General features: G+C 37.9%; 15 protein-coding genes, 4 long non-coding RNA genes, 1 other non-coding gene and 2 pseudogenes across 31 annotated transcripts in view; 13 read left to right on the forward strand and 9 right to left on the reverse strand.

Moving 5' to 3' along the window:
* Positions 1-2,002: 2,002 nt before the first annotated feature.
* Positions 2,003-5,233, reverse strand: LOC143857627 (putative oxidoreductase At4g09670 pseudogene; annotated as a pseudogene).
* Positions 5,234-8,206: 2,973 nt separating this feature from the next.
* LOC143857746 (Protein kinase superfamily protein) lies at positions 8,207-31,321 on the forward strand. Of its 2 annotated transcripts, XM_077368210.1 has the most exons (21): positions 8,229-8,702; positions 12,481-12,525; positions 13,293-13,331; positions 14,404-14,574; positions 15,120-15,272; positions 15,452-15,487; positions 19,132-19,175; positions 20,435-20,525; positions 20,639-20,680; positions 20,834-20,942; positions 21,155-21,269; positions 21,373-21,422; positions 21,599-21,677; positions 24,302-24,352; positions 24,570-24,711; positions 24,871-24,915; positions 27,488-27,583; positions 27,675-27,716; positions 28,898-29,068; positions 29,811-29,930; positions 30,666-31,321. In XM_077368210.1, the coding sequence occupies exons 1-21, from the start codon at positions 8,337-8,339 to the stop codon at positions 30,768-30,770; spliced, it is 2,112 nt and encodes a 703-aa protein (XP_077224325.1). In that variant the 5' UTR covers positions 8,229-8,336; the 3' UTR covers positions 30,771-31,321. The 2 variants fall into 2 exon arrangements, with proteins under 2 accessions (XP_077224324.1, XP_077224325.1); XM_077368209.1 differs by lacking the exon at positions 27,488-27,583 and having other exon boundaries at positions 8,207-8,702.
* Positions 22,038-22,157, reverse strand: LOC143858345 (small nucleolar RNA snoR86; annotated as a pseudogene).
* LOC143858344 (small nucleolar RNA snoR86) lies at positions 22,184-22,312 on the reverse strand. Its single transcript, XR_013238921.1, has one exon. It is a non-coding gene; the product is annotated as a small nucleolar RNA snoR86 (small nucleolar RNA).
* Positions 31,322-32,133: 812 nt separating the features above from the next.
* LOC143857747 (uncharacterized) lies at positions 32,134-33,182 on the forward strand. The gene is made up of 2 exons (XR_013238743.1): positions 32,134-32,551; positions 32,689-33,182. It is a non-coding gene; the product is annotated as an uncharacterized LOC143857747 (long non-coding RNA).
* Positions 33,183-33,629: 447 nt separating this feature from the next.
* On the reverse strand, positions 33,630-35,101 carry LOC143857748 (uncharacterized). The gene is made up of 2 exons (XR_013238744.1): positions 34,905-35,101; positions 33,630-34,108 (listed from the first exon to the last, which is right to left on the reverse strand). It is a non-coding gene; the product is annotated as an uncharacterized LOC143857748 (long non-coding RNA).
* Positions 35,102-38,092: 2,991 nt separating this feature from the next.
* Positions 38,093-45,262, reverse strand: SK1 (shikimate kinase 1). The gene is made up of 11 exons (XM_077368114.1): positions 45,104-45,262; positions 44,106-44,425; positions 43,471-43,529; positions 43,279-43,333; positions 42,971-43,043; positions 42,750-42,837; positions 42,431-42,513; positions 42,196-42,325; positions 41,155-41,233; positions 40,390-40,454; positions 38,093-38,477 (listed from the first exon to the last, which is right to left on the reverse strand). Exons 2-11 carry the CDS (start codon positions 44,323-44,325, stop codon positions 38,418-38,420), a joined length of 912 nt encoding a protein of 303 aa, XP_077224229.1. The 5' UTR covers positions 44,326-44,425; positions 45,104-45,262; the 3' UTR covers positions 38,093-38,417.
* A 5,693-nt stretch (positions 45,263-50,955) lies between these two features.
* LOC143857511 (uncharacterized) lies at positions 50,956-89,099 on the reverse strand. Of its 2 annotated transcripts, XM_077367948.1 has the most exons (25): positions 88,939-89,099; positions 86,777-87,411; positions 86,339-86,463; positions 86,130-86,224; positions 85,745-85,981; positions 78,772-78,865; positions 78,287-78,338; positions 74,284-74,349; positions 65,455-65,609; positions 61,162-61,232; positions 60,779-60,973; positions 60,592-60,630; positions 58,943-59,050; positions 57,197-57,286; positions 57,037-57,112; positions 56,346-56,442; positions 56,178-56,247; positions 55,612-55,788; positions 55,410-55,532; positions 53,888-53,971; positions 53,551-53,735; positions 53,156-53,294; positions 52,712-52,771; positions 52,203-52,274; positions 50,956-51,289 (listed from the first exon to the last, which is right to left on the reverse strand). In XM_077367948.1, exons 2-25 carry the CDS (start codon positions 87,346-87,348, stop codon positions 51,176-51,178), a joined length of 3,096 nt encoding a protein of 1,031 aa, XP_077224063.1. In that variant the 5' UTR covers positions 87,349-87,411; positions 88,939-89,099; the 3' UTR covers positions 50,956-51,175. The 2 variants fall into 2 exon arrangements, with proteins under 2 accessions (XP_077224063.1, XP_077224065.1); XM_077367950.1 differs by lacking the exon at positions 74,284-74,349.
* An 8,290-nt stretch (positions 89,100-97,389) lies between these two features.
* On the forward strand, positions 97,390-109,844 carry LOC143857826 (programmed cell death 2 C-terminal domain-containing protein). Its single transcript, XM_077368346.1, has 8 exons — positions 97,390-97,534; positions 105,294-105,394; positions 105,531-105,614; positions 105,705-105,802; positions 106,214-106,545; positions 107,682-107,916; positions 108,964-109,168; positions 109,522-109,844. Exons 2-8 carry the CDS (start codon positions 105,302-105,304, stop codon positions 109,636-109,638), a joined length of 1,164 nt encoding a protein of 387 aa, XP_077224461.1. The 5' UTR covers positions 97,390-97,534; positions 105,294-105,301; the 3' UTR covers positions 109,639-109,844.
* Positions 109,656-113,272, forward strand: LOC143857827 (uncharacterized). Its single transcript, XM_077368347.1, has 3 exons — positions 109,656-109,691; positions 111,903-111,995; positions 112,907-113,272. The coding sequence occupies exons 2-3, from the start codon at positions 111,924-111,926 to the stop codon at positions 113,144-113,146; spliced, it is 312 nt and encodes a 103-aa protein (XP_077224462.1). The 5' UTR covers positions 109,656-109,691; positions 111,903-111,923; the 3' UTR covers positions 113,147-113,272.
* Positions 113,273-115,552: 2,280 nt separating this feature from the next.
* LOC143857916 (uncharacterized) lies at positions 115,553-125,612 on the forward strand. Of its 4 annotated transcripts, none has more exons than XM_077368465.1 (10): positions 115,553-115,736; positions 119,103-119,198; positions 119,367-119,441; positions 120,400-120,468; positions 122,051-122,127; positions 122,409-122,497; positions 123,368-123,497; positions 124,283-124,373; positions 125,090-125,155; positions 125,328-125,612. In XM_077368465.1, the coding sequence occupies exons 1-10, from the start codon at positions 115,596-115,598 to the stop codon at positions 125,385-125,387; spliced, it is 894 nt and encodes a 297-aa protein (XP_077224580.1). In that variant the 5' UTR covers positions 115,553-115,595; the 3' UTR covers positions 125,388-125,612. The 4 variants fall into 4 exon arrangements, with proteins under 4 accessions (XP_077224580.1, XP_077224579.1, XP_077224581.1 ...); XM_077368464.1 differs by having other exon boundaries at positions 125,341-125,612; XM_077368466.1 differs by having other exon boundaries at positions 115,597-115,736; positions 119,103-119,289; positions 125,341-125,612.
* A 725-nt stretch (positions 125,613-126,337) lies between these two features.
* Positions 126,338-142,580, reverse strand: DPE1 (disproportionating enzyme). Of its 2 annotated transcripts, XM_077368844.1 has the most exons (16): positions 142,055-142,579; positions 139,573-139,635; positions 138,905-138,993; positions 138,383-138,443; positions 136,214-136,292; positions 135,956-136,092; positions 135,691-135,849; positions 135,515-135,591; positions 132,942-133,081; positions 132,828-132,859; positions 132,668-132,742; positions 129,500-129,572; positions 129,313-129,401; positions 128,567-128,611; positions 127,967-128,119; positions 126,338-126,771 (listed from the first exon to the last, which is right to left on the reverse strand). In XM_077368844.1, exons 1-16 carry the CDS (start codon positions 142,439-142,441, stop codon positions 126,667-126,669), a joined length of 1,764 nt encoding a protein of 587 aa, XP_077224959.1. In that variant the 5' UTR covers positions 142,442-142,579; the 3' UTR covers positions 126,338-126,666. The 2 variants fall into 2 exon arrangements, with proteins under 2 accessions (XP_077224959.1, XP_077224960.1); XM_077368845.1 differs by lacking the exon at positions 127,967-128,119 and having other exon boundaries at positions 142,055-142,580.
* An 8,150-nt stretch (positions 142,581-150,730) lies between these two features.
* LOC143857482 (uncharacterized) lies at positions 150,731-151,943 on the forward strand. Its single transcript, XR_013238668.1, has 2 exons — positions 150,731-150,940; positions 151,577-151,943. It is a non-coding gene; the product is annotated as an uncharacterized LOC143857482 (long non-coding RNA).
* Positions 151,944-160,779: 8,836 nt separating this feature from the next.
* On the forward strand, positions 160,780-162,180 carry LOC143857896 (uncharacterized). Its single transcript, XR_013238785.1, has 2 exons — positions 160,780-161,005; positions 161,228-162,180. It is a non-coding gene; the product is annotated as an uncharacterized LOC143857896 (long non-coding RNA).
* A 3,855-nt stretch (positions 162,181-166,035) lies between these two features.
* On the reverse strand, positions 166,036-187,805 carry LOC143857521 (E3 ubiquitin-protein ligase RKP). Its single transcript, XM_077367962.1, has 11 exons — positions 187,569-187,805; positions 185,539-187,278; positions 179,435-180,262; positions 178,219-178,379; positions 174,569-174,707; positions 172,645-172,728; positions 170,242-170,523; positions 169,966-170,097; positions 168,842-169,041; positions 168,189-168,393; positions 166,036-166,705 (listed from the first exon to the last, which is right to left on the reverse strand). Exons 2-11 carry the CDS (start codon positions 187,039-187,041, stop codon positions 166,415-166,417), a joined length of 3,825 nt encoding a protein of 1,274 aa, XP_077224077.1. The 5' UTR covers positions 187,042-187,278; positions 187,569-187,805; the 3' UTR covers positions 166,036-166,414.
* Positions 187,806-199,150: 11,345 nt separating this feature from the next.
* On the forward strand, positions 199,151-201,893 carry LOC143858211 (uncharacterized). Of its 2 annotated transcripts, XM_077368866.1 has the most exons (4): positions 199,151-200,652; positions 200,727-201,233; positions 201,336-201,397; positions 201,495-201,893. In XM_077368866.1, exon 1 carries the CDS (start codon positions 199,331-199,333, stop codon positions 199,985-199,987), a length of 657 nt encoding a protein of 218 aa, XP_077224981.1. In that variant the 5' UTR covers positions 199,151-199,330; the 3' UTR covers positions 199,988-200,652; positions 200,727-201,233; positions 201,336-201,397; positions 201,495-201,893. The 2 variants fall into 2 exon arrangements, with proteins under 2 accessions (XP_077224981.1, XP_077224980.1); XM_077368865.1 differs by having other exon boundaries at positions 199,151-201,233.
* An 8,170-nt stretch (positions 201,894-210,063) lies between these two features.
* On the forward strand, positions 210,064-221,977 carry LOC143857998 (protein HEAT INTOLERANT 4-like). Its single transcript, XM_077368577.1, has 14 exons — positions 210,064-210,317; positions 210,975-211,013; positions 211,266-211,319; positions 211,496-211,559; positions 211,924-211,982; positions 212,355-212,479; positions 212,576-212,635; positions 213,971-214,029; positions 218,672-218,751; positions 219,207-219,245; positions 219,567-219,629; positions 219,716-219,763; positions 219,870-219,998; positions 221,474-221,977. The coding sequence occupies exons 1-14, from the start codon at positions 210,156-210,158 to the stop codon at positions 221,519-221,521; spliced, it is 1,029 nt and encodes a 342-aa protein (XP_077224692.1). The 5' UTR covers positions 210,064-210,155; the 3' UTR covers positions 221,522-221,977.
* Positions 221,978-223,530: 1,553 nt separating this feature from the next.
* LOC143857840 (FAD/NAD(P)-binding oxidoreductase family protein) lies at positions 223,531-225,144 on the forward strand. The gene has a single exon (XM_077368358.1). The coding sequence runs from the start codon at positions 223,649-223,651 to the stop codon at positions 225,062-225,064; it is 1,416 nt and encodes a 471-aa protein (XP_077224473.1). The 5' UTR covers positions 223,531-223,648; the 3' UTR covers positions 225,065-225,144.
* Positions 225,145-225,844: 700 nt separating this feature from the next.
* LOC143858123 (nifU-like protein 4, mitochondrial) lies at positions 225,845-238,739 on the forward strand. The gene is made up of 7 exons (XM_077368755.1): positions 225,845-226,123; positions 229,898-230,059; positions 230,801-230,976; positions 235,583-235,686; positions 235,792-235,903; positions 236,729-236,827; positions 238,404-238,739. Exons 1-6 carry the CDS (start codon positions 225,940-225,942, stop codon positions 236,795-236,797), a joined length of 807 nt encoding a protein of 268 aa, XP_077224870.1. The 5' UTR covers positions 225,845-225,939; the 3' UTR covers positions 236,798-236,827; positions 238,404-238,739.
* A 2,820-nt stretch (positions 238,740-241,559) lies between these two features.
* Positions 241,560-263,268, forward strand: LOC143857907 (LRR receptor kinase BAK1). Its single transcript, XM_077368440.1, has 11 exons — positions 241,560-242,176; positions 247,452-247,584; positions 247,698-247,769; positions 249,064-249,207; positions 258,085-258,156; positions 258,269-258,340; positions 258,426-258,538; positions 259,557-259,691; positions 260,054-260,395; positions 260,848-261,242; positions 262,630-263,268. Exons 1-11 carry the CDS (start codon positions 242,086-242,088, stop codon positions 262,942-262,944), a joined length of 1,884 nt encoding a protein of 627 aa, XP_077224555.1. The 5' UTR covers positions 241,560-242,085; the 3' UTR covers positions 262,945-263,268.
* A 508-nt stretch (positions 263,269-263,776) lies between these two features.
* LOC143857683 (short-chain dehydrogenase TIC 32, chloroplastic-like) lies at positions 263,777-274,663 on the reverse strand. Its single transcript, XM_077368119.1, has 8 exons — positions 274,431-274,663; positions 272,601-272,832; positions 271,966-272,045; positions 270,142-270,301; positions 269,872-269,950; positions 266,887-266,971; positions 265,936-265,979; positions 263,777-264,102 (listed from the first exon to the last, which is right to left on the reverse strand). The coding sequence occupies exons 1-8, from the start codon at positions 274,534-274,536 to the stop codon at positions 263,944-263,946; spliced, it is 945 nt and encodes a 314-aa protein (XP_077224234.1). The 5' UTR covers positions 274,537-274,663; the 3' UTR covers positions 263,777-263,943.
* Positions 274,664-280,121: 5,458 nt separating this feature from the next.
* Positions 280,122-288,358, forward strand: part of EMB2788 (ribosome 60S biogenesis amino-terminal protein) — a 42,736-nt gene continuing 34,499 nt past the window's right edge. For all 5 annotated transcript variants that reach the window (XM_077367977.1, XM_077367978.1, XM_077367980.1 and 2 more), the window contains exon 1: positions 280,122-281,223. The gene's annotated coding sequence lies outside the window, so the exon portion shown is untranslated. The remainder of the gene's footprint in view (positions 281,224-288,358) is intronic.

Here is a 288,358-nt window from a genome sequence, read left to right on the forward strand (position 1 = left end):
AATTCTCCTTAAACCCCTCTTTATAAACAAATTTACTATAATAACCCTATATGGCTAAAACCCTCTCCCTCTCTCTACATCTTCTCTCGTACTGGTCTTTCCCTAAAATAATCCTCTAGTCTCTCAACCTAAAAATTCCATTCTCTTCCAAAGTTTTCTTCAATCTCTCTTTGCATATTCCGACATGTTTGAGATCTTTTAACTCCTGTGACCCTCTCTCTCTAAAATGCAATTAAGTTTGTAACATAACACATCCAATTATATCAGTAACATAAACTTTTATCTTTAGTTATTATTTTATAATTTTTTTCCTCAAACTCATCACTCATTGCCTGAAAAATCTCTCAATTTATACTCTCCCTCTCAATCTTTATAATCGCTTAAAATTTCCTAATTAATATAGAGACTAAGAGAGTATTGAGAGAATTTTATAGACAATAAGGCCATGTTTGGCAGCCATGTAAGTTTTATCAATGGAATATTGGTTTATCAAGCAGTGGGAGAGGAGCAATGAGGGTAGGAGACAAAGAGAATAGAGAGCATGAGTGAGGGGAGAGTGGGAAGAGGCTAAAAATTAAGTAAAAGAAAAACTCTATTCAAAATAGAGCTATATACTTTAACACTCCCCCTCATGTGTGGCCCCTCTCTCTAGGGTTGGCCTACACACGGCATATGTGCCCCCCTCTATTGGGTTTTGCCATTGTATATGGATTTTGCTATCAAGGAGGTTTGAACTCAAGACCTTTGGCTCTGATATCATGTGAAACAACCAGTTACTCCAAAAGCTTAAGCTGTGGGAGAAGGTGTTATCAAATATTTTATACTATAACATTATCTTCCTTGTTTTTTAGCCACTTTTCATCATCTCCCCACTATTTTTTTTGAATGTATCATCTCCCCATGATGCTCTCTCAATTCTCTCTCCATCCCACTCTCCCACTCGGTAAGCTAATATTCCATGAAAAGAAAAATTCACAGTTGCCAAAAATGGCCGAGTAAACAATTGATGAAATATCTAATTAAAGGAAGATTATTTTCCATCATAAAAAAAGTGCGGCCCAGTGCACCAAGCTCCCGCCGTTGCGGGGTCTGGGGAGGGCTAGATGTACACAGCTTTACACCTACTTTGCAGAGAGGCTGTTTCCGTGTTTCGAACTCGTGACCACCAGGTCACAATGGAGCAACCTTACCGTTGCGCCAAGGCTCCATTATATTTTCCATAATAAATGGCAAATAATACGATGATAGTAGTTCCGTTATTTTTGCCATCACAGTAGTATAAATTACAACATTGTTATTTTTATTAGGAGTTAGTAGTTTAGGCCATGCCTGGCAACCATGATATTTTTTTCATGATAAATTTAGTTTCTCAAGCTGTGAGAGTGGGACACGGGTGGGAGGTGATTTGAGAGGGCACATGTGTTTAGAGGATGAGAAAAGCCTAAAAAACAAGGAAACAAAAATCTCCACTCAAAATGTTATTTACTTTTTCCTTTATTTTTTAGGCACTCCTCACCCCCCACTTGTTTTGGTCCTCTCAAATTTCTCCTCACACCCGCCCTACCCATTTCTCACCACTGAAGAAACTAAATTGGTCATTAAAAAAAATCATGGTTGCCAAACATGGCCCTTTGGGCCCATGCACTGGTTTTGTGATTTCATCCCATCTTTGTGAGTTGTTATATATGGCGTGATCGTGTGAAGTTTAGTATTTAACATGGGACCCACTTCGTATGATGATCCAAACCGTTCATTTGATGGGCAACAACTTACATAGGCCGTTGCTTGTGCATCCCACAAAGGCATTAGTCATCATTTTTAAATGGCAATTTGTTGAATTCGAATCCCAAAATGTATAGTAAATGCATGGAATAAGCAAACTCAGTTTATTCAACTAGAAAAAACAAAAGCCACAAACCAAACTCCATGATAGACTAAAGAAGAAAGCAAACAATGCACAAGTGAAAAACCAAGATCAAGTGATAAAACAAGCTTCTTCAAATCAACCCACAATCTCAATTGGCTCAAAACCCTTATCCATGGATTCCTTCACAGCATCCACTACCAGCTGCGTCTTCCTGGATATACTATCCCATTTCTTATCCGGCTTCAAGCCCGAATCCCTAATCTTCATCACTAACCTTGCGAATTCCATGATCATGTGAGCCTCTTGAGGCAAATCCATGGGGACCACATGCTCTTTAGGTGATGGGCCCCACCCGAGCGCTCGATCAGCAAACCAAGCCCCCGAGGAGACGGAAAATGATGCCGCTATTTCTTCAAGAGGTATGAGAAAATCGTTTAGTCGCAGTGACCCATTTGTTCCGAGGATAGACACATCCATGGTTAAGTTAGAGAGGAAGGAACAGTGGAAAGTTGCTAGCTTGCCATCTTCCCATAACAAAGTGGCCCCACATGATAAATTTACGCCCGATTTGTTAAAGATGGGGCCGCGATGTGCGGTCACGATCTTTGGAAGTTGGTAATCGACGGCCCACAAGCTCATTCGGATGCAGTACCATCCTGCGTCGCCTAGTGCGCCTAGAGCATCGAGGTCTGGCTTTACGCGAATATTATCCTCGAGGAAGTCCTTCGGGGCAGTGAATGTATACACGCTGTGTATCTGCCGTAGCAAAAATTTTATAATACAAGAGAATATTTCAAAATGTATATGAGGAGAGGAATTATATCATAATCACAGAGGAAAGTTAGTTAGAGTTAGAGTTAGTGTTAAGTACATGTGGAGATAACCCTTTCAACGCTACAAAGTTCTCTCTCTAAACATAGATATCTAAGTTTTCATGTAGTCCTTGTTTGGATTACAAGAAAAACATTTCTGATGGAAATTTATTTTTCTGGAAAAACTCTCTCTATCCACATTTCAGAGGGAGATAATAAAATTATGGTTATTTTAGAAGGATATCATCATAAATTGAAGCTCCATCAAAATAAAAATTAAATAGGGTTGGTTCAGGTTACCTTTCTTCGTGCGTAGAAAGAGTAGGAAATTATAGAAATATTTCTCCTTTCCAAACTCTTCCAAAAATTTCCATCCATCCAAACGGGGCGTTAGGGAAATGATATTCCACTCCATTCCCCTGGATTCTCATCTCATTTTATTTTATTTTATTGAAAAATGACTATTTTTATGAAATGTTAAATGCAGTTATGTTTAGGAAAATAAAAATGAAAAGATTGGAAATATAATCACTCATATATCAACGGGAAATGATATTTTCATCCCTTTTCCCATAATTTCCCACATATTTTATGTGTTCATTCCTCGATGGAGTGACAAAAAAATTAATGGAAATACAAATCTTTTTAGGAAAATACAAGATGAGGGTCAAAATGTTAAAATTGAAGTGATATTTCCACTCCCATTTTCCAACATTTTTACCCCTTTATTTCACCCTGTTCTTATAAACAGCTACGTACATCTCCGTTCTCCACTTTGAAAAAATGAGAAAAACACAAAAAATGGGAGTGAAAAATGGCATTTCCTATATATGTATATTTCAGGTATGAATATATGTATATAGACTATAGTGAAATTATATTGTGTCTACGCATTGTTGCACGTGATGGGGATACAACAGAGGTGTCACCCATGGTTTAAGATTTCGACCGAAACCGAAATTTTCCTAAATTCAATTTTTCGCTATTTATCGGTCCAAAATTTCAATTTAATTACATTATTTGTTTTTTTTTTAAAAAGTGTTTGAAAATTGGGTCTGGAATTTGGAACAAAATTACCAAATTTCGGTTTTTTGTGGGGTCCGAAACGGTTACCGAAACCGAAATTTTAAACCATGGTGTCACCCTTGAGATTTCAGGTATCAAATATCAAGGGCAATGCCGTGGTTATCCACAGCTAGAAAACCGTATATGTTACTGATATTGGCATTACCATGTTTTGATAATTGCGCAAAGTTATCTGGTCTTGTATTATTACTTAAGCACTTGTCAAGAGCAATTACAATTCCCAAGAAGTTGTGACAATTAAATAAGAAAAGACAATGTGAGTCTGTGCAATTATCAAAACATAGTGTGAAATTACATTCACCTGCATGGGCGTAACGGAGGTACAACATAGATGAACCCTTGATATTTTTATCGAATGACAGCTTGAAAAAGTCTATCATTGGATAAAAAATCAACGGTTGCACCCCCAACGGTATAAAAACTCAAGTCAGTCGTTGGATCATATATCAAGGGTGGCGCCCCATTTCCCACACATGAACGTACAAACACCTAATGAAAACACTCTCTCTCTCTCTCTCTCTCTCTCTCTCTCTAATGAATCAAAATATATGTTTATAGTGATTTTATATGATGTGTGCATGGCCCTATAAATTTTTTCAAAAAAAATACCGTACGACTCACACCATAGGATGACCCAAAATGTCCATTTGTTGGCCACAGAGTAAATAGGTTGTGCCCCAAAAATCATTTCCACGGCATGATCCTAACCCTCCGATCAATAAAATTTTCCATAACATGCAGTTCCGCTATAGATCAGAGGGGTTAGGATTGACCTATGATTTTCCATAACATGCAGTTCCGCTATAGATCGGAGGGTTAGGATTATGCTATGTAAATGAATTTTGGGGCACGACCTATTTACACTGTGGCCCAACAAATGGACGGTTTGGATCATCCTACGGTGTGGGTAGTACCGTAATTTTTTTAAATTACAGGTTTATATGGCCACACATAATATAAAATCTCTATGTTTACATTTGTGTGTATATATTTGTGTTCTTACCGATCTCAAGCGTCCGAAGAGTCTTTCATCAGAGAGGAACTCTTTCATCTTTTGGGTCCTAGGGTGGTGCAACCACATAGTAGCATCCATGAATTGCACCCCATTCTCATCACAAGCCTTTAAAATCTCATCCAATTCACCCACATTAATCGCGGGTGGCTTCTCAAGAAGAACATGTTTCTTCTTCTCCGCAGCCAAAACAGCCCACTTCACATGAAGGCTCGTTGGGAGTGGTACATACACCACATCCACACACCCATCATCCAAAACCTCATCATAGCTTCCATATATCTTAACATCCTCCGAAAATCCATTATCGGCAGCAAATCTCTTCGCCTTTTCAATCGAACGGCTCCCAATTGCATAGAGGACCGAATTTTCAGCAATGGCTATGGCCCTTGATACCTTCCTAGTTATCTCGGCGCAACCCAAAATCCCGAACCGAATCGGACTTTTTTCCGCCATTTTAAAAGCTCTTTTTTTTATTTCAACAAAGGATTGTTTGATCCTTTTGGTGAGAAAAAATGTATAGAGTCTTCCTAGATTTATAGTTGTTACAAACTTGGGTGCAATAATTCTATATATTCAGCCTTCCTTCTTTGTCTATGGTTTTTGCATGATTCTCTATCAAGGCAGACAAGGCAATTCTTCATGTAGGCAGATTTTACAGCCTTCCAATTTTGGCAGAGTCTGATTTCTTAGCTTTCCATCTCTGGGGTCTGGGTTTTTTGAACTTTATGAGTCTTTTATGTACACTAAATTTGGTAACGGCACACTTTTGCTTGATTTACAGTTACACTGTTTTAATTAGCCAGGATTGGATGTTATAATATCCAAATAAAACCATGAAGAGCCTATCGGCAGAAGTTTTAACAAAATGACGTTGGGGATTTTTTGAACTTATGAGTCTTTATGTACCCTTAATTTGATAACGGCACGCGTATGCTTGATTTACAATGGTTTGATACTTTAATTGGCTGCGATAGGATTTACACTGGTTTAATTGGCCATGGTGGGACCCACTATTTTAAACCTGATGCTAGGATAGGGTGATACACTAACAATTTATCACAATGCCTAGAATGGTGGGGCCCACCATTTTACAGCTCATGTTTTGATGTGGTGGGCCGGGGCACCATCTCCACCCAAACCCATGCATAGAGTAGGGCCCACCACTTATACACCTCTATTGATGGGATGAGACCACCACTTTACATCTCATGTTTTTTATGGGATGGGGCCGACCACCCAAGGTTTTGATGGGGCGGGTACCCACCTTCTCAATCAAACTCATACATAGGGTGGGGCCACTATTTACCCCAAGTGTCACTGATTGGTGGGGCCGCCATCTCTTCCCTAGCATATGCATTGGAGTGGGACCCACTATCACTACCAAGCTCATGCATATAGCGGGCCCACAATTTTACCCCAAATGTTATTGATGAGTCAGGCCCACCATCTCTACCCTAACCTATGCATATTAGGGTGGGGCCACCATTTTGCACCTGTCATGCGTAGAAACCCCTGATTTATTTAGAACCCTACAAATGTGAATCTCTCTCCATGTATTAAATGCTATGAAATACGAGAATACTTAAATCTTTATAAATTTAAATTTCTTTGCAGATATTGAATACAGTAAGTAACCAATAATAACATTTAAGGGAACTTAATATCTAAGCTATATATAGTTGGAAAATTTGGGCGGCCAGCAAGTTTGTCTGACACATGTGAAACATTTTGGCTATTAGACCAGAAAAAAGCTTGTGTTATGTGATGAATTCGTAGCCCTGTAGGATAATTCACACCCTTTAATGGTTTTCTAGAGATTCATTGTGATATTTGAAGAGATCCGGGATAGATTGGGGTCGGCTTTATTTTCTTTCCACACCATATAAGGCGGTTTGCCAATGGGGAGGCGGATAGAATGGTAAGACAAGGAGTTTAAGGGAGGGCCTTGAGCTTTTCGATTTTCTTCCTCACTAGTTGTTGTTTTTTTATTGTTCGTTGTTTCTCAGTTTCAGATTTTTTTTCTTCGTTGTATTTCCGGGACCCTCTCGGTCTCGTTTTCCATTAATGTAATCCTCTCACCATTCAAAATAAAAATAAAAATAAAACTGCACCTCTTTAATGTCAAAAAGCATTAAAGTCAGCCGCTTATCCTCCTTTGAAGGGTGCGAATTATCGTACAAGGGGTGCGAATTTATAAGTGCCCAAAAAATATTTGCTTTTATGACTAAATTCTTACGAGGTAATAATAGAGCAAGAGGTTAAGAAAGTAAGGTATTAAATAGCTATAAATAATTTACATATAAAATAACTTTAAGAGCTATAAAGTAATTTACATAGGATTTCTAACGTCCATTGCAGAAGGCATTTCGAGGATGGTCTGTCAAATGTCAGAGCAGCCGCCTCATGAATGAAGACAATATCTGCTGAAAAGTGAGCCCATGTGGTGTGGCTGCTCCCACCTCATGAATGAAGACAAGATCTGCTGAAAAGTAGCCTGTGTGGCTGCTCCGACATGCAACAGACCATTTGGAAAATGCCTTTTGTGATGGACACTAGCAAATCCCAATTTACATTTGTAAGGTATTTAGTAGTTAAAAGCAAACTTAGCCTTAATAGTAGTTATAACGGGAAACTTGGATGCCTCATGTTTAAGATTATGACAACCGATTGTCACTGCTAAACCAATCATTGGACTTGAATTTAGGTGTAATTTTGAGACCAATAATCATTTTGACACTCACAATTGTTTGTCATAATCTTAAACGAACATGGCCAAAATGTGAATTTGAGCCCTTTAATAGGTTTTGGACTCAGAATCAGTTGCCAGAATCTAAAACCAACAGGACGTTAGATTTTGGAAACCAATTTTGTGTCCAGAAACTATTATTGGACTCAAAATTAAACATGATTTTAAGTCCAATAATCGTTTATCGAGATTCTCAAAATCTAAAACGAACCCGGCCTATTTAGGAGGAGGAACTTATAAGTTATAATCATGGTTTTAAATTTCGACCGAAATCCGAAATTTTGGGTTTCGGTTGAGCCCAAAACCGAAATCGGGCATACCCGAAAAAATGTTACAAAATTTCGACCAAAAATTCGTCCAAAAATTTAACGAATTTCTCCCAAAAATCTCGATTTATTTTCATTATTTAAAATTTTGCCAAAATTTCGGTAATTCTGGCTGAAATTTTTTGTATGAGATAAAATATTATTTTAATTGATTTCGGCGAAATTTCGGTTTTCATCATTCTAAAACTAAAATTTGAAACCATGCTTATAATTCATTTTTATTTTAGGGACTACTGGGTATAAATTTGATAGTTTAGGAGGAGGAGCATTCTGTAAAACACCATTTTTCAAATCTAATTCATGACAACACCACCCAAATCAACGTGTATTTCACGCCGCTCCACCTATCATATTTCCCCATCATCCATTCCTTCCCCTTATCCTCTCTCTCTCAACAAAAACATATTATATTACATTTCTCCGTTGTCCGATACCTTTTCATTTCCCTCTTTCCCCATCCTCCTATTCTCACCCAAAAAAAAAAATGCTTCTCCATCTCCCGCCAAATTCCCCTCTCCTTCCCTCCAATTTCAAATCCAACTCTCCTCGATTCCCCCCTCGGCGGAATAATCCGCCTCCATTCCGATTCCGATCCTCGAAAAACTCACCGGAATTCTCCGAATCTCGAGATGTTGATACATTCACAAAGTACTCAGGTTACCTCTTCGAAGGTGGGACCCCTGAGGCTGATTCTCTCACTACCTATGATCCTTCAAAGATCGCTTCAATCTACAGGCGAAAACCCATTATTTTGATTAGGAGGTTGTTTCAAATTGGAACAACACTAGGAAGGTGGTTTGGTCTTAGGTATCTTGATAGTGTGATGGAACGATCTAGTCAGATGTTCAAGGTGAGGCAGCTTTGATGGAACCTAGGGTTTTTTAGAATCTGAATTTCGATGTTTTTACCTCATCTGATCTGAACATATTCCAATTGTTTTGAATTTTAATGATATCGATAATATTAGTGTTTTTTAGAATTGGGATTTCCATATTTTTGATTCCTCTAATCTCAAAATCCAATCATACACAAATAAATGGAAGAGTAAAAATAAACACTAGTCGGATGATGAACACTGAGATTTTACGTGGTTCTGTCAAGATCTCTTAGGTTGAGAATTCGACCATGTGAAAAACAAAACTACAAGGATTACAATGGATTAATGAAAACCCAAAAACCTCAACCCTTTCCCTTGCCTCTCAACCAAAACCACAAATAAGAGAAACTCGAGAAAAACCTGCGAAAATCCCAAGAGAAAAACCCGGGAAGAATCACTCTTTTTATCTCCCTTCTTCTCTCTATTTTTCTCTTTCTCACACCCTTCTCATGCTGCCACCCACACTTTTGTCGGTTTAGTAAGAGGCTTTATATAATAGGTTTTATAAAAACCAAAAAAAAAAAAAAACCCTCTAATTTTGCTTCCCACATAAGTCGTGGGAAACAAGGCAACTGTCCCAACAATCTCCACATTGGCTTGTTTCCAAGCTACTTGAATATTTTCTATTAATGCCGCCATCTGTCACCACTGGCCTTCTAAAGTACCATCTACACGCCATCAAATCATCCCGGTTCTGACTTCTTCTGACTCGATCAAGACCAACACGACCAATGCACATGTGTAGCTGCTAACCCATTGACTGAGCCAGTCAAATATGGAGAGAGATCTCGATCTATCCTCCCCAACAGAGGAAATGTTACCTTCTCACCATCGTCTGCAACTTGGAAACTCGCCTCTGAACCTGCTGCGAAAGAGACTACGCGTGCACACGCCATCACTGTGTTTTCAACTAGTCATCGATATCTTAGGAACACTAGTCATTGTGTCCCCAACCAGATTATATGATCCGCTGCACATCTCTCATTTTATCAGAAGCATACAACATCGTGTGATTTTCATGGCTCCACATGCAGCTGAATACCTACAACCCTTGGAGTCCGCCCGACCAATTGGCGTTAGATTCGTTCGCGTTTTTGGGACATACGCCACACCACCCAAAGTACGAATCAGTCCATCGAACATCTTGATCTTCACCATTCCAGTTCCTGTGACGTCACAAGTTGAACCGTCTCTCAATTACCCAAGGACATTGTGCCTGCCCTTGTCTCCTAGAATGTATCAAAATATTCCCTCCTGTAGCATATATGAACAGAGCACCCCGTATCTAGAATCTGCTCATTATGAGGAGAAGTGTGATTACCTATGGAGACTGTGAGAATATAATAGCAAGGAATGACACTTTCCAAAGAATTTTCCCATTCTTTCTCCATGGACTCCAACAAATCTGGCAATTGAGTCAGGGAACACCCAAGAAATCCTAAATCTAGAAATAATCATGCTCGATACATATCTTGCAAGCTTGCATTATATAAACAGGTGAGAGACAATCTCACCCACCTCCACACATAACACACAATGGTCCACAATCACCATCTTATGACTGTAAGTAATCCACTGCGATAATTTTGTCAAGCAGGGCTGACCCCCCAAAAGCGCGCACCCTGGGAGGAGCGGGGATGCTCCAGACTCTCTAGCTAGGCAGGAGGGAACAAGAGTCGAACCAATCTTGTGGTAAAATGATTTGACGTCAAAAGTCCCGGAAGAGCCCCAGATCCAAACCCTTTTGTCTCCCCTGACCTATTAATATCGACTCCATCAAGTGTTGCGATAAAATTTGCCACCATATCTAGTTCTCTGTCGGAGAGTTTCTCCTAAAATTAATATTCCAAGACACACTGACATCTTCTCTAACCAAACACTCCTTTACGAATGCTTCTTTATCTATCACCACGGAATACAACTATGGGTATACATCTTGAGAGGAGCCTCCCCACATCACTTGTGTTCCCAGAACTTTATCTTGTCTCCTTTATAAACACGGAATCTTATCCCTTCATTAAACTTTTTCTTAAGGGCGAAGACATCCCTCCAAATAGTTTTTCCTATGGCCTGAACTTATCATATGATATCCAATGTCGCGGAAATGCCCCATATGTTCCTTCTATGACCTTCACGTAGAGATTCTGCCTTTCTTCGCCAACTTCTCACATAATTTAGGCACTTCTTCTTCCATAACGTCAAACATAACGTAATCTGCCAAACATAATCGAATCGAATTGTACTGACCGCCTTTGACTCAATGTCTTCCCACTTGGCATCCATCATCTTCTCTAGCTTCCCATCCTTCCCTTCAACGCCTTAGCTAGATCCTGTTGAACAATGATGTCCTTCACCCTTATCTGCCATATGCTCAAACTACCCTTGCCGTCAAACCTATCGATGCTGAACTGGGTAGAACTCGATTTTACCGCCTTCTCATATCACCCTTGATGTGGAGCTGTATCTCGAACGAGAATCTCTCGAACAATTTTTCTACCTTTGAGTCTTTGACGATCACTCTAACTGTGATCAAACAACGCACCCACGATCGCTCCAACCGTGGCCCAACAACGATTGCTCCACCGAGCTCTGATACCACTTATTGAGAAAATCCTCCAGAAAAATCTGTTCCAATAGTGCACAAATAAATGGAAAAGTAAAAATAAACAAAAGCCACAAGATGAACACCGAGATTTTACGTGGTTCGGCCAAGATGCTTACATCCACGGGCGAGATCACAATCTTCCACTATGAAAAAAAAAAAAAAACTAAAAGGATTACAACGGATTAACAAAAGCCCATAAACCCGAAAACCGCAACCCTTTCCCTTGCTTCTCAACCTAGACCACAAACAAGAGAAACCCAAGAAAAGTCAGAGACCCTAAGAGAAAAACCCGAGAAGAATCACTTTTCTCCCTCCCTTGTTCTCTCTTCTCTTTTTTCTCTTTCTCACTCCCTTCCTTTGCTGCCACCCACACCTTGGTCGTTTTAGGAAGAGGCTTTATATCTTAGGTTTTAGAAAAACCTAAAAAAAAAGAACTTCTAATTCTGCTTCCCACGTAAGTCGTGGGAGACAAGGCAACTTTCCCAACAATCTTAATTCCTTTAAATTTGGCTGATCTAGACAACATTTTCGTTTAATTTCATTTCTTTTATATCTTGTGATTTAAGAGGATGGAATCTGGTCGAGTAATTCGCCTCCTTGATTATGTTTGTATATATACCACTTTGAGGAGTGAAATAAGGTTTCTGATTCTAAATTTTGTATTTCATTTTCTGATTGTATGACTTCATTTTCGAAATCATATTTACAGAACGTTACCCTATTAAATTTCTCATGCAGACGATTTCTTGCGGTATTTTAAACATTATATGTTTTAATGTCATGATATTGGTATTGCCGTATTGATAATATGTTCTCCTAATTTTGTTTTGATAGAGAAAAGTACTATTTGAAAATTTTGAATTTCAAATTATTTCTTATTTTAAAAGGCTGTCCATTTTTTTTATGGAAGTGGAAAAAAGAGAATATGAAAACATGCTGGTGTTTTCAAAGTATTATCTTGACTTAAATGAAATGAGCTCTTTAGCATGCTTAGGATTTGTTTTGATGATTGGCTGGGAATCAGCAGTATTAGAATAGTACTCTAGTATATATCCATAGGTTGGTGAGTTATACATTTATAGTTCTGTTGAATCACGAGATCTATTGTTACTAATGGTGGTTTGCAAAACTTCTGTTTTCTTGCAGATTAGAGCTGCAGAGCTTCGTGGGATATTGGTGGAACTTGGTCCAGTTAATCTCTTGCTTATTAAACCTCATGGCTTTTCTAAAGATCTATGATGCATCTCTCATCCACATATGTTCAATGACTTCTCATCCTTATTAAACACATTTTAAACTTTTATAATCCTTTATCTAAGAAGTATAACTTTCGTTTCCGGAAGCAGCATTCAAATTCAAGAATCCAAGACCTATGCATTAATTATATGCCTGCTTATCAGTCAGGCTTAAATTTGACACATTATTCGTGATTCTCGACAGTTTATAGGAATTCAAGTTTTCAAGTGAATTGCAAGCATTAACAATTTCAGAGAAGAAACTCAATTTTCCATATGTGCTAACTGCTAACCATAGTTACCGCAAGTTTCCTAGTTGGGTGGGAAGCTTGTTTTGGAAGCTAAATTCTTCTCGCTTCTCAAATTTAGGGGAAGCACACTTCCTCTTAATTATGAGTAGGCTTCTTATTTGGGTGATTACACACTGCTTTCTTGATTGCAACCACCATTTTTTTCTATCTTTATTGTGTTAGTAGTTATTACTTACGGGGCATTTGGGAGAGCCATGTAAAATATTGCCCTTTGTATATGGATTCAAGCATTGTGTTCATTTTTATTCAGACCTCTATGGTTGTTTTCTATTATGGGATTCATAATTCATTAGGGGCAAGAGGGATGCATATTAGACGGGTTCTTGACTGTTAATCTAATACTGCAAACATTTTATTAGTTTTCTATATTTTATTTTTTCGGGGTTGTTTAGTTCATCTCTTTGTTTTACAGGCATTTGTTAAAATTGCTCAAGCTGTCTCATCTCGCTCAGTAAGTTGTTTTTTCTTTATAAATGGGATTTATGCTTTATTTATGATGTTAATTTGGAATATTACGATTGGAATCATTTCCCATTTTATAGGATTCATTTTATAGACTTAGTCAGTTTGAGCCTGGTAGATCCTTTCACCTTCTTCATGAAAATTTTCTAAACGATTCATTAGCCGACCCCAACTAGTTTGGGACAAAGACTTAGTTGAGTTGAGTTGAGTTGAGTTGAGTTAATCATTTCCCATTTTATCCATAAGCATTCGAAGTTATCATCGTCTAATGAAGTTCCTACTTATCTTATTGGGGTAATTGGAACTAGATGGAGTATATGCTATTTTCTGGCCTTATAAGAAGTTTTCAGTGTTCAATATGACATGTTTTGAAATTTGATGCAAACAATTATAACATTGGGGAGTTGGATGTGTTAGAAATACATGTTTATGTATAAGGTTAATTTGGTAATTTCACATGATATCTACATTTATGTATATATATTTATGGGACTGATATCCACACGACCATGTTTTGTGGGATGACTCACCTTGTTTTACACTTTTTTTTTATAACCAGCTGTCAAAAGTTATTACAATTTCCAAAATGTTCTTAGCAGCCAATTAGAGGTGTAAAAGAAAGCGAGTCGGCCATTTTTTAAAATGGCATGCTTATTAGGAGTTTTCAGCTATTATTTTATATTTAAATTAATTCTCTTTAGTTCCAAAAATATCATGCTGTTCAGAAGTGGCATCACGAGAAAACCCATTTCTGACATTTGTCTCTAATATCGACATATGCCTATTGTTTAGGCTACACCACTTCAAAGTCTACTCTGTCCATGTCTAAGTTATCACACCTTGAAACTTCTATTCATCATTTAATTTAATGCATTCATACCTATAAAGGTGATTTTCAAATGGGTATACAAAAGACTCCTGACGGAACTTGAACTGTTTTAATTACTGAAGCTCTTTACAGGTTAATAATAAAATATTTTCGCATACCAGACCATTATACCCAACTTAGCAATCATTCAAGGCATGATTTTCTATGTTCTATCTCTTCCTACTTCTTGTAGGATGTGATACCACCTGCATATGTGGATGAGCTTTCAGTGTTGCAAGATCGAATCGCACCTTTCCCAACTGGAGTTGCTTTCAATACAATAGAGCAAGAGCTTGGCTCACCTATCGATATGCTTTTCTCGGAGATCTCGCCAGAGCCTATTGCTGCCGCGTCCCTTGGGCAGGTTGTAACTGGTTACGCTGCTTATAGTTATAACCAAGGTTTTAAATTTCGGCCGTGGCCGACGCCAAAAGTACCTTGTTTCGGTGTCGGTCCAAGATTTCCGCCGAAATTCTGAAATTTCTGTAACTTTGGCTGAAATTCCAAAATTTCGGTAATTTCGGCCGAAATTTCAACCAAATTTATTTTTAAAAATTTTTATTTTCCAGATTTTCAAATCTTGGGTGAAATTTTGGCTAAAACTTCTTATGTTTCTGTTTTTTTTGTTTACCAAATTTCGACCAAAATTTCGGTTTCGGCCAAGTCCGAAACCGATACCGAAACTGAAATTTCATTCCTTGCTTATAACTTAAGACTTATTTCAGTGAGGACTTTGCTATTCAACTGTGACATTTTGTCGAAAGATTGAATTGAAACCGATACCGAAACTGAAATTTCATTCCTTGCTTATAACTTAAGACTTATTTCAGTGAGGACTTTGCTATTCAACTGTGATATTTTGTCGAAAGATTGAAATGAATTGCAGCTGGCAACTTTCTCAATTCTTAGGTTTATCAAGCCAAGCTTCGTCCTGGTGGAGAGATTGTAGCTGTCAAAGTGCAGAGGCCCGGTGTTCAAGCTGCCATTTCTTTAGATATTTTTATCCTGCGCTTTCTTGCTGGGTTGATTAGGAGAGCTGCGAAATTTAACACTGATCTTCAGGTAAACTGCAATTTATTGTTTGAATGAAAATTCATTTTGTATTTAGGATTTTAACTGGGGATGTTTTTCTTTTTCAAGGTGCATTAATACAATTTTTTTTTTGTTTATTATTTATTTTTTCATTTCCCTTCTGGTTTCTGTGTAGCTGATACTGAATAACTAAGGAACTTCTATTACAGGCAGTGGTTGATGAATGGGCGGCAAGCCTCTTTCGGGTATATATTGATCTCCTTAAGCTTTACCATGAAATCTTGATGTTTTTTTTTTTTTGAAATGGCAGGATGAATTCACTAAAAAAGGAAGATGGCCGAGATGGACCACAACCAAAATTACAATAAAACAAAACAACAGCTTTTAAGAGTGTATCCCTTGTGGCTGCTTGATCTGTTAAGTACGAAGCTTATTTGAGTTGTTCTACTTAACAGAAGTTCATGCTATATTTTAGTTTTAGTGGAAAGAGAAAAGAATTCCCTAAATCACTCTATGTTGGCGAGTGGGTTCACATACAGCTTTTAACTATGTGAGCCCACCCACTCTATCAACCAATTTTCCAGCCTCAACACTTATTTTTGTTCTAGCCTGTTCCATCATTTCTTCATTGTTTCACCGATGCCCATATTTTGCATACTGGTCTGTTTATCTCTGCTCACAGCTATTACTAGACCACTGCCTATCAAAAGAATAGCTACTTTTGAGCTATGAGCCTATCATTGGATGCACGCTCCAATTTTTGTCCACATATTTTAAGTGAATTGCCTTTTCTGATGTTGTCTAAGTTTGTTTTCCATTTAACCATTGCTGCTACTTTTGTGGCTCTTGTGCCACCTCGTGAAAGAACAAAAAACGGGACCATTTGTTGTTGGCGAGGAGCTTTATCGTTGCAGACTTGCAGTAGTCTAATTACTTGTTGTTTGGTAGGTCCTTCCTTGAGTTGGAGGCTATGGTCATTAAGGACTACCATTAGAGATATGTTCTAGAATTTTTGCTGTCATGGACCATGATGCTTCAAGGGGGGTTGAAGCTAATTCTTTTAATATCCTCGGATAGTCCTATATGTTTTCTTACATCAGCAATTTAACATTTTGGAAAAGATGGTTCCTTGTTCTGTTGGCAACTAAGTACAACCAAACTCCTAACTAGAACATGAAAGATTTCCCTGCTTGAGTGGACTGGATTGAGACTCCTAGTCAATGATATTCTAGTAAGAACACTATCAAAGATCTTCCTTGTATCATGGATGCATCTTCCGCCATGAGGACCTGTTAGGAGCTACAGTCCCTTGACCTTGGAGGGGCCAAAGATATGGATGAAGATAAGACCATATATGGAGAAAGTGGAGCGAAGAAATGAAACCTTATATGACAATGCAAAATTGTAATTAATTCAAAAGAAATTGTAAAGCTAGTTTTGAATTTGATTGACTGGGAAGTGGATTTGGTTGCCTCTCTTCTTCATAGAATTAATTTGGTCTATATTAGTATTAGAAGTTCTGATAGGAGAATTTGGTGTTGGGATTTTGCAAGTACCTTTCAGTCGCATCTTTCTACTTTCAGCTGTTTGTCTAAGTGCTCCCTTCGCAAGCCAGGAGAGCTTGGAGCTCCAAGGCACCGGAGAGAGTCAAGGCTTTCGGCTGGACTACTTGTCCTGCTAAGATCCTTACCGCTCTGGCATCATAAAAAAGACCTTGTCAACCACTGTGCTTTATACATTACTGACTTTGAATCTGAAGACTACCTTGTGATCCACTCTTGATTCACAAGGGATATTTGGTAATTTGTTTTTCTCCTATTCGGAGTTAAAACCGGTTTCTTCCTGGTCAGATTGCCGATCTTTTTATGGCATGGGACTTCACCCCATAGTACTTGAGAAGAAAATCCTCTGGAACCTCATTTTTGCTGATGTTTTATTGATGGTTTGGAAGGGGGGGGGGGGGGGGGGGGGTTTGTGTGTTGTTCTTCAAAGGTGTTTCTAGCAGTATGCAAATCATTCAAAGGCTTCTCTACGATTATCCAATACATCTTTCAAGGATTATCAGCTGACTGCTTTCTACAGATCTTGGGAAGAGTTATTGTCAATCTGCTACAGGGTGAAGCGTCCCAGCCAAGGCGGGATCCTCCTCCTCCAGGTCTTACGAAGTTGAATTCTGACGGTTCAAGCATTGGGAACCCGGTCTGGCCGGCATTGGGGATCTTTTGAGGAATTTTGTTTGAGACATCAGATGGGCATTTTCAGGCCAATTGGTGAAGAAGACTACTGAAGTTGAAGTGTAGGCTCTTCAATTTGGGATTTGGATGGTGGATCAGACTTTGATCGATGATTTGATTATTGAGGGTGATTTTCTCAATGTAGTTAGATGAGTGAGAGATGGTATCAGCTACTTGTGGAGGTTGGCCTGCTCCATCAAGGAGATTTGAAATTTGATTGAGAGTCACGACATCGAGATTCGGCATATGTGGCGATCAATTAACTGTGAGGCAGACTGGCTCGCCCATTCAGGGGTTGACAGAGCTGAGAATTTTACTTTTGAGTTGACTTCTTCCATAAGGAGTTTGGTTCCTTATTTGTACTCTCTCTCTCTGTCTCTCTCGGTTGTTCGTCTTTGCTTTCTTCATGTAGTAAGACCACCTTGGTCTCTTTTATCTTGGTTACTTAATGCATTTGCTATTTAAAAAAAAAGCTACCTCTGCTATCTTTTTGATGTAGTACATGAACATGATAGAGCTCACACACCAGCAGGCCTGGCAATATGGATAGGAATAATTCCCCTTAACAGTAAGGGTTCATGTGTTCTAGAGCCAAAGTTCATGCCCACTTCTATTCCTTCGATCCAATTATGCATTTTTTTGTGCAAACAGTATGGAGAGTCAACTTCAAGAGAATGCAAATATGTATGCTAAAAAGTATTAAGACTCACGATGCAATGTTATTACTCGTGGTTGTAATCACATGTTCCATGTGAACTTATGAGGTATATTTTTTCCTTGGAGGAGCATAAGGCATGTTCTCATGTTATGCCGGTGTTCTTTCACTATTATTTACAGATTATTTATTTTAGTTTCACGTGCCTGCCTACACGCTCTACATTTATCAGCATACACATCTGAAGTTTCTGTGGTACTACGCTATGCCATCAGAATTTATACCTTATTAATAGGAAACTTCTGCACAATGTGCTGCTCCTGCTCTTGTTTTTGAAGCTTCTACCGCTATCTACTGTTGCTATTATTTATGATTTCATGAAGGGGAACCTTTAACTCTCAGTTTGTACGTCTGTAATTTTTTCAATCTAAATGTTGTAAGTTTGTATAAGTAAATTGACTTTTGACTGTATATACATGCGCCACATATACTATATTATGTTATTTTATCTAGACACCTCCCAGCTACCTCTCTCTCTCTCTCTTTTGACTTTTTTGAGAATTGTTGTTCACTCCCACTTCGTTCAACAAAGTCTGTACCATCAAGTCAGAACTGTTTTCTTTGGCAGGGAATCTGGCACTGGCTTGATGCTCATCATTTGTATAATGTTCTTGTTGAACAGATGAAGCATCATTTTTAGGAGAACCTTGAGGTCCGGATTCCTTTTTTTTTCCTTTTCTTTAGTGGTCATAATGAACGACATTAATTCTAAAGCCAATTTTATCTGGCCATAAATAACTAATGCAATTATAAATTCGTATAATATTAGATCCCGAGCTGTTTCGTTTGGAAATAGTAATATAGATTGATTGCTTTTCATGTTTGATGATCCAGAAATTACTTTCATAATTTTCCATCAGTATTTTAGTTGTATAGCCAATATAAAATCAGTTGATGGTAGAACTTCACATTGAATACAGGTAAATCACATTGAATGCAGGAGATGGATTACAGGGCGGAAGCAAGGAATGGACAGAAATTCAGGTAGATGCATGGATTACAGGGCCGAAATTTCGGATTTCAGTCCATACCAACACCAAAAGTACATTAATTCGGTGTCAGTCCGGATTTCGGCCGAAGATTTTCAAAATTCATTTTTGAATTTAAAAAAAAAAATTCAAAAAAAATTAGAATCCAATTTTTCTTGGAAAATTTTTAAAAACCCAAAATTGATAAATATATATATATATATATTTTTTTTTTTTCATAATTTCTGCTGAAAATTTCAGTTTCAGCCAACTAAAACCGACACCGAAACCGAAATTTAAAACCTTGGTTTTAGTGTGATGATTTGACTTGCATGCATCTCTTACTGTATTTTGATGGTCCTTTATGCAAGTTTGGTGGTCCTTTATGCAAGTTTTCATTATTAGAAAGTGACTATAGTCATCATTTGTTGTTTTGATCATACCTGCCCTGATACTTATCGTCTTGGTTTGCATTCAACATATGCAAAGCATTTTGTTGTGAACATATAACTGGTTAGGATTATTATATAACTGCTGTATCACAAGAGATAGGGCCATCTAGCATCTTCAATTACACATGCTGGTCTTTGCTGTAAGGAGTGAATTGAAAATCCTTCATGTATTACAAGAGGATTTTCAATTTTCATTTGACTGAAATATATCAGATTTGTTTTGGAAAATAGAGCATGTGAAAAGGCTGGTTAATTTTAAGTGTCATCAATGGTTGTCATAAGATCAAGGTTTAAAATTTCGGTTTCGGTTTTAGTTTCGGACATAGCCAAAACTGAAATTCAGTAAAAAAAAAAAACAAATTCCATTATTGTGCCGAACTTACCAAAATTTTGGCCGAAATTACCGAAAATTTGGAAAACATGTAAATTTCAGAAAAAAAAATTAAAAGATTACATTTTCCCTAAATTTCGGCTGAAATTTGGGACTCTGGCCGAAATTTGGTTTCACTGTTTCAGGTAGTTTCGGTTTCTGTCTTGACCGAAATTTCGAATTTTGGTCGAAATTTAAAACCATGCATAAGATCCTTATAATTTAGGGCCAATACAAAATTGGGTAATTATGTTTTTTGCCGTCATGCACTTACATTGTTTCCCTCTAATATCAATGGAGGTTCTACTGAGATTTTCATATACTAATACGACATTTCTCTTTCTGTAGTTTACTTGTTGTGGCCAAATTATGTTTTTATTTCATGGTTTTATATTGGTTGATGATCTAACACTGCACTGTTATTTCTCTTCGTATTTTTATGTGTTTGACCAGGATGCTGTATGGGGGGCTAGAAGATGTTTTTGTACCAGAAATGTATTTGGAGCGGAGTAGCCGCAAAGTCCTTATTATGGAATGGGTGGAGGTACTTTGTGGTTCATCGCCATTGACTTAAATACTCTATTAATACAGTTATATGAACATGGGTACCATACAAAGATTTCCTTGCTCATTTTGTTTTTGTGGATGTTTATGTAGGGGCAAAAATTATCTGAAGTGAAGGATCTTTACTTGGTTGAGGTCAAAATTTCAAAAAGACAATGCAATATCTTCATCTTTTTCCTTTTTTCGAAGCTTATTGCTTTTCTAACTTTTTAATCTTTTGGCAACGTAACTTTTTAATCTTTTGCCAACTTTTCTTATGGAAGACTTTTGCATTATGGTATTTTACAGGTAGGAGTGTACTGTTCACTGAGTCAGCTTCTAGAATATGGATTCTATCATGCAGACCCTCACCCTGGAAACCTCCTGCGTACAAATGAGGGAAAGCTAGCTTACTTGGGTATTTCTTTTTAATTGCTACTTGTATGATTCACCTTTGAAGAAACAGATGCATCCACAAAAACTAGCTTACGTGGATATTTCTTTTTAATTGCTACTTGTACAATTCAGCATTCAAGAAACAGATGTATCCACAACTGAACACTATAGACCAGTGCAAGCTATTTTCTTTCATTCTCTTGCAGAAGTACTAACTCAAATTTTCACTTCCAGACTTCGGTATGATGGGTGAATTTAGACAAGAACTACGATATGGATTTGTTGAAGCTTGTCTCCATCTTGTTAACCGTGATTTCGAAGCTTTGGCAAATGATTTTGTCACTCTCGGGTATGCTAAATACTTGCAGCCTTGGACTGCATAAGTTTTGGAAATGGATAAATAGATGATTTGATGGATTGGATTAACTATGTTTTAGCAATTATTCTCATAGGCTTCTTCCTCCAACAGTGCAGAAGGGTGAAGTGACAAAGGCATTAACAGGTTTGTACCTTTTATGCCTCTAATCTAGGTCGATACTAGTTTGACTATGTAGAGTCTAATTTTGCATCATGAAGGCTACTTAATTCAACAATTTTTAGGTCTTCGAATCTTCCATATTAAAGCCCGCAAATTAAAGTAGCTGAGTTTGTGCTAATACATGCATTGTTTGGTTGTAGATGTCTTCCAAAGTGCAGTTAATAAAGGAGTGCGCAATATAAGTTTTGGTGATCTGTCAGGCAATCTGGGGCGCACCATGTATGGAGTTTTGTTTCTGGAGATTGTGATTATGGCATCATATCAATCACTACTCAGGACATAAGCTTTTTTTAATTTCCGTATCAATTAGTTCGCATATTACTAACAAATAGATTGCAGTGTTAGACCTTAAAGCCATGGAACATATGAATATCTAGCTCTCTTGGAGGGTTTTATTTGTCAAATTTCTCAGTCAACTGCTTATTGCAGATTACTTAGTAATTTGAATATCGTAATTCAGGTTGAAAACACACAGTACATGAAATTATGCCCCGTGAAAACCTCAATGAAACACATTTCTTGTGGAAATATGGAACTTTTGTTTTTTTGAAATTTTTTAACAAAAACAAATAATGAAAAAATGTGGCAATTTGTTCGAGGCCATCTTCAAAAGAGGGATTTTTGAGAGGCACGAAGAATTTCTCGGAGTATGATTTTGCCAACCTTCAATGAAACACATTTCTTGTGGAAATATGGAACTTAATTTATACACACAGACACACACAAATGTGGCAATTTGTTCGAGGCCATCTTCAAAAGAGGGATTTTTGAGAGGCACGAAGAATTTCTCGGAGTATGATTTTGCCAACCTTCAATGAAACACATTTCTTGTGGAAATATGGAACTTAATTCTCACACACACACTAGTAAAAAACCCCGTGCGATGCACGGGCCGACAAAGAACTGTACAGACCACATCATAGGTTGATCCAAACCGTCCATGTGATGGAACACAACATAAATAGGTTGTGCCCCAAAAATCATTTCCATAGGCTGATCCTAGCCCTCCAATCTATAGAGGTTTCCACAATATGTTGTTCCTCTTAAATCTGATGGTTAAGGTCACCCTATAGATTTTTTATTAAAAAAGCATAAAGGAGGGGGGTAAGATTGAAATTATGTGGCTTTATAGGTTGATCCAAACCGTCCATGTGATGGAACACAACATCAATTGGTTGTGCCCGTAAAATCATTTCCATAGTTTGATCCTAGCCCTCCAATCGATATAGGCTGATCCTAGCCCTCCAATCAATAGAGGTTTCCATAATTGTTGTTCCTCTTCAGGTGCCCGGAATCCGTCAATATTTTGCAAGTGTCCTGCATGAGTAATATAAAGTAGTTCTTTCGTCATTGTCATATGTCTTTACCTCTTCTCGGTAGTTTTTTTCCGTAATTGTCATAGACAGGTACCCTGTGTCAGTACTTTTCGTATGTAGATTACGATTTTACCCTCACATAGATAGTATGTACAGATATGTGGGGAGGGCAAAAAACGGTAAAAATCATCCCCATTGACATGTTAAATGGACAATAATTCTCCCTTTTCTCTTCTGCTATATAGTATTAGATATATATTTTAAAAATATATATTTATATCGACATCCATTCTATGAAGCTGATAAAAGGATTCATTTCATGCACACGTGGTTTTAAATTTCCATGGAAACCGATATGAAACGCATGCTGAAACCAAAATGCATACCAAAACCAAAATTGTACGTGTACTAGTGATATGCTATACCAATATGTGTTGCATAATTATATTTATATGAAGTGCATGTTAAATGTAGTGTATATAACTGTAAATCATGTGTATATATATTTATAGGGATTTGCTAGCGTCCATTGCTGAGGGCATTTCGCGGATGGTCTGTTGCATCTGACAGCATCCACAGAGGCTCACCTTTCAGCAGATTTTGTCTTCATTCATGAGGTGGCTGCTGTCAGATGCAACAGACCATCTGCGAAATGCCTTCTGCGATGGACGCTAGCAAATCCCATATTTATATATTTAATGAATTGCATGTGAAATCTCAAATCTGGTATGTACTGAATTATCTGTGCATGTCACTAGGTGTTCAATGTTGTCAAATCATTATGAGTGGGTTTTTTAGGCTTTTGAGTGTCTATTTGTGCTCATTCTACCACTTCCTGAAATATCATCTTAACTGTCCATCATTTGCAGATGTTTCCATGCGTTTCCATGATTTCACAGGATTTCCACCAAAATTTTCATCGGAAACCTACATGTTTCCATTTCCGGCATGACCAAAACTCATACTGAAACCTGAAACCTTGCATGTACAGTCTTCTTGATGAATGATGGATAAGTATCATGTCACATCAACATAATAAAAATTGCTCTTTGAAGAGCTACCTACCTAAAAGGGAGATAAAATTGACTACCTAGAATATTACTAAAGTTTAATCATTGAGATATCTTGATGATGGGATCATGGATACCATATAAGAGGCATTTCCCAGGATGAATTCTTAATAAACCTAATCTTGGATTTGCTTAGCATTAAGTTGGACTGTGACTTCGTTATTTTTTTGGGTCTTCTTCTCTGTGTATTCTCTAACATTAGTCATAGAAAATCAGCTCCGATTAGCTACCATTGCACTAATGTTGTCTTTGCAGTGATTTTTCTCTTCTCTATTTCCTGTTTGTACTTTTTCTTGGTATCCAATAAATGCATCTTTCTTGAACGCAATCATCTCTTCTTCTTTCTTTTTTTTGTCATTTTTATTTTTTAAGATTTCTTTTTCTTCATGCATTTTCTTTTATTCTTCTTTGGATTTATTGTTAACATTGGTTTTTTTTCCTGTCCTTGGACTACCAGGTACAAGTTTAAATTTCAAATACCGTCGTATTTTTCTCTCGTCATTCGGAGGTAATCACACTATTCTGAGGAAAAACATGAAAGAAATGTTCATAATGTGTGTTGCAATGTGGTATTCAACGGTCGTTTGAGATGCTAACCTAGCTTTCTTGAAACTCTTGAAGAATGAGTGCATGCATTTTCTTTCCTCGCATGGCTACCAATGATACTATCTTCTTTCATGAACTATTGGGCAAGTAATTTCGACATCTGCTTTTGTGTATTTCAGCCTTGCTGTTTTGGAGGGTATAGCTATAACTTTTAATCCAGATTACAAAGTTCTGAGCAGTTCATACCCATGGATTGCAAGAAAAGTACTTACTGACAGCTCACCCCAGCTTAGGTTAACTTTGCAAGCTCTCCTTTATAAGGTGACTTTATTGGCCTGCCTAGCAAACTAAAACTCATATTTTTTGTGGCCTAATGTTATTTGTATGAAAATATCTTTTTAACTTGGTCCCACTAACCTTGATCCAATGCTTATACTGCAATTAATTCTCATGCAATAACTCTAGATTTTATCTTATCAGGAAGGTGTGTTCAGGATTGATCGTCTGGAGTCTTTACTAAGGGAGGTTAGTTTTTATTTTTCTGATTCATGCTTTGTCTGCTATTCTGTAAATTTCAGTTCAACAGCATTGTATTTTTTCTAACTATGATTTGTCTCTGAGTCCAACAAGTCCTTGTTGTGAGTGAACTATTCATTTCTACCATGTCTGGTTGTATGACATGCATATAATTGAATTCATCACCTCTTTGCATGTGGTTGACACCATGCAGGTAGACTGTAGACCTATGATTTGTGGACACGGACATGAGTGTCGCATTTCGACACGGACACGTCAAACCCCCAAAATTTAGAAACGGGGACATGGCCAAACAAGAAACGGGGGGCACATGAAGGCAATAGGATACAATGGATATGATATTGGAATAAGAGTTTGTTTATGGTTTAGGTTTAGGAGAGGGGATAGAACATCAAATATTAGTTACAGAAGAGTTTATAATATAAGAAGAGTTAATGATATTGACGCCCAGGTAGGCAACCGAGGGGAGCGAGGGGGGGTGGAGTTGTTGAATTGGTTGACTTCTAAAATTTTTCCTAAAAACGTTTGATGCTAACACTTGTTAATCTTTGAATTTAAGCAAGGAAATTGTTTGCTAATTAAGAAGATACAGACAATGAGCAAAATGAAGTGCAAGTAAAAGAAGGAAGACAAATATATTTTGAAATTGGCAATGCCGTGACATGACCACTAGATACTTTGACGAGGTAAGTGGATCATGTTGTACAAAAGATTCAACTCTTGCGACAAGGATTGGCCGGGACCACATAAACAAAAGTTGACAATCGTTTACAGGATTCCACCAAAATTTTGGTAGAGGCCCGGGGAATATCTATCAATATTTTGAAATTGGTAATGCCCTGACATGACCACTATATACTTTGACGAGATAAATGGATCAAGTTGTACAAAAGATTCAACACTTGGGACAAGGATTGACCGGGACCACATCAACAAAGGTTGACAATCGTTTACAGGATTCCACCAATCACTCGGAAGGTGTCCAATACTATGATAATGGGATACTTTTAGGGTCCCAACATACCATGTCTGACACCGTATGATACTCAGATACTTACATATACTTCATGGATACTTACTATTGTTCAAATAATTGTCTCCGTTCAAACATATGCCTCTATATTCAAATTAACTACCATGTTTTTTTCTTATTAGTGTATCATATTTGGAATTATAGCTTTGAGTATCCTAGTCTTTTTTTTTGGTAAGCAAGCTTGGATTGAACCTCCAACCTCAAGGTTGAAGAACAAAGTCTCGACCAATTAAGATAGAGGCTAATCTCTTGAGTATGTGAGTCTTAGAAATGCTATTTTAAATTTATTATTAATTTCCGTCATCTAAGTTAAATCTAGGTAGATTTATGGTTTTTATTTATAGATGTCTTGTATTTTATCTCATGGCATGGCATACCCGTATTCGTATCCGTGTCCTACATTTTATAAAATGCCAAGTCGTATCTCCGTTCCTATGTCCGTGTCCTTGTCCGTACCTGTATCTGTCTCTTGGTATCATAGGTCTAAGATGGAACTCAAGCCACAACCCAACCGAGATGCAGAAATGGGATCTGATTTGGTGAAAGTCGGCTTGGTTGAGTTTGGGAGAATCAAACTCAACGTGCTAAAGTAGAGGATGAAGAAGAGTTCGGCTTGATCCAACATGCTACAGATGCAGTGTATACCTTTAGGGCATTAAAACCAGAAGTAGGAGAAGGAAGGATGACCTTCGAAGAAAGATTTTTTTTTTTATTGATTTTGGAGATTTTAGTTGCACTGTTGGAATATTATTATTGGGTTTAGGAACTAAATGTTTTGGAAAAGGGTGTGACCGTTTAAAGCATCGAGAGTTTCTAGTTTGAATTGATGCGGTTTTAGTTGGAGTAGGAATGTTGAATTATGTGTGATTTATAATTAAAAACTGTTCCGGATAGGAATTAATGTTCTGAGAGGGGATTTGGATTTTTTATGCAAAAGATTTCTATTTTTATTTTGAAAGAACTCTATCTTGGTTAGGACCGATTTAGTATGTTTTAAAGCTAAAAAGTCTGTTGGAAAGTCCTGGGATGTTTTTGTCTAAGAAGGAAAGCGTTTTGGATGTGACAATAGTATAATTTATGTAATGTAAAACAGTCTTTTTGGAGAGTTACGAGTTTGAAGTTTATGCAAGGGGTTTTACCCCTTTCTTTGCTGTTTTCCAGTAGCACCATATCTTACTCTCATTCTAGTTATTATATTTCTGTGATTGTTTGCACCGCATCTCTTTTACCGTGAAATTTTTTACATTTTATGTTTTGCTTTAGTTTTGTTGTGGATGCAGCCTTACAATTATTTTAGCGTCAATATTTAAAGATGCTCACAAATATTTCTTGATCGCTCTATTTTTTTTTTTTTTTTAAATGATTTCTTGGTCGCTCTTAAAATTACTTCGCGACTAGTATGCTGTGAATGCCTTGCATAACTATTAGTTCTCGTTTAAATCTGCTTTACCACCACTGATTTTCCCAGATGCTCCAGCTGATATCTTGTGGAACATTTTGCATGTTTTCATCATTATTTTATGGAAGTCCCTTCGTGCAAGGCCTTTGGTGAAAATGGAAGCAATGGACTCTGATTCCAGGGTGGTTATCAAGCAAATACTTTCTTTCACATTGGCTGAAAAGGTTTTAAACCTGCATGGATTTTATACTGCCATGGATTTGATTCACAAGGACCAGCAAATTTGATGTGGAACTTTGTCCTTTGTTTTTCCAGGGTGCATTTGTGAGGGAAATACTTCTGCAGGAGTTTGTTAAGGTATAGTTTTCATGCAATTTACAATATAAATAAAGGGAAATGATATCAGCACAACCATGTTGTGTTATTTGTGCTAATGCATCTTGTCTTTTAGTGTTTAAAAGAGCTGTTAAAAGGTTATTACAGTTCCCAAAAAGCTCTTGCAAGCCATTTAAAAATGAAAAAAATAAGCCAGGACCGTGCAATTATTAAAAAATTGGTTGTGCTGATATCATTTCCCTAAATAAAAGATGTTCAAAGTTACGTGATTGTACAAGTTGAAGAGCATAACAAATTAGACTAGGCTCATTCAAAAAAAAAAGACTGGTTGAGACTTATCTTAAGCATATTACTTAGACATGGTATCTAGAAATTCTACACAGCCTCAGGTTTGAGGTTATGAATAGAAGACAGCTCTAAATGCCCAGGGAAAGGATTAGAGATTATTTATTATTTTAATTTATCCAAGTGTATTTTCTGCGTAATGTGTTTATTTCAATTCTACCATAATAACCTTAAACAGAAAACTGACCTTGAAATCATGAAACTATCTTCAGAAAACGTGTGCTAGTTTTTTACCAATTTTTGGCTTGTTTTCATGACTTCGTATCATCAAGTAATATTTGGAAATGAAGTACCTCTGGTTGCTTTCCTGTGAAAATGAACATTTACGAGTTCTCCCTTTCAATCTTTGGAATATTCAGTTTATATAAAGCGAAATCAAATTATTAAATAATGACCAACCCCTTCTCTTAAAAACTTTTCGTCAGCACATATTTTTATGAAATATTTCATAATCTCCGGCAAGAGCAATAATTTTTTGACAAGAATGTATGCATTTTATGTAAACATGACTCATTTTTCAAATTTTCTAACATTTACTGAGTAAATGAAACGGAATGGATTCAATGGTTAATCTACCTTTGCTGATTGACCCTGAGTTGAGCAGCTGTTGATCAACAGTGATTAGCGCTTGTATTGTCCACTGACTAATAGCCAAGAATTTGTAAGCTAATCCCAAGCTTATTTCTATTCCAAATGACTTGGCAATTTCTATAAAATTCAACAGAACTCCTTCCTTGTGTTGCTTCTCTGTATTTATTGTAGTTCTTAATTGTTGGCTTGTTGCAAATCCAATCCTTTGGTTTACATTTGTTCTTATTATTTATGTTACACATGCTGACATTGGAAAATAAACACAGGGAATAGATGCCCTTGGGGTAGTAACCTTCGACTCTGTCACTTCAATGTTCCCATTTGCTGCTTTGTTTTCACCATCCTTGATGGTCGATGAAGATGTCAACAACTTAAGAACTTTCCGCCGCCTTATGCTACTGTTATCAAGGATTCAGAACAATGAAACCATTAGTATGGTAAGAAGAGTTTAATATCTGATACATGGTCCATTGAATCACATGATATTGACCTAATTTTTTTGTGGGGAGGGGCCCACCACAATAGCTGCTATTGGGGCCTCTGGGCGTCGCCCATGCGTTGCACTACTGCATGGGCCTGGCGCACCCCAACCAAATCTAAATCCAAAAAAGTATGGTAAGAGCAGCGGGTGAATTTAATCGCTCTCTGAATGGTTAATGAGAACTATGAGAATACTTTTACTTGATGCTAATTACATGAATCACATCAGATACTATTATCACCCTCAAGTAATATGTGTTTTAAGCATTCCCAGCTAGCGATTTTTCTCTTTACTTTTATTCTCTTTGCATAATTGCATTCAATTCATGCACCCAGGTAACAAATTGAAACCTCCGATCGATGGCATTCTGGAACATGGGCAGAAAGTTTACCATCCAAAAGCATTGTTGAATTTTTAACTATACATTATTGGATTTGACTTACATCCAGGTCAAAAGTTTAGGCCCTCTTCATTTGGATTTTTAGCTCAAGACCAATTATTGTACTCAACATTAAATGCAATTTTGAGTCCAATAATCGGTTTTTGACTCATAATCGTTCTCAAAATCCAAAACAAACAGGCCTTAGTTGTTGATTGAATGATTGAAGTATAACCATTTCCTTGGTTATTTGAAAATTAGTTTTTGAGATTCTTGGTAGTTTGCAATGTAATGCATGATTTTTATTTATTTTTCACAGGGAGTGAGAGATGTGAACACAAGCGAGAATAGTAGGACTTACACGGAGGAGGCATCACTAGTTCTTTATCAACTGGCATCTGTTCAGGAAATTTTACCTATCCTTTCTATTATACCTGAGGTACGAGGGTCAATATGTGCTTGCGCACATGCATACATTTAAGCATTCAAAATCCATAACTTTGAGGTCGGCACGGAAAACAATATGTGTGTGGGTCCCACCTCCAGTATTGAAAAATCCAACTTTTAAAGTTCTCGTATTTTTATGAGTAGTTATTTGTGTTTTGTGATGAGATTCGGACTATGGTTGGCATCATCCATCAACAACTGTCTTCATTATCACTTACACCGACTTATTGATCCTAGAATCGTCTTAACATTTCCCATTATGTTAAACTCACCATTCACGCCTTATGCTCCATTGGACCCTATGACAGATATCAGTCCATCCAAACATTATGGGTGCGTTTATGGGTGCCGGAATCAGGAATCGAAATCGGCATCCCTATTCCAATTCCATTGGAATCAAAACACCCTTACCTATTCCGCCCTGGTTTTAATTCTGCCTCCTGTTCTGTTCATTTATTCGAACCAAATGCCAGAATCAGAATAGGATGCCAAATCCAATTCCTGATTCCAGCAATCCAAATGCACCCTATTTGTGAACTTGTCAAGAATCCAACTACCATTGGGCCCAAACGGCACTTATCATGCCAAAAGTCATTCTTTTTCTCTAGCAAAGTTGACTAGAACACCATCATTAGCTTAAATTCATGGTTAGTTCTGTTTACTATGCATCCATGCTGGTATTACAGTTTTATCTTATTTCTGACCTGTTCATTCTAACCCTTGACAGCTTCCGACGGAGTCTCAACAGCAATTGACCCGTTTGCCGGCTGATTTTGCTGGAAGGCTAGTGTCACGGATAGTTGCGAGAACTCTACGGAGAGTTCTTATCTAAAGCATTCCGATGGCTCAGATTATTGTGATAATCTTAGGCAAATTTCACATCAAATATAGTATGCAATTCTGCTACCCTCAAAGACCCACTTGAAGCCTGTTGCTCGCTTGCCTGTGTCTTTCCTCGTAGATCAATTTCGAATGCTCAGTTCTAATAAGAACTGTGAAGGAGTGATGTTACAAAAAGCGGTAAATGGTGGGTTATTATTTGAGAATTGTGACAGTTATTAATTATATCAAATCAAGAACAGAAGCAAATGGGGAAGTGAAAGAGATGCCTTTAACTATAGTCTCTGAAATGTTCCACAGCCACTGTATAGAGAAAATTTAGATATGGCAACCTAAGATGAACTGAACAAACTGACTTCTTATACAGGTTGGTTCTTGAAACATTAAAGTATTAACTGTTGCTGATATTTAAATTGCTGGGTTCTTATATCATATGGTCTATACATATTGAGGCTTCATTTTTTTTAATTTTTTTTTTCTGTTTTCTCCTCCTGTAAGTGAAAAAATTCTGATTTCATTATTCTTGCTTATGGTTTCCTTCAAGCAGCGTGAAAGTTTACTCATTTGTCTAGTTGGTTTTTGAAACTACCAGATAAACAGTTTGGGAGTAAATCAAGATGCTGATTTAAGTTTTCAGGTAGTTGCCAATGTTTTGGCTGCTGAATTGGGAATGTTAGATAACTCTGACTACCCTAGTACCCTTGAAGCTTCTTAGAATACTAAAAAATAGAAAACTAAAAAGGTAAGGTCAGAACCCTGCTGTAAATCAGAAAAAAACAAGGAAGAACAAAGATGAGATGGAAAAGAAAGGAACTAAAGAAACACAAAAAGCATAGCTAGACGCGAGCACTGTATTTCTAAGAGCTGTGTTGCTGCTTCACCATTTTTATCTCTTCTTTTCTTCCTCTCTGTTAGTAGTAGATGGAGTTTATAACACAAGGTTCTGATCTACCAAAAATTTAGGGAAATGATATTTACGCCCCTTTTATCACAGGGACACCCATTTGCCAGTGTACTTTGCAATCAAAGCCACTGGATTTTTTGGCATAAAGTACAACAACCCCCTTTTTGCCATTGATACACTGATGCTGGGTGTCCCTAGTGATCAAAAGGGGCGTAAATATCACTTCCCAAAATTTATCCCCTTTTTGCCATTGATACACTGCTGCTGGGTGTCCCTAGTGATCAAAAGGGGTGTAAATATCACTTCCCAAAAGGGCCTTAAAAATGAATGGTTTGAATCACCCAAATAATGTGGTCCCCACTGTATTTTAAGCTAGTGTGTAGATAACTTATCTACACATGTGTAGGAACCGTTTTCTCTTTTTCTTATTTTCATAGCCTGAGGATAGAGATTTTATATGATGGGTGGCTGTGAGAACCCGTGAGGTTTGTACAGAAAGGGTATCACCGTTGGATTTCCATCCAATGGTGTATAAGAAATGTTATCTTAAAAGTTAAAGATAAAGACCAAAATCCAAAATGTCAGAGGAAAAGTAGCAAAAGTCAGTACTTCTTCTTCTAAAAGTCAGGGGTTGTCATTTTCAACAAAAAAAAAAACGAAAAGCTGAATGAGTCTCTCTCTCTCTCTCTCTTTCTACACAAAATCCTCTGCAACACTTCTTCTTCCTCTGCCCTCTCTTTCAGCCGGAGATTTAGTCGGCCAGAAACGATTTTTTTTCCGTCTCTATCGGCGGCGGGTGCAAATTCAGGCGCGGGCGCGGGCATAGGTTTGGGCGTGGGATTTCCCTTCCAGTATAACAAGCATTTAAGGTAAGTTTCCCATCTTCGTTTAGGGACATGTATATTCACCTTATGATCATTATTTGATAAAAAGTTATGATCATTATTTGATAAAAAGTTATTTTCTTTATGGCCATTATTTGATAAACAAGTCATTTTTCTTGCAGACATGCTTATGCAGGCTCTTGGTTTTGATGTTCTTATGGTTTTGAATGTAAGCAGTTATCTATATGTGGTTTTTGGTTTTGGGATTCTTATGCTTTTAATGTGAGAAGAATAGGTTGTGGAGGTTATGTTCTTGCCAAGCTAGAGATGAGGTAGCTCATATGTAGCATCAAGGACAGGCGAGCTTTTGCCATGATAGAAGATGAAAAAAGGGCTGATAAAGCCTTCCTACACAAGCCTTGAGAGAAGGGTGACCATGAAAGCCCTGGTGTCTAAGGATTTTGAAATATTCACGTGTTGAAATTGCAAGAAGAAGCAGATGGTGATATATGTTGCTGGCTAAAATTGAATCCCGAGCCTCATGGCATTAAGGATTTCCCTTTTGAAACAACTATTAGTGCATTTTCTATTTTTGAGCTACTCTCCTTTTGCTTGTGTACTGGTGCATGGTATCATTGCTTAACCATTCACTTTAATGCAAATGACAGTTCATTCATGAGTTCCTTTTCATGTGCTTTTGGATTGTGTTCTGAAATTGATCTTATTCTGTTTAATTTTCAAGGATCGAGTTACAAGCTCAAGGATTTCAGAGGTCTATTTTGTGAACCACAATTCTATTAGATCCTCATCTGATGCATGCATTACTCATTTAGTCCATTGTAGTACCGACTTTCTTCTCAAAACCTTCTAGAAAGCTTGGGCATTAGAGCTTGAGTTTTGATGGTGAGGAACTGCTTCATTTTAAAATGCTCAAAGCAAGTCAGCTTTAAAGCATTGCAAATGAGTAATGCATGCATCTTCTGCTATTATCACCGCACAAAAAGTGCACCGCACGTCAATTCTTTTATAGGTCAACCACCCAGCTATATATCATCCAGAAGGGCATGCACCGGTAACACTTAAAACAAGTATCAAAATACACAACTACAACGACTCCAAAATAGATAGGTCATGAAGGTGAGGCACTCCATTTCCCATTTAATCACTAATGTGTAAGAATTCCTTTTATTCAAATTAGATTTTTTTAAAACATTCCCAAAGATATGAATGCTCTACTCATAACGTATACTAAATCCAATAGGAATGTGGCTAGGAAGCTGTAATTTTTAGTTAAAAATCCAAAGGTTGTTACATGGCTTTTCTCAGGCGCCAAGATTGCAAGATCCGGTCAACAAGGAGAACTAGCCAGAAGCATGTGTTTAGGCCACAAACATTTGAAGCTACACTTGCTTGTTCGTCCAAATCAAACTTGGAAAATGACCTGCTCATTCCAATCAATGTAAGCAGATGCTTGTTGATGAGATCTTCATGATTCTGCCACTCTCTTTGCATAGGTGGTATGTCGTCTTCATGCTCGCCCTCATGTGCCACTCTTCTATGCATCTCATCTACCCCTATGAAATATCTGCACCTAGATGTACCCTACAATAATACATGTGATTTTTCATTAAACAATATATAATGACAAATGAATTCAATAAACCTACACAAATGACACTTCATTCCATTTTAAACATTTATAAAATGGTCCCCCTGATTAGTTTCTGTCTGTGAAAGAAATACAACCATCTCGCCGTGCCCAAATGGACAATATTCACGTGGATATCTACACCTGCTACTTCCAGTGGAGGAAGCCATTGAGTAATCTAATAATAAAAAAGTAAATTATTAAAGAAATCTAATCGACCATTTTATTGAGACCCGATCTCACCAGAACCTGAACTCAATATCCATTTTTTTAATTTCAAGAGATCTATTAACGAATTAATCTTCAAATAAACAAGAACTCAATATCCTTTTTTTTTTTGCATTATTTTTCTAGTTTCAAGAGATCTATTAACGAATTAATCTTCAAATTTCAGTTTAATTTGAAAAATTCTCATTTAATAAAAAAATATTTGGGATAAAATGGGCCATAAAATTTGGAAAATTTTCAAGAAATTTGTAATCATCCCTCCACAAGGAACATATGAACATGATCTAAACCATTCATCTTGTGGGCTATAGACAAACTCAAATGGATCATATAGATTAGATTGTTATTATTGGAAAAAAAAAGAAGAATAAGTAAAAGCTAAACAATATATTCACCCATTTTTCTTACCTGAGACAGCCCCCTCTAGTGTAGTTATGGCTGCTCTTTTACACTTGAAGAGACTGTTCCAAGTAACAAAAAAAGGTGAATATACATGTCCCTGAACGAAGATGGGAAAGTTACCTTAAATGCTTGTTATATTGGAAGGGAAATCCCACGCCCAAACCTATGCCCGCGCCCACGCCTGAATTTACACCTGCCGCCGATAGGGACTGAAAAAAAATCGTTTCTGGCCGACTAAATCTCCGGCTGAAAGAGAGGGCAGAGGAAGAAGTGTTGCAGAGGATTTTGTGTAGAAATGAGAGAGAGAGAGAGAGAGAGAGAGAAACTCATTCAGCTTTTCGTTTTTTTTTTTTGTTGAAAATGACAACCCCTGACTTGTAGAAGAAGAAGTACACTTTTGCTACTTTTCTACATTTTGGATTTTGGTCTTTATCTTTAATTTTTAAGATAACATTTCTTATACATAGGGGTGTCAATTTTGGCTTGGGCTCGGAGGCTCGCTCGAGCTCGGCTCGAATCCTTAACGAGCCGAGCCCGAGTTAGGCCGGGCCGGGCTCGGCTCGGCTCGTTAAAGCTCGTAAAGTCAACATAATATGCAAAAGCAAAAATAACGTAATGACGGTAGGTGAGGGTAGGTATGTTCTGTAAACATCACAGCAAATCAAACGGTTCAAAATTAATTTTTTTTCGTAATTGTCATAATTTTTATCATTTTTTGGTATTTATTTATTAATTGTCATAACATAGTACCTGTTCTTCGTAATTTTTCATTTCAAACTATATAAATCAGCTATTTTACATTTCAAACTAATTATTACTTTTTTTTTTACTTTTGCTACGAACTAACTACGAACCTTTACCTTTGCTACCACCATTTGCCATATGCGAAACTCGATAAACCCAAGCTCGTGAGCGGCTCGCGAGCCTGGCCGAGGCTGCCCGAGCCCGAGCCTGGTTCGAGCCCGAGCCTAGTATTTGAGCTTAACGAGCCGAGCCGAGCCTGGCCAAACTCGGCTCGGCTCGGCTCGTTTATACCCCTACTTATACACCATTGGATGGAAATCCAACGGTGATACCCTTTCCGTACAAACCTCACGGGTTCTCACGGCCACCCATCATATAAAATCTCTAAAGACATAACATCTTCTCTGTTTCTTTCCTTATTTTTTATGTTTTTATTCACCCCCTTTCGTCCCCGGGCCAGCCCCTTGTTAGTCACGGACATGGTTTTAAATTTCGGATTTTAGTGGAGACCGACACCGAAATCACACAAAACCGAAACGGTCATTTATTTCGGCCGAAATTTCGGAATTTCGGTTTTTCCGAAATTTTCCCCAAAAAATATGTTTTTTTAAATATTAATTTATTATTTCACCGAAATTTAATATTGAATAAAATATTAATTTTGGGTTTTGTACCAGATTTCGACCGAAAATTTGAAATTTCAAGGTCCGAAACCGGTACCGAAACCGAAATTTTAAACCATTTTCTTTATTTACTTTTTTGCAGAATATCTGTTCTTCAAAAAAACTTCAACCATGGTACTTAGAATACGGTCACAAAAAAAACAGCTACTGATATTGGCACTGCTATATTTGATTAAGAGGCAAAATTTCAAGAGAATGATGCATGCGAAATTTTAAAACACACGGTCCTGTTTGGATTGCAGGAAATTTTTTGGAGAAGTTTGGGCAGGAAAAATATTTCCAAAATTTCCTACTTGATTTTCAACACGAAAAAAAAGATAACTTGAACTAATCCTATACAATTTTCACTAGACCTTCAATTCACGATGATATCCCTCTAAATTAACCATGATCAGTGTTTCCTTTCAAATTGTCAAAAGGAAATTTTCCTCGAAAAATATTTTCTTGCAATCCAAACGGGGCAAAGTAGAATGGAATTCCATGTTAACAAGGCAATATTGGATACAAGAAATGCCATCATGATTTCACCTACAAAATTTCAGATTGGTAGTGAAGTTCATATAGGAGAAATTTTTGACAGTTAAGAAAATAGAGAACCTTAACTGCATGTTTGACAACCATGAAAAATTATTCCATGGAATGTTAATGGGGCCACCTGTGAGAGATGGGTGGAGAGGGAGAGGAGAGACTTGAGAGGGTGGGAGTGAGGAAATCATGAAAAGCCTCTGAAAAACAGGAAATCATGAAAAGCCCAATTTGAAGTGGCCTATTTTTTATTTTTTTTTCCACTGTTTTTTGAGTGATTTCTCATGCTCTCTTCATCAGTCCCATCAAGTCTCTACCCCTTTCTCCTTCCTAGCTCCTCTCTCACAACTGGGCCCATGATAATTCCATGGAACACTTTTTATGGTTGCAAACATGCCCTAAATCTAGTTTTTTTTGGAGTACATTAAAGTCCCCACAAACTTCCATAATCCATGCTCCAATTGTGAAATCATTAAGTAGGATCATAGCCAATATGGTTAAAATCTACAACTGTGAAGTCCCTGAAGAATTAAGTAGAATCATAACCTATATGGGAACTCCAACTCCTGGAGATTTAAGTAGAATCATAACCCACATGGGAAACATCTACAACTGTGAAATCTCCCCAAGATTTAAGTAGAATCATAACTCATATGGGAAAATCTACAACTGTGAAATCTCCTGAAGATTCAAGTAGAATCATAATTTATATGAGAATATCTACAATTGTGAATTCTCCTGAATATTAAGTAGAATCATCATAACCTCTTTTTTTTTTTGAAATGGAGAATCATCATATGGCTGTAAAACTGTATATCAAATCTCAATCAACCTCGTCAGTCTTTGATGATGTGGAGTTGATTCTCTCTTTAACAATAGAGATCCCATAACTAGTCTCTGAAACGTGTAAGTTTGTGTACATAGAAAATTCAGAAATGGAAACCCACTTAATCTCCTTAACAATAGAGATCCCCTAACTACTCTGAAATGTGTAAGTTTGTGTGCATAGAAAATTCAGAAATGGAAACCTACTTAATTAGAACTCAGAAAACTGATTACTTGTACGAATCAAACGTGAATGTCGTAAATTTTGCTGATATCTACGCTGTCAACTTGCTTAGATTGTATGATGTATACAGATTGAACAAAACTTAACTTTTTTTTCCTCTTTTCTCGTGTTAGGTAAAAAAATTCTGATGGCATGACTTCTCATGTGTCTTGTTGCTTTTTGAAGTAACCAGATAAACAGTTGGAAAATAACTCAAATATTGGTTTAAGTTTTCAAGCAGCTGCCAATGTTCATAAGGGTTGGGCGGGTGCAGGATAGAAGCTCTTGACAGAGAAGTAAGCCAGATAAGCATTGAAAAACCTCTCCATTGAAAGAACAGAGTAAAGATACATATATTGAGGTTTATGGTGACCCTTCTAATAAAACTAGAAAAAGTTTACAGTGATCCAGAATAAAATAAATGGATCCCTGAGTTCAAATGATGCCAATAAAATTCAATCAAACAATTGTTCATTCAAAATCATCCCTGTAAAGAGGCCAAGCTAGGTGAGATCAGACACATCCTGATCTCTGTAATTTTCTTTACTTACCACACACTTGGATTGAGAAAAAAATAATTACATGAAGCAGAAACAAGGACAAGGGCCACTTTTGCTTGCCTTCTGGGAAACACTAGTAATTTCTTCCATTGGACTCGTGGCCATTTAGAAAGTCCTTGATCTTCATTAGTGCCTGCCAAGAAAAAAAATCAGTTTCTAATCCATTTTCTAATCATAAATTACAGGGTTTTTTTTCCGCTATTAGTCTATAATTTGTAAAATATCTTTGAGTTAGTAAAAAGAAAAATACCTATTACCCCAAAACGTTAGTATTTAAGAGAATACTTTCTAAACATCCATAAAACTAACTTCCATCAATGACATTTGTTATTTTATTTAAAGTTACAATGTTACTATCGCTTTAAAGTCTTAAACCTGTTCTATTGAAGTTTTAATCTAGGCCTTACTCCTTTTTCTTTTCCGTTTACTACTCGAAACAAAACAAGACCCTACCTCCACCTTCCAACACAAATTCTGGGTGTGCATGCAAGGTGATGGCCAGCAGAGTGTGGATTCAACGCCAAATACCAAAAGCAATGGCTTCAACTGTTCCCTACATAATTTCCTGTCCTTAAGCACCAATTGTCGCTAGTGATGACCATAGTCGTCCATCTCCCAAAAAAAAAAAAGAAGATGACCATAGTCGCTGGTAATTTTGATTATTGCCACCTGCACAAAATCGGAGCCAATGTTGCAGGCGACGTAGACCGTGCCCCCGTGGCGTGGATATGGTGGGTCCAAGGCACCATTCATTGGAAAAAGGATAGAAGATTAGGAGTCTGGGAGGAAGAGATGGTAGAAGAAGAGAGGAAAACCTGGAGAGAGAGAGAGAGAGAGAGGAGGGGGGGGGGGGGGTGGTTGAGGAGGTGGCTTTAGGAGCGGCAGACTAAGTAGAGGAGAGGAAGGATGAGAGAGGCAAAGTTGACCATCCTCCATGGCATTGAGGCACACGACGGAGGAGATGTCCACCTGGGGCTTGTGCATGCCGTTGGCAAAGTCGCAGATATCTGTCTCAGAAATTTCTCGGGAAGGATGTATCCAAAATTTTTATTTTCAGGTTTATATCAGGAAAATTAGAAAAATAAAATATACAAAATATACAGTTTAAGAACAAAATTAGGACAACAAATAATACCATGAATTTATCACAATATTTTTCGTGATAATTTAGAGTAAAACATAAAATATGAAAAATATCTCGATGATTTTTTAGAATCTCAAGAAAATTTGAAGATTGTCGTTTTATCAAAAAATTCGCAAAATATCACGATATTATTGAAAATATCAGAGATTTGTGACTATGGCCGTCGGAGGGCCGAACGCCATAGATGATGGCCTGAGCTGTCTTGGGATTTGGGTTTGATTATTTGGGAGTTGTATCAGGGGGGGGGTCTCAGCTTGTTCAAGAGGTGAGAGAGTTCTACATGGGAGATGATTGATGACAGAAGGTGGGGAACATTAGGTGGAAGTGGAAGGAGCACAAGGGGAGAAGCGGCATTACGTGTCATGGGTGGAGAGATTTGGAGGATTGAAAAGAGGTGGTGATGTTGAAGGGGAAGTGGAGGAGCTAAGATAAGACCTCCATGGTGGCCTGGAAATGGTCATGTCGTTCAACGTTTCTTTATTTCTTATCTGGACATGTGCATACTTCAATGAAAAATGCTGAAAATTCTAAAAAGAAAGGTAGATAGATGACAAGGTGGCCCAATGGCCACATAGTCAGGCATATGACAACAATTTAGGCATTGTCTTTATCTACTGTTTTTCTTTCTTTTAAAATGATTTTCTACTGACTTATAAACTACGTGATGGTAAAATTGTAATTTCATTAATAAAAACGTCTCAAGAATGTTTTGGAAACTATTCTCTAAGATTTTGGAAAATCAATAATTTTTAATGACTAACTGGATAATATTTTACAAACTAGGGACAAATTGACAAAAATCCCTATAATATATTGAACATGAAAGAGAAAGCCAAGCCAACATTTTCAGGAAGCATGAAAATACATAAAATTATGAGAAAAGCCATCAAGGTGTAGATACCTCTATTGCAATAGCAGTTGGAGTGAGAGCAGACACATCCCCATGACCCTGTTTGGCAGCAATATCTGCACAGAGAAGTGCTTATTTAAAAAGCAATTTTTTTTCATGGTGGATCTAGATATTAGGAGAATGTGGAGCCGGAGCGCTCCCTAGCTAGAAGATTAAATAAAAACATTAATGCTTTGGCAGTTACCAAAGAGCATACAGTACATTAAACAAGGTTCCTTTTTGCATTCTAGATCATCAAGAACCATCAAAGACCAAGAGTTTGCATCAATTTTTGCTTCACTGAAAAATTGCTGATTGGCTATAAATCAGTTTTGGTCGATAGATGGGAACGAGAGATTGGTAAACAACACAGAGAAATGATTGGATCATTCTAGGGGTTACAATAACTTGTGCATGGTCTATATTACGTAAACTATCTGCAGTTAAGGTGTGGCATAAAATCTGTAATTAGGGGTATTTATGCTATTTCCACTAAGAATCCATAACCAAGATGCAGGATCAAAAGGAAAACAAAATCTAGTTGCATAAAGGGGAGAATGGTGAGGTATGGACAAAAATCATTGAACCCCATGCAAGTAGGATTTCCCTTGTTCTAAATTGAAAGCAATAAGGTGACTTAGAAAAATGAAACCCAGAGTATTAACCTCATCTTTCTCACTTGGACTTTAATCCTGCATCCCAACCATTACAACGGTAACTAGAGGAATGAACAAAGACAACATCTCAAACATTTAAGGTGCCTTTAAGAAAACATACGTGGGAGGAAAACTCTGGCATCAGCATTTGCATATGCTTCACCCCTTTCTTCAGACAGTGTAGCAAGCCGCATAAAAGCCTGCAAAGAATTTAATAAAAAGACAATCTATAAAAAGGTAAACTGCAACAACTGGTTCATATGTCTAACACTCCATTACATGCAAGAGATATTTTCCCACTCAGTGTGCGATCTTCATTTCGGAACTAGCATTCACCAACTATCCAAGAGGGTGAGCCTTGGCGCAACGGTAAGGTTGCTCCATCGTGACCTGGTGGCCATGGGTTCGAGTCATGGAAACAGCCTCTCTGCAAAGCAGGGGTGAGGCTGCGTACATCTAGCCCTCCCCAGACCCCGCAATGGCAGGAGCCTCGTGCACTGGGCCGCCCTTTTCATTCACCAACTATCCAGTCAACATAAAGTAAGATTTCTGGTAGGTATCCTACTACAGTCTCCTCTAAGTGACTGTCATATGCATAGTTGTCAACCCGTGAATCGACTCGTAACTCAATTTCTTAATTTTATGACTCGTGACTCGATTCGTGACTCGTAAGAGTTTTGGACAAGAACAAAAATCTAGTTGAAAAAAATTCTAATCAAAAGATGAAGCATGTAAAAAACATAACCCAATAGCACATAGATAAAGCATTAAGCCAAAAGTATAAATAACTATATGCTTGTAACTTGCACACACAAAAATAATTAAGTTCTAAGTTCGAACTTCCAAGTTTTCAACCATCAAAACAAGAAAGCTCGGGCCCAGTGACTCGACTTGTAACAGTCTTATTTTTTCGAGTTGACTCCTAGCGACTCATCCGAGTCACCAAACGACTCTGACGAGTCTTCGACAGAGGCGAGTCACCCATGCGACTCGGCTCGAAAGCCCAACGACTCGACTCGACTACTCAGGAGTTGACTCGTACGAGTCGTAAGAGTTTGACAACTATGGTCATATGGTTGTGGTCGGCTTGAAAAGAATCATGCCGCATAATAATGATTTATCATGCTTGACTGGCATTCAGAATGACAGGATGAACAACCACCTTTGTGTAAGCATCACCAGATTCGTGATTCAAAAGAGGGCGGGAATCAGTCCCTACAGCAGCGATCCGCCTTGCCAAAGCTTCCAAAGGCACGTCTAACCATACAGTGATCCCCTTTTTCATATATTTCCTGATAATTCAAAAAAACTGTCAGCGTTAGCTTATAAACTCGAAAGGAAAATAATGCAACGTCTGAAATATTATGGAAGATGGCCAAAGATACTCAATCCACTACCAGTTGATTGGCCGTATTACGGCACCACCTCCAGTTGCTACAACTAAACGGCACATTGAAGACAAGCCCTCCAAAACCTCAGTCTAGAGGACAAAAGAGAAATCATTATACTTGCATCTCCTCATGCGAAGGAGAAAAGAAACTTAAATGCATCCAAACAACGTGGCCCCCCCCCCCCCCCCCCTTTTTTTCTTTTTCTGAGTGAGCTACTGGGAACTATTGCCACAAACCACACATACTAAGACACATTTAAATACACTCTTTTTTATGTATGAAAAACAATGAAAAGCAACTAAAACATTATAGCCACTAAAAGTACCTCATTATCTCTAAAGTAAGCCTCACTATGCTCTCTAAATATCTGAGCTACAGAAGTTCCACCGACAGCTTGCTCCACCAATTTGTCACTGCATCACCCACAAAAATCATAATCATTGCCCAACATACAAACAATTTCACTTGGAAGGCCCCCCTTCAATGGAAAAGATCACCAAAGCCAAAACAAAACTTCTATGGTACTACAACTATGCAGGTACAAACCTGTCAAAGAAAGAGTAACCTAATGCTTCTGATAAAATCTTCCCCACCGTAGTTTTCCCAGAGCCCATCATTCCTGCATCTCGTGCCCCGAGGAGTTTCAGTATTTCATTAACGCATATGCTCCTAATTGACTTAGGGGTGAACTCTTGCTAGATTAATTATTGGGATTCGGCCTGGACCCTACCGAATTAAAAGGCAAAAGCCCAACCCGATAAATTCCGAAAATTTCCCTCTTGAACTAACCATTTATCACCAATCTTGTTCATCAAATTAAATGCAGCAAGGAAGCTCTTAAACTAAGAACTCACCCACAAGATATAAGCACCGGCCATTTATGTGTGATGAAACATCTTGTGATTTCTTCTGCAATTATATCAAAATCCATCACATGGCTGACACAAAAGAACCTATAAAAACCACAATTTAACTCAAACTCTCATGCTCTTATATCCTGCTACACCAATACCACTAAGGAAATAAGAATGCACATAATTCTATACCTTTAAAATCAAAGCTTCATCTACAGAAGCATATGAATTCTCCGATTCCAGTGCCGATGCTGTAAGTAACAAGAAATGACAATTTAAATAAAAAGTCAGTGATAAACTAAAAGATTAAGTACAAAATAAGGAAATTCCTGACAAGGGTTGATCAAATCAAATAATAATATTTCTAAATTTCTATAAAAATGAGGGATTCAATTCCATATCCCGCTTCTTAATTTAAAACTTTCCATAACCTTGATTTGAATTTCAAAATTCTGAATGTAGATATAGAAGCAATTACTGTTCCGAACCCTTAAGACTAATTCTAACAGAGGAAATTAACCCATGAGATACAATTCAGTGTACACTAGCATTCACAAATCGCAGATTCAAACCTATAAAACTCCCAAATTTGATAAGAAAATTACCCGAAAACAGAAGCATACTAAAGGAAACAAATTAGCATGTAAAAATTTCCATACCCTTGATTCGAATTTCGAAATTCTGAATGCAGATATAGAAACAATTAATCATAAGGAATTTCCATGTAAATACAATAACATTAGCAAATTACAGATTCATAGATATAAAACACCTAACTTTGATATGAAAATTAATTAGAAATCGCATATGTTTCGCAGGGAACATACCAGGAGAGTTCTTATAACAAGAAGAAATCTCCAATCCAACGCGTCTAGACCTAATTAAATCGCGCCTTGGCCTTGAACCACTAAAACTGAGCTTCTGAAGGCTCTTCTCTTCAACATATCTTTGCGAAAACCCTAAGTAGCCATTAGGCTTATTCACGCTCTTTTCAAAACGGATCAACGTACAAGATTGCAAGCTCAAATTATTCGCCGCAGTCTCCATGATCCAGATATCCAATAAATCTCAAAAATCTCTAATTTTTTTCAAAAATTCTCATTAAATTCTTCATCGTAAATCCGAATCCATTGATCCTACGTGATCACTGCTAATAAAGAGAATCAGATATCAGATTATTATTTTTTGCATAGGAATAAAAAAAAAAGAGCTAAAAACCCTAAATTCCATCAAAATATAACCCCAAATTGAAGTGAGAGGGAAATAATTGGCCAAGAACACGAAATTTAGTACAAAAAACCAGATTTTTTTAAGATTGCAAGAAAATTGATCTGAAAATGGCTAGAAACCATAAAATCGATCAAAAATAACGCCAATTTCGAAATAATCGGCCAAGAAAATGAAATTTAGTACCAAAAAAAAAAAAAAAACAGATTTTTTCAAGATTACGAAGAAATGGATCTGAAAATGGCTAAAAACCATAAAATCGATCAAAAATAACGCCAATTTCGAAATAATCAGCCAAGAACATGAAATTTAGTACAAAAAAAAACAGATTTTTTGAAAATTTCGAGAAAGTTTATCTGAAAATGGCTAAAAACCATAAAATCGATAAAAAAGAACGCCAATTTAGCTTGAAAAGGAAAATAATCCGCAAAGAACACGAAATTTAGGCCCTTTTTGGATTGCAAGAATTTCTTAGAAAAGTTTGGAAAGGAAAAAAATTTCCAGGGAAAAAATTCCAAGAAAAAACTTTCAGAACTTTGTTCAGAGAAATGAAGAGTTTTAAATGGGAAAACTTTAGACGCGTCTGAGGGAAACAAACCTTCAAAGTTCTCAGGATTTGTATTCGAGGATTCGTAAAGACTTTGAAAAGACGAAGAAAAAGAGAGCAAAGGTAGGAGGAGGAGGAGGAGGGAAGAGTAGTGCGCAGGGTAAGAAACGAGGGTGCGCAGGATAACAGACACGAGGGTAAGGAAGAAGGGGGTTTCGGGTATTTATAAGGCAATAAATTTGAAATAACAAAAATCCTTTGTAGCTGATAGCAGCCTTTATTTTGGATTACCGAAAATACCCTCACCGATAAACCTGAGCTAAATAGTAAGGGAATTGCTAGCATCCATCGTAAAAGGAGTTTTGCAGCTGGTCTGCCGCACGTCAGACCAGCCACCTCATCAATTGAGACAAAAGCATGAGGTGGCTGGTCTGACGTGGGATAGACCAGCTGCAAAATGGCTTTTTGCTATGGACCCTAGCAATTCCAGAATAGTAAATACCTAACTCCAAATTTTAGAGAGAAGTATCTGGGGCTGATAGACCTAACTTGAATACCTACCTCCAAATTTTATAAAAAAAAGAAAGGGCAGTGATAAATCGACCCTAAGAAAAAATGGTCCTTATTTAATTTTTGCTTTGCTAATGAGACATTAAGATAGGTTAGACTCTTTTGCAAGCCAATTTAAGCAGAAAGTCAATTTTATAATCAATTTAGAAGGAAATTTGTGGGCCCTGTATAAATGTGAAGTCAAGGCAGTTGATTTTTAGGGGACCCACATGGTCTTGGTCCCACCATAAATGATCATCTCATGCCTAAGATAAAGTAGCTGAAAATTCAATGGTTTAATTTTTCTCGGTACAACCCCGTGTCACCTTCTTCATGAAAATTTTCTAAAGGATTCATTAATCGACCCCAACTAGTTTGGGACAAAGGCTTAGTTGAGTTGAGTTCAGTTGAGTTGAACCCTAAACGAGAGTCGAAGGATGAAGGACGAAGGACATAGGATCATCAGATCAACGGTAATTGGAATGGTTGCGGTTCGATCAACGGACTTGATCATGTACGCGAGAGAAAGAAGTGGGACCCAATAATTATCTTTTTGAAATGGGCTTATAAGTGACTTTCTTGACCCTTTTTTGGCTCTTTATGCAAGGGCTCCCTTGTATCTATCATTGCTCCATTGGTTGTTAAAACTATTATAATCATTATTTGCAAATAATCATATTTAACATTAAAACCGTTAGCATATGTGTGATTATTGGTTTTACATATGCGGTTTATTTATTTAACATGCCATTATCCCTAATTCCTCTGTTTGGATTGCAAGAAAACAATTCTGACATAATATTTTTAGGGCAGTGATAAATCGACTCCCCAATATCTTAAATCGACTCCCTGTGTGCCTTTCTCTCTCCTTTGAGTTAGAGAGAGAAAGACACATGGGGAGTCGGATTTAAGAAATTTGGGAGTCGATTTATCACTCCCCTTTTTTATATTGAGAAATTTTTTTTTAAATTTCCATAATTTAAAGGAAAATGACATAATTATGATTAGTAATTTAGTATAGAGGAATATTATCATAAAGTAAAAATTGAATAGGATTGGTTCAGATTATCTTTTTCCTTAAAAAGGTAAGGAATTTTTAGAAATGCTTTTCCTTTTCTAGAAAATACCTGCAATCCAATCCTAACAAAGACCTAAGCTTTCAAACTAAAAGATTTGCTAGTGACTTTCGGAGAAAGGCATTTTGCGGGTGGCTGATGCATGAGAGAGTAGCCAAAGAGGCTTACTTGTCAGCAGATTTTGTCTTATTCATTTTATTCATCTTGGTGGGCGAAAGTCGCTAGCAAATGCTTTTTAAAATTTTAAACTATAATTTTCTATTTTTTATTGTAAATATTAGCCATAGTTGTCCTTATTTTGGTAATTTCCTTTTGAAGGAGAGGTTTGGTGGATGAGGAAGCACGAGAGCTACCACGTCAGACAGAACCTACCACCAATCTCAAAAGATATTGGTGGGGGATGTTGATTTTCAGCGCAAAGCTTTATTGACTGCCCACCCTCAACGACCAACAACATTTGGTGGACCCCACCTTGGGTACTTGGGCCGGCCTCAACTCGGGTAGGTTGAAGCCAACCTGAACCCTCAACCCAAACCCGACCTGAATTCAACTCGGGTTGGGAAATCTCAACCCAAACCCGACCCGAACTCAACTCGGGTTGGGAAATCTCAACCCAAAGCTGAGCCCAAACCCGACCTGAACTCAACCCAACCCAACTTGACTTTTTTTTTTTTTTTTTTTTTTTTTCAGGTTGAACCCGACCCGAGTTGCACCCCTAGGTTCAACCCAATCTTGGCTCGGCTAGGGCTGGGTAGCGTTGTAAAAAGCCTACTGGTTTAATTTTGGGGTTAGGCTAGGGTTGAGGCATTGGACAAACCAACCGGCCTCTCTGATTTTATCGTGGTTTTATCATAATTTTTAGAAGAGGAATGCTAAACTTGAGGGCACCCTTGCAGAAATCGGATGAAAGGACACCCCCACCAAAGTGCATTTATAATATATTACTTTTTTATGGGTATTTATAATAATAATAATATATTACTTGCACATCACCAAAGTGCAATTAAGGCTTTGACTTCTATATATTATTATAAGAGGAAATGAAGTATGTGCAGCTGCACAGATTAGCTATCTGTGCATGGCTACACAAACCACAGCGGGGGCCACATTTTTTTGGGGAATCCAAAGCATTCATTTGGAAGGCCTTTCCGTCCATTTTCCCCTCAAACTTTGATTGGGTTAGGATGATCCTATATGGCTGATTTTTTGTACACACCCTATCCAAGGAAGGGCCTTTCAAATGGATAGGGCCTTCCAAATGAATGCTTTGGATCCCCTAAAAAATGTGGCCCCCACTATGGTTTGTGACCCATGCACAGATAGCTTATCCGTGCAGCTGCACATACTTCATTTCCTCATATTATAAATGCACTTTGGTGGTGGTGCCCTTTCATCCGATTTCTGCAAGGGCGAGCCTCTGATTTTAGCATTCCTCTTTTAAAAGTCTTACGCTGACAAAAAATTTTTGGGACCCAGCCCCATTTTAAAAACTGGGTTAGGGTTGAGAGATTTAGATGCAAATTAGCCTTAGCCTTGAACCAAGGCTCAGGTTAGGATTGAGCTCATGTTCTACAACTCACTTTCAAGGAGAAGTCTCATGCACATACGGGTGAAGTCTCATTCGTCGATGAGGATGGAGTCAAGCTCAGGACAGGGGATAAGGACGGCGAAACATAGATTCAAGATAGTGAAGTAGAATCATATTCATAGATATAGATGGTGATGGCCCCAGCCGGAGGCCCTTTCATTGTCAATGGGAAATCAAATGCTAATTCTAGCTAAGTTGTGCCCCTACCCCAAATGTCATGAAATTGCCTTGCTTGGATGATCCAATCCGTTAATCCTTGTGGAGACCTGATAATGGATTCTAAGCCGGATTTCTGTTTTGATTGTGATCATCCGATTTGTTTTGATTTGTGATCGATGAGAATGATCGCAATAGATGGACGGTCATGGTCTGAATCAAACAGATGTTTCAAACGGGGAATGATTTAGTAGGGTGGAACCTCATTGTAAATACAATGTGGCAGGTCCACTGAGAAAGTGTCTTGTTGGGGATTAAATCTGACCTCCAATAGTGAGTCAGGCGACCTGGATTTGTCAGCGGACCTGAGTTAGCCAGAATGGCCCGTCGACCTGGGACAGCCATAATTGACAACTAACCTGGTCCAACCAACCCGAGCCAGTCTGGCCTGCAGACTTGTGTCTGCCAACATGGGAAAAGCGGAATGATCATCCGACATGGGCTGACCAGAATGGCTGACCGGCCTGGCATCCAATCAGAAGCTAACACACGGCGCCAGAAGTTTAAAGATGGCTAATGGGAAAGAGGGTAATTTTGCAACTCTTGTAGAAGCCCAAAAAGCTATCTTAGTGATAATATAAACTTGGAAACTACAATTCTGAGAGCTCATCCAATCATAGAAGATTCTAACAATGGCAAGTTTCCTAAACTGCCTAGGAATTATTTGGGGGCCAAACTCCAAGGTACGCATCATCATAGCACTAGCACTCATTGCTCCTCTTGCCTTGCTCAGTTTCTACTTGTTGCCTCATCTGACTTAAGCATCGAGAGGTCCTCGGAGTCCAAACTCTAGGCCCTCTAACGATTTCTCTGTGTTCATAGGTCATAGGTCGTCTATAGGAGCCAAGCTCAACAGAGGACCTCTTCAACCAAGCTAGTCCGGATTTTAGCCTCAACAAGCCCCACCTTTGATCGATCAGAGGTGTCAAATGAATGGCTCAAATCCCTAGTGGAGGCACCATATTATACTACGGAATTTATGTACTTTGGGTTATCTAAACTATGATCCGACCGTACCAAAACACTAATCTGGTCAAAATTAGCTAGGGTCGCTTCACAGCCCGAGCCCTAATTCCATCCCCAGTCGGGGTGCAACTTGGGTCGGGTTGAACCCGAATTTGAGTTGGGTTAGGTTGGGAAAAATCAACCCGAATTGGAAATCGGGTCGGGTCGGGTTGGGGTGTCGGGCAACCCGACCCGACCCAAAACCCGATTTCCAATTCCAATATGTATAAAAATTTTACTTCTATGTTTGTTTTGTCATTATATAACTCAAATATAGAAAGAAATAAAAAACTTGGTGAAAGTTGTCTTAATTAACCCTCTTGTTGGGGAACATCTAATGACTAGGATGAGATGGAAATACAAGAATAAAATAGAGAAATCAAACAAATGGTGAAATCGGGTTGGGTCGGGTCGGGTTGGGTCGGGTTGGCCTCAACCCGGCCAACCCGACCCGAGTTGCACCCCTAATCCCGAGATCCGATTTTTATTAAATCATTAAATCGATGGCTGAGATTAACTTGGGTGTTTCTATCAATAATTATCTGTATCAATAATTTTGTGTCATTTGGTCCCCCCTGTTGAAGTATTCTTTTTTGTTTTTTTTTGGTAGGTGCCTGTTGAAGCATTCTTCTCACACAAATAACAGCTCATTGGTGTCTTGCTCATATGGTGCACCTTGATGTGGATCGAATCATTTTCTTTCATTGGGTTAAAAGTAATGCCACGTAGTGAGAAAAAAGGAGTGATATTTCCACCCCTTAGGTGGGCATTTATGCTATTTTTATTTCACCAACCCTTTTCTAATTTTCTTTGTAGGTTGGTAAGGGTTTGAATCTAACCTCAAGGTTGTGATACAGAGCCTCAACCTACTGTTCTACATCCCCAACCCCATTTTAAATAGAAAAAGGAGAGGATTGCTTTAGCTTAGAGCCTCAGCCTACTGTTCTATATGCTCAACCCCCAAAAAAAAAAGAAAAAAAAGAAGGAAAGTATTGTTTTGCGAATCAGATAGATGGTCACTCTTAGACACTAGAGTGGAGTGGCCCAGGGAAGAGAAGGGGGCAAATATATCACTTTCCTAAATATTAAACCCTCAAATTAGGGCCATTTTATTCGTTTCCGAAAGACCATTAGAATCAGTTGTTTCTGTTTCTCTTCTTCCCAACCAATTTACATATTCTTATGCATAGTTGTCCTCATTCTGATTCTGCTGGAATCAAAATACCACCTCTTGGATGGAAAACACAAGTCACCATAAAGTATTAAAGTCCCCCCCATCTATTCCACTCCAGTTTCAATTTCGCCCACCTATTCCTTCCATTTATTTGAATCAAACACCGGAATCAGGCAGAATCAGAATAAGACGATGATTCCAATTCCTAATTCTAGCAATCCAAAATCACCCTATTTGTGTTTATTGAAGACTCCCTGACTAAAACTCCAACGCAAGTCCAAGCATTGATAAAAAATTAATGGCAATTAAAATGATGAGCATATATTTAAATGAATGCTTAATCAAGCAAAATTAACTGAATATACATAGTATAATAACTCAAGTAGAAGAAAAAATTTAGAAAGAGGGAATAGCCTTATTCTATAGATAACAAAGAATTCTAACTTAAATACTGGGAGAAAAAAAACAACAATTAAAGTTATGTGGGCTTTGTTGAGGAACATCGAAAAGTCATGTTAGTTGCCAAACCCGAATGGAGATCGCCTCCTGCTGCCACCTTCCCCATACTGTTCATTCCATTTCCGCAGTTCATTCATGCTTGTAGCATCATAGGCTACTGAAGCTCCAACCTAATAAAACACAGAAAATAGAAATTGGAATTCACATTTCCGAGTTGATTCCGGCAGAGTTATCAGTTTCAATCTCCTGTTGGATTATTATGAATCTTTAATCCCATCTTGGGTTTTTTACATTGCATTTCACACACAAAGTACGCCTAAAATTCAATTGAAATTCCAAGTTTAAAGTTCATTTCAGTGTCAAATATGCTTGTCAAACTTGAAACTTGCCGAAGTATAAACAACAGCCTACAATGAATTGATCTTCTTCTCATAGTTTTGCTGGATTAATAGTAAATGGCAGATGAGAAGCACATGATAGAAAAGGAATAAACAGGGTTGCAAATGGATGCGGAAATTACTAAAAAAATATGGTATAAATAGAATAGAAAATTTGCAAACAAATGAAAAGTCTTGCAATTTTGGCTTTATAATGTAGTATAAGGTGTAGACAGGCTAGGACGCGATTATGTCTTTCCAGGTAATGGGAATGAATCACACTAGCAACAGACTACCTACAATAAAAGAAATACTCCGGTCGGGTTACTTAGTCGGCCTAACCCTTGGTCGATCTAGACTGTTCACTTTGTTGGGGTCCTACCTTAGATCTCTAATGAGTTATAAAACAAACTGATTGGATGATCCTAACTGTTCAATCAAGAGCCTATAAAAGTTGGAAAAAAAACAACACGGGCAAAAGTTAACATTCAAAACCAAAAAAATACTTTTGGATTATCAATCCAATTGACATTGATTTTTTAGCTATTGTAGATCCAATATCGGGCCTGCTAGGTGGCAGTTCCAGGTGGACCAAAGATGGGACCCACTGTACTCATGAAAGTGCCTCATTTACAATGAGGTGACACTCATTCAGACTTACCAGCTATTCCCATCAAGTAGTGAGCAAAGAAGAGAATATCCATACCTTGGCTTTCGCCTGAATAAAATCGTCCAAATTGAGTGGCCTTAAGACTGGTGGCATGCCCTTTGTACCTCCCTGAACAAGAAAGAAATCTCATCTTACCATGAGAAAGAACTGAAATAAAAGAAGTATCATGTAAATTTAATGGGCAGAACACACTATCCTTCCAATCTACAGCACACCCATGCATATCCTACCCATGAAAAGCCCCATGAATTCTGAGAAATACGTGAGCACATTTCTGATAGGTTGCATAAATTAGGTAATTTCCAAAGGGAAATGATATCAGCACAACTATGTGTTAATCATTGCACAAACCTCCTTTCTTTTAAAATTGGCTTGTGAGAACCTTTTGGGAAATGTAATAACTTTTGACAGCTCTTTAAATACTAAAAGACAAGATGAGTAAGTGAAAATATCAAAACATGGTTGTTCTGATATCATTTCCCATTCCAAAAAGTCTGGGAAAGAATAGGACAATAATGGCTAAACCATAAGTGAAAGGCCCATACCTTCTGCTCTTCTTCTAGAAGTTCTTGTACAGGTCGATATGCTGCTGCAATACAAAGGTTCTGCACAAGAAGAAAGTAAGACACGGGAGCATAAACGCCAAGGCACGAATTATTGGCATTGTGGACACGGACACACAGACATGGTGTCGGGCACGCCAAACTCCCAAAATTTAGAAATGGAGACACAGCTAAAATAGAAAATATATATAATCATGATTTGAGGACACAGATTTGTGTCCCAAGTTTCGACATGGATGGCCGGCAAACCCTAAAAATCTAGAAATAGTGGCACACTCATACACGTACATACATATAAATTTACTGACACTTCTAGCGGTACATTTAAAAATGTCAAAAGGAGTGTCGACACGGTAAGACACAACACAACACAACACGTGTGTCAGCAATAAATTCAAAGTGTCGCCTAAATCATAGGTACAATACCTTCAAATCGCTCCCTGAATATCCTTCAGTTGCATTGGCTAGTTCCTCGTACCGGAAACTGGAATCTATGTTTTCTTGAGCCAGAAAAATTCTTAAAATCTTCATCCGATTCTGAGCATCTGGTAGATCAATGTATATCCTACATATCATTCAAAAAAAAAGATCAATGTATATCCTACTGCAGCAGGAAGCAAGAACAGAAACAAAAAGTAGAAACAAGTTATGATTAACCAAAAGCATCTAAGAATTGTGAGAATCTAAAGCAGAAACGGACAAGTATAAGACTGTTGCAACTATAACTCAAGACTCTTGCAACTGTAACTCACAATGCTTGTAAGTAAAGTTTCCTGTACATTTTGAGATGGATAAAAGAATGAATTGTTTTGCAATCTTACCTTCTTGGCAAGCGGCGTATGACAGCATCATCTAGGTCAAAAGGTCGATTGGTAGCACCAAGAATGAGAATTCTTTGGCTATCTTTAGACCTCAATCCATCCCAAGCTGCCATAAATTCATTTCGCATTCTTCTAGTAGCCTCATGCTCAAAAGCACCACCACGGGCGCCAAGTAGACTGTCAACCTAAACAAACCAAATTCAGATGCCCAGAAAACAGATTCTACAACGTGTTATTTAAACATATAAGACATTGTTTATACTCAAGTAACAAGGCATCGAAATTAGGTCATTCTCAAGCAAATCATTATCCAGTTATGGAGCAGGGAAATGCTTACCTCATCGACAAATATAATTACAGGGGCTAGCCTGGTGGCAAATGAGAAAAGGGCCTTTGTAAGCTTTTCAGCATCTCCAAACCACTGATCCAGATCACAGGAAGAAAAATTAAAAGACAATAAATAAATGACCAGAATAACTAATTTATTTGGAGAAGGATATCAAGCAGCCATGAGGAAGCTACAGCATATGATACTCTTCAGTTTTGTAAAGATCTTCATTTATATGAGAGTTGTATGAGCACCATCAAAAGTAATAGATAACTATATGCAATAACAATGGTCCACATCAATGGCAACAAAAGTAAATAGATAACTATATGCAATAATTTGTTGACCCCCAAAGAATATTTCCTCAGCTCAAAGTTAGTTCCTACTGAAACCACCCAGCAATGACGACAAGTGTAGAAATAACAGATTTAAATGGATTTTACAAAAGTATTTTTCGTATTGGCATCATTAATCGTGTTACTAATTTGGTTCATAATGCCAAAATGGCAATACAAGAAGAAATGAAGATCTAGCAGAGTTTTGAATTTAGAGTCCCGAATATCCATATAATTTATGGACCAAAGGAATCCCTTCACATGGACATGACATAAATATTGGAAATAATCCATAAGTTGCACATGTTATGGTGCATGCATACTTGTTGTTATGGTGCATTCGTAATTAGTGGAAGTTTTGTAAATAGTTTACTCTCTCTCTCTCTCTCTCTCTCTCTCTCTCTCTCTCTCTCTCTCTCTCTCTCTCTATATATATATATATATATATATATATATATATATATATATATATATACACACACACACACACACACAGATAGACACACACACACAAAATGGTATGAGACCTTGTTCCTCAACCAACAGGTCGGAGGTTCAATCCCAGCTCACACACACACACACACACACATGTGTGAGCGACTAAGGTTCTAATCAGCACAAGAGTGGAATACAAACCCTACCTCCCTCTCCCTCCCTCTCCCTCTCTCTCTCTCTCTCTCTCTCTCTCTCTCTCTCTCACATTATGCATATAAGAATATTTTTGTCTTTAATGCAGATATTAAACTGGTAACTAATAATGAATAAGGATAAATACAACAAAAACAAAACTGCTTTCACAGATTTCCATTTTCAGCTGCTTAGGATTGTCCCCCACCAATATCACTACGACAGATTTCCATAGTTAGTAACATGGCTATAATATTTCTCTAAGAAATGATAGAATGAAGGGCACCCTTGCAAAAATCAGCTTCAAGGGTGCCCTACTGGTTAATTTTTGCAGTGGCGCCGAAAAAAGTGGATGGCGCCTAAAAAAGTGGAAACCGTGTTGACTTTGCATAAATCAACCAATAAGGGAGCCCATGAAGCTGATTTTTGCAAGGGCGCCCCTCATTCTATCATTCCTCTATTTTTCCTTTCACACTTCTGGTTGCAAATTCAATCTTGCAGTCTATGAATTGGGAGGACTTCAACATTAAAAACAACTGGAGACGGCACAGAGGTATCTAGTCAAGTACCTTGGATGTCAGAGTAGAACCAGTTATGCTGATAAAATTCGCTCCTGCCTCTGTTGCGAGTGCTTTGGCAAGAAGGGTTTTTCCAGTTCCTGGGGGACCAAAAAGCAATATACCTTTGCAAGGCTGGCACCAGTTTCACACAATTATAAGCCAAATAGATGTGTCATAAAATAGAACTCCAAATAACTAAAACAAAACTTACCCGTAATAGATTTCCATGAGAAAAAAGTTCTGGTCTTCTCATTGGAAGAGTGACAAGTTCATTTAATGTCCTCTTAACATCCTCAAGAGCACCAATATCATCAAATTTCACACCAATTTCATCTGGAGTGACTACTGCCGAAACAAAGTTGCTCTCATACTCATCCTTGGCAAAGCTCTGGTATAATTTACATAACGCTATTAAAACCCATTAAAAACGTTATTAAAAGCAAACAAAAAATCCCCTCCCAGACAAGATCAAGAACAAGAAGTATTGTGAAACAACCAATTACTCCAAAAGCTTAGGCTGCTTGGAGATGGCGTTATTTAATCTTTTGTACTTTAATACTCCCCTTCACGTGTGGCCCCTCTTTTCAGGGTTGGCCTACACATGGCACATGTGGCCCCTCTTTTTTTGGGTTGGCCATTACATGTTGATATTTAATATCAAAGAGGTTTGAACCCAGGCAATTTGATCTAAGACCATGTGAAACAACCAATTGCTCCAAAAGCTTAAGCTGTTGGAGATGGCGTTATTTAATATTTTATACTTTAATCAGTATGTACCTTCAAATTTTGAGAGACTTTTCTGGATGTCATCTCCTGTTCTGTTAACCTCAATAATGCAATTTCCAGGCTTCACGTGAAAGAAAGCAGAGGTCAACATGGCAAGATAGAGCAAAAGTGCGGTGGTAAGTATGTTAGCATCAAAATTACCTTTCACATCAAAATTACCTTTCAAGAGGCACAGTTAACCTTTCACCCTTTATAGAAGGAAGAATGCAGCCCGACAAGTAATGATTTCTAGCCCAACCAACAACTTTCTCAGCTTCTACATCCAGAGATAACATGACAAAAAGACATTTAGCCCTCTTAGCAATAGATACGTGCAACCCAACCACTTCCAAGTTTTCAGATACTTTGGGAATAAAACTACAGAATCGACTGGGTTTTTAACCTCGCATCTACCAAACTCATCAATTCCCAATGAGTAATAAAAAATCGAACACAGATGGGTCCTTAAAAAACCAATGAGAATTAAACAAGGGATTTGCAGCAGGGTGTATTAGAAAAATTCAATGACTACTAGAAAATTCAAAGCATAGGACACATTAAAAATCTAATTGCGACTAGAGGACATCACAATTCATAACTGAATACAGTCCCATGATTTAAATGGGAAAGTGATCAAAGTAGATGCTAATCATATCTACGCGCGATCAAGGATCTGTTCTAGCATACTTAAAAATATTAAATGGACCCAAATATGTTTCAGAGTACAAGAAAAGCTCTGAATAAAGGGAGACTTCTAAAATATGATGTTCAGAACAAAGACTCAAGTTGAAAATCAAAGCTAGTACATTTAACGCTTCCATTGCCTGCTAAAGTGAAATTCCCAAAAACTAAGGGAACTTTGATTCCTTACTCTGTTTTGTCAAGATCACACCATCAGTTTTTACATGAAGAAGCTCCATACATGAAAGGTCGTGCTCCTCTAACACCTACAATAAACCCAAAGGGTAAAAAAGGTTCAGTTCCATAAACACGTGACTTGGAAAAGGATGACAAAGAAACTACCACCTTACCTTATGTAGTTCATTAATATTACTCCGTGAAATCACAATTCTTTTATCTTCTTCGATCTGTTTATTGAACGTTCTAAGTACATCCTCTTCCTGCAAGTAAAGGGGCTACTTATATCATATGTAAAATGTAAAGCGTATCAAACAGTCAATATGGAACAACTGTAATTGGACAAAATGGTGAAAACCTAGTTCTTTTAGAAAACTTCTGGAGAGCATAAAGTGGCTAAATGTCCAAAATTAATAAAGTACAAACTAGGTTTGCAAAAATTTAAAGCTTTTAAGTTAGTTCACTAACAGGCAAAATTCAACCAAATAGAGTTTGTAAACACATAGTCATGGTAAAGAAATCAGATCTATAACTACGATGAAACAATTATGTACTAGTCTGTCCACAGTGCGAAAAAAGATATATAAAAAAAAAAAAAAAAAACCTAGGGCCCAAACATGGTAAGCTTTGGGTGGAAAAGGGGCGTGTAAAGAAATGAGGTTGTAAATGGAAGTGAATATAGTGCAGTGGGTAATAACGGTCAAATCTCACCTAAGCGTGTAGGCTACGGCCTCAAACCTCGTGGAGAGGGAGATCCTAAGAAGAGCTGGAGCGATAGCAGCAACCACGGTCTGTCCCAGTCACTGGCGATAAAAAAAGAGCAGAAAATATGGAATTGCACAAAAATCAGTATGGAGCAGCAAAGGCAACGGTCTGAAGGAGAAAGGAATGCGAAGGAACTGCTATGACTGCAGTTTCAGCAAGAGAGAAAAAGGACAACAAGGGAACTAGCAGGAAGGAAAAACATGGCCGGATGTATTGCAAGTGATGCAGGAAATCCAATAGCTTGTGCAGAGAAATAAGAGGACTGCAGATCAACTAGATGTTAATCGAAACGCGCAAGGCTAGAGAAGAAGCTTTCAGCTGCACAAGGGTGTAGATCTGATGGCCAACCAGCAAGGAAGGAGCGAGAATGATGGAGAAGGGAGGGACTGTTGGACCCTAGATTAGTCAAGGGCTACAACTGACAACAAGAGGAGAAAGAGAGAGAAAAGAAAGAGGAGAGAAAGAAAAGAGAGTGAGAGAAGAGAGAAGAAAAAGAGGGGAGAGAGAGAGAGAGAGGTTGCTGAGAGAAGTTCAAATTCAAAAGTCCCCTAGGGCTTCCTCCTTTAGGTCTTTTATAAAGGGAAAATGGGTATTTTGCCAAGGTCCGTATTTATTATTTTTAGTGAGTCCATATTTACAAAAAGACTAGTAAGTCCGTCTTTAGTAAAAAAAAAAGGAAGTTCGTACATACTAAAAAATAAGTTTGTATTTTCTTTCCTGTCACTTAGGTGATAGATTATAGATATGTGTGGGCCCTATGCAATGTGGACAGGCCCCACATCTAATGCATCAAGCATCAAGATGGCATGAAAACCCACAAAAGTGCAGACTAAGAAGATTCCTTAAAAATAATACAATGCCACAATGTCCTAAAAGGATCCATCAGTGGAAAATGTGGCTGCTAAACCCAAGCTATACCATCAGAAATTAAGACAAATTTCATGTCAATCCAAGGGTTGTGGGTCTAAATTCCAATAAGTAATTCTTCAGCAAATTTCTGGCATCTTTTTTTTTTTTTTTTTTTAATATTTTCTGGCATCTTAAACACATAATTAGCAAAACATGTTGATATCTACTAGATCCAGAAATAAAGAGCATTTGGTTCAAAGAAACATGGTAGAAATTTATAAACGGCTATCGAGCCAGATAATTACCTTTGGGGGATGAATGCAGAGAACATTAGTGAATAGTTTATACAACTCATTGTTTTTCGATGTCTTGGTTGCTTTCAAGCCCTCTGTAAACCGTCTCAATGACAAAGGCTGCAAGAACAAAAATTATGAATTATAGAGGACAAAAAAAACAATCAAATATTAAATAACACAAAGCATAGTATTTAATTCCACATCCTCCCACTTAAGTAGTAGAAAGGTTAAGTTAAACAACAGGCAAAAAATACTGGGATAATAGGGCAGTAAATACTAAACCAAAAATAGAAATAAAGAAAACACTCACAATTATGAGAAGAAGAACCATTAAATATGGAACTTACAATTGGATAAAGTGCAATCAATAGAGTTAAACATAGTCATAAAATCAAGGAACTGCAAAAGAAAAACAGATGTAATATCGAAGGACACTATCTGTATATGTATACATTCGAATCCATCTTTGATGACCTACCCAACATATCATTCAAGTCTTCTAACAAGTAGACATCAGTAAAAGACAATAATAAAAAAGACAACAGCCAACAAAATAGCATGGAATAGGCAATGAAAGAAAGCATACCATCCATAACATTTGGAACAAAGGGATGGCTCCAGTAGGCAATTGGTCAATAATAGTTCAAAATATATGTTAAAGAGACACAATCATATGATTCATATATCAGCACCGTCTGAAGGTCTCATAAAGAACCCAGGGATGCCACTGTACTGCCCGATGGGTGGTCCTGAGATCTGTTGCAGCATGTCTACGTGATCTCCTCTTGAAGAAATTGGCATGCCACCATGCTGAACCATGGATAATTTCCCAACACATCCACTGCCTTGCCACCCGACATAGCATCCTAGAAAACAGGAAAAACTTTCGATTCTGGAAATCCAAGGGAGGAGAAATTACCAAACGTCTAACATTCCCTCACGCCAGTGTTTCAAAACGCGGTCGAAGAAAATCCTAGCCGACTAAGCACGACGCGTTCAAGTACTCGGTTGACATGGTCATAACTCAGGAGAGTCAAATGAGTTTTTATTGACTCTGTAGGGCAAAACGTGGAATGTGGCGGCAAAATGTGGAACACAGCCAAGGGAAAAGGACGTCGATACGGAGGAGTCCACAATGACGCGAGGGAGTTTTAAAACTATCCTCATGCTTGGTGCCAATGAGTTTTTTTTTATTTGAGAAAAGAAAACAAGAAGACTATGCCACCCTTACTAAACTCTAAACAAATAGGGCTAAGCTTGGAACTTGGAGATGGAAGTATTCTTTCGTTTCTCGACGGTGAAGTAAGACCAATTTCATGAGCTTATTATCCCAGGTCGGAACAAGTTGATAGTTAGCCAAACACACTGGAAAACTCATTTTCCAGAGAAAAAAATCCAAAAATAAAAATAAAATAAAATCTTAGCCCATATCCAAACAGCCAACAAGATAGCAACTACAACCCAGAGAAAGAAAGGTGACAAGGTCCACAAGGCAAAGGTTAGCCAAAAGCAGCATTCCTCTATTAATTCTGAAACAGAAAATGCTAGCATTGATTATCTATCTCCTTAAATAAATTTGATCATTGGGAGAAAAAAAATCCCAAACAGGAACATACCGAAATTAATGAAAAAATTGCTAAATGATTAGAGAATCTTACCAGTTTTCCAAGACGAGAAAAATGAGGTAGCATCATCGTCTGTCATACAAAAGGCAGAAAAGTGTCATCAGTAGGGAAACAACAAGGCATAAACAAGAGAACATATCCACACTCAAAATATATGAATTAAAAGCTATATGACCAAAAGAAGTAAGACACTACTAAAAATTTCTCAATGGATGCTTACAAATTTCTCTTTCTCCTTTGAACCAGTTTCCACTTTATTCTGCCCACAAATCAAAACAACTGGTCCCGAGAGTTGGTCAAACATTTCCTCCACTTTAGAGAAAAACTCTTTACGGTTTGACTTAGGTACGGCCCTTGAAAACCATTGAAAAGAGTCTGGAAAGTAGATGATAATTGGTTGTAAGGATGGCAAAACCTGCAAATGAAGCAAAACAAACTCCACATGTATAGTACAATAATATTAAAGAAAGCATTATCTCAATACAAGAATAATATGAACCATCTATGTATTGAAAGGTAGATAAATATGAGACTACACTTGATGTGACGTATAGTCCATTTTCAGTCAACTTTTGAAATTAATAAGATTAGTGAGCATGTCACCTCACATAGTGCCTCCATTGCAATGTACCAATCTTCTCCCTGGGGGTCAAGATCGTGCTCAACGTCCCGAACTGAAAATGAACAACGCTTGATAACTCTATGTTGCTTTGGCATTGAACGTGAGACTAGAATTTTTAAGAATACTCATGCAACATAATGTCTGGAGCTAATTAACTTATGCATGCATAATAAGAATGGAATGAAATCCAATTTAATGTTAAAAAAAAAAAAAGAATAATTTTCAATGGGATGTACAAAGAAAGGAAGCATTCAAAGGAGTTGTACAATTCTAACAGTCAAGATATACTAACTAATGGCAAAAGCACGTGTGCCATATGTTTGTTAATCCGTTCAATAGCATCCAACCCATGATATTATGACTCTTCAAAAAGCCTGCAGTATCCCAGTACCAAAAATGAACACCTGTACGAACGTAAAGACACGGTACGGATACTACTGATCCATATCCTTTTTTTTTTTGGAAGTTATGAATCCATATCGTATTTTACTTTCCATTTTTACAGATAATTTAGATTAGGGTCAGTTCATATTATCCATAACAGATTCTTCTATTCTCGCATTAGGTACTTCTGCAGCCTTTCAGGAAAAAAAATCAAAGGGTTTAATCTCATTGGTTTCGACGATACTATGTTCCTACCAAGACAACTTATGATCCGACTAATGAGCAGATAACTAAACCAACCTTACCCAGTTAGGCCGAAACGTTAGTTGTAGTTAAGGCAGGAAACATTATACTTACCTCAACTAAGCCTTTGTACCAAACTAGTTGAGGTCGGCTAATGAATCCTTTAGAAAATTTTCATTAAGAAGGTGAAAGAATCTACCATGCTCAAATTGACTAAATCTAATCCTGACACTAGTTGGGTTCGTCTACATGGATCATTTTCTTCCACTCTCTCCTATCCAAGGTCATGTTCTCTGTTATGTTCCTAGCCATCAAGTCTTTCCTCACTGTTTCTACCCAAGTTGTTTAAGGCGGGAAACATTATCTTTATAAAAAAAACTAATTTAGAAACTAATGTAACTTAAGTTACATAATAATTTATTTGTATTTTTATTAATATCATAGAAACAGCCTTGGCGCAACGGTAAGGTTGCTCCATTGTGACCTAGTCGTCACGGGTTCGAGTCACGGAAACAGCCTCACTGCAAAGCAGGGGTAAGGCTGCGTACATCTAGCCCTCCCCAGACCCCTCAATGGCGGGAGCCTCGTGCACTGGGCCGCCCTTATTAATATCATAGAAGGTTACATTCCTTTTTTTTTGTTTTTGTTATAGCTATTACTTGCGCCTGATTATATTTATTCAATATTGTTCATTGGATTTTATTACGAATACATGATCTTCTGTTATAATTTGACAGATTAAACTTGGAAATTGGTCATGATAAAATTCTTGCTATTTTAATAATAGAAATCTATCCCCATATCAGAGGTTTAAGTGTCCCAATTCATGTGCAACAAAAGCATGCCAGACCATTGCCCACCTCAAAGCTGGAAACACCAACAGAAAGGCATCATCGTAATTAGCCATTCAAACATGCTTTACACCCAGTGTGAACCATGACCACTTGCTGTCAATCTGCATCAGTTGTGTAACATGCAACCTGGGTCTTAGCCTTATTTTCCCCCTCGCACAGATTTTCTAACGCATTCATGTTAGATGACTATTTATGCTTGTCCAATGCCAATTGAAACAAGACATCCACTGGAATTCTTTTGGAAATGAAATCCTAATTACTAAAAAAGTCCCTAGGAAGGGGGGTTTCAATTCGGACGGTACTTACCTTTGGGGATTCTGTCAAAAACAATAGCGGTCCAGTTGCGGTTAATCTCACAAATCGTGTAAGCAGCGAACTCCTTGAGACAACTAGTCTACAATATGATCAGCCCTCTCACCTCCCTCATAATTCCAATATTGGTTTTCGATTTGTCATCAAATGGAAGTACATTAGGTTAAGTATGTGCAATGTTCTGTGTCCATGAAAAAAACTTACTATTAGTATGGATAAAACTCAAAACTAGTTACTGTAAATGTGTGTTAGTACTTGGTAGTATTCTGGGAAAAAATTGATCTAGAAGTGCCTCCATGAGGTGCCAAAATCCAAGATATCCCCAACATGAATACTTCATCTGCTCGGAAGAATCCATGTAACACTGCCATAGTTTAATTGGTTTCTGCATTCCAATAGTGGAGCATAATTTCTTTAAAGGAAAATTTCAAGCAATTTTTACAAGAATGAATGATCAAGCAAAGTATACTCAACTCAACTCAACTCAACTAAGACTTTGTCCCAAACTAGTTGGGGTCGGCTAATGAACCCTTTAGCAAATTTTCATGAAGAAGGTGAAAGAATATACCCGGCTCAAATTGACTAAGTCTAATCCTGACACTAGTTTGGTTCGTCTACATGGATCATTTTCTTCCATTCTCTCCTATCCAAGGTCATGTTCTTTGTTATGTTCCTAGCCATCAAGTCTTTCCTCATTGTTTCTACCCAAGTTGTTTTCGGTCTGCCCTACCTCTTTTTTCTCCATCGACTTGGCACGAGTCACTTCTTCTCACTGGAGCATCCAAATGCCTACGTTGGATATGCCCAAACCATCTTAAGCGGTGCTCTCTCATCTTTTCCTCAATTGGTGCTACCCTCACCTTTTTACGGACGCCTTCATTTTTAATTCTATCTAACCCTGTGTGGTATCCATAGTTTTAAATTTCGACCAAAATCGGAAATTTCGGATTTCGGTGGAGACCGACACCGAAATGCATAAAAAACGAAATGGTACAAAATTTTGACCGAAATTTAGGAATTTTGGTCGAAATTTCGGTAATTTCGCCCATATTAAATTAATATTAAAACGGAATTTAAAAATCGGTCGAAATTTTCACCGAATGGAATTCCGGCTGTACTTGATTTCGACTGAAATTTCGGAATTTCGGTCGAAATTTTGGAAATTTCCGAAACCAAAATTTAAACCTTGGTGGTCGCACATCCATCTAAGCATTCGCATCTCGACTACACTCATCTCATGCAAATGATGCTTCTTGGTGGCCCAACATTCTGAGCCGTACAACATGGCTGGCCTCACAACTGTCTTATAAAACTTTCCCTTCAACTTGGTAGGAATTTTACGGTCGCACAGAATGGTCAACCAAAGTATATTCCAAGAATTATCCATGGATGACATGGAAGACATGATTAGCATGGAGAAGCTTGACTGACTCTATTTTCAAATAACAATTCATCTGACTGATCTCCAACCTTACAAGAAAAAAGAAACCGGTTACTTCCATCTGAAACCTCAGAAATGCAGTTGACAAAAATCCATTATCCAAAATGCCGACAGGAATATATACGATCAGGGGCGGAGGCACATATAGCATGAGGGGGGCCATGCCCCCCCCCCCCCAAAAAGACTTGCAAAATCCTTTTAATGCTACATGGCTGTACATGCATGCTAGTTAGTTTAGTGGCCATGGCCCCCCCAATGACCAATCAAGGCAAGTGTAAATTAGTCTGGCCCCCCAGTGTAAATTCCTAGCTCCGCTCCTGTATACGATGAGTAGAAAGTGGGCACTGATGTGCTGGACACAAATAGCCCCGCTAAATTATTAGGGCAGGGTTGCCAAGGATAATCTCCCTTTATTGTAATTATTTGTAGTTTGGAGTCATCTTTCTTTCCTTTTTGTTTTTCAATCTTCGTGGGAACATCTCGTCCCCGGCTGTTGTCTTCTTCTTTCCACAATAAATTTAAGTAAGCTTTCAAAAAATATAAAAAGAATACCCCCACTAGAAAGAAGATATGGACTTATTTCGAAGGTCAAGGTACTTATGTTTTCATCAGTGAAATAAAAACTACAGAAATAGGAACATGTCCCAAACCATCATAAACCTCACAATGTAAGGTTTACAATGTAGTCCATCATATCAAGTACTCTACATGTGTTCAAGTACTAGGCACGCTCGCTCTTTCCAGTGTGATGCACTTTAGACAATCTGTTAACACATTTTCCTTTACCTCTCCATAAGTAAGAAACCCCAATGCATAAAAGTAGTAGGTGTGAAAGGTGTGATGGGAGTTGTATCAATACGATTTAACATAAAATCATTGCACAAAAAAGGGCTATCAATGTTCTAACATTATAGCTTCAACATTATTTCCCACAAAGACGCTATGACTAACAAACAAGACTAAAACAAAACCATAGCATTAATCTTGAGCTGATTTTGATCTAATGAAGTAATCTTCACTAACGTGGAATAGAAGCATACTGTCTATCCAGTAAATCGATGGTTTTGCATCGTGTTCTGTAGTTTTATCATCCTTATGCCCTTCCATTGTTTTATGATCATTTCTGTCCAGAAAGACGGCTACTTGATCCCCATTAACCTCATAAACCTCGCCACGTTGACCGCTTGACAAGGGCCTGCAAAATTTTCAAAATTTGGTAAGAAAGTGTCAAGTTGAAGGATTTCACATCTTACGTAGTAACACATGAATGTGTAGCAGACTAAGACCAATCATCTACAAAGCAATTGCTGATATGAAAGACATGAAAACAAGGCAGAAAAAGTCAACCGATGGCATGAAAGAAATGTGGGCGGTAAATGGAAAGAGAATATAAATAATTCCCAAGGATTTCACATCTACGCATTCATGTGTAACAGGCTAAGACCAATCATCTGCAAAGCAATTACAAAACAAGGTGGGAAAGTCAACTGATCGAATCAAAGAAATGTGGGCAGTAAATGGAAAGAGAACACAAATAATTCCCAAGCCAAACACTAGATTTTGCTCAACGTCAACACCATTCCAATTGAACTGAAATAGAGTCAGCATTTATAAGAATAAGAAGAAAGGAGAAAGCAAATAAATAAATAAAAAATCTCTCAGGAACATTTCAAAACAAATGTTAGAATAATTTGAGTTTTTCCCTACAATAAAGAGCATTGAGATACCGAAGATTAGAATCCAAGGGCCTTCATCATGATCAAGATAATGCTCCTCCCTTCCATTATTGTCATCCTTGTATGTTCCTTTCCTAGTTTCAAGCCTTTATTGTATTCTTTTTCATCTTCCATTTACATCAAACCTTACTATTTATTTTCTCCCTTCTTCAAATCACCCTTTTATTCACCTTTTGATTGAAATGGGTTCAGACCCGAGGGTTTTTCTTCAAAATCAAGATGTAAATACTCAACCTATAGTAGGAAATTGGTAATTTTGTAAGGATTTTTATTATTTGTGTGCTAGGACATATTAGTCATTAACATATTTAACTCTAGGGCACAAATGACCTTTTTGATTTATGGGACAAAATACGAAATAAATACAGGAAATGGGCATTCTTGGGTTTTGGTTAAAATAGAGGACTTGATAGGTACTTTTAAATTATCAATTGCATTTAGGAGAGCATCATGGTCATTAACTCATTATCATTATCATTGTGGGTGGGAGTTGGGGTAGCTTCACCATACCTCCCTCCAAACACGTGTCTCGCCCTCTCACTCATGGACACACTTGTCCTCCAAGCTCACACGTCACTACAAGCACCCACGTCACTCCAAGCACACATGTCACTCCTAGCACCCACTTGTCACTCCCAAGCACACAGACTTGTCCCCCCATGCAAACACTTGTCTCATACTTATCTAATTGAAGTTTTTAAGGAGGAAAAAAGGAAGAAAAGCGTTAAAGCTGCACACTGTTCACGTCAAAAAGCCTTATAAGGGGAGCACATGCGTAACGCGGGTGGAAATTTCATCTCCCTTTGTTTATTATATGAATAAAATATTTATGTTTCCAAAAACTAGACTTCATTATCTTTCTAATGGAACCAAATTCAAGCCAATTATAGCTTGATATCATGTGGGCCCATCACCAGCATATATGATATCATGTGGGTGGCCTTGCAATAGCGAAAGAAAGGCCTAATTTTGGGCCTATTTTCCCCTGCCATCTGCATGGGCTGTGAAGGGGAAGAATCTTTTAAGGCCTCCTTGAGTCCTCGGCTACAACACCATTTCAAATTTCTAGTGATTACGCAGGCTCCAGGTCGTTACCATGGTTCTAAAAGTTGGCCAAAATTGACATGAGACGACCAATGTGTTTTCATTATCATCCCCACTGAAACGAATCTTTCGGTCGACATGCATAGATTTCAATACATTTTTGGTCATGTCGACCAAAACGCTACCACTTTAGTATGTAAATAACAAAACTCGGTCAACATGTCAAAATTCCGACCAAGATGCATTGGTTTTAACTTTTTGCATGTGAGGGCATATTTTATTTATTTTTTGTTTCTTCAATTATGATGCAATCGCATCAACTAATTGTTGAGTTCATACATTTGCACATGGATTAGTACATGAATTTTTATTTTTCAAGGATTTATAATTACGAAAAATTAGCAAAAATTTTATTTTTTGAATAACTAATACTACATTCATGCTAGCTGCAAATTTTAATATATGTGAGTTCCTGCGTGATTTACAAACTGTCAGATTTTTTTTTCAATTCATAATCCAAATATTATGTTCAGTTTTGTTAGAAAATTCTTTAAAAATAAGGAAAAACTATATGTTCAAAAACAACATAACACATGCAAGATTTTTTATTAACAACATATGAGCAAGTTAGCTTCTAATTCACGGAGTAAAAAAAACATAACACTTGTGAGTTATTCTTGCCCGATCTACCAATTAACAGAGTAGTCAGAAGTTTTTTCATTTCAAAAAATAATTATTTTATTTATGTTCGTTAGAAAATACTTGGAATTTCCATCATTATATGTACTCATTCATTATATTATACTTTCTTTATGAAATTAATGACTGCAGTGGCTTTTTCCTACATTTTGTGTTTATTTGAATTATATGTATATTTTTATATGTATTTTTCAATTTAGCACAGACCTTACTGTTCCAAGCATGCACAACAACACATGTCATTAGGAGTTTGATATTGTTAAACTATTATAGATTGTTGCCTCGCTTATGTGATGGTTTCAAAGTGTGTTTTTGTGCTTATTTGACCATTTTCAGAAGCTTCATCTTAAATTTCCATCAGTATCTTGTTAAACTATTATAGATTGTTATCTTGCTTATGTGATGGTTTCAAAGTGTGCTTTTGTGCTTATTTGATCATTTTCAGAAGCTTCATCTTAAATTTCCATCAGTTGCATGCATATCAATAAACTTTAGTGATTTTACAAGGTTCTGACCGAAATCTATAACCGAGACCGACATGTTTCCATTTTTGTGGCAACCTACATATATACCAAAATTGACACTTAAACCCTACCAGTCACTAAGTGAACAAGGCGACTGCTTAGAATATCGCTTAAAACATTAAGAAACCACCAAGGACCAATACAACATTGTGAAGCTAGACCCTAGAAAATAAAACTAGATATGAGTGCATAGCGCTCTCTTGCTAATGTTGATGACTGGGACTCAATGACAAAACAGTGCATGTGAGCGTCCATGTGCTCAAATAGTGTTATTCCCCAATATCTAGTTCTGGTATTTGCTCAAAAAACTAAGCACAAAAACATTAACAATCTCTTCAAAATGTGATAAACTGTAGCAGTAATTTATTTTTTGAAAGACAATAACTCTAAAAATGATAATAATTATCTGGCCATAATCGTTACTCAACTAATAAATTTCTGAATGGTAGCGGAAAGTTAAGCACAAGCACTATGTCAACCTGGATAATGTCTAAGCTCCAGCTTGAAGGAGGCTGATAAGGGAAGCTGAGCATTTTTGTCTTTTATATTGTAATGTATGACAATATTTGAAGTGTGTTTCCTCTTTTTACCATTATGCACACATATTTTCCTTCAAAGATTCACAAGTAGCGATCTTTTTCCCATTCAATTCTCTACTTTTCACCGAAGTAAACATATCTAATGGTGCAACTTCGACTGCTAATTCCTTTTAAAGTTTGAGAATCTAAATGCACCTATCAGTCAATCATACACCCTCAAGAAACTTGGTTTCACCAATACTGTTTAACAACTAAACAAAAATCATCTTAAAATCTCACAGGAAAATGAAGCATTAAGAGTAACTATAGTTACAAGAAAGTGTCGAGAGTAAAAGACCATTGACTCTCCACCCAACAATTGTCCTATACTTATAGGGAAGACTTACCAACCCACTTGCCACTGATATAGGTATAAGTACTAATTGGGCCATCAGAAGTTGGTATTTTGCCCAATATAATCATGTGATGCAATATACATGTGAATAATAAGGAGTGGATCAAAATATAGCTCATGGGATGATATAATGTTTTAAAAGGATTTTGAAAAGAGTGACACCATCCAAATGATTCAATTATGACCTTCAATGACAACTAGTTAGAAGTTCGACAACATTTTCATCCTAAAGCTTACCTTAGTTTTTAAAACCCTAGTATTATGACCAACATATCCTTAACTCTGTATCCTTAGCATGCATAACAAAAAAAATTACTAGTACATCAACCTAGCACTAGTACATCAACCTAGCAAAAATTTAATATCATCCAAACAATGGTGTAAATCTACAAATGCATCCAAACAACACAGGGGAGTTACACGATAAGAGGCTAGCTCCAAAAGAACTATGGTTCTGATCGTATTATTAATTTCATGATTGAAGTGATCTAAGAAGTGCGCAAATTTGAAGAGCTGTGAAGATACAAAAAGCTAGATGGAAAATTAATTTCTGTAGTTATTTGTATTTGTATGGCTGATGCTAAACTAAGATTACACCATCTAGACCTTAGGGCACGGTTTAAAATTTCGGTTTCGGTACCGGTTTCGGACCGTGAAATTTCGAAATTTCGGTCGAAATCTGGTACTTGACCCGAAACTAATATTTTATTCAATATTAAATTTCGGTGAAATATTAAATTAATATTAAAAAAACATATTTTTTGGGTCAAATTTCGGAAAAACCGAAATTTCGGTCGAAATAAATGACCGTTTCGGTTTTGATGCATTTCGGTGTCGGTCTCCACCGAAATCTGAAATTTCGGATTTCGGTCGAAATTTAAAACCATGCCTTAGAGAACATGAATGACATCATTGCTTTTTTTTTCTAGGATAACAAAAATGATAATATTAAATTTTTGTTGAGGAAAGTGTTCCTGAGCTAGAGCTCAGATAAGCTTATCTGAGCTCTAGCTCAGGAACAGGTGTGGGCCCACATTGTTGGGGGATCCAAAGCATTCATTTGGAAGCCCCTATCATGGATAGGGTGTCCACAAAAAATCAGCTCCAATGGATCATCCTAACCCTTCCATTTGTGGAGGGAAAAATGGGCAGATTTGTGGACAAACAGTATCTGTCCATTTTTCCCTCCACAAATGGAAGGGTAAGGATGATCCTATGGACCTGATTTTTGGTACACACCCTATCCATGATAAGGCCTTTTAAATGAATGCTTTGGATCCCCCCAAAAACTTGGGCCCACACGAGTTTTTGACGCTAGAGCTCAGATAAGCTATCTGAGCTCTAGCTCAGAAACAATATTCTCATTTTTGTTAGGTTGATGTACTAGTAATTTTCTTTTGGTATGTATGCTAAGGATCCAGAGTTAAGGGCTATGTTGTTCATGTTACTTGGGTTTTAATCATTCAAAAAAAATATATTACCTGGATTTTAAAAGCTAACGCAAGCTTTAGGATGAAAATGTTGTCAAACTTCCTGTTGGTTGTCATTGAAGGTCATAATTGAATCATTTGGCTGGTGTCATACTTTTCAAAATCCTTTTAAAATGTTATGTCATCTCATGAGCTACATTTTTATCCACTCCTAATTATTGGAAAATATATTAAGGACATGGTTTGTGTGCAGCTGCACAGATAAGCTATTTGTGCATGGCTGCATAAACCATGGGAGGGCCACATTTTTTGGGGGATCCAAAGCATTCATTTGGAAGGCCCTTCCATGGATAGGGTGTGTACAAAAAATCAGCCCTTTAAGATCATCCTAACCCTGCCATTTGTGGAGGGAAAAAATAGGCAGAAACAGTGTCTGTCCATTTTCCCCTCCAACTTTGATTGGGTTAGGATGATCCTATAGGGCTGAGTTTTGGTACACACCCTATCCATGGAAGGGCCTTCCAAATGAATGCTTTGGATCCCCCAAAAAATGTGGCCCCTACTATGGTTTGTGCAGCCATGCACTGATAGCTTATCTGTGCAGCTGCGCACAAACCATTTCCTCATATATATTATATCACATGATTATATTGGGGCAAATAACGTCTGATGGCCCAACCAGTTCCTATATCTTTATTGGTGGAATGTAAGTTGGTAAGTCTTTCATATAAGTAGAAGACAATTGTCGAGTGGAGTCGATGGTCATTTACTCTTGACATTTTCTTGTAACTGCAGTTACTATTAATACTTCATTTTCCTGCAAGATTTTAAGATGATTTTTGTGTCTATTTATTAGTCGGTATGGGTGAAACCAAGGATGTTGAAGGTGGACAATAGACTAATAGGTGCATCTAGATTCTCAAACTTCAAAAGACATTAGCAGTCGAAGTTGTACCACTCGATATGTTTATTTCTGTGAAAAAAATGGAGAATTGAATGGGAAAAAGATTGGTACTTGTGAATTTTTGAAGGAAAATATGTGATATCCTTATAATAGTAAAAAGAAGAAAAAGACTTCAAATATTATCATACATTACAATAAAACGACAAAAAAATCTATATGCTCAGCTTCACTTATCAGCCTCCTTCTAATTAGAGCTTTGACATTATGTAGGTTGACATAATGCTTGTGCTTAACTTTCCGCTACCATCAAGAAATTATGAGCCGAGTAATGATTATGATCACGACCAGGTAACAATTTATTGTCTTTAAAAAAAAATGACTACTACAATTTATCACATTGAAAAGATTGTCAATGTTTGTGAAATCCAAAGTTAACAGTTTGTATAGTTAGCTTTTTAGCAAATACCAGACTAGATGTTGGGGAATAGCACTATTTGGAGCACATGGACCCTCACATGCACTATTTTGTCATTGATCTCAGTCATCAACATTAGTCAGAGAGCGTTATGCACTCAGATCCAGTTTTTCTTTCTAGGGTTTAGCTTCACAATATTTTTGTGCTTAGTTTTTTTAGCAAATACCAGACTAGATGTTGGGGAATAGCACTATTTTGAGCACATGGACCCTAACATGCACTATTTTGTCATTTGAGTCTCAATCATCAACATTAGCCAGAGAGCGCTATGCACTCAGATCCAGTTTTATTTTCTAGGGTTTAGCTTCACAATGTTGTACTGGTCCTTGGTGGTTTCCCAATGTTTTAAGCAATCATCTAAGCAGTCACCTTGTTCACTGAGTGACGAGTAGGGTTTTAAATGTCAGTTTTGGTATGCATGTAGGTTGCCATTAAAATGGAAACATGTTCATTTCGATTATATATTTCGGTGAAAATCTTGCAAAATCACCGAAGTTTATTAATATGCATGCAACTAACGGAAATTTAAGATGAAGCTTCTGAAAATGATCAAATAAGCACAAAAACACACTTCGAAAGCATCACATAAGCAAGGCAACAATATATAATAGTTTAGCAAGATCAAACCCCTAATGATAGGTGTTGTTGTGCATGGTTGGAAAAGTAAGGTATGTGCTAAATTGAAAAATACAAACGAAAATATACATATAATTTAAATAAACACAAAATGTAGGGAAAAAAAACCACTCCAGTTATTAATTTCATAATGATTGTCAATTTTTGTCATCCAATGTTTTAAGCAATCATCTAAGAAGTAGCCTTGTTCAAGTAATTATAGGAAAAGATCATGTCATTAATAAAATAACTTAATAAAGGTAGTGAAGAAACTAGCAAGATAAGTTTGTATCAAGCAATCCCTACACTCTTTTACTACTTTCTCTCTTATATTCAAAGGGTTGTTAGCTATCATTTACAAGATATCTGTCTTAAATCCAAAAGATGTTGGGGAATGGGACCTTTTATTAATAACAAATGTGCATGTGAGGGTCCATGTGCTAAAAATAGTGCTACCCCCCAACATCTAGTATGGTATTTGCTCAAAAAATTAAGCACAAAAACATTGACAATCTCTTCAGTATGTGATAAATTGTAGCAGTCATTTATGTTTTAAAAGACAATAAATTGTGCCAATCATAATAATTACCTAGCCATAATCATTACTCGGATCATAATTTTTGAATGGTAGCGGAAAGTTAAGCACAACCACTATGTCATCCTAGATAATGTCAAAGCTCCTACTTAAGGAGGTTGAGAAGGAAAGTTGAGCATATAGATTTTTTTTTCCTTTTATATTGTAATGTATGACAATATAAAGTCTTTTTATTCTTTTTACTATTATAAGGATAGCACACCTATTTTCCTTCAAAGATTCACAGGCACTAATATTTTTCCATTTCAATTATTTGTTTTTCACAGAAGCAAACAAATCTAATGGTACAACTACGACTATTAATTTCTTTTGAAGTTTGAGAATTTAGATGCACATATCAGTCCATCGTACACCCTCAATAACACTGGTTTCACCAATATTGAATAACAAATAAACACAAAAATCATCTTAAAATCTGATAAGAAAATGAAGCATTAAGAATATGGAAATGTTATCAGCACTACTGTATTTTGATGAGGGCACTCTTCACTTTATTAAAAGTACGGTATGGCCCGCACCATAGGATGATCAAACTGTCCATTAGATGGGCCACAGCTTAAATAGGTTGTGCCTCAAAAATCATTTCCATAGGTTGATCCTAGCCCTCCGATCTGAGTGTTAGAGGGTTGATCCTAACCCTCTATAGATTGGAGGCTTAGATCAACCTATAGAAATAATTGTCAGGACACAACCTATTTAGGTTGTGGCCCATCTAATGGACAGTTTGGATCATCTTATGGTGCGGACCATACCATACTTTTAATAAAGTGAGGAGTGCCCTCATCAAAATACAGTAGTGCTAATAACATTTCCCTAAGAATAATTGCAATTACAAGAAATTGTCAAGAGTAAAAGATCATTAACTCTCTACCCGACAATTGTCCTCTACTTATAGGGAAGACTTACCAACCCACCTGCTACTGATAAAGGTATAAGCATTGGTTGGTCCGTCAGAAGTTGGTACTTTCCCCAATATAATCCTATAATGCAAAATATATGCCAATAATTAGGAGTGAATAAAAATGTAGCCCATGAGATGATATAATGTTTAAAAGGATTTTGAAAAGAGTGACACCAGCCAAATGATTCAATTATAACCTTCAATGCTAACCAGCTACATTTTCATCATAAATCTTGCCATAGCTTCTAAAACCCAAGTAATATGAACAACATGTCCTTTAACTCTAGATCTTTAGCATACATACCAAAAGAAAATTACTAGTACATCAACCTAGCAAAAATTTAATATCATCATTTTTGTTCTCCTAGGAAAAACACAAGCAATGGTGTAAATCTATAAATGCATCAAAACAACACAGGGAAGTTAGGAGGTTTCACCAAGATAAGAAGCTAGCTCCTGAAGAATTGAGGTTGTGATCGTATGGTAAATTTCATGATTGAAGTAATCTAAGAAGTGCACATATTTGAAGTCATGTGAAGATACTAGAAGCCAGACGGAAAATTAAGTTTTGCACCTATTTGTCTGGCCGATGCTGAACGAAGATTACGCCATTTAGAGAACATGGATGGCACCAAAACCATACAAATGAAGTAGGACAAGGTACAAAAGCTGATTTAGATCTATCATGTAAAAGTTCAAACCTGGGTTGAGGAGAAATTTTAAATATGTGGGTCATCAGTTACTGAGTACAGTTAGTAGGAAAATCAGAGGAGATCTAAATCCCAAGGGTAGGAGAGAAGAGTATGGGCATGGAATAGTCCTGAGTCCTGACCAGTTTCCAATCATGTCTTTTTATAAAGTCCCCTCTCCTCTTGAGCAATCGATCACCTGGTGCCAAAGTGTGGCATGTCCGTATCCCTCAAAGAGGAGAAGCTTTCAGTTCCTGGGAGCAACAAATAACATTCTAACTTGCAATCATAACCAAAATAGGAAGATCCATCTGGCAAATTAGTGAACTCTTGTACGAAGGCAGCATAGGTGATGAACCAGTTCTTCATTCATTGTTCAATCGTAAGAGTTGTTCAATTTAAGAGATTAGTTTTTTTTATCAATCTTTCCGCATGAGATGGATGGTTGAGAGGGCCACTAACCGTATAACAAGGCGCATCTTTTGGAAACTATATCATATGCTATTATGTCATTTTGTTCAAAAACTTGAAAAGAGAACGGATCGTTTAGCGATAAAGGCACATCCTTACTGGAGATGAAGATGTTAGTAATTCATAGGAAATTGTGAGGAAAGGGATTAGAGACATCAACGTACAAGACTTGGAACACAAATAGATGATGCATCACAAAGTCATAGGTCCTTCAAACAAGAAATTGGAGAAGGAAAGAAAAGCTCTCCATGGTGAAACTCATGATAAACCACGGCTCCAATTCCTCAACAGTGAAAAAAGGTGAACAAGAAGAATCAAAATACCAAAAGAAGGGCTCACTGATAAAATAAAAAATGTCGCAGAACTTTTGGGCACACACGTCTTGGTTAGGACAAAAAAGTAGAGGGTGGTGTTGTTTGACATATTTGGATTTATTGATTTTGCTTGAAATTGGCTGAGTCTACGTTTGCATTTGGTGAGCCTTACCCAAAAAAACAAGAATAGCAGTGATAGGGTTGTTTGCTTTTACTTTTGAATTAGTGGTTAAAGTGTTATACAGAAGTTGTCTTAGGAAACGATTCAAGTCCAGACAGAGGAAGTTGTGTTTTTGGAGTTTAAAAAGGGTTTATTAGGTTGAATTTAACTATCTAAGTTAGAAAATAACATGCTTCCCAAGAGTGAATGGGACTGATATTAGAAAGCCATTGACGTCTAGGTAGGAGTTAAAATTTGTTGCTAGATAGTAGAAAGGCAAAATAGAAAGGTGTTTGCGATTGCCTTAAGTTATTATAAGCATATAAAAAGGTGTCATATTATTGATATAGACACTCAACATTCACACTTTTCTTTGTTTTTCTAGAAAAACATGAAGAAAATTTAATGGTCTCTCCTTATGATTGACTAATCTTTGTAGGGATTATTTATTATTATTATTATTTTATTTTATTTTTAGGGAGGGGGGGGGGATACACTCAAACGGAAGGAAGAATTGATGGAGTTACAGAGAAGGACAAAGAACCTATTCCCAATCACAAAAGAGGAGATGAATCCAGTGTTAGGGTGGAGGAATCAGAGTTCGACAAAGAACCATCTTTAATGAACATTCTGAAAAAGAAGAGAAATTTACTACAAAATGCTAGAAATTGTCTTTGAAGATCATGATGAGAGATGTGTAGGAGAAAAACCATTTGTTGTTTTTATGTGTTTCTTTCACTTTACATGAAAATAGCAAATATACCAGAAGATCTTATGGCCGTGGTTGTGGATAAAAATTAAGTGACAAAATTACTGAGGAAGGTAAAGTTCTGGGACTTTGATTCCTCAATGAATCTATATTTTTTTATCAGAAAGGCATGGCACCTAAGTAGAAGGTTGTAGAAAGGATGAGTCATGAATCATTAAATCGGATCCGGACAAGGAGATGTTCAAGGAAACCATGGAACAAGAAATGGACAAAAATTAGGGGGGGTGGAAACATGGAAAGAACCTGTAATCGACGCACTCACGCTCAACTTTGACGAGAGCTTGGTTGGAATTTGAGGACATCCAGAATTGGGGTATTCAGGAATTACATAGGAAAACTCAAGTTAGTTTTCTTATAAATAAGGTGGATGCTAGAGTATTATTGGAAGGTTTACAGAAAACGACGTGGATGCTAGAGTATTATTGGATGAAAGAAGTTAGGCAAAAGATGAGTAGTCAAATAGGATTCAAGTAATAATAAGAAAAGATCATGTCATTAGTACTCAACTCAACTAAGCCTTTGTCTCAAACTAGTTGGGGTCGGCTAATGAATCCTTTAGAAAATTTTAATGAAAAAGGTGAAAGGATCTACCCCGCTCAAATTGACTAAGTCTACTCCTGACACTAGTTGGGTTCATCTACATGGATAGTTTTCTTCCATTCTATCCTATCCAAGGTCATGTTCTCTGTTATGTTCCTAGCCCTCAACTCTTTCCTCATTGTTTCTACCCAAGTTGTTTTCGGTCTGCCCCTACATCTCTTTCTTTTTTTTGAAAATTAACAGTGAATTTTATTAGAATGAAAATGGGGACAAGATGTCCCTACAGAGAAGTACAACTTATAATTCAATAGACATCAGCCCCTACCTCTTTTTACTCTATCAACTTGGCACGAGTCACTTCTTCTCACTGGATCATGTCATTAGTAAAATAATTAAGGTAGTGAAGAAGCTAGCAAAGGGAGGTGAGAGAGAGAGAAGATTGGTTTGTATCGAGCAATCCCTGCACTCTTATACTGTTTCTCTCTTATATTCAAAGGGTTATTAGCTATCATTTAAAAAAAGAAATATGGATTGTGTTTCAATAGTTAACATCCACATAATTCATATGTTTCAACCAAATTGTGAGGGGTCGGATATCCTCTTTTCTTTTTCTTTTTTTTGGTGTGTGTGCGTGGGTGCGTGGGTGGGGGATAGATCACATCCAACTAATAGCATAGTACACAGAATATACATCAACACTCAGGGGATTAGTCTTGCAATTAAAGTGACCACCGACATGTTCACACATTACAAAAATCAACACTCAGGGGATTAGTCTTGCAATTAAAGTGACCACTGACAAGTTCACACATTACAAAACAAGTCCCAAATATAAGTAATACTCCCCAATATACATGTAAACAAACTAGATGCAAAAGCAGAAATGCAACTGAAGTAAATCAAAATGGTGAAGAACTTTCAATAGATGCGACGGAAGAAGATGTCCCTCGAGTGGAACAACATATATAAGATGCAAGTTTCGGTCCTTTAGAGCTTAATCACCATAAATTATCAAGTATAAACAACATAATCATTATTGAACCAACTTCAATGAAGGGAATAAATTTAAATACCTGTTTTCAACTTCAATCCGCACAGAAGCCCCAACATATTTTACCCGATCCCCTGACAAGGGAAAAAGAAATATATGAGTAAAAGAATGGAAGCATATGTAGAATCTGAAAATCAAATCGAAAAGCAGGAAATTTTCTAAAAAAAGAATGATGCAATAACCCGATTTCAATTGGGGATTTCTACATAACTATAGTTTCTCTTGTAAGCCATTCATAGTAGCTGGTACTAATTGTGCGCGTGTGTTACACACACAATTAGTAGTGTCTACTATGAATGGCTTAGAAGAAGAAAGAGCATATGAAAATAAAAAAGTTGACTTAAAAATGATAATTCCTGATATGAATGTCATTTTACTGAATTTCATAAACCAACTGAATCCAAACAACTACAGTAACAAAAATAAGCAGGAGCAATCACTGCAAAATGCAAGACATGGTTTTAAAAATTGTCAAAGAAGGAAGCAACGGGGAATTAGAGAAATCACCCTTCTTAAGTGGTCGTTTTGACTCTTTTGGAGAGTTGGCAGAAGCATCAGACTTCACCGAACTCGAGGTGCTTTCAGGTTCTCCAGAAACTCCCTACATAAAATGCCACTCCAGCATGAGAAAATAGAATCAACCTTAAAACCCATCACTTCGTGGCAGAACAAATCACATTTTACAAGGCCACCACATCAGATAGAGAATATCACTGAAACTAAGGGCACGTTTGGCTTCCAGAAATTGTTTTTCATGATAAATCGGCGTCTCCAAGTGGAGATGAGGGTGAAGTCGCTAAAACTCAGGAAACAAAATCCCAGAGACTGGTGTCTCCGGTGATGAGAAGTCGCTAAAAATTCGGAAAAGGTCGATCCGGTTTTGAGTAGAGTTTTTTGTTTCCGGATTTTCAGCAAGTTCTCATCCCCGGAGACACCAGTCTCCGGGATTTTGTTTCTTGATTTTTAGCAACATCACCCTCATCTCCACTTGGAGTGCCGATTTATCACGAAAAACAATTCCTGGCAACCAAACGTGCCCTAAGGGTCAGACTCTTGAGGAGAAGCTGACACATCCAAGACTGAAACTGCTGCCTAAAATGGTGGTTTTAGAAAATTTGATATCAAAGACTTCCTTCCCACTTTGTAGACTACCAGTGCTTCCAGTAATGTAATTGGATACTTGAACCGACTCCCCCTTTTGTACTTTTCCTATTTTCATCTCCTCATAGACCTAAAGACTTTTTGTACATATGCATGGGGAATGCAGAACAAACAAATCAATAGAAAATGTAATTTTCCAGATTTTATAGAGGGGAAGGCAATGCACCCACGAAATTAGGCACTCAGCCCATGTCAGATCCTCCTATCTGAGAATGACAAATTGAAATAGATGTAAGCGCCTATATTCCTAGGTGGCAAAGCCAGTAACCACTGAATACTAACTTTGAATATATCTATTCGAAAGATCCATCCAAATAGACATTGTATGTGCTCCTACATCCTAAAATTCTTAAAAAGGTCAATCAATGACCATACCAACTGGTCAAAACGGTTCGACTGGAAGCAGCCACTACACCGATTTATTAAATAAAAGAACCAATATTGCATTATAACCAGTTCAGCCAAAAGAATCGGATGGTGCAGCCAGGTCTAATAACTACACCAATAACACCACAAATTAGGTTACATATGCCTTTTGTGCATCTCATTTCAGTATTTAATGTAATGTTTCTTGATTTCATCATTCCATTTATTTATTTTACTATTTGTTCTCCAAAAAAATTAGTTGACAAGCTGCAAGTCCGTATAAAGGTAAATGTTTAAACAGTTTTAGGATTTTGCTTCCCAGTTTCGTTTCCCAAAACTTGACAACAACGTAAAAGTTAATTAAGAATTTAACACCCTGTCCTTGTAAGTTCATTCACCAAAGCTAGCATTCGGAGGCTGCAAACGAAGAGTTTTCTTCCCCCATCCCCATGTTCATCTGCAACAATCATGCTGAGGATTATTTTTTCATCTCTACAATCCCCAATCCTTGTCATTTACGTGCCTCTAAATTTCACTGTTGTAGGACTTGGCTGGCTATAAGAGTTTGGTGTCCTTCTGTGAAGTTATGCAATGGATTGTTAGAGCAAAATTCTCTGGGCGATGATTTTTTTACCCCCTCCCGCCCCCCGCGGGTAGGCTGATGTGCCCCCCTTTTAACGTGGTTTGACGTCAAAAAGCGTTAAAGTCTGCCCACAATTCACGTTAAAGTGGGGGTGCATCATCCTACAGGGGGGTGAAAAAATCATCTCCCAATTCTTTTGGTGCTTCCTCTTAATTTGAGAGGGAAGAATAAACCTGCTTGGGTCATGTCCAAGAATTTGCGTAAAGGGAAATAGAACACATTATAAGTAAATGTATTTTGGAAAAGTTTTTCATGATAAGGGTATCTATAGAACAAAAGAATATCAAGCAAGTAAGAAATAAGTTTCAGATTGTACGAAAGTTAAATTTCATATACAATATCAACCGAACACTACTATGGAAAGCAAAACAGATGAAAAACAAAAGCGTTAATATGTCTCTATGGTAGGAATCAAAAGCCCTTAAAGACTTGTCAGAGAAGGAACAGAGAAACCGCCTCCAGAGCTCGTATGGATATGGCATAAAGATGAAGGGGGTGGAACTACATGAGAGATTCCATAGCTATAATGGGCGTATTATCATGTCAAGGTGTCTTTAGCACTTCAAAAAGTCATTATCATATCATGTTCTTTTTCTTTAAAAAATGACTTATTGTTAGAAATGAGATTAGGGTTAGAAGAGACGAAGAAGAAGAGGAGTAAAGGATGGGGAGTTTCCATTCTCCTCATGGATATGTTTGTATATATAGGCCCATATAGGGCAAGTGATGTACAATGACAACAATACCCTCTAACATACATGATACACCTAATGACTAAACTACCCTAATACATGTTATTCAACACTCCCCTTAAAGCTGGAGTGTATATACTAAGGAACTCCAGCTTGCTACAACGGAGACTACAACAACCAACTAAAAATAACAAAGAAGTACAATAAGCTTATACACACATGCAGCTTGGTATAACACTCCTCAAGCTGGTGTAGTGAATACATAATGAAAAGCATAATAAAAAGTAGTAACGGCCATACTGACTAGCATCGAGATCAAAGGCCATCAAAAGAAGAAGCTTCCCTGAAGTAGCACAACAGCGAGAGCGATCAAACAGGGCATCCCCCTGAATGAGAGCACAACGAACATATCAGCATATCATGAGCAATGGAGGCGTCATGGTAGGAATAATAACGGTCCAACGAGCAAAAAAGGGCACACCAAAGGTGCACACAGTGAACATCGGCGAAGCAGCACAACGCTAAGAGAAGATAACCACCGATGGGAAAACCATCGGAGACAAAATCGACGGGGAAACCGTCACCTGGAGAGAAGAATCAAGAGAAAAGAGGATAACCAACCAACAATGAGGAAATCACCGTCTAGTGACAAGGTCGACGGTATGAACATCGTCGCCTGAAGATAGGAAGAAGACAGGAAGAGGATAACCAACCAACAATGGGGAAACCGTCGTCTGTAGACAAGGTCGACGGTATGAACATCGTCGCCTGAAGATAGGAAGAAAATGAAGGAGAAGATAACCAACCAACAATGGGGACACCATCGTCTGGAGACAAGGTCGACGGCATGAACATCGTCGCCTGAAAAGAGAGCCGACCAACGATGGGGATACCATCTCCCGGAAAATAGAGGTCGACGGGAAAATACCGTCGCCTGTAAGAGAGCCGACCAACGATGGGAATGGAAACTTATGGCCAGGAAAAGAAAGGATAAGGCATAAAGCCGAAAAAGACTATTGCGTAAAAATTATGCTATGAGAAGACATGAAAAAGAAGACACATGACGAAGGAGACGAGGATCATAATCACCAACAATACTCCCCCTCGGACGAGACTACATGAGCCCGGAGATGACAAGACAAGAGGGACAATATCAAAACAACACGAAGATATAAGGCAATACTTCCACAATAAGACAATACTAAGGCAACACTCCCCCTTAGAAAAAACAACAAAGATGACAACACTCCCTCAAGAAAAGACAACTAAGAAGACAAAAAAAACAAGGAAAAAAAAAAGAACAACACTCTCCCTAAAGAAAAGACACAAAGAACTACATGAGAACACTCCCCCTCAAGTTGAAGGTCTAAAAAAAAAAGACCTTCAACTTGGAATGAAACGTAGACAACTAAGGCACCACACCTCTCTCAGACATTCCATCGAACACTCGGTGTGCGCCTTGAAGAAGAAGACAAAGGAACAAAAGGAGACAAAGGAACAAAGGCAAACAAGGCACTACATCTCTCTTATACATTTTATCAAACACTTGGTGTGCACCTTTGAAGAACAACATAAAAGACATAAGAAGACATACACTAGACAATGTAAAGAAAGTGATGAAATCAACACAAAAGACATACAAAACAATGGAAAGAAAGAGATGACAACACTAGACAACACTCCCCCTCAAGTTGAAGCCAAGAGCCTTCAACTTGAAACCAAAAGAAGACGTCCAAGGCACCAAATCTCTTTTGGACATTTTACCGAACCTTGAAGAACAACACAAAAGACATAAAAGACAACGGATGTAGAGGACAAAGGACAAAGGACAAAGATTAGGATGGAGAGGATGGGGGAAGAGACTCAAAACATGAAAGAAAGAAAAGACTTAAAACATAAAGAGAGGTGAAAGAAACTAGAAAGAACCCAACAGGGGTATGGACTTAGAGAAGAATGAGATTTGGGATGGAGAACTAAAAAGAAGGGAAGAGATATTTTCGAGAGATTTGGGGGAGAGATTTTAGGATATTTTTTTCTTTGTTTTTTGTGGCAACTCTAAAAACAAGAAAATGAAAAAAAAAAAAGAGAGAGAGAGAGAGATATCGATGAGAGAGAGTTGCGAGAAAGAGGGAATACCGAGAGGGAAAGATTATGGAGATTTGAGGAGAGATGTTCGGAAAAATAAAAGAGGAAACAACACCTTGCGCGTAAAGGCAAAGAGAGATATGAGAGACGAGAGAGAATGGCATGGAGATGATAGACTCTTTTTCTTTCCTCCCACCCCTTCCCAAAGGATCTTTGCTTTGATACCATGTTAGAAATGAGATTAGGGTTAGAAGAGAGGAAGAAGAAGAGGAGTGAAGGATGGAGAGTTTCCACTCTCCTCATGGATATGTTGTATATATAGGCCCATATAGGGCAAGTGATGTACAATGACAACAATACCCTCTAACATACATGATACACCTAATGACTAAACTACCCTAATACATGTTATTCAACACTTATTATCATATCATGTTCTCATTATCACTTAAGAAGGTAATTATCAATTTTGGGGTTTTCTCCACCATTTTCATCTGCGACAATCATGTTGGGGACGATTTTTTTTATCACCATATTCCTGAGTCCTTGTAAGTGCCTCTAAATCTCACTGTTTTAGGACTTTGCTGGCTATTAGAGTTTGGCATTCTACTATTCAAAAAAAAGAGTTTGATGTTCTGCTGTGAAGTTATGCAATGGATTATAAGAGCAAAATTCTTTTGGAGCTTCCTCTTAATTTGTGAGGGAAGAATAATCCTGCTGGTTCATGTCCAAGAATTTGTGGAAAAGGGAATAAGTAAATCTATTTAGGAAAAGTTTTCCATGGTAATGGGATGCATTGGGCCAAAAGAACATCTAACATAAGAAGGAATAAGTTTCAAATTGTACGAAAGTTAAATTTCATGTAAAGTAAACACTAATATGGAAAGCAAAGCGTCTGGAAAAAAAAAAGGCGGTAGTATGTCTCTATGATAGGAATCAAAAGCCCTTAAAGGCCTTTTTTTGTAGGTAAACTGGGATTGAAGGTACAAAGCCTCAGCCAATTGAGCTATAGGCCCAACCCCAGCCCTTAAAGATCTATCAAAGAAGGAACAGAGACACTACCTTCAGAACTACCTCCAGAGCTCCAGTATTGATATGGCATGAAGATGAAGGGGGTGGGACTACATGGGAGATTCCATAGGTATAACTATATAAAGGGTGTCATTATCATGTCAGGGTATCATTATCACTTTATTGTCATTATCATGTCAAGGTATCGTATCATTGTCAATTAAGGGCTTTTCTCCACTATTTCAATCCGCAACAATCATGTTGATGATGTTTTTTTCATCTCTATAATCCCCAATACGAGTAAGTTAAATGCCTCTAGATCTCACTGTTTTAGGACTTTGCTGGCTATGAGAGTTTGGTGTTCGACTATGAAGTTATGCAATGGATTGTAAGAACAAAATTCTTTTGGTGTTCCTCTTAATTAGTGAAGGTATTCTCGCTTGGATCGTGTCTAAGAATTTATGTAGAGCAGTAGAGGGGAATAGAACACATTATAAGTAAATGGATTTCGGAAAAGTTTTTCATGGTAATGGGATACATAGGATAAAAGAACACCTAGCAGGTAAGAAGGGATAAGTTTCAAATTGTACGATAACTCATCTTTGGAAATGTGTGACTCCCCCCCCCACCCACAAGAGTTGCTATCTCTTTCTATCCTTAAGTCTGCTTTCTTTTCTTTAGCTATCTTTTCCTTGTATCGACCATCTCGTTATTCTTTTTTTCTCGATTAATAAATTTGCTACCAAAAGTTAAATTCAAATACAATATCAAGTGAACACCATCACCATTATGGAAACAAAGCAAGTTTAAAAACAAAAGTGTTAATATGTCTCTATGATAGGAATCAAAAGCCCTTAATGACCTATCAGAGAAAGAACAAAGACACTACCTCCAGAGCTCTAGCATTGATATGCTGATATGCATGAAGATAAGAGGGGTGGGATTGGACCAAAATGGGAGATTCCATAGGCATTAGGGGTGTCATTATCATGCCAGGGTGTCATTATCCCAAAGGTTTTAAATTTCATCTTCGCTGTCGGTTTCGGCCACCACCAAAATAATGTGATAACTAATCAAAGAGACTTGAATGGAACAGTGTGATAACTAATCAAAGAGCCTTGAAAAATTCAAATGCAACTAGCTGAAACATGGATATTGTGTGTTCATATCTACATAGAAAACATAATTTAATGGAGCATTGTTTATTGAGGGGCTGTTTGGATACGTGCATTTAGAATCCAGGTTTTAGCAATCTCTCCCCCATCCTGAGATTTCTAAAACCTGGAAACACGGGATGATCTCTTACTCTCTTGCTCGACGGAAAGAAGGGCAAGAAATCAGAAAATGACAAACGGTCTCCTTCTTCTCTCGCCTCCCATCCAGGATTTTAAGGAATCCAAGATTCTAAAATCCGTGTATCCAAACGGCCCCTAAATGTTATTCCAATAGAAATAAAAGGTTATGTTTTTGCTTTTTCGAAATGAAAGGACTAAAAAGAAGTGAAAGGTAAGTTATTCCTCACCTTCTCGAAGTCTTCAAGACTGTAAGGGACAATCTTCTTGAGAGCTTCAACAGATGCTTGTACATCAACCTCATCTTCGTCACTACAATCTGATTTCACTTCACTGCTGCTTGCCCACTGTTCTTCATTGCTCGCATCATTCTCATCCTCAATCTCCGACTCGGATGTACATTCTTCCCCTGACTCTGTGTGCTCGTCATCTGTATCAATTTCTGAGGTACATTCTTGACCAAAATCCTGCACCAGGAATAACAAGACATACCCACCTTAATATTTTAGCCAAGGTGTTGAGAATAATACAGTTGGTTAAATACCAATTCAAAGGGGAGAGGGGAAGCTGCCCATTCAGTCAGGGGCTATTTCCTAAGTAGACTTTCCAGCTTACATGTGGAGCAAGGATGCTGCTGTCAAACACCAATAGAGGGACTTGTAAATCCTGTGCAAGTGCTCTCACTAATCTTTCTCGGTAAAGCTCAGTTCCTGTAAAGAGCGGCCATGAACATGCCATTAATCCAATTGTGAATTGGGGTTGAATAAAATGTAGAAAAGATGTAGATGGGTGCAAATAATAACAGTTAGTAGCCAATAAACAACCTGGAACACTCTGAAGTAATATTCTCCCACTCGAAGAGGTCAGACGAGAACCATAAGATGCAGCAAACTTCTTGTGCTTCAAATGAGATGCAGCACATTCTACTAAAAGATTTTTCGTATGTTCGCTACAAAAAGAAAATTGAAATTTCAATCACAGTGAAGACTATAAAAACACGAGGAATGATAAAATGAAGGGCACCCTTTGCAACCAGCTACAAGGACACCCCCCATTGGTCCGCATCAACAACATGCATTTATGAAGGCACAGAAAAGTATGAAAACTCAACGAAGTTTAAATGCACTTTGTTGATACGGACCAATGGGGGCGCCCTTGTAGCTGGTTTTTGCAAGGGTGCCCTTCATTTTCATTCCTCTAAAAACACAATGTAGCTAATGGATGAAATATGGGTGGAAAGAAACAGCAAGACGATAAATTACTTGATGTGATAAGGAAATGTTTCCCATGAAACGGTGATCTTTTCCCAAGGAACCACCCTTCGCAAGAACTCATTTCTGAACCTTTCACGCTTGGGTAAAAAAGGTGATTCCCTCTTTTTACTCTCAAAAGACAGCCTCTCATTATTGATCCAGTCCTGTTGATCATGTTTCCCTAGCCGGGCATGCTCATCACAATCCCTCGCATCTGAGCTAACCTTCTCCCGTCTTTCTTTCCCCTTATCAAAGTCCGTGGCATCTTTTACCGGCACATGTTTGCCCTCACTTGCATTCCTCCCATCACCTTCTGAGCTATAGAATCTAAATGAATTATACGTCTGCCACCCGTATCTAACATCAGACCGCAGACAACTATGTCCGATACCAATACCTGAAGGGAAAAGTAAATCCGACTGGAATTTTCTTATCACACTCGAATTTGATTGACGATCACAAGAGGAAATACTGATACCAGATCGAGAATGTGAAAATTCACTAGACCTAATCAAATAGTAGAACTTTTGAAACACAGCATCCCATTTATGACTTCTACACTTCAGTCTCCTTGCATACATTGCAACGTCTTATTCAGGCAGTATAATTTCTATGACATTACTGGCGGCGCGACCATTAATTACCTGAAATTTCAGATAGGAAACACCAACTAAAAACATTGATTGTGAATAGCAAAGTACAGAAGATTTTAAATAATTTAGGCGCTGTTTGGATTGCAAGAAAAATATTTTTTACAGAAATTTTTTTTTTCTAGAGAAAAACTTCCTTTCCACAATTTAGAAAGAAATAATATGATTAAGGTTAATTTAGAGGCATATCATCAGAAATTAAAGGACCCTACAAATAAAAATTGAATAAGGTTAGTTCAAGTTATCTCTTTTACTTTAGGCCCTGTTTGGATTGCAAGAAAAACATTTCTGACAGAAAACTTATTCTTGGTTTTTATGATTCAGAGGAAAATGATATGATTATGGCTAATTTTGAGGGACATTACCCCTCTGAGTAAAAATTGAATGGGTTTTGTGAAGGTTATCTATTTTCATGTCTAAAGGATGTACGAAATTTTAGAAATATTTTTCCTTTCCGAACTTTTTCCGGAAAATTCCTACAATCCAAACAGGGCCTCAGGCAAAAAAAAAGAAAAATTAGGAGAATTTAGAAATATTTTTCCTTCCCATACTTTTCCATAAATTTCTTGCAATCCAAACAGGGACTTAAGGATCAAACAAGAAGAAAAAGAAAAAGAAACAGAAAAATATATCAACCAAAGGCTCAAAAAAAATTCCGTTACATCGATATCTTTGGGAAAAATATTTCTAAAATTTCCTACTTTTTTTACACATGAAAAAAGACAATTGGAACCAACCATATTCAAATTTATTTAGAGGGACTTACACTTTATGATAATATCCGTCCAAATCAACCATAATCATATCATTTCCCTATAAATCGTGGAAATAAAAATTTTCCCCAAGAATTTTTTTTTTTCCATCAGAAATGTTTTTCTTGCAATCCAACATGGGCTTAGGGATCAAACAGATAAAAAAGAAACAGAATTTCCATTACATCATCTTAAATACTGTGAATGATATGCAGTGAAATCTGAAAATGCACTGAACAATCTAAGCCCTAAGTTAAGTAATTCTAAAATTGATAAATCCGAATATTACGTGTAAGCTTCAGAGAGAAAACCAAATCTAAATAGAAGTAAAGTTTAGGCCAATATCAATGATAGAAAAACAACATGTAAATAAAATTCAAATCAAAATCAAGTGTCACAGCGTAAAACGCAAAATCGCCCAAAAATAACAGTTAATTTCAGTGAGATTTTAATATCCCAGACAGAAGAGAGAGTGAGAGTTAAAAAAGGACATTGGACACTACAGAAAAATGAGGCACGAATGCTAAAAAACCATAAAAATCAGGGGAAAAAACAAAAAAGATGCCGATTTGCACAGCTAAAAAACTAAAAAAAAAAGAAAGCTTTTTCATCAAAAATCGACATGGATTCGTTATAAAATCGATATAGAATGTAAAATTTAAATTTTACGAAGAATCTGAAGGCATGAAGGAAGTAGAGAAGTAATGGAACCCTAGCTGGTAGAAAAAAAAATGAAAGAAAATGGAATGAGAATAGGTAAAGGACTGACCTTTCTAGGGTTAGAGGCAGATCTAGAGAGAGAGAGAGAGAAATTTGAGCTTTCTTTGGTTGCTCTGTCCTGGGTTTCGACCTTGGTCTGGTTTTTTCGCGGATTATGGGCGATTTTATATAGCAGGGGGTGAAGCCCTTAACAAACTCCACTTGAACACACGAGGAGTAAAGTAGGAGATTTTATGGGACATGATATCAGCACACCCATGTTTTGTTATTTGCAGTTTTGCACTTGAGCATCTTTGAAGGAGTTTTTATATGGTGTAAGCTCTTATAGTCCAAGGATCTTTCAAAAAGTACTGTACGGACAACATTATAGGATGATCCAAATCGTCCATGTGATGGCCCACAATGTAAATATGTTGTTCCCCAAAAATTCATTATTATAGGATGATCCCAACCCTCCGATCTATAGAGGTTTCATAATATGCAGTTCCTCTATAGATCGGAGGGTTGGGATCATCCTATAGAAATTATTTTTTTGTGCACAACCTATTTACGTTGTGGCCCATCACATGGACGGTTTAGATCATCCTATGGTGTGGTCCGGACAGTACTTTTGGGTCTTACACCATATAAAATCACTCTTGAAAAGAGTTATCAATAGGTTATTACATTTCCCAAAAGCTCTCACAAGCCATTAAAAAAGAAAAGACAGGCCCGATCCTAGCCTTGAACATGGTTGTGCTGATATCAATTCCCTTTATATTGTAAGCCCTTGTAAGTTATAATCGAGTATTTTTCAAATAGAACTGTGGGGCTTACACCATAGGATGATCCAAACCGCCCATATGACGGTTAACAATGTAAATAGGTTGTACCCAAAAAATCATTTCCATAGGATGATCCCCCTCCGTTCTATAGAGGTTTCCTTACGAAGTTTCTGATAGATGGGAGGGCTAGTATCATCCTATGGTGTGGTATGTATGATACTTTTTTAAAAATACCGGACTATATGGGCTTACAGATGAGGATAAAATAAAATACAATAGGGAATGCTAATGTCAGACCTTACTTATATGAGAATTGCTAGGGACCATCCCTGGAGGCATTTTGTGAATTAATTAAACGTATAAGACAAAATCTGATACTGTGTGGCTGCTCTCACATGCAAAAGTCGAGCCACGAAATGCCTGTGTGATTACCCCTAGCAAATCCCCACTTATATAAGACACACCCCTACCAAATCCCTACTTATATAAGACAGACTATTTATGATTTGGCCCCTGCATATGAAATCATATGAGCTGAGCCTTTCATATGGGGATTCCCTTGATTCAGGTGCCATGGCTGGAACATCGGTCGGATCTAACTAATATAAAAGTTTGATTTGGGATATGGTGCAACTTGGGTTGGGCTCAAACCGACAGGTTTAACCCGATTTCGACTTGGTTTGGGTTGGCATTTTCCTCATGTCGGGTTGGACTGGGGTTTAGAAAAGCCAACCCAATTTAGTTTTGGGTTGGGTTAGGGTTGAGGCCTTGGGCAACCCAACCCGAACCCAAACACAGCCCATTCCTAATTTTAGTGTGATTTTACAATCATAAATATGTACTATCTATAAGGAATTTAACCGGGTAGAACTCGCCCCTAAAAGCTAGCTATTAGAGGGAGGGTGCCCATTCCCTTATAACCCAGCCCCATCCCCATCACTTTACCGATGTGGGACTATTTGCTTTTGCATGGAGCCCCAACAATCACCCCCTCCACGCGGAAGCAACGTGGACCATCTCGCCCCTCCACGCGGTGGCAACGTGGGAACCACGAGATCTTCTCCGAGGGAATTCCTCCGAAGACACCGGGGTTACCGAGATCTTCCCGGGAGTTACCACGCCCCAGCTTTGATATCATTTTGTAGAAAATTTAACCGGGTAGAACTCGCCCCTAAAAGCTAGCTATTAGAGTGAGGGTGCCCATTCCCTTATAACCCAACCCCATCTCCATCACTTTACCGATGTGGGACTATTGCTTTTGCGTGGAACCCCAACACTATCCGTGTTTTAGCTTATAAAAAACAGGATTATAAAATACTTGTCCAAATGGCCCCTCAGGCTATGCCTCGCAGCCGGGATTCTTTCTTTTTTTTTAAATGATAAATCGGTGTCTCCGAGTGTTGAGAGAGGAGTAGGGTAGTGGGAGTGACACGCCCAACCCCATTGGCGTTTTCGTCCACCGGCTCTATTTGGGCATAATTGGAAATATGAAATATTTTAGGGGTAAATTAGTCAAAACACTTAAAACCTAGGATTTCAAATATAAATACACAATAAACCCTCCTAATCAGCACTTTTTTTCAAAGAAAGCCCTAGAGAGAGAGAGAGAGAGAGAGAGAGAGAGAGGATTGAAGGAGGAAGCCCTGGAGGGCAAAGAAAGGGCTACAAAAGGAGATTTCTAGTGAAGAAAGTCTGGTTTTAAGGTGAGAGATTTATTTTGATCATTAATAATGGTTATTAATCGTGGATTTATTAAAAATGTGTAAAGTCCATCAACATAATTATAAGATCTTCGAAGTGTGACTCTACTTTTGTCCTCGGCATCGATTCAGATGTAGTTCGCCCGATTTTCTTGGATTCGTGGGGATCTTTCATTGTAAAGATTTCCATGAATGATTGTTAGGGTCGTCTCGATGTGAAAAAATGATTAGTACTAGATAAGGAAAGATGATTAGTATTGAATACATGGACCGTATGATGATATTTGATGATGAAAGATAAGGGATTTCGGGAGAAAACTCGTCAAAACTCGAAGGACCCACAAATATGGAAAAAATTGTTAGCGGATTTTCAAAATGCAAAGTAATATTTAGAAATTAAAATGGTTTTACAAGTTTTTAATTTTAAATATAAAAAGAATTTTAAGAAAGGGCTGGTCGATTAGGGTATCCCGGGCGATCGCGAATTGGTTACTGGAAACTTAATTGGGTTACAGGAAGGTGTTAGAGGTCGACCGTGGGGCATGCCGGCGGGCTACCGTAGTAGCCCGGTCGACCGCGACGATTCGAAAAACTATCCTTTGGGAGAAAACAGACATGGCTTTTCACTTTCGGTTTTCATCCTTTTTTCATGTCTTTTCTTTCCCAAGAGTCATGGATGTTTTCATACACAAAATGACACTTTGTGGATGATCCAAGACACTTAAATCACAAAGAGTTATGATCGAATGGTCATTATTCAAACCAATCAAATGGATGTTTTTTAAGAGATGTTTCTCTTAGTGAATAGACATCAAGGATTCTATAAAAGGAATAAAAACCTGTCTTTTAATAATGAGAAAATTAGTTATTGCTGTAGTTTTCTTCTCTCTCAAGCAATCTCTCTATCTCTCTATCTCTCTCACTTGTATTTTCAAGTTAGTTTTGTTCATAAACAGTGTGCTAAAATCTGTTTCTGCAGAAACAGTTTTAGTAATTTTCTTTAAGGTTTGAAGTTCTTGAAAGGTTTTGGGTTTGATTCTGTTTGTGCAAAGCTTCATCGGACAATTTGTAGAATTGTTCTACAAGGCTTCATTATATCTTGGAGGCAATTCGCGGATCCCCTTTGCACACAATTGGTGGGGCTGAATATTGTCTTAAGGAAAGTGATTACGTGCCTTGAAGCTTCTTTTCTTATTTCTTATATTATTGACTGAAGGATATTCTACCAACAAAAATCTATATCGCGCTCACGGTCAATCGGCGGTCAGCCGTTCGGGATTCTGTCCATTTTTTTATATTCGAACCCGTGGTGATTTTGGGGGTTGTTTTGGGTTCCAATCAACCATGTGAAGTATATTAAACGCTAATTTGGGATTATTGATGTTAGTATGTGTCGGATCAACACGGTTTTCGTATCTTGTGTTTGTGAGGGAGATTAATTGAACTTTGTTGGTAACTACCTTATCCCTGTATCAAGGTTTTCAAACCCATTACATGTTATCGTGTTTTTGTGATTACGTTCAAATGTTGTTTTTTGTTATGTATTCATGAAATCATGTTTTAAAATAAATCATGTTCCTAGCATATCAGATTAAGCATGCGTGCATGTTTATGTGCATGAAAGGCTTACCAATTGATTATATTGTGGATTCCAAGGAGCTGGTTTTGGCCTTTGGGTCGTGGTTTTGACCATGCATATTATTAAGCTAGCCATGTGCTTGGGAAAGTTCCCATGGTACCTTTGGTATCGTCACCTACCAGTGTTGTGGCATTGGTACACGGTTACGTAGAATCAGTCGAACGCAATATCATTAGATAATTCTTGTGGTGCCTTGAGCATCGTTGCATGCTAGTTGTAGCTGTGGCACCAGTCGCGACCACGTTAGACCGATCGATTATCTGTTAGTGGTATTGTGGCACTGACCGTAGTGAAGCCTAAAGTGATATTATTGGCCGTTGTATGATTTGGTGCATGTTGCACCGTTGTTTAACTTACTGTTGGAAAAAGTTGTTTTGTTTTTATTTCCATGATAAATGATTTGACAAGTGTACATATCTATGATGATTCTTCATGTTTATAACCATATTTTACTTGCATGTTTGATCCACCTGTTTATAGTGATTTGTGCTTGCTCGGCTTTAACTCGTTTCAATATACCTATGTTTTTCAAATCATGAGGAATAGATGTGTCTTACGACGCAGGATTGGGCTAACATGGCATAGTTAGACGATTAGCTCATATTCGTTTTATTTAGAGACTTTCAGCACAAACAATTTATTCTTTATCAGTTGTTTAGGGATATGGGGGTTTCAGATTATACCTTTTTTCAAGATGAATCCGAAGAAAAACAATGCTAGAATTTGCAAGATCTGATATGTATAAATAAGACAGTAATCAAGTAAAAGTTAGAGAGACTTATCGGTGTGTTGAGGCACAAATCTTCATTCGCTGCCCTTGAGACAAGTATCGCCCCCACATACGACGAATCGTGACGCAGAGGTCTCTTGGCGTATGTCTTCAGGATACAACAACTCCGCTCTAGGGGGTGTGCACTCAAGCTACCTGGATGCCTAGCAAACACGCTTATGTAGGCTTGATCACATATGAAAATGACCCAAAACTTCTCAAAGAATAGAAAACCAAAAGGTAGAAGAAGAAGAAGAAAACACGGAGAGAACTTTCTATTTTTTTTTCCATACCGTCCTTCAACCCAAAGGACGCCTTAAATAGACTTTCAAAAGTCGCGTCCATAATCTCCATAACGAAGGGACACGATTAGGTGACGTTGCCCAACGAGAAGAAGGAAAAGCTACACTTATTGGGCGGTTACAGAACCCAACTCAACTCAGCTCAACAAAGCCTTTGTCCCAAACTAGTTGGGGATGGCTAAATGAATCCTTTAGAAAAAATTCATAAAGAAGGTGAAAGGAATCTACGGGCTCTAACCCTGGCTCTAGTTGGTTTCGTCTATGTGGATCATTTTCTTGTTCTCTATTATGTTCCTAGACTGTCAAGTATAGGAACATAATAGAGAACACGACCTTAAACCACATGCGCAAATTATCTTCGAAAACGTCAAAACATCACGCAAATTACCTTCGAAGTTCTCAGGAACGGCAAAGGTATTTTCGAGAACGGTGAATGTATTCGCCAAATGCCATCGAAGTTATTTTCGAGAACGACAAATGTATTTGCCAAATACTATCGAAGTTATTTTCAAGAACGACGAAGGTATTCTCTAAGAACGGCGAAGTCATTCGCCAATAACGTCGAAGTTCCTCGAAGACAGATATGTCCAGTAACAAAAAGAAAAACAAAAGATAGGGAAAGGGGAAAAACTTTAAACCACATGCGTGGCTGGCCGAGCAGCGTCGGGCTGAGCGGTGCGCGTGTGTGGTATAGCCAAAAGCCCACTAGATCCACCCGGCAACTCATGCGCATAGGCCCACCTTTTCCTATTTTCACTAACAAACCAATAAATGTGAAAACCAATATAAAGCCATGAGCCTTTCCTCCACTTTCCAACACGGGACTAAATTCCCTCACAAAGGACAGGGGAAAAGAGGGAAACTCAAGTTTGCTTTCAAAAGTCCTCAAAAGCTTAAAGTGCGTGTTTGGCGTACCGTTTAAAACGCCGTTTGGCGTTTGAAACACCGTTTTGGGGCCAAACGGCCGTTTGGGAGTGTTTGGGTGCGCAGCCTCCGTTTGAAACGCCGTTTGAAACACCGTTTTGAACCCTCAAAACGGTGTTTTGCAAACGGAGGGGGAGAGGTCCGTTTGCAAAACGCCGTTTTGAACGGAGTTTTGGGTTTTGGGTTTTTACATGTTTACCCTTACCAAACCCATTTTTACACCTTTGTTTTTTTGGAAGAGGTTACATTACACCGTACAAAATCTCTGATTATGATTAATTTGGAAGGATATTATCATAAATTGTAAGTCTCTCTAAACAAAATTTGAATTGGGTTTGTTCCGATTATCTTTTTTTCAAGCCTAAAAAAAGTAAGAAATTTTAGAAATATTTTTCCTTCCCTAACTTTTCCACAAAATTCTTGCCATACAAATATGACCATAGGGGCCTTCTATACATGCACAATTCTTTGAAAAAAGACCTCTCTTTTACTGGATTACACGTCTCGTAATGGCTCCGTGGAAGATAGGCAGTGGGCGGAACCAGAGTTTATCGGCCGACCCACCGACAAATAATCTGGATGTGAAAGATAGTGGGGCCACCTGCAAAATTATGAGGATATCATGTATTTATGAGTCAAAAGGTGGGTCCCACTTTTTTAAGATATGATAGTGGGACCCACTAGTCCACTACCCTACCCATCACCATGTGAGAAACTTGTCTGTTTTTTCCTGAATTGAAAATGATTTCCCACCTCCTCTTTAGCATACCCTATACCTTTTGTTTTGTATTTTTTTTGGCAATGATGTTTAATTTTAGTAGTGTTTGAATGAGATCCTAATGACCTTTTAATATTTGGCCTAATGAGAGAGTAGTTGAGTTACATTGAGGCCAACCAAACAATGCCCTTTTTGGTCATTTTACCACTAAAACTCTGTTTTGTGGCATTTGCAACCAAACACACAATACCTCCGTTTGCCGTTTAATATGCCGTTTTGATCTGGCCAACCAAACATGAAAACGCCGTTTGGCAAAACACCGTTTTGAACCAAAACACCGTTTTGCAAAACGGCGTTTTAAACGCTATTTCAAACGGTACGCCAAACACACCCAAAGTGTAAAAGCTTAAACATAAAAAACAAGTGGGTAAATATTATAATTTTGAATTATAATAAGACTTTCTCCTTTTCACACAAAGGAAAAGTCAACATTATTTCATTATTAGTTGGAACTTTCGAGTTTGAGTTTAGTTTGTTGGATCATTGCAAGTCCAATTTGCACTTAATTCGATAGCAAATGCTTTTAGTTGTTATGCGTATTTGTTTTGTGTTATAGGTGATGGAATTGGATCTGCTTGGCCTTGTGCATTCACGATTGAGACGAGCCTCGGAAGTGGCTAAAAATTAGGAAAAAGTCTCCAATTCTGAGTAGAGTTTTTTGTTTTAGATTTTTAGCTACTTCACCCTCATTTCTACTTAGAGACACCGATTTATCATGAAAAAAAATCATGGTAGCCAAATGTGCCCTTAGGGTTATGTTTTTTTTGGTCTTGTTTAGTATCCGGGCCAACCAAAGCCGAATTTATTCCAACACAGCCCAACATAGACTGACTTGGAAATTCGGGTTGGGAGATTTAAAGGCGGTCTTGGGTTAGGGCCAACCCTTTCGATCGAACGGGGTGGGTCGGGTTAGGGTTGTGGTTTTGAGTTGGGCTAGGGTTGGCCGCAAGCCGACCAAATTGGACCCCTACTCTGTGGCCTACAAATAGATGGTTAGGAAAAAAATGATCAGTAGTTCCAATTCAAGAAGCCTATTTCACCTACGTCAAGGCATCACCCTAAAATCAGGCTGTAACTTTCATGTGAAGGCTTGAGATTAAGGGCTATTTACATCAGGGCCCAAATGCTGAATGGGTTGGATCTTTGAACAAGGTGGCACCGCTCTATCATAAAAAAAATTACATGCACCTATGTATGGGACACCATGTAATGAATAGTTATTAAAATATTGGCTGGGGCCTACCCGGTTCGAAGATCCAAACCGTTCCTTTGTTGGGCCCAATGTAAATAGGCACCCCCGCAACAAACAAAAAAAAGGAAAAGATCACAAGCCAGTCTTAATTCTATGATCTATATGAGTTTAAATGTGGTGTAATCTGTCTACTATAGATGATTTTATAGGCAAGACCCATTTACGTTAGGGCCTAACAAATTAACGGTCTGGATCTTTTAACAAGTGGGCCCAAGTGAGTTTTTTTTGTTTGTTTTGAAGATACTCTTCTATGGTTTACGCACGTGGGCCCAAGGTTGTGAGCGTAGGTCGTAAATGGTTAAAAATGGGGCGAATGGGGACTTTTAGGGGGGGCGAATTTATAAGCTCCTTTGAACCAGTGGACCCCACCTGTAGGCTTTTGTTCGGCCCAATAGCGTAAAATTTCTCCTGAAAATCTACCTTCAATTCTTCAAATCTTCAAAAAGGTTTATACAACCAAAACCCAGAAAAACCCTAAAATCATTCGAGGAAAGTTCGTTTTATTTCTCTTCCTGTTGTGAGTTTTCTCTCTCAGTATTCTGTGTAATCCACGTTATTTTTCTTGTTACAGCATTAGATTGCAATTTGAAGTTCTATCTGTTTCATTATTTCTGCAATAGTATTTTTTTTTCTTCCCAAGACTTTATTATTGTTATAATTATTTGCAAGTGAGAAATCATATTGGATGCAACTTGGTATTTCTATATTGCAATTTGAAAACAAATTACAACTGGGTATATCTCCAAATGCACTCTGAATTTCAATTTCCATTCAAATGGGCATTTTATTTATGCTTTCCAATTTTAAACATATGGTTTTTCATTGACACACTCCACTACTTAAAGTTATAGGTTTTAAGTTGACAAAAGAGTCATAGAATACAAAGTATGCAAATGGGCAGAGTGTATTTTGTAGGATTTTCCTCAGATAGATGTAATCATTCACATGTGTTTAGGTAGGATGACTTTAATTCGTCGAAAAGGTTCCAAACTTCATGGGTTTCTAAAGAAGTAGATATTGTATCTGAGATAGGTTACTGAATTTTGGATTCTAGCTTTGTTTGGGGGGTATCTCTAATCTGTCACTGTTTTTTTTTGTTTTTTTTGAATGGAGATTATTTTATTGAAGAAAAGAAAGGGATGAAAAGTGGGGCGAGAAAGGTAGAGTTCTAAGAGAAGTGAAAATAGTTCTTAAAAATGTTTCTGTTAAAAAAAATGATTAGAATTGATAAAAGAGTAAGTACAAGATATGAATCAAGCGGCTTCGAAAGTATGAAGGTGGTTTGGGTCTTCGAAAGCTATCTGATATGAATCAAGCGGCTCAGCTGAAGCTTATGTGGTGATCGAGGAAAGGAGATACTTATGGATAAAATGGTTCAAAATAAAACACCTAAGGAAAAAATGCTTCTGGACAAGACCCGTGCTTTCAAATCCGCCTTGGGGAGTTAGGAGTATCTTCAAAATGAGAGACATGGCTTGGATATGGATGTCTATCTTGTGGAGATTTACTTTTAGAAGACCCATGCTTTCAACCTGAATCAGTTGATCACTTGTTCTTTTCCTGCTCTTTCTCTGCTTGGATATGGAGGTCTATCTTGTGGAGATTTACTTTTAGAAGGAGGCCATTCAACTCTCTACAAAAAGAAGAAGCATGGATTAGGAAGGAATTCCAGGGTGGTGGTCAAGCTGCTATGGTCATTCGATTAGCCTTCTGTGCAGGGATATATTTGATATGGTTGGAAAGGAATAAAAGAGTGCATGAAAATAAATGTAGGCACAAACAAGACATCCTCCATAGTATTTATTGGTTGTAAAGGAGAGACTCATATTTCTTAAGCTGGAGGACAATCCCACCCCGAGAAATAGAGAGATTGCTGATACTTCCATCTCCTGTGTATTAGCAAGAAAAGTGCTCCTGCTTTGTACTTGGATTTACCCGTAGCCAAATTTTTTGAAAATCAACACTGATGCTTCGCTCACGGATATGGGGCTGGAATTGGTGGGGTGATCCGGGATTTCAAAGGTCATGTCCTCGCTCTTTTTTCCGTGGATGTAAGCAGAGAGGAGATTCACATCCTAGAAATGAGAGCGATAGTTCATGGCCTGAAGCTTGCATTGTCAAAAAAGTTAAGTCACGTATGGGGGGAATCTGATTCCCTACTTGTGGTTAACATCCTCAATGACGAATGGATTTGCCCATGGAAACAAACTCCTCTCTTCCAGGAGACCGAGGATTTACTGGCTCGTTTTCTCAGTTGGAAAGTGTCCCATGTTTGGAGAGAAGCCAATGCAGCGGCGGATTTTCTATCTAAAACTGATTTTAGCTGTAAAGGGGAGGATGTTCCCCTGACTTGCATACCCCAAGAACTCTCTACGATCTTCCGTAGTGATGCTCTTGGGGTATCCTATTCCCGTTTGTAATTTTCATTTGCCATATATTGATATGGTGCGGGTCTACCTAACCCCAACTTAACTACCAAAAAAGAAGAAGAAGAAGAAATGTTTAATATTCTAAAATAACATGAACACACCTAGTAATGAATTATTGGAGATAGACTGAAAAAGAGAACACCAACAACTAACTTGCATTCCCCATCAATCTAGTGGCTTGTCTCATAATGGGTATTACATTTGACGGGCTTGGATATTGAATTAAGATCCAAATTTAATGGTGTCCATACACTTAGAGACTGGCCCAATAGGTCAAATTTAATTATATGCAGTACAGTATGGAATTCAGCTGTAGTCCCCTTTCAAGGGTCATCCTGACTCCAACAAATGACTCTCTGAAAGTGATCCGTATGGGTCTAGTCTCCACCAGTATAGAATTGGCGGTCCTGAATGCCTACATGGACATTGCCTGCCACAGTCAAGGAAGCGCAAAAAAGGTCTAAGTCCAAAACATTGAGTAATGAATGCCTTTTCGATTGGTGTAGCCTATCGATGAAAGCTAACTGGTAAGAAAGGAGCCAAAAGGTACCACAAATCTGCAAAAAATCTGGTAACACATTCTATGCTAGGATTGACATTTCAAAAGAAAAGATGAGCAGAGGCGTGAAAAAGGACGATGCTAGAGGGTGGAATGGTTGACCGTAGCGTAATGACCAATATAAAAGTGGATATAAATTTTTCCCCCTAAAAGTTCATGTCTACCGCATTCTCCTACTCTGGAACATACAAGGCTGGAATTGTTCATCTTTCAAGCGGTCAGTGGCAAGATGATGACAAGAGTGAGCAGTACAAATAATAATTTACAATTGAACTTTTGTCACCTGTATTTTAATATAATCTTTTACCCTTTTCACATTCTTTGTTTTCTGTCTTCCTCCAGCATGTTTAATCCATTTTTCTTAAATGTTGATTTTGGCTTAGAAGGGTGTTTTCATCAACTGCCCGACTTTCTTTATGAATCACATTCTTAAAGGCATTCTCTTTGGCTTATGAGTTACTGGGCCATTTTTACTATTGCCTTGATCCAATTGATTGTCATGGTTAGGCTGTGTTTTGGTGGTATTGTGCACTGCTTACTCAATGTTGTCGGTTTTTTTCTTCACTGCTTTTGGTGTGCCGGGAGTTGGTGGAATGCCCTTCCCGAGGTGTAACAGAGAATCATTGTGTTACCATTCAAAAGAAAAAAAAAAACCGGAGAATTATTGTGTTGTACAGTATATTTGGACCAGGTGGAATCTTGCTATTCTTCAGTCGGCGATACTTTAAAGGAAATGGAGATTGCTCGGAGCTGAAAAACTAAGATGAAACACAATTCCAATTGGACTATCTCGCCACCTAATATTTTAAAGACGAATTTTGACGCTAGCTGTAGAGGTAACCTGAGTTCTACTGGGATTGATGGTTGCTTAAAGATGAACAAGGCTCTATCTTTGCTTTTATGGGGCCTATGGTGTGGTGGATTTGAACGAGGATGAAATTTGAGGTTTATTGGAAGGCTGCCTTTGGGCTGTATGAGATTTCGCGTGTTCTATTTCTTGGGCTTCCGATAGATGTTCTGGGTTATGGAGATCATTAATAGCATATATCAAATCAAAGACATTATTACTCACCTTTCCATCTTGTTTGCACACATCCCCCGTAGTGCCAACTGTGTGGCTAATGATCTTTCTTAGGAAGGTTTTAAGTTTCAGCTCAGTCGACGGAAACATATGGAAACATATGCAAATGGTATAATTTAAAGATGGAACTTCAAGAGATGGTAGAATAAGCACAAATACACACTTAGAAACCATCACATAAGCAAGACATTCATCCATATTGGTTTAAAAACATCGAACACCCAGCGACATTCACTGTCGCACATGTCTGATAATTAGTACATAACCAATTTCACATGTAATTCATATAAATATTTGAGAAAACGGTTTCTACACACAAGTGTAGATAAGTTATCTACACACTAGCTTAAAATACAGTGGAGGGCATATTGTTTGGGTGATCCAAGATTCCAAACCATTCATTTGATTGACCCTCACATAGATGGGGTGTCCACAAAAAATCAGCTCCATAGGATCATCCCAACCCTACGATTTGTGGAGGTAAAATGGACGTGTATAAAGCTTCACAAATCTGTCCATTGTTTGCCTCCACGGTTCGAAGGGTTAGGATGATCCTATGAAGCTGATTTTTTGGGCACACCCTATCTATGTGAGGGCCCATCAAATGAATGCTTTGGATCCCCCAAACAATGTGGGCCCCCACTGTATTTTAAGTTAGTGTGTAGATAACTTATCTACACTTGTGTGTAGAAACTGCTTTCTCTAAACATTTATACACAATATATGCACCACATTTCACATGCAATTCATATGAATATAATTATGTAATGCATACTGATATAGTTTACCACAATTATACTTACGATTCTGGTTGATGCATTTCGGTCGTTTCGGTTTAGGTGGCGATGGAAGCCGGAACATTTCGTTCGCTTTGTGTTGGTTTCGGTGAAAATTTATAACCATACCTTAGGGCGTAGCCAATAGGTAGTATATTATTGTTCACCATGTTTATCCCTATAAATTCTGTTGTGATATTTGTTGAAGAGTATTGAAGGGCAGACAGTTTAGTCATTACGTGTAGTTTGAAGGGTGTTGTAGTCTTTGTACACATGTACACCTATTTGGGCTCCTATATATGCATCATATTCATGGGAGGACTCCTTAGCGGAGACTCTCCATCCTCTCCATTCCTCCTCTTCTTCCTCTTTCCTTATCTCCACTTCTCAACATGGTATCAAAGCGTATGTATCTGATCCATTGTTGGGGTCTTTCTAGTTTCCTTAACCCCTTCTTTATAGCTTAAATCCTTTCTTTCTTTCTTTTTTTGAGTCTCACCCCCGCCATCCACTCCATCCTAATCTTGTCTTCTTCTCTACACTCATTAAGTTCTATGGCGTTTGTCTTGGTCTCCAAGGTGCACACTAAGTGTTTGATAAAATGTCTGAGAGAGGTGTTGTGCTTTGACAATCTTCTTTCCACTGCCAGTTGAAGGCCTTAGGCCTCATGCAGTTCCATGGATGGATGGAGTGTTTATCTTGTTGTCGTCTCTAGGCTGATGTAGTCTCGCCCGAGGGGGAGTGTTGTTGGCCGTTGCCTTTATGTTCTTCACCATTCTTGGTTCGTTAGTTGCTTCTTCGTGTTGTTCGTCCTTCGCATTGTTCGTCTTTCGCACTGTTAGTTGCTTCTTTGCATTGTTAGTCCTTCGCATTGCTAGTTTCTTCTACTTGTTATTGGTGCTTCTAGACGTGTGTGGTTGCTTTGCGTAGTTCTACGCATTCATCGTGGTTTGCATTGCAATCCACTTGTCATTGTCTATGGCTATATGCCAGGTCGTTGGCGTTACTTTCGGCCTTGTCCTTGTCTCCGACTATATGCTCGGTCGTTAGGTTGCTTTGGGTTTGTTTCTCCAGGCGATGTGGTGTCCCCCATCATTGGTTGGTTATCTCTCCAGGCGACGTGCTGTCTGCCGTCGTTGGTTGGTTGTCTCCGGCTATATGCCCGGTTGTTAGCGTTGCTTTCGACCTTGTCTCTCCAGAGGACGCAGTGTCCCCTGTCATTGGTTCGTTATCTCTTCGGGCAACGTGTTGTCTACCGTCGTTGGTTGGTTATCTCTCTAGGCGACGTGCTGCCCGCCATCGTTGGTTAGTTGTCTCTTTAGGCAACGTGGTGTGCTCTGTCGTTGGTTGGTTGAGTCTCCAGGCGACATGGTGTCCCCCATCGTTGGTTGGTTGTATCTCCAGGCGATGTGCTGTCTGCCGTCGTTGGTTGGTTGCCTCTCTTGGTGACGTGGTGTCTCCCGTCATTGGTTGGTTATTTCTCCAGGAGACGTGTTGTCCCCTGTCGTTGGTTGGTCGTCGTGCGCTCCTTTGTTGAGCACCTTGTTCCTTGGTTTGCATCCGATCACCTTTCTGGTGGTTGGAGTTCTTCTTCTATTGGCACTGTGCTGCTCAGCTCTTATCTCTACTCATGGTGCTTTGCCGTTGCTCGTGTGCATGCCTTTGGTGTGCGTATTTTGTTCGTGGTTCGTTGTTGTTCTCTGTTGTGATGCTTCTATTCGATCGTTGATCTCGATGTTAGCCTTTCTCGTTGATATGCGGAATAGTTTTCCATTGCTCTTATTCAGGGAGAGGCCATGTTGGGATCGCTCTTGCCGTAGTGCTGTTTCAGGGGAACTGTTCTTTTCTGATGGCTGTTGATCTCGCTGCTGCTCAATGTGGCCGTTGCTATTTTTTTGTTATGTTTTTTATTATGTATTCACCGCACCAGCTTGAGGGGGAGTGTTGTACCAAGCTGGAGTGCGTATGGGATTATTGTTTTTTTTTGTTGTATGGGTATTATAGTTGTTTGTTATAGTTTACTTTGTAACAAGAGGGAGTTCTATATTATATACACTCCAGCTTGAGGGGGAGTGTTGAAGAGTATTGTAGGGTAGTTTAGTCATTGCATATAGTTTGAGGGGTGGTGTAGTCTTTGTACACATGTAACCCTATTTGGGCTCCTATATACATCATATTGATGGGAGGACTCCTTTTCTTCCGCTTTCATTATCTCTACTTCTCAACAATATTGACGTGTGGAAAAATGGCGTGGAGAGGAAGACCGTTGGCACATAATGGAGTGGAAAGAGATGCGTTGATGGTGTTTGACCATCTCCTCCTTGAGGGGGTCATTGCACATTATTTTTCCTTTTTAACGTGTCACTTGACCATCTCGGTAAAAGTGGATCATTTGTTCCTCTTTCTAGTAAAGACTCATCTTTCAAAAAAAAAATCTGATGAGAAGATGAAAAGAAGAGAAATAAGATGTAGAGATAACCTCATGTATGAGAAACTTTCATTAATTGGGAAAATGATGTGAAGATGAAAAGAACAGAAATAAGATGTAGAGACAACCGCATGTCCGAGAAACTTTCATTGATTAGGAAAATGATGTATGGATTGGCTTATGTGCATGGATACATACAATGACTAAAATACCCGTGCATGGTAGTTTGTAATACTACCACTCAATTCACCAAGGTTTGTGTATTGTTATATATTTTTTTGTCAAAAATTATGACTTCTCTGACTCGGTCGCGTCAACCGCATCCTCGGCAACGTTGCGTTGAGTCAACTTGGATTTGCCGTGGACTAGTTTTGATCCGCATCCATGTTTTGAAATGCTGGTTTTGTGCCCTTCTTTATCTTGCTTTCTTCCAGTGAAGGGCTACTTTGGCCCTCCCATCCTTCTGGTTTTTGTTTTTATTTCTTACCGAATGAGGTTATTTTCCAAAAACCAATGTTGTACAGTTGGTGACTTGGTTTTAAGAAAGATAGAGAGCACAGTGAATTGTGAGCCAGACGATTTTCTATCTGGCAACCATTTTGACCATCTATTTAGTACCACTTCTGGTTTTTTTCTTGCTATCAATAGATAAGTTGACTATGTGGTCTAGAATCTGGTTGCATTTCACTAGAGCTAGACTCCTTGTACTGTCTTTCAAATGTAGGTTCTGTGATAGAAACTGAGTGGTACCAGTCCATTCATCTTGGTCGTGCTTAGTTTGTTGGGAACTTGTGATTGATCCAGTTGATCTTGAATCTTTTTTACTTGCGAGGTTACCTACCCAAATAAATGAATTACAATTATTCTTGTGATAATTCTTAGTTTCACTTCCTGGGATGGATTCCCTGCTCGAAATCCTTGTTATTATATTCTGTTGATCATATCGATTTTCAGTTTTATTACAGTCTTTTATAATATTCAAATTTCTATTTATTCCCAACAGGGTAGCAGATGACACGAATCACTCTAGGCATGCCGGGCCTATGGGCTGTGGATAACTATGAAGCCTCTGATTATTATACAACAAAAATTGGTGGACTACCAGTAAGTAGCTGAAAGTATCTGATAATATAAACTGCCTCTTCCACCTTATTTCAAAATAAAAAATAAAAAAATCTGCTAATATAAATTTTGGAAGTGATGTTGCGGCCTATAAGCATCTTCTGATTTTGTTTTGCAGGACTGGCCTATTCTAGAAACAGACATCAGCCCTGGTCTACTCCAGTGTGGTGTATGTGGAAAGAGACTTTGTCTTGTTGCGCAGGTCGGTCTTCATTGGTTTCACATCTTGGATTCATATTGTGATGTTTGGAATGAGACAAAACTACATGCCCTTTGTTTCCTCCACCTGCAGGTCTATGCTCCTGTTGTAATTGATGGTTTGAAGGTTGAAGAGCGTACTATCTATGTCTTGGGTTGCCTAATGCCAAAATGTGGGAGCAGCCCTCTTAGGTCATTTTCTTCTCAGTTCTTTTTTCTCTTGGTCTTTTGGTCATGTAGCAAGCCTATTACCAATGTTTTAAATGTCGGTTTTGGCCAGAACCGAAACCAAAATTTTGGCGGAAATCATGTAAAATTCGGGAAAACAATGTTGGTATTTTACAAGATTTCTTCAGCCTTAATTTCAGTAATATTGGTGGAAATCTTGTAAATTTCAGCAAAATTTCGCTGAAGTTTCGGATTTATGTACTTTTGGTGTCCTTCCCGGCCGAAATCCGAAATTTCAGCCGAAATTTAAAGCCATGGTGGGTTATGATATATGCCCTGTTGATGCTCTGCTTTTATCCAATTTACTGCTGCAATAATGAAGAGTGGCAATTCAGCTGCCCTTATTTTACTGTTCTGCTTGGCAAAATTTTGCAGCTGGCGTACTCTTCGAGTTCAAAATTCCTATAATGACTTGGATTTGAGCTCTGTCGGAAAGGAAGTAGTTCCATTGGAACCTTCTTGTGACTCTGTTTCAAGAATCAACAACTGTGAGGAGGATGACTTGTGGAGACGGGGCTTTGGGGAAAAAGATGCTGATGATGGGAGCGATGGGGATTTAGATCTGGTGGAGTTGGGCAAGGCACTTCAGGAAGCTGCTTCCCTAGTTTCCAGTTCCAAGAAACAAAAAGGTCGCAAACATACCAAGGCTTTTGCAAAGTACTTACCTGTAAAGCCAATCATAAGAGTTAAAGATGCCCGTATACCAGGTACAGCTTGCTTCTGTTGAAACATTAACATCCTAAGGCCCTGTTCATTTTAGAAATTGACCCATGTCACAAATATTGTTCTTGGGAATTTCTTCGCAAGCGAAAATCTTGGGAATTTTTTTTTTTTTTTTGGGTTTATATCGGGAAAAAATGGTAAAAATAAAATTATATAAAAATATAAATATAAAATATATACACTTTTTTAACCCGGCATTCGGGTTAAGTCAAAAGTTTTAGGGTGTTTGGGAGATTTTTAAAGTGAAGGAGAAGATCGGGGAATTTTTTTAAAGTGAAGTCTCCAATTTATCGCGGTAATTTGTGAGAAATTGAATTTCATGTTAGATAAATTCAATTTCTCTCGAGAAATTTGTATTCCCGTGATAAATTCATATTTTTATCGTTTAATCAAAATGTCTCTATTTTTTCGCAAGATTTTCAATTTTTCGCCGATATTTGTGACATACTATGTTGCATCAGTACAGATGCTAGTGTTGGAAACCAACACGAGTATCAAGTGTCGGATTTGACAAACCTCAAAAAGAAAGATTCGTGGGTTTGCCAAAATATTTTAATCAATTCTTAACTTTTTCTTACATAGTGATATGGTTATAACGAGTAATATATTAAAAAATTTAATATGTTAAGGAGATATAATATTTTATTTTCATTTAAGAAACTTACTATTAGGATGAGTAAAACTCAAAATATGTGGTATTAGTATTCAGAATAAACAAATAAAAGAGATCTAGGAGTGTCTCAAAGAATCCTGAAAAGTATTGGAATCCGAGACGTGTCCTACACGGATTCTTTGCCCATTTAGAAGAATCCATGTAAGGTGGGTGACTGAGACTGTGACAACCGATTGTGAGCCCCAAACTGATTATTGTACTCAATAGGTTTGGGGCTTACAATCGGTTGTCACGATCTAAAATGAACAGGGCCTCAATGGGAAAAGACGACGAAGATTCTATTCACGGATCACTTAATTGTTGTATGATTTCTCACGCATCACAGCAGACCATGGTCATCTCACCATGCAAAGATATTATACAATTATGATATCCATGCTGTTATAATATTAGATGATTGTGTTTTGTTCATAAGTGCTTCTTTGTTTATGTTTATGTTGATTGCAGTGATACCTTGCTTTTATATATATTCTCAGGAGGAGCCATCTTTTAGTGATGTCACTGCCATTTCTGCCAATTACTCTTCACTTTCTATCAAAGAGAGCAGAATGCATCTTGATGATCATGAAGGAGAAGAAACATGGGAAGGAGAAGGTTATGAGTATGATAAAGCTTTGGATGCTGACAGGACTTATCTGAAGTTCAAGAAGCGGATGGATGCATGTCCAGAGCAGTGCTTCAGGTATGCGGGTTTCTGGAAATCTTTTCGTACCTTCCTGAATTAGTTGAAAAATGACAACAATTGTAGCTGGCATTAGGTTGAAACCAAACTCATGGGATATTTCTGTGTTTTGTTGTTTCATTGCTTGCATGGGTATGTAGCTATATAGGGCATTTTGGTCTTAGTTTTTTTTTGGCCATCGGTGACTCTTTTGGTGCTTGTTGAAACCGTAACATTTGTCCCGCTGTTAGCCTTCTTTTGAAGACAATCTTTACTAAATAAAAGGATCATGTAGCCATTCAAAGAAAAAAAAAAGATCATGCTGTTCATATATGAAAGGTGGGGAGCCACTTCCGACTGCTTCACACTCAAAAACATGGATCCACTTTTTTCCTTTTAAGACAAAAGCCTGGTTCAAATTGCCAGCAACATATCTACATGGATCCGACAATGATAAATTCCACCTTGAGAAAAAAAGGACATGGGGAGGTATCCCCCTATGCAAAGCACAAAGGAGAAACCTTTTGATGTCCAGATTGTATTAATAAACTAACATAAAGTTCCCATGCAATCTGATCTCTTCCAGTTTTGAAGCCCATTGACTTCGAAGTCCAAACAACATAATCTTCAACGAATCTGGTCTGAATAGATTGTCCCTTTTGGTACATTATTTCCAAATCTTTTTACCTCTTACATAGCCATTGCAAAGAAGCTATGAACAATAGTGACACAAAGAATCACTTGGGAACTGGGAACTTTGTTAAACTGATTCCAGACCTATTTCCCAAAATCTTGGGACACTCCCGAACAACCATATATCCTTGAATTTCAAAGGCATTGGACAATCTTAGAAACAGATCTTTTCTTTCCGAACCTGGGAATACCATGTCCATTTTGTAAGCCTTCCAAAGGAGATTATAAGACCCTAAGAAGAATGTAGAACTTTTATCTTGGATGGGGGTTTCCCAAGTCCTTTCTCACTTATTTTTCAGTCAGGTTTTCAACATTTTTAACTGTCAATAACTTGTCGGGGAGCTTCATGTATCTTAATGTTTTTCCTTTGCTCAGGTACTCATTTGGTGGTAAGCCGCTCTTGGATAAACCAGGCTGTGAAGAACCTAAAACTTGTGGTCTTTGTGGTGAACCCCAACGCTTCGAAATTCAGTTGATGCCACCATTGTTGTATTTTCTACAACAAGCTGCTGACAGTTCATTAGAGCGTTCACTAGAGGATTGGAATTGGATGACTCTGATCGTATACACTTGTTCTAAGGTGTGTATCAATTTGTGTTCTAATTGTAGCCAAACCTTATCTGGTCACTAGGGGTTTCCATACAGGTGGTGTAGTGTAACAATGATTCTACTTCAATTCTTTTTGTTAAGAAACGGGAAATAAGGTTGATGCGGATTGTAGGCCTAATAAGAGGCATATTTGCCCATTAGGACTTTTAGGGAATTATGTCCATGGTATTTAGTTTCTAGGTTTTTTTATTTCCATGTTAAAAGTCCTAATGGGCAAATTTGCCTCATATTGGGCCTACAATCCACATCAAAGGTACATTGACTGATACAAAGTTTTGATTTACTGTTCTAAACGACTAATTCACATGCTATTTGTTGTTGCAGAGCTGTTCTGTCCCACCACATGAAAATAACAATGGGTGGACTGTGGCAGAGGAAGTTACCATCATACAGTATGAAAACTTATTGCAGGACTCAACTCGAATTGCATACTTCTCCTGATTGTGGCATGGCGAAAAGATTTTGCTGGTTATAACTGTGACCCTTATCAAAAGGTTTCTCTTTCCTTAATTATAACCAAACTGTTCTACCTTTACATAGTTTGCTTTAAGGCATTTATATTGTTAAGTCTGAAATATTGCCATGGAAAGTATCTTAAGTTGCAGTAAAAGTTTGGGAGGTGGTTTCCTCCTAGTTTTACCATCCAACCCATGTACATTACTTCATTTCCTCTCTTTCCCTTTTTCTCTCTTCTCCTCAATTAAAGGAGCCTATGTTCTTGCTTGAGTTGATGGGTCCCACACTTGATATCTGTTTGCTAACAATGTTTGGTGATGTGGCCCATTTCTTTCACCATGTCACTGCCAAGATATTTGCATTGCTTTTGGTAGTCTATCTTTATTTTTTTTCTCAACCTTTTCCAATTAGAAATTTTCTTTTTTCTTTAATTTTGGAGAACAGTAGAAAGCACTTCCAATTTCAGAATAAAATGAAGAAAAAAAAAATTCAATTTTATATTTACAGCAATGAAAAATGCTCTGAGACAACCATGATCCTTTTAGTGCTTTACCACAGTTGCTATTTGAGCAGAAGCAAACTAAAATTTTGTTAAAAGCTTTGTTGGTTGGAATGGGGATCTCATCTCTTCTACATGTCTATGAAGTACAAATCGAAATTTCTCATAGATAGATAGGAACTTGTTGAAGAAACTGCACTATACTGCAATTTGTATTTCTCAGTTGTCCAATGATGAGAAGGGATTGGATAATGCTTGAACACAATTCAAATCCAAACATCTCATATGGGATAGATAGGAATTTGTTGAAGGAACTGCACTACTTTGTATTTCTCCTTAGTCCATTACATATTAATTTATAGGAAATTATATTTCCACCCCTTTGTTTATTCTTGAAAATAACTATTTTTAGGAAAACTTTAAAAAGGGGTTGAAAATGCAGTCATTTTCAAGAAAGGAGAAACAAAACAGGGTGGAAATATGAGGGTTCAAACCCTTGTATGACCATCTTCACTCAAAAGGTTCAAACCCGATTTTTAAATTCACTTGAAGGGTTCAAATTTGATCACCACTTTACCAGACTCCATTAGAGGGTCCATGTCTAATTACTAGATACACTATGAGGGTTCAAATTCGACTACTAAATTCACTAAGGGCCCGTTTGGAATTCCAAATCAAAATCTTCTCGGCATCGAAACGTGTTCCACTCGGGTCGGGTTGCCCAATCCCTCAACCCGAACCTGACCCGAACTCAACACGGGTTGAGAAAACTCAACCCGAACCCGACTCGAACTCAACCTGACCTGACCTTTTTTCACCGGACCCGAGTTGCGCCTCTAATAAATTAGCTTGAAAATTAATGTGAAAATTTCACTCCTATCTAACCTCTAAACACTTGAACAAGATCAATTCACCCTAATATTGGATTACATATTTGCCACTTAGGTAAAAATTTTAAGCAAGTAAAAATAATAATTATAAAAAAGTTTTAAGAAAATAAATTTATTCAAATAAAAAATAAGAAAGAGAAAAGGCTCTAATGAAAGACTTTTTTTTTTTTTTTTTTTTTTTTGAATGGTAAAAATGAAAGACTATTAAAAAATTCAATAATAATTTTTTTAATGATCAAGAATTGCATTAAAAAAGATCGAGGCGGTCCAAGACAAAAGAAAAAGTTCAAGAATAATTATAACAAATAAAAATAATAATTGTAGTATTATGAAATACACTGGGCAAAAATAAAAACATGTCAAGAAAATTTAAAGTAGGCCAAAAATCTATCTTTTCTTGAGTTTTTATATGATGAAAGGCCTTATAGTCCATTATTTTTCTAAAAGTACGGTATGGCCCACACTATAGGATGATCAAAACCGTCCATTAGATGGGCCCCAGCCTATATAGGTTGTGCCCCAAAAATCATTTCCATAGGTTGATCCTAACCATCCGATCTATAGAGGTTTATGATCAATCCGATCTATAGAAGCTTATATGAAGGGCATTTTAATAAGTGTCTCTAGGTGAGGGTATTTCCGTCATTATAGGCGTTGCTTTATTTACCGAAACGGAGTTCCATTTTAGAAAGTGTATTCCATCATCGAAAATAGTGGGAATATCAGTTTCCTTCTAAAACTTGGTTTCCTTTATTTCCTAAACTTACTCTCACTGTCTATAAATATTCATATTCGGTAGAGTTAAAAATTTCACCTTCTGTTTTTCTCTTCTTTTAGCTCTCGATTTTCTTTCCAAGCAGATTTTGAAACACCCAAGAACAATGGAGGAAGAGAATTCCGAAATCCAAACCACAGAATCATACTCATTCGATATGAATGAAGAGACCTCTGAAGTAAGGAGATGTGTTTCTTTCTTTTTGATTTTATCTTCTACTTATGGGTTTCTTTTCTTCCTTAAGGAATTTAATTAGAATCCGTAGGAGCTCGTTCTTTTTTTATTTAAACCTCTCTAGATGTTTGTTTTTTGTTTTGTTAATTCCATTGAAATCTACTTACTTTCATTGAAATCTACTCTACATACTCTTCTAAGAGATCTTAAGTATGAGTTGATTAAATCTTCTACATTGAATTTCTTTCCTTCTTAGCAATCTAGTATAGCCTGCAAATTAAACTCCATGAAGATCTCTTTTTTTCTAAATATAACTCTGGTCGGGTCAGGACGGGTCGAGTCTAATTTTTTATAGGAAAACCTGAGATTCATAAACCCGACCCTACCCGAGATATTTCTCAGTGGTTAAACTTCAACTGCATAAATTTAAGAACGAAACTATTTTTTCACATGACAATCATGATCAAGTCAATAAAAACAATTTTATCAATATAATGGAAAATAATTTTCCTATGTTATTTAAGGGATATTCAAGAGAGTCAGACCCGACCCAATCTACCGAGTCAGGTTTTTCAACCTAAAACCCGACCCAAAAGACCGATGATTTCTAAACCCGACCCAAGTTGTAACCTTATTAATATCTGATTGTGAAACAACCATTACTCCAAAAGCTAGCTATTATAGTTGGTGTTATTTAAATCATAAATTTATACTTCAACACTCCCCTCATCGTGTGGTCCCTTTATTTGGTTTGCCATGGGTTTTGAACCTAGGAGGCTACAACATGCTGTGAGGCAATAGCTCTGATACCATGTGAAACAACCATTCACTCCAAAAGCTTAAGCTGTTAGAGTTCGTGTTATTTATTCTTCTATATTTCAAGTTCAACACTGATTGTTCTTGTTGTTTGAACAGTTTTTTCTGTACGCTGGTAGACCACTGAGTTTTTTGGCTAAGGATACTCCGAGGGCCACTACAAAGAACCCCATGGAGAGAAGCATGGCAATGACGAATCTCCTAGTCAATATGAAGATTGAAGAGGCCGCCGCATTGTCGCTGGTGAATCACTCCACAGAAGTTTACGTCAACAGCGTTCTCTATGGCAGTGGCCGGAGATGGAACAGGTTGCCTGTGTTTGTTCAGATTTGCCCATGAACATATTTGGAGTAATTTTGTGAGGACAAGACAGAATTTCAATGGAGAGTAGACGTTATATATAGAGAACATGGACAAAGGAAAATTGTAGCAGAATGCATTCTTTGGGATTTGTTGCCTTTTTAATTGCTCGTGAAACCACATATAATGAAAATTTCCATATATATCAGTATAATATAACATAGGGATTTGCTATGGACCATAGCAGAAAGGCATTTTCCTAGCAAATCCCTATAATTATCATATACTAGTAATCCTAGCCTATGCTATGTATGTTTGTAAAATGGTGGGCCCACCGTAATGCATGAGTTTGGGTCGAGATGGTGTGGATCCCACCCATATATGTAAAATGGTGGGCCCACCCTACTAAAACATCAGATATAAACGGTGAGCCTGACTCGATGCATGGGTTTGGGTTGTGATAGTGGGGCCCCTTATGGGTGAGAAATGATGGCATGGCTTTGGATGGAGATGGTGCCTTATCTCATCAAAACATGATGTGTAAAATGGTGGAAAACAATTTTCATGGACGATAAGTTTTATAAAATGCCGAAAAAATTATTTTTTATAGAAAACATTCAATTTTTTTTTTTCATGAAGAAAACAAATAACAATCGATGTTTAATATACAATTGGCAATTGATGCTTTAATAACTAAGGCAATTTTGCAAAAAGTAATTTCTTAGAGACGAGCGCAGATAAATCAGCTTCATTGGATCATCATAGGGTGTCCATTTGTAGGGGTGAAAATGGACAGATAATGTTTGTCCACTAATCTGCCTATTTTTTAACCCCATAAATAAACACCCTAAGATGATCCAATGGAGCTGATTTTTGGTGGAGACCCTATCCATGAAAGGACTTTCCAAATGAATGCTTAGGACCAGCCCAACAATGTGGCCCCATCCTTGTTTCCTGCCCTCAAGCTATCTGCGCTAGAGTACCAGAAACCCGTTACTCAATTTCTTAACTCACTTTTGCAAGAAACAACAGCTACCACATATGGCTTTTGCGAAATTTCAAACATATATAATGGATTGTCTAGGGAATTTCACAAAAGAGCCAACTAGCAGTTCACTTTTGCTGGAGACAATAGCCACATGGTAATAGAGTTTGTCTTGTTATAAATTTTATTCACGAAATGTGGCTATTCTATCAGGCAAAAGAGAGCCCCAAAACAGTTTTACATTTTTTTTTTATGATCATAGTTAGCAAAACGTCATTCTGCAAAAGAATGGGTTCATAATGGAACGGGAAAAATACGAGTTTAATACGGAATTGATTCAAAAAAAATAAAATAAAATTGGAAACAAAAAATTATGTGTTCAATTTTTAGTCATTTACAAAATATTAGTGCGGTAAAGTTGGAAAGTTGGCTAAAAAAATGCGTTTTAAATGTGTTTAAAACATTTTCCTCAAAAAAAAAAAAAAAGTAAAAGTTTTAAATGGAGTATTAAATGGCAACTCAATAAAACATCTTCAATGGAGACCTTATTGGTTGATTTCAGCAAGGCAAGTGGATGGGTAAATCAACCAATAAGGGTGCCCTTGAAGCTGTTTTTTTTGCAAGGGCGCCCTTCATCCTATCATTCCTCATCAACAAAACTCGGAGTTTTTAGAAGGAAAATGATTTCAATACAAACATGTTTTGATACATGACGCTCATGTTTCTTGTCTTTTAGATTTTAAGAGCTGTAAAAGGGTTTTAACTGCCCCAAAATGCACTTATGTGACAATTAAATGCTAAAAGACAAGAGACATGAGCGCACGTATCAAAACATAGTTGTGCTGAAATCATTTCCCTTTTAGGCTCTGTTCACTCGTGTTCCCGGGAGACCAAATCTCAGGAAAACACTCACTTTTCCCGAGAAAGCTAAAATTCGCATGTTCATTTGTCTTCACGGGATTTTGATGGAGCCTAAGTGGAAAATGTCATATCTGATATGAAAATTGGGAAAAATTATGTGGAAATGAGTCTTTTCTCATAAGTGTGAGATTCATTTTCCCTTTATTTTGGTCGGATTTGCTTTCCCAGGAAAACTAATGAAAAAAGTGGGCAAGCAGTTTCTCGGGAAACTTTTTCCTGCACAGTTTTCCTGGATTTCTTTTCCTAATGCCACGTCAGATTCTCGAGAATCCTTTTCTTTTCTTTTTTCCGGAAAAACAAGTGAACAGAGCCTTAGAGTCAGCTCAGAAGTTTCTCTCAGCCGGGGTGCTACCGATAACACCCTACGATAACCTGGCGCACGTTATATATTCCCACCACATATACCCTCTTTTAGTACGGATTCGCCCCCTTTTATTCTTTTAATGTGCTTTGATAGTTTGATGTCGAAAAGGGGGGCGAATGCGTACTACTGAGGGGATGAAAATATCATGTCCCTGTAACTATCCTCGCGCCAAAGGCTTTATCTTCATTTCAAAGGTCAAAAAACACTGACAGGAAGAAATGCCCCTCTCTGCAATATCTTTCTCCTCTCTCCAAAACCCTAACCCTTTTTCATTCGAATACAAGAAAAAATGGCGGATCAGAGCCTCGTCAGCTGCTCCAGGTGTCGATTTGAAAACCCTAGAATCTGCCATTGGGAAGGTTTGGCTTCGATTCCTCATTCTTTCTCCGTTTCACTTCTTTTAGAACGGTTCTGATGAGAAATTAGGGTTTTTTCTTGATCGATTATCAAATTATCGGAAAAATCTCCAGTCTTTCACCTATTCTTTTTGTTTTTATTTGATTTCTCTTGCATACTACTAGGGTAGTAGAATCCTCTGGTGTTTCTAAGGTTTTTGAAGGTTCTAGAACTGTTGACTGTTTCTGATGAGAAATTAGGGTTTTTTCTTGATCGATTATCAAATTATCGGAAAAATCTCCAGTCTTTCACTTATTCTTTTTGTTTTTATTTGATTTCTCGTGCATACTACTAGAGTAGTAGAATCCTCTGGGTGTTTCAAGGGTTTTTGAAGGTTCTAGAACGGTTGACTGTTTCTGATGAGAAATTAGGGTAGTTTTCTTGATCGATTATCAAATTCTCGGAATAATCTCCAGTCTTTCATCTATTCTTTTTGTTTTTATTTGATTTCTCTTGCATACGACTAGAGCAGTAGAATCCTCTGCTGTTTCTGGGTTTTTGAAGGTTCTAGAACTGTTGACTGTTTCTGATCCGGAATTAGAGCAGTTTTTTTTATCCTACAGAGATTATCAAATTATCGGAATAATCTCTATTCTTTCCGCTTTTTTGTGCTTTTGATTCGATTTCTATTGCACACGATCGTAGAATCCTGGGGTGTTTCTATGGTTTTTGGAGGTTCTAGAACGGTTGACTGTTTCTGATGCGAAATTAGGGTATTTTTCTTGATTCTACAGAGATTGTCAAATTATTGGAATAATCTCTATTCTTTTTACCTTTTTTTGTGTGCTTGTGATTCAATTTCTTTTGCATATGACTAGAATAGTAGAATCCTCTGGTGTTTCTAGGTTTTTTTTTTGGAGGTTATGGAAATGCAGATTGCTGAACAGTGTATAGTAAGCTGTTTTTGGATGTACACCTAATTTCAATTTAGGAAAATTGTGCTTTTAGATTGCAGTTTATGTTGCCAAGTGTAACCTTTAGGCCATGTTTGGCAACCATGAATTCTTTTTCCAAGAAAAAGTTACCTTATCAAGTGGTGAGAGAGGGTGGGAGAAGGACAGAGTTGAGAGGGAATGAATGAGTAGAGGGTGAGAAGTGACTAAAAAATAGGGAAAAAATAAATCATATTTTGAGGGGAGTATTTTGTTTCCTTGTTTTTCTGCCATTTCTTATCCTCTCCTCACTCAGTCCCTCTCATGTCTCTCCCTCCCCATCGGGTAAGCTAAAAGTCCATGGAAAAAGAATTCATGGTAGCCAAGCATGCCCATAGTATTGGTATTTTGTTGCTGAACCGTAATAACTGATGAGATGAAGTGAATTGTGATACTTCTTGATGATTTGGACTCAGTAATATTTCTTCTAACACATTGAAGAGAATGTCTGCATATTGGAGGACAATTTATTATTTTCATCACTTAAGTTTAGATTCTTTGTAGCCTAATTTTGAAATATTTAATGAACATATCGTCGTAGTTTGAACTTTGTCAATTATTCCATCAGAAAACAATAAATACTGTATTCGATTTGTTTTTTTACTTAATAAATTTGTATTTGTGTTCTACTATTTTTTATTTTGTGCATAACAAAGAGGAATGTCTTTCGGTGCAAATTTTTTCTTTTACTGCATGCTTAAGTCAGTGTGAAGTGGAGTCACGTCTGATTTTTTGCTCTAGGCATTTCAGGTGATATTTTCCTAGATACTTGAAATTTGGTATTGCATAAACATTGAGACGAGCCTTGAGCTCTTTCTGGTTATATCCTTTAGCAATGGGGCGAGCCTTGAGATGCTCAAGGCCACCGTCGGCTTTGACTTGGCTTAGAAGACCCATATACATCCTACAATGTTCATAGTTGGAAGTTTTGGGAACAGGTTCCCACGTGCTATTTTTTGCCTAGGCATTGAGTTCTTCGTGCATTGCCACCATCCAGCCTGGATGTTTAAGAGCAAAGAGCAAAAACTTTTAGGTTCGGCTGGTATTATCGGAGTGGGTCGTTACAATGTGAACATAATTCGGGTTAGGTTTGAAGACCTTAATTTTCCCTCTGGTGACCGTTTGATACTGATTTTTAACAATAGGTTGCTTCAAAATAGCCATACCAAGCACTTCCTTGGACGGTGTTCTTGTGATCCATGCCTTGATGGATCGATCCATTCGAGTCCACACCTGGTAGTCGGGATTGATGATTTTGCTTTGCCCATTTGAAGGGTCGATTCCTGATGCTGGCATGGAAGTCTCATCATTGATAAAGCCACCAAGTTCTTGGCTTTCAATCAGTGATAGGATTTGGGCCTTCCACAAGTGGAAGTTCTTCTGCATCAATCGGATGGGACTCAAAATTGGCAACATTGAGATGAGATGGATACATATATTTTCCTTAGGTAGAGGTTGTGATTATGATGGAGGCCAGTACAGGGTAAGGGAGACGATGAATTGAATGTACGAATGAAAAAAGAAGCAAAAGTTCAGCAGCCTTTACGTTGCTGGTTCTGATACCATAAACAAATCAACTATCTTCTCTCCCTCTCTCTCTCTCTCTCAACTTGATGAGGGAGAGGATCAGGTTGTTTCATTTATAACATAATACATACAATACTTTACAAGAGAGAGTTTCTATCAGAGGAAACTCCTCAAAACAGAAACAATTCAAAAGGAAGATAAGAAATAATCTTTCTATCTATACAACACAGGGTTTGACTGAGATCCATGCACTTCCTTGGTTGATGAGATACGAGTTCATCTTTGGTGTCATTTCCATTCAATGAATTTGATTCTCTTGATTCTCAATGATTTGTTCCTTCGATATTTTTTCATGTTTGATGATTTAAAATTTAAGTGTAAAGGCTGTATTTGTGATGTGTCCATGTGATGGCCTTGAATCTGGATGCCATAGCTCAGGGCCCGGATGTGGGCTGCTGAGATTTCCATATGGGAATTCTATTTCTTGCAATGGGTACTGTACTTCTAGTGTAGGTCATGCTGATTTTTTTCTGTCTAATGTGATTATCCCACATCCTATCTATTATAAACTGCATTTTAGATTCAACAGAGTTGCTTTTATTCGTAATTCAATACTTCCTGTTTTCCACTAATTAGAAATCTAAGTTAAATGGGTTCTTGATTCTTCTGGTTCTTGATTCTTCTATTTCTGGTTCATTACGAGACTGTCTTATTTTGTTCTTTGTAAGCACACTGTTTTATCTTGGAAATTGGTGAAATGAGTAGAGATACAATTATGGAATCAATTTTTTTGCTCAAATTGTGTAATTTCCCTTCTGTTGCTAAAATAGTTCTACATGATGGAAGACTAACAAAAATATCTTGTTGCAGAAAGATAGTGATGCTGTTAAAGAGACACTTGATCAGCTAAACCAAGTTGGTTGGGCCAAAAAATGGAGTTCTCAACCATATGTTTCACGTCGTATGGTCAGTCCTCCATTCCAGTCTGAAGTTCTGGGAAAGTGCTACTGGAACATTAACCTCATCGAGAAACTCAAATATACATGTATATGAATTGGTGCATACTCATAGGCTTTAAAACTCACTTCTGGAGTTAATCTGTGAGTAGAATAAAAGTTTAATGCTTGTGTGCAGACGTCTCTGCGGGAGTTGACCTCTCTTGGAATTAAGAATGCGGAGAACCTTGCAATCCCAAGTGTTAGAAATGATGTGAGTACTGTTACACTGACATTCTGGTTCATGCTGTCATGTACTCTCATGGTTTCCTTTGTTTTGCATTAAAATCTGAATTGTTCTGCTAATCCATTCAAACCCGTACCAAGATTCTTGTTCCGGGACGGACAGTCTTGGATTTGGGACTACTTTGAAGGGCAGGCACCATTTGGTTGTTGTACCTGTTACGAACCGTTAAAAAATGGATCTTTGGAGCTTTTTTTTTGTGGGTAAGAGTTAAACTCTTGAATTTGTTTTTACCCCGACTAAGGGTGTCAATTTTGGCTCGGGCTCGGAAGCTCGCTCGAGCTCGGCTCGAATCCTTAACGAGCCGAGCCCGAGTTAGGCCAGGCTCTGCTCGGCTCGGCTCGTTAAGGCTCGTTAAGAATTTAATATATTTAAATATATATATTATATATTAATATATACATTAAAAGGGTTGTCCATGGAGTGAAAGGGGGGGCAAAATATGTCACTTCATTTTTGGAACCCCATTTGTTACTAGGACCACCCCCCATAGTGTAAAAAAAGTAGTCAAATTACACTAGTAGGGCTGTCCAGGGAAGATGAGGGGTGTGAACATAATATAACCCGAGCTCGGTAAGGCTCGCGAGCCTGACCGAGCCCGAGCCGAGCCTCACTTGTGAGCTTAACAAGCCGAGCCTGGCCAAGCTCGGCTCGTTTACACCCCTAACCCCGACTACCAGGCTTGAGGCTGTAACCCAAATCACATATGGATGTCCTATGATGCTGATGCATCTTTTCGAACTATTATCACTTTGTCCAGTTTTACTACCACTATAGATGGTTCCTTCTGATTATTGAAGTTCTAGCATGTTATGTGAAATATAAGTAACTCTTCATTTGACGAGGCACCCGCTCTTTCTTGCTTATCTCCTCCGTAGGTTTGTTTTTATCCTACCATTCATATATTTAATATCTTTCAGTGATGCAGGCAGCTTTCCTTTTCACAGTGGTAGGGACCACAGGATTCCTGGGTGTGATTGCAGGCCAGCTTCCTGGGGTAATTATCATGATATTGTTTCACGCACATACTGCTTTATAAATATAAAGTAGTGATATCATATGCTTGAGAGGATCTCCATTCATTTCTATCTTTGTGTAGCATCCTTTGCAGAAATCCCCTTTTTTTTATTACAAAGAAATAATGTATCTTTTGTTCTCGAAGAAGATGGGAATGATGCATTTGATATACAAAATCCAACAGGGGTTCAACTCGGGCCGATTTTTCGGAATTCGGGTTGAGCTTTTTAACATTTAAATCGGGCTGGGTTCGGGTTGATTCCGATTCTTTTTTTTTTTAAAGTAAAAGCTTGACCCAACCCGATCCCAGTTGCACCCCTAAAATCCAGCCCTCATCGGCAGTACTTTGAAAGGTTTGGGTGATGAACAATTTTTGCTGAAGCAAAAGATAATCCTTTTGTGTTTGAAATTTAGAATGCCAATTTGGTTATCCATGTCATTAGAGAGAATGCTAGGATTAAGAACCACTTGGAACTCTATGCTTTTGCGGTGTGGTTTTGTTGTTTTCACTAGGTCTTTCACTTTATTGTTTTGTCCTTCAGGGTGAAGGAAAACACATAAAAAATTGAATTCCTAAAAGATGGTTGAAATTCTGATCTCAATGAATTGAGTTTATTTGATTCCTGCTTTGTCACAGCAAGCCAGCTTTGCCTCTTGCAATGTTTCTCTTAAATGCGCACACATTACACTGCTGCATTGCCCACCTGGACCACAGCTGCATCATATGCGTGCGTTCTAAATATTATTAGTCATGGCACTGTAATACTGTATCAACCTAACTGTGGTACTAGTGCATTCAATAGACAGATAAGTTAGCAACATCATATTAATTTTGTTGATCTATTATTTGAAATGATCTTTGTGAATTTTCTTGCTCAAACTTTCTAAACTACAAAAATAATCAGTTCTCTAGCTCACAGTAGCAACCATTTAGTCCCCAGCATTGGATAATTTCTTGGAACCAGTGAAATCTTGGGAAACTCCACCTCATTTTTTTTTTTTGAAAATTAACTCCACCTCATTTATTGCTCATACAAATCTGGTGGTGGTGAAAGAATCATCACTAACCAAGGCATGTTGATCAGACGACATCCTGCAAATTTTTCATATTTTGCATGTCTGTCTACCATGAACATCTGCTAGAAAAATGAAACCAAACACAAATCCATTTTTTTTTCTCTTTTACCCTTTCTGAGGCGCGCATGTATGTACTTGTTCCCATCTCCATATTGTACACCTCCGGGGAACAAATTTTTTTTATGGCTAAGCTGGGGTTACGCGGACCCCAAGACAAACTGCGTACACCTCCTGAACATTGAAAATGTTTGAAGGCGAACAACAAAGTTAGGAGACATTTCTGTTCCAATATGCAGTTTGTCTTGACCATATTCACTGGGACTTGTTTACCTCAAATGGTCTTGTATGGTACATGAGTTCAGCTTGAGCTCAGATTTTCTTGGTACATGATTTCTGCTTGAGCGAATATTTTTTTGCACTCAGTGATCTGAAATTCCTTATACTCAACTATAACTGCATCTTTAAACTGACAAATGGATTTGCAGGATTGGGGTTTTTTTGTACCTTACTTGCTTGGAAGTATTTCTTTGGTGGTTTTGGCAGTGGGGAGCATTTCTCCTGGGTAAATTTCAGAATCCAGAGAAATTGAACCTTGTTCCTATCTTTCTCTTTTATTCTAGAAAAGCTCAGTTTGTATTCTTCCTTGATTGATCCCTAAAAATTCGCAATATTTTGCCTTGAGTAGCCCAATAAGTCTTTTGTCCAGTTACTTTTAACTGTGTACTCAAATCCCGGTTGTTGCAAGAGTTGCGAACTGTAACTCTTAGGATAGGTAAACTGTGTTCAAAGAAGCGACACATATCCTCCTCACCTTACAATTGATAGTCTTATTTACCTTTGCAGGCTACTTCAAGCTGCAATTGGTGGATTTTCACAATTTTTTCCAGATTATCAGGATAGAATTGCTAGACATGAAGCAGCTCATTTCTTGGGTAAACTTTCTTATTTGGAATCTATTTCACAAATACCGTTCTCGGGAATTTCTCGTTAAGGGAAAATCTCAGGATGCATTTTTATTTTTTATTTTTTTCGGGGTTATGTCAGAAAAAATGATAAAAATAAAATTATTTAAAAATATATATAAAATTTAAGAAAAAAATATACAAAAATATCGTAAAAATATCGGGATAATATGATGATATTTTATAATAAAAATGAAAAAATCGCTATATTTTAAAATCTCGGGATTATTTCGGGATTTTGTCGTTTTATCAGCATAGTGTGATAAAAAATCAATATTTTGAAAATATTGGAGATATTTGTGACATAGTTTGGAATGCATATCCCATGCATGATATGCCCCACAATGAGTGGATAAGCTAGAAATCATGAATCCACATGTGAAGGCATATATATCCATGTGTTCTTGTCTGTGTATCTCTTTCTTACTATGTTCCATGGATTCTTCTAAATCTGTGGAGGACACGTGTCAGGTTTCAAATAGATTCACTGTGACACATGTAGGTCTCTTTAAGCTATTTTTTGTAAATAGAATACCAAATTTACAATTGTCACAAGTTCTGGGTTTTATCTATCCTAATAGGAAGTTTTTTATATGAAAATAAATATTATATTTCCTCAACCTACCAAAATTCTCAATATATAACCATATATTATCATGTAAAAAACCTTGAAATCAGTTGAATCCAAGACTCTTTTTTTGTTAGATTAGCTGAATCTGACACTCTTATCCGTACCCATGCAACATAGATTCCTTAATCATCTCTTTCAATTTTTACTCTCCACTTTTCCTTGGATGTGTACAATGTCGAGCTTATGAAGAAGTTTCAATTCAATCTCAGTTGCCTACTTGCTCGGCGTGCCTATAGTGGACTATTCGCTCGACATCGGTAAAGAACACGTCAATCTGGTCAATGAAAGGCTGCAAAAGCTGATATATAGTGGACAGCTTGATGAGAAGGAATTGGACAGGTACAAGATCAATATCCTTGCTTTATTCATATTTAAAAAATAAAATAATGCTTTGTTCATTCTCTTGAAAGTATGGTGCATCTTGTTTCCTCACAAATCAAAATTGCTTAAATACTTGGGATTTGAGTGAAATAATTAAATAAATTATTTCTTATATACTTGAAATAATTAAATAAATAATTAAATTATTTTTTTTTCTCCCTTTTTCTGTATTGTGTTCTGAACCATCTTGGTTCTCCTCTTAATATATTCTCTTTTTACCGTCTCAAAAAAAATAAAAATAAAAAAATATCTTGTTTCCTCATAAATCATTATTGCTTATATACTTGAGATTATGTGATATAATTAAATACATGCAAAGAATGTAGCTTTAAAGAAGATTCTGCTATGCATCTATTGTTTTCTGATGTGTGTCAATTCACGTGCCTTTTTCTTCTGCCACTGATTTAAGGCTTTCCAAAAACTTCACATTGTCAAAAGCTATAATATATCATTGACTCCTCTAATGGTGTCCAAAAACTGCTGTTAATTTCCTGCTCCCTTGCCTATCTTTGAAGACCCTTTGCTTAATATCACAAAATGATTTTCATTTGGTTTGAATAACATCTTTATGAGTGTGAATTTCATCGCCAAATAGAAGGAAAAGAGAAAGTAGAGCATTGATACTAGAAAAAGCGAAAAAGCGAAAAAGCTTCCATGCAATAGAGAATTCTAATATCTCATACCATTCAAAAAAAAATATAAAAAAAAATAGAGAATTATAATATCTGATGCTACATTTCCAGGTTGGCTGTGGTATCAATGGCAGGACTGGCAGCTGAAGGTCTGAAATATGATAAAGTGGTGGGTCAGTCTGCTGATCTTTTCTCTCTTCAGGTTTGTGAAACACCACCCCCATGCATACCATACTCCTTTTTAAAATATGTTACTTCTATTAATTATTATGCCGAATGTTTTGGTCGCATTCCATTTTCAATTTGGACTAGAAAATGTTTAAAACTTGTTTTTTCGCCCCGTTATTTTTATTTTTTTTGGTTACTTTAGATGTATAGAGGTAAAAAGGTGTGAAAAATAGAATATTAGAAATATATGAAAGCGTATAACTTAAGAAAAAATAATAAATATCATATAATCCGCGTTATTTTTCCCAGTAAATAAGAAAAATGAAAATATATGACATTTTTAAAGGCTACTGATATTGCCACTACCAGGTTCTGATAATTGCACTAATTCACTTTGTGTTTTACATTTTTAATTGGCTTTTGCAAGCTTTTGGGGAGTCGTAATAACCTTTGATAGCTGGTTAAATAATGAAAGACAAGGTGGGTTAATGCACTTATCAAAACAGGGTAGTAGGAATATCGGTGGTATTTTTAAAATCCCGATATTATTTCAGAATTTTGTCCTTTTATCAAAATGTCGTGAATCAAAGGTATTGTGCAGTTTCGCCCCTTTTTCTTCACTGAGCCACTTCCTCTGACTACTCTCGTATCTTTACACTACCAAGGGTGGCTCAAGGAAGAAAAGGGGGCAAATATATCATTTTCCTTTCTAATTCGTATTCATCTCTCATGCTACCCGTTCTTCTGTAGAGATTTATTAACCGAAGCAAACCACAAATGAGCAAAGAACAACAACAAAATCTTACCAGATGGGCGGTAAGTTTCTCTAATCAAATTACACTGCCCTGTTCGTTTTTTATTATAAGAACCGATTGTAAGCCCAAAACCTATTATTCAACTCAAAATAATAGGCTTAGGGCTGAAAATCAGTAATCATAATCGGAAACGAACAGGGCTTTAATGATCCGAGGATTAGCTTATTTTTCAGACAATCAATGCAGGTTTTGTTTGCTGGATCTCTCCTGAAAACAAACGAGGTTGCACATGAAGCTCTTATTTCTGCAATGTCTAAGAAGGCTACTCTATTGGATTGCATTCAAGCAATTGAAAATGCTGTTTAGCTCTATTTATTATTTAATCACTATGATTGAATGCTGATCGATTTCAGATTGTGATTGAACAATGTTTCCATAATCATTTTTCTGCTACAATCTCAATTGGATTTGCAAGAGTGAACTTATCAGAAATTGGATGTCTTAGGCTTTTACATGGATTCTTCTGATTCAATGAGATGTTCTTCCAATATTTTAGGATTCGCTGCAACACTTCTTAATCACTTTTTTTTAATCAAATAACACTACAAAAAAATTTACAATTATCACTTGCTTTGAATTTAATCAATTTTAAAGCAAATTTTTATATGAAAAAAAAAATTATATTTAGGGAAACGTTATCAACACTACAGTATTTTTATGAGGGCACTCCTCGCTTTATTAAAAGTACAGTATGGTACAGCCCGCACAATAGGATGATGCAAACCGTCCATTAGATGGGCCACAGCCTAAATAGGTTGTGCCCCAAAAATTAATTCCATAGGTTGATCCTAACCCAACGATCTATAGAGGGTTATGGTCAACCCTCTAACATTCAAATCAAAGGGTTAGGATCGACTTATGGAAATGATTTTTGGGGTGCAACCTATTTAGGCTATGGCCCATCTAATGGACGGTTTCAATCATCCTATGGTGTGGGGCAACCGTACTTTTATTAAAGTGTGGAGTGCCCTCATCAAAATACAGTATTTCCCTATGGCTCTGCTCACTTGTTTTCCCGAGAAAGGAAAAGAAAATGTTTCACAGGAACCTGACGGGGCATTAGGAAAAGAAATTCCTAAAAAGAGGGGGGGGGGGAAATGGACTTTTCCATGTCATTTTCTGATTTTCTAGGGACTCGCATTTCAGGGAAAAGCAAGTGAATAGAGCCTATACTTATTTAACCTCTTAAGATTCCCAATATTCAATATGCCCACATAAAGGAAATAAAATTAGAATTGATATACATTGGTTAATTTAGCCGAATCTGACATGCAGTACCCCCATGTAGGAATCGGACCTATGCAAATAAAACATTATATTTACTTAACCTACAGAATTCTCGATGTGTTACCTATTACAAACATATTATCATGGATACATTTTTATTCCTTTTCTGCAGAAGTTCTCTAGACTAGTGTTGATATGCCGATCAAATAAAAGAGTAAGAGTATATACCGAGTGAGAGCTTGACCCATTTGAGAAGGGCTTGGCCTTATTCAGGCATTATTTAGTTCACAGCCTGTTGTACATTGACAACATATCCTTCAGTTTCTTTGCTTTGGACTCCAACTTGTCAAAGCCCATTGAGCTCGGTATCCTCCAACTCCAATTTCCTAACTGTGTTCCAAAACAAAAGGAAATGAGATTTGTTTCTAGCATGCACACTAGGGGGGCAGCTTGGGCTATTGGGTAGGGTTGAGGCCAAGCCTAAGCCTAAGCCAACCCAACCCGGACCTTGGGTTGAGGAGTGTCAACTCTTCCCCAACCCACATTTAAATCTCTCAACCCTAACCCAACCCGTCTAAAGTGATTTTCCAGATCGGGTCGGTTTGAGGTTGGCTGGGCCAAAAACTGAAAAAAAAAAAGAAGAAAAAATAAATAAAAAACAATTGATATTAGGTTCCAGGTCAGGTCGATTGGGTTCGAGTCTCAATAGTCAAGATAAAATTTGGGGGACAATGTTGGGTTGGGGTTGGATCAGGTTGCCTCGGGGTTCAACTCGGGTCGGGTTGACCTGAACCTGCCCAACCAGAGATAGCATTCCCTCAATCCTAACCCAACCCAACCCGAGTCTCGGGTCAAGGATGGTCAACCCTAACCCAACGCGAGCCTCGGGATGGGATGGGATGGGTTGGGTTGGGTTGTGTTGGGGCTCACCAAGGGTCTAACAAAAAAATATATAAAAAAACATAACCCAAAGAAAATCAAGATAAAATTAGAGGACAGGGGTTGGGTTCAGGTCGGGTCGGGTTGCCAAGGCCTCAACCCTAACCCAACCCGAAATTAAATCAGGTTGGATTTTCCCAACTCAACCCGAGCCAAAATCGAGTTCAACCGTCGGGTTAGGGTTGAGCCCAACCCAAGTTTCACCCCTAAGGTCGCCCAAGGCCTCAACCCTAAACCAACCCAGAATTAAGTTGGGTTCGCTTTTCCCAACCCTAACCCAACCAGACCCGAAATCGGGTTAAACCTCGTCAGGTTCAGGTTTGGCCCGACCCTTTCGTACCCCTGACGCACATATATGATACTTTTGTGATGAATTCAAGAAAGGAAATGATATCAGCACAACCATGTTTTAATAACTGCACAAACCCAGCTTGTCTTTTCTTTCTTAATTGGCTTGTGAAGCTGTTTTGGGAACTGTAATAACCTTTGACAGCACTTTAAATAATAAAAGAAAAGATGGGTTAGTGAAAATATCAAAACATGGTTGTGCTGATATCATTTTCCTTCAAGAAATTGGAATGCCATTTTGAACATAGAGAGAGTGTAATGCCATTTTAATGGGAAGTGCTGGATCAATGAGAATTACCTGTGTTGCTGGTATATTCATCCTAGCAGAACTCCCAAGCCCAAGGATATCTTGCATAGGGATGATGACAGTCTGGGCAACTGAAGATACAGCCGACTGAAACAGCGCCCAAGATATATCATCATCTTCAGTTATGCGAAGATATGCAAGCACCTGTAACAAGAGTTTCATTTAAGATTTGAAATAACGGTGCCACCAGATGTGTAACTAGGTCTAACTTTGTTACATGTAGTGTGTGTTTCGATTGGCGGAATTAAGTGCTGGAATCCGGATCTGATTCCAATTCTACCCAATTCTAGCGCTTGGGTAAAAAAAAAAGGATGGAATCAAGGGGGTAGAATTGAGAATTGACACAGGCAGAATCAGGGGGAGAAATGCCAGAATCCGTTCCAGCCCCAAGAGGTGGCATTCTGATTCTACCCTTGTTGGAATGGAATTTTTATTAGAATTTTCTTTGAATTAACATTATTATTTTAATTTTTTCTCATTCCATTTAAGGGAGAATCAAAATAGGAATTGGAATATGATGTCGATTCTAATTCCTGATTTCAGCCATAAAATCTCAAGGGTAAAAAAAGTGGAGGTTCCTTCAAAACTCACATTGGATTTCTCTTCTGTCTTCAAGCTCTCCCACCAGCCTAGAATCTGGAAATCATTCGAGTGTGCCAGTGATTCAGACAAAGGGAAAACATATATTTCAAGGTCAATCTGAATGTGGAATAAGAACAGGCAAAAAAATCCAATCGGATGTCAAATATGGAGAATTTTTATTGGGCATTTATTAGTAAGATTAAAACAGGGGAACATAATTTTTTTTAACATATTGACATATTAGCAAGTTGGATTTATCTCAGGAATTTATCATGCATTAAGTTGCAAGACTGAAAATTTAGGAAAGTACTTTCTAATACATTAAGGAGACTTTAAGAAAATAGGATAACTAAGTTTTACTTATATTAGATAATTTTAGAAATATAAAAAAGGGAAATGATTTCGGCGCTCCAATGTTTTGATAAACATGCGCTCACTTGTTTGTTGTGTAGCATTTAAAGGGCTTTAAGAGCCTTTTGAGAACCGTAATATCCACAGACAAGTGGAGCACATGTTTATCAAAACACTGGAGCACAGAAATCATTTACCTAAAAGAAATGTGTAATTGAAATTGGTAACATAATTGTGTTGTTGCATGCGAGATTTTAAAAGATGCCAAAAATGTGTTAAAATGCTTGGAAAGGTGTTAAAGCGAAAAGTGATGATGGTTCTCTTGCTGGTAAACAAACAGCTCCGCATTTCTTTGATAAAAGAAAAAAAACAGAGAAATTCATGATATAAGTAAGCAGTGATACCGTGTCGTTATCGTGAGTGCCAGTATATACAACTTGATCATGTTCATGATTATGAGGCAAATGAGGATTGTCGGGCCCACTTCCGAAAGCTGGGCAAGAAAAAATGCAAAATAATAAGTTCAAGAAGAGATATTAACTAAAATATTCAAGCTTTTAGTATTATACTAAACCAATAGCACTTCATTACCAAACTGGAGGACTGCCATTCCTGGTGCACCAATATCCTTCCTTAACTGGACTACGTCCTCTGTGATCACTCCCTGTTACATTGAAGATTTCAGATAATGGAAATGAAGGATAAGAATATAAAAAGATGGAAATATATTTAACAGCACCAAAGTTATACCATGTTTGAAGAAGAATATGGTACTATAAGTAGATCAAAATTTCGACAGCATGAGTGTGGCAAAAAAAAAGCAAAGAAAAAGGCAAGACGATTTAGAATAACTGGAAAGAATGATTTTTTTTTTCAAAAAAAAAAAAAAACTGGAAAGAATGAATCATATCATCCTGAAATATTATAAGGTTTCGACCGTAACAAACATACATTTCCTCTGTAAAGTATTACTGTTTAAGCAGTATATTTTGATATTGAAACTCAAAAGTATGACGGGTTTTTGAAACTAGCCATTTTTTTTCCAATGAGTTATTTTGCCTGAACAAGCATTGTGTAGCAGGTTTGTATGAGCTAGTGTTGATAAAGGAGAGGAATGAAGAAGGTAAGAAGAGGTGAAAAGGGGACGAATGAGAAGAGAGAGATAGAGTAAAATGCAGAAGGAGAGAGAGTGCCTCATTTGCTTATATTAGCATATAAAACTTATATTACAATGACTACAATACCCTTAACAAGGGTGCACAACTAGAATAAACATACACCACAACACTATATAGGTGCATGACTAGAATAAACATACACCAGAACACTATATAGGTGCATGACTAGAATAAACATACACTACAACACTATATACACACCTAACATCACTCTCCCGTAAGCATACACCACAACACTGTATAGGTGCATGACCAGAATAAACATACACCACAACACTAAATAGGTGCACGACTAGAATAAACATACACCAGAACACTATATAGGTGCATGACTAGAATAAACATACACTACAACACTATATACACACCTAACATCACTCTACTGTAAGCTGGAGCATATAGATCATATATGCCCAGCTTGACGCAAGTATCCAGAATGAGAGTAGGGCTTAAGGCCTTAGGGAAAATATCAACAAGCTCATGTGACGAGGGAACACGAAGACAGTTTAAAAACATGAATGCAGTGCGGAACACAGCCTAAGAAAATCCTAGTCGACTCGGCACGATGCGGTCAAGCACTGGTTGACACGATCATTATTCGGGAGTCTCAAAGGAGTTTTTATTGACTTTGTAGGGCAAAACACGGAACACGGATGCAGCACAATGCGGAACGCAACCAAGGTAAAAGGGAGCAGACTCGGGGGAGTCGACGCGGACGCCAGGGGAGTTTTAAAACTATGTATGAATAATCACTGGAGACCCATCTAGGAGCTTCTCCCTAACAAAGTGAACATCAACTTCAATGTTTTTGGTTTGTTCATGAAGGACTATGTCAAAAGCAATTTGGATAGCTGCTTCATTATCTCAATGAAAAGGCATAGGACTACCAGTAGCGAATCCCAACTTAAAGATCAAAGAGCGAAGCTAAAGAAGCTCACAAGAACACAACCATGTACTCTTCTTTAGAACTAAAGCGATAAACAATTGAATATTCTTTGCTCTTCCATGCAACAAAGTCCAGGCCCAGTCCACATTAGTGTAGACGAAGATACAAAGACAATACAAGCGATACACAAGTCCATAGCTAGGGTTGGACTTGATATAGCAAATGATACAATTAAATGCAGAAAGATAACGGACACGTGGAGCGTGCATGAACTGGCTAACATGCTGCCAACAAAGGTGATATCCGGTCGCTTAATGGTCAAGTAGATTTAACGGCCCATCAGATGTCGATACTCCAGCGGATCAGGAAGAAAATCACCATTACTAGTATGGAGAGTGCTTCGGATCAATGGGGCATTGAGAGGGTTTGCACCCCCAACATTTTAGCGTCGTTCTCTTGAACGACAGGGCATACTTACTGTAAGAGAGAAAGATCAATTTTCTAAATCAAACAACCTCAAGACAGAGAAAGAACTTCACGCTACCCAAATTCTTAATCTCAAAAATGCAACCAAACTCCCCTTTCACATGGGTAATGGACGAGGTATCCCTCTTAATGGGGATAATATCGTCAACATATACTGAAGGATAGTCTGACCAGATGTGCCATGGTGCATGAAAATAGTATGATCTGATTGAATTGCTTAAAACCCATGTCCTTAATTACTCCTGCTGAAGCGATAGAACCAAGCTCATTTGTGACTGCTTTAGATCATAAATAGACTTATGACGGTGACAAACCTTATCATCGTTCACCCCTAAAATAAATAAGTAAAATAATAAAATTAAAAAGTAACTATCGTATGAAATATGATCATTGAAAAAGTTAGAACTGACTGACTGCAGCTGCTGTCACTAATTACTCGAGGCATTATAAACCAGCCAGTAGCAATGCAAAATCACTAATCTAGATACAATGGGGTACAATAATATAATACACCCTCTTATATATTCAACTTCAATATAGATACCATGCCTCTCAAAAATTTCCATGTCCTAAAGAGCAATTCGCCAAACTTCTCCAAGTTCAATAATAAACTATGTATCTATGATAGTCGGATAAATGAGTACGCCCAATACACTTGCCCGACATACTACAAGACCAATACTCGGATATTTCATAGATACTTTTGTTGCTCAAATTAATTATAATGTTTGGAATATATGTCCTACCTTGAATTAACTATAATTTTGAACATGTGAGTCCTATAGATGTTTTTTCTAATGGCAATAAGTCTTATAGGTGATATTTTACATTTAATGGTAGTTCCATCTTCTAAGTCTAGTTAAGTTCATGACATTTAATTTATACACGTCTTGTGTCCTATCGCATGGTACACATGTATCCATATCCATGTCCTAAAATATGATAAATGCTGATCCATATCTCCGTTCTCGATTTCGTGTCTCTATCCTCTGGGTATCATAGTTGTATATGCTACGTCAAGCAAAACACCACTTGATACCAATGATGAAGTGGAGCGTAAAATGCTAAAAGAAAATAAAGGTAACTATTAAACAGTATTACGAGAAACACTAGTTTAACATAACAAAGAATTCATTGGGAATCACAAGAGCAAAATAAAGACGGTAGCCTCTCTACATTAATTTTGGGTCTGACATCTATCAAACATACCAAGTCTTCTGCAATTATATTGATCTTTCCAACAGACTTGATGATGGCATCAAAGAAGGCTTTCCTTGGCCCAACCTACTGTCAATAAAAAATTATCATTACAGATTTTTGAGATCATAAGTAAAAAAGAAACAATTAGATCTTAATTATAAAAAATCACCTTCCATCGTCCAAACATTGCTATCTTGGATTCTGCATGATCATGCACTTAGGTTACTATGATATATAAGATAGAAAGCAGCAGCTCAAAGTATGTAGCTTATATTGGTCTCACCAGATGGAACAGCCCAAAAGCCAGCGAGTCCTCGAAAATGGTCTATCCGGAATTCATTGTATAGATTAAGTGCACGCTTTATTCTTTGTATCCACCAAGCAAACCCGTCACCTTCCATTGTTTTCCAGTTATACAGAGGACTGTTAAGTGGAAAACACAGCATAAAAGGAAATTAGAGAGCTGGGTAACAAGTGCATATGATATTTCAATAAGTTTTTTTTTGTAGAAGTGGTGCATGCATTTAGAAGTTCAACCCACATATGTATAAGAGTGAGATCCTAAGGGAGAAACTGTAAAAAGTTAAATTCCTTTCCTCTTTTAGTAGAACTACATTAGACCTGGTGGAGACTCAATGTGACATCTCATAAACTTTTACAGCATACTACTGTCAAATTTAGCATACTAGGCCATGACTCACAATGTCAGTTTTGGACCTTTGTAGCTTTAGTTTTTCAGGAAAATGTGTATTGTGAAATTATGTAGTTAGTTTTTCATAAATGTCTAGAAATTTCACTTTCTACCAACCTATCTCGTAGAGAACCCTTTTAAGGCATTTTAGATAGTTTTACTTTTTCCCTCAATGACTTTTAGATATTCCAACAGAAGCTATGCGTGCAATGAAGTAGATAAGTATTTTGGAGATTGGAATTTTATGTATTTACAATTTCAACACACTCAGAGAGCAAGTTGTTAAAAATAAATTGCATAGGAGAGTAAAGAAGTTAAAGAAGAGGAAGAAGAATAAGAGATGGGAGAAGCCACACAATTCGTGTGGTTTTTTGTATTGACATAATGAATCTTAAACATTACAAGATATATACCAATACTACATGTAATTAAAAAAACACAATTACTAATAATGTTCTCTCCGACACTACCCCACAAGCTCAAGTGTTCCTCGGAGCATTTTCAGCTTGTCAAGAAGATGAAAATGATGATCTGAACCTTGGGATATGTCATGGTATCACTTCTCCACTTTCTATGGTTTCAAGGACAAAGTGAATATCTATTTCAATGTGTTTGATTCTACAACTAAATATAGGATCGAATGATAATTTGACCGCACTTTGGTTGTCGCAATACTGACTGCGTGAGTCCCAAACAATACATAGGTCATGTAGCAAGTGTGTCACACTCTCACCCATGTAATCTCAGTTGTAGTGGATGCCATGGCCCTATATTATGCCTCTGCACTGGATCTGGCCACAACCCTTTGTTCCTTGCTACTCCAGGAAACAAAGCATCCATTTACAATTATGACGAATCCTATCAATTATATCCTTGTATGGTGGTCCCCTGGCCAATCAGCATTTGATTAGAATGCAACTGTGACCCTTTTTGTTGTTTGCAAAAGCTCTTCTCTAGGGTCATGTAAGTGCTAACAGACCAGATTCAAAATACATATGATATATGGTCTTCAAAGTCTAAGATACTGAAGAGCACCCAATATTGATCTTTTTACTTTTTTTCCTTTCATTTTCTCATTGCTAACAGTTGGAGTGTTGACTGGTTTGCCCTAGTCACGAACAACCTGATGGGGGAAAGGCTTGCCTTCCCGATCATCTCAGAATTGACTTGAGAATTGGTTCGTTGCACCACGTTAAATGCTTTTGCAATGAAGAATCAAGGAATTAAGAAGATGTGGCCCATCATTTGATGTTAAAATTGTTTTATTCAGCTTTAGAGTGTTATTTAAGTCTTTTTAAGTCATAGGGGGTAATAGAGTCTTTTCCCATCAAAATCACTGAACTTCTTTAAGTTATGTGTGTTTTAAATAGGCCTCACACATGTATTACCGGAAGTTTAGGTAGGAAGCAAGTCTTTAATTCATTAGAGGGTATTTTGGTCCAAAAGTATTAGTCTTTTGGGGTTTTAGAACTTTTTAGTTACCTTTTTTCTTCTTATATATTGTAAGCCTTAGGGCACTTTTCTTTTACTCTATGATATAGCTATGATGATGAATGATGAATGATGAATGATGAATGATGAATGATGAATGATGAATGATGAATGATGAATGATGAATGATTTGAAGCTTCTCCTCTTGTGTGGATGTGATGTCTACTCCTTGCCAAGGTGTGTTGCATTGATCTTCCCAAAGGTGCGATGCCTTGGGTTTTTGTTTGGTGAGATACCAACTTTGCTATCTATCTCTTTCACATTTCTTTTATTTTTTTTGGTGTTTCCCATTAACCACTTTCACGAGAAACCCAAAACCTCCATTAATCACACCCAAAACCTCTCTTGCCTTACTTTTTTTCACCTATCTTCTACCCAAAACCTCTCTTGCATTACTTTTTTCACTTATGATTTGTCACAAAGTCAATCTCAAGTGTAGAAGGAACTAAATATAAACATTTTTGTAATTTGTAAGCATTTTGAAATACCATGAAACCATAAGAGATTTAACAGACAACATACTGTAGTAAAAAGAATTTCTCCAATTTGTAAATGTAAACGGTTCCACATTTGAGTTGGATGAGAAAGTAATGCCTTGGTTGAAGGGGTGATCTCACTAACCAAAAAAGAAAAAAAATGAAAATGAAGGGATCTACTTGGTTCATGATAGCAACCTGTCCCATAGTTGACCAGTTTCACTGAAGGCATCAGGAGGAACACCACTTACAAGAACAGGGAAACCACTCTTATCCTGTGAGACAGAGATAGTAAAGAGATCCACATACGGGTTAGAAAACTTTTTATGATTTTATGATTAGCATTCTATGTAATCCCATGGAGAACTACTCACCAGCAAAAATATTCTTTTGTTTGCCCAAACATCTGCGCTATGATAACCTACATAAATAGGCATGTCTCCCATAACCTTGATTCCCTTCATCTGAGCATAGCTACGAACTTTTTCCCACTGCCGTTGAAATAAAAACTGTTGGGCAATGAATATGTCTATCTGCATTGAACAAAATAGACCATATCCATGAAAAGTTCTGAAATTGAGTAGGTATGAGATTCTTTAACCCGTAAGGACGCATTCCAAGAAGTCTTCTATAACTCACAAAATCCTTTTGGGTTTGGTAAACATCTTCTAAGGCCATAAGATGGCGATTTTTTAAAGGTTCAGGCCACTCATGCCAAGTGAATGTATTTAGTGCGCTGTCAATAGCCGCAAAAAGAGCTGCATCTTCAAGCCATCCTACAAAAAGACCATTTTGAGGGGGTGATGAAAAAGAGCCCTTAAAAACCTTAAACTACTATTTAGTTGTAAGAAATACAATATGTTGCAATCCATGATATCTTTAAAAAAGAAAACTTACCCGATATTTCAGGGTCCCTGCGAAAATCCTCAAGTTGGTCTTTGAGTTCTCCTTGACTTTGAATGAGTGTCTCTGCAGCCTAATGAGGGACAAGAAATAACCAGCGTGATGTTGTAACACTCCTAAAAATGGAATGCAAAATGCATGGTAAAACATTGTAATCTGTGATACATTCAACTGCAATGCTGTGACATACTCACATACAATATAATCTGTGATATACTGAACTGCAATGCCGTGATATACATGAAGATTCAAATCAATAAGTCTAAGGTTTGGAACATAAAAGGCCAGAGTGTGCGAGGTTCAGCATTTAAACATGGCCAAATTAATTTAAAAAAAATGTCATTTTCATTATCAGGTGGAAAGCCAATGGTGCTCACAAGTGTTGAAATATCTCTAGGCGATTGTCTTTCTAGCAAATCAATTCAAATGATATTAGATTTCAGGCAAGCATACCTTCAAAATATGGGCATCACACGATAGATGTGGGTCAAGATACTTTGGTCCTAGTCCATTTAGACCCAGCTCTCTACCATTGTACATTTGGAATGTTGACATGTGGGACCTACACAACTAGATGGATCCCACCATGATGGCTCATGATCCAAAGATTCAACCAATTTGTGCCACATAGCCGATCAAGCGCACAGAACATCAACAGCTGTCAATTGCTAGCCACTGATAACGCGGCTAGGATCTCATGATCAATGAGATGTTTGAACTAAGAACAATCCATGTTGGGGCCATGTATCAAAGAAATAAGATGAATTGATCTTGTAGAATCCCCAGGAGATTCTATGATTTCTTCCCGAAGTAGATGATTATCAACTAATGAGAGTTTTGGATCATAAGTCATCCCTGGCTGGGCCCATCTATTGGTGGAGTCCAACAAGCATAAACATTAGCCAAGTGTCTAGATTGGAAACCATGCCTTATAAGATCTGGCATCATAGTATTACAACTCTTACATAAATACATGCATATAGATAGATATAGAATTGTATTAAGTGTTCCTTGTATTAAATGGCCATAGAGAATAGATCCAAAAAAGAAGAAGAAGAAAGTTCTCGAGATGCAAGGTGGTAAGCTAAGCCTCAAGCTTCATGCTATTGTCGTAATTAAAAAAACAATAAATAGGAAATTTATTAAAATTTAAAATTTAAAAAACATAAATAAACAAGTTCCACAACATGACACCAACCAATAAAAAGCCATTTCATATAGACGGGTGCTAGTAAAATCGAAATTGGAACGCAAAAAGAAAAGAACCTAGCTTTGATTGCTGAAGGGTAAAGAAACCAACAAAACGAGGCATAAAATATTCTGAAAATTCCACCATTAATTGGAAATTCATAGCTACAGTGGAGTTCCTTTTTTGTTGTTTTGTTAAAATCACATAATGACTTGAAGGTAGCAAAGAAATCTGATAATACTGCATGAAATTTCAAGTTGTATATTTTTTTATTTAAAAAAAGTTCCTTTTTTGTCTCAATGATTCCATGTTAACTATTCTAGTTAATTTGAGAGAGAGAGAGAGAGGGAAGTTCAAACTTGTTAATCTATTATTGTTTACCTACCCAAGTGAGGACCCACCATTTGTTCATACAAATAGACTAGAAGTTCTTTTTTATGTGACAAATAGACTATATGTTTGATGCAGTAATTATTAAAAATCCCGTGAATGATCCACTCTAATTGGATGTAAGATAGAAATTAGTAGCTCAATCCCAACCATTGAACTTCTCTGTTAGGATTCTGTTTATTAAAAACCTACCCTTTTCAACCCAAGCGCCAATATGTTCCGAGCATTGAAAAATAAGTTTCTAATGGTAGCATGCTCGCAAGGATCTAATAACATAAATAGGATTGTGAATCTCAATCTACTATGTGGTGCATTCAAAGATAGCTGGTACAAAAGTGGTAGCAAGTTGGCAAACTAATTTGTGGTTAGTTTAATTGGTATAAATCATAAATAGCGCTGTAAACTTGCAATCTAGTTCAAAAATCAGTCATATCAATAGGGATGCAAATTCCAATATATTGAGTGACAGCATTTAACAACTGGTTTGAGATCAAATACATCCAAGATAGTAAATTTGCAAATCTAATGGAAAATGAGCACATATAACCAAGTATTCTCTCTATGACATAAAAGATATAATTCACCTTGGCTATCAAAGGATCCTTTATTTGAGCAACGGCTGCAAATTTCACGTTCTCCGCATCCCTTGAATTGAATACACAACATACATGTAATAGCATGAGCACATCCATAAAGAAGAACAAATTCAATGCTTTAAATACACAACGGCTGCAAATTTCACATTCTCCACATCCAAGATACATGTAATAGCGTCAAGGTTTTAAATGTCGGTTTCGGCAGCAACGTAAACTGAAATATTTCGGTTTCGGTGGAAATTTTGGCCTAAATCATGTAAAATTTCACAAAAATTTCGGTTTCCTTAAAATTTCCACTGAAAAGTACAAAATTTCAGTGGAAATCTTTTACATTTCGGTAGAAATTTTGTAAATAAGGGTGAAAAAATGAAATTTCGGGGAAATCATGTAAAAATCCGATTCAATGTAATTTCGGCCGAAATTTAAAACTATGAATAGTGTAAGCACATCCACAAAGAACAACAAATTCAATGCTTTGCTAAAATATGTCAAACAATTAGGAATCCCTACACTGGTTCTGGAAGGTCTTCCTTCGTCAACAAACCATCCTTAACAAGCTCTTCCAAAGAAATCAAAAGGGTATTACCACAATTTGCATCCTGCAGGTAATCATCATGAAGAAATCCTCCCAATTATTTGAGATATAGAAAGGCATTAGGGTCATATATTCAATCCCAGCACAGAAAAGGGAAAAAAACAAGGAACACATTTCACACCATATACAACTAAGGTTTCATACATAAAAACGAAACTAGAGCAAGCCTAATTTCCTACGGGAAACAAAAAGATATGAGGATATCAATCCGTGTTTCATCCTTCAAGAGAACTAAATTCTCACGAGATCAACTCAGCAATGTCCAAATCATCCTATTCTTTTTTGCTACCATGTAATCCAAGATAAAACCTACAACGCCAGGGTTGCAGAATGGATCACTGTCCAACTGAGCTACAAGCGCAACCCTTTGAATGTTATGCATTAATATAAATTTTCTGTACCAAGATCTTTCAAAGAGTTTGTTTTTTTTTTGTTTTTTTTGAGATGGCAGGATGATTTCATTAAGAAAGGAAGAGGGCCGAGATGGACCCCAACCAAAAATACAAGAGAATCAATTGAGTTATTTGAGTGCTTAATTGAGTTATTTATGAGACAATCAATCAGTTTATGAGATTTCGGTTACCTGGCCTGAATAGGGGGATCCATCTTCATTGGACTTTCTCCCAGGAGGGACAAGAGGAAGAACCTGCACACGTGGAACCCGCCCTTCTAATCAAAATTTAAAAATTATAAATTCAAAAGATTATAAAAAGTAATCGATGAAAACACAACTGATCTGACAAACAAAAATCCTGGAGAGTCGTCATCAGTCAATGGCCAGTCCTCCACAGAAGCTTAAAACTCCGAAATGTTCAATTTTCAGCAGAAATTAATATAAAAAGAAGCTCGGATGACATTAAAATCTGACTTTAGTCCTTTAGTGTTTAATACCTAGATCCTCTGATCAAGCTTTTTTTTTAGCAGCATGAATGTAATTATTGCAATCCTCTTATCAAGATTAAAAAATCTTAAAACATTAAAATATTTTTAAGTACACTGATCAAGCTTAAAACATTAAAATCTTTAAATTTTGCACACGTTAACATTAAAAAGAGTTCGAAAGCTTCTCATTTTCTCCACTAAACATAATTACATCGATTAATTAAAAATGCCTCAAAACTGAAAGTCAATAAGAATGGATTCCGATCGGAACTCGACCATCCATTCAACAATAAGTCCATCGAACAGCAGAAAAGTTCACATCTCAAGAAAATTAGTGATTCATATCATCCTATAAACATAGCTTTGTAGCAAGATATAACAACTTCGAAGGTGAGTCATGGATTGAGTGTCAAAAGAAGCAAAATACCCCAGCACTCCCTACCAAAAACCCTCCCAAAAATCCCAATAAGCAGTCATCAAGCTAGAACATTATGTATCACAGCACTCATCCATTGAGTGTTGACTGTTGAGTTATATCCACAGCATATATTGGATCATTGGGAATCCATTGTTTTCCCTGTTTCCCCTAGTTATTGTCACTACAGTTACTTCAAAGAATTTGGATCACCTGAGATCCTTTGCCCCCGCCCCCGCCCCCCTCCTCTTTTTGCTAAGGAATTTCTCGGAAAGGCATTTTGCGGCTGACTTTTACATGAGAAAATAGCCTCACAGGCTCTCTTTTCAGCAGTTTTGTCTTATTCATATTATTCATCCGAGGTGGCTGTTCTCTCATGTAAAAGTCAGCCGCGAAATGCCTTTCTGCAAAATTCCCTAGCAAATCCATTCTTTTAGATATGATCTCTACGGATAGGGGTTGTGCTATGTGCTCTTGATTGTAATATCTTTTTCTTTTTTTTATATTAATACACTTGAGTAATTTGCTGTTTCACATGGTACCTAACAGCATGTCCTCGGTTCAAAATCCAACAAGTCCTTGATATTAAAAATCCACGTGTATGGCCAAACCCCCAAAAAAGAGAGGCCTCACATAAGGGGGTGTTGAACTGAAGAGTTCTGAAATGAATTGCGCCCTTGCAAAAAAGGGATGGAAGAAAGGGTGCCCCCATTGGTTGTAAATCACCAAAGTGCATTAACCTTTTTTTGCAAGCTAGCCCTTCGTTTTAAAACTCCTCTGTTAAAATATAAATGATTAAATAACACCATCTCTAACAGCTTAAGCTTATGGAGTAATTAATTGACGAGGAGTACCAGACTAACAGACAACCTTGCAAAAAAAGGGGTAAAGTGCACCCCCTTTTTAAGACAGCTAAGATCCTAATTTTCTGTGCCATCTTAAATGGAATTTCCCCAAGAGGGGCTCCCTTTACCCCCTTTTTTGCATTCCTCTTATATTAAATAACATCAACTCTAACATGACTAAAAGCTAAAGCTATTGATAAATGTCAGACCAATCCCCCACGGGCCCACCCCACCCCCACTTTCTTTTACATCTAATCTTTTTCATATTAAACAACACTAACTCTAACATCTTAAGCTTTTGGAGTCATTAATTCCCGAGTTTTTATATGGTATAAGCCCTTATAGTCCCTTATTTTTCAAGAAGTGCTGTACGCACCACATCATAGGATGATCCAAACCGTCCATAAGATGGAACACATCCCCAAAAAACATTTCCATAGTGTTAACTTACCAACTTCTCCAATAGCTTAAGCTGTTGGAGAAAGGCATTATTTATCTTTTATACTTTAACACTCCCCCGCACGTGTGGCCCACTTGGCAAACACGTGGCACATGTGGTCCCACTTTGGGCTGACCAGGAGAAAGGTATTATTTATCTTTTATACTTTAACACATAGGATCATCCTAGCCCTCCGATCTATAGAGGTTCCATAATATACAGTTCCTCTATAGATCGGAGGCCTGGGATGATCCCATGGAAATGATTTTTGCGGAACAACCTATTTACTCTGTTTTCCATCTTATGAACGGTTTGGATCATCCTATGATGTGGTCCATATTGAAAAATAAGGGACTATAAGGGCTTAAACCATATAAAATCTCTTAATTCACATAGGTCCTATCAAACCCTAGCTTACCTATCAAAAGAAAATAGAAACGAAAGTAAGAGAAAGGAAGAAAACAAAGGAAAAGAAAAAAACGACCTGCCAAACAGAGCATCCAGCATCATGAAGCCAATCTAAGAACCGGAAAGTCTCAAACCCTAGATCTCCGATACCGTACGGACATAGTAACGAGGTCGGATGAAGTAAAACCCCTGCTCTTCTTCGATCTTTCGGATCTTTCTTTGGAAATCGCTCTCCGTAATTATCTGGTAGATCTTCTCCCACTCCAACCGGATCTAAAGCCATTGCAGATCTCGATTTATGCCGATCAAATGATCCTCTGCTTTTTGTATCTGATTTCAGCCCTAAATGTAGAGAATCTGAAGAAAAAAAGAGGTTTTTGTTGATTTGAGTGCTGATTTTTTCGTAGTTAGATGAGAGATTGACATGGTTGAGATGTAGAGTGAGAAAGCGAGGAAGCGCCATGAGAGTGAGAGAGATCTAGGATTTTTCTAGGGTTTTGTGAGGGCTCTGTAGGGAAAAGGAGACGCCATGAGTGAGAGAGAGAGAGCAGGTGGAGACAGAGAAGAGAGCGGTCTCGTTTTATCTTTTTGTGTGATTCTTGGAAATATCTAAACCGAGACGTCACAACTGAAGTGTTCATGTGCTTGGCTCCACAGAGGTGGGACATTGCTAACAGAATCTCACACATGGAGCAGTAGTAACTAGTAAGTAGTAAGTTAGTTAGTAACACACTAGTTTGTACTTTGTAAGGAATAGGGTTGAAGATTTATTTTTATTTTTTTCTTCTGGGTAAATCACTATTGCATGCCAAAAGAGCGGAAAAATTACCTGAAAATGCTAGTTGTTTTAAAACTCGTATAAATGTTATTTTCTCTAAAAAAAAAAAGAGTTTAATGACAAGAATGCCCTTTGGCTTCGACTAGTTTTGGCTTTGGGTAAGTTTTTTTTGCTTCGAGTAACTCATTTTTAGCTTCGAATAACTCATTTTTCGATTCGAGTACCTATTTTGGTTTCGACTAACTCTTTTTTTGCTTCAAATAATCTATTTTTGATCCAAGTAAATTGTTTTTTGCTTTGATTAAGCATTTTTTACTTTGACTAACATATTTTTGGCTTCAACTAACTCTTTTTTTTGTCTTCGAGTAACTCATTTTTGGCTTTGAGTAACTCATTTTTGGCTTTAACTACCTATGTTGGCTTCGAATAACTTTTGTTTTTGCTTCGATTAACATATTTTGATTCGAATAAACTGTTTTTGGCTTCGACTAAGCATTTTTTTACTTCTACTCACATATTTTTTGGCTTTAACTTAGCATTTTTGGCTTCGACCTAGCCATTTTTAGCTTCGTCTAGCCTATTATAGTTTTGACTAAGCTAGTTTCGGATTCAAATAAGCATATTTAACTTTGACTAAGCAATTTTGGCTTCGCCTAAGCTAGTTTAGGCTTTGAATAAGCAGTTTTGGTTTCGACTATGCAATTTTGGCTTCAACTAACTTATTTTGACTTTAACTAAGGAATTTTGACTTCAACTAACCTAGTTTAGGCTTCAACGAAGCTAATTTATGCTTCGAATAAGCAGTTTTTGGCTTTAATTAAGCATTTTTTGCTCCGACCTGTAATTTTAGGCAAAAGCAAAATAGATTAGTCGAAGCCAAAATTACTTAGTCAAAGGCAAAATAGATTAGTCGAAGCCAAAAATAGCGTATTCAAAGCAAAAAAAAAAAAAAAAAACTTAGTCGAAGCCGAAAATGCTTAGTCAAAGCTAAATTTGAGTTACTCGAAGCCAAAAATATATTAGTCGAAGTAAAAAAAATGCTTAGTCAAAGCCAAAAATAACTTACTCGAATCAAAAATAGATTACTCGAAGCTAAGAAAAAAGTTAGTCGAAGCCAAAAAATGCTTAGTTGAAGCCAAAATAGGTTAGTCCAAGCTAAAAATGCTTAGTCGAACCTAAAAATATGTTAGTCGAAGGCAAAAATAGGTTACTCGAAGCCAAAAATGAGTTAGTTAAAGCCAACAAAAGTTCGTCGAAGCCAAAAACAGTTTTCTCCAGTCTAAAATAGGTTGCTCAAAGAAAAAAAAAAGTTAGTCGAAGTAAAAAATGCTTAGACGGGACGAAATATAGGTTAGTCGAAGCCAAAAATGAGTTACTCAAAGCCAAAAAAAGTTACTCGAAGCAAAAATTGTTACTTGAAGCCAAAATTAGTCAAAGCCAAGGGCATTTTCGTCCTTGAATTCAGTTTTTCTACAAAAACAACATTTATACGAGTTTTAAGTAGCATTTTCAGGTAAAATTTCAAACTCTTCAGCACATTACAATGATTTACCCTTTTTTTTTAACGATAGAATAGGGTTTAAGAAATAAAAAAGAAAATATGAAAAACTACCAAAAAATCGAGGACTAAGATCGTTTGAAATCTAAATTTGTGATCCAATCTGCTCCATTGACTCGTTTGCATGGTTTTAAATTTTGACGGAAATTTCGAATTTCGATCAGCCCCGAAACCGATATGGGCAATACCTGAAACGTTAAAGGTTTTCGGCCGAAATTTCATCTGAAATTTAAGGAAATTCAACCCAACAATCTCGTTTTTTACTTAAATAATATTTTCCCAAAATTTCGACCGAAATTTTGTATTAAATAAAATATTACTTTTAATGGTTTCGCGGCTGAAATTTTGATTTCGGAACATGCTCCTTTGACACCACTCGATGATGTTTGGATTTGGGAAAAAGAAGAAATAAAAAAAGTTTGGTTGCACAAAAAGCCAGGATGGTTTAGGGGTTTTGATTGACATTTGGGCCTTCATTGGTTGCCAATATGGCAGTTAGATTCTTGGAGACTATTAGGGATGTCTCTTGGTTAATCATTGCTTGCCTTCTCATGTACCACATGTGTCTCCTCCCAAAGAACACCAAGTCTTTTGTGGTTTTGCTTGGATTTCTTAGGAATGATGCTTTTTTCTCTCTTCCCTCTCCCTATATTGGTAATGATACCCTACGTCTATAGCAACCAAACACTACTTATCACTTTCTACAAGGTAAGTTCCAGGTAAATCCAACACTTGTATCTAGTTTGTTGGCTATTTACAGCACTACTCTACTAGGTAAATACCTTCAACCAAACTATTCGCACGACCATGTTTTGCAAGCTCGTAAGCATATGGATACTTAGCCTTAAGTTTTAGGGAAAAATACAGATGCACCCCCTCAACTTTTTGACATTTTCAATTATAATCCTGACTTCTAAAAGTCACAAACTACACCCCCTCGAGGTTTCAATTTGTATAAGGTAGACCCCCTCAGTTGACGGTTCGTCAACAGATCGAAGGCTTAGGATGATCCTATGGAGCTGATTTTTTGGGCACACTCTATCTATGTTAGGGCCCATCAAATGAATGCTTTGGAACATCCAAATAATGTGAGCCCATTGTGTTTTTGGTAGTGTTTGGATTCGGGTGTGGGGTTTGGAGGGGGGTATGGGGTCTTCGTTAGCATTGATGGTGTTTCATCTACCTTGTATAAATTGAAACCTCAAGGGGTGTAGTTGGTGACTTTTAAAACTTGAGGGTTAGAATTGAAAATGTCATAAGGTTGAGGGGGTGAAACTGTATCTTTCACTAAGTTTTATCAAAAGGACATTTCTCACAAAGTGAGGAATCCAAGGAGGAATTCTAACTGGTGAGCTTTTTGATGGTCATTGAGGTTTTTGAGGTTAGAAGCTTGTATACTTCTGTGGTGACGAATACTTTAAATCTAGGGAAAAGGTATAAAATGAGGACAATTATTTTAAGTCTAGAGTCAAAAGTTACAATCAATGAGGATGATTATTTAAGTATAGTGTCAAACGGTTATAATCAATAAAGAAAATTATTTACTTTAGTTGGTATAACTTTGGAATGTGTAACATAGAAAATGCTAAAATAGCCGGCGGTCAGGATATCCTTCTTAAGAGATCCATTGGGGCCCATTTGTGCCCTGTCTATGTGATCGTATCCATCAGTCTGACTGTCTACCACAACTCCGGCCAAATTCCTATAAGAACACCTTCATCGGATGACCCTGGGTCCTTGATCCAGCAAGCCACTTTTAAGCTCAACCGTTGATTTTTTTAAGTTCTTTATCTTACCTCTGAGATGTCCACAGTAGGATCAACGGTCTCGATCCGGAGAACGTCTGGTGGAGGGATAGTCGAGTAACATGTAGCTGCTCTACATGCTACTGTCTCAACTCTGGCATAATCGTCTTGGTCACAAGTCTCTTCAAGAATTACAGTTTATCAGTCTATGGTCTTAACTCCCCAATTACACTTATAATGTGAGTTATGTCACCTAATCAAACATCATTAAGTTACATTTTCTTTTAGAAATGAGAAAAGCTAGTTAGTTAGTTTTATTGTTAGTTACTTTTTTGATCCAGGTGGATCGTGGGGTGGTGGGCCCTAGATTTGGGAAGGATGAGAAGCATGGCTAAACACCTCTTAGATTTTATAATGTGGTTAATCCAAACTTTGAAAATCCCATTTTGATAAAACCCAAGGTCACATACTTCTAATCCTTTTCACCGACGGTCCTCTAATAAATTTTTTTGCTGAGAATAAAAGAACGACGACTGTTGTTCAATAAATCTGTCACATTCCGTCTGTTTTTCTGTAATTTCAAACTCTCAAAGTAACATTTTGCAGTTATTTGCGATAAATTGATGGAGCTAAGTGGAGTTGCCCTAAACGATTCTCTTCGGTCCTTCTCCCAATCCAAAATCCGGAGAATAGGTTGTCTCTGGCAAACATTATGATAATGAATTTTGCCGCTTTTTTGGGTGTGGAGAATGAAAATTGTTAAGAATCTTGAAAATCGGGTTCGGAACCTGACCCGCAATGCCCGTGTTACAGTCCTGAGTGGGGGCCTGGACTGCGTGGGGACTCAGCCTGGTATGTGGACAGATTTAAAGGGCCTTGCTGATGCAGGTGCATCTCGACAGATCGCACGGTCAAGAAGATCAACGGCCCACATTTGATCAAAGAGTTAAATGAGTTTCATTTTTTTATTTTGGATTTTATTTGGATGAATTTCCAAATGTTGTTCGTCCAAAACTTAGAGTGCTTTTAGGAGTTTTGAGAGATTTTGGGAAAAAGATTGGATTTACCTAACTTTTAGGGGATTGAGTTGGACGACAGTTTTTTTTGGAATAGTTTTCTTGTTTTAGTTTCCAAGTTTGAGTAGAAGGAGGAATCTTGGTCGGGGAGAAAACAAGGAATAGGAGTTTTAGAAAGAGTAGGATTTCTTTGTAAAAGCCTATAAAGAGGCATCATTTTGGAAAATAAAGTTGCCTTGCAAATCCAACGCCCAAAAGGAGCCATCTGTTGCTCATCAATTGAGCCATCTGTTGCAAATATTTCTTTGCCTCTTGAATCGCTATGCGCCCTTGCGTTATTTGGTATCAGAGCTTCAATCTGTTGCGTTTCCCCTGCGTTATTTGGTATCAAAACATCAATCCGTTGCATCTACTCTATGTTATTTGGTATCAGAACTTAGGAAACAAGAATTTCATCTTCTTGTAATCTTGGGTTATAAGATTAAGAGCCTCACAATGTCTCCATAAGGAACAAATTTAATCGCCGAGATGTTAAAAATTATAAGTGAGATGGAAGAACGAGAACGGGTTTGTGGTGAACAACTTCAAGCTCAGATCAATGCACTCACCGAGCAAATCAAGGCGAGAACTGATGGATTAGACCGGCGTATTGATGAACATAGTTTGAGCCAAGCAGTTTCTCCAATTGTCATTGAAGATCCACAAACGCTAGACAAACACTTTGAACACCTTGGGGATTCCCTTGAGGAAGATAAAATTCAAAAAGAAGATCTACCGAAAATAGATGAAGCTCTTGAAGATGACCACGAATCGATTGAAAGCGAGCTCAAAGTCATTGATGTTGATCAAAGTGAAAGCTACTTTCTGCCTTCGCCACTAAAATTCGAAGAGTACATCGAGGGCCTACTTTCTGATCGAATCAAATCTCACCGTCCGTCGATGCATGCCAAAGTAATTTTCAAGTGGAAATACGAAGTCGGAGCGAGAACCACATCGATCAACCTTGATCTGAACTCGTGGTCGAGTTCTTTTCAAGAAAGGGGGTCTGATGCAGTTGCATCTCGACGGATCGCACGGTCAAGAAGATCAACGGCCCACATTTGATCAAAGAGTTAAATGGGTTTTTTTTTTTTTTTTGGATTTTATTTGGATGAATTTTACAAAAGTTGTTCGTCCAAAAGAGTACTTTTAGGAGTTTTGAGAGCTTTTAGGAAAAGATTGGATTTACCTAACTTTTAGGGGATTGAGTTGGACGATAATTTTTTTTTTGGAATAGTTTTCTTTTTTAGTTTCCTAGTTTGAGTAGAAGTAGGAGTCTTGGTCCTTAGAGAAAATAAGGAATATGAGTTTTAGAAAGAGTAGGATTTCTTTGGAAGAACCTATAAAGAGGCATCATTGTAAAACGTTTATATTATCTTTTGGAAAATAACGTTTGTATTATCTTTTGGACAATAAAATTGCCTTTGGAAAGTTGCATTGCAAAATCCAACACCCAAAAGGAACCATATGCTGCTCTTCAATTGAGCCATCTGCTGCTCATATTTCTTTGCCCCTTGAATCGCTATACGCCTCTGCGTTACTTGCCTAACGCATTCCATTAGATATGGAGCTTTTAGCGTATTGGTAACGTGGTGCCTAACATTTGGTATCAGATCAGCCACGGCGTCCCGTGTTCGAGTCATGAAAGGGGCGACCTGTGGAGAGGACTACGTGGAAAGGGCTACCGGGTAAAAAAGTCAGAGTAAAATCCACTACAGAGTGGGCCGCCGAGGATGGCGGATTCGGAAGCATGGTGGTATTTTACGGTCCTAAGTGGGGGGCCGTCTAGGTATGGGACTGGGTGGGACCCACACTAATACGGGCCAGGTTTAAAGGCCTAGCCTAACGGGTTCCATAGCTCTAGATCTTTTTGCATATTGGTGAGGTACCTACCTCACAGCTCATTTCCAAGTTTTTAGTGTTTTGCACGATTAAATGATGGGATTTTGTAGAGCAAACTCAAAGTCGTTTCCACATGTTCTCATTAATCAGATTCGGCATGTTTATTGAGGCGAGAATAAGAAGCCCTGCGAAAATGTTTTAAGAAGCGTCCAAGAACATGTCCTTACCATTCCTAAATCCCTTGTTCGTATGTCGTGCTCCAATAATCCTTCCTATTCGACGGTCTAGACCTTCAAATGTATTGTGCAAGAAATAAAATGTGCCCAGTACATAAATCTCCACAAATTGGAGGGTAGGATCCCCCAATTTGCGATGGTTTCACGAGGGACATGTATCTACAATCAAGATCATTGATCATGTGGGTCCTGGTCTTATGTGAAACGGGCATCCCATGCATATGATAAAGAACTACAAAATCAAACGACTTAGCTATAACTGGGGGAACCCTAGAAAGTCATATAGATCAAGGGCTTAAACTCATCCGATCAAAGTGTTCCCCATAACAGTCGGCCGGAGTTGTGGGTCCCATAGTATGGCTGTTAGGAACGAGCCTAACAGCCATATATAGTTCTTATTGCATCATGGAAACCTTTATCCTAGAAAAAAATTTCATGGAAAATAAATTTTCGACCTTTTGGTAAACTTACTTTCCATGATTTTTTTTTCCAAAACCGACAAAATTCAAACCCACCTGGCACTGAAATATTGTTTCTATGGAAAACTACTTTTTCCACAATTTTTTCCTTTATTTTAAGGTGATGATAGAAACAAACCTGGACACCCTTTATTTTAAGGGAGTGATAAATTCGCACCCGCTGTAGGATGATTCGCACCATTGTCACGTTAAAAAGCGTTATAGTCTGCCACATATCCTCCTTTACAAGGGGTGCAAATTATCCTACGGGGGGGTGCGAATTTATCATTGCACTTATTTTATGAGCACATATCCGAGTTAGAAGAGTATTTAAACGAAGTAGGTGGCGGTCTTTATTGATTGTCTGTTGTGGCCATGCTTCAGAGAGTTGGTGGCTTCGCTGTAATGCTGCGTTTACTATGAGAGCCTGAATTGACATAAATACCCCTGACACTATGTAATTTCCTTCTATATCTATTATGCAATGGATTCAATCATTCAAATATTAACCACCAAATGACGATAATGCCCTTCAATTGAGGGAAGGGCTACCCTACCCCATTTCATTCTATGGAAAAGCAATTCCCTATAGAGGAACAGGTTGGTATGCGTAGACCCTACTTATCATCAACCTAGACCGTCCATCCATTGGGGCCCACATTGGATCTGCAATGAATCAAAACCAGATAGGTCCAAGAAAAGAAGATGAACAAAATTTCAATGTCAATCGATTTCATCACGAGCCACCCATCTTTGGGCCCTAAAATGGAGGGCCCCTCGTAAAAAAGAATATGGTGTATCTCGGGAAAAAATATTATTCACGGAAAATTATTTTCCATGGAAAAAATTCAATGAACTATGGTTGAAATTTTCCTAAAAACCATGGAGAATTTCTGTTACTGTTGTATTTTCAAGACTTCACTTGTAGAGCAACAATTTTAAGGGCTAAAATTGTCCAACAAGAAAGTTTAGGTTATTGAACGAACGGCTGTGATGTGTTCAGAGAGACAAAGAACTAGCGCATTCAATAAAATCCCAAGAGAACACTAGACCCACCTTAGGCATTCTGAGAGAGAGAGAGAGAGAGAGAGAGAGAGAGAGAGAGAGAGAGAGAAGAAGGTCAATGAAATGGAAGGCACTTCAACAATAGATTCAACAGAAAAGAGCAGCAAATCTACAACTTCAAACCCATGCCATTGCTTTGAGGTGGCTATAAAAGCCCTTCTTGGGTGCTTGGGCCTTGAGTTTTGCTTTGAAGATTCTCCAAAACCAGAAGATAAGAATACCAGTGTAAGTCTTCTAGGTTCTTTGGCAGCCATGAAATTTTTTCCATGGAATATTAGTTTATCAAATAGGGGACAAACCCATGTCATTGCTATGAGGTGGCTATGTAAAAGCCATTCTTAGGTGCTTGGAACTTGAATCTTTTGAAGATTTTTCAAAAGCTAGAAGAAAAAATGAAAACCAATGTAAGTCTCTTAATTAGGCCATGTTTGGCAGCCATGAAAAATTTCTTTCCATGGAATATTAGTTTATCAAATAGTGGGAGAGGGACAAGGAGTGTGGGAGAGGGTGTCAAGTGGCCGAAAAACAGGGAAAAGAGAAACTCTACTCAAAATAGACTTTCTATTTTCCTTATTTTTCAGCCACTTTGCACCACACTCATGCCCTCTTAATTCTCTCCCTTTCCCACTCTCCCTACCCTTCACTCAACACTTGCTAAGCTAATATTCCAAGAAGAAAAAAAAATCATGTTTGCCAAACATGGCCTTAGTCTAGAGCTCTCCATATAGTAAAAGCTCTCCAAACAAATTGCTAATGAATCTCTTCATTTTTCTATCATAGCTCTATTTGGGTGTTTGTGTCTCTTCTTATTTTTCACTCAAAGTTCTTAAGAGACTGATTTTTTAGTCCTTTTCTTCTTAGATTCAGTTGGAAGATCCAGGAAACACTGACACACAAGAAAATGCATCTTCGACGACTAGTCTTGCTGCAAGAAGAAGGCCAAGAACACCAGTAATAGATCCAGGGCAAGGTGGGCAGACCAACTAAGTAAAAGTCTCTTCTTATCTTTCATCGTAAGTGTGTTTTCGACCATGTATGCTCTTGTGTATATATTGTTGGCTAAGTGTATATGAGCGGACGAGTATTTCTTTGTTAGTGTGTTTACAACCATGTGGACTATGTGAGTTCTTGCGTATATATTGGGTTCTATGTGTATACATTCGCATGATATATACGTGTAGATGTGACATGCAGGTAAGCTGAGTTGGTGCTATGCACTTTTTTCTTATTATACTCTTCTCTTCTCTTCTCTCTTTAGGCTGATTTGGTACTATGCACTTACACACATTTTAGTGGGGCTGATTTGATGCTTTGCCCCCCCCCGCGCCCAAATTTAAGACTAAGGGGTGTTGAGTGTGGACATCAACGTTCTATTTATATCTCTCAGTCTAGTACAAAATAAATGGCTTTAGATATCAGCTCTCCTTTTCTATTTATTAATGGCAGCAGCTCTCCTTTTTCTTATTAACATCAACTTACTCCTTATAGTTGACACAATGTTGACTATTAAAATCATGTTTTATTCAATAGCATAGAGCAACCTGTATGTGTAGTTCTTTATTTAAATTAAGGGAGATAATTTTTTCGCCCCCTCTGTAGGATAATCCCCCCTCCCCTCTTTTAATGTGAATTGTGGGCAGACTTTAATGCTTTTTGTGTCAAAATCACGTTAAAAGGGAGGCGCATTATCCAACGGGGGTGAAAAAATCAGTGCCCTAAATTAATTGTATCTTTGACTAACAATTTCAATCTGCGTCAAGATAAAATTTCAATATACTTTGGGGAGTGATAAATCGACATCCAAATATCTTAAATCGACACCCTATGTCTCTTTCTCTCTCCTCTAGGTTAGAGAGAGAGAGAGGAGAGAGAAAGACACATAGCGGTCGATTTACCACTCCCCACTTTACGGACATGTTTGTGTTTTATGTCATGGTCTGAATTTCCGCCCATCTTTATTCATGAGAGTTTTTATATGATGTGTGTGTGTGAAGTCCAGTATTTTTCAAAAAGTACAGTTCCCTCAAGGGGAGTTATTAATCTTTCATAATAAAGAGAACTTATATGATGCCCGACCGTGAGATTATAAAGGGCGGAGAGAGAAAACCATTTCTCCCTTGATTTTTAATCCAAGAGAAAGCCCTTTTTCTGACTCTTCCTTGGTTCAAAAACCAGGGCAGCAGGTTTTGTCTCTACCCGCCGTTTATACTCTAAGGTCGGGCATCATATAATTTCTCCATAATAAAAGGCTCTTTATTAATAAGGCGGTCGAGTAAAAATGAGTACCTTCAACCCTCTTGTCACTTAAAAGGTCAGAATGGGCATACTCCATTATGGGTGTAACAGAGAGGGGCACACTTCATAGGATGATATGAAGCATTCATTTCTGGCCCACAACGTAAATAGGTTGAACCCTGTAGATCATTTCCATATTATGATCCTAACCATCCGATCTATAAAGGTTTCTATAATGTGCAATCCATCTAGAGATCGGAGGATCATCCTAGGAAAATGATAAATGGGGTATATCCTATTTATGTTGTGGGCCAATGAATGAACGGTTTGGATCATCCTATGAAGTGAGATCCACTTTACTTTTTGAAAAATACTGGACTTCACGTTCACACAACATATAATTTCTCCTATTCATAATGTATCGCCCCGACTAATCTATAAGAACATGAGGCTGAATCTAATTTCATTCCAAAAGGTTGTGTCGGGTGTTTGGGTCTAAGAAAACTGAGTTCGCTTGGGTCGAAGTGGGTCATGTAAAATTATAATACTAGTATAAATATATAAATTGAAAATGGGAATTGCTAGCGTCCATCGCAGAAGGCATTTCGTGGCTGGTCTGTCGCACCTCAGACCAGCCACCTCGGTTGTCTCCATTCACGAGGTGGCTGGTCTGAGGTGCGACAGACTAGCTGCGAAAAGCCTTTTGCGGTGGACCTTAATTAGCAAATCCAATTGAAAATAATTGGGGCGCTTTCAAAAGTCTTATTTCCTCATGGAAATAACGAGAGAAGATTGGGGTCATCAATAACCTAATGTTTTCCAAACAGGCCATGTTGGGCCAACTTTCGGTTCCAATTGATGACCAGGGGTGCCAATCGGTCCCAAAAAAAAATGGAAATGATATACTCGCCCCTTTTGTTTTTTTTACTTAGGACAGCCCCCTTTAGTGTAAAACAGTAGATATAAATACACTTGATAGGGCTGTCCCCAGTAAAAAAGGAGCTAATGTATCACCTCCTAAAGAAATAGGCCATTACTTTAGATATTTATGGTACCACAGGTCCACTTTATGTACGTACATGAAGGAAGCCCAAAGGTCATGACCTAGTCACCTGAATCTTCATCGTACATGTGACACATTCATACTGCGATCTGGATCATTGATTTAGATGAATCTCCAATCAAACCGTTCATTTGTTAGGCCGCAACGTAAATAGGTTGTACACTGAAAATCATCTCCATAGGGTGATCCTCGTCCTCCGATCTATAGAGATTTCTATAATGTGCAATTCCTCTACAAATACGAGGAGACAACTCCATAGGATGATCTTAACCCTCCGATCTATAGAGATTTCTATAACGTGCAGTCGCACTACAAACCTGAGGTGATGATTTTCGGTTTACAGCCTATTTACCTTGTGCCTAACAAATGAACAGTTTGCGTCATCCTATAAAGTAAGCCCACTGCCTATTTACGTTGTGCCCGACAAATGAACGGTTTGGATCATCCTTGAAGTGGGCCCACTGTACTATTTGAAAAATACTGCACTTTAGGCGCACAAACCATATAAAATCTCTTTACTCTAAGATGAAATTATTCTAAAATGGATGGATTCATATTGTTACAAGTTATTTCCTTCCTCGCTTGGTCATCATCTTCTTCCTTCTTTCTTGATCGTTTTGATATCATCTCTTTAAGGAGAAGGACGGATTTCGCAACACCGGAATGTCCAGTTCTCAAATAGTGAAACTAAAGTTTATTCTAGCCCATGATCCACAACCTAGGATAAGAACAACCACCAACAAGTATTTCAATATATGATAAAAGAAGATGACTCCAAGAGTGAAATAATAGAAAAAGAATCCTTCAAAACATGGAGTAAATGAACTTTAATGTTAGTCTTGCTGGTGGAGAATCTCTACAAAAATGAGTAAAATGAAGATCTGCTTAGTCAATGGAAAATGGAGAAGTAATGACTTTGGTAAGTGGCAGTGGCCAGAGTGGGTATGGAAAAGTAGAGACTTAAATACTTAGGGAAGTGCTAGTAACTATAGAGTTTCAAATAGAGTTTGAATTTGAAATAGGAGTGAAGTGAGAAAATATGGAGCAAACATGTGTGACTCACGTATGTGCAAGCTAGGCCAACAAAATGATCAAAATACCCTTTGACACAAATTTAAAATATTATTCTCACTACATCTCTCAAATGTAAAATTAAAATAAACTAAGCAAAATTTGTTTCAAAAAAATACACTCAAAAAAGTTAATTTTATTCTTCCAGATTGGATCTTTTGTATTTAAAGAGATTCTGCTTGGTTCTTTCTGTATTTTTGAGTTTCCTCTTCCCTAGACCATAGGTTGGCTTCTAACTTGTTTTTTGGAATTTCCTCTTCAATGGGTAGGATTTTTTTCTTTGAAATTTGGTGATTTCTTGATGAAGCTCTAGCTAATTGGTGGTGAATGTTTAGGGTTTTTGAATCAATAAGCTATGTTTGTCCACCATGTAAAAATATTCCATGGGATATATGCACATACCAGGTGTGGGAGATGGAGATAATTGAGAGGGCGGGCATGTAAGGCTCCTAAAACAAGGGGAAAAAAAACATGTTACTTTCGCCACCTATCAAAAGAGTGCAGTGCTAAAATCATTTCCCAAAACCAATTTTAAATAGGTATTTTCTTTTCACTATCTTTTGGGAATTTTTTATACTGTCTATCTCCTAAGGATTCTTCTCCTTGGTGATTCAGCAACCAAGGAAAATAAAGCAGATAATATGAGAAGGAATGGAAGAAGAAAAATAAAATTCCTATTTCATAAATGCAATAAATCAAGGAATGAATAAAATGTTTTGGGAAGAGAGAGACTTTATTTGTGGAGACTTTAAATATTTCTCAAAGGAATTTTGTTAATGACTGCCCGACTGCCCCGGGAGCACTCATTAAGGTGCATTGAAAATGTAAATCCACAGTAAATTTACATAGGGATTAAGAGTTCTGTCATGAGTCTTTTTTTCTCAAACAATGTGTAGATTTACATTTCCAATGCACCTTAAGGACTGGGGGCACTCGTTAACAAAACTCTTTCTCAATTAGAGAGACTTTATTAGGTGACCCACGTTTCAACCTGCCAACCTTCTTAAATAGAAGTTGATTTACAAATAGGGTTTTGTTAAGGAGTGCCCTTGAGTGCATTGGAAATGATATATTACACATCTTTTAATAATAAATTCACACAATATAATAAATCCATCGGTATATTCATGACTTTCTAACATAAAGCTAATCTAATCTCTAGTAGGAGAAAATTAAAACTAGGAAAGATAAATCAGAAAAATTAGGAAATGAAATGCCACAGAAACCAAGGGTAGGATCTAAAGGGGGACCCAACAAATTGTTTCACGCCACAACATCACTAGTGACCTGAGCAATCCCTTAAGTTTAGGAAAATATCCCGAAAAGTAAATTTTTTTAACACATGGCATATTCTCATTCCAGATCCCGTTTTAGGTCGTACTCTAGGTCTCCATATCATTTTCCTAAAGAAATATTAGCAAATGATACCATTAAGAAAAAATATGGGATTTGCTAGGGACCCCATAGAAGGCGTTTCGCACGCCTGAGATGGCCCCTAGCAAATCCCAAAAAATATTAGCAAATGATAAGCCAATTATTTTCAACACTTGGTCCTCTCCTTCGTCTTCCTCTCCTTCTTATCTCCTCTCGTACATTTGGGCTCTCGTATATTCCATGGAATAATTTCTCACGGTTGCCAAACAAGGCCTAATATTCCCAAAAAGAAAGGTTCGTTCTAATGTTTATATCACAGAAATCAAGTTTTGTAGCCCCTGAACTCATTGGCTAACTTAAAGAAACAAAATTAGTGTAAGAAAAGTAATAAATCAAACCTTGTGATCAAACTCCAATTCTCAAGGCTTTTTGTGAATTTATTTGTTCAGAAGCAGATTTTTCCTTCTTCAATGAAGAAAGCACAAAATCACAGACAAATGCCAGGTTCTTTAAGGCCCTGTTTCTTCAATGATAATAGTATAATTTCCATTTTTTTGGTAGGACTTAAGGTTTAATAAAATGAAAAAGTAATTACAATAGGCATACAATGAAGAACACGAGGATATAATCCATAGAGAATTTATATGATGGGTGGCCGTGAAAACACATGAAGTCTAAAAAAAGTAGGTACGGCCCACCTTTTTTTATGATCCAAACCGTTCATCTGTTTGGGCACAACGTAAATAGGTTGTGCCGCAAAAATCATTTCCATAGGATGATCCTAACCCTCCGATCTGAATTGATCTGGAAATGGAGATTTCCAAAAATCATTTATGGAATCTTCTACAGGTAATTTAAATGCCCTTTTATCTTTGATAAACGTTAAATCCCACATAAAATAAGGTTCTTGTCTTAATATTAAGGACATTATTAGTATAATTTCAGCTAAGAATAAGGTTATTTAGCTTTGTTTTACCCATAAAATAATCTTCAAATGTGCATCCCATCTGTTGAATACCAGCATGAATCGATTTGCAAAAGTATTGCCAAACATAATGACTGATTTGACAAATCACTCCTTTCGAGGAAAAGGATCCAGTTACTTTGAAAGAATTGAATGATGAGCCAGGTGATATCATATAAGCATGGTTTTAAATTTCAATTTCGGCGGAGACCGACACCGAAACAACGAAAAACCCGAAACGGTATTTTATTTCAGCCGAAATTTTGGAATTTCAACTCAAAAAAACCTGTTTTTTTTTAAATTAATTTAATATTTCACGGAAATTTTGACCAATTTTGAATAAAATAGTTTTTACTTTGTTGTACTGGATTTTGCCCGAAATTTCAAAATTTCAGGGGCCCAAAACCGGTACCGAAACCGAAATTTTAAACCATGCATATAAATATGACTCATCTCTCAACTTTTCCACTATCATCCTAAGAAACCAAACTCCACTTTAGTTAAAGTTGTCCAAGTAGCACGATAGAAGTGGATTTATTTTTGCAACCTTTTGGAAAATGAGGAGTGCTAAACTGAGGGGCGCCGATGCAAAAATTAGAGTCAAAGGGAGCCCCCATTGGTTGAATGTCACCATTGTGTATTTATTATCGCTGGAAAATGCACAATGGAGCGCCCTTTCACCCCATTTTTGCAAGGGCGCCCCTCAGTTTAGCATTCCTCTTGGAAAATACATGCATGTCTGTGGGGACATCATATAAAAACTCTAATTTTATAGTGGTACAATGGAATTTGCTAGGGAGCATCATTTTGCAGGTGGGCTATTGCATGAGAGAGCAACCACATAGGCTCACTTTTCAACAAATTTTGTCTTATTCTTTTAATTCATCTGATGTGGCAGCTCTCTCATGCAAACCGCCTGTCCACGAAATTGTTTCTGGGATGGTCCCTAGCAAATCCCTGGGACAATTATTTAAACTTTTTTTTTTTGTCTTTAGCCATAAAATAAGTAAAAGAGACGTTTGTGGCAAACAAAAGGAGGGCCCATTTAACATTTATCATTGATTAAACAATGAAAAGACAATGGCCCGCATTTCGCAAGAAAAATCAACGAATGAAGGAGTCTTATATGGCGGCGGCCCGTGTATTTCTAGAAGAAAGTACAGTGGGGCCATATATTCGGATGATCTAAATCATCTTCATTTCTCAATCCCCACCGTAGATAGGTCATGCCTCAAAATGCTTTCTCCCTAGGATGATCAAAACCTTTTGTTATATTTTGTGTAAAAATGAAAGGCTCAAAAATTTTCACCCCCTTATAACCTGATTTGATGAAAAGTTAGCAACTTTATGTCAAATCACATTATAAGGGGGGTGTGCAAGTACTGCAGGGGGGGGGGGGATATCACCAGCTTTGGGATCATCCAAATAAGTGGGCCCTATTGTACATGCCACTTTGGAATATAACCCTACAAATTATTAGCATATAATTTTATAAGCCTATAATCTTACATGCAAATATTGGTTATGATATTTTCATATCCCAATGATATCAACCACCTTCAATTAGTTGCAAAAACTTTAAGAGGTGTATATATCACTTCCCTTCTATATTTTTTGTGCCACAATAAATCAACTTTGGTGAGATGGTCCAATAGGAGTTCTCTTGTTGCTTGTTAATTTTTGCAAGGGAGTCCTTCAATTTAGCTTTTATCTATAAGTATTAAATACCTTATACATGCGAATTTTTGTATAGCTATTAAATATATAAGTAAATTTTTCTATAGGCTACTAAATACCTTATAATGAATTCCTTCGTTGCTATTTGTTGGGGTTCCACGTAAAAGCGGATCCCACATCAGAAAAGTGAATAGATGTGGATGGGCTTATAAAGACTTTGGCACCCTCCCCTTAAAGGCTAGCTTTTAAGGGTGAGCGCTACCCGGGTGCCAACAAGTGGAATCAGAGCCGGGGCGTGGTAACTCTTGTGTGCCCTCGAGGATGGAGAAAATTTCTTGGAAAAGATCTCGGTAACCTCGGTGTACCCTCGAGGATGGACCGATCAGATCCCTTATTAGTCGAATCCTTTTCGGAGTGCTTTTCGGATCCTACTGCCAGACTCTAGATAATGATCCATTTCGAATCGGACCACCCATCGGTGTGTCCTAGGTCTTATTTATATTGTACACCGTTAGAGCTTAGGGTTAAGACCACTCCGACCTACCATTTAATTTAATTTGAAATTCTAATGATCTAGACTCAGAAGGTAGCCTTTGAAAAAAGAAAAAGAAAATTGAGACTGAGATTTGAAACAAAAAAAGGAAAAATGAAATTTTATATCTGTGTGGAGTTTTTAAATGTTAAGAAAATACCTCTCATGAATAGAAATAAATCGACGAAGAAACGAAGGGTATTTTCGTACATTAGCTCCCTCTATTCAAATCTAGGATGCTCCATTGGATTTCCTGGCTGTCTGTGTCCCGATCCAAAATAATATGGAACCTTAGGATATGGATCCAATGGCCACCCCAGTTCTTTTTTCGTAGGTAAGCTGGATCGAACCTCTAACTTTGAGGTTGTAGAACAAATCCTTAACCAATTGAGCTAAAGGCTCAACTCCACATGCCTGTTAACATTCGAATCCTTTAGATCTATCGTAATGTATGGGTCCATTGACACACCTACTTTGTTACTACTTGCCGCTGAAATGTGGATTGAGGCTGAGACGGCTCCCAAAACAAATATCCGCAACCTACGTGCGCGAATGCCAGAAAACCAACGGGAGTTTGGACTCCGAGGAGGTTCTCTAATGCTTAAGTCAGCAATGACAATAGATATAAAGGCCAAGAACTCTAGAGGCTCGTCGAAAGTAAAGAATGAATTCAGAATCCGTACCTTTAAGCCACTACCCCCTTTCTACAAAGTGAGTCTTGGCGTGAGGAAAGTTGTATCTTGGGATTCTTTCCAGCTTTGGCTGACTATCCCGGAAATCTGAGTTTCCAAGTTTATATCTGGAGGCTACGTTTTGGAGCCACAACATTAGAGTTTTTTTAGGGTTTCTACGACTTCGCATGAGCTGCAAAATTACCCTTTTACCCCTAGCGCGTTTGGGTCCGAACGTGCCATGGTCTATCCCTAACATTACCATTAGTGTGTAAGGCGGCAGTAAAAAAATTAAAAATAGCAACATTTCACATTCAACGGGCAAAATTTATTATTGGGACGGTTAATATCACTGGATGAATGCTATGGCCCACAATTTGGACTGCTTTGATATGTGATACGTGTATGAACCATGATCCAATCAAAGTCTAAGATCATGCTCTCACAATCATGCTCTCACAGCGTGTTTCACGACATCCTCTTTAATATTTCCATTGGAATCTTTGAATATCCTATGAACCCATAGAGCCCCTCCATTTTTACTTATAAAATCACATACCATACAGAGAGAGAGAGAGAGAGAGAGAGAGAGAGAGAGAGAGAGAGAGAGAGAGAGAGTTGGATTAGATCTACAATGGCCAAACTTATTGCACATCAAACTATCATAACTTATATTTGCAAACGGACTTTCGAAAAATACGGGGTATTTAGCGCATTTGTGCTGGGATTTTCTTATATCTTTATTTCTTGTTTTTAAAGATCTTATGTTTTGATGTTATAAGATCTTCTAACAATTTCTTCTTCTTCTTTGTATCAGAAAATCTCTTTCATTGCACCCTCTATCTTTTTCTGTTTTAAGATCTTATATATGTGTTGATGTTATAAGATCTTCTAACAATTTCTTCTTCTTCTTGTTTTGTATCAGATAGTCTCTTTCATTGCACCCTTGTCCACTGCTTCAAGAAAGCCTCCAACTCCAGCTATTAAAAAGATTCCCGGCCAGAACAACTCCAACGTAAAAGAGGAGCCAAACTCCGGCACCGGCCGTACCAAGTCCGACGACAAAAAGGAGACCAACTCCGGCGCCGGGCAGACCAACTCCGGCGTCCGAAACATGGCGCCGGACGACATTGCGGTGGCTTAAATTCCATCTAAGGGCATGTTTGGCAACCAGGAAAAATTATTCCATGGAATATTCATGGGCCCAATTGTGAAATAGGAGTTGAGGAGGGAGAGAGAGAGTTGGACATGGAGAGGGCATGAGACATCCCTAAAATAGTTTAAAAAAACGCTACTTCAAATTGGTTTTTTTTTTTCCCATTTTCTCTTCATCCATGTCTCACAAGTGGCGTCACTAATTTTCCACGGTAATCTTAAAAAAATTCCATGGAATATTTTTTGAGCCAAGTGTGAGAGATATGTAGCAAAGGGAGAAACGTGAGAGAATGGGAGCTAGGGAGTATGAAAAACTCCTAAAAATCAGGAGAAGAAAATACCAAATTTTAAGTAGGTAATATTTTTTTCACTATTTTTTAGGGGTTTGCTGATGCTCTCTCTCCATTCCCACCAACTCTAAGTCTCTCCATCTCCCTCCTTCCCTCTTACACAATCGAGCCAGGATTATTCCATGGAATAATTTTTCATGGTTTCCAAACATGACTTAAGGGTTGCCCAAGAAGCAAATATGAACAAATATGTACAGGAGAGTATGGGAGTGATGGGGTGATGTTTTCTTCCCTTCTTCTTGTGTGTGAAGGAGTGGTGTTTCTTTGTTGATGGTGCACGTGTGCATGGTTTTGCAAGCGTGCCATGTAGCACGTGCCACCTACTAATGTATCAAAGCAATAATATGAACAAAGTCTTCTTTTAGTTGTGCTTCTTCTTTCCTTTTCCTTTTTGTTTTTCATGGGGACAGAAAGTTTGAGTCTCAGGCTTTTGGTATCCTTTATCCTATAGAAGGGAAAAGAAAACAAACAATTGTGGAAAGGGCAGTGATAAATCGACTCCCCAAATGGATAAATCGACTCCCCATGTGTCTATCTCTCTCCTCTTTCTCTCTCTCTAACCTAGAGGAGAGAGAAAGCCACATGGGGAGTCGATTTATCACTCCCCTTGTGGAAAATATGTAGCTATGTAGGGAATCTTACAATATATAAAGTGGAAAAAAGAGTGATGCACAACATGGACAGCTCAATATAATGAAGAGTGAAAAAGGGATCTTATCTTAAGAAATTATTGAGATGTTAGAGTTGAGCAATACCAATGGTATAATACAATTGTCACTCTTATATTTTATATTCCTGGTGGCGACTTTTTATATAAAATATTAGAGAATATTAAGTATTAGAAAATAAGTCGGTCAACACCGCTCCTTTTGTTGGTTTGGAAACCACTTAATCTCCCCTTTTGATTACATGTAAATGGGTATTTCGTTTTGATTGTTTCTAACAAAGACATTTTATCTGTGTTTCAAGTAAGCTTAGCCACGAGATGGATTAATTTAACTAGAGTTTTCTTAATTATTATAGTCATGAAATTTTCCATCATCTAAAATTCTCTATAAATTACGATACAGAAAGTTACAGTACACCATTTCCAGAAAAAAAAAAAAAAAAAAATAGGAAACAGAAAATTACAGTTAATTCTGTTGGTGGGGTCCAGCCCAATGGTGTGGATCACATCCCACATACCATGTATCCTATTGAAGTAGGAAACAAGATATTTCCGATTGAAAAAGGGAAAGTGGCGTGAGAGTGTGGGGTGTGTTGACGTTTTTGAAAAACGTTAAAATAAAATGTTAAAGAGAGAGAAAAAAAGAAAGAAGAAGAAGAAAAAGAAAACAAGGGTTTTTCTTGTGTGCTCTTTTGAGGGTTTTTTGTGGGATCAAAACCAAGGTTTTGGAGCGTTCTTCTTGGAGATTTTCACCGCGCCGTTGGATCCTATCGTTGCACGGAGACTTTGCGAGGATTTGGGTTTCTTCGACTTGAAGATTGAAGTGGGTAATTTTTGGTGAGAAAGTGGGTTTTGTTGTTCGCAACAGGTTAACCTTTTATCTCTCTTATTTCATTTCTTATATGGTCTCAAGTTTTGGGTGAAAACTTGAGAGAAGACCTTGTATTACTTATTTGATTAGTGAATATTTCGTCGGATTCGCCCCGTGGTTTTTCCCTCTTCGTTGGAGAGTTTTCCACGTAAATCTTGGTGTTCTTTTGTGTGATTGCTCTCTTGTTGGTTTGGTTTCTTTTATCCACATGTTTATTTGCTTCGTAATTCTTCGGCGAAAAACCCAACCAATTCACCTTGTTGTATCTATGACAATGGTGAAGGCTTTACTCAGAAAGGAGAAAATCATTACTCAATCGATAATCACAACTGAAAATTATTTTTTTTTATAGTCGAAACTCTAGTCATAAGGCTACAGGATGTGGGTTGAACAAAGCAAAGGTTCATGCCATTCATGAAGGAATTAAAAGGCTACAGGATGTGGATTTGAATAAAGCAAATGTTCGTGCCATTCATGAAGGAATTAAAAGGCTACAGAATGTGGATTTGAACAAGCTAGTGATAGGGGGAACCCCTCTTAACGTCATCAGATGGTTAAGAGGCTCATGTACACCCCTCCCCCTCCCCGGAGATTTGCATCCTTATTTGATGAAATCTAGGATAGATTGGGCTCGGCATCAGTGTATTTCTCCCATATTAGACGGTCAGCTAATGGGGAGGCGGACAAATTACCTAGAGAGGGAGTATGTAGTGAGAGCATAGAACTATTTGATTTACTCCCCCAGATTATAATATTTGTGTTGTTCTGTCTATTCTGTTCTTTAGATTTTCATTGTATTTTGGAGTCCTTCTTGGACTCTTCTTTATTAATGAAATCTCCTAATTATTCAAAAAAGAAAAACTCTAGTCATAAGGCTGATATCACCTTCTCCTATGTTGAACCTACAAGAAGATACTCTCTTATATCTTATATGACTAGATTTTCCTATTAAGTATTAGAAATTAGAGATGGCGGTTCGTGGTGGTCTGAGCATAGGATATAATAGATTATAAATTTAGGGAAATGATATCTGCGCCAAGATGTTTCGATAAACAAGCGCTCCACTTGTTTGTCGTGTAGTATTTAGAGCACATGTTTATTGAAACACTTGGCGCAGATATCATTTCCCTAAATTTATGGGGCATTAATTGAGAGCTCATAGTGTACGAAGTAGTGATGGACGAGAGAGAGAGAGAGAGAGAGAGAGAGAGAGAGAGAGAGAGAGAGTTTAATGAATTAAATTGAGACAAAATCAGCTAAAAAGTGAGCCTATCGTGGCTGTTCTCTTACATGAGGGAATTTATGACGTCATCTTTATCCCACCCAGCTGGTATTGTGATTCCAACGAAATTAGAATGGGAATACTGATTCTAATTCCAATTCCTGATTCCAACAAACCGAGCTCACACGGGTGCATTTGGATTACCAGAATCAAGACGGTGCAATTGGATTGCAATAATCAAGACACAGAATCAACATCACATTCCTTTCACTATTCCAATTCCACCCTATGGCTCTGTTCACTTGTTTTCTAGCAGTAGGAAAAGAAAAGAAAGAAAAAGAATCTAACGTGGAAAACAGGAAAAGAAAGGAAAAGAAACTGTGAGAAAATTCATTTTGTGAGAAAATTTCGTTGTTCACTTAGCCGAAAAAGGAAAAGAAAATATGCAGGCAAAGTGGTTTTCTCAAGAAAGTGATTTTCTCACCCTTTTAGTGAGAAAATTTAGAGGAAAAGTGCAAGAAAGTTCGTTTTCCACGTCATTATTTATATTTTCCACCTGTGTAATTATGCTTTCCCGAGAAAACAAGTGAACGGCGGAAACGTCAAATCATGTCCAATCACGGGAAAATTTGGCTTACTTTCTTCTCCTTTCATTTCTCAAGAAGGCAAGTGAACAGAGCCATATAGAATGACAATTGTAGTTCTAGTGTTTGGGTCAGCACGGGAATTCATCGGTCGAAATGAGCATCTAAAGATTAGCAAAGCCCGTATGTTTAATATCAAGCTTTATTGGCCGACCCCCTCTTGTTCCGTTTCCCCTAGCATTGATTTCCTCCAATGGATAACCCAAAGTGATGTCCCTCCCCTTCCAGTTTACCTACTACGGTACCATAGTGAATATGATCTCCACCAGACATACGTAAAGCTTTAGCTAGTACACGAAAAGTGTACTAAAAGAAGGGAGTGGGTTATTCAAGTCGGACACTACCCACTAAGGATGTTGCCGAGAGAATCCTATAGAAATGAAGGCGACGATGAATGTTTCTGTGGAGGGGCTACTAAAAGAAGGGAATCAGTCGAGATTTCGATTCTAGTGTTTGATACCGTCGAAACGAACGTCGGAATGGAATCAATTTTTTAATAATTTTTTCATATTATCCCAATCAATAAGACTTGTTTTTATTTTATTGTTTTGCTAAAAAAAGTGGTTTATTTTATTGTTTTGCTAAAAGAGTATACCACTTTGCAAAAAGAATAACCTAGTTTGCTATTTGCCAAAAAGAGTAATAGGGTTTGCCTCTTTTTTTTTGCAAATGAGGTAAACTTGATGGTCTCTTGACGGAATTCAAACGGAATATGATTTTAAATTTGAAAAGGACAAAATTGCCCTTTATTTAAAGAATATATCAGCTACTATATCTAAAAGGTTGGAGAGAGAGAGAGAGAGAGAGAGAGAGAGAGAGAGAGAGAGAGAGATTTTCTTCAATTTACATCTCATATTTACATAGTAATGCCCTCAACTTTCTCTACAAAATTGCTTGCCAGCCCATGATGTTCACATTCCTCCCAATAGACATAAACCTCAGAACCTTATTTAAACTTTCCCTGCACATATATATCTTACACATGTACCATTCCAGTATATAAAAATATGATCGCAACACTGTAAATTTCGACTATCCGTCCGATAAATCGGAGAAGAGACGCACCTCCCAGTTTCGAGCAAGATTGTGTTGAGATTTCAATGCCGAAACACATAATAAGGTGCATCTTCACACCATTTCCGCTCCATTTATCTGACGCACCGGATAAGATCTTAGCCATTATCTGATCCAACGGATAAGATCTTATCCGTTAATTCTCACCACTTCTATGACTGCCGCGTTACAAAAGAAGCATCTTTGGCTATTCAAGAGGTGCCTGGTTATGCAACCGTAGCAGGAGTTGTGGTGACAAGGCTCGAACCGAGAGTCCACTTCACAAGCATAACAGATGCAACAGTAGCTTTCTTCCTCGTCTGATCCACTGCTAGACCCTCTCTCGTCCCCTGTTAGTGTTCTGTTTCTAAGACAGGTTGAGAATGTCTCCAGCTGCCTCAGCCTCGCAAGAGAGGCTTCACCTCCTCTCAAGACACCACCCTGTGAAGTGTAACAGCAAGTTAATGATAGGGTTTTTTGAAAGTAACGGATTTATTATGACCCAGAAATTACAGCAAGCCAGAACAGACAAACAAACACATAGGGGGACGAGGCGTCTCCCATTAGAATCAGCTATGCTGCAAGAGTACGGGTACAGGTGTTGGAATCCGACATGGGTATTGAGTGTCAGATTCGGCTAACCACAGGAAAGGATTTATGGATTCACCAATATATTTTAGTCAATTTTAATTTTATTTCTTTTACATGGTTATAATATATTATATATTGAGGGTATAGAAATTCGAACCACCATGTTTTGATAATGACACAAACTCATCCTCTCTTTTATTATTTAACCAGCTGTCAAAAGCAATTACAATTACCAAAAAGCTTTCAGCAACCAATTAGAAAGGAAAAGACAAGGTGGTTTTGTGTCATTACCAAAACAAGGTAAGGCAAATATCAGTAGCCTATATTGGAAACTTTAGGAGGTTAAGTAAATATAATATTTTATTTGCATATAAAAACTTACTGCTAAAATGGATAAAACTCAAAACATGTGGGGCGGCCCAGTGCACAAGGCTCCCGCAATTGCGGGGTCTTGGGAGGGCTAGATGTACGCAGCCTCACCCCTGCTTTGCAGACAGGCTGTTTCCGTGACTCAAACCCATGACCACCAAGTCACAATGGAGCAATCTTACCGTTGCACCAAGGCTCGCCCTCTTATAAAACTCAAAACATGTGACAAATGTGTTATAGTAGTATTTAGAAAAAACAGATAAAAGAGATGTCGACGTGTAGAAGTGAATCCTAAAGTATTGGAATCCAAAACGTGTATGACACAGGTACGCAGCCCATTCAAAAGAATCCATGTAATAAAGCAAATCAGCACACCAGTACCCAAATACAGCAAGTTATTGATATTCACCTCAATATCAATTTCAGAGAAATCATCTGTGAGGAAATAAGCTCATCTTATGGACTTTCTTGCAACTAATAACAGAAATCTATTTCCAGAAACAATAAATGACGATAATCAGAGTTTTGAGGTCTTACATAAGGAATTACTAATAACAAGGAATAGAGTGAAGGATAGATTGTCCAAGGGGCTCTTTAAGCTAGATTTTCAGCTGAAGTGGCTTTGTTTAATTGATGTTTTCTATCTTTGTATGAAACAAGAACTTGAATTAGCAGTCTATTATCTGCTTCTATATATTTTATATGTTGGACATCTTGGTCCTTCTCACAAGAAAAATAAGTTCTGTTCGAAACGCTTCCACTCTCTGGGAATGCAACTTGGGTTCATTTTTGGGAACTCAAGTTGAGCTTTTACCATAAAATAGGGTCAGGTTCGGGTTGATTCCAATTCGTTTTTTACCAAAAACTGAACCTAACTCGACCAGAGTTGCACCCCAACCACTCTCTGCGTCCTTTACAGGTACAAAAATACAATAAGAGAGAGAGAGAGAGAGAGAGATCTAACCCAGTTGTAGTCCAACAGATACTGAAACCCATAATAAATGGTAGAAGGGCAATCCATGCTAGCAAACACACCCACAACATCATTCTGTTCCCTCTGTTCTGGGTCTGCACCAGCCTCCACCAGGTTCAAGATAATCCCAACCAGTGGTGCTAAGATCATGCCTCGGTTTATCTTCTCTGGAGAATGACATTGTCTCCTAAGCGACCTGCAAAAAGAACAGCAATATGCACTAAAAAATATTCAAAAGCAAATTGTGACGTTAATTCACAAAAAAACAAATGGGCTACTAATAGCATGCCGGAAAGCACCCAAATAAAAGTGCAATAATGAAATTCATCCCGAGTAAAAACCGATTTCTTTAAATTTATATAGCGTGAAAAAATTACTTTTACCCATGCATTTCAAATTTACCCAAGAAATTTATTGTTATTTTTTTTTCAAATTACATAAAATAGGGATCAACTAAACTAATAAGGACTAGTTTAGGAGCAGGTTCTATAAATAACCAACTCAATTGCATCCTGTTAGTCCACAGGAATGAACTCAAATGTAAGAGTATTTAAGAGCAATCATGGATCAATTTGATTATGTTAAATTCTATTAAGGGACTAAAAGTTACACTGACAAAAAATGACTAACACATCTAAACTTACATGTCGAAAAACTCAGCATCTGCAGCTGAAATAATGTGGTTCAGAATAAAGACAACCAGTTCAGTGAGCCTTCGGAGGTTCATGTCGGGTCCCACGAGGAAAGCTTGAGGGATCTCACGCGTACAGAATTCCAGTACCCTCGCAAGATTGCATGAGAGATCAAAGATGACATTACATTTTCGTTGTTGCAAGTCCAAGACCTGTGAAGGACATATTTTACCTCAAATTCAGACATTTGGTTCGGGGGGAAAAGGATAGAAAAAATAAAAGCAAAGCCTTGTTCCCATCGAAATTATTCTACTCAGACTAGCAATCAACAGGACGAGCAAATTCAATCTCATAACTCTTAAGAATTTAGCGTAGAACCGCATACGTTAGGCAATTTTTGATAGGCACTCCCCCTTTCCTTAAGAAATAAACAAAATAATTCAAATTTTGAAAATCCCACAATGGCATTGGACTCATTTCAAAGGACCAAATTAAAAGCTTGTGAACAGCATAGGTTAGGCAATTTTTGAAAGACACTCTCCCTTTCCTTAAGAAAAAAAACAAAAGATTTCAATTTTTGAAAATCCGACAATAATGACATTGGATTCATTTCAAAGGGACCAAACTAGAAGCACAGATGGGGCCCCAGAAGTTCCGTAATTGATTCTCTTTCAACTGGAATGTTAAGTCCTGAATAAATTGTTGACAAAGATTCCCTGAAATATTAATAAAAATATAGCAATCAGAAAAGGTTTTTCTCTCCTATGTTTTATAAAGATTTCTACCAGTAGAAACCCTGAACTATGTACAAAAACAAATACACTTATAAAAGCTTTTCTTAGGTACACGTCTAAGGGTTATAAGAAATAAATTTTATCTTAAAACTGAATCTTAAACAAACACAAGAAAAAGACCATCAACAATACTAGAAATTTTCTATTTACAATACTAGAAATTTGATAAAAAAGAAGTTTCAATATTGAAAAAAAAAAAAAGGTTCTATAAATCTTACAACTAGGATAATATGGCGATTGAGCCAGAACTCAGAAGACAAGCAGTATAAATCAGTCTACAATCTCATTGGCAAAAAAAATATTACAAGCAATAAACACTACTTTCAATAGACAATAGAGTACCGGATACTTCTCTTGCATTTCTCGAATGGAAACAGAGAACTCGGTTATTGTCCAGCTGAGAGTGTTGAATAATCGATTGAGAAAAGCTGAAAACAATCCTTCATTGTGGATACATGCCTCACGTAGTAAGCCCTAATATAGAGCAAGCCAGATCAAAAAAATGTGATTAGATCTAGCTGAAAAATATGCACAAAAAGGAAAAAGAGTATCACATGCATCTTAAGAATTTTATTGTTGTCAGCATTCAAAAAAAAAAAAAAATTTTATTGTTCTCACCTGGAAAAGGAGTGATGACGATGATGACTCCCCGTGCTTTGAGGAACCAAACCCAGAACCTTTGCACAGCCGCAAAAGTATGTTTGTAACAGGAATCCAGGATCTGTTATCAAATGCTGACAGCAATGCTCGCGGCATTCGCTGATTAGCAGCTTCGTTGCTTTCAAAAGCCAATAAATAGTCCCTATACTGTACTAATACTGATATGGATTGGAGGAGAAGATCTCTTAGATCTGCACTCGATATCCGTGGATCATTAAAGTGTGTAACAACAAACGTAACCTGCATAACATGCAAACATCAAGTTACTTCAACAAGACCTAAAACAATTTAGCTTTCTGATGTAGGCTAGGAAAGCCAAAAATCCCCAAAATGTCCCTAATAATGCCAAACAAACCCCAAAATATCCCTACGGGGCCCTAGGTGCGGCCCCGCCTAGAATAAACTCGCAACGGAAGTCTCCAATCCCCATCATTTTCGGTATTATTAAAAGTAGGTTCATCAGATGAAACTCCCTTCAATTGCAAATACAAAACATTTCCCTAGGCACATATGTGTACCACTAAGAGGACAAAAGCAATATTCACTATAGTAATATTACTTCATGTCAGCCCCAATTCCCAGTAGGCAGAGGTCAATGTGGATAAAGGCTTGTTGTATTGGGGGAACATGTTCGCTTGCATAGCTGCTTGTAGCTTTTTTTCATTATGTTTTTCCTTCTTGCTTTTTTTACTGTTGTATTGGGGCCATCTTGAGTCGCCTAGCTTTTGGTTCTCTTTTTAATATCTAGAGCTATTTCCCAAAGAAAAAAACAAAGAAAAAAAAAAAGGTTTGTTTCACAGGTCTCTATAACCAATTTCGTCACTCACGATCCTTGTTTTTGACATGCGCTACACAAATCAGGACATTATATTTCTAAAAATATATTTTGAACCTCTATTTGGACTATGTCCTCTACACCCTAACATTTCAGTGTTTGTATATACATGCTTCAATGCAAAATCCACTTGTAAGTCGCAAAAGTGGGAAAGATTAATGTCAGGCAGAAGAAAAGTTTTTCTCGAGTTCCACGACCAGAAAGCTTGCCTGTGAAAAAGTCAGGGAATCTTTTGGTATATTTGTCCATACATGGCTAGGATCTATCTGCCGCACTAATCTTTAGACTAATTTAGTAATTTAAAATGTAGTGTTTCCAGACTGCATGTTAGACATATTTGAATGCGAAAGACTAACTACAGTCATAGAAACTTTAGAAAAACAAAAAAAAACACAAAAAAAATCCTGAGTGAAAAAATAAAAAATTCTATCCAAGTGTCAGCAAGAGCAATTCCCATGGGGATGGTACATCTGCTTTTCCAACAAAAATTATATGCCACACTACCTAAAACATGGTGTGGCATGGTATAAAATGGTAAGCCATAGTAGATTAAAAAAGCAGAAATGCAAATCATTTTTGTACAATGAATCATGTACCAAACGGTGTCTCTTCGGATTCCTTGATTGTTAGTGAGCATCTGAGTCATGTTTTGCATTTTAATAAAGTTTCCCACCATTAAAAAGACATACAAGAATAGGTCTATTGATACTATATCAATTATGGAAAATACTCTACAGGCAAAAATAATTACACGCTTATGACACTATGTTAACATTAATATATCCCCTATCAGAATCATATATATATATATATATATATATATATATAAGCTTAGCTGCGCTCGAGCGCAGCAACTCTATCTATATGGAGAAAAGGGTTGCTGCGCTCGAGCACAGAAACAGGGGGGTGATCCTAACCATTCATTTGGAAGGCCCATCATGGATGGGGGGCCTACCAAAAATCAGCTCCATTGGATCACCAATGGGTGTCCATTTATGGGGCCAAAAATGGACAGATACTGTTTGTCCACAACTCTGTCCATTTTTTGCCCCACAAATGGACACCCTAAGGTGATCTAATGGAGCTGATTTTTGGTGGACACCCTACCCATGAAAGGGCCCATCAAATGAATGCTTTGGATCCCACCCTGTTTCTGTGCTCGAGCGCAGCAACTCTCTCTCTCTCTCTCTCTCTCTCTCTCTCTCTCTCTCTCTCTCTCTCTCTCTCTCTCTCTCTCTCTCTCTCTCTCTCTCTCTCTCTCTCTCTCTCTGTGTGTGTGTGTATATACCCACTATCAGAATGTGTAATGCATTTGATGTTTGAATTTTACAAGGCTATCAAATAATAATGCTGTCAGGTATTAATCTGCAGCGTTTCAGTTGATGAGGCACAAATCTGGACTTTGTTTTATCATTTTGCCCCATATAATCAGAAAATATATTCTTCTCACTTCAAGGATTAAAGCACAAATGAAAATAAAATGAAAGTTAAAGAGAGAGAAAAAAAACTTCACAGCCAATACGTACAAAGGAAGCAAGTCCTTGCTTGATAAAAAATGCAGAAGATATAAATGGAGGATCACTCCTGCGCAGTGCATGGAAGCAGTCAACCTGCAATAAGCCGATAACATAAGAAAAAAATTAACAAAAACACATCTATGACTATCAAATAGGAAAAAAAATAGCATCGAACACGAGTACTTGTAAGCATAGTTGTTAACCTGTGACTCGACTCGTGACTCGATTTCTTAATTTTATGACTCGTGACTCGACTCGACTCGTGACTCGTAAGGAGTTTTTTAAAAGAGTAGAAATGTAGTCGCAAAAATATCATTATATCTCAAAAGATGAAACATGTAAAAAAAATATAACCCAATTGCACATAGATAAAGCACTAAGCCAAAAATATCAATCTATCCATCCATCCATAATATATACTAAGCACGTAACTTTCCAATTGTCATTCACCTTTTCTAGAATTTTTTTTTCCTGGAAAGTATTTTCCCCTACATCATGTTTTGATCTTTTGATGGGGTGAGGTGGAGCCCATATTCTATACCTAAGAATAGCATGGGTAGGGTCCACTATTTTAACCAAGATCCGATGAGCCCATCAACTCTATCCAAACCCATGCATACACTGTAGGACCAACTTTTTTTTTGAATGGTTTGGACTAATTATTCTACACCTCATGCTATGATGGCGTGGTCCAATATTTAATGACCATGCCTAGGATTGGTGGGGTCCACTGTCTCTACCCAAACCCATGCAGAAAGTGGGGCCCACCATTTTACCCATAATGTTACTACAAGGTGGTGTCCACCGTCACTAAAAACCTATGCATTTGACTAGAGCCCGCCATTTTCCCCTACATCATGTTTTGATCTTTTGATGGGGTGAGGTGGAGCCCATATTCTATACCTAAGAATAGCATGGGTAGGGTCCACTATTTTAACCATGATCCGATGAGCCCATCAACTCTATCCAAACCCATGCATACACTGTAGGACCAACTTTTTTTTTGAATGGTTTGGACTAATTATTCTACACCTCATGCTATGATGGCGTGGTCCAATATTTAATGACCATGCCTAGGATTGGTGGGGTCCACTGTCTCTACCCAAACCCATGCAGAAAGTGGGGCCCACCATTTTACCCATAATGTTACTACAAGGTGGTGTCCACCGTCACTAAAAACCTATGCATTTGACTAGAGCCCGCCATTTTCCATCTCATGTTTTGATGGCGCGGGGCCCACCATTTTACTAGTAAATACTACATGCTTGTAACTTATAAAAATAATTAAGTTTTAAGTTCCTACTTCCAAGTTTTTAACCATCAAAGCAAGAAAGCCCAAGCCCAACGACTCGATTCGACTCGTAAGAGTCATAGTTTTTTTACTCGACTCGGAGCAACTCGTAAGAGTCACCAGATGACTCGTAAGAGTTTTCGATAGAGGCGACTCGCATGAGCGACTCGACTCGACTCAAGAGTTGACTCGTACGACTCGTAAGAGTTTGACAACTATGCTTGTAAGGTAAAAGAGATATACGAAAACTAAATGAAGGTTAAACTAGACAAAAATGCATAGAGGTGAATGCAAAAAAAGGGTGGAAGAAATATAAAAAGTCAACAAAACTCAAAGTTGACAAGTTAGAACATTCAGTGGTCTACAGTGAAGTGAACTGACAGAAACCCCATTGCATTCGATTTGCAGCAGGAAAATCTGGAAGAAATTTAGCCAGTTCATTCAAGGCTAAATAATATTTTTAGTGCAAAAAAAAACACACAGAAATTAGTTTCAAAAAAATGTATTCATGTATTAATGCAATCATAACGCCCGAGGCTTTGTAGTGCTATGCACCAAACAAGGCTTATGGGTTTTTTTCCTGTGAATCGGTACCAAGCAAGGTTTATGTTGTTTTATACATAAAAGGAAAGTATAGCCTACCAGTGCTTCAAGATAAAATTCAGGGATATAAATGAACACCGGATCTATTTTGCTCAGAACCAATAGCAATTGCACAATCCACATGCACACTGCATACATTCCTCTCTGCTTCCACCGAGAAAACAAACAGATGCGATACCTGCAAAATATAGCAAAATGTGAGCAAACAACGACAGAATAAAAGGAAACCAAAATATTTACAATATTTACATGAGTACCATTAAAAGATGACTGAATGTTTACAATATTTACATGACTACGTTAAAGCCATTTTTAATGTGAAAGAAGAAAAATAAAACACATGTAATACTACAAGGCTCATTTTAAATTCAAACCCAAAACAAAACAAATCATACGCCTCAATAAACGATAGAAAGAGAGCAGGATATGGTGCTGGCTCAAACAGAAGACCCCAGAAAAAAGAAGAAAAAAAATACATGCATAAACTCAAAATCATCCGTCTCCTCTTCAAGATACCTCACTGCAATTCGGATCATGAATCCCTTCTTGCAATTCTTTCTAATTTTCTTCACCTTTGATAGCATGTTAGATTAGGTGGACCTGGAACTCTTCTTCGTCGAAGGTTTCAAGCTCAAAATGGTGTGTTTGGTTCCCCAAAATTCCTCCATGAATATTTCAACCAAATTGAACCTCGTTCCCACCTCCTAGTTGGGTTTGGGCTTGAAATTCTGCCTAGGACACCTTTCGATTGATTGGTGAAATTCTCTAAAGGGTTGTCGGCCTCTGTCGATAAAGCCCAAGCCGATCCTTGTTGCAAGAGGTGAATCTCGTACATAACTCAATACATCTATCTGGCCAAGGTATGCACTTTTCTTTTCAAAGTATTTGTAGTTTCAAAATACTGATAGATATTCCCTCAGTCTCTCGAACAAAATTTTCACAACCATGATTTCTCGCAGCCTTGCTACCAAATATAAGAATATTGAACTTGCTAAGATACCAATTATGGTGCAGTAGAAATAAAATAACAATCATAGGTTTCAAACTTAAATTCAAATTCAAAACAATACCAACCACATAACTCAATAAATGACAAGGAGAATAGGATATAGTACTGCTTCATAAAGAAAACAACAAAGAAAAGGCAAAATGACTTGCATAAACTTTAATTTTCATAGTTAACTAAAACTACCCAAAAATTACATCATATAAACTAAACTTCTTTTCATCTCCAGAACAGCTTCCTTCCTAGGCAGAGTCATAAATATTTGTCTCGAGAATTTCTCAAGAATGGTGTATCGTGGGATATTTTAATTTATTTTTTGCTATTTTCGGAATTATATTTGAAAAAAAAAAAAACAAGAAAAATTAGCTATTTCAAATATTTTCAAATATAAAATTTAAGAAAAAATAGGACAACAAATAGTATTGTGAATTTATCGTGTATATTTCTATGCTATTTTCACGGCAAAAAATAAAATATGAAGTATCTCGATGATTTTTCAAAATCTCGGTGAAAATTTGGGATTTTGTCATTTTATTAAAAACCCAAAATATTTTGATTTTTTTATAATATTGGAGAGACATTTGTGACTATGCCAAGACATAAACATTAAATTTAAAATGCTTCCAAAACAATCCTAAACAAGCTAGAATTCTTTGAGATACATATCGAAACTTTTCAAGAAAAATAACTCAAATCTCCTGATAACCTACAATTCTAAACTGTTTCTAAATACGAACCGTTTAACTTCAACCTTCCTACTTCAACTTCAACCCCCCCTCAATTCAAAATAGAAGCCCTAGAAGCTTCAAAGAGACCCGCCCTTTCCATAGCATAGACATTCTAAACCCCAATAAAATTAGGTTATTGATATCCGCACGACCATGTTTTCATAATGGGATGACTCGCTTGATTTTAGACTTATCTAATTGGCTTTTGAGCGTTTTTAGGGAATTGTAATGACCTTTGACATGTGGTTAAATAATGTAAAACAAGGTGAGTTAATCCCATTATCAAAACATGGCCGTGACGGATATCAGTTTGTCTGAGACATCTCTGATTGGCTGCTGAGAGCTTTTTGGAGTTGTAATGACCTTTGAAATGTGGTTAAATAATGAAAAACAATGTGAGATTGTCCCATTATCAAAACACGGTCGTGCTGATATCAGTCCCCTAAAAAATTGAAAAAATTAAAATATAAATCACAAAGTCAGTGAAATTAACTATATACTCTAAACAGCCAACACAAATGCCTTACCAATTCTTTAATTCCCAAAACATAAGGGAATTCCTAAAATTTCTATGTTGACACAAATCAACACAAAGCCACCTCAATTCTTAAATTCCCAAAAAAAAAAAAACCATAGAATAGCTTAAAATACTTCCAAAATATCATTATATACTCTAAACAGCCGTAAATCACACATTTAATATCAACCCTTCATTATCATCTAATTCTAGTCCTGCAATATAACCCTAATAACACTTTTTGCCCACTAAAAAATTTCACGGATAAGTGGGAAAAGAGGGTGAGCAGCAGTTCCCACTTTCCTATTGCAACAAAACAGCAGATGAGTGAGAATCGAGAATCTATTCAATTCTGCATACCCCATTTCGAAACTAAACACCCCCAAATAACATCAACCTGCAATCTAATTTTTCTTTCAAGGAAAGGCGAGGATTCTGGTTGAGAGACCCAACCACTTTGCTGTTAATTCCAACAAAACACTGCAAACCTCATGCTACAGAGGTCCGGCACTGCAGCCTTTGAAATAATAACCAAATAAATCATTTTAATAAGTATTGGAGGTAAGAAACAAATATAAAGAGGCCTGAACAGCTGAAACAGCCACAGAAAGGAAGGGATGCAAGAAGAAAAGATTATAACAAGCATGGTTGCATTTCATAGAAGCATTGAGAAAGAAATAACATTAAAAATAAGGAAAGCAAAAGGGGTGCAGATATATCAAATAAAGAAAGAAATAACATTATAACAAGCATGCCATGCATGATTGAGTGACACTACACACAAGTGAAAAAAATATTGGCACAACATCCTTGATGTTTAAATATAGAAAACAAAAAAAAAAAAATATATATATATATATATATATATATATGAGTTAAGTGAAGCTACACATGCGTGTAGCTAACTTAGCTACACCAACGGCTTAAAATACAGTGGGCCCACATTGTTTGGGTGATCCAAACCATTCATTTGATAGACCCTCACATTGATAGGGTGTGCCCAAAAAATCAGCTCCATAGGATCATCCCCACCCTTCAAACTGTGGAGGCAAAAATGGACAGATTTGTAAAGGTTTTTACGAGTCCATTTTTGCCTCCACAAATCGTAGGGTTGGGATGATCCTATAGAGCTGATTTTTTGGGCACACCCTATCTATATGAGGGCCCATCAAATGAATGGTTTGCATCACCCAAACAATGTGGGGCCCACTGTATTTTAAGCCGTTGGTGTAGCTAAGTTAGCTACACTTCTCTCTCTCTCTCTCTCTCTCTCTCTCTCTCTCTCTCTCTCTCTCTCTCTCTCTCTCTCTCTCTCTCTCTCTCTCTCTCTCTCTCTCTATATATATATATATATATATATATATATATATATATATATGAAAAACGGTGCAGATAATTACGTTTTCTCAAAGAAAGAATTTACTCTCGGTCTACTTACCATGCACATTGTCTGACACAATCAATTAATTCCTCTCGATAAAGATTCCGAGCTTCCCTCAAACTTTTTAGTTGCTCACTGCAAGATCCTTCTCGTATTTGTTTATCGGTCTCATCCAAAAGAGACATCGATTGTGATTGATGGGACATGTAGTATGATGCCTACAACAAAGGATTTCAATTTTCAAAGCTAATTAAAAATACAAAATTCTAGAGCCGCACACAACACTGTGCCTTCCAGAAAACCAAAAGCACAAATCCATGTAGGCAAAGTTCAGAGAAAAGAGAATTTTGCAGAAGGGTACCGCTTTCAACGTTCCTTACATTGCATCTAAACATAAAGAGAATAGGAGAACTTCCCCATGAATTAAAAAACGTACAAGGGGCAGACACAATCCAAATGACTATACAAGCATCCATAAAAGGACTCAATGAATATAAGGGCCAAACTCAAAATACCAACAATGATGAAAAGGAAGCCCAAGCCGAACAAACATGTTCAAGTATCCCTATAAGGCATTGTTAAGAAAAATTGAAGGTCTTCGCAAGCATTATCCAGTCAACATGGCAGTTAATAATGAATTCTAGGTATTGAAGGATGGAAGTCCCATACGATACAGAAAGTAAAAGCAAGGGCAGGATTTTGATATTCACAACTGTACAATGTTCACGGTTATCTTCAGCGGCTCCACTATAGCAGTACAGGTATGCACTACTACTAGTATTGGACTATTGGTTGTATAGGCCCATGAAGGTGGGAGAATGTCCTTGGCATGATGGTTAGCATGAAAAACTTGTAATACGGTTTATGCAAGTAAGATAAACTTTAGAGATTCAATTGGGTATTTAGTTGGGAATAGTCTATCGGCAATTAAAAAAAATTAAAAGACCCGTTGCCTGTTGGGCTCCACTCTATTGGACAAAAATAAAGAAATATGTTTGCTTTCCGTACTAGCTTGTTCTAAAGAATGGAAATGACTAACAGATATGTTAAGCAAGAAGCATCGTGAGTAACTTGACCAATTCATCATTTGAACAGGTGTGTCTTGACAATTCTCACAAACCCCTTTTCATATATGCAGTTGGTAAAATGCAATTGTTTATGACCCAACAAATCATTACCATATAAGGGAATTATATGCACTCGAAACAATGCAATATCATGCATACAATGTGCCTATTTAAGAAGAAAAAAATTTTCATTTTGATTAACAAACCTGCTTAAAGTTTGGAGCAAGACCCAGATGATACAAAAATAGCATAGCATCTAGCAACTCCTCTTCTCTTAGAGTAGCAGAAGACAAATGACCTGCACTTGGTAGAATCCTCAGATTTTGCATCGGTTGATAACCAAAATCTGATTCTGACTGGTCACTTGAACTAGGTTTATCGACAATCTCATCATTCAAACTTCCCGAACTGCACTCAGCCACAACATGGGCAGATCTCTCTGGGATAGGACTACAATGGCCCCTAGAACCTTTAGCAATATACCTAATTGGACCCTTTGAATTCCTTGCAAAATCAACATCAGAGATTGAACAACAACAAGGCCTCTGCCTTGTAGAATGTGTTACTTTTGTTTCTTCATCATCCATACAGCCTTCCTCCCACAGAACTACATCTGTTTCCCTGTCATCAATAGGGTAAGACTTCAATAGATGATTAAATGACCCCCCAAGCCTAGAAATGTCAGTGCGATGAGGATCGGGTCTAAGGAACAAGCCAATAGGGAAACTTTGCTGACCACCTCTGTGAAGAAAGCCTTCATCAAGTCCAGTTTTTGTCCCGGGGACCTTCAACCATCCACATATATCTTCCATCGCAAACCCTTCAGATAGGAAATGGAGGATCACTGTGTACAAAGAAACAAGAACAGAATTGCTCGACACCCCAGGAGGAGGTGGGTTGCGATCTGCACCTCTGTTCTTCAGTATAATGTTTTGTAAAAATGTCCTAAAAACTGAACCCGGTAACTGAGGGGGGGTTACTGGGGGTATAAACTGTATAACCAAGCGACAAAGTTCCCTATGCATCTCCTCAATCTGCAGATTAAATAAACCAATAGTGATTATGAATCACCTTAATATCTGTAAAACAGTAACTAGATATGAACTAATTAGGCATTTAAATCTATAATATTTATTTACTTTTGTAGAAATAAACAGAAGACACGATTTATACAGATCTTTATCTGCTGAAAATGGTAAACATGAGCTGAATGGAATAAGAGGCATGAATCAGCAATAGAACATTTGAGGTAAACATCTTATGTAATCCTGATAAGCAATTTATTCTCATATATATATATATATATACTAGTTGCAGTCCCGTGCGACCCAAAAAAGAAAGCTTTATAACTAAAGAAGAAGAAGGAAAAAAAAAATTATATATATATATATATATAGAGAGAGAGAGAGAGAGCTTTATTTAATAGAGAGAGATTGTAATCCTTGATTTTAGGCATTTTTTTTATTCTGTGATTGTAATCCATGTGGCACAGCCCCAGCTTACCACATCGATATAGATAGATTTAATAGAGAGAGATTGTAATCCTTGATTTTAGCCGTTTTTTTTTACACTTTGTAAAAACGGGATAGAGAATACCAAGCGTTTTTATATTTCGGACTGCAGTGGGGTGCCACATGGCGCCACCCCAGCTTACCACATTCGGCTTTATAATATATAGATAGACACACACACACACACACATATATATATATATGAGAAATGGGTTGCCGCTAACGTTAGCAGCTATTGTAGCTGCGGAGGCCCACATGTTGTGGGTGATCCTAAGCATTCATCTGAAAGGCCCCATCCATGGATGGGGCCATGGATGGGGCCTTTCAGATGAATGCTTAGGATCACCCACAACATGTGGGCCTGAAGCAATATAAGGCGACATCCGCAGCTAACATTAGCAGCAACCTTTTTTTCTATATATATATGGGAAAAGTGTTTCTAGTCGGCCAGAAACACACACACACACACACACACACACACACACAGATATATATATATATATATATATATATATATATCTGTAATGGAAGTTGTTATATTGAGCTATTGATTGTCAATGGGCCCTAGATCTTTTATTTATTTTGTGGACAGCATGTTTAAGGCTAACCATCATGATTTTCTATGCTGAAATTTATTAAACATTGTTTGTTTATCTGCTCTAGTGTCAAAACTACGGATGGCACGTCTAGTGAGTTTCCAATTTCAATAATTATGGCAAGGGCCATCTGTCCCAAGAATTCCTCCAAACCATCCCTACCTTCCGTCGCAGATGTTGTATCTTCGTTGGCCACCCGAAGAAGATCCAATTATTATTGAACCTTTTCCCTTTCGAGATTGGGCGATGCCTAATGACTAAAGGTTGGGAAAAGGATATCATAGAATAATTCGATTAGGGATAGCCTATTACTACAGACTGCACCGAGGATCAGCTTTAAGCCCTTATCTTTTTACACTAGTTATGGATGAACTTACGGAGAGTATCCAGGATAGCGTGCCGTCGTGTATGTTATTTGCAGATGACATAGTATTAATTGATGAAACCAAGCAGGAGTTAATGCTAAATTAGAGTTATGGAGAACTACTTTAGAATCCAAAGGTTTTAGACTAAGCAGGACTAAGACAGAGTATATGGAGTGCAACTTTAGTAATGTAAGGAGGCGGGGCGAGGATGTAGTAAATATGACTAGACAAGAGGTACCTAAGAGATCCCTCTCTATCTTGGTTCAATCCTGCATAAGGAATGAGAGATTGAAGAGGATGTTAACCATATAATTAGAGCAAATTGGTTGAAGTGGAAGCATGCTTCAGGAGTCTTGTACGACCGTAAAATAACTACCAAGTTGAAGGAAAAGTTTTATAAGACAGCTGTGAGGCCAGCCATGTTGTACGGCTCCAAATGCTGGGCCACCAAGAAGCATGATGTGCATAAGATGAAAGTAGCAAAGATGCGAATGCTTAGATGGATGTGTGGCCACACAAGGTTAGATCGAATTAAAAATGAAGACATCTATAAAAAGGTGGGGGTGGCACCAATTGAGGAGAAGATGAGAGAGCAACGCTTAAGATGGTTTGGGCATATCACCCACATGAGGCGATCTGCTAACGACTTGGCAGATAATCTGGCCAAGGAAGGTGTTGATCGAGATTTTCTCCGTATTGAAGACAACACCCCTGCTTAGGGTCTTTTTTTGTTCTCTGTTCTCTTGCATGACATTGCATACTCATTTCATGGGACGCTTTGTCCCTCTATAACGATTATGTCTTTCATGCAATAAAATCGTTAATTCTCAAAAAAAAAAAAAAATTTGATGGTTTGGGCATATCCAACGTAGGCCTTTGGATGCTCCAGTGAGAAGAAGTGAATCGTGCCAAGTTGATGGAGTAAAAAGAGGTAGGGGAAGATCGAAAACAACTTGGGTAGAAACAGTAATGAAAGACTTAAGGGCTAGGGAACATAACAGAGAACATGACCTCGGAAAGGATAGAATGGAAGAAAATGATCCATGTAGACAAACCCAACTAGTGTCACGATTAGACTTAGTCAATTTGAGCCGGGTAGATCCTTTCACCTTCTTTATGAAAATTTTCTAAAGGATTCATTAGCCGACCCAACTAGTTTGGGACAAAGGCTTAGTTGAGTTGAGTTGAGTTGTTGTTTGTTTATCTGCTCTAAGGATATGGTTTGGCTATGAGATATGAGGACTTGGCCCCATTGAGCTCCTAAAGTTCTTGCAATTATCCGTGAGCCTTTACACCAAAATGGTGTCAAAGCCTAAAGCTTTTGGAATTAGGCTAGGCTATGTGATTGTGAAGATTTGGCCCCATTGAGCTCCTAAAGTTCTTGGAAGGCCTCCGGGTTTACACCAAAATGGTATCTTCTAATTTCCCCTCCCTAGATCACATTAGTTTTGGAGGGAAAATTTTAAGATAGAGTAGAAAAGAGAAGAAGAAGAGGAAGATGGGAAGAAAGAGAAACGGTTTATAAACCCAACCGGGAAGGTTGAGAAATAGGTGAAGAGAAAAGGAGAAGAAGAAGAGAAAGAGAAGAAGAACAAGACGAAGAAAGGAAAGGAGAAGAGGGATTGGGGAGAAATCTGTATTCTCAATTCATTAATTCATCAAAAGTTCTAAAAATCTCTAATACATATGGCCTGTGTATAGGCAATGGAAGTAAAATTCCATGGAAAATAAAAGCCTTAAAACTAGAATACGGAAATAATAATCCTAGAAACTAAATGACATGGAAATAAAAATCCTACGGACTAAATAACATGGGAAAAAAATCTTAAAAGTTTTAATGGGCATTTCTCTTATTGGGCCTACGATCTGCATCAAATAACCACTAGAAAGGCACCCAAACAAAAGAAAGTAGTGAAAAGTTGACAAAGGTTTTCCTTTCCACCACTTGCCTGCCAACTAAAGAGGCCCTAAGGTTTTTACTCCCCCAATTTGTACTCGGTCCACACTAAAGAAATTATGAAAGTTTGGGACAACTTTATCCCCAAGAGTATATAAGAAAAGGTGAGAGTAGATGACTCTTAATGCTTTGCTTAATTTATTGAAGTCATATGAAGGCTAAATTATATTCTTATATGAATATTTTATTATTTTATAAGTTAAAGTCCTAGGTTGATATTTTAAAATTGTATTCTAAATGAGGTCTAGTTTCTTAGCCATGAAAACTTTCAGATGCAACGGGGGTACAATAAACTGGATCAGATGTTTGACAGATGTTAGTGTACATAGCAATCAAAGGCTATAAATGTCAGTTCCGTTGGAATAGGAAAACAAGGAGTTAATGCAACTAGTAGGATGGCATGCAATCTGAATTAAGATGCTTTCAACCGTTTAAAACTAATTCCGACTGAGAAGAATAATGCAGATACGACTGCTTGAAGAGAAGTTTAGCATTTACCGTACTGAAACATCTTGTGGATCATGAATCACTTTATCAATCCATTATTCTGAATAATGTGGAGGAATGATAAAATGAAGGGCGCCCTTGCAAAAATCAGCTACAAGGGCTGCTCCCATTGGTCCATCTCCACAAAGTGGGAACAGAAAATTCGGATATGGTTAAGTAATAAATGCACTTTGTTGACTTTATGTGCCCACTAACCAATGGGGGCACCCTTGTAGCTTGTTTTTTCAACGGCGCCTTTCATTTTAGCATTCCTCAATAATGTGATAATAGTAGAATGCAGCAAATGTAAAGGGCTATTCAAAAGTATTGATGAACTTTGGAATTTAATATAGGGAAAACTACCAAAAACCCCCTAGATAAAAAAGTATATACAAGAATCCCCTCAAAATTTTCTTAATTACCAATATCACCTCAATGGCTTTTAAAATTTTTTCTTTTATCCATTTTACGCTTAAAACATAACTTTGAAATCCCCAAAATCTCTCACTTCACAACCTAAAAAATCTCTCTCTTACGAAGGCACCATCTCTCTTGTAAGATTTTATATGGTGTAAGCCGTAGTCCATTATTTTTCAAAAAGTATTGTACGTGCCACACTGTAGGATGATATCCTACGAACCGTCCATTTGAAGAGCACACCGTAGTATGATCCAACCATTCAATTGATGCGCACAGTATGATCCAACCATTCATTTGATGGGCACACCAATGTATGATCCAACCATCCATTTGATGGGCCACAATGTAAATAGGATGTGGCCCAAAAATCATTTCCATAAGATAATCCCATGATCTATTGAGGAACTGCATATTATGGAAACTGCTAAAGATCTGATGGTTGGGATCATCCTATGGAAGTGATTTTTGGGCCACAACCTATTTACGTTGTGGCTCATCAAATGGATGGTTTGGATCATACAACGGTGTGCCCATCAAATGGACGGTTGGATCATACTATGGTGTGCGGTGCCCATCAAATGGACGGTTTGGATCATCCTACGGTGTGGTCTGTACAGTACTTTTTGAATAATAATGGTCGAACTGTTCGAGCTTACACCATCTTGCCTGGGAGAGAGAGAGAGAGAGAGAGAGAGAGAGAGAGAGAGAGAGAGAGAGAGAGAGAGAGATTTTCAAAGGATTTAGTGTTGCTTTTAGTGATGGAGAGATTTTAGGGATTTCTAAGGGTAATATATTTAAGGGTATAATGGGTAAAAGAAAAAATAGAAAACTATTTTAGGCACAAATTGTATCACTAGTAATTTTGAAAAATCTGAGGGGATTCTGGTAGATATGTTTTAATCAGGGGGTTTCTAGTAGTTTTCCCTTTAATATAACACAATGCAAAACATTATTTTTATACAAGCAAGAACATACCTTATTGACTGCTCCAGATAATGCCGTTGTTGTCAGTATCATACTACTTTCAGAGGATATGTCTTCACATGATCCAGGCCACCAAACAGCAGGCATCAAGCACTGCAAATCCTCTTTGTTTGGGCCCTTCCTAGATAGAAACCCTTCCAACAAAAACTCAAAATCCAAAGACTTCCACCACAAAATCATCAGCTCTTCACGCCTGAAAATATGACACAGCAATGCAAGATAAGGGTATGATCCCGAATATGGACACTCTGTCAGCACCAGTGGTGCTGTTTTGCAACTGCAAGATAGTGCACTGATGACATGCTGGAAGATCAAGCGAGATTGTGAAAACTCGAGAAACAGGTCCAGAACTCTATCTAAGCTAGCATAATCATGTGGTGCCTGCATTCCAAACACTTCCAACAAGAATGATAAAAGTCTGCCCCACCCAAGATATTCAGAACTTCCCGGCTCCATCTCTAATAAGGAAAAAAACTCCCCACATATCCCGCGAGCGATTGGGTAAAAGAGTTCTTCGAGGGGTGCAAACCTCTTCAATCTCCTCAATTTCTCAACAGAGGTCATGTCAGTCTTGTCCATGCTTTGCAAATCCAGCAACCTCAATAAGCATTGTAGCAAGTAAGTGGCATGAATATTTAATGGTGAAGGGGCTTGAATAGGATTGAACCCATCAACGGGGTACTTAAAGGGCCGGGACCCAAAATTTAAATCACAACGCTCACCTTGAGAAAGAGAAACTGCGGGAAAATAGCCAAGTCCAGGACCCATCTTACGAACCCCATAAAATGCCACCCCGAGTGAAATGCCATTTCTGTAGAATGATATCTCGTCAAGGTCCAAATCTATGCAACACCCAATGACATCACCGACAACCCATGACTGACCATATGTCTCATCCTCCTTATTCCATTTCCTAACCCTCCTCCCATCAAAGGCATATGAATCATCAGCATCTCCGACACCCGTATGATCGGTAAAAGGGCAGGTAAGAGTGGCCCAACCAAGTTGTTGAATCCCAGAGGTTTCTAAAATCACTTCATACATCCACTTCCCTTTCCACACACAAACGTTAGCCCGGGCACTACTAAACATTGCAATGCTTTCTATAAGGAGTGATTCCTTGAAAACCCTAATATCACCACAAATGCTGCTTCTGTCTATTACAACAGTGGTCTGATCACAAGTGCTATCAGCAATACTACATATTCCGTCTCGGCTATTACTTAACATACCAGGTTTCGCCCGAAATTTTGCTATTTCATTTTTCACAAATGAAGAGACAAAATTAGGAGCAACCCAATTAGTTGACGGATGAATCGACTTGTATGGGAGATCGAATATGTGCTCGAGAGTTCGTTCTACAGACTGATTGCCAATGTCATCACAGGAAGAAATTAGATGCATTTTTTGAGGATTATCTCTCCCATCTTCACCACTTAATATAACTGCCAAACCTGTAGAGAACCTACCCATCCTATGCCCTTCTTCAGCCATTAAAAATATACCAAAACCCTAAAATCAAAACCAAGAAACTATGGAATTGATTAAAGTCCCCAAGCTGGTATTTCATCAACTAATTCTTCCCCAAACCAAGCCAATCATTTTCTAATCATAAACCCTCCAAACCCTAGAAGCTCAAAATTTATACCACAAATGGCGTAATATCCTTTTTAATGCTTTTGAGAAATCCTCACTTAGGTTTTCTTTAGATCATTTCATGGAAAATTCCCACTGCACAACAATCATAAGAACAAAAACATCAAAAACCACCCAAAAAATTCCTCCAAAACAAACCCTAGCTAGAAAACCTAACCCAAAAAACGAAATTTCCGATTATTCAACCAATATAACCATAAATCAACACATAATTCAATAAAATCACATGAATTTTCCAAAGCATCAGATCAAAATAAACAAAAAAGTGAAAAGGAATCGAAATTCCTTAAAAAAAACCAAGAAATCGAATGAAAAAAAAAAGAAAAAAAGATCAAAGAATTGTTAACAAAAATCGAGGAACTTACAAGATTCTGAAGCCCTAAATCTTTGAAACTTCCATGAAGAAGATGGAATTTAGGGTTTTGCTCTGTTCTTCCGTGAAGATGGTGGCGGCGGAGGGGAATTAGGGTTTTCAGACGCCGTTAATGAATTTGAAGGGGGTGGGAATATCAAAATAGAAGGGAGAGAAATGAGACAGAAAAGAGGTTATTATTTACGCCAAATATCGGGAAGTTCTAACGAGCCACAGAGGGGACAAGAAACCCTAAAATATATGTCAGACGGCGGCATGTGACGTGGCACACGTGTGCCTACATATCTCACGAGAGGATCTCGATTTTCTCGGCCGGCCCTAAAAGGCCACTGTTACGATATGAAAGCTCTTCTCTTCTCTTGAGATTTTTAAAGATATTTTATAGAGGGGAACTCATATTCACACCTCCCTCTTTTGATAGGTGCACCCTATTAATGCGGGAAATGTCATTCGCACTCCAGTAATGCCACTCTTTCTCAATTTAAGCTAGGAGCTGCTCTAAATTAATCTTTGGGGTGCAACTTGGGTCGGGCTCAACCTAATTTTGGGTTAGGTTGGATTGGCATTTCCTCGAGTTGGGTTAGGGTTGGGAAAAGCCAATCCGATTTAATTTCAGGTTGGGTTAGGGTAAGGCCTTGACAACCCGACCTGACCTCCGTCCTCTAATTTTATCTTTATTTTCTTGGTGTTATTGTATTTTTTTTGTCTGGTCCAAAGTGAACCCAACCTGATTTCAGTTAGATGGATTGGATTATGAGTGAGATATTTAGAGGCAGGTTGGGTTGGATTAGGGTTGAGGGAATGCTATCTCGAGTTGGGTTAGGGTTAACCTCAACCTAATCCAACCTGACCCGATTTGCATCCCTAGCTATAATTTCCAAAGGCTACTGATTTTGGGACCACCATGTTTTAATAATTGCGCAAGCACAACTTGTCTTTTATTATTTAAACAGCTGTTAAAAGATTACTATAGTTGCCAAAAAGCTCCCGGTGGCCAATCGTGATAAAATTCAAAGAAGATTTCACTAATTCTTGAATTAATTTATAATGAACTAATGAGTAATAGAACACTTACAGGATAAATATGGAAAGATATAATCTCAATCTAATCTACTTTCATAACAAGCCTACATATCTCAATTTACAATAAAATCAAATCTATATATCCTAATTTATTTTGCTTGCCCCATCTAATCTACTTATTAATTAAATCTAATTGCCTCATCTAACAGGATTACCTCATTTGCCTAATCTACCACCAAGATGATCCAACGGTGAATCTAAATCCAATACAACCATTGGATCTCACATATTCTAACATGCACCCCCCCCCCCCCGAAACGTATATGGATTGGAAATCAATATACGTTTGATTACAATAGATATCAAAAGAGAGAAAGAGTAAAATTTTGCCAATTTTGATGCACAATGCCATGACTGGTGTCTGCATGTTGTTGATATTGCTAAAGACGATCGCCACTAGTTGTTGAAGAATTTGTCGCATGAAAGATGAGCCCCAAAGAATTGGATTGGACTCAAGCCGGAATAGGCCAGCCTTTAGGCCGGTTTTGAATATCAAAATGGGCAAGAAATAGGTCACCATGAACCAATGCCGGAATGGGTAAGAAATGGGTCACCATCGACCTATGTTGAAATGGGCAAGAAATTGGTCACAATGGACCAACCGAAATGGGCAAGTATGACACTATGGACCAATGCCGAAATGGGCAAAACATCATAGGTCGGTTTTGAATACCGATCTTCATGGGAATTAAAATTCTCTTTCAGGCATGCACGTCAAAATGAATGAAGCACCTCAACTGAAAATGATCAATATTTCAGACATGCACTTTAAGAAAGGTACCTCAACTGAAATAGAACAAAGAATAACGATAGGTTTTAAAAGAAAAATAAGAAAGAGAATGAGAAGAGGACAACAAGTGGCAAAATAAGGACCGCAATGATCGACAAATATCAAAGATCAAACGGTTTTTTTTTTAAAGAGAAATTGGACCATGGAAACAAAAAGGGGGATGTGCAAATATCAAATTTTGGAACTGTTTCTTAAGATGAGAAAATGGTGTGAACATATTAGATATAGGGGTATGCACAAAGAGAGAAGGGGTTGTTGTGAGATTAATTTGAAAGTAAATATTTCACTAAAGACAAATGATAGGGATGGAGTATCTAATCTAGAGGACAAAGAGAAACAACACCAATCTTGAAGATGAGAACTGGAGTATCTAAAGCTGAGTACACTACTGACGATAAAAAAGAAATACTTGGGTAGCAAGAGGTTGGATATGTAGAGGCGTGGGGGGGTGGGGTTGGGGCGTCGAGGGTGGCCGGGCGGACGTCCAATCTAGCCGTCCGCCGGAGAAAAGATTCACTAAGGTTGTCCTCAGTGTAGGGCCAGGATCGGCCGCTTTGATACCATGATAAAATTCAATGAAGATTTCACTAATTCTTGAATTAATTTACAATGAACTAATGAGTGTTTAAATAGAACACTTATAGGATAAATATGGAAAGATATAATCTCAATCTAATCTACTTTCCTAACAAGCCTACCTATCTCAATTTACAATAAAATCAAATCTATAATATCCTAATTTATTTTGCTTGCCTCATCTAATCTACTTATTAATTAAATCTAATTGCCTCATCTAGCCGAGTTACCTCATTTGCCTAATCTACCACCAAGATGATCCAACGGTGAATCTAAACCCAATACAACCATTGGATCTCACATATTCTAACAATGGAGTAATTGGTAAGTTTCACATGGTATCAGAGCCAAAGGTCCTGAGTTCAAACCTCCTTGAAAGCAAAAATCCACATGCAATGGCCAACCCTAAAAAGAGGGGCCATACGTGAGGGGGGAGTGTTAAAGTATAAAAGATCAAATAACGCCTTCTCCAATAGCTTAAGCTATCGGAGTACCTGGTTGTTTCACAAATTGAAAAAGATAAGACAAGCTGAGTTTGCAATTATTAAAACATGATAGTGGGTCGGTCCTACCTTTGATTGATCAGAACCTTCTATTTGATAGGCCTAGTTTAGATCTCTTAATAGTCCAAAAATCATGTCAAAAAACTTTTCTCACAATTAAATAACATGTGCTTTTAATCATTAAATATGATTGTTTTTATCATCAGGTGTGAGGACAAGCCTATCCATGGAGAAAATAAACCCTGACTTTATAATTTAATGGAGAACATGCCTAAATGGGTAGAATATTTTACACTATACATGCGGGATAGCCAATCCGAGGAGGTTATTCAGGATACAATTATCCTACTAGAGTTGAAACCAAGCATATTCAAGAATAATAAAGGGAGATGATATTTTCACTCCCCCTCTGCATTATGTCCACGCTCCCCTTATAATGTGATTTGACGACAAAAAGCGTTATAGTTGTACACTTTTCACGTCAAATCAGGTTAAAAAGGGAGCGTGCAAGTAATGCAGAGGGAGTGAAAATATCATCGCCCGTAGTAAATCCGTGTCAGCATTTTCCCTTAAGCTTGAGAGGCACATAGCATTGCCTCTAACTCATAAACAAAGCTCACTTAACAACTAATGAAAACATATAAACAAAGGGGTGTGATTATCAAAACAAAGGGGTGCTAATCCCAATACTAATAAGTTCTACACCGGTCCAGCACCCTTTTCGATCAAAGTCATGATCATAGTAGAACAAGTCAAACACTCAAAACCCTTTAAATTTGGAGTGCCTTTTATATCAACGGTCCAGATAAATTGACGATTGAAAACATGAAAAACCAATCCCTCTCTTTTAGAAGCAAGAGATGCAATTCGATAATTTGGCCGATTTTTTCACGATAAATTGAAAAAAAGTCCGTATTCCTTTTTTTTTTTTTTTCGGAAGACTTCATGCAAAGCGCGTGCGCGATGGGATCATGGCATCTTCCCGTGACCATACGAAGGAATTTCTTTTATTGGTAAGGGCTTTTTCGGTATTTCAGTCATTGAAAGGTCATTAGTGGGTCCCACTTGTGGTTAATCTACATTTTGGTATGGCCCATTTGGCGAGTGCGCCCTGGAATTGCCACGTGGCCGAAATTCTGCACAGTTGATCGTGAACCCGATAATTTAGAAAAAAGAACAAGTACACGGAAATTCACTTTTATGATAAAAGGCAATTTTTGTACGTAAAATTAGAAGATCCCAGCCGTTAGTTAGAGGAACTACGAAGATCAACGACCTAGTTTTCTCAGCATAATAAAGTTTGATGAGACAACGGCATAGGATCATCCGATCAACGTTGGATAACAGAAATGGGCCAGAGGTATGGTTGTGGGGTAGATCAACGGACCTGATCACACCCATATGGCACTCATGGCCCCAAACTTGGTTGTTAGGAAAGAGCCTAATAAGTAATAACTGCCATCTTTCTAGCATGTTTATTAAGAAAATAAAGGTAAATAGTTCCCAAATTGGGTAGGTTGAATGGTCAAGATGGTCGAACCTAAAGTGATTTGTGGACCGCAGGCAATCCAAGTGTGGGCCCGCTAATGCAATAAATGACATTGTGGGTGATGCACCACATTGAGTATTTCCTCAAAAATTTTTGTGAAAGAAAGGAAGAAAATGACAAAGAAAAAGGGAAGTAAAAAAAAAATTATTCAATAGTATATAGTTGTTTTAATGGTCTCATAGACAAGATGTTTCTAATTACGGCCGAAATTAGGGCTAATTTTAGGAACTAAATTTGATCTTTTACCTTCAAATCGAATCGGGTTCGTGTCAAATCCAATTCAATTTTTAGCCAAAGCTCAACCCAAGCTGCACCCCTACTTTTTTTTTCCCATGAAAAAAAGACAAGCTGCATTGGTGCAACTATTAAAACATAGTCGTGCCGGAGAATTAATGAGATTAGGGTTGTTTCAAAGATACGTTATCAGTTTATCACACATTACAATCACTCCCATTAACTACAAATCCTTCTTCTCCTGCCTTTAAACTCGAGTTGAAAATGATATGATTTGAAAGATGATTGCCTAAATCATTTTGTCGTAGTCATGCAAGTCTTATACGTCTCCTTGCTAAGACGCCTTACTAGAAGATTATAATTGAAAAATCTAGAACTATCCCATTTTAAACTTTTAAAAAAATCAAAGAATCTTATGCTCTTCAATTAGGTGGAAATATTTTGTAAATTATACCTAAAGGTGAATTATTTTTTTTATGAATTAAAGCCGAAATTGACATATAGTGATAATTTTAGGGAAATGATATTTACGCCTCTTTCATCACCAGGGACACCCATTTGCCAGTGTACTTTGCAATCAAAGCCACTGGATTTTTCTGACATAAAGTACATCAGCTCCCTTTTTGCCATTGATACACTGACGTTGGGTGTCCCTGGTGATCAAAAGGGGGGTAAATATCACTTCCCTCCCTAATTTTATTAATCAGTGTCTCATATATTATTTGTAAATCTCGTGAATGCGCTTTAAATAGAAAGTTCGTTCACTTCCCGATGGAGATGAACTTCGTAACTACGATTTGCAAATAGAGTCATCACGTTTGAGTGAGTTTTGCAAATCAGTTCATGCTAACAATTTGAGACCAGAATGTCCTTATATGTGGAAAAGACGAAAATTACTTTGAAAAAGACCAAAATACTGTGATATGTTTCGATAAGGTGGGTCTCGCGAACTCAAATCAAACCCATGCATCAGGTGGGGGCCGCCATTTTGCCTCATGTTTTGATGGAGCAACTGCAATTCCACGTTCTCCACGTGAGCCCATGTGTAGGGTCGGGCCCACAATTTTACACCTCATGTTCATGGGGTGGACCAAGAATAGTAGTATATACATAGAAATGATATTCGCATCCCCATGATTTAAAAACTATGTCATGGGTATTTTGGTCTTTTTACTAGGTAATTTTCGTCTTTTCACATATAAGGACAATTTGGTCTTTTTATGGACCAAAATCAACCATGGCTATTCAGGTCACAATTGACGGCATGTCCTTAATACAATACAAGGATGATACACAGTTTAGGAATATGTCGATGTGGCCCACATGTGTAGAAACTTGTAATGTAGTAAGTTTTGAATACAATACAAGGATGATATTTGTTCCCTATGTATCTCTTAAACTTATGCCAATCACAAATACAAGAAAGGTTTTATTTTGGGTTCCAAAGTCTCTACAAGGTAAACCCTATATAGTTTTTCAGTCCTGAGATCATATGTTACATCTAGTCCTATCTTGATTTTAATAAAATTTGCCAGAAATGAATGAAGAAAAAGACAAACGAAACTTGGCTTAGGTCGGAGTCTGAGGAACTTTCCTCGGACCCGTTGCTAATAGTCTAATAGCAAGGGGTGTGGAAATATCAATTACTTCTGAAAATAAAAAGTAAGCATGGAAAGTTCCTCAGACCCTGACCTGAGCCAAGTTTTGTTCGAAAAAGACCCACAATCCCACCTAATAAAATCAGTCACAAAGTTGCCAATATAGCCGATATTATCGCGGAACATAACAATATGATTCTAATCAGATAAAAAATTCTTTACGGGCTTATTTTTTTAAAATCGTCTGTATTTTATCCACGCTTTTAATCCATTTAATCATGATATATTGCCAATTTTACGTAAAATTTTATTTAAAAATAGGAGATGATATATTCACCCTTTTTTTTACTTGAGATCGCTCCCCTAAAAATAACATTTAATATTTAATTTCATTATGTTAATTAATTAACTATTTTTCAGTATTTACTACTAATGCATCTTTCTTTAAATTACCTTTATATAGTAGATAACTCAATGTATAGATATATAACATGTTGCCTGATGATTCCCAATAAACTTCTTGTTGACTATGAATTAAAAAAACATCATGTTCAATGAAAAGAAGAGGTGGAGAGGAAAACCACCAAACTTCATGGGTCTCACATGACATGTCTCATATTTTTGTTCACCATACCTTGTTGAGATTGCAGGAACTTTCTGGAAAAGTATGGACCTTAAATTTAAAATGATATCTCACTAGATAAGCCTTAATCATATCATTTCCCTCTAAATTTTGGAAATGAAAATTTTTCTTAAGAAAAAATTTTCCCCAAGTAATGTTCTTCCTAAGAGATTGGTACTCTTAGCAGTGCCATTGACATCAGTTAAAGGGGAAGTGTGGAATTAGCACTTAGAGGAGTGCCAATTGGACCTCTTTGCATTTGCTTTAGTTCCAACATTGTTTGAGATTCTTGTACAACCCTAGTCCCTAGGCCCAGTTTGGATTGCAAGAATTTTCTGAAAAAGTTTGGAAAGGGGAAATATTTCTAAAATTTTCTACTTGTTTACACACGAAAAAAGATAACTAGAACCAATCTATTCAATTTTTATTTGATACATCCCTCTAAATCAACCATCATCATATTATTTCCGTCTGATTTGTGGAGAGAAAAAAACATTCCAGAGGAAACTCTTTGGTAGAGATGTGGCCTGTAGCTCCGTTTGGTTGCCAGTAAAAATTTTATCCTAGGAAGTTTTAGTAAAATTTTCGTCCCATCCCATGTTTGGTTGCTTTTTAGCATTAGAATTTTCATCCCATCCCAAAATAATCCTAGGAACCAAAAGTAAGCTTTAGAAGAATTTTTTTCTTCTCAACAGTTCAAGCAACCAAACAAAGTTTTTTTTTTTTCCACCATAGTCGGGTCAACCAAATATGAGATGTTTATTTTACCGGGATACTTCTAGGACTTTTTTTTTTCCCCACCAATCTCTTTGGATTTTTTTTCTCCTACATAAATCCCAGGAACCAAAAAAAACCCGGCAACCAAACAGAGTGAGATTTGACGTATGTCCTCTGTTCTTGGATAAAATATTAGCACAACAAGATTGATGAAAAAGAGAGGATAATTTCAAGATGGAATTATCACTTATCAAGAGAAAAGTATAAAATAAAGGGGTGTGTGATTATCAAAACAAGTGGGTGTTAATATTAACAATCTAGTAAGTTCGATGCTGAATCACGACCTTCTTTGCTATATTTCACACATGTTTTCACACAGAAGTTCTTCGAAGGAACACCTAAATAAGATCTTTTTAGATCAACGGTTAGGATCATCAGGTCGGTGCAGAACTAGTCAATCCTTATAAAATTGGTGTGCCCTTAAAATCAACGGCCCAGATCATCCCACACGAGTGACATGCCATGTGTAATATGCAAGAGATGCATATAATACGGTCGACTTGTCCGCCATAAGCTGAAAAGGCTATTGATATTGACACTACAAGTCTTATTGGCTGCACAAACTCAGCTTCTCTTATAGTTTTTTAATCGGTTGATGGTTTTTTGGGAACTCTAATAACCTTTGATTGCTGTCTAAATAATAAAAGACAAGATGAGTATGTGGAATTATCAAAACACGCTCCTAACCTCCGACCATTAGAGAGATTGTACATTATGGAAAACTCGATAGATCAGAGGGTTAGGATCATCTTATAGAGATGATTCACTGGGTACAACCTATTTATGTTGCGGCCGAACAAATGAACGGTTTTGATCATTGAATAAAGTGGGCCCGCTGTAGTTTGGAAAATAATGGACTTGACGCCCACATACCATATAATATCTCATCTCTACAAAAGCAGGTTTCGTACTGGATTTTGCACCATGGGCCCAGGTGTGAAGTCCATCCTTGCTAGATGGCTCTAACCCTTCAATTTGTGGCCACTAAACCGGGCCTTAAGCCTATATTTGGATTGCTGGAATCAGGAATTGGAATCGACATCATATTCCAATTCCTATTCTGATTCTCAATTAAGCATCATGAAACAAAATTAAAATTAAAATTTTAATTAAAAATTAAAACAAAAGCTATGTTCTGACTGATGCGGAAATAGAATACCACCTCGCCCTGGTGTCAATTCTGCCAGGTTATTATTCCCTTCATTTCTTAATCAAACTGCCGGAATTGGGCAGATTGGAAGAGTCACGTTATGAAAACAGGTTGTATGTTACGTGCCTAATTGGCCGTAATGCAAATAAACAAGAAAAAAGATACAAAAAGAAGGAAAAGAGGTTGATTCAAGGCAACCGGACCTCCTAAGGGTTCAATTCAAGAGGAACCATAACTCTCCTAAAAACAAAGTTTCCATTGCTGTAAATTTAGGGGTGCAACTTGGGTCAGGTGGGTTGTGCTTTTGGTAAAAAATTAATGGGAATCAACCCGAACCCGACCCAATTTTAAGGTAAAAGCTCAACCCGAATTCCCAAAAGTTGACCTGAGTTGCACCCCTATGTAAATTTCTCTTCATACTCATTTCATTAAAACTCAAACTTAAATACAAGCATAAAGGTAGTTTTACCGAACACCAGGTCACAACAGGTACTTTATTTTAGGGCACAAAAGGTGATTTAAAAACAAAAAAAAAACATGGCGCATTATGACGGTTGATTTGATTTCTCCTGTTTATATGGTGGTCGGCCGTGTGGCATGTGAAGCCCAAAAATACCGTGGGACCCACATTGTCTGGGTTATCTAAACTGTTCATTGGTTGGGCCCTGATGTTGATAGGGTTTGCGAGAATATATTCTCCATAGGATTATCCTAACCCCCTAGTTGTGGAGGTTTAAAATTGATGGCAGAATATAAAGGCCTCGACAGATCAGATCGTTAGGAGCATCCTATGGAGAAGATTTTTTGATCACACCCTATCTAATGCAAGGGCCCAACGAATGACTGGTTTAGATCACCCAAGTAATATGGGACCCACTGTATTTTTGGGCTGCACAGCCGGCCACCATATCAATTGTCCTGTTATCATATCATTTTCTAGAGATTTTATATGGTGTGTGGCCGTATAATCCAATATTTTTCAAATAGTACTATATGGTCCACTCCATAGGATGATCCAAACTGTCCATTTGATGGGCCACAATGTAAATAGGTTGTGCCCAAAAAATCATTTCCATAAATGATCTAGCCCTCCTATCTATTGAGGAACTGCTTATAATGGAAACCTCTATGGATCGGAGGTTTGGGATCATTCCCAATGGAAATGATTTTTAGAATGATCCAAACCATTCATTTAATGGGTCCCGATGGAAATGATTTTTGGCCACAACATTGCGACCCATTAAATGAACGGTTTGGATCATCCTAAAAATCATTTCCATTGGGAATGATACCAACCCTCCGATCTATAGAGGTTTCCATCATAAGCAGTTCCTCAATAGATCGGACAGCTAGGATTATGGGTGGTCATTCGGTTATAATCGAACCGAATCACCCAAAATTTCATAACCGAAAAAAAATCGGCTAGTTGAAAATGGGAACCGAAAACCTAACCGATTTTAGCTATAACCGAACCTAACCGAAATAGAATATCTAGTTCGGTTAGTCAGTTAGTTCTGGTATAACCGAATCAGGTGTTTTTTGCAAAAAAAAACCTGGAATCTAACAGGGACTTGGGAAAAAACATATGTACGCAGACTATGCGCTAATGCAGTTTTTGCAGGACTTTATTACCCTCCATTACAGGCCCCACATGGCCTACATCTAACACTAAATAGTAAGTTTAGTAACAGCCTATGCATTCAATCAATTTAGAATAGTTATAAGTTAGAACTAGAAGAGCAGTAGATTACTAGATTTTGCAGGACTTTATTACACCTGCGCTGCTGCACGGGCATGATGCATGGACTATTTAGAAGAGCAGTAGACCAGTAGACAATAGTATTGTAGTATTGCCCGGTTGCCCCCTATCAGTAAGACACTAATAGTAACAGCCCCTATCTGCCTATGCTTTAAATCAATCCATTCAGCCTAGGATCACCTTATGGAAATGATCTTTTGGGCACAACCTATTTGGACGGTTTGGATCATAGTTGTCGGAAACTCCTTGGGCAGGTGGGAAATCCGTTTCCCCTAAAACGCGTTTGTCACGGCCATAAAATGCGGGAAACACGTTTCAGAAACGTTTCCGAAACATGATTAAAAAAAAATTGGAGAAATATTTTTCGTGTTTAAATTTACAAAACCACATATTTCGTGTTTTTCTTGTGTTTCATGTGTGTATTTTCTATGTGTTTCGCGTTTCTGAAATGCTTCTAATGTGTTTCGCGTTTCTGAAGACGTTACTCATACGATTTCCTATCGTTTTCTCATTTTCCCCTATTTTATTTTATTTTTCATGCATTTCCCGTTTCGTTTTCCGGATTCGTTTCCCACCCTGGTAACTGTGGTTTGGATCATCCTAAAACTCTAATTTCCAAAGAACAATGGTCTCTCTTATCCAAGAAAGCCAATCCACGACCCTCCACGTGGCCTCCAGTGGTGTCTCTCTAAGTAGCACTGTTGGTGTCCCACAAAATCAACAAGCCCAATCTAACAGTATCCGGATCCAAACCGATCCGGACCCTCCATGTCCGCCCATTTACCTTTCCACGGATCTACATATAGGTCCCACCACCTGTTAAACTTAAACATCACTATTTAGAGCCGTTCTCCAACGGTCATATTTGTTCAATTCCAGATTCAAATATGACCGTTGTAGGGTCCCCTATTAATTACAAAATTACCAGTCCAACATTACAAAATCCAGAGTACTTTTCAGGCGTTTCTCAACTGCTCAAATACCTCTCACACACCTCATTTTCTCCCAACAACAACTACAGAACCACAAATCAAGCTCACAAACTCTCACTTACTAGCTTTTTTTTCCATTTTCATTTATATTTATCTCTCAATTTTGTTTTCTCTCTCAGTAATGGCAGATTCAAAAGATACCCACATTGTGGAAATCCCCATTGATGAAGAACATCAACAAAGAAAGCTTTCCAATGGCATTTCTGTAATTCAACACCACCCATTAATGGAAATCTCCCAAAGCCCAGGCCATCTCTTACTCCTAAAACTCTGGCAAAGAGAAGAAGAAATATTTGCCCGTAAAATCGCCTTAAAAGAAACCCAACTAGACAACATCAAACGCGAAGTTTTTCAATTATGTTGTTTCTTTTTCGCATTCCATGGAATTTTTTTTACTCTTCTTTTCATATCCTCATTCCATAGAGAAGAACCCACTTGCCAAAAATGGTGGGTACCTTCTTTTTTATCTTTATCTACTTCTATTGTTATTATTTGTTTTGTTCAGTTAAAGCTTTTCAGGTATGTTAAAGTTTTGAGTCAGTTGAATAGGGAGAGGAGTGATAATAGAGCACTTGTGAGGTGTATTCAAGAATTGAGAATGAAAGGGGCAAGTTTCGATCTTTCTAAAGAGCCACAGACTGTGAGGAGGATGAAGAGTTCTAGTGTTGAAATCAAATGGAAGCCTCTCAAATGGTGTTCTCAGAATCTCGTTACAATCTGTCTTGTTTGCTTTGTGGGTATGGTTTTTCCTGCTTGTAAATTTATCCTCTGTGGTTGATGAATGACCCTTATAAGGCGTGTTCAGGACCCTTTCAAGGTAAGCTCTAAGAACTCTTGGATCAATAATGAAATTAATATTGTTGGGGGTAAAATTCAGAACCCAGTGAGAGGCCAAAATGTGGCACGAGGTTCAAAGGCTGGTTAGGGTAAAAGGGTAATTTCACCGCCCTTCTAGAAACCTTAGAAACCAACCTCTAGGACATGGAAATTCAACTTTCCTTAAATGCCTCAAAGACTCTAGTCTATAAAAGGAGGACCAAATTTGGAGGTACGTAACACACAAGTCACATCACTCCTCACCAAGAACATGTCATATTGTTGACATATCTGACTTAAGCATAGGAGAGTCGCCCGGAGTCCAACTCCAGCTCTCTTTCCGATATGTTTTTTTTTAGTGCAGATCATCCATCCAGGATCGGCTCAGCGCTGGAAAACTTCTGAGAGCCATTCCGGATCAATAATGAAATTAATATTGTTGGGGGTAAAATTTAGAACCCAATGAGAGGCAAAAACGTGGCACGAGGTTCAAAGGCTGGTTAGGGTAAAAGGGTAATTTCACCGCCCTTCCAGAAACCTTAGAAATCAACCTCTAGGACATGGAAAGACAACTTTCCTTAAATGCCTCAAAGACTCTAGTCTATAAAAGGAGGACCAAATTTGGAGGTACGTAACACACAAGTCACATCACTCTTCACCGAGAACATGTCATATTGTCGACATATCTGACTTAAGCATAGGAGAGTCGCCCGGAGTCCAACTCCAGCTCTCTTTCCGATATGTTTTTTTTGAGTGCAGATCATCCATCCAGGATCAGCTCAGCGCTGGACAACTTCTGAGAGCCATTCCGGATTTCAGCGGCAACAAATGTAAGGTTAAAAAAGAAATTTTCATGTTTTATTGGAAATAATTGGTTTTTTAGTCATGTTCTTGGGTATGATCTTCATATCCGTGGTTAAATTGGGTCCCATGTCTTTTCATATCTTTCATCAAGATTCTGAAATTCAAGTTAAAGATTTATTTTTTTAGGTCTGAAATTTCGGTTCTTGGATAGGTGGCAACTTTGATACCAGAATATTACAAACAGAGAGAAGCCATGTGTTCTTCAGGGCACCCTATCCTTACTTGTTGTTCATGTTTTTGTGTAGAGTTTGATGTTTTGATATCCTCTTTTTCCTTAGGATCTGAAACTTCAGTTCACAGATAAGATTCGATTGATATGGATTATCCAACAAGCCAATATAAAGGTCATTTATCCTTCAAATTGCTGAATAAGATTTTCTCAACTAAAAGTTTGATTGGAAACACCTTAACTGATACAACTTTTCGTTCTTTCTTATATTTTTCAGATATTTTAACTTCACAGACAGTTTGAATTGATATATGGGTGATTCAACAAACCAATTCAAAGGTTGTCTTCTGATTACTGAATAAGATTTGCTTAATTTAAAATCCATTTGATTGGAAACATCTGAACTGATACATCTTTTCTGTCTTTTTTTTTTCAGATATTGAATTTCAATTTCATCCTAATACCAACTTCAATGTGGATAGAGAATGAAAATCCTTGTGGGGGCGAATAGAGTCTGATGAAATCTAGTTATGGTGTCATGGATGGACTTTTTGCCTACATAAGGGACCAACTCCTCTTCCCATCATTTATTATTTTCTTTCAGATTATGACACTTCTTGTGCGCCAAAATCCTCGTGTAACCGGCAGGCGTAAAATCCAACCCAGAGATTAATGCATCCAGACCTTTTCAAGCTGGTTGGAAAATTTGAATTTCTGACATTCCTTTTTTTTCTTGTCTTTATTTGGCATTTTCTGTGTGTGTTAGATCACTACTTGTGCTCCAATTGGCTGTATTGAACATATAGTATAGTAAAGATATCGTTTTTTTTTATAATTTTGTCTTTATGTGTTTAGATCATTACTTCATTCATATGTATGTCACTATGCTCGGCAATAAGGATGTCCTTTTTTTTATTTTCGTTTCAACTCTAATCTTTTGTGTCCTATACAAATCATTTTCCTTTATATTTGAAACTAAACCCAAAACTAAATCCCATCAAAATTGGATAGTAATTGTGGTGTCTGAGAGGCTTTTCTGTTCAAACTGTCTGTAAGAAACCAAAACTATAGCTTTTCTGTTCAAACTGTCTGTAAGAAACCAAAACTATAAATCCCATCAAAATTGGATTTTAATTGTGGTGTGTGAGCTCTGTTCAAACTGTATGTAAGAAAACTAAGATCAATAGTATAAAGAAAAGATATCCATATTTCAGTCTAATCTTGTCTCCTATGCAAATTATAACCCCAAAACTATAAATCGCATCAAAATTGGATTGTAATTGTGGTGTGTGAGAGAGGCTTTTTTGTTGAAACTGGTATGTAAGAAAACTAAGATCAGCAGTATAAAGAAAAGATCCATATTAGCAATCCGTATAAAGAAAAGATCCATATTTCAATGGTCGGGGGGAAGCTCCTCGTAGTAAGCAATCTGCATTAGCTGAGATTTGGTTAATATAATTGTGGTGTGTGAGAGAGGCTTTTTTGTTGAAACTGGTATGTAAAGGAAACTAAGATCAGCAGTATAAAGAAAAGATCCATATTAGCAATCCGTATAAAAAGAAAAGATCCATATTTCAATGGTCAGGGGGAAGCTCCTCGTAGTAAGCAATCCGTATGTAAAGGAAACTAAGATCAGCAGTATAAAGAAAAGATCCATATTAGCAATCCGTATAAAAAGAAAAGATCCATATTTCAATGGTCAGGGGGAAGCTCCTCGTAGTAAGCAATCTGCATGAGCTGAGATTTTTATATTTCATTCTCCAAACTTCTTTGAAGGAGAAGTACAAAATCTTATGGATATTCTCCCAAAAACTCCCTGACTTTTTCTCTGCAGAAAGCCTTTGGGTTTGTTCTGTTATGTTTATAGGGTGTCATCTCCAAGGCTCGTCTTCGCTTCAAGAATTCACCACCAAATGCCGCTCAAGAGAGTAGGAATTTAGAGAAAAGGATGGAATGAGTTGGAGTTACCAAATACATTCTCCGCAGAGAAAAAAGTGCAGAAGTGCAGAGAAGGGGAGGTTAAGAACGTTGGTATGGATCTAATTCAGACCTGGTTAAATCATAATTCAGAACGTCGGTACCATGTTCCAACTCAAACATATGGTGCAAACAAGTTCCTCGAATCCCCTGCAAATTTGCAAATACGTGCAATCCAAGATTCATTGATAGACCTTCTTTTCTTTAAAATGGTGTCTGACATTGAACTCCTCATATGTTGACAAGCAATTTTTATTCATTTGAACTTCAAAAAAGATGTTTGTTTGGGTCAGGGCCTTGCTTTTTTCAGCCCATAGCCCAGGATCTCACGACCTTGACTTAGATGAAATGATATGCTATTCTAGAACTTGAGATAGACCACGATACTCTTCTTATTAGCACAAAAGCTTTCAAAGGAATTAGAATGATTCTTATAAGTAGTTATAACTCGCTCTAATATGTTTCTTTGGGATTGCAAGCACCAAAAAAAAAATCAGACTTTCTTAGTTTTTTAGAGCCTTATATAGGGCCTCAAACCTCCGCATCTATGACAAACCATTTGTGGGACTATTCCTAAAAGTTTTTCAAAGTTTTGGCGGACTTTGGATAACTTTAAAAAAAAAAAAGTATATTTCAGGGATTTGCGATTACAGATTATGTACGGTTTTTAAAATGTTTGTTTTGAAACTTGGTGGGCTCTCATATGGCTTTGTCTTGGTTTGAGTTTGTAAGGGGTAGTAATTTTGTATGAAACCTAGTGGGTGTTCGTCGGCTCCATTGTCATCAGGTCTCCAACTTCCTTGACCTTCCGGCACAGGCATGCATCAGCCTCATGCATGGTCTTACGACTCTACGGAGACTTGTTTTTAGTATGCGGAGATGTATTTTTGGTAAAAAGTTGCTCGAGCATGGTCACTACAACCCCCTTTGTGAGGAGACACTCCTTCTCACAAAGTTATGGGGCTATTTTGACGAGTTCCTTGGAGAGACTTACCTAGCGTTGTTTTGTTAACTAGATGACTTTAGGTTAAAATGTTGGATATTTGCTAAAGGTGGGCTTTTTAAGTAAAATTAATGCATTGAAAGCTATCACAGATTATTTGAGTTTGGAGACTAGAAGTCTAGAAGGCACTTTTTTTGAGAAAAAGATATCACGACATTCATAATTGGAGTCCCCTCAACTGACGACTATCGTGAGGTAAGATGAAACAAAACGCGCTATCAATAGATGCCCCTCTTTGGAAGTTGTCGCACGATGTCCATAATAAGTATTAGAAAACACAAGTATTTATATAAAATAAGTATTAGAAAATAAGTCAGTTAATATTAAGTATTTATATAAAATAATGAATATTTATATAAAAATATTAGAGCATATTAAGTATTAGAAAATAAGTCTCGTCACCGTGTGAAAAATACTTAGTTTCCCTTTTGATTATTTATAAATAGATATTTAACAAAGATATTTTATCATGTCTTTCAAGTAATCTGGGTAAGAAGATGGATGGATTCAACCAGAGTTTTCTTGACTATAATAGTTATGAAATTTTCAATCATCTGAAATTCTCTATAGATGAAAAAGCAGAAAGTTACAGTTAATCCCCTTCAATGCTTGTGTCTATGACAACGGTGAAGGCTTGACTTGAAAAGAAGATCATATGAACTCAACCTGACAATGATGAGCAAAAGTGAAACTATTTCTAGCGGTTCACACTCTAGTCATAAGGCCAAAATATCACCTTCAACCGAGTGAACGCCAAGCTTTGGTAAACGAATACTTGGTTCCATAGATGAAATGATCTGTTATAGTCCATGATGAAAGATCGACTTGGAAACTATGTTTATACAGAACATAATTGAAACATGCGATGATCAAAGTCGTGTTATTGGTATGAAATGCGATTGATGGATATCAGGGACTTTTGGTTTGATACATACCGCATATACACACCCTCCAATCCTGTCATAATGTTAGAGGTATGAAATGAAATAAGGATCTATGAATTTTTACACTTGTTTTCTTTTCCATTTCCCCTTCCGTCTCCTATGTTATACCGACATATAGTATTGTGAAGTATATGTTCTTTGAACAACATTTTCTAGGAACATACTCTCTTATATCTTAGATCATAAGATTTTTCTATTAAGTATTAGAATTAAGAGATTATAAATCACCAATGTAAGAACAACTTCGGCTCCTGATCTGAGCATGGGATATAAGAGATTCATATAGTATTTATGGAGCATTAATTATGAGAGCTCCAACTGTTTCTGGTCAAGTCTTAGGAGAGAATTCTTGTCAGAACTATGTCGCTAGGGAGAAGTAGAAGAAAAATGTATTGGATCCTCGGGTTGCCACCCTCTTCAAGTGAATTTGTTGCGGGTTCCAGAGCATGTGTTCTAGAGATGTACTCCATCACATGACTTTGGGAGAGTGTTATCACGACTCTTAGAGTTCGCGCTCTCACCATTATCACTTGTTGTTGGGGATAAGTGCACTAGAATGACAATATGGACACATAGAGACTTGCCACATTCTTCAAAAAGCTCGTTGGGGATCTGATATGCAGCTAGATTCTTTAGGGATGAAGGTTGTTAACAAATGTGTGGCCCAGGTATGGCAACCCAGGGGGTGAATTGGATTTTCAAAAACTTTTGTTCTTTTCAAAGAGATTAATTAAAAATTAAAGCAAAGAACAAATTAAACAGTTAAGAACAAACAAGATCAACCATGATGCACAAGAGAAATAAAAAGAGAGAAAGAAGAAGTGCACCGGAAGATTTTATAATGGTTCGGATCAATACAATACTGGTCTACATCCATTCTCAACGATATCCCTTCCTCGAGCCTTCACTAAACCAGACTTCTTACAGGTGAAGGCCATACCGTTACAATGCTGAAGGTTGATCCAGTGTCTTCTCTCCAACTCTCGAAGCTTTCTCCTCAAGCTTCGTTCGAGGTTGATTCGGTGCCTCTTCACTTCCCCAGCTTTGTCCCCAAGCTCGTGATCAAGGTTTGACAAGGTGCCCTCTACCAAATTAACAAAGAAAATAATCCTCTCAAAGGAGGTTTATAAATGTAGCTCACTACAATGAATCTCTCAGGGATATACTAGTTAATTCCTATTCTAATCCCTCAAATATTCTCAAGTAGAGAGACAAGGGTTATTAGCACTCTAAAATATATTCGAATAAGTTGTAAGTGTGTTGCTTTTCAAGTGATTAAGAGGCTTAAGGCCCTTTATATAGGCCAAGGAACCCAAAACTACTCGTTATTGGGCTCCTAAAGACCAGTACGAACGCTTCCTACGGAGCTCCGTACTGGCCATTCTGTATTTTGGACAAATTGTCCCCACGGAGGTCGTACCAAGATTTCTATTTTGCGTAGTTAATTTGGAAATTTATACCCCATTTGTTTCTTATCGGATTTCGACGTTCTTGTGCTTCTCGAAAAGCTAAGGGAGTCTACTTTATGTTAATAATAATTTTACAATTACTTAAAAATTCTCTAAAGCCATTATCCATGAGATAATGACTTTTAGTCAATCAAGCAAGTTCCAATTTGGTTCTTTTTCCATTTTAAGCTCTCTTTTTCCCTAAGTGAGTTTAAGTGAGAGGGATTAGATTATGCAATCTAGTAATTAAGACTAGACTTGGATTTTCAACTTGGGTCTTCTTCACGTCTTCAAATCTTTATCTTCATGGATCTCCATTTTACTTTGGCTCCAATGATCTTCAACTTTCTTCAATCCCTATGATCCATGGTTCTTGACTTTGTACTTTTGATGATAATCTTCAACTTCAACACAAAACAATCAATACAACTAACTTACTTAAAACTCAACCAGTGTTTGGAATCATGAAAACATGACTAAGAAAATTGGCAAGGTTGAACCCTTGGGCTTACAAAGGTAATGGAGTGCTTGTGATGAAAGTCAATTTTTTCATTGAGATTAAAAGATAGACTGTGAAATGATTTTTTATTATTCAGTGCTGGGGCTAAAGATGAGGCCAAATTTATTGTTGGGAGCCAAATAGATAGGTTGTTTGGCTGTGAAGGTCTATTTAATCACTAAGAAGGAGCTCATGATAAAGGTCAAATTATCATCAAGAATGAAGGAGCTAACAACGAAGATCGGGGTTTTCACCAGAGGCCAAAAGGGTGATCGCAGGTGAAGGCTAGATTTTTCACCAAGCTAAAACTCAAGACGAAGGCATGACTATCATCAAGAGTTAAGGAGCTAACAACGAATGTAGGGGATGAGCAAGTTGATTGTAGGTGAAGGTTTAATTTGTTACCGAGCCATGACTCAAGGGTCTTATCATCACGAGTGAAGAAGCTAATTAACGATGAAGGTTCGGGTTTACATCGACAGCATTTAAGGTGAAGCTCATATTTTTCACTGAGCCAAAACTTAAGATGAAAACAAGATTATCATCAAGAGTGAAGGATCTTATGATGAAGTTAAAGGTTTTCATTAAGACTGAACAAATTGCTATCAACTCGGGACTAGAAGGGACGACCCAGGGCTAAAGTAGCGATTAACTCAGGGCTTGGGCTTGAAGAGTACGCTCAATGCCACAAATTACTTGCTTTGGAAATCTCAATTCCTACCATTATTTAGTTCACAGTTAACAAACCAACTTCTCCAAAAGCTTAAGTTGTTGGAGGAAGGCGGTATTTATCTTTTATACTTTAACACTCCCCCGCACGTGTGGCCCACTTGGCAAACACGTGGCACATGTGGTCCCACTTTGGGCCGACCATCGCATGTGGATTTTTGCTATCCAGGAGGTTTGAACTCGAGACCTTTGGCTCTGATACCATGTTAACTAACCAACTTCTCCAAAAGCTTAAGCTGTTGGAGGAAGGCAGTATTTATCTTTTATACTTTAACACACACCACCTCATGCATTATAATGAGGAATTTTTTTATTGTGCCCGATCGGGCATGCCCTTGGAAAAGGCTCCACCCTTGATATTTGATCCAACAGCAGCCTCCTTTTTCATCTTTTTAAGGCGCTGCTGTTGGATCAAATATCAAGGGCGGCCCTTTTTCACAAGGACATGCTTGATCGGGCACCATATAATTTCTCTATAATGAGATGCCTGATATTGAAGCATTCATTGTTTCTTCTTAATTTCATCAAACCAACATAAAAACAACACCTTAGACAGAGCCACTGTGCCCACCATATATCGTATAGCTGCCACATTGTATCAAGTAGGATCCAGAGGTAAAAAAAGGGTATAAAAAGGAAAGGGAAATGATTACAGCACAACTATATTTTGATACATGCGCTCATGTATCTTGTCTCTTAGGTGCTTTTTGGGAACTGTAATAACTAATAACCTTTTACAGCTCTTTAAATACTAAAAGACAAGATAAATGAGCGCATATTATCAAAACATGTTTGTGCTGAAATCCCCTAGTATTATAAAAAGAGTAGTCATAATACACTAGAGTGTCCAGCCCGGGGAAGAAAAGGGGCCGAATATATCACCTCCCCTGTATAAAAGTTCATAAGTAGTAATGCAGCACAACCATGTCTTGATAATTGTTCTAACTCATAGGGCACTGATAAATCGACCCCCATATATCTTAAATCAATTTAAGATATGGGTTTGATTTATCAGCCCATTTACTGTCTTTTATTATTTAAAGACATCAGAAGTTACTATAGTTCCCAAAAAAGCTCTCACAAGCTGATTTAAAAATAAAAGACAAGTTGAGTTTGTGCAGTTATTAACATATTACAGTGCTAGTTTGAATGGCCTTAGAAGTAGGCGTGCAACTCGGGTCGGGTCAACCCGACTCAACCCGAGGAACCCATTTCCCAACCTGAACCCGACCCGATTTCCAACCCGACGAGTGTCAACCCAACCTAACTCGAGGAACCTTTTTTTTTTCCCAGCCCGAACAGAACCTGACCTGAGTCCAACCCGACCCAACCCAAGTTTTTAAGCTTACAAAAAAAAAAAAAAAAACATTGGTTCCCCAAACCCTCAACATCAACCCGACCCGAACTCAACCCTGGTCGGGAAAACTCAAACTGACCCCAAACCCGACTCGACCCGGCTTTTTTTTTTCGGTCGAATCCGATAGGTTCGGGTTGAACGCGACCCGAGTTGCACCCCTACTAAAGATCCAGTAAAAGACCTATAGAAGAAACCTCCACCTAGGGGTGTCAACGGATCCACTTCGCATCGGATCCACCTATGTCGCAATCACGATCCATTCAAATCTCTTATCGGTTGGATCAGATTCAGAGTGTTATTGGATCCTACTTCCCGTGTCCTGGTCACGATCCATTTCAAATCAGACCGTCCATCGGAGAGTTCTAGTACACTGTACACAATTAAAATGTTAAAAAGAAGTTAGAAAGCTTAGTCGACTATGAGTAAACCACTGTCTTTTACTAGATCATAAGATATGAAATATCTCCCAAATGACTTAGAGCCCTAGTACTCGTACAATGATGCAAGACAAGATTGTGACTATCGACGGAATGGAACGGCCTAGTGGGTTAAGGTATGAGTAAGCGACTAGCAATGGCATGAACGGATTGGCCGAGTGGATTATGGTTACGGGAAAAAAACAATGGTGGAAGAGAAAGATATGTTTGGATCGACGAAAATGGAGGAAAAAGAAAGTGAATTGCGAAATCACATAAATTTATTCACTTTTACATAAATACCCGGCACATTACATATGTTACTACATAATTTATAAGGGTATTTTTTGTAAAAGTATTTCACATCGTGACTATCCATGGGATTTTCTTTGAATGTCTAGATCGAGGATCCAAAACACGTCCATGGATGACGTAAATTGAGGCAGACTTTCACACTTTTCAACGTCACGTTAACAGGGGTGCGAATAATCCTACAGGCGGTGCGAATTTATCTATGCCCTCTTTTATCGGCTTATTATTCACGCACTGTATCGGCTTACTATTCACACACTGTCCGTACACTTCATTTTGAAAATCACACGCTCCTTGGACTATAAATACCCCCGCCTCTCTCAATCTCTCTCCAAATCCTTCCCTTTTCACATCTCTCTCTCTCTCTCTCTCCTCTCTCTGTGATTTTTGATTCGTATTCTTATCTTAGACGATGAAGAAACCTAGGGCATCATCTAAAAGAAAAGCAGACCAAAGAGAAGAAAGCAAATCTCCAGAAGAAGCTCCAAAAGGATCGACCAAAGGATCCAACAGAGTAAAACGAGTCAAAGCTCCAAAACAAGAACCTGAAATCCTCCCTGACAAGAGGAATCTGGTATCATTTCCAACGATTTTCAAGTTTTTTCTAATTTACTTTAGATCCGATGAAATTCCATGTAGGATTTTATTTGCTAGGGTTTCTGTTTGTTGATTTGAACTTTCTGATTCAGTTTCTCGAAAGTCTCAAATCCTCCTGTTTGTTATTTAGTTTTCTGATGATTCGTTGCAGATATTAGGTTTTGTTGTTTCATTTACGTTTTTTGTGGATGATTTTCAAATTTGAGATCGATTCGTGCATTTTTTTTTTCGATTGGATTAGGATTTAGTCTTAGGTTCTTAATTTTTCACTTCAATTTCTTAACAAAATTGGGAATATTGTAAAATTGCTTTATGTCTGTGTGTTTCTTCGAAGATATGAATGGAAAATAAGGCATTTATTTGTTCTGAATGACGTTTTAAAAAAAAATAAAAAAATAAGGCATTTATTTGCTCTGAATAGCGTTTGATTTTTTCTGTTTGAAATCTGTACAGAAGCATTTTTGAAATGTGGCGCGCTTCTGTTCATTTTCGGTCGCTCTCTTTACCGTTCATGGTGTTTGATTCTGCTTCGAGCTATAAAATTTTTTCCATGGATGTTTGAATATAGTTATAAAGCTTCAGCTTTTCGTTTAATAATGTTTTTTTTTTTAATCTTCGCGGTTTGTATTTGCAGGAAGATTTATGGCAAGCTGCATTCCCTGTTGGCACCGAGGTTTGTTTTAAAATTCTTTATTTCATTGGTCAGTTATCTGATTACAGAGTTCAGTCTACTTACCCTTTTCTTTTAATGAGAAATTTTAGTTATATTTATAGCTTTGGTTGGGTTACTTATTCTTTCACGGCTCACATACATTGTTACACATACTAAGGGGCAATATTATGTTACTGTGCCATATATTATTGATTAGGACGTTTTACTCTCATCCATTATGTTTTCTTATAAAATCTGATGTACTAATGGCAGTGGGACAATATGGATTCAGTTTATAAGATAAAGTGGAATTTCTCAAACTTGGAGGTTTGCTACATTTTGTCACGCCTATGTTTCTATTCATGGATGTTTTGCAATTTTAATTGACGTTCTTTTGTTCATACTTCTATCTGTTGAGCAAATACACGCTTGAATATTTATTGATCATCTCATAGAAAACCTGAAATAATATTTTTGATGAAATTTCTTCAATTTTTCATCAGAATGCCTTCGAGGAGGGAGGAGAGCTCTATGGGAAGAAAGTCTATCTTTTTGGATGCACAGAACGTGAGTATAATCTCCACAATTTATCTTTCTGCCAAGGATTATATTTACATTTTTGAATTTCGATGATGATTGCCTGCAGAGTAAATTTCTCAATTCCTATCAAACATGTGTTGATACTCTGATTCATCCTTTATTCTGTTTATGCTTATTTTTGAATGTATCTACCATATTTGTCATCGTCATATGTGTTCCTATTGACACATGATGCCATCTCTTATCTTTCTTTAATCTTGTTTGTTTATCTTTTATCCATTTTGTGTTGACAAGCACTAGCGCAAGTAACAATTGTCTTCTTATGCATCTTGAAGCTACAAATATTTTACATATTACTAATTTCATCTTTATGTTTTTATGCCTTTTGCAGCTCAATTGGTTTCATTTGATGGTGAAAACAATATACGTTGCATTCCTGTTGTGGTGGCAGTAAGTTAACACAACTAATTTTCCATCTTTATACGGCTTATTGCACCAAATGTTTTTCCTCCATTTCGGGTGTCTTGAATTGATTGGATAATTCAGATGCCAAGTCAACTTTCTTACTTTGTGTATGCACACGTCTAGTGAGTAACATACTTACGCACATTTATATATGTATTTCTTCTTTTTTTTGGAACATTTGTGCACCGATTTGCATGTTTGTACAGCTCCAATACTACTTTCATTTGGCTCCTTTTCTGACAACTACCAACTTTTTTTAATAGAGTTGCATGATATTGCTATGGATCACTTAGCTTAGCTGCTACACTTTTAATCTTGGGCATGATTAATGTTACATTAGCCTATTCTCTTGAGCAGATTGTGTCCCCTTTTCCACCTTCTGATAAGATTGGCGTAAAGTCCGTTCAAAGGGAAGTTGAAGAAATAATACCAATGAAGGAAATGAAAATGGGCTGGGTTCCATATATCCCACTAGAGGACAGGTATCATCTGTTCATTCTTGTTCTCTTTAAAAAGTAAAAAGAGTCTTCTATCCATTCTTTTAGCTGCAGTTACTTAATGTTATTGTTGTTTCACAGGCATAATCAAGTAGATAGATTGAAGTTTCAGATTTCTACCTTGAGCTGCACCCAAAGAAGGTATTGAAGCCTTAATTTGTTGCGTTTCTATCATGTTACATTTATTGAGGTGAATTGCTGTGATGCATAATGTTGTTTCAAAATTTGGTGCATGAATCAACTTGAATGTACTCCATTTGCTATGGTTCTTCATTTTGGAACCTAATGATATCTTGTCCTGTGCTCTCCTTATTTTGTTTGCTCAGGTTGCTAGTGAGTTGAGTGAGGTCAGGTGTTTTATACGTTAAAAGGGCTCCTTGTTGGTTATGCCAACTTAGATTGATGATGTGCATTCTGATTGAATTCCATTTTCTCACGTGTTTTAAAATTTGATGTCTTCCTTTCAGCTATTTTGTTTTTCTGGCAATCACTTTTGGTTAATTCATTCAAGTCAATGTTTTGTCAACTTTCTTACTATCTGATATTGTTAGGGAAATGCTAAATGGAAACATGTAATTCCAATTTGTATCTCCCTCATGCAGTTGCCCTGGTTGTTATACCGCTGCCTTCTTGAGGATCCCAACTAAGTGGGGTGTTATTGTTTTCTTTTTCTTTGTTGTTTTGCCAACCATTTCAGTTGCGGCTTGATTTGTTTTGCTCTCTTAATAAAGTTTATAATTATTAAAAAAATATGGTCTTGCAGTAGATGTGGAATAATATGGTCATTAGGGCCATTGATCTTGTTGGACACAACCAAAATATAGTACCCCTGTTGGCCCCATGTCAAATGTAGTGGTTAGGACTTAGCATGCTGGCACTGCTGCACCGGGTTGACATAGCCCACAAGATAAATGGCTTGGATAACCACACACATGCAGTCCATGTATGTCGGGAAGTGTCATAGCGATGCTCCAAATGGTAGGCGAGGATAACCTGTATTGGACCTCTTATTATACACGTGGGATAAGTATATGGTCATCAGGGCCATTGATCTGCTGGGCCACAACCAAAATGCTAGGTCCATGTAGGTGGGCCACAACCAAAACATAAGATCCCCGTTAGGTCCTATGTCAAATGTAGTGGTTGGGACTTAGGAGGCTGCCAATGCTGGACCGTTTTGATATATCCCACAAGATCAATGGCTTGGATGATCACACACATGCACAGCATTGATGGTGGGCTGGCTATGCTCCAAATGTTAGGGGATGATAACCTGTTTAAAACCATTTATAGTTATCTTGTTTATTATTCAGCTCTCTAGTTAGAAATGTTTTACCATTTTACTCATTCTTGGCTGAAAATTTTGTTTTGTCGCAGATGAAGGATCTATATTGGTTCCATCCCATTTGAAATGTTATTTCATTATTGTCTAATCTCATTATTCTTTAGATACACTGATATGTCTGTTTCATTCAGGGCAGCTCTAAGACATTTGAAAGAAGAGCGTATCAAGAGATTTGACTACTGCCTACCTTGTGAGTCTCTTAAAGTTTTCATTCAATCTTGTTATTTGTATTGTATTATCTTTCTTTATTGTGGTTAAAAAGGCCGACAAGCTAGCGAAGGCTGGAGTGGGAAGCAGCGGAGTGGTAGAAAGTTGCTCCATTGCATTTCAGGCGAATTAGGCTTTGGTTATGAGGGGTTTCTGTATCTCTTAAGTTTCTATATATGTACCTCATCTACAGATGGGGGACACCTTGTCTCCTTCACCTATCTGTATGTTTATTATAAATTAATAAAGTCACCTTTCTAAAAAAAAAAAAACTTTCTTTCTTGTGGTTGGCAAAATGCTGCAGCATTGCATGTTAGTTTATGCTTTATTAACTTTATTGGTTTATCCTAGCATTGCCATCATAGAAACACATAGCCGAACCGGGTGTTTGAACTTTCCTAAAATCATTTTTCAGCTTTTTGTTTTTGGACAGTCTCTTTGAAATTACAAGCTTATGGAAGGTTGTGTCTGGCTTGGTAGTATTGTGGCCCACATGTATTCTATGCTCTCTTTTGACTGCAGATCAGTCAAAAGAAGTTAGGATTGAAGAAACAATAACTGTGGAAGTGATAAAATAGGATTATTGGACATGTACGGACAGCCAATACGAGAAAATAAGCAAGTAATGGCTGCTGGAAAATTTTCTGCAAATTGTATATGTCAAAGACCCCCAAAAATGTCCCATACATACCCTTAAATCGCTATTTTAAACCTCATAACCCTATTGTAGTCTAACTAGAAACTGTAGGACTGTCTTGTACCGCCAACTGCTGAGCAAAGATGACTTGCTAAACCTTGATTACACCCAAATATTAGAAAGCATAGTAATTCATTTCAGAAAAGGACGCAGCAAAAACGTGAATTTTGACCTTGCTAGAAAACTAACTAAAACTGGCTCACTTTAAAAACTGCTTCAACACTTATTTCTTTAGGCTTGGGAACACCAGCTGTATGGACCACTTGGTTAGATTTAAACTTTGACTTTGATCAGTTTGACCAGAAATCACAATATTCATCTTCCAACAAACATTCGAATCTGATTTGATGACCGTCTTCTTCATTTTCTATCTTCACGAGAGTTTAGACATTTGTATAAGACTACTTGAACTACTACAAATCCAAAAATCAGCTTGATCCAATGGTCGGATTTGACTCTAGATAGGCCTTCAAAAGACCCCTGTTTCTGAGACTGTTCTTTGACTATGTTTGCTTTCTTTTTTTTATTCTTCTTCTCAGAGTTGATGATGCTCTTTTTGATTTTGATTTGCATCAGTACCTCTTCCTTGGAAATAACCTCCCTTGAGTTAATGGTGTCGTACACTTCCAATGATTTGGGATCTATCTTTGAAAATACTTGGCACCGTGCAGCATGTCCAGAAAATCATTTGGGCGAGGTACCAGCTAGCGATATTTGATAGTAATCTTATTGATTGCTCAACTGCCCTGACACATACTCTACGAACCATCCTTCTTTGATGTCAATAAGGTGTTGTACTAGGACTCATGTATTTTCTGATGAATTCCTTTCTGGTAACTCCTCTAATTGTGGGAGCTTTTCATGTTCATTTGGATCATTCGGCAGCTTAGTTATGACTACTGTTTCGTTTGGCGTTTTTTCCCCTAGTGGAATGGGACAATACCAGTGTTCCGGTTTCATTTTGGGAAAGGAACTATGACCGGAGATTTTTTTTTTGGGAAGTGATATTTACGCCCCCTTTGATCACCAGGGACACCCAGCACCAATGTACGTGTCAATCAAATCCACTGGATTCTTCTGACGTCAAATACAGTAGCCCCCCTTTAGTCATTGATACACTGGCGCAGGGTGTCCCTAGTAATCAAAAGGGGCGTAAATATCACTTGCCTTTTTTTTTCAAATAGTTAAAGAATAAAAAAATAAAAAAAATTATCAGAAAAATATAAGAAATCATATTATGAACCAAATTTTACAAAAGTACACATTTTATTACTTAAAACATCCAAATCTATTGCAATGCATCAATGAAACTAAGAAAATTTACAAAATTTAAGTAAATGCTAATGGTTAATATTAGAAATAAAAATGAAGATTGAATTGTTCAAATATCTTACAAATCACATTTTTTATGAATAGCATCTTACAGGTTACATATCTCTCAAGCATCAGTTATAATGACAATACAAGGATTTGAGGAAAATACAAGTGTGGAAGAAGTAAAGAAATTGGGGGATTTGACGAGTTTTTATAACCCTAAATCATTTTTGTGTGTGGGCGTGTGGGTGGGTGCGTGGGGGTAGAGGGGGGGGGGTTGATATGGCCGAGTACTTGGTTGACTCGGTTATAACGAGAGAGAGAGAGAGAGAGAGAGAGAGAGAGAGAGAGAGAGAGAGAGAGAGAGAGAGAGAGACTGTTTTAGGGCAAAATGCGTACTCAGACAAGAATGCGGCCAAGGTAAAAAGGAGTCAACGCAGGCGATTCAACGATGATGTGGGGGAGTTTTGAAACTACTCTTGTGAATTCTGGAATATCCACTTGTACACGTGGATCCCTATTATGATCAACATTTGAATTAGCCGTAGAATGTTGGCCCAGCCATGGTGGATCCTCTTCTCCGCCCAAATAGTCGACTAGGGGATGTCAAATCCTCTCCGCAACTAATTGTACTCTCCAGTTGACATGCTAATAGACGAGGGATTGTTGTTGTAGGTCTCTTTGCTCCCCAACGGCAGGCATCAATAATGCGGAAGGTATCATAGTGTTCCAACCTAGCATAGAGCGGATCAATCTGGTGCTGTAGGTTTATTATACTGTCCCTCATAACCATATTCCATTTATTGCAAGCTGCTGCTTGCATTCCTTGGGTCTCATTTCCACCCTTTCTGGTCTTTCCTCGCCCATCCATAGATTTGCAAAGCCACATATCTCAAAAAGCATAGCTTTGATACCACTTAAAGAAAAATAGAAAATCCTATGTTATTGCCTCCACAACTCTAAGACCATAGTTTTAAAACTCCCTCGCGTCCGCGTCGACTCCCCCCAAGGGGCTCAACTTGGGTTGGATTCCTAACCCGTCGCGTTGGGTTGAGTTCAGGTTGGGTTTGGGTTGAGTTTTCCCAACTCGGGTTGAGTTCGGGTTCGGAGTGAGGGCGTGGGCAATACGACCCGAGTGAGACCCGACTTTTTTTATCTTTTTTTAGTAAGCTTAAAACTCGGGTTGGGTCGGGTCTGGTTGAACCTCATCAGGTTGGAGCTTGGGTCGAGTTCGAGTTCAGGTTGAGTAAATGGTTCCTCGGCTCAGGTTAGGGTTGACCTCAACCCGATCCGAGTTGCACCCTAACTCCCCCGAGTCGACTCCCTTTTTTCCTTGGTCGTGTTCCACGATGCACCGCATCTGCGTTCCGCATTTTGCCCTACTGAGTCAATAAAAAACTCCTTTGACTCGCCCGAGTTATGACCGCGTCAACCATGATCTTGGCTGTGTCCGTGCCGAGTCGACAAGGATTTTTCTTGGCCGCATTCCGCATTGCATCCGCATTTTTAAACACTGCTCTAGACCAATCGAAAATTCGAAATAAGCTAGGATACAAGAACAATAACAATGGAGGGAATAAACTAGCGTTATTGACTCTGTATGGTCAGAGTTCATACCAATAAGAGCAAACAAGCAAGCTGCTAGAAAGTTTTTTGCAGATTGTACAAATTCTCTTCTGCAAAGATTCCCATAAAGGTCTCGTAAAACCCTTAATTAACTATTCTAGACCTCAAACCCTATTGTACTATAAGTAGAAACTTTAGGACTGTCGCCTACCTCCAATTGGTGACCAAAGATGGCTTACGAAACTTTGATTGCACCCAAATATTACAAACTATTACATTCTCCCACAGTCACCAATGCTCATATTCTCCCTTTTTCATTCCTCTCTAGTTAATCCATCCATTTCATTAGCCAATCTTTGTTTGTGTGCAATGAAGAAGTAGTCTGTACCATACCAAGCATTTCTAAAATGAATGTTGCCAATCTCCATGGCCCCAAGCATCTATTTAGCCCAGCTAAACATGCTCTTGAAATCATCTTCTACAATTAATGGGCTTCATATTGAAAATAGAAGAACTGTAAGAAGATCAACATTCATTTACAGTAAAGTGTCACTATTTTTAGCAAATTTTGGAACAGAGAAGGGGTATTCTACTATATTTGTCATACATGGGGGCACTCTCTGGGTAGGGCATGCGTCGGTGCCAGTCACAGCAAAACCCTTGAAATGCCCACAATGGCACTGTCATATATGTAATAGTTCTTGAAATAGTGATCCACAAGTATATATAAGATAAATAGAAGCACTTGTTGGAAATGTATAAATAATACTTAAAAGAGAAAATCTGTAACTTTATTCCTATTAGTACTGTCTGCGTGACTTGGTATTCTTTATTTCCCGCCTCAAATAGTGTCCATGTTTCATGCAACTTCTTCATCACTTGGTGCTTCCTCCCTCCCCTCTCTCTCTCTCTCTCTCTCTCTCTCTCTGCCAGGCTTCTGCATTTTTTTTGCTTTTTTATAAATTTAGTGTTTCATTATGAAGTTCATCTACTCAATTTGGTTTTGTTGATGTACTTATTAAAACACTTTACTCTCTTTCTCTGACAGATTTCTACAACCCTCTGAAACAAGAGGATCAAGTAGAACAGGAGACAGTTGTTCAAATATTTTATCCTGCAGAACCTCCGGTAATCTATTAAACAAAAACTTTGGAATAATGTAGACTGTCAATTATACTATTCTTCTTTCGCAACATGAATTTTCAATTTCTTAATGCAAGCTGGGACCTCTGGTCCCCAATGTAATTCTCATATTATAAATATATTTTTGTCAACTGAAAAGCTTTACAAAAAGACAACTCATATTGAAGGTTGGCAGAGATAATACCTAATGATGTATGCGGGTTTATGTTTACTGTGACCTTTAAGGAAAAAAATTTATAGAACTCTTATTGGTTTCCCTGCCATCAACACTGACTTGTATGGAGTCATAAACCAATCATTACACATGCAATAAAAGAGGGCTGGGATGGCTTTCCCAGCAAGATACTATTCAATTGAATCCATTTTATTCCTATTTAGTCCCATGGAACTGTTTTTCATTTAAAGCAGGTAATCATTTTTAGAATTCTTGATTTGTGCAGGTTGTCTGTGATTTTGATTGGGATCTTGATGACCTTGAGGTACAATTTTTCTTGTCTGCTTCAACTTTTCATGGAAACAGGCAAAGGAGAATCTCCCGTTTCTATTATGCACTTTGGTTGCGCCTGCCCTGCTAATTTAGCTCTGCCATGATCTTTATAATTCTCAATTAAAGTGGGGGCTCATTGTCTATACCTTTTTATTAAATACACGTTTTCTGTTTAAAATAACTGCTAACAAAGAACAGTAAAAGCCACGTTGTCTATGTTGACGCTGAATCACTCATGATTTCCTGAATTACCTGTAACCTATATGTCTTTTTCTCTGTTTGTGGTCTTAAATATTGTGTGTGCAATCTCCAGGACTTTACAAATGAAAAGATAAATGATGAGGTTTTACCAGAAGATCAGAAAGATGCTTTTAAGGTATTTCCATATGCGACGAAGTAGCATTTTCTTGATCCTGGCATTTTATGTAGACTACTTTTAAACATGTCAATCTGTTTCCTCAGGACTTTATCAAAGAAAAGGTCAGAGAAGCGAAGAGAACACAACGAGAGGTATCTAAACAGAATTTTTTTAATTCTAACTGTCTGTAGCTTCGATTGGAAATTCTGGCATTTTGCATGCTTTAACACGATTACCATTGCTGGTTCCTTCCTGCAGGCAAGAGAAGCTCGAAAAAGAGCCATTGAAGCAATGGATCAAGACACTAAAACTGCATATGAGAGCATGCGGTTTTACAAGTTCTATCCAGTGCAAGCACCCGACACTCCTGACATATCCCAATGGAAGGTGATTACGGATTAGAGAAGTTTAAGGGTCTCTTTGGATGCCTCTACAAATTATTTGCTTATGATCTTATATGCTCTGATTGTTTAGATGTTAAATATGATTATTTGCAAACAATGGTTACAATAATTTTCGAAATGATTAGTTAATGATTTCTAAAAAGACCTTAATATCCTTCCCATTTGCAAATAAAATTAACTTGAAATAATTTTATTGGCTAATAAGCACCTATTTTGACGGCATCCAAAAAGACCCTAAATCTACTGTTTCATAACTCCTTGTGTCAATAGTTGACTCACTTAAGTAGACTACTTTTTACCTTGGCCGAGTTCGCATTTTGCCCTACCTAGTCAACCAAAATTCCTTCGACTCCCGCACTATAACCACATCAACTGAGTGCTCAGTTGCGCTGTGCCTAGTTGATTAGGATTTACTTTGGCTGCATTTTATCCCTGATCCAAAATTAGATTTTGGATATAGGTTGCGATTTTTTTTAATTGGCAACACCGGGTTTTGATTCACATCAAATAATCACATCAAATACAAAACGAGCAACACCAAATGATCAATAGAAAAAAAACAGTGCTAATTCCCTTTTGTTTGTCTGTTCCTCTGTTCCAAAAAACTGAAGTCTTTTTTTTTTACATCGACTTCCTCCTTTACAGGGAATTCTCAAAAAAATAAAAGGAAACAAACTTATCCTTATCTAGAATCCTAAGAATCCTATGCCATCATCTACTCTTGTAGATTGTTGAACACTTGCACCCCTTCCTGCCTCCATGAGACTCCTTTAACTTTGGCATGCTAAGAGTCCTAGCTATTTTGTATTTCATTAATAACAGTCCATCTCAATCCAAAATTATTTTAGTTGTTATTAGCTATCTCCCAACAGTACAAATCGTATGGGAATGCACTCCTTTTTGCCAAGTAACCTGCTTAGTCACCCGCCATGTCATCTGCCACTTGTTCAATGAATTTTTTCCCAACATGCCAAAACTCGCCACATCTTCCAATGGCCAAAAAGACACGTGGGACCTTGGGATTTCGTTGCCATGTGTGGTACCTCCAATTGGGCCCACACTTTACCACGATCCACCTGGATCAATCCCGCATCCACATTTTCAAACACTACCTAAAATCACATGAATTATTGATAGGGTAAATGATATCCACACTCTTCTGTTCTAATAACATAACTCGTCACACTATTCTTTACTTTTCTGATTGACTTTCTCATCTATTGGTTTGTAAGACTTTTACAGCTGATTAGATAAATGCGGATAAGAGTGCCATCGTTTAAACTAGGGAGTGTAGATTTTATTTTCCTTATTAGTATTGTCCTAATGCTTCCTGTCAAATCTAGTAAAGGATTCAGAATTTTGTACTTGAAACCATGCATCTTTCTTCTTCCTCCTTTTCTTTTTCTTCTTCTTGCTTCTAATTTATAAATTTTGTGTTCTTGTGGTTCTATCAAGCAGGCCCCATACATAAATAGGTACTATGGCAATGCTCACAAGGTCTTCTGATTAAGTGGAAGACCCCAAAAAATGCTCACTAGATCTTCTGATTAAATTGGAAGACATTAGAAATGCTCACAAGATCTTCAGCTGTAAAATGACCTGAAGCGAAAACTTTGATATATTGGAGAGAAGTTACAGGGCGATTGGGCCTCGCTATTATTCCTTTGAAAAAACTACTGGCGGTTGCGGCCTTTAATCTCTATTCTTTATGAGAGACCTGTGGTTGAGAAACCTCATTGCTGTTGTTGCATTCCCCATTCATAAACTTGATGAAAGACTTTGAGGTATGTAATTTTCAAAATGAAATTTTGAGATTCGTAACTGGAGTTCAATTGTTTGAGCTCCATTTAGTTCATTCCAGCCTTCTTTCTCTGTGCAGGTATGATTATTATCTCTCTTTCAAAATTTGGTTGTACTCTATTAAGTTTCTTTAGATTTTAAATAATCGCTCCATTTGCTATCTATTCATTTTAACTGTTAGATTGTCTATTTAGGCCCTGTTTTGGATTTTGAAAACCGATTGCGAGTCTATTGCACTCAAAATTAGACATTAATTTTGAGTCCAGCACTCAGTTTGTTCTCAAAATCAGTTTTTTAGGGCACTTAATACCTCGGGTAATGATATTATCGCGTTTTAGGGCCTCTTTAGAGGCTACCAAAATTAGTTTTTTATTTGAAAATAAGATTTTTTTTAAGGGGACCGATGTCTATGCCTCCATATTTTTATAATGGCACTCTGTGCTTTACCTTATATATTTTTTTAATTAGCTTTTCATGGCTATTACAAAATTCAAGGGACAGTCAAACATGCAATCAGTCTGCGAAGATGTTACTGTCAGGAAGCCTAATTCCATGCAACATTGCTCTAATTTCTGTCTCGTTAGAGTCCTTGATCCCAATGGGTCCTGAGAAACCCCATCTAATTGACCTGTCCTTGTGTCTCACTGTCTCAGAAGCCCTCCAATGTCAGCCGGTCTAGGGTTGCCAAGGCTAGACCCATTGAAGTTTAACTTCAGCTATCCAGTATAAAGGGGGTGTTCAATTGGGGGATACTGGCACTACCCTCTTCTCACCCAAAACGGAACTCAATGCGTTGGTAAATAAAACGATGCCTATGAGGAAAACACTCTTGTTTCTATAGTTTAGACGCAATTTTGAGTCTAATAATCATTTTGGAGCCAAAATCAGTTCCTAAAATCTAAAATGGTCGTGACATGAATAGATCATAAGTACTGGGGAATGATATCCCCCTCCCCCCTTAACGTTATTCGTTAAATCAACCGGAGTTGCACCCCTAATTAGTAGAATTGATATCATCACAACCATGTTATAATAGTTGCAAGGTCCAGCTTGTCTTCTCTTTTCTAATCGGCTCGTGAGAGCTTTTTGAGAAGGGAAGTGATATATCCCCCCCTTTTGATCACGAGGAACACCCCCTGTCAGTGTTTGTTGCAATCAGGGGCATTGAATTCTTCTGACATAAGTACAACAGCCCCTCTTTAGTCATTGATACACTGACAGGGGGTGCTCCTGGTGATCAAAAGGGGCGGATATATCATTTCCTTTTGAGAATTGAAATAACCTTTGACCTCAGGGTTGGAGAACAAATCCTTAACCAAGTGAGCTAAAGGCTCAATCCAATTGTAATAACCTTCTGATATTTTCACCCCATCCCTCTGCAGTACCCATTCGCCCCCTTGTAAGGTGAAGTGGGCAACTTTAACTCCTTCAAAATCACGTTATAAGGGGGGTGAATGCGTACTGAAGGGGCTGAAAATATCATCGTCCCTCTTCTAATACTAAAAGACAAGATGCTTTAGTGGAGATATCAAAACATGGTAGTGCTGAATCTGCTGATATAATCACCCAAAAAAAAAAAAAAATGGCAGAGCAAACCTTAGCTTTTATCTAAGCTCATCCAAAAAAACACAACAATGATCAAATGGACGGTCAAGATTAACCAAAAGTGGGCCCACATATCCTCATTAAATAATTCGTAACGGATAAGACTGCAACTACCAAAACAAACCACCACCTCTTCCCCCCATTTCTTCTCAAACAAATTATGCTCCCTCTCTCCCTCTCTATTTCCATTTTAATTTTATTCCATTCATCTTCCAAAAAAAAACCCCCATGAATCTCATCTTCACCCCCCCAATCTCTCCATTCCCCAAAACCCTCCCTCTCTCCATAAAATCCCTTGCCGGAAAACTCCCCGTCCGGTCACCGTCCTCTAATCCTCCCCGTGAAAAACTCACCGGAGTCATCGTAATCGGTGCCGGGCTCGCCGGGCTCGCCGCATCGACTCACCTCCACGCTCATAACATCCCTTTCCTCCTTCTAGAAGCTTCCGATTCCCCCGGAGGCCGCGTCCGTACAGATTCCGTCAACGGATTCCTCCTCGATCGAGGTTTTCAGATCTTCATCACATCTTATCCCGAAGCAAAAAAAATCCTCAATTACGAAACTCTAGATCTACAAAAATTCTACTCTGGTGCCTTAATCTACTACGGCGGAAAATTCCACACCGTATCGGATCCGTTCCGACATTTTCTAGACTCCGTTAAGAGCCTCTCAAACCCTATCGGATCTATTCTCGACAAAATTCTAATCGGATTGATGAGATTTCGCGTTCTGAGCAGATCTGATGAGGAGATTTTAACCGATTATGAGATTCCGATCATCGATCGATTGAAAAACACTGGATTCTCAGACTCGATTGTAGATCGGTTCTTTAGACCGTTTTTCGGAGGGATTTTCTTTGATAGAGAGCTTAAAACTACATCAAGATTGTTCGAATTCATCCTCAAATGTCTCGCTTTAGGCGATAATACTCTTCCGGCGAACGGAATCCGTGCAATTCCCGATCAACTCGCCGGAAAACTCCCGCCGGATTCCGTCCGGTTCAATTCAAAGGTAATTTCACTCGATTTTCATGAATCCGGTTCAGATCCGCCTTCTGTGAGATTAAAAACCGGAGAAATCTTGAAAGCCGAGCTCGGTGTGATTGTAGCAGTAGAAGAACCGGAAGCGGAAAAGCTTTTAACCGGCCGGTTCGTTAAAAAACCGGGTAAAAAACCGGTTCGGAGTACGGTTTGCTTGTATTTCTCTGCGGACCGGTCTCCGGTTCGTGAACCGGTTCTGATCTTAAACGGTTCGGGTCAAGGAATAGTTAATAACATGTTTTTTGCGACGGATGTGGCTCCATCTTATGCGCCGGATGGGAAAACGTTGGTATCGGTTTCGGTTATCGGGATTTGGGATAGCGTATCGGATGAGGAGTTAACGGGTGTTGTGATATCGGAGCTTTCGGGTTGGTTTGGGGAGAGTGTTGTAGGGTCGTGGAGGCATTTGAGAACGTATCGTATCGGGTTTGCTCAACCGAATCAGAGTCCTCCGACTGATTTGACGGGGAAAAGTGCGAGGATCGGGTCTGGGGTTTATATTTGTGGTGATTATCGGGTTTCGGCTACGTTTGATGGGGCTTTGGTATCGGGGAGGAAAGCTGTTGAGGCTTTAATGAAGGATAGAGTCTTGTCTTCTAAGTAATTTAATTTTTAAAATGTTGTTTTCTTATATTTTAAGCAATTATTTTTAATTTACTAATTCAATAACTTTTTTTTTTTTTTTTCTTCATTTTCTATGATTTTTGTTAGTGTCAACAAAGATGCAGTGGAACCCACTTTATTGGATGATCCAAACCGTTCATTTGTTGGGACCCAAACCAAGATCTGTATAGTTTCAAAGGAGATCCGTACATAATAGATCCGATAAGGGATCCGAACCGATCGGGTCCAAGACTTGGGTAAATCCCATCCCATGTTAGTTGTAAACTTGTAATATAATGTGATATGCCCACTACCACATAGTCCGTCTCACATTTGATTACGGGTGCAACTCGGGTGGGGTTGGTTCGGGTTGAGGCCAACCCTAACCCAAACCCAAGATAGCATCACCTCAACCCTAACCCAACCCACATCTAAATCTCTCAATCCTAGCCCAACCCATCTAACCCGAAATCAGATCGGGTTGTCTGGTTGGGTTCGGGTTCACCTAGGGTCAAACAAAAAATGCAATAATTCAAAGAAAAATAGAGATCAAAATTAGAGGATAGAGGTCGGGTTTGGGTCGGGACGGGGGCCCCAAACCCAACCCGAGCCGAAATCGGGTTGAACCCGTGGGGTTCGGGTTTAACCCAACCCAAGTTGCACCCCTACCTTTGATTGATCAAAACCGTTCATCTAAGAATCCTTACTCTAGATCTCCAACATTGGACTTTTGACGGTCGAGATAATTGTTGTTGCGCCACTAGTTCTCTTGGGTACGTTCCAGAATCCAGAGTGTCGTCTGAAAACATCAAACCAGTTTTATAAAGAGAGAGTTTTTTCTGTACATTTCCAGAGACAGAGAAAGATAAAACCTCGATGAGGAAGGGATTTGTTAGAATACTTTCAGGATTTCTTCTTAGAAGAAACCCTAAACCAATCCAAGACAACCACCCTCTTCGTTTATCCTCTCGCTATTTCTTTTCCTCAACACCCTCTTTTTCCCCATCAAAACCCTCTTCCATTTCTTCATTCAATTCAAAGCAATGGAATATTTTTGGAGGTAGGCTTCTATTTATTTCCTTTTTTACCTTTCTGGGTTCTCTTTATTTTGATTGTTAGCACCACCCAATTGGTCTCTTACATCCCAAACATGCAGATTTTCAGGGCTCTTTTTTCCCCTGATTGTTCTTCTTATATATGCAATTTTTTTAGGGAAATGATATTAGCACTACCATGTTTTAATAATTGCTTAAACCCAGCTTGTCTTATATTTTTTAACTGGCTTTTGAGAGATTTTTGGGAATTGTAATAACCTTTGACAGCTGATTAAATAAGAAAAGACAGGATGAGTTTGTGCAATTATAATATCATGGCTGTGCTGATATCATTTCCCTTTTTTAAAATTGTCTCTTTTTTTTTAATATTCTTTGATTTTCATGGCTATCATTTGATCCTGATGATGATTAATTTGATATTGATGGTAATTATAAGCTGTGACATTAAAAAAATGAGATTTTGGTGTGTTTTTAATAGAAATGGATGGAAATTTGAGTACTGAAATTGTGTGTTTTTTTTCCTTAAAAAAGTTGTGGTTTTACTAGTGATAAAAAGGAGACTTGGGGTTATCTGACCATGATTCTAATGATTAAACAGAAAACAGAATATATGATAGTAATTACAATGTTGTAAATGCCATACGTATTGACGGAACATTTAATTGGGTTATCGAAATAAGGTATGGATTCTATGGAGGATATAGATCAGTGCAGTTATTTTTGACAAGGCTTATGGTTCAGATTAATTCCATCTTTTTTGCTTTCTTTTGTAATGCCGGTGTTGGTGGGCTGTATAGTTTTTTTGTTTGTTGATGCAGTTGAAAACCCATGTCTCTAAACATTTAGGTGTTCTTACATGAAAAACAAGTACAATTACTTTCTGAAATGATGAGTTTTTATTGAAAGAATGGGAGAAACCAGGCGACCGATCCAGTTAGTACAACAGGAACAAAGAACGAAGGAAAAAAAAAATGATAACCGAGCTCCTTCAAGGGGCATAAAGTCAAAAAAACTTGAGCCTATCTCTAGCTACACCATCTCTGGCTAGCCTATCCGCCTCCGCATTTGCTTCTCCTCTTATGTGCTGGAAAGCGATGGATGAACCGAAACACACGTTCCGGAATTTCGTCAATCCTGCTGGCCAAAAGCATACCTAATGCAAACACCCTTAGTCGCACGCTGAACAAACATGTGTCATTCTTTTGAAAAAAGCTTGAGCGTAAAAAATAAAAAAAATGACACCCAAAAACACAAAGATGTTGATGAGTGGGTTGACTATTCAAAAGAATTTCATGAAGTGTTTTTCTAGACAGCAATGGGTAGGAAGGCTATTGATAAGATAGCTTGCTGTCAAAACACATTCTTCTCATAATTTTAAAGATAAGTGAGCTTGAAACTGAAGTACCCTAGGAACCTTTAAGAGATGGTAATATTTGCATTCAATGATGCCATTTCATCGCGGTGTGCCGGTAGAATTTCGATGATGAATTACACCATATTCATTAAAGAAAGATTGAATCAAAATAAATTCCAGTCCATTGTCAGTTCTAAGTTGCCGGACATGGTGTTATATTTAGTTTACACCATTGCAATTTTTTGTTTTTTGGAGACGAGACCGGGTTTCATTTTTATGCTTCATTAAGGGGCCGTTTGGATACGCGGATTTTAGAATCCAGGTTTTTGTTTGAAAACAGTGTAAAAGAGGGTTCATGATCAAGCTGCCGTATGCTGTCCTGACAGCGTTTCTTGGATTTTAAGTAAGAAATCCAGGTTTTAGAAATATCTCCCACATCCTGAGATTTCTTAAACCTGGAAACATGGGATGATCTGCTGCTCTCTTGCTGTTGGAAAGAAGGGCGAGAAATCAGAAAACGATGGGTGGTCTCTTTCTTCTATCGTCTCCCATCTACAATTTTGAAGAAAACAAAGATTCTTATCCAAACGGCGCCTAAAAGTACCCAAGTACAATGTGAGAAATCATCCTTTATGGATAAGAAATAACGAGAACCAGATAATGAAGGAATGAAAATCACCCCAAATATCACAATGAATTGAAGCAAAGATGTTTCACACTGATTATTATTGCTAGGAAAAAGGCAAATATATATGTTTAGCAAGAGGACAAACATCTCAATGGGAAAGAAGCAGAGATATCATTGACAGTCCTAGTTAGATGCAATAAATGTCCAAAAGATGAGTGACCTAAACGTTTGCAGTACCTATGTTAAGGATGAAGAGAGTTGTTGGTGTTGTTTGGCAGTAAATTGAGGAGCGGCTGAAGTTTTTAACACCTTGCCTTGATTTGTCTAACACCTTTACAACGGCCACACTAGGACTTTGATGAGATATCCCCTCATTGCTTGTGTTTGTTGTTCGATCAGAAGATATTTCTCCTCAAGTTTCTTCCATACTGCCTGAGCCGTATCAGCGTATATTACACTATGAGTGATGTCGGGTGAAACATAATTATTTATTCATGAAAAGACTATGTCACTGTATTGCTTCCAAGATGCTACTGCAGACTATGTAGAAGTAGGATTAGAAATGGTACTGTTTATGATAGACAAGGGCGACTCCTGGATTGTCTGATGGATGCAAATAATATGGGGAACTAGGGTTTTCAATTCCGCTCGCGGTGGACATTGCCATAGACAAATTTGCAAATCTGAAGTGATCATTAGGATCTGATTCGGAAAAACCGACAAGGAAGCTTCCCAGGTTGAAGACAATCCGATCCAAATGTGAATCAGTGAAGATGAGACAGATGTCTTTAATAAAAAATATTGGAACTAGAAAGATGAATCTGATCCCAAATATTAGCATAAAAAACAGAATAAAAGTTTTAGCTCTGATACCTTGTTATAAAAAAAAGAGAAAGGAGAGGTTAGATGGGCCTTTGCGGGTCCATTGGGAGTAGCGGACTCTAGCAAGGCGGAAGTTCGGGCGGTTCATCGTGGGGTAAAGTTATTGGAGGGGGATGATTTTACTCGTGTTGTGTTGGAAGGTGACTCCCTTAATGTTATCCTGTGGTTTTCCGGGTCACATATTTGCCCTTGGCGTTTCGCGGACTATTTCAATGAGATTAAAGGCATTCTTGGATTCTCTAGGATCTCTTTCGCCATATAAGAAGATCGGCAAATGGAGTAGCAGACAAGCTAGCAAAAAGAGGAGTTCCCTTGGTTTCTCTAGAGAAATATATTTTTCTTCCGCCTTGAGGGCTGGGGAAGTGTGTATCTTCAATTATTGTATTTTCTATCGTGGTATTTATTGACCATCTCGGTCCTTTTAATGAAATTCTTACCATTCAAAAAAATAAAAATAGGAGAGAGAAGAGAAAAAACAACGGGATTTATGTGGTTCAGCTTTGAATCCTTCATCCATGGTGATAAAGTGATAACTTTTTTCTTTGATATTCAAAAAACCATGCAAGTTATATATACATGGTTTCTGTAACTAAAATGGAAGCACAATCCCCCAAAAGTGGGAAGGATATGGCGGGATTAGTCCATATCTTCTCTATATCAAACGCTGATATTACATGGATATATTTCAAAATATATGTTTTTTAATGGTATTTTTATATATATGTTCATCTATTTTAATTTTGATGCTTGGTTGGACATGGTAAAAAAGTGAGATTTTTCATTGTTTTCTTATTCTTTTTTCCGAATTGGTAGTTTTTCTTTGTTGATACAACTCAAAACCATGTCTACAAACTTGTGGTGGTTAATATATGAAACCATATGTTTACTATTCTAATTTTGGTGTTAGTTTCACAGGGCAGAAGAGGAGCATGTTTATTCAGACAGAACCAACACCCAATCCTGCATCTCTCATGTTCTATCCTGGAAAGCCCGTAATGGAAGTTGGAAGTGCCGACTTTCCAAATGCTCGCACAGCAATGTCTTCACCTCTAGCTAAAGCACTATATGGCATCGATGGTATGCTTGACTTACTCTTGTATCATTTGATGCGTTTTTGGCTTTGGATTGCTTACTAAAGATCTTACTTCTACAACTGGTAGATGATGTAGATATAGATGATCTGAACTAACTAAACCAAGATCCAAAAAGATGTAAGAAAAGAGAGATAAAGAAGGAAAATACCTCAAACCACTTGTATTCTATCTTTGCAATTACATTTGAAGAAGAAATTTGTCTTCTTTCTCAAAAGATAGAAAAATCTATCATATGTAGGTGTCCTCTTTTTTCTGCTTATATAATATCAAACCCCAAGCAAAATGCAAGCACTATCTACATTTTCCTGTATGTTTCTTGCGTGATTTTTAAATTGAACAAATGTACCTATACAATGGTGCAAAAATTACTCAAAATTCTTTAATATTTGTAAGGCTTTGCAAGAATTGTTAGGTTTGTAAAGCACATGGCAGTTACACAGAGGAAGATGTGAGATAGTGAGGAAGAGAGTGGAGATTTTTTTAATTTTTTCATGAGAAGAACTATGGTCGATCTAAGCAACGCTTACCGAAACTTTATGTTATTTTTCACTCAGTATTTTGCTTCCTTTTAGTGTCTGCCAATAACACTCCTTCTTTCTCTTGGTTATGAAATATATCTATTGGCAGTCTAATTTTTTTTATATGTTTACCTTTTATTTGAAACTGTAGAAACCATTTTTCTTTGAGCAAGCTTGGACTAATCCATATCCTGCTGTTACTACAGGGGTAACTCGAGTTTTCTTCGGATCGGAGTTTATAACAGTCACAAAATCAGATGAAACTTCTTGGGATTTTCTAAAACCTGAAATCTTTGCGGTGATAATGGACTTCTATTCATCTGGGAATCCACTTTTTTTAGATTCTAATGTTGCAGCTTCTATGGACACAGCCATTAATGAGGTATCCGTCCTCTGTTCAGAAAACTTTAGCCATTTGATTATTCTATTTTGATGAGTAGGAAATGGCATATTATTATTGCATACAATGGTAGGATGTAGATCTGGACATAATTTTCATGTTAGAATTCCCGAATGTTCTCTGTTTTGTCAACCTATTATGGAATTCCAGGGCCCATTAGTTAATAGGGACAATACATGCCAATCCATTCTTGAGGCAGTCTGATTTTTTTGTAAATACAACCAATTTCTTGCGCAGTTTAGTTGAACTCAGTTAAACTTAAAACATAGTGTGTTGTGGGATTTGAAGTAAGTTCCAAAGGCTAGACAAAAGAACATGAAAACGATTTGAGGAAGTGTCCATTGATAAGTGGAATTTTAATATCTTTTGGGTGATAAATTGAAAAACTGAGGACTGGTCATCAAATGATTGCACCCATCAAAAGGAGAAAGAAATAGCCTGGAAAATTAACTAAGCTTGGAGAAGTCTTTATATAGCCATGAATGTTGCACTCCCTAGATCTAATGAAAGGAATTGTGAATGAACCTCAATGGGTTTAAAAGGAATAGGAATGTCCATATGATCTGTGGACACATTTTTGTGCGTAGAGTATTGGCACGGATAATTTAATCCATCCATTTTAGCGTCGTGATCTGGACTTCAGGCTGGTCCATTTGAATACTTTCCCTGTCTGATACGAGCTTGAATTTTATTCATAAACAACCCCCCCGCCCCCGATGAAGTATATTCTCCAACCTTCATGCAGCAGTCAACAAGTTTTTGATGAAGTGCTTCCAGCACATTCAATATCTATCCAAACAAACTCAAACCGATAGAGCATATCCGAACAGTTCATATCTTTCGCCTCGAATTTAGAAACCCTAGCCATAATACCTCTTCTATTAGTGTAAAAATTAGGAAAAAAAATTATCATAAATGCCTCGTAGATGATCTGTCTCAACCAATTATCACACAGCTCAAATCTAGTCCAGGACTGATGAGTTCATCCATATGACCTGAATAAGATAGGTTTTTCTCCTTGTCAATCCAAGTAACTTCTTATTGACTTCTTGATGTTGATCAAAAGAATTAGATTTGGGATTATTTGGATATAATCCCTCTCTGACGCCATGTGGTGACTAATGAAGATGGAGAGAATAAAGCGAGGTGAGAGAAATTTCGGGGAATTGAGGATATGCTTTCCCTTCATGCGGCATAGCCTATTTATTTCATCTAACTGATGTGATAGATAAATACAGAAATGCCCTTATTACACAAGTGATACAAAGAAAAGTGTAAAGATATTAACTTAATAACACAAAAACAAGTAACTGATATATGTTTCAATAATTAACTGATATATCTTTCAATAATTACATGAGGAATGAGCTAATTATTTCAAGAAGTATGATTCAAGTTGTCATACCTGATGACCGAATCAACTACTGACATGGAAAATTATAAAGCAATCCAAAATAGACTGATAAATAGCATAAATCTAGGTTAATTTATCTTATCTAGCACATGTGATAAAGAATTGATGAATTAAATGAAGTGAGTTAGGCATCTTTGATATCGTGATTTAGTGCTTCAGTCACTCTTTGCGGTTTTATAATTGATGGGTGATGAAGTCTGGTGGGCCTCAGAGGCCATTGTGGGAGGATCACAAAGTGAATGTTAAGTATATCACGTGCTGCCTTGAGTGAGAAGCTAAAGAAGAGAAAGGAAGGTCGAGAAGGAGGGCCATTGGGTGAGCTTCTCATATGGGGAAGATTTGATGGAATCTGAAATCCACAGGATTGGGGCTTTAAATAGTAAAGTGGAATGCTGTAAATCTTAGGTTTCTGTATTTGAAAGAAAAAGGGCGATTAAAAAAAAGTATTTGTTTATGTTAGACGAAAGTTTAGACAGAGAAAATAAAATGAGTTAGGGTTATCTCCCCCAGACTCGTATCTTTATACTAAAACGTAAAGGAATGTACAAAGTCCTAAATGCCCTTAGGCAAGTTACATATTCCAACACTCCCCCTCAAGCTGGAATGTAGATATCATACATTCCTAGCTTGTTACATATATCATTCAATTTTGACTTATTTAAGGACTTTGTAAACATATCAGCTAATTGGTCCCCTGACCGAGTAAACACAGTGCAAATCTCTCTTTTCTGGATTCTTTGATGGATAAAATGACAATCCACTTCAATATGCTTGGTGCGCTCATGGAAGACTGGATTGTTGGTAATGTATATTGCAGCTTTGTTATCGCAATAAAGCTGCGAAGGAGAAGATGAAATGAAGCCAATTTCAGAAAGAAGTGAACGTAGCCAAATAAGTTCAGAAAGAAGTGAACGTAGCCAAATACGACCACGACCAGAGGAGGCTCCACCACGAGGCGGGCGAGTACTGCCATTATAGGTCGCGAGAGCAGAACCATCAATAGGAACAGATATCACTGGATCACCAGGAGAGCACTGCTGGACGCGGGAGTAAACCTCAGTAAGAGAAGGAATAGCGCCAGAGGAAGATGCATGTACGCTGGACCCAAACTCTCAAGGTACTGCACAACACGGATCTGATCCCTCTGACAGGCAGCCTCTGTGAGATCCGTGGTAAGTGGCATGTAAACATCAAGCTGTTGACAGAGGCCAACGAATTGGCTGTAATGGGTGGCAAGGGGAAGATCATCACGACGGAAACGCACCCACTCAGAATAGGTAGAACAGATCCGACTAATGTTTGCCACGCCAGAGTAAAGAAGAGTAACCTGATCCCATATCCGTTTCGCAGTAGGCAGAAGCATCAAGGGCCCAGAGACGTGAGGGGCCATACTCTGCCACAGAAGGGTGCAAACAAGAGCATCCTCCTGTTCCCATCGATCAAAGGTGGGATCCGTCGTAGGAGGAGGATCACGACGAATGACGTGGGCTTTCCCACAGGCAATAAGATACTTCTCGACGGCTGCTTTCCAAGTAACATAGTTTGCCCCATCCAACTTAACAGTAGTGATATGTGGGAATGATCCATCCACAGAGAGAGATGATGACGAAGAAGACGCCAAAGAGGGTGTCAGACTAACACCAAGAGCCACTCTTGTGGAAGGATTGTCAAGCACCTCCTCCATAACAACAAGCAAGAAAGAAACAGACAATCCAAACCAAGACGAATAACAGGAGATAACAGAATAGGTGGGCAAACTAGGATAGGCCAAGAAAGCTAGACGCGGCTCCAAGAATGACGGGCATCGACGAAGCTTGACAAGAGGGAAGCCATGAGACACAGAGGGGAGCTGCAAAGACAAACAAGAATCAAAGTAGGGTAAGAGATGAAGATCTAACACATAATAACAGGGAGAAAAGAGTGGTAGGGTTTACCAAGGGATGAAAGGAAGAGGCGGAAAAATGATGTGGGTTGAAAAACTTGGGGGGGTGCAAATCCTGGAAAAAGTTTTCCAAGCTGGGAAGAAAATATTTTCCTGGAAAATTTGGGGGGGGGGGGGGGGGTGCAAATCCTTGTTAAATGTGTGTGTGTGTGTGTGTGTGTGGGGGGGGGGGGGGCTGCTCGGGGGTACAGGACCAGGAGCTTTACGCAGGGGAAGAGAGACGGGGCGGGAGGGAGGGCCTGCTGCCTTCGGCTCGGACAGAACGACTCCTCCTTAGGAGGAAAAAGATGGCGTGCCGGTCTGCCTCCGATGAAACTTGGCCCGGAGTTGGGTTTCGCGGCGGGGGGGGGGGGGGGGGGGGGTGGCGGATGGAGGCTGCTAGAGAACCCTAGGGATCAGAAAACCCTAAGGCTCTGATACCATGTTAGACGAAAGTTTAGACGGAGAAAATAAAATGAGTTAGGGTTATCTCCCCCTGACTCATATCTTTATACTAAAATATAAAGGAATGTACAAAGTCCTAAATGCCCTTAGGCAAGTTACATATTCCAACAGTTTACAAGGAGCTATGAATTACATGGTTAAGCCATAGGATCATCTTATCAAAGTGGATTGCCTCTTCATTAGAGTAAAGATCACTGCAAAGGAATTCTCTACCATCCATTAAGTCACAAATATGTTCGCAAAAGCCATTATTGGCAAGAATAGATTACATGACTTTTTGGACAAGTTAGCCATTATTGAAGTCCAAGAGCCAACTTGAGTAGTTGTAGCATGTGTATAGTATTAGTGTATATTTGTTATTCTAAATCATTGGTCAGTGTGATTGTACATTTATTTACCCATGACACGTTTCTTGATCCAGTTTAAATTCTCTCCTAAATTAAAAGTAAATCCTGTATGGGGTGTCCTGGTGTGTGGTATTTCCTTTGAATATTAGAATGCAACAAATCAATAATCCCTGAAGGTTACACTACTAGAATGTTTTATGTTGGCAAAAGTAAATCCTATAAGGGATGTCCTGGTGTGTGGTATTTCCTCTGAATATTAGAATGCAACAAATCAATAATCCCTGAAGGTTACACTACTAGAATGTTTTATGTTGGCAATCACATTAACCAAGAGAAGACCCTTTAATTGTTTAGTTTTTTTTTTTTGTTTTTTTGGGCGATTTATTCAATTATACATGCATCATGGATGACTGAACCATATTATCATTACTTCTTTTTTAGGATGATTCAGAAGTTGTTGCCATGATCAAAGAATTGTTGGAGACTCGGATACGGCCGGCAGTCCAAGATGATGGTGGAGACATCGAATATCAAGGATTTGATCCGTATGTTTCCATTCAGCATAGTGCTTTGTTGAATGTCTCTGAAATGATAATCAGAAGGTTTTCAGCTTGTAAGAAATCAACTGACACACTATGTTTGCTTCTCAGAGAAACTGGAATAGTAAAGCTAAGGTTGCAAGGAGCCTGTAGCGGCTGCCCGAGCTCATCTGTCACATTGAAGTCCGGAATTGAAAACATGCTCATGCATTATGTATCCGAGGTAACAAGCATCAAATTTAGTTTCTATTCAGTCACAACTCACAACTATCTTCGAGATTTTCAAAATATAGTGATTTTATTGCGGCATTTTGATAAAATTACAAAATCCTGAAATAATCCTGAGAATTTAAAAAATATATCAATATTTCATTTATCACTATTATATCACTATTTTTCATTTTATATTTTTTCTTAATTTATATACTTTTATTTGTTTTTAAATAATTATATTTTTATCTTTTTTCCCCAAATAAACCCAAAAAAAATAAAAATTAATATATCCCGAGATTTTCCCTTGCTGAGAAATTCCCAAGAACAATATTTGTGACTTAGGTTTCTACAAACTCAGACATTGTTCAACTTGTATTATCTTTTTTTTTAAATGTGGTATTATCATAATCTGGCAAGTGGCTATTTTTATTAACCTGCTACCCACCCAAGTCCAATTGATGGGGTGAAGTCATCTGGCCCACCCGAAGCTCTCTCAGAAGTTAGAATAGAACCTTGAAATTCTTGCTGGCTCAGATGTAAGGCCAATCACAGTCCTCCTTGAACTTGAATCTCAGTTGTTTCCATACCTCGGCGGCACGGATAAAAGACTCAACCCAAGTTGGTGGAATCTCTCTTATTTGGTGCTTTTTTTTTTTTTTGTTTTTTTGAAAAAGGTGTGGAGCAATATCTCTCTTATTTGGTGCTTACATTTTGCTATTATAAGCATTTTCATAATAGCATCACGTTCCATTAGTATCTTGCTTGATTTCTTTTCTTGTGTTGCTTTTTAATAAATTTTGCTTCCAAAATGACTTTTGGATGCGTTCATTTGCAGGTTAAAGGTGTGGAGCAATATCTAGATGATGAAGATGAGGGACCAGCATTGAGTAGCCAGATGGAATGACAGAGAAAGAAAAAGGGTAGCATAGTCCAGGTAATTTGCGCCACCGTCAAAATTTTATGCTTACATTGAGCAACTGGAAATCAAAATGCACACTGGTAACATCCAAAATCCATAGAGGAGAAAAAAAAACCTTGAAATGAGTTAATTTCTTTGCGCTCAAGTTGTTTATATATATATATATATATATATATATATATATATATATATATATATATATATATATATAATCTCTGTATGTATGTCTGTATGTATGTACGTATGTATGTATATGAGAAATTATATGGTGCTCGAGGGTGGTCCAGTGCAGATGCACCACCCTTAAAAATTGATCCAACAGCAGCCCACTTTTTAAGAGGCTTCTGTTGGATCAAATATCAAGGGCGGTACTTCTGTAGTACTGCCTAAACGGGACTTCACGCTCAGGCACTATATATATATATATATATATATACAAGTTCAGATTTCCCTTAAAGGACATGCTCCTGTTCTGTATATGAATTAATGGTTCCTTCGTAGATTTTAGATATTTCCAAAAATCTTCTTTTCGCAGTTGATTCTTTCTACGGTTCAGTTCTTATCTGCTCATGTTTTCTGCTTGGCACGTTGGGAGGAAAAACACCAGTTTGTATACACATTTAGGCCATGTTTGGCAACCATGAAATATTTTTTTTCATGGAATATTTGCATGCCAAGTGTTGAAAGAGAGGTAGGGAGAGTGGGAGAGGGAGAGAATTGAGAGGGCATGAGCACAGAGATGTTGTGAATTAGCTGAAAAACAACTAAAACAAAAACTCTTTTTTGAGTAGAGTTTTTCTTCTCCCTGTTTTTCAGCCACTTCTCACCCTTCCCTCATTCATGCCCTCTCAATTCTCTCCCTCTCCCACTCTCCTTGCCCTTCTCCCACCATTTGATAAACTAATATTCCATGGAAAAAACTCTTTTTTTTATGGGTAATCTGGGGTTAGGCAAGACCCCCACCAGATAATATTAGATAAAAAGGGAAAAGATACAGCTCGAAGAAACGAATGACCACCCCATGAGGGGGAGAACAACAAAAAACAAAACCGAAAGAATTTCAAGCGATCAAGAGCCAAAACACTGATAATGGCTCAAAATACCTAAGCAAAACATACAAAACACGCCAACAAAACAAGAGAAGATCGAAAGCATAAGCCCCAAAGCACATTTGCTACGGCAAGGCAGCAAGGATAGAGAAACTCCCTAATTTCTCCCGAGTATTCTGTTAGAGAGATGGAAAAAACTTTCATGGTTGTCAGACATGGCCTTAGGTGTTGTCATGGGGTCAAGCCTATATATCTCAATGGTCAAGGCTTTAAGAGTCAACCTTGAGGTCAATCCCAGCTTACCTACCAAAAAAGGTTGGTGTCATTACACGAAGAGCATTTGCTGTTTATTTGCTCATGTTAACCAATATTCACTTCCCACCAAATATCGTGTCTGTTTGTTTAATTATATATGCATGTTAATGTACACATTTCGGCGATGAAGCTCGTGACAAGCAGCTGCTATACAGCCTGCTCATATTGGTGGTTGTTTTAGGTTTCTTTTCAAGTAAATGTCTCATTTTGTGCATCTCTTTTTCCAGGTCCCGCGGCTGAGCTTGTATCTTCACACAAGTTTGAGTAACTTGCTGAGCATGACTTGGTCAGCAAGATTAAAAATGCGGGTTTGATTTCTAACATTATCCTGAATCTCCTATTATAGCCTATGAGTAGTTTTAGGTTTGTGCCAAATAAAATGAAATTTTTTTTCGGGTATGTACATGGAGCTGCTCGCTTTCAATGTGTTATATGCAGCGCCCTTTTTTTTTCAAGTGAAAAACTATACGAAGACGCTGTGCATAATGCTTTTACATTGTTACAAGGATCATGTAGAGTATGGTGATTTGTTGTATGAGATGACTATTAGGTCTCATTTGAGATTTTCACCTTGTTACAGGGAGCTGTTTTGCTTTGCTTGTGGGTGCTCTTTATGGGCTTCCCATCTCAATTTCTGATAGATAAAGCCAACCAAGTATAAATGCAGGCATGGGATCCAATTCTTGGAATCTATGAACAAAGCTGTCACCATGAAATTGGGATGGAACCTCTTAAACAAACCCCCCCCTCCCTATGGGCCCAAGCTTAAATCATCAAACCTTTCTAACCCACCATTTTTAGGCAATACCCAATAGAAATGACTCATTTGCTTGGCCTGCTATCTTGAGAGTTAGTTTGTGATTCATGCTGCTTACTGTTCTTTCAGGCAACATCCAATAGCAATTACTTTTTTTTTTTTTTTTTTTTTTGTTTTTTTGAAAGTTGACAGATTGTATTAATATTCAAACGTATCTTACATAGAGAAGGGACCAGCTTAAAACTTCAACATATGATGGCCTAGGAGATAACTCCAGGCCTGCTAAACAATAGCAATTACTCTATGGGAACTTGTTTGGACTTTTGAACCCCCCACCCCACCACCACCAAGCTAGCCCTCTTTCTTTTTTTTTGGATTGTCCCTTGTGTGCCTAAAGTTATCTATCTGGTCAGTCCACTACTGCCCGCTTACTCAAGATAACCTTTTTGTGGCTCCTAAACTCCAATACCATACCCTGCCAAAGATTCCAAGGTCTACTCAGAATCCATTTATCACTCTGCCTGCTTACATGTTCCTCAACTACTTAGATTTGGAAGACCCTACATCAAAATCTCCAACAAAGCACCATGTGACCCAAATCGGTGCATAGATAGCCACTTATTTGGATACAAATTTAGACCTAGGTTAGATATGAGGCTAACCTAGATGGGATCTTTATAATTACCTCTACTAAGTTTTCAATTCGCCTCTGACCATCAAATGAAATGTGAGACATACAGCTGAAAAGTACTGGACTTCACGCTCATTCACCATATAAAATCTCTTGTGATACAGTGAGGAACGTTCGCTACACTATTTAGTGAACCACCTTCGGTTAATCTAGACCGTTCATGTGGTCGGACTCTGTATTGGATTTGTATGGTTGAAATACAAAACTATCAGATGGATGGTGGTACAATTAAATCATAGGTGGGCCCAACTATATAATCCTTACTAAGACTAACAATTAGAAGAAGTGTCAACCCACAGTTCTTGGCCGAGCCAATCCTAACCATCAATTTTTTTGGTCCCACAAGTTCATATGCACGTGTGATTGAGACCGTTGATCGTGTAAATCATCACAAGGCAACCACATGGTCTTGGTCTACAGAGAATGTGCAGTATGGGAATAATAAAAATCTGAGGAATGATAGATGCAAGGGCCCTCTTTATGCAAGCACAAAAGAAGGGCCCTTGAATAGATCCACGTCATTAAGTGCCACCGAATTTTTTTTCTTGAAGACCGAGGACTTTTCTTCTTCCAATAAGAAAATTATATTTGTGCAACAATGGCTAGGCGATTTTGCATAAAGCCATTTCGCGGTTCGATTTTGCAGAGAGAACAGCCACCTCAAATGAATTCAATGAATAAGACAAAATCTCATGAAAAGTAAGCCAGTTGGGCCATTCTCTCTTGCAAAAGTGTGCTGAGAAATGGCTCTCCGCGAAATTGTGTAGCAAATCCCATCTTATTTTGGTGCGAAAAACCAAAGGGAGATTCTTAACCCCACCTTCCCTTGATAATACACCACCCTTTTATGTTTTTTTTTCTTATTCTTCAACTACCTCAAACCATCTCCTCATTTGTGCCCTCTCATTTGTCTCCATATCTCTCTCTCTCACCACTAGTATTCCACGGTGCAAAGGAACATTTACCCAGTGGGAAATGATATTTCCACGCCTTCTGTTTTTCATTTCCAAACACATGGACGAAATTTTAGCCCCTTTTCTCTCTTTATTTTCCTGGAAATGGAAGAGACAAACAAAAAGAGGGTGGAAATATCATCCCCTTACCAGAAACGTGGTAGTAAAGTCAATCTCAGTTCTTTCCAAGAATATTCCTCCTATTTTGTTACAGAGTCATATCGCGATATATCGGCGATAAGTTTCTCCGATTCGCCAACTTTTCCACTAATAGTAACGGCGCGTGTTTTGCTTTCGGCCGGGTCATGTCGAAGGGGTTTGACTGGATCCGACGTGGCAAGTGGTGGGGCCCAGTGTCTTTGACTGGGATTCTTCCCTGTAATGTCTCTTTATGTTGATATTCGCACTGCCATTTTTGATAACTGCACTAACTCACCTTGTCATTTATTCTTTAATAAGCTATTAAAGATTATCATAATATATCCAAAAAGGGCGAATTTATACGTGCATGCCCCCCCCCAAAACACAGTAGGCCCCACCTTATTCGGGTAATCCAAACCATTCATTTGTTGGGCCCTGACCTTGTTAGTGAGTGCCTAGAAAATCTTCTCCATAGGATAATCCTAACCCTCCGATCAGTGGAGGTTTCTATTCTCCACCGTCCATTTTAAACATCTATAAATCGGAGGGTTAGGATCATCCTATGAAGAAGACTTTCTGTGCACACCCTATCTAAGTAAGGACCCAACAAATGAATGGTTTGGATCACCCAAATGATGTGGGACCCATTGCCATATAATTTCTCTCGCTTTTACAAGCGAATTAAAAAAGAAAAAAAAAGGGTGATTTCGTGTAATTATCAAAACATGGTAGTGCCAATATCAGTCGCCTATCTAGAGGGTTTTGACTAGGGGACGGGCAGCGGGCAGCGGGCAGCTGTTTACGGGCAGCTGAAAGCACCGCACGCCAGCTTCGTTCACTTAAAGATGACCAGAAAGACGACAAAAAGGCAAAAAAAGAAGAGGAAGAGAGAAAAAGAGAGTAAAAATCTGCTAATATATCGTTTAAATCTCCATTTACTTTCTCATCCGATCTCACTTAGTGAAATTCGCCTTCGATTTTAATCCTTTGGACGGTTTTTTGATCGAAAATGGTGGAGGATTTCGTGGTTTATGAGTTCAAGCTAGGGTTTTAGAGGTTAGGGTTTTCCTGATGCGCTGTTCTTGAGGAATTCGAATGGATCTGGTCAGATTGATGGAGTAGAGACTGTTTTTCTAACAAAAATGGTGGTGGATTCGGTGGTTTCTGTGTTGAAGCTAGGGTTTTAGAGGCTAGGGTTTTTATGATGTGCTGCTCTCAAGGAATTCGTATGGATCTGGTCAGATTGATGGATTAGAGACGGTTTTCACAACAAAAATGGTGGAGGATTTGGTTGTTTCTGCGTTGAAGATAGGGTTTTAGAGGTTAGAGGGTTGATGTAGTAGAGCTGGAGGATTTTGTCTTGACAGATGATAGTCATGGAGCGAGAGATCGCGACTTTGGTTTTGATCTGGTTGATCCTTCTTTTTCATCCTTTGACCACGATTGCCAACGTGGAAGGTATGTTTTTTATTTTTATTTTTTAAATATTGTCTGTTTGATTGTAGTTTTCCGAGGATTGGATCTTTGTTCATGTGGCTTTTGATGTTGATTTGGGAAAATGATGTCTATGAGAGTCGTTTTTCTATTGATGAACTGATGTTAGTCGTAATTCTTGAAGCTTTGATGGTGTTAATGGTGATTTATTTCCCCCTTTTTGATGTGTTTGTATCAATAGATGAAAAGGGGATCGAATTCTTAGATTTTTCAGGCGTTTATGATCTGATCCATTTGGCTTTTATTGTTTCTGAATTTTATTGCTAACACACTACTCTCTACATATATTCATTATCCCACTGTGTTGGAGGTTTTATGTTTTGTTTTTCCCCCCTTTCCCCAATTTTGGTGGGGTAAGGTCTGGTTTAAAATACTGGGAGCTGAGATGGTACAAGTGTGAGAGGTTGTGTCAAATTTCAATAAGTGAAGAATTTTGGAGTGGATACATTTCATGCAATGACTTGATCGGCCATATAACATTGTTTTTTCTACTGTTGCTTTTTATTGCATTGTTGATTGAATGCATCATTTGGGGGACATGTCTGGCTTAATTTATGAGATCCACAACATGATGTTCGAGGTGCTTAACATCTAAAGATTCACCCTGCTGAGGATATACTTTTCAGGTTCTCTCTTTGCGGATTATCATATTGGTGGGTTTGATCAAGGGGATGCTTTGATAGATGGTTTCTTGAAACTCTGATAGTAGTTAATTGTTAGTGATTGATTTTTCACCCCTCAGCTAGAATTTTGTAAGTTCTGTGCATGTTTCATATCTTGGTTCACCAGTAAAAAGATGAACTTGTTTCTTTGTTGAGTCAAATATATGAAGACATCTGTAGGGTTTTAACATTTTTCTCGCAGTATTAGTCACTTTCCATATTTCCTTTAGTTGATGAGCTAGACACCTCTCATAAATTTTATTTTTTATTCTGAAATAAATTAGAGATAGGGATGCATTTTGTCAGTGATAAGGTGAACATGCATGCATATTTTTTATTAGTTGTTTTCTGTTATAAGTTGATTGCTTGAAATTGGAATTCATATAACAATGGTTAATTTAGTAGTGGTAACTTCCAAATTCAGAGAAACCCTGGAATTAAAAATGGGCAATCAGGCGGACTATTCTTCTTGATTGGAATGACTATTCAATAATTACCACTTCCAAGGCTGTTCCCCTCGACCGCCAGGCGATGGCTGGAGAAGATGGTGGCGGTGGGCAGAGAAGAGGGTGTGTGAGGGTGGGGCCGTGGTACTGGGAGACAAGGGAGGTGGGGATGGATGAGGGTGGCGGTGAAGGTGGTGGTGGGTGGTGCGTTTACGACAAGGGTGGTGGTGAGTGGTGGGTTTGCATAAAGGGTGGAGAAGGTTGTGTGTTTACGGCAAGGTGGTGGTGGTGGTTTACGGCAAGGGCTGAGAAGGTTGATGGTAAGGTGGTGGTGGCCGAAGGTGGGAGAAGGTGAGTTAGGATTCAAAGGTGGGAGAGGATGGGTTAGGGTTAGGATTTTCCTCCTTTTTTTTTTCTTTTTTTGCTATTGCTTCAACACTCTGGGATCAAAAGCGGGAGCTCCAATACCATGTAAGATGTAACATGGGCACCATCAAGAAGAAGAAGAAGAAGAAGAGTGAGGGAGAAGATGAGAGTCTCACTTAGAGAGCTCCCATGTAATATGATATCAATATATATGTGTGTGTGGTTTGTAAGCTATATGTATGAGGAAGGGGTTCCTGCACACGTGTGCAAGTAAGCTTACATGCACACGAGTGCAGAAACAGGGTGGGGGCCCACATGTTTTGGGGGTCCAAAGCATTCACTTGGAAGGCCCTTCCATGGATAGGGTGTGGCCCAAAAATCAGCCCCATTTTATCATCCTAACCCTGCCATTTGTGGAGAGGAAAAATGGGCAGAAACATGGACACACAGTGTCTGTCCATCCCCCCCCCCCCCCCCCCCCCCCCCCCCCCCCCCCCCGCCCCCACCTTTGATTGGGTTAGGACGATCCAATGGGGCTGATTTTTGGGCCACACCTTATCCATAGAAGTCCTTCCAAATGAATGGTTTTGATCCCCACAAAAATGTGGCCCCACCCTGTTTCGCACTCGTGTGCAGGTAACTTACCTGCACACATTTGCAGGAACCCTTCTCTCTCTCTCTCTCTATATATATATATATATATATATATATATATATATATATATATATATATATGGGAAAAGTGAGCGTACTCGGTCGAGTAGATAAGCTTATCTACTCGGTTGGCTAAAAACAGTGGGGCCCACATTTTTTGGGTGATCCAAACCATTCATTTGAAAGGTCCTTACCTAGATAGGGGGGCCACAAAAAATCGGCTACATAGGTCCTAACCCATCCAACAGTGGAGGGGGAAAATGGGCAGATTTGTGGACAAACTGTCTGTCCATTTTTTCCCATTTTTCCCTCCACATTTGCATAGGTGAGGGTGATCCTATGGATCTGATTTTTTTGGACATCCTATGTAGGTAAGGGCCTTTCAAATGAATGGTTTGGATCACCCAAACAATGTGGGCCCCCACTGTTTTTAGCTCGACCGAGTAGATAAGCTTATCTACTCGACCGAGTGCGGTCGCTTTTCTCTCTCTCTCTCTCTCTATATATATATATATATATATATATATATATATATATATATAGAGAGAGAGAGAGAGAGAGAGAGAGAGAGAGAACTGTTGGTGCGCTTAAGCTCACCATTTTTTGGTGTGCTTAAGTTGTTATAACGCTTCCCATTCGTTTAAATGTTTGGGTCCCACTTAAGCGCACCAATGGGAGGCGTTTAACAACTTAAGCGCACCAAAAAAGTGGTGCGCTTAAGCTCACCAACAGTTTTCTCATATATATATATACTAGTAAAAAACCCTGTGCGATGCACAGGCGGCGAAGAAAAGATAATGGTTACTTAAAAGAAGCATTAAAACTATGGACAATAGGGAAATTGAAGAAATTGTATAACTAAAAGTGGCATACATATGAAATGATAAAAAAGGGCAATAGCTTACGTAATTGGCATGGTAATGAGTTTACTTGTTTTTTTTTATTATATAGAGTTTCTCTATAAATCGGAGGGCTAGGATCATCATATGGAAATGATTTTTGGGGCACAATCAATTTACATTGTGGCAATCAAATGGACGGTTTGGATCATCCTATGGTGTGGGCTGTATAGTCCATTTTGACAAATAGGGGTGAATAAAAGGGGGTGAATTTATCACTGCCCAATGGTGGCCATCAAATGGACGTTTTGGATCATCCTATGGTGTGGGCTGTATAGTCCATTTTGACAAATAGGGGTGAATAGAAGGGGGTGAATTTATCACCGCCCAATGGTGGCCATCAAATGGACGGTTTGGATCATCCTATGGCGTGGGCTGTATAGTCCATTTTGACAAATAGAGGTGAATAGAAGGGGGTGAATTTATCACCGCCCAATGGCAAAAACTTCCATTAAAATGACTTTCTTACACGTAAAATGAGAACAGCCGCAAATGTTGACTTTCTTGTAAGATTTTATCTTAAAATGACTTTAAAACCCTTACATAAATATTATGTACAGATATCTGGCAAGGGTATGAAATGGTAAAAAACAACCATGTTGATGTGTCAAATCCATAGATTTTTCAAATAAATCAAGAAATTCTATCCTTTTCTCTTATGCTACATAGTAATAGATATGCGCGTGCGTGAGTGAGTGTGTGTGTGAGAGTGATATGGTTACATGTACAAAGTCCAAAATACCCTTCTAAGATATAGATTGGTCAAGAACTCGCATATAATAAGACTAGAAGCTAGCATTCATATATGATTAGTTTATATTTGAAAGGGAAATGTTATCAGCAGTACTGTATTTTGATGAGGGCACTCCTCACTTTATTCAAAGTACGGTATGGCCCGCACCATAGGATGATCCAAACCGTCCATTAGATGGGCCACAGCCTAAATAGGTTGTGCCCCAAAAATCATTTCCATAGGTTGGTCCTAACCCTCCGATCCGAATGTTAGAGGGTTGATCCTAACCCTCTATAGATTGGAGGGTTAGGATCAACCTATGGAAATAATTTTTGGGGCACAACCTATTTATCCTGTGGCCCACCTAATGGACGGTTTGGATCATCCTATGGTGCGGGCCATACCGTACTTTGAATAAAGTTAGGAGTGCCCTCATCAAAATGCAGTAGTGCTGATAACATTTCCCATTTGAAAATATACTTTTTCCCGATTTTCAAAACCCTAAATCCATTAAAAATAAAAATGCATGGACTAATCCATTTGCAGAGGCATTAAAACAACACAGTTGATTCATTTGCACCATAATTAAAGAAACAAGAAAAAAGCACTTGCCATGCAAAAAAGTGAAAGCCTAAGTTCTGTGTTTTACATACTAAAGTGGTAGTGTTTCAGTAGTCACGACTGAAACATTACCTCTATCTATACATGTCAACCAAAGGTTTTCATTTCGGTGAGGCTAGGAAATGGAAAGTTGGAAACATATCAGCCGTTTTGTCTTTGGATTCAACCAACATTTAGAACCATGTGTACAACTTATAATGACTTGTGGAAATAAACAGAAAATATTCTAAATAAAGGAGATGAGTGGGTAGTCTCAAAAAGAGTGGGGGCAATACCAGCTTTCTTAGCAGAAACGTGTTATTGTCATGATTGACTTACTTTTTACTTGGTGTTCTCATTTTCCTTTTGCTGACTGATCATTTGGTATTCTCTTGCTATTTTTGTGGGGGTTAATTTTCCTCCCAAATCATTGGGACATGGCGATTAGCTTCTTTCATGGATAAGATTGTGGACAGCTGTAATTCATTAGATGCTTAGCTTTATTGTATTAGTAGATCGACAAATGGTTTAGCTGATTTGCTTGCTAAATCAACTTCCCCCCCCCCCCCTCTCTTTTTTTACCTCTTGGCATTGTCTCTCTTTTCTTAATATATTCAGTAACCTTAAAAAAAGAAGTATCCACCCAGTAGAACGAAAGGTACAAGACACTTGCATGTTGTGTTGGGTAATTACTTTGTGTTACTTCATGGAAACAATGTGAAATCTTAAGTGCAATAGTAGATGTTGTTTCATCAAGTTCTATCATAGTATTTTCTTTAATATTATTTTACTTGGCACTGCCAACATTTTTTATTATTTGCCTTTTTATTACTGAATTTTCTCTCTAGCTGCTCATGATAGTTGCTTGCTTGTCAACAGGTGATGCTTTACATAGTCTACGGACGAACTTAAATGATCCTAATAGTGTGCTGCAGAGTTGGGATCCAACCCTTGTCAATCCATGCACATGGTTTCATGTTACATGTAACAATGATAATAGTGTTATAAGAGTGTAAGTGGATGCATTCTTCTTAATAATTGGGGCCGAATATGCTTATTATGTAACTTTTTTGAAGTCATTGCAGCTATATGACATTAAAACATTTGTCGTGTGTATCTTTCCAGTGATCTTGGTAATGCAGATTTATCTGGGACTCTGGTCCCTCAACTTGGCCAGCTTAGAAATTTGCAATACCTGTAAGTTATGGCATATATACATTCATTTGCTGGAGCACATTGAGTCTCACAAAGCACAAACTCATCGAGTCCTTAGAAAACCATAATTTTCTGTATCTGATGCATGAATTTCATATAATGTGCATACTGGCTTTGGTCAAATACAGAACTGCACTGGTTCATTTTGCAATATTTACAATCAGGGGCAGCTATGAGTGATATTATCGTGATATTTTATGATAAAAATGAAAATATCGCTATATTTTTAAAATCTTGGGATTATTTCGGGATTTTGTCGTTTTATCAAAATGTTGCGATAAAAGCGCGATATTTTGAAAATATTGGAGATATTTGTGGCATAGCCTAGAGCCCATGCGGCAGGACCAGCGATTGCTGTTTGACCATTCTATATGGATGAGTTTGTATTCCTCTTATTCAGGTGCGTCTTGTCCTCACAGGCATCATCTGAGCTTACAAAATGTCCTATTTCAGTGTCATCTATTGTATCAGTCTCTTTTTTTGACCAGAAATTAGCTATGCCTTGTCCATATAGCTACTGGATGATATTTGCCTGTTTCTAGAAAAGGCAGCACTCTAAGCAAAATTAGCCATACACAATTTGCACCTTAGTTGTAGCCCCCTTGTGAATATGTTTTCATCTAGGTCACTCTGTTTAGGCAACAAAACTTTACATGCTTCATATTTTGTTGATGGATTGTGACATATATACATCAACATAAAAAGTTCTTGAAGTTTGGGAATTCATGCAGTTTAAGTTTTTTTTTGCTATATCCAAACTCTAGAGGATTAGCTTTTAGTTAATGGTCATTGTGCCGGGTGCCAGCAGTTTCCAGTTACAATGATTGCATGAGGCACAGCTGCCCCTCATTGTAATATTGTCATGTGGTACGAACAGGATGCCACATTAGCCTCCAGTGTTCTATGCTTATAATGGTGGCAGTGATGTGACTAATCAGTATTTGCCTCACTCAAAAAATGAAGCAGTTTGTGGTGTTCAAAGCTGAAGCCAGCGTGTGCATGGACATGCAGGATTTCACTTAAAAAATAAAAAAATAAAAATTTTATTCTCGAAATTATTTTTTTAAGTTAAAATAAATCCTGCACTATTTTATGCTTTAAATGAGGATTGATGGGGGGAACTTCTATCATACGATGGTTTATGTTTTCCAAATTCAAGGGTAATGGTTATCACAAGAGTTGTGGAGAGTTCTGTCCTATTCCAGTCAATTAGAAGTTTTCATTACTATTTGAATTATTCTCTGTATAAATCATTGAATTTAATGTGTCTTAACAGGGAACTTTATAGTAACAATATAAGTGGGCAAATCCCTATTGACCTTGGAAATTTGACAAGCTTGGTGAGCTTGGATCTCTATTTAAACAACTTTACCGGTCCCATACCTGACACATTGGGCAAGCTATCGAAGCTGCGTTTCCTGTATGTACACTCCTTTAACTCATTTTCTTGGATATTTAATTGCTACTTCTGCTTGTTTTTTAATCATTTCAGTTGGCTTTATTTGGTGATGTAGAAGGCTTGGTAGCAAGTCAAGATTTTGTTGTCATTCTTTTTTTTTGAATGATGAATAGTATTAATATTAGAGTTCAAAGACCGAGGAGGTCTGAACATATGATACAAGAAGAATCTCAAGAAAAGCAAAAAAGGAAAAAATCAAGGTGGTAGGTAATCAAACTACTCCAGATTCTCCTTGAATACCCCATCTTTAGCTAGCTTATCCACCACGCCATTTTGTTGTCATTCTTATATAGTGTTTTGATTTGAATGTTTGGTTCATAGCAGTGTTATCAGTCATTGTTTCATTCCGAGTCATGTTGTTCTTTCAATGTCCGCTATCAAGATACTAGTAGTTTTAGTGTTACTTGTTGCAGTTGATTTCTGAGAGTTGCATGTTTATTATACAAGCAACTTCGATACCAATTGATGCAGGACGATCTGTGCGAGGAGAGTAGTGATTTAAGAATTGGAGAATGTTCAAATATGTGCAGTGCAGATCTGGATCAGATCTGTAATCTTGGTGTTCTATGATGATCCGGCCATTGGATCAAGTAGATCTTTGGATATAGGTTAGGATATGTATGTATGATCGATCGAATAAAGTTGGATGACATTCGAATCTTCAGATGGTTGATCTGGGCAGAATTAATGAGATCTACATTTTTAGAAAATGGACGGTTCAGATCTGATGTCGGAATCAAATCTAATTGTTAGATCAGATTGAATCCATTTGCTGATCCAACAGTTATATTTGAATCAGCTATGATGGGTTGAAAATTAAAAGGAGACATTGAGAAAGGGATGTTTTTGAAAAGGCTGAGGGAAATGGGAAAAGGGTAAGGGAAAATAATGAAGGCTTGGTCTATGGCTTAAGGTGGAAGGTTTGAAACAATGGAAGGGAAGGCTATGGAGATCGATGATGGAAGCTTTGTAAATTGCTTCAAGATTTCAAGCTTTTGGAAAGTAAAAGAGAGAGAAAGAGATGAGAGAGAATGACAAGAATGCAAAGCAATCAAAGAAAAATTGTAACCTAGATCTCCTAAGCAATGGTAGCACACTAAGCTTGGGAGTAAAACTCAATTTGATTCAATTATAGCATGTGAAATAAGGTCATATGCCTTTACAATTTATAGGCATAGTGCTTCCCACGAAATTCTAAGGAAGTGGGAGTAAAAACTTAGTCCTACTTGCCTATTTTTAGTAAAAACCCAATAAAGAGGTGTCACATGGCATTCGCTCAACCCCCTTTAATTAGGCTCCTTATCCTAGTACTAGGGCTCTAATTCTCTCTTTGCATGGACTCTATCCGATCCTACTACAAATAAACTACTCTTCTTTTTGAAATAAAATTTCTAGTTCACCATTCAAAACCATAAATAAATAAAGCTCCTAATTCAAATTTAACTCCTAATGTCTTTAGAAATCCCCTTACACGAACCTTTCCAACCTCAAATAGAATTCTAGGACATTTTAAAAGTTGCAAGGTAGGATGTTGAATTCAGTTGCCAACTTAAAGGATTACTTACAAATAACTTAAATGCTATGATTTGTGGACACGGACACGGGTGTCGCGGGTCGACACTGACACGGAGTGTCGGACCCGGCGAACCCCAAAATTTAGAAACGGGGACACGGCTAAAATAGTAAGTATAAATAATCATAATTTGTCGATATGGATTCGTGTGTCGAGTTTCGATATGGATGAGTTGTCTAACGTGGCAACATCTAAAAATCTAGAAATGGTGGCATCCACATACTCAAAATTATTGATTATTACACAAATAAGTGTCCACAAGCCCACATTAACTCTAACACTCCTAGTAATACATTGAATAGTGTCCAAAGGAGTGTCGACACGGGTGGACACGCGAGGACACGTGTGTCGACAATAAATTCATAGTGTCGGCTAAATCATAGCTTAAATGCCCTTATCACTTACGATTTTTGTAATATAGCTGTGGGCCCCGTCTTAAACACCTGCGACTTATAGAAACCAAGTGATACTGATGGTAAAAGACCTTGCTACCCTCCTATCACTTGAGGGACTTAAATGACACTTAAAAATAGAATATGGGCCCTATGATGGTTCCCATCGCAGTTGTCCATGGAAAATGAATTTATTATTTCTTGACAGGCATCTTAAAAGTGGTTTCTTCTGGAAAATATGAATGTGACCACCAATTTAACTTATTATATTTGAAATCAGCTTGAGAAAATCCTAACTTACTAGAATTAAACAGGAAGATTTATCACTGATGGGGCTACATGTGTACTTTCATTTGAACTTGTTTTAATGAAAATTGAGTTAATTAATATTAGCATATTCCATTTTATTTTATTTTATAAAAAAAATTAGCATATTACTTCCTGTGTCGAAAAAATCTTGAAAAAAGCACTATTTGTTTTAGTGAACTTACCTTGAACAAGTTCAAGGTAAGGATGGAACAAGGAAGCAGGATTCTTCCTTGGGAGCCTTCGATTCCCGCTCTGGCAACCTTGGGATGGAATCCAATCACCAATATGTTTTCCTCTCATAGCAGGACAAGTTGTTATCATGCTGGAGCTGTGTCTTTATTTGAGAAGCCTTACATTTTAAATGACTTACTACTTGTTTTAATGAATTTACCTTGAACTTACTATTTGTTTTAATGAATTTACCTTGAACATGTTCAAGGTAAGAATGGAATCCAGTCACCAATATGTTTTCCTGTCATACTAGGACTCTTGGCGGTGCATGTTTAGAACATTCCTCCATCACCGAGGAGATTCAGGATCAGTTGGAAGGATTCCAGGTTACCTTCGAGCATGTAAGGAAATCGGGTAACAGTGAGGCAGATTGGTCAGCCTGTTTAGGCTGGCACCCACAATCATAAATTTGGAGACTCACTCATCCACAAAATTAAGCACTTGGCAAAATCTTTCCTTCTTTCAATTCATCATAAAACAATGGCCATAAAGCCTACAATTCATAATGTCAAAAATACCCCTAGAGACTTGTAGGAGGCTCTCCAATCTTGCATAAGAGTGTCCCATTCAAATTAGGAAACAAGCCCACATCCAATCTTGTTTGCCTCCCTTTTCTCTCATTTAAAGAGGACTCCTATTGTTTTTTTTTTTTGAATGGTGAAATTCATTAAAAAAGACCGAGATGGTCAGAGATTACAAATAAGAAATAAACAATACAACTCAAGAAATAACACCATCAAGAGGGGAGAAAATCAAATTTCTCCAACAACTCCAAACCAACCCCCCTCCTAGCTTGAGAATCCGTCTCTTCATTTGCCGACCTCCTAACATGATTGAACTGAACATGAGAATGTCCGATAATATCTAGGATCTCATTAAAAAAGTCCGCAAACCTCCACGGAAACTTATGAGAACCCGATAATCATCGGATAACATTAATAGAATCATCTTCCACTACAACATTATTAAGATATTCCCCTTCAAGAAGCTTTATTCCTTAATGAGCAGCCCGCACTTCCGCCTCGTTCGAATCGGCAATCCCAATAGGCCTGGCAAATGACCAAATCACATCACCATTATCATCCCTTAAGACCCCACCAATACCCGCCGGGCCGGGGTTACCTAAACTTGATCCATCAAAGTTAAGCTTACACGAGCCATACTTCGGAGGTTCCCAAGCTTGAACAATATTATTACTCCTTTCAACACTTGAGCACACCTCTAACCATCCATACCATAAATAAAATGCGGATACAAAATTAAATAGAGGCAATGACTTCACCCAAAATATAGTTGACGCCGTAGCTTTAGAAACAACAAAGATAGCACTTTTAGAAATGCCTCTAAAAGTTTTAGCATTTCTTTCTCTCCATAACGACCATATAATGGCAAGAAATGATAGATTCCAAAGAATTTTCCCCTTCAATCCCCACGGAGCAAGTTGCCAACTCTCTAGAGCCTGGGCCAATGCCCCTCGGAAAAACCCAATGCACACCAAACCTCTCCAACACCATTCCCCACACCTTTCTCTCAAAACTACAATGAAGAAGCAAACGGTTCGCTGACTCTCCATCTTCTTGGCAAAGGGTACAGAAATTAATAATGATCATCTTTCTATCTCTCAAAAAGTCAATCGTTTGAATTCTCCCTAATATGGCCACCCACCTAAAAACAACAACCGAAGGGGGGGCTGGGATAGACCAAACACTGGCAATCTCAGGAGTAACAGAAGAGGGCAGTAATGGCTGTAAAAAGATTTAGATGTGAATTCACCTGCAGTGTTCCAAATCCATACCCTGGCATCCACCTCATCCCTCTTAATATAACAACTCTCAAGAACATCAAAAAGCCTGGAAACCGATATTAGTTCTCTATCAAAGAAATTACGCCTAAAAGCAAGCGCCCATATAACCCTTCCTTCCATCTGTACAAAACAATCCCTGACCAAAGCATCCTTAGCCGATGCCACCAAAAATAAATCTGGAAATGCATCCTTCAGTAATTCCTTCCCACACCACAAATCCAACCAAAATCTCACACGATCACCATACTGCACCCTGAACCTAATGCCCTGATGAAAATCTAAGGAAATGCCCAAAATGTCCCTCCATACCGTGCAACCTTTCCTCGAAAATCTATCTTCAGACACCCAACGAGACAAATCTGAACCATACTTACTAGCAATAACTCTCACCCAAAGAGCATTCTCTTCTTCTCCGAACCTCCACAACCACTTGCCTAACAAAGACTGATTCACTATCCTAACTCTTATAATACCCAAACCTCCTGCCTTGATCGGCATACAAACCTTTTTCCACGCCACTAATGAAATACCTTTCTTTTTCTCGCCCCCCCCCCCCCCCAAAGAAATCTCCGCTGAATCTGTTCAATTCTCTTCGAAATACTCGCCGGACATCTAAAAACCAACAATTGATAAACCGGAATGCTTGGTAACACGGCCTTAATCAAAGTAAGTCGACCACCCCGAGAGACGAGGTTCCTCTTCCAGGTATCTAATCTCCTCTCCACCCTCTCAACAATCGGCACCCAACTTGCAATATTTGGTCTCCCAAAACCCAGTGGTAACCCCGATAAGATGAGGGGAAGTAATCCAGCTTGCAGCCCATAATACCCGCCAAACCAAGAGACAACTCATGATCCATATTTACACCATGCAACTTAGACTTATGGAAATTAACTCATTGGCCAGGAATCAACTCATACCAACGAATGATAGCTTCAAGATAGAGAACCGACTCAACCTCTGGCGAACAAAAAAGCAATGTATCATCCGCAAACTGAAGATGAGTAACCTCCACCTCTCTTTGCCCAACATAGAAACCTTGAATAAGCTTAGCAACACTCCCTTTCGCAATCAATCCATTGAGAGTTTCCACAACCATAACAAAGAGAAATGGGGACAGGGGATCACCTTGTCTAAGCCCCCTCGATGATTTAAAATAACCAAGAAAAGCGCCATTAATTAGAATTGAAAACCATGGAGAAGAAATGCACTTCGCCATTCAACCTCTCCACTTCCCCCCAAATCCCATTCGACCCATCACATAATCAAGGTAATGCCACTCCAACAATCTTATGCTTTTTCCATATCCAGTTTGCATACAACACCACTCCTTCCACACGTAGCATAATAGTCAATGGTCTCATTAGCTTGTCTAAGCCCCCTCGATGATTTAAAATAACCAAGAAAAGCGCCATTAATTAGAATTGAAAACCATGGAGAAGAAATGCACTTCGCCATTCAACCTCTCCACTTCCCCCCAAATCCCATTCGACCCATCACATAATCAAGGTAATGCCACTCCAACAATCTTATGCTTTTTTCCATATCCAGTTTGCATACAACACCACTCCTTCCACACGTAGCATAATAGTCAATGGTCTCATTAGCTATAAGGGAACAATCAAGAATTTGCCGCTTACGAACGAACGCAGACTGGTAATCTGAGATAATGAGGGGCATCACCAACTTTAACCTCGAAGCCAAAATCTTTGTCAGAAGTTTGTAAAGGCACCTGACGAGAATAATAGGACGAAGCTCTCCAATAGATGAGGCACCCTTAACCTTCGGAATGAGCGCAATGAAAGTCAAACAAGCTCCACGATCAAGCTCCAAACCATAAAAAAATTCATGAAAAAATCTTATGACATCCCCCTTCACATAATCCCAACAAGACTGAAAGAAAGCCATACAAAACCCATCCGGTCCAGGAGCTTTATCTCCCACCATAGAAGACAATCCCTTTTCAACCCCCTCCTCCGTAAACGGCCTTTCGAGATTATCAGCATCCTCCACCATCAAACTGTTAAAATTTGTGCCTTCCGGAATAATACAACCTTCCTTCTCTGAGGAATATAACTTTATATAAAAATCAACAACCTCCTTTATAGCCCCCTTCTCGTCACATCTTGATATTCAAATGGAAATCCTACTAAAGCCATGGACTAACTAAATTAATAATGAAACTATCCTAAAGCTACTGTTAACTTACCAACTTCTCCAAAAGCTTAAGCTGTAGGAGAAAAGCGTTATTTATCTTTTATACTTCAACACTCCCCCGCAGTGTGGCCCACTTGGCAAACAAGTGGCACATGTGGTCCCGCTTTGGGCCGACCATTGCAAGTGGATTTTTGCTATCCAGGAGGTTTGAACTCGAGACCTTTGGCTCTGATACCATGTTAGCTTACCAACTTCTCCAAAAGCTTAAGCTGTTGGAGAAAGGCATTATTTATCTTTTATACTTTAACAGCTACTAATCCGAAACTAGAAGCTACTAACTTTGACTAGGACTCCTAACATATCATAACTCAGTTAGGAAACATATCTCATGATCAATACTCTAAATGAGCTTCTTAAAATCCCTAAAACGAAACCTTGACCTTGCAACAATATCAAGTAGGCTATTGCCTACAAAAACCAAAAAAGATGAAAACAATCTCCTTTTGACAGTTTGACCAAGGTTAGTCTTGTCAAATTATAATTTTACCCCTTTCCTCTTTGGATTTCATTGAAGGCTATTGTTTATTGGAGGTGTCTTGTGGGCTCCACTTGACCCTAAATGATCCCAGAATGATCTCTTTGCTTGAATAGGCTTGAAGATGTTTCCCATTAGACAGATTACCTCAATCAGCAGAAAAATGATGGGTAGCACCTGTCTCCGACACCCAAGAAGCTTTAGAAGTGTTGATAGCGAGAGGTCAACCAGCTGATGAGTGAGGGTCGTGGGAAAATTTTGCTGATGCTAAGCATTAAAACCAATGATTCAAAATGTGAATGGGGGCCAAAACATGGCCAAAGCAAATCCTAGTCGCCTCGGTGTGGCACGACCTAGTACTCAGTTGATGTAGTCATATCTTGGGAGATTCAAATGACCTATGATTGACCTGGTAGGGAAAAACACGGACTCAGCCAAGGACACGGCCAAGGTAACTGGGAGTCGACAATTGGCGTGAGTCGACAATTCATGCGAGTCTACAATTGACGAAGGGAGTTTTGAAACAGTAATTAATACGATGATTGCAGTTCATGGTGGTATGATTATTGCTCTCACAAATATGATATCATGCAGATTACCAAGGCAACCATGAAGGAGCATTGGATCTTGCGCTGTGAGAATGAGAAGAGGCCCTCTTGTGGATATGGGGGTAGAAATGGTGCGGGCAACAAGTAACACCGGAAGGCCCCCCTTGGAGAGGTTGACCTTGATGCTTTCTTATATGTTGACCAAGGTGCTGATTTGATGGTACCCTTGCCTTGCTGAACTGGGGCATATTGTTGTTGTTTATTGTAGTAGTTGCCTCGACCACAACCACATCCACGGCCCCTATCACAGTTGCGACCAGATGGAGTCACAACATCGACTTTCAAAGGTCTCGCGATAGTTCGAGTGTGTGTGTGGGAGGCTTTGCAGTTCCCTCTGTAGTAGTTATAAAGCCCTCATGTTGAAGGAGAACACATAGCTCCGCAAACATGGGTGGCCTTTTTTGCATTTGAGGACTAAAGTGGTAAATATCACGTAGTCATCTCCAAGAGCGGAGAGGGTGTAACTGACCTTATCATGCTCATTGAGTGGCATTTGGATAGAAGAAAATTGGTCAAAGAAGACCATTTTATTTTGAAATGTGGCAATTGAAAGGTATCCTTTGCGACAGTTATGACGTTCCATGAAAATTTACATGATATAGGGTTCAGACTTGCTAACAGGACTCATGTAATGATGTCCTCAAATTGTGGAGGACGAGATATGTTGTATAATTGAGCAAGTACTTCAGGTCTCCGTCACACAATGATAAGCTGAACCTTGCATAGCCATTCTTCGTATTTGGGATTCTTATTCCTAGAAGGGTGCCTGTTCTTCGCCAACGGTAGAATCACATCCCCCTCGTTTAATAAATTCAGCTGTACTACAGAGATCCCATTCAGGTGATCTAATATTCCTTGGGAACGAGCGCTCAGACTAATTTTTCCCTTCTAAAGAATGAATTTAATCATAGATAACTTGATTGTGACAAGCTGGGCAGGGATGTGCTCCTCTTTCTCCTCAATCTCAATCAAGTTTGGCAGCACCATTGCGTAGGGAATAAACCCGACCTTGAAACTCCAAACTGCAATCATTGAAGCCAAATAACAATGTACACTAGGAAAATTATTACTTTTGATGCCTTTACTGAACTTGCACTACTTTTTTCCTTTCTCCCTTTTTTTAGGAAATTGTCTCTATCATTTAAATTTGAAAAACACTATATTGTCTCATTTCAATTATTTCTCAATTTAATGCTGTGTTTCTCTTGAAAATGTCTGTGGAAGGATAGCCGGCTTAACAACAATACCCTCTCGGGTTCCATTCCTATGTCTTTAACGAATATCAGTACACTACAAGTTCTGTAAGTGGAAACTTCTTTTGTTCAATCAGGAATCTTGTTTTTTTTCTATTGTTGATTTCTAATATTAGCTTGCTAGAATCGTGCTATGAACTGTTTGTAATGGGCAATGCAGGGATCTGTCTAACAACCACCTAATGGGAGAGGTTCCAGCTAATGGTTCTTTTTCACTATTCACTCCCATCAGGTCTCTTGCTGAATGGTTCTCCAAACCCAGGATCTTTGTGTAAATTTGATGAGTGTTTGCTGACTCCAGATTTTCCATTTTGTAGTTTTTCTAATAACCGAGGACTCTGTGGCCCCGTTACATCGCAACCTTGCCCTGGGTCTCCACCATTTTCTCCACCTCCTCCATTTGTTCCGCCTACTCCAATTTCTGGGCAAGGTGATCATTTTATCAGTAATTTCTTATAAGCGTATATTTGACAGTAGTGTACTTTTTTTGCTTTTCTTGATACAAAGCTTGACCTTTCTAAGATTAGTTTGTCTTGGGTTACCTGATTCTAGTACCAGCTCGAGCTGTTCTTTTTGTTTCTCTTTTCTTTTTTGAGAACCACTTGCTTACTTAGAATCAAGAGATATTTATAAGTGTATATTTGACAGAAGTGCACTTGTTTAGCTTTTCTTGAGACAAAGCTTGACCTTTCTAAGATTAGTTTGTCTTGGGTTAACTGATTCTAGCACCAGCTTGAGCTGTTCTTTTTGTTTCTCTTTTCTTTTTTAAGAACTTCTTGTTTACTTAGAAACAAGAGATATTATGTGGTGTAAAGCCCATATAGTTGTGTATTTTTTTTAAAGTACTGTACGGCTTACACCATAGGATGATCCAACCTGTCCATTTGATGGCCCACAACGTAAATAGGTTGTGCCTAAACAATCATTTCCATAGGATGATCCTAGCCCTAAGATCTATAGAGGAACTTCATATTATGGAAACCTCTATAGATCGGATGGTTGGGATCATCCTATGGAAATGATTTTTGGGGCACGATATATTTACGTTGTGGCACATTAAATGGACTGTTTGGATCATCTTATGGTGCAAGCCCTAAAGTACTTTCTGAAAAATACTGGACTAGACGGGCTTACACCATATACAATCTCTAGAAACAGACTCATAATCATCATCTGTTGGAAGTGTTGAAGAAAGTTCTTCATACTCTGGCCAACCAAGTGTGCACGTATAAAAGCACGGGCTTTTGAATTTTTCCATGAGAGGCTAGATGCTCCCGGATCCTCATAATTCTTGCAGACAAATACCAGTGTCTTGGTTGTAACTTGACGAGACAGCATGTGTCTTAATGCTTGATATGTTTTACACTTATGCTGATACAGGATGGACGAAATAAGGATAAACCATTATGTTGTCGCATTTTGTGTCTCATTAAATGTTATTTTATCAGGAAGTAGCCCCTCTAGCACCGGAGCGATTGCTGGTGGAGTGGCTGCAGGTGCTGCTTTGCTATTTGCTGCACCTGCAATTGGATTTGCATGGTGGCGTCGTCGGAAGCCGCAAGAACATTTCTTTGATGTACCCGGTTAGTAGTTGTTGGTTCTTTCGTTCTTTCTTTTTTTGGAATGGTGTACCCAGGCCTCTCGATATGCCCGAAATCAAAGGAACGTGGGGAAGAGGAATAGACGAGGAATCCAGGAAACAGCTAGTAGTTAACCTGAAAAAATAGATAAATTTAATCTGTATGGATGGTAAAATGCTAGCTTTCTTTGCTCATTAATTGGGGAGCACAGTAGGATAGGACTGGCCGTGAAGTGCATTAGGTCCCACATGAACTGTTATGAGTCCCATCATCTGCTCAATAAAGCGTGGAGATCACATTTTTTGTGACACAAGATGGTGCCAGTGCTCACGGATATATGTTAACTTCAAATTTTGTCCTTGCAGCTGAAGAGGATCCAGAAGTTCATCTGGGTCAGCTCAAAAGATTTTCTCTCCGAGAACTACAAGTTGCAACTGATAGTTTTAGTAACAAGAACATTCTGGGTAGAGGTGGGTTTGGGAAGGTGTACAAGGGGCGCCTAGCAGATGGTTCACTTGTCGCTGTTAAGAGACTAAAGGAAGAGCGTACTCCAGGAGGAGAGCTACAGTTTCAGACAGAGGTAGAAATGATCAGCATGGCTGTACATCGGAACCTACTCCGGCTACGGGGATTCTGCATGACACCCACTGAACGGCTGCTTGTTTATCCCTATATGGCTAATGGAAGTGTTGCGTCATGTCTGAGAGGTACCTTTCACTCTTTCTACATGCTTTCTTTTCCATTACTTTTTTGCGTTGTCTCCAAGAATTTAAATATCGGTTTCGGCCACAACCGGAACCGAAAAAACTGAAATTTCAGCCGAAATCATGTACAATTCGGAAAAACAATTTCGGTATTTTACAAGATTTCGGTGGAGATTTTAGAATTTTCGAGGGAAATCTTTTAAATTTCGACGAAATTTTGGATTTATGTGCTTTCAGTGTTGGTCCCGGCCGAATATTTCAGTATTTCGGCCGAAATTTAAAACAATGATTGTCTCCCTGTATTTGAATTTTTGCAATGTCTAACCTTCTTGATACATTTGGAGGATCAGTTGGAAGAATTCTGGTGGAAACTGAATTATGAATTATGAACTGTAGATGTTTTTCTCGTCTTCAAAATGTTCTAAAGAAAGTTTGTACTGGTGATTTTCTTGTAGAGCGTCAACCAGAGGAACAACCCCTCGATTGGCCGACACGGAGGCGGATTGCACTTGGATCTGCAAGAGGGCTTTCTTACTTGCATGATCATTGTGATCCAAAGATTATTCACCGTGACGTGAAAGCCGCAAATATCCTCTTGGATGAGGAGTTTGAGGCAGTTGTTGGGGATTTCGGCTTGGCTAAACTCATGGACTACAAGGATACCCATGTGACGACTGCTGTCCGTGGCACAATTGGACATATAGCTCCAGAGTACCTCTCCACGGGAAAGTCGTCAGAGAAGACAGATGTTTTTGGGTATGGGATCATGCTTCTGGAACTTATCACTGGACAAAGAGCATTTGATCTTGCTCGGCTTGCAAATGATGATGATGTCATGTTGCTCGACTGGGTATGCACCAAGTCATTATTCTCTCTGCCTCCTTTACATATGATATCTTACACATGATTTCTAATCTATTGTACGATTTTTGCTAATGTGGTGATTCTTAGAATCCCTATAATAGCTTACTCATGATTTCTAATCATTTGTACCATTTATGCTAATGTGGTGATTCTTAGAATCCCTCTCGTCTTTGAGGGTTCAGTAGACACAGGGTTTGGGGCTAGGATTGTCAGTTATTGGCTGCATCAGGCAACAGTTTCAGGTTAATTTCAGACCATATGTTTTTGGTTTGTTGTAGCCTTTTGACCTTCTCCTGAGATTGTCATTAAGGCTTGAGTTGAAGTTTAAAAGTCGAGGGATGGGTCACTTATTTTAGTCTAGTTACAAGAGGCAAGTCTCTGATCTTAGTTGCTAAGGTTGCATTGCCAGCCTTCCTGGGCCAGAAAAGAAACAATGGCCATGTCTGGCAGCCAGGGATTCTTTTTCCTGATAAATTAGGGTCTCCAAGTGGTGAGAGGGGTAGGGCGGGTGGGAGGAGGGCAGATTTAGAGGGCACGATTGAGATGAGGGTGAGAAGTGGCTAAAAGTCAGGAAAAGGTTAATCCTAGTTTGAGTAGCATTTTTTGTTTCCTGATTTTTAGCGACTTCTCACCACTCGGAGACACTAGTTTCCTGATTTTTAGCCACTTCACCCCATGGTTTAAAATTTCGGATACCGGTGGAGACCGAAACCGGAATTTTCCGAAATTCCATTTTTCGCCCTTTACCAAATTTCTGACCGAAATTTCAAAATTTGGGTCCGGAATTTGGAACCAAATTACCAAATTTCGGACCGAAATTCGGTTTTTGGTGGGGTCCGAAACGGTTACCAAAACCGAAATTTTTAACCTTCCTTCACCTACCGTACCCCTCTCTCACCACTTGGAGACACTAAGTTTGTCATTAAAAAAAAAGAATCACGGTAGCCGAATGTGCCCAGTGTAACAGGTCTTCCTGAGAAACAGGAAGGTTTTAAATTTTTTTTTTTTTTTGAAGGTTTTATTTTTACCACCTGAAAATATTGAACAACACTATGTTGGCTAAAATTTTGGAATTTTCATCGCAGCGACTTGATGACTGGAGTTGTATTGAGTTTCTATCGTTGTATGCTTGTTATATGCTCAATGCTAGCTAATAATGGGGGTATCTACCTAGAGTAGCCCTCCTCATACGTAAAATACACTGAATTTCTTCTTTTTTTGAAATGGTAAAAAGGTGTTTCTTCTAGTGCTATTGCCATTTTATGAGTTGGAATGTTGTTAAACCTAGATAAACCCATTGCTAATACTTGGTAACGAAAGAAGCTGGCCATATAAATTGGAATTTTCATCACCTAGTGGTACACTATTCACAGGTGAAAGGACTTCTTAAGGAGAAGAAGCTGGAAATGTTGGTCGATCCAGATCTGCAGGGCAATTACATCGAGACTGAGGTTGAGATGCTGATCCAAGTCGCACTGCTCTGCACCCAAGGCTCCCCAATGGAGCGTCCGAAAATGTCAGAAGTGGTACGAATGCTCGAAGGTGATGGTTTGGCAGAGAGATGGGAAGAATGGCAGAAGGTGGAGGTGGTCCGCCAGGAAGTTGAGATGGTACCCACCCGGAATTCTGAATGGATAGTTGATTCCACAGACAATCTTCACGCTGTTGAATTATCCGGCCCGAGGTAGCCTAACTGATTCAATAGGAAATCAAAATTATTTACGGGTTTTTAATTTTTTTTTCCTTTTGTTATTTTGTCTTAAATATGTATTGTTTCCTATAAAGCCCATATTCTGTATCCAAGTGAAATTCACATTTGTGCATATGAATCTATGGGGCCATTGTATCAATCTGCAGCTATTTCTTGAAGATTTGTAAGGTTTAAAACAGGCCATGTTGCAGTTAGGTTTGTATAAACAGTTAAAACACACCCATCTGATTGTAAGGAGTGGGAAAAAACCTACTACTTTTTACTGGCTCTGCAAAATATTTCAAAGGTATTCTATTCAGTATTTCTATTGTTATGGATTCTGTAACTGTTTCCAAATGTGTTTTTTGTTCAGCCAGAGTTTTTACATTATAAGATAGAAATTTGATATTGGCACCCTTTGTCTTGATAATATGGAGCCCTTCACTTGTTAAACACATCTCATTGGCTGTTACAGATGCACTGATTTTGCACTGGATTATAAAATGTGTTGCTTAGGGCATGTTTGGCAACCATGAAAAAATAATTCATGGAAAATCTGGATTTTAAACCACATTCTACAAGACTTGATTGTGGACAACCAAACCCTACTCAATCGTGGAAAGAAGAAAATTTTTTTTCATCATAAATGTTTTCTTACAATCCAAACCGGTATTGTAAGGCAATGCCCTAAATGTAAATTATGTAAGGCAAGCTGTTGTGTGCGCCCTTTGCTCCCTTTTTGGCCAGGCCGCCTGTGAGTCTAGCATTCCTCCAAAAATATATAAATATAGAACTTATCAGCTGTTATCATATACCTCAAACACATGCTGTAAAAGACAAACTGCCACTTCATAATTTCTATGTATACATGGAGATTCTCATATATAAAATACATGGTTTGTAATACAAGAACATAACAGAACCAAAAGCCAAGCTGAAATCCCACAGTTTATAAGCAAAACTATAGTTAGAGCAAGGGACTGAGGCTAAAACCACATTAATCAATCAAAGTCGTGCTGAAATCCCACAATTTCTTCGCCAAATCCGCATCTGTAGCTTGGGCTTGCAGCTTGGCTATGTTACAATCCCTAAAATATTTTCCGCTAACCCCCTGGACCTGCGGATGCAATGCCACATAGCATTGCGTAGCTGCCCCCTACAACAAAGTTCAAGGATAAGCAAATGATACAAGCATTGACAGAGAATAAATTGTTGGTGGAATATCCTTCAGTCAAGAATATAAGAAATAAGAAAAGAAGCTTCAAGGCGCGTAATCGCTTTCCTTAAGACAATATTCGCCCCCACCAGTTGTGTGCAAAGGGGATCCGCGAATTGCCTCCAAGATACAACGAAGCCTTGTAGAACAATTCTACAAATTGTTTGATGATGCTTTGCACAAATGGAATCAAACCCAAAAAACCTTTCAAGAACTTCAAGCCTTAAAGAAAAGTACTAAAATTGTTTCTGCAGAAAACATATTTTAGCATACTGTTTTATGAACAAAACTAACTTGAAAATACAAGTGAGAGAGAGATTGCTAGAGAGACGAAAAAACTACAGCAATAATTGATTTTCCTTATACTTAAAAGACAGGTTTTTGTTCCTATTATAGAATCCTTGATGTCTATTCACTAAGAGAAACATATCTTTAATACATCCCTTTGATTGGTTTGAATAATCACCATTCGATCATAACTCTTGGTGATTTAAGTGTCTTGGATCACCCACAAAGTGTCCTTTGTGTTTATAAAACATCCATGACTCTTGGGAAAGAAAATACATGAAGAAAGGATGAAAAACGGAAGTGAAAAGCCATGTCTGTTTTCTCCCAACGGATAGTTTTTCGAACATCCGCGGTCGCCTGCCGGCATAAGCCTGTCCATTTTATTTTTACGATCCAAAGAACCGCGGTCGACCTCCGACACCTCCCTGGAAAGCAATTAAGTTTCCAGTAACCAATCCGCGGTCGCCCGGGATACCCCGGTCGACCGGCCCAGTCTTAAAATTCTTTTTATATTTAAAATTAAAAACTTGTAAGAGGAATGTGTTGGTGCGCTTGAGCGCTGGAATCAAATGTTGCGCTTGAGTGCACCAATCACATGGGTCCTACAATTTCTGTGAGGATCCAAACCATTCATTTGCAAGGCCCTATCATAGATAGGGTGTGTACCAAAAATCAACTCCGTTGAATCATCCTAGCCCCTCCAAAAGTGGAAGGCAAAAATGGGCAGATTTGTGGTCTGTCCATTTTGACCTCCACAAATGGATGGGTTAGGATGATCCTACGGAGCTGATTTTTTGTACACACCCTATCTATGCAAGGGCCTTTCAAATGAATGCTTTGGATCATCCTAACAATGTGGGCCACATGGGTTTGAGAGCTCAAGCGCACCATAAGGTTTGAGAGCTCAAGCTCACAATCCTTTTCCTCAACTTGTAAAACCATTTTAATTTCTAAATATTACTTTGCATTTTGAAAATTCTCTAACATAAATAAGCAACAAACGCATCACTATGATTCTATAATTTTGATTTGAAAACTGATATTCACACCTCTATTTTTTTTTTTAAATTGATTTTTTGTAAAAGAGACGGGGGTGAAATATGATGACTTCCAAGGAAGTCACCCATCCCAGTACTACTCTCCCCCAAGCACGCTTCTGATGGGATCCGGTGCATTTGTACTGGTATGATCGCACCCTTTCACACCTCTATATATGAAAGATCACTCATTGCATGCCACAGTTCTCGTGAAGCCGTAGGCAATTAACAAGAGAAGTTATAAAATAAGTTATAACATTAGAATTAAAAGAATATTGATTCTAGTGTTCTTTGTTTGGAAGGGTGTACATTTTGGTCTTTGGGAAAAACTTTCAGCTAACTAGTGTGTGTTAGACATAATGCATGGAATATCAATATCAAGTTTCAATGGGTGTTTGTTATTTTATGCCCTTGCTTTGAAATGGCCCAAGTCAGAGTGCAAACTTACTTGTGGAACAGTTTTAAAGAATTTGTTGAACACGGTAAGAAGACCTGCATCGAAACAACAAAAGCAAATTTTCAGTCTACAAGGAGAGGCTTTCATATGCATGAAATCAAGTGGATGCCTGTGCGTGAGAGAGAGAGAGAGAGAGAGAGAGAGAGAGAGAGAGAGAGAGTAAGCACGTGTGAGTGCACGAGTGTATAAATATGTGGGATTTCCTAACTTTTTATGCGTACCATGAAAGGGCTACTCCATGAATTTTCTGTTGATTAAAATTAACATCATGTAGGAGTTAAGAAATGAATTTCCAGCTGATGATTATACGTTTTTGGGCTTCCTCTAAAACACCACTTGCCACCCCAAAATCCTCTCTAGTATCAATTTTACTTTAATGGTAGACTCAACATTACTTTTATGAGGAACCCAAAATCCACTCTAGTATCAATTTTACTTTAATGGTAGATTCAACATTACTTTTGTGAGGAACCCAAAATCCACTCTAGTATCAATTTTACTTTAATGGTAGATTCAACAATACTTTTGTGAGGAAAAGATAGGGGAGAATAAACAAGAGAAGGAAAGAACTAGAGGTGTGAGAACAAAATTCTTCAAAAAGTTTCATTTTCTCCACTAAAAAATTCACCAACTTTTTTAAAAACCCTGCGTCAGCAAGGAAGCACACCAAAAAACAGATTTCAAAAATGTTGGTGATTACTTTATTTACTTCAAAAGCTCGCCGAGTCGATGGTCAAGCGAGTTTTAAAGAACCCAAGAACGCATACTTTGGAAATTGGAGCTTATTTTTGCTCATTTCCGAGTTGACTTGGTGACCCTGAGTTTAGTTGGTGAGTTTTTGAACACTGAGCTACTATTGGTGAATTTCAAAGCACTGAAATAATGTTAAGTGCTTTATCAAGTTAAACTGAATCCATCAAAAGGTTTAATACAGAAAGTTACCATATACGAAGCCTTGATGCTTCAGAAGATTCGTGGTGATACTTCCTGGCATAAGTGAATTAGCAGTTATATTCGCCCCTTCTTCCTGTACAAACAATGAGCACGAGGAAGTATTATCATGCTCAATGCAAGCATTAAAACAGAAAAAATGAGTTTTCATTATGACAAATTATGAGAAGAAATCAAGGCTAGGGAGGTACACAATTTCTATAGCGTGAAGATTAGAGTAATGATGCCAGATTAGGGTAGCTAGTAAATTAGAGAAAAGAGATTAAAAAAGATAATGGTATCCTTATCCTTCGAATAAATTTAGTGATAAAAAAGATAACGGTATCCTCTTTCAAAGGAATCCACACACTATCCTCTTTCATAAAAATATGCCAGTTCAATAACAAGAGTTTGTAAATATGTACTACATGTAAAATGATAAGGACTTACTTGCAGGTGAAATACTCGAGGCTCTGTTTTTTAGATTAACAACTTTATAACATCAATCATGCATATACAGTATCGTCTCATAACTAAGACAATTTTCAGAATGCGATGTTGTTCTACCATTCAAATTTATTTTCCATAAATTCAATTGACATTTGTTTCCTGCATTTTAATTGTTCTAATTTTCAATAGTTATACATTCATCTTGACTCTTAGAGTCCATGCATCTTAACTTTACACAATCCTGCATTGGACGCCTTGCATATGTGTTTCATGTTACGAACCCGGATCGGTTCGTAACGGATTTGATCTTCTCAGAGGGAAGATCAGCCTCTTGATCCACTTCGAGGGAAGGATCGATCCTCCTTTGTGCACAACGACACACTTTCTAGAATAATTTTCGTCATTCCTTAAAGAAGGCTACGTACAGGTTATTTAAAAAAAAGCTCTAATCTAGATAATCCTTATCTCTAAGACTCCTAACCAAACTAAACAACTGGAAAGTAAATCTAAAAATAAGAAATATCTCAACTAATTTATTTCAGCCAAGTGGGGCCAGCACGTAACATTACACAGCAAACATATATACAGCCCCAGAATATAAAAAATGGAAAGTAAGCAAGCTTACATCTTGTTCAAAAGCTAATGAGGAGGACCTCATTACTAGTGGAGCCATTATATCAGCACTTGGAATCCTTCATTTCTTTTTCTCTTTTGTTTAGGTACAAATTGTAGGAGTTTTAGGAAGGGGAAATTTGAACCAGTATTTCCAATTAGGGTCAGTTTGGATGCCAAAATCCCAGCAACTATCCGGAGTGTCTTGGGATCCTAGGGCGCCATGTAAACGAAACCCTTTGCTTGGTTACCAATCTACGAACACACACACATACACACCTTAAATTCCCCGATAGGTCCCGCGGCCCCTACCTCCCCATCCCGCCCAGTCCTGACGAGTGAAGACAAACTCCGCCTGAAAGTCTAAACGATATATTAGAAACCAGCAAAAGGGGATTTTACAAAAAGGGGCATGGCTTGAATGCCCATTTTGTGAAATCCCGGGATTTACTTATTTTGTAAACATATAGCTAAAAACCCAGGTAATTCCTTGGTTTGCTGATTTCTGTCTCCTCCCTGCACTCTCCTCATGCACCTACTCTACTAGCATCCAAACATACTCTCAAGGGAGATTTAGATGAGCCTAGTGGATTTTCAAAATAAAGTTATAAGCCACAATTAAGTTGAACCAGTAATTTCCATTTAAGGGAGATTTAGATGAGCCTAGTGGATTTTTCAAATAAAATCAGATTTTGAAAACATGGAAGTAACTATAAACTCAATTTTATTCAATCATATCATGGTAGTTAAAGGCCATGAAACTCATGATTAGAAGAGGATTAGGACTCCTAAACCTCACCAAAATAAAGTTGTAAACCACAATTCTTACCCTTACTAGAACTCCTATCAACTTAAGATTCTTTTTCATGGAATTTTGTTCTTAAAACAGAATTCTTTTAAGGTCTCCTAATTTCTACCAATAGTAACAAGACGAGTGTCAAATGACTTATTCAACTCTTAATGACTTGGACTCCCATTACATGGTCTCTATCTAATACTGCTACAAATAAACTAAAAAATCTTCAAACCCACTGGGACTCCTAAGCCATCATGGAAACTAAGCCACTTCAAGTCCACAAATACAAGGACTCCCTTGTGTTGCAATGTGGGCCATATTGATCACTTAAGTAACATAATGTCACCTATCATGCGAGCTCTTTTGGTCGCTTCAAACTTAAGTGAATTAACTCCTCAATTTTGAACCCTCACAAGTATCCAATCCTTCTCTTTCTCCTTCATACTCTATTTCTCATCAACAGATCTACATCCCACCTTCGGAAAACCTTAAACCCCATCTCAACCTTAAAAAAAATCCATAACCCTTTTTCCCCACTTCCTCAAACCCTTAAAATCTATCTCAATCTTTTAAAATCCTTCATCCAATGACACCTCTTGTTCCCTTTTCCTCATTTTCCCTACTCCCTTCCCTGTCCACTCTCAACTTGTCATCATTAAGCTCGCCGATGATAACTACCTTCTCTAGAATCTTACAGATTTTACACAAGTAACAGAGCATACAATGACACAAAAGCAGAGAAAAACAGAGTGATACATATGAACAGAAACGATATGATAATCCTGTGGGGAAGGCAACTTATTCCTATTAAGTAATAAAACCATGCCCAAGATCAATGACAGATAAATGTTGGTGATTACTAGTTATTCAGTTTTGATGATTTGTTCCTTATATAACAAATATTATTTTAAAAAATATTAATTAGATTTATGTTGGACAAGCAACTGGTTTGGATTTGCTGGGTTCCCTAGACGAAGTTAGACATATAATTTCAAACACAAGCCAAGATAAAGCTCCAATTAACACTGCAAAAATTCTATCATGGCAAAAGGTTTCCTGCTCCATTGAGTATGATTCACCTACTAAATTACTTCTTAAGTGTTGCATGATTGATTGTGAGTCCTAAATTATTCAAATACCTTCAACCGACTGGCAAGTTCATTAGCATGCAATACGTTTGCAAGCTTTGATCGACCATATGCAACAAGACCACTGTACCTGCAAATTGAACAAGTAGGAAGACAACTTACACAGTTTTGAGTTTTGCTTTTTGCAAAGCATTTCCAAGTGGAAAAAAAAGACTTATAAAAGAACAGGGTTAATTTAACGGGCTGGGATCATTAATCCTAAATATGTAATTAACAAAGCTGAGATTAGTGAGACTACAAATGGTTTTTCAATAACATTACTTCGACTTATCGTTGAGTTTCTCAAGATCAAAAGGAATTCCTGAGCGATTTGCAAACCCGTGACCATCAGATGAAACATTGACAATCCTTCCTTCTTTTTTACTATTCCTTGCTGTGGTTTTCATGGTGTCCAACAGCATATGTGTCAAAAGAAAATGACCTGCAAAAAGGTAATAAAATTTCCTTTTGAAGGGGAAAAAGGAAATCATAAGAGCCCAAATCAAAGCATTTCAAGACAAGAAATCGAAACTTTGTAAATTCAACAAACATATTTATAAATATCTGGAGAAATTCAAGTTACTTTCAAATTGAAGAGATATCCATCAAATGAAATGTCACTTTCTACAAAAATAATGTGCCATCACTATGAAGTTGTCCTGATTTTTTAATCTTTATTTCTTTTAACACTAACATCTTTCTGTAAATGTTGATTAAGTGGTGGTTGATAAAGGTTAATTGAGAGGAGTAAACTAACACTCTTCTTCTCCCAAAAATTGGCGTTCATTTTTTTTTTTTAATGGCAAAATTGTGGTTCTCTTCTTCTTCTTTTTCATTTCTTAAATATAATCTTGTCATAGAACAAGATCTAGGAGAAATGCCCCTGTCTTCAAGTTAAACATCAAATTACTAACCAACAGCTCAACATCTACATTTTGAGGTTTTGCTTTGGCATGAGTTTGAGGTGGTGCCCCATGCATGTATGGATGACTTCCACAGTTTTAGTAATCTTTAGAATCGGTTTAGATGGTTTTGGAAAGGTTGGTTTTCTTCTTACTTGAGGGATACAATGTTGTATTGTTTTGAATCCTAACAGCTTTAGGAAAGTGTCTTTTAGTCATGTTCGGTAATACAAGATGGTTTAAAGATCTAGGATTAGAATTAAAAATTAGATTTTGGGTTCAGTAGAAGAATAATATATATGGGAAAATGTTTGTGAGGGTGACCTCATATAGCTTATATGTGCTAGCGCTCAGAAAACATAAGGGGCCCACTTCGTTTGGATGATCCAAAGCATTCATTTGATAGGCCCTCACATATTGGAATCTTTGTTGGAGTTCTTATGAAGCTATATTTTAACAACCAAACGAAGTTACATTACTTCAAATCCAGTGTTCTATGAGAGGATGAAACACACAAAGTTGACTGCCCGTTTGCTATGGTAAATGTGGCAAACTATGCCATATGTGAATTCAGAAGATCAACTTCCAAAAATTCATGTAGAAGCAATGGGCAAAGGAAGGCTTTGAAAGTCCATTTCAATCTGGGTGTCAAGAATATCAATGATTGGCTTGCTGAGGAGTATTGAGAGATAACATGTAATATGTATGGCAATATTCCTGACTTTTATCTTTAGTTCTTCTAGTTCATGTAACCAGAGGTATTTATGGGTTTATGTGAATAGGATTAAACGGTGAATTGGTGACTAATAAAAGATTGATAGAGATGAAAGTAAGCAAGTAACTCTAGGTCATGTTCTCCTCTATTTATATATTTTAATTTCCTTAGGTTCCTCTCACCTGAAATTCATTTAGTGAAGAGTATTATTGATGCAGGATGGTCGAAAGGACTAATGATTTGCTCTGATACGAAATCTGATGCAGTATGTATCTATGAAAGGGACATTAGCTCTTACAGGTCGGTAAACAAACACAGGGAAAGCAGTAAAGTTGAATATTCAAAACATTTCCTTTTTATAGATGCTTAAAATCCAGAACAAGTTGATGTCCATTCAGGCCATTCAAAAGCAGCCACTATCAATGGACATGTTCCTTTAATTAAGTTGTACACAGAACAATTTAAAAGTGGCCACGGTGTAGTAAATACCGATGTGGTTTGTTGCAAACTGCATCTCTATGCCATCTTCAGAAAGCTTGTAGGGGGTAGCCATAATTCCAGCATTGTTACTTCAAACAAAGAAGGCAAAGAAATCAGCTTCCCATTTACGAGGATATTGAAATTAAGCAGTCTAAGGAGGTCTTTTTTTTTTTTTTTATCGAAGGGGACTTGCTAGCCAATTTCGCAGATTTTGTCTTACTCATTTAATTCATATGAGGTGGTTGTTCCAACATGCAAAAGCCAGCAGTGAAATGGCTCTCCGCAAAATTGGTGTGTTTATGATACACACAGGGAACACAGTAAAAGAAAAAATGGTCATCGTCTACGTCACAAATATTGTTCTCTGGGGGATCTATTAATTTTTCTCGGGTTTATATTGGGAAAAAATAAAAATAAAAATAAAATCATTTAAAAAATATAAAAATATAAATTTAAAGAAAAATATAGTAAAAATATCGGGATAATATCGTGATATTTTATGATAAAAATGAAAATATCGCCAGCATTATTTCTGGATTTTGTACTTTTATCAAAATGTCGCGATAAAAACGCGATATTTTGAAAAAAAATAGGAGATATTTGTGACATAGGTCATCGTAATTCATGGTGTTTGATTTTCTTACATGAGGATGTTCAGTGGAAAACCCGAGGTCTTGAATTCTGATGCAAATTTCCTTACAGATGCTTTTGAACTGAGATCTAACTGCATGACATCAAGTTTGGCCGTGGGGATTTCTTTGACGATTGCTTCTTTGACATCCTTACCAGCAGCAACATTCCTGATGGCCATGACTACATGAACTCCTCGCAATGCAAGAACACGTGTTGTCTCGGTACCAATACCATTAGATGCTCCTGCAATTACAATGAATATTTTTTGGAGCAAAACAAAAGTTGTAATGAATATGGATTAATAAATATTCCTACAAGGTTATCAGACATTTCAGAACAAAAGCTACCATAATATGGAGAATGCCATGTTCAAATAATACAAACAAAAAGATACCAAATTTTCTGGAACACTAGTGCAGTACATTATTTATTACTTCTTTCATGGTACTGCACAATTTTCCAATCAACAAAAAAAAAACCTCCAAAAGCAATAAAAAATCAGAATAACACACTTGGAAGTTCTGAGTGTGGAGATTATAAAAGCCCAAACCTTCAACTTATCCTTCTAAAAACAGTTCTGTTTTCATCATTTTCATAGATTTACCTTATCAAAGAAACTCACTAAAAGCACATGAAAGACAATAATTAATTGCAAAGACACCCTTAACAACGGCAGTAATTTTGGATCAAAACTAGAGAAAAGTGAAATGTACATTGTTTCTAACTCGACCTCATCTTTTAGCGTGTCGACCCCAACTTCGATATTTTTCCTTCCAGTTCTTCTTTTTCGTTCTTCCTATTTTTTTTCCATGTTTTTCCAACCCCTTCCACTTTTTTGGCATTGACCCCTGTAAGAGAATAACTTTCTCATACATGCATTCTCCCCAAATCTTCTTCTCTTGTCTCTTCAATGTAGTTGTAAGTTGTAACAACCCCATCTTTACCAAGTGACCCCAACTTTTCCTAGTCGGTCTACTCTCACCATGGAATGAAAGAGAGTGCTATATAGCAAGCCACCCAATCATTACGGTCTTCAAAGGAAGGAGTCACTTTGGGTGTAGAGGTGAAAGGCAGGCCGGCCTGTGAACTGCGAATCGACGGCCCCGCAAGCGCCTGATTTGGAAGCTGGGGCTTGCTGGGGATTCTCTTTCATACTCCTGGTATCGACCCCAACTTTTACCGAGTTAGCCCAACTTTTACCAAGTCGACCCCATCTTTTTACCAAGTCTATCCCGTCTTTTACTAAGTCGATTTTTGCCGATTGGACCCCATTTTTTACCTATTCTTTTTTCCTTCTTCTTCCTCTTCTTTTTACTATTATTCTGGCGCCTTCCATTTTTCCCGGCATCTTCCATTTTTCGGTTGGGATTTTTCTTTTTCCTTATTCTTCCTCCTCTTTTTCTTCTTCCCTTTTTTATTCCTCTTCCCCTTCATTTTATTCTTCTTACTTCTCTTCCTCTTCTTCCTCTTTCGAGTTGCAGTGGTCTGCAGTGGGAAAGATGAAAAAACAAAAAAAAATAAGAGAAGAAGTAGAGGGCATTTTCTTCTTTTTATCGCACGGTAAGATAAAAGACATTTTTGTCTCCTCGAAGCTTTCTTTTCGCCATGTCAGAATATAGGCTAATGGGGGAGGCTGATCTGCTTGCTAGGAGGGGTGTTCACTTAGAACCTCTAGAACAGTATGATTTCCTTCCTCCTTTTGTACAGTTTTTTTACCATCTCGGTCCTTTTAATGAAAATTTTGACCATTCAAAACAAAAAAAAAACATTCACTTCATCAACCCACACCAAAAAATAGCAAAAAAAAAGATCAACAAACAGAAATTTCAGAGCAAACCCACCAGTAACAATGGCAGTGAGGCCAGTTCCATCAATCCCTTCAGTGACTTCCTCTGCTGTTGAATTAGTTGAAAACCCAGAAGGCCCTTTTCTGCTGAAGAATGGCATCCTTTCTTCTCCAAATCCAAAACCCAGAAGACAAAAAAATAATCACCAGTCTCAAGTCAACACAACAGCTCAGTTCCTCCACAAACCCAATAGCTAAGGAGTATGATATTTGCACCCCTGTTTCATGCACAAAATAATCCATTTTTTGTCATTTTTAAACGGTTTCTGTCAAAGACCACCCAACTGTCCTCACCACGTGTAACTTTTGACTCTTTGGAGTTCGATGAAAAAGTGGATAATGGGTTTTCATTGATAAGATATTATTCTAGTTTGCCTTGTAATGCGTGATAGCTTATTCTGGATAAGTTTTGTCCATGTCTAATCTTCTATCATTCAAGAATATCAATTAACAACTGGTGACAAAAATGAGGTGGAATTATCAACAGGAACCATGCTTTTCAAAAAAATTATCAACGAGGGACAAAAAAAGGCCTTGTCATTAAAAGCTGGACGGAAATGCTCTTTCTTAAGCAACATGTTTTGCTTTTCCGCTTTTCCCTCTTCTCTCTTATTTTCCTCTTTTTTTTACTTTTTCATTTTCAACTTTATTTTTTTTTACCTTACCAGTCATCTTCTTCATCATTTAGCCACCATTAGAGGCGGGAAAACTCGAAAATTTGAAACGTGAGTTAATTCCCATCTCTCTCTCAATATCTAGGTTTTGTTTTTCATTTATTTTAGGGTTTTACATTTCTCCTTCTCCCTTTCAATGGAGGATTAGAAAGATGAATCGTACAGTAGAAAGAAACAAACATGAAAATGAACAAGTGAAAAAAAACATGAAGTAAAAACGTGTTCATAAGGGACTTGATAAGCCCATTCGGAATTTGATAACCCCATTTTGATATTGATAACCCCAATCCCATAAACTTGAAAACCCCCTTCCAAAACTCCAGTACCCTTGGGCAATTTAAGGGACTTGATAAGCCCATTCATAAATTGGTAACCCCATTTTGATACTAGATAACCCCAATCCCAAATACTTGAAAACCCCCTTCCAAAACTCTAGTACCCTCGGCTAATTTTCAGGGACTTGATAAGCCCATTCGGGAATTGGTAACCCCATTTTGATACTTGATAACCCTAATCCTAGAGACTTGAAAACCTCCTTCCAAAACTCTAGTACCCTCGGCCAATTTTCAAGGACTTGATAAACCCATTCTGAAATTAGTAACCCCGTTTTTTATACTAGATAACCCTAATCCCAGAGACTTGAAAACCCCCTTCCAAAATTCTAGTACCCTTGGCCAATTTTTAGGGACTTGATCACCCCATTCGGAAATTGGTGACCCCATTTTTTATACTAGATAAACCCAATCCTAGAGACTTGAAAACCCTCTTCCAAAACCCCAGTACCCTCGGCCAATTTTCATGCACTTGATAAGCCCATTCGAAAATTGGTAACCCTACTTTTGAGAATTACTAACCCCCTTCCAGAGAGTTGATAAACCCTTTCTACTACAAAACCCCCTGCCTATAGCAACTCTTCTAATGGCACTATAATTCTGCTCATGATAGAAATAACAAAAGAAATGGATGTTGTTTTCATTAAATGTGCTTCATGTATTACATCCCAATTTGTGTATTAAAAAAAAAAATAATTAAGTAAATCAAAAAATGTGTAGCCATCAATTCATGTATTGACTCCATCAAAAAAAAAATCAATTCATGTATTGCATCAACTTTTTCTTATACAACCACTTGTCTTCCAAAAAAAGTGAGTGAAGCCATCCATGCATTATCTCTAGAACTCACCCTAAAAAATAAATCGCTTAAACCCTAAACAAGATAAATCAGAAACAAATGAATGAAAAATAGTGCAAACCCCTAAAAAAAAAACCTAAATACAAAGAAATAAATGGTAAGAACTCAACATTCAAGTTTTCAAGATTTGCCAGCAACAATGGTGGCTGAACAAAGAGGAAGATGACTAGTAGGGTAAAAAATCAAAAAAGGTGATAATGAAAAAGTAAAGAAGAGGGAAGAAGGAGAAAACAAGGTCAAAACGTGTTGTAAATGCCAAAGGGTATTTCCAGCTTTTACTGACAAGACCTCTTTTGTCCCCTGTTGATAATTTTTGAAAAGCATGGGTCCTGTTGATAATTTTGCCTAATGTTTGTCCCCCATTGGTAATTGGTCCATATCTTTAAAAAGGCTACCATGTTTTGATAAATTGCACTAACTCGCCATGTCTTCTTTTTTTTATTTGCTTTTGGTAGTTTTTTTTTTTGGAATTTAATAACCTTTGACAGCTGGTGAATCAATAAAAGAAAGAATAAGTTAGTGTAATTATTAAAACATGGCAGTGCCAATATCATTAGCCCTTCAAAAAAATTAATGAGGATGATTTAAATTCCACCTCTTTGTTCAAAGTTGTTTTACATGGTGCCCTCGGCCTACATGTCAGCCACCTTTGATATTTGATCCAAGGATCAAGAGAAACCTTGACTTGACCCGTAGAAAAAAAACAAAGGATCCTTGACTTTTACCCCCTATTAGGGGTGTAAACGAGCCGAGCCGAGCCGAGCTTGGCCAGGCTCGGCTCGGCTTGTTAAGCTCAAAAGCTCGGCTCGCGAGCCTTATCGAGCTCGAATTATATTAATTTCACACCCCTAATCTTCCCTGGACAGCCCTATCTAGTGTTTTTTGAATACTCCTTTTACACTACGGGGGTGGTCCAAGTAACAAATGGGGTTCCAAAAAAGAAGTGACATATTTTGCCTCCCCCTTTCACTCCCTGGACAACCCTTTTAGTGTATATATTAATATATAATATATTTATTTAAATATATTAAATTCTTAACGAGCCTAGATGAGCCGAGCCGAGCCTCAGGCTCGGCTCGTTAAGTTTAACGAGCCTGGCCAGCCGGCTCGGCTCGGCTCGTTAAGGATTCGAGCCGAGCTCGAGCGAGCTCCCGAGCCCGAGCCAAAATTGACACCCTTACCCCCTATCCTTGGATCAAAATATTAAGGGTTGGCATGTACCTCCGACTTATCTTGTTTAAATTATAGGAGGAATGCTAAACTCAAGGCCCCCTTGCAAAAATGGGGTGAAAGGGCGCCCCCATTGGCTGCACGAGAAAAGACATGTTGAAAGGCTTGATAAACATGTAAAGGTGGTACCATAGTCGTACCATAGAAAGTGAGTTGCTGTTGATCAAATATCAAGGATGGGATGATGTGTCAGTCATTAAGTCCTTAACTTGTACGTCTAACTTAGGCTGACGCTTTTATGTAAACTATTGACATTCTGCTCTCATACGCCGCATATTGTGCACTTTAAGTGACGCTTTCGAAGTAATTAACTCTTTTAGTGTATCTCACTGCCCACATATTTCACTTGTTTCAGAGCCATTGCTTCTCACTTCTGCTTTCCTCGTTATTCATTTCTCACAATTGCTTTCTAACTCTGGTAACTATAGTTATAATTCTCTACCATCTTATCTCTCTTTTCCTTCACATAATTCCTCAACATGTTTTCACAACATCATCCCTCTACTAAATTTAAGATAAGATTTTTTCTCAAGTGGGATTAAAAAAAGTTGGACTAGGAGGGGCGGAAAAATGGACAAGAATGCTTAGAAACTGTGTGTGATTGCGCGCTCGTGAGAGAGAGAGAGAGAGAGAGAGAGAGAGAGAGAGAGAGAGATAGAAATCATACTTAAAATACAAAAAAGTGAGGAATCATGTTCCATTTTTTATTGATGTTGTGCCCTTGTATTTGGCAATAAAGAATGGCTACTAATATTGGCAATATCATGTTTTGATAATTGCACTAACTCAAATTGTCTTTTTTTAAACTGGGTTTCGACAGCTGTTTAAATACTAAATGACAAGATGAATTGGTGCAATTATCAAAAAAAGGTAGTGCAAATATCAGTAGCTAAAGAAACCGTTGTAGGATTAGTATTTTGCAAGACTAACTTGTGGAGAGTGGAAGAATCCAGTAAGAAATGACCTTGTTATAATATACAAGATCATATTATGTTGGACCCTTATTATTTTCATTGGTGAGTCCCATTCATTTCATGAGGATTCTATTCATTCCAGTAATATCAGTATTTGAAATGGAAAACACTTTGAAAACGGGTTTCCTTTTAGAGAAAAAAAGGGGTCTGCAATGACCGTTGATTTGACCCTTTTAATGTGTGTTTATTGTTTTTATAGGGATTTGAGCTCCCTCCATTTGTCCTTTAGTGGACATGGCCCAATAATTGATGCCCGTCCTCCCCCCGCCCCGAAAATGGAATCCCGTTTTCCTAGCAGTGCTCATTTGAAATATAATTTGTAACGGAATAATACTATGAGACACCTTATTACGATAAGCACCTGTGAAGCCACCTAGCCTACTCAAAAGGCATTAGTGTGATCTAAACCCTTCATTTGCTAAGCTATTATGGAAATAACGTCACTAGAAATGTGTACTTAATCACTAGAAATGTGTACTTAATCAATGACCCCGTTGTCCGCTAAGGCTTGCAAAGTGATGGTTAAAAAAAATTAGTAGCTTTCCACATTCAAGTTATTTTGTATAAAGCAAGTGATTTTAAGTCATGTCATCTACAATAGGTGGGCCCATCACAAGCTTCTCATATTATAAGTTTCTAATTTCTGGTTTGGTTTAAATTGAGAAAAACAAAGGCACATGCCCTATTTTGCACTGGTTATGTATATGATGGAATCAGCTCTAATATGCATGGTTCAACATGAAGGAATCAATTCTAATAGTGTGATCAATCAAACACAAGAATAATTTGCCTTTGTCGTTCATTCATGCCATTGAAGCCAAGATAGGGTTGTGTAAATATAAGAATGTGAGTGACGGCTTGAAGTTCCATATTTTCTTTCTTAAGGAAGAGAAAGTCCAATTTATTTTCTCTTCTCGGATTTTGTAAGTGTGAGAGGAAGAGTTTATCATCGTCGGCATCTTTAAAACGAGAGTAAATTATCACTAAATGAACAATTTTTTCCAATATAGTGGCTATTTTACTTCTTTTCAAGGGAATTTTACATAATAAGAGTTCCTGTAGACACCCAATTTTGACCGGACCCTTTTCCTCAAAATCAAATAAATTTATGAAGATGAGTCGAAGTGCCGAAGTCAAATAAATCCCGAAACCGAATCTCAAAATTTCCGAAACATCGAACTCGAAAACCCGAAAAATGCCCATTCCTAGATATTTTGAAATCTTTTGAAAGCCTGGGTGATCTTTGAATCCCATTGACATCCTTCGTTTAATTGCCCTGATCTTCTATTTCATTTTCACAAAGATTTGATAATAATAAAAAAAAAAAGTTACAAAAAATACCCTTTCAAGCTCGAAGAGAAGAAAAGATGGGCGAGTTGGTATCTTCTACGCAGACCCCCCCGCCGGCCCGCCCCTTTAGCAATGAAAAAAAAAAGACAAGATATTTTACATGGGGGCTGTCCTAGGCAAAATTGGGGCGCAGATATATCATTTCCCTTTTCTACCTAGACAGCCCTATTTTGCAAAAGGGTAGTCACAAATACAAATTCGAGGAGGCTGTCCATGGAAGATGAGGAATGAAAATAGCACTTTCTTCTTATAAAGACAAAGTCTGCTAGGGTTGAAAAAGAGGAAAAAAGAGGAGAGCCTCATTTGCAGCCACGGAGAGAGTGAGAGAGAAAAAGAGAGGAGTGCTCGACCCAACCTTGTCTTCTCCGGTGTCTCGCCGGAGCTCCGGCCTCCCATCTCCATCGCCCCTACAACCTCCATTTCCACCATCTCAAACCCTCTTCTCTACCGATCCCTAACCCCTTTCCATCTTCTTCCCCGATCACTCTCCGGCCACCCACCCTTGAACCAACATCATTGCCACCTTGACCTCCATTTTTTCCGGTGGGAAGTCCTCTTCTTCATCGACCACACCACCATCATCTTCCCCTCCACAACCATCTCTAACCCCTACTCCTCCCATTGCAACCACAACCAAACCCTCTTACCTCCATCGTTGCCACCTTCTTCATTCCCCACTTCATCCACCCTTTTCACCCAAATCAGCCACCATCAAAACCCATTTCATTCCTCATTGTTTCAGCTCTCATCTCCATTCCTACCATCAATTTCATTCAAAACTATATCCCCTTTTCCATTTCTAACCACCATCTCTAGCAAACCCACTTCATTTCCCTTTCTAGCCACTATTAAAACCCACCCAAGAAACCCATTTCCATCAGCCACCATTGCTTGATCCCATCCCCATCTCAATATTCACAGACCCCATTTCTAATCCGACCACCGTTACCTAGCTTCACAACTCCCTCGTCCGACCACCTTACAGCCACCACCTCCTCCGCATCTCTTCACCCTCTACACCATCATTCTCAAATCTCTCTCATCTCTATCTCCCTCTATGGTTTCTTAGATGTTGAGCTCCTAAGTAGTTAGGATTTGGGTTTCGAAAAGTTGGAAGAGAAGAAGAGTATAGGGTGGATTTGGGGATTTCCTAATTTGGAGTTTGTAGCAAGGGTTTTAATAGTTGAAGAAGGGGCAGAGAAGAGGGTTTCTGAAGGAGTTGGGTCTAGAAACAGAAGAAGAGGAAGAAGAAGAAGGTTTGAGAATATTTCGTTGTTTGTTGGAAGGAAGAAGGGTCATCACCACCTTTACAACCACGAGCGTACACTGTCGTTTCTATAGCTGCCGATCGCTTCTCATTACCGTCCCTGTGAGAATACCTTGATTTATCTTCTTTCTTTACTTTTTCTATATGTGTTCTGCTTCGAGTTGGATTTGAATTGGTCACTTCTCTCCATTTGATTTTCATTATTTGGGCACTTTGCATTATCTCGTTTGATTAAATGGGGCTTCAATCACTTGTTTTGATTTGCATGTCTTTTCTTTTACTTGTCTATTTGGGGCTTTGATGACATTATAAGAATGAAGGAGGTACTCTTTGAATTGTCGCTTTGTTGGGTCTGGTAAGAGAATGTGTGTTGTAATCCTTGCAATTTGTCCCCCTCTCTTTATTAATGTCTTCAATTCACAAGACAAAGTGTAGGAATGACATTTTACTGATTCTCTTGCTCTAAATCTCATTTTAATTTATGTTTTGTGTTCCTGAGCCATGCCAACTAAAGATTCAACCTCCAATTTAGTCCCTTTTCAATTTCTTGTACAAAACGCATCCCTGAACTATGCAATCATAAGAACTGATTTTCTAATCTTGCTTTTGTACTCAGCAGTATCTAGAAGTGTAGGCCGTATTTGGATTATTAAGATCCTTTTATTCCTTTGTAACCCTCTTATTAATTCTTGTGAGAATCATCATCCAATATGTTTTGGCAGGCTACAAATTGCTTGATCTAAATCTTTCATGCACTTACAATTTACTTTTGGAAACTCTCAGGCATAGTTGTAAGTATAATTTCTTGTGATCGAAGCAGCATTTGGCCTAAAAGTTTACTCTCTTCGTTTTAATCATGATGCAAGTCATGTGTATGTCTATAAGAGTCTTCATTGAATAAGCTTGCTTAATTGGCAACCATAGTTTTATTCTCTCATCCGTTTGTATCGGCCTTACGAATGCATGAATCAAATCCTTGGATTTTCATATAAAATGCAATTTCTTAGTTCCGAATCAATTCATCTGATGGGTATCCTTGTGGACGCAAAGGAAGGAATTCAATTAGACTCATCCTTGGACTTTAATTCTTCCTTGAAGTGCCTCTTGGTTGTGTCTCATTTCTTAGAATTGCAGACCCACTTACTGGGTTATTGGCTGTTAAACATCTCGATATTCGCTTTCTTCATGGATGTAGTCTGTCTTGATCAGATGATTGTTCTTAGATTTCAATTCCGAAAGAAGTCGAAAAGGATAATGCTTTAATAAGGTTCATGATAGGCAATTAAATAAGGGCCTTCCCTTTCATGAAATCCCTCTTGGCTGCCCTCTAGGTCATATTTTGTCATGACCCCTGATTCTTGATGTGTAGTGCTGGGATTTATTCAAGTGTTTCACCAAGCCTCTTTCGTCTCTCCTTTAGATTTCGCTCTAGCATTCGGGATCTTTGTAGGATTTTTATTGTCTTCATTTACTTATGGTTCCTCAGAATTTCCAGGGTCATCCCTATCTTTGGAGGCCTATTTCAGTTCTTCGGGATATATTCTTTACATGTTCCTCATGATTTTCTTTGTATTTCAGGATCCCATCAATTTTGGGAGCGCATATTGTCGGGTTCTGGCGACGATGGAATGTTTCTTGAGCCAATCTCTTCCCTTCCTGCCTTAGAGTTTTCGCAGGTTAAGGGATTCCATCTTCTTAGAGTGTTTAGCTAGTTAGGACCCTTCCTTAGTGACTGATTGTTTAGTAGTTCTTCTTATAGGGTTTTTGTCCGTCATTTTTTTTTGTTTGGAAGTTTACCCTTAGGGTTAGAAGCTTTTCATCTCTCGTTTGTTCAGGTTTTTCCCTCACAGGTTAGATATCCTCTCCTTTGGAGACTAGCTAAGTCTCGTCAGCTTTTGGTCATCTCTTTGAGATTGTCTTATCGTATCGGAATTTTAGTTCCCTCGCTTACGTGCTTAGCACGTAAGCAAGGAAATGAACACCCTTTCAGATAAAGGGAATCCAATAGAGAGGATAGCGTGTGTTCATTTCCTTGCTTACGTGCTTAGCTATAGCATTTACCTGCTTATGTGTTTTACCTACTTGCTTAGTTGCAGCTCTTACCTGCTTGGCTGTTAGTTCTCACATGCTTAACTGTAATTCTCTATCTTCATTAGGTTACTGATTATTATCCTTTACTATCATCTACTGACGTTTGCTCATTGCGCAGGTTTATTATCTTCTTAGTTGTATCGCTTTACTGCTTCACTGCTTTTTCTATCTGTCATTTACTGCTTTCTAGATGGGATGTGTTAGGATTTTATATTAGGCGCTATGTATTCGCCCCAATGTAGATAGGCGCTATGTGTAGGCCATAGGTTTTATTTCATTATTCTATTATTTGCCTGGCATTTTTTGTTTGTTCCTTATTTCATTTACTATTCATGATCAACTGCTAATTTTAGATTTCCTTTAATGTACAGACTTATACATGTAGCTTTAGTATGCATGTGTTCGTCCACCAGAACTTAGACACCTAGTAGGCATGTCATTAGTAACCTAGCTATTCTTAGGTGACATTTATTTCGGTTTTTTTGTGTGTGCTTATTTTCATCTCCGAGACATACATGATTAGATAAACGTTTTATCGGAGATGCGTGTTCACATTTCACATGATTTTCGCCTAAAACTCTTCAAGGTTAATAATAAATGGCATAAGAGACCAAGTGTTCGCACTCGGGCGAATTGGGGGTGCTCTTCGGACCTTCTCCATTTGTCATCAGGCACGGACCTTCTGTATCTCTGGTTATCTGTTGCAAGCAGAGCATTTATTTTTGGTTCCATGGTGTATCCATGGATGACGACTCTGAGTTATTTTTCGGTATATCTTGGTTTTGAACCTTGGCTCCGGATCATGATATATCTCATTCGTTTTGTATCGCCACTCATGCTATGCTGTGAGAGTGACACCTATTTCGAGAGTTCCTTGGTAGAGCTCTCTTTCATGTGGAGATCTTAAAGGATTGCAGGAGGGATCTCGTGTCCCTCGGCACCGGTCCTCTCAGATCGGGGTTCACAGTTCCGATCTAAATAGAGTTCATATATTGGAGGAAACTGAAAAACTCCAAAGACCTACACTTGCATTCCGCATATGTAAGTATATGGGTATTATGAGTTTATATGCTATAATACAATTTAATAATATCATATATCCAATTTTAATAATTCACTTCATTAATTGGCATATCATTGGTTGTGAATAAATGACAAAAGAAAATACAAAAAATATAGAAAATAGAAAATAAAGGAAGAAAATAATTGAATAATGATCTTTCAGAAAGAAAAGGTATGAGATTATTTTTAGATGGAAATAGATATGATATGTGGATAGATAAATTTTTTTTAAATGATGTAGAGCACTTTAAAATGTTTATCTTGGAAAACCATTTTCTACTAAACTATCAAACTTTATCTATCATGTCAAGGGCTTTATAGTAATCTTAACCTGATTGTTGCAGTATTTGAGTTATATATAGCCTATGTGGGAGTGATGTTGTTCGTGCTGATCGTTGTGATGATCCTAGTCGCAGTCCTCGTGCTGTGTTGATCACCGTGCTGGTCCCAGGAGAGGCCATTGTGCTTGTCCTCGCCGTCGTCTCATTCTCCTCTACGTTGAATATCGAGAAATGATAGATGTTGCAGATCGCGCAAGAAGAGGCTATGATTCTAATGTCTGGCTTACTAACTTCAAGATGGAATACATCCGACACCTTTTCTACCATAGTTCAGGCGATTTCGATGTATCCGTTGGATTGAGATACCGACTATGTTTCATTGTATCTCTTGGAACACGCATAATGATACAGAAAAGAATCTGGTTGCTCTAAGTTTGGATTTCGTTATGAATTGGAAGATCTCATCTTGAGCGATTAGCCCTCCTTCATCGGAATCTGTAGATTCGAACGCATACTGATACATAAAAGAATCTAGTTGCTCTAAGTTTGGATTTTGTTATGAATTTGAAGATATCGTCTTGAGCGATTCGCCCTCCTTCATCGGAATCTGTCGATTCAATTTTCGTACGCATAGCATAGCTGGTCAAGGGGCTCGGATTTGAGGGCACATTTTAAGAAGAAGAGCATGAGAGGAATAAGAGGGTGTAGAGAGGTTTTGCGTAATTTTATGATCTTTTTATGTTTTTGCCATAACATAATTTAAGTACTAGTTAGGGGAGATCAATTTTTATTAAGTAATAGTTAGGGGAGATCACTTTTTATTTAAGTACTAGTTAGGGGAGATCAATTTTTATTTTTAAGTACTAGTTAGGGGAGATCAATTTTTGAGTAATATAATTGCCATACCATCAAAAAACGGCAGTTAATATTTTGAAATGATGAAATTACCCACAACTCTCGTAAACCCTGATGGGGAAAGGGCTGTATTCTTCATCGGGCTACCCATTTAGTGTATTTTAAGATTGCTCTTTTATTCTTTTTACACAAAAAAGAGGTGGCCCAGGAAAGAAAAGGGAGAGAACATATCATTTTCCTTTGTTTAGATTTTTAAATAAGCCCACTATATCTTAAAAAATATACGTACATCTATACATGGGATTTGCTAGCGTCCATTGCAGAACGCACTTCGTGGTTGGTCTGTTGCAAGTGAGTGCAGCCACCTCATGAATGAATACAAAGTCTTCTGAAAAGTGAGCACGTGTGGTTGCACTCACATGCAACAGACCAACCGTGAAATGCCTTCTGCAATGGACGCTAGCAAATCCCTCTATACATCACATCCATGATATAATGTATGTTGTTTGAAAATTTACTTGGGCTCACCTTGTCAAAAGATCCAAACCGTTCATTTGCTGGCTCCAAAAAATCATCTCCATATATGATGATCCTAACTCTATTGATATGTAGAAAATTATATTCGGCGTTATTCAGCTATTGATCCGACGTGTAGTACAACAGCACCTATGTAGTCATTGATACACTGCTGCTGGGTGTCCCTAGTGATGAAAAGGGGCGCATTTATCATTTTCCATTCGCACCCCCCTGTAGGATGATTCACACCACTGAGTGCGAATCATCCTACAGGTAGTGCGAATTTACCCTCTCCCCCAAAATATTGAAAATAATATTAAGGGCGCGTTTGGCAACTTCACTAAAAAACCATTTTCTAATCCAAGTAAGCCCTCCCTCTCCGTCCCATCTCGTATTCTCTACGGAGCCCCCATCACCAAACGTGAACCCCAACACCACGACCGCCCAAGTGAGGTCTTCTCTATATTATACCATCTTTGGTTTTCCGAATTAGGTATTAAGATTTTTAAGTTTGGGTTTTGCAATTTTTGGGAATGTGTTTTTTCTTGATTCGAGTTTCCTACTACTTTATTTGATTGTTATAGATGTTATAGGGAACTAGAAAGCTTGAGGTATTTGACTCCAAGTTCATTTATTTAACTTCCACCGTATGTCTCTGCAACTATGATAAACCTCTATTATGATGTTTGAATTTCATCAGACCTTTTAAGTGTAATGCCTATTATCTAGGTCACCTAGAAAAGGTCTTGGTTTTGATCAGTTCTTTAATAAGTTGGAGTGTTAGGCAAAATTTTGATGAGGAAAGTGTCGGTGCGCTCGAGCGCACCAAGCTTATGGCGCGCAAGAGTGCCCAATCACATGGGTCCTACATTTTTTTGTAGTGATCCAAACCATTCATTTGCAAGGCTCTATCATAGATAGGGTGTGTACAAAAAATCAGGTCCATTGAATCATCCTAACCCTTCCAAAAGTGGAGGGCAAAAATGGGCAGATTCGTGGGCAAACATTGTCTGTCCATTTTGACCTCCACAAATGGATGGGTTAGGATGATCCTATGTGGCTGATTTTTGGCACACACCCTACCTATGTAAGGGCCTTTCAAATGAATGCTTTGGATCATCCTAACAAAAGTGGGCCAACATGAGTTTTGGGCACTCGAGCGCATACAAGCTTGGTCTACTCGAGCGCACCAACACTTTCCTCAATTATATTCGCCTCCTTTTTTTTTTTTTTTTTTTAAACTTGGGACAGGCTTCTCTAGTGTAAAAGAGTAGTAATAAAAGCTTGTTCGGTACTTTTTCTAGGACGATGATAAATTCCCACCTCCTGTAGGATACTTCGCCCCGTTAGAAGGAGGGCATGCGGGAGGCTAACGCTTTTTAAAGTCAATTCACGTTAGAGGGGTGCGAATTATCCTACATAGGTGCGAATTTATCATTGCCCAACTTCAAACGCATCATTCTTTTGGTTTTTTCCATCTTAAGTTTCATTTTTTGGAGTGATTTTCTTGATTCAGAGAAACTGATGAATGAATTTATCAGGGTTTCTCTATCTATTTCAAAACCCTAATATTTCTTCTCTCTTGGTACCTTTTTCATCGTTGTAGATTCCTTCTCTCTCCTTCTTCTAAGATTTTGAAGGTTTGCCTCTAACCTATGAAGCACGGGTACGGGGTGCGGGTACGACACGACACGGGTACGTGGGTACGTGATTTGCCAAAAAAACCGGGTGCGGGTACGTTCGGGTACGCCAAATATAATAATATATTTTAATATTTTATTATATATTTATAAAAATTAAAAAAATAATAATTGTAGAGCAATCAAATAACAATAACATCACCAAAATGGAAAATTCTAATATTACTCTTCATTTCATAAGTGATTAAGTTCCATATTTCATAACATGAGGCATCAATACATCATTCATTAGAAAAAAAAGTCTGTGACCAGTGTGTTGACCAGTGCCTGACAAGATGAATAATTTTTAGAGACCAAATTATGATATTTTTTTTACCGGACTTTTGGGATTTAATAATGTTTGGACAAAATAGATTTTATGAATTTTTAAAATTTGAAAAATACCCCACCGTTTTGAAGTTAAGAAAGTTAAAATTTTGACCCGGCCCTTTTTCTTTGAATTTTGTACTAGAACTGGAGAGTTGACTTTTTTTCCTTTTAAATTTGGGTGTTGAAACTATTTTTAATAAATCCAAAAGGGGGGTATTCCGTTATTTACATGTAAATCTTAAGTAAATGGACAATAAAATAGTAAAGACATTAGGGTTTGCGTGGTGCGCACCCGACACGCACCCAACCACCAAAACTGGTTTTTTTTTTTTTTTAAAAAAAAGGGGTACGTACCCCGGACGTACCCGCACCCCATACGTGTCGGGTGCGGGAGCCCCGGGAGAGTACCCGTGCTTCCTAGCC

Source organism: Tasmannia lanceolata, unplaced genomic scaffold (genome assembly GCF_043159265.1).
Source record: "Tasmannia lanceolata isolate RefF3 unplaced genomic scaffold, GAP_Taslan_0.1 ptg000025l, whole genome shotgun sequence".
Lineage (NCBI taxonomy): Eukaryota > Viridiplantae > Streptophyta > Magnoliopsida > Canellales > Winteraceae > Tasmannia > Tasmannia lanceolata.

Bases quoted from the DNA above. Each gene is read 5' to 3' on its own strand.
- LOC143858123 (XM_077368755.1), top strand. From the start codon at position 225,940: ATGAGGAAGGGATTTGTTAGAATACTTTCAGGATTTCTTCTTAGAAGA. The intron at 235,687-235,791 runs GTATGTTTCCAT...TTTGCTTCTCAG, and splicing joins GAATATCAAGGATTTGATCC to AGAAACTGGAATAGTAAAGC. The intron at 235,904-236,728 runs GTAACAAGCATC...GTTCATTTGCAG, and splicing joins TCATGCATTATGTATCCGAG to GTTAAAGGTGTGGAGCAATA.
- LOC143857683 (XM_077368119.1), bottom strand. From the start codon at position 274,536: ATGCCATTCTTCAGCAGAAAAGGGCCTTCTGGGTTTTCAACTAATTCA. The intron at 272,046-272,600 runs GTAAGAAAATCA...CTTTGTTTGAAG, and splicing joins TTTCCACTGAACATCCTCAT to TAACAATGCTGGAATTATGG. The intron at 269,951-270,141 runs GTAATGTTATTG...TTCAATTTGCAG, and splicing joins AAACTCAACGATAAGTCGAA to GTACAGTGGTCTTGTTGCAT.
- LOC143857998 (XM_077368577.1), top strand. From the start codon at position 210,156: ATGAAGAAACCTAGGGCATCATCTAAAAGAAAAGCAGACCAAAGAGAA. The intron at 214,030-218,671 runs GTGAGTCTCTTA...TTTCTCTGACAG, and splicing joins ATTTGACTACTGCCTACCTT to ATTTCTACAACCCTCTGAAA. The intron at 218,752-219,206 runs GTAATCTATTAA...TGATTTGTGCAG, and splicing joins TTTATCCTGCAGAACCTCCG to GTTGTCTGTGATTTTGATTG.
- DPE1 (XM_077368844.1), bottom strand. From the start codon at position 142,441: ATGGCGCTTCCTCGCTTTCTCACTCTACATCTCAACCATGTCAATCTC. The intron at 129,402-129,499 runs GTAATGAAGTGC...TTTCTTGCCCAG, and splicing joins AATGGCAGTCCTCCAGTTTG to CTTTCGGAAGTGGGCCCGAC. The intron at 128,612-129,312 runs GTATCACTGCTT...AATGATTTCCAG, and splicing joins GCACTCACGATAACGACACG to ATTCTAGGCTGGTGGGAGAG.
- LOC143857827 (XM_077368347.1), top strand. From the start codon at position 111,924: ATGGAGGAAGAGAATTCCGAAATCCAAACCACAGAATCATACTCATTC. The intron at 111,996-112,906 runs GTAAGGAGATGT...TTGTTTGAACAG, and splicing joins TGAATGAAGAGACCTCTGAA to TTTTTTCTGTACGCTGGTAG.
- LOC143857746 (XM_077368210.1), top strand. From the start codon at position 8,337: ATGCTTCTCCATCTCCCGCCAAATTCCCCTCTCCTTCCCTCCAATTTC. The intron at 15,488-19,131 runs GTATATATTGAT...CATTGAATGCAG, and splicing joins GGGCGGCAAGCCTCTTTCGG to GAGATGGATTACAGGGCGGA. The intron at 20,943-21,154 runs GTATTTCTTTTT...TTTCACTTCCAG, and splicing joins GGGAAAGCTAGCTTACTTGG to ACTTCGGTATGATGGGTGAA.
- LOC143857521 (XM_077367962.1), bottom strand. From the start codon at position 187,041: ATGGCTGAAGAAGGGCATAGGATGGGTAGGTTCTCTACAGGTTTGGCA. The intron at 180,263-185,538 runs GTATGTTCTTGC...TTTAATCTGCAG, and splicing joins TATCTGGAGCAGTCAATAAG to ATTGAGGAGATGCATAGGGA. The intron at 170,098-170,241 runs GTGAGAACAATA...GCTCTATATTAG, and splicing joins CGTCATCACTCCTTTTCCAG to GGCTTACTACGTGAGGCATG.
- LOC143857907 (XM_077368440.1), top strand. From the start codon at position 242,086: ATGATAGTCATGGAGCGAGAGATCGCGACTTTGGTTTTGATCTGGTTG. The intron at 258,341-258,425 runs GTCTCTTGCTGA...TCCATTTTGTAG, and splicing joins TCACTATTCACTCCCATCAG to TTTTTCTAATAACCGAGGAC. The intron at 258,539-259,556 runs GTGATCATTTTA...TTATTTTATCAG, and splicing joins TACTCCAATTTCTGGGCAAG to GAAGTAGCCCCTCTAGCACC.
- SK1 (XM_077368114.1), bottom strand. From the start codon at position 44,325: ATGGAGACTGCGGCGAATAATTTGAGCTTGCAATCTTGTACGTTGATC. The intron at 43,044-43,278 runs GTGAGTTCTTAG...CACGAGATGCAG, and splicing joins CCGGTGCTTATATCTTGTGG to GAATGATGGGCTCTGGGAAA. The intron at 40,455-41,154 runs GTATGTTTTCTT...TTCTCTGTGCAG, and splicing joins TGCCAGAGTTTTCCTCCCAC to ATATTGCTGCCAAACAGGGT.
- LOC143857840 (XM_077368358.1), top strand. From the start codon at position 223,649: ATGAATCTCATCTTCACCCCCCCAATCTCTCCATTCCCCAAAACCCTC.
- LOC143857826 (XM_077368346.1), top strand. From the start codon at position 105,302: ATGACACGAATCACTCTAGGCATGCCGGGCCTATGGGCTGTGGATAAC. The intron at 105,395-105,530 runs GTAAGTAGCTGA...TTTGTTTTGCAG, and splicing joins CAAAAATTGGTGGACTACCA to GACTGGCCTATTCTAGAAAC. The intron at 107,917-108,963 runs GTATGCGGGTTT...TCCTTTGCTCAG, and splicing joins TGTCCAGAGCAGTGCTTCAG to GTACTCATTTGGTGGTAAGC.
- LOC143858211 (XM_077368865.1), top strand. From the start codon at position 199,331: ATGGCAGATTCAAAAGATACCCACATTGTGGAAATCCCCATTGATGAA.
- LOC143857511 (XM_077367948.1), bottom strand. From the start codon at position 87,348: ATGTATGCAAGGAGACTGAAGTGTAGAAGTCATAAATGGGATGCTGTG. The intron at 86,225-86,338 runs GTTGTTTATTGG...CGCTCTTTACAG, and splicing joins ATTACTTCAGAGTGTTCCAG to GAACTGAGCTTTACCGAGAA. The intron at 65,610-74,283 runs GTGGGTTGGTAA...AAAATTTTGCAG, and splicing joins TATACCTTTATCAGTAGCAG to GCCCTTGTCAAGCGGTCAAC.
- LOC143857916 (XM_077368464.1), top strand. From the start codon at position 115,596: ATGCCCCTCTCTGCAATATCTTTCTCCTCTCTCCAAAACCCTAACCCT. The intron at 119,199-119,366 runs GTCAGTCCTCCA...GCTTGTGTGCAG, and splicing joins CATATGTTTCACGTCGTATG to ACGTCTCTGCGGGAGTTGAC. The intron at 122,498-123,367 runs GTAAACTTTCTT...ATTCAATCTCAG, and splicing joins TGAAGCAGCTCATTTCTTGG to TTGCCTACTTGCTCGGCGTG.